We start from the raw sequence: 258,629 nt of genomic DNA, 5'->3' as shown, positions 1-258,629 counted from the left end.
AGCTCAAATTAAAAGTTGGACATTCAAACACAGGCACACACTTACAACAAAGATATGTTCCACGCTAGCCGCAGCACGCATAGTGGACCCGTGGCGCATTCTACACCCAACAGACATAGACCATACTTGCTACACGGCAGCCCACAACAGCTATTCCCGAATAGATAGATTTCTTATTTCTTCTACATCAATGGCCCGGATAGAAGGAGCCACAATTGGGGTAATGACGTGGTCGGATCATGCTCCCATCACGCTCAGCATTAATGAGACGTTCTCCAACAGGGGCTCGGGCTCCTGGAGACTCAATGAGTCCCTCTTAACAGACCCATCGGTAGTGTCCCAAATAACACAAGATTTACAACACTATATCACGGAAAACAAAACCGATGAATCCTCAATAGAAACTATCTGGTTAGCACATAAAGCGGTCATAAGAGGCAGTTTTATAAAACATGCTAGTCATGCCAAAAAACGGAGAATGGCTGAACACCATCGAACTGGCCAAAACAACATACACACTTAGGAAACTTAAACACAATTTTTTTATGAGTGGCAATAAAGCTGGGGCTATTTTGGCGTCGCAGCTAAAGAGAAGGACTGTCACCTCCAGGATCGCCTTCCTCCACGATTCTAAGGGTATGAAAGTAACAAACCCCCAAAACATCGTGGATCAGTTCGCCAAATACTATGGTGAACTATATAACCTGAAACACGACCCCAGCGTCGCTAAGCCGACACCAGATACAATAGACGATTTTCTATCCTCACTCCACCTACCTAAACTGACAGAGGAAGACCTAATACCCCTGACACGACCCTTCTCCTTGGACGAACTCACGAAAGCGATTTCCCGACTCCCAGCTCATAAATCACCGGGCCCAGATGGCCTCACAAACGAATATTATAAGACCTTTTCTCCTACCATAGCACCACTACTCCTCCAACTAGTCAATGAATGCGCCACCAAAGGAGCGCTTCCTGACGAAATGCTCTTGGCTCACATTTCTACTCTCCCCAAACCCGGCAAACCTCCCACACATTGCAAAAACTACCGACCCATCTCCCTCCTAAATGGGGATGCCAAATTGTATGCAAAACTGATCAGCAGAGGGGCGTGGCCGGACCGCAGACTAAGATGGACGTGTAGTCTGTGAGCTCCGCAGCATCCGAGCGCAATCTACCCACTATCAGAAGCATCGAGCCCCCAAAACCAGTCACATTACCCCCAACATGTCAGGGGCGCAGTCCGGAGTAAAATCGCAGCGAAAAAAAAAAGGCGAGCAGAAGGAAGCCGCTGTCTCGGTGGCCGACATGCTTACCTCTCCACGAGGCTCACAGGCCGCACAAGATGGCCGCCGGTGCAGCCCGCATCATTCGCCGGCAGCCACAACGGGCCCGGACTCCCCCAGCCCCACTCAGCCAGACATAGCCAGTGTCCTGAGCAAGCTGTCGGAGGTCAGGCACTATCTGGCAGGGGAGATCTCCAAGAGCACTCAAGCGCTGACGGCGGAGATACACGCCCTGGGCTCCAGAACTGCAACACTGGAAGCCAGAGCTGACGCTGCAGCGCAAGCCCATAATCAAATTGTGGCCCACTCACAAGCCGCAGAACGGAGAATCACCGACCTAGAGTTGGAAATAGAAGATCTGGCAAACCGTTCCCGCCGGAACAACGTTAGACTGAGAGGTGTACCGGAGGAGCAAAACGAAGGCCCCCTGGTAAAAAAGATGGAACTATACTTTCACCAACTAATACCCGATATCCCCAAAGACAAATGGGCGATAGACAGGGCGCACAGGGCACTGCGCGCCCGAAGAGCAGAGGGGATGCCGCCAAGGGACATTATCATCAAGTTCCACTATTACTCCTCAAAAGAGGCGGTGCAATACACACGCCAAAACACTCTGCAATACCAGGGCGCAACCATCACTGCATACCAGGACTTATCACCGACGACTCTACAGAGAAGAAAAGCATGGAAACCACTGACGGCGATACTACAACAACACACAATAAAGTACACGTGGGGCCATCCCTTCAAGCTGGTGGCCTTCAAAGAGGGAGCCACTCATACCCTCTTGCCCGGGTACGACCCACAGCGCTTTCCTCGAAACCTACGCATAGAACCCCCACCGACCCTCAACCTGCAAACGAACCAGATGCCAGAACTCTCAACGCTTCAAAGTGATTGGACCGACGCCTAAGTCACAAGAAGGCATGGCAGACACAATAACTGCAACTGGGGACATTGAGACCGATTTGGTACAGACCGCAGCAACGCATCGCAGCTAAGTACCGCTATTTTTTCCCTAAAGGGAAGGACTTAAAGATTCAGGGGGGGACCCTATACCCAAGGCCCAATACCCTGTACCCTAACACTCCAAAGAGAGAAAAACAGTATGTAAAAAAAAAAAAAAAAAAAAAAAAATAATAATTTTGTGTAAATGTAAATATGATGAGTAATGTGTAAGGGACAAATAGATACTGGAGAGCCATTCCCTACTCCGACCTACAAAGAGAAAAGCAATATAGGCCATTTGGTATGTGAGACATAAGCTCTCTCACTATGAGCGAAGGTTATACAACACTCCCTGGGGAAGAGTAAATAGGGAGAGGGGAATGTCCTATAACCACTACTATCCCTACCCAGTTGGTAGAGGGACTGAACGATAGAAGGCACAACACACAAACCACACACTAAAAAGATAGGGGGGGAGGGGAGGAGGGTGGGGGTACCCACCCATACGATAAAAGGGGTGAAAGGGGGGGGGGAAGGGCCACAAGGTGACACTATCAGAGGGGGGGACAAACAACCGAACACGGGGCTCACGATACCAAAGCTCGAAGGATGCTAGGAGCGTCCGCACCTTCCCGGGTATTAACAGAAAAACCCGTGGGATAGGTGTACGCTCACCATACACTCTGGCGACTTGTAAGACCAGAGACAATGTGCAAATGTATATATGCAAACCTGTTTATTGTTATGTAATTGATTTGGATGTTAACGTTTTAACTGTTTTAAATGTTGTCACAAAGTCACAGGAAGTCATGAAAACGAAAGAGACTGACCTCTTACAACGCCCACCCCACCCATCACTAGATCACTGGGGGCTACACCCACACGGTCCGCATATTAGAAGACTAATTCCATGACTCTGAACATACTGACAATTAACGCCAAGGGCTTAAACACACCCAACAAACGCAGAATCCTACACAGAGACATTAAGGCTAAACAAGCGGATATCGCTCTAATACAAGAAACACACCTACCCAGGTCAGCACGCGTACATCTGAAAAATCATATTTACAACACAGTCCACGAAGCGAGGGCTCTGAGGAAAAAAGCAGGAGTGGCCATCCTGATACACAAAAGATGCCCATTTAACCTGACTAAGGCACACATAGACCCAGAAGGCAGATATCTAGCGCTTACTGGCACCATACACTCCACGAAGATGCATATAGTAAATATCTACGCCCCCAACACTCCTGACACGGGATACTGGGATTCTTTGAAAACACTCTTAACGCACCTCACAGGTGGCATCTTAGTGATGGGGGGGGACTTTAGACAATAGACAGGAGTAGCAAACCAGGAATGGCTCGCGCGCAGGGAGGGGGGAGACAAGACAAACTACTCAACGCCTTCCTTACACACACAGGGCTATTAGACGCCTGGCGCATACAACATCCACACACAAAAGACTACACATACTACTCAGCACCACACAACACATATTCAAGGATAGACAACATATACTTAAACGGAGCTGGAATGACCAAATTAAGCCAAACAGAAATACATAACATCACATGGTCAGACCACGGAGCAGTAACAGCGACCCTGACTAAAATACAGCACCACAGTAGCTGGACATGGAAATTAAACACGTCCCTCCTGCAAGACGAAACCATACTCAATGACACCAAAAAAGCAATAATAGACTACTTCACCACTAACGAGGGGGAAGACATAGGCCCGACACCACTATGGGCAGCACACAAGGCAGTCCTGCGAGGACACTTCATTAAAATCGCAACCCATAAAAAGAAAACTAAAACGAAGCAGCTCTTAGAATTACAGACTAAATTACGGAAAGCGGAAACTAGTCACAACCAAGACCCCACCGCAGATAACTTTCAAACACTCCAAGACCTTAGACATGCCCTGAAGGAAATGTCCATAGGCGAGATCACCAAAGCCCTTACATGGTCCAAACGCTTTTTCTATGAAAAAGCGGGCAAAATGGACACATTACTGGCTAGGACCCTGAAACCCAGGCCCGGATTTCGACCAATCACGAACATAAAGACACATACAAACACTATAGCTAGCACACCTACAGACATCAACAAAGAGTTCACTAGCTACTTCAGTCACTTATATAACCACTCCCCCCGCAGTGACAGCGAACTCCACCGACACTTAACAAACGTAGAGACCTTCCTTAACCACTCGGATCTACCCACAGTATCAGAGGGAGAAGCCGACCTCTTAAACGAACCGATCGCGCCAGAGGAAATCGCAGCAGCGATCTCAATACTCAAAGGCAATAAAGCCCCAGGCCCTGACGGCTACGATATCCAATACTACAAAACCTTTAAAACAGAGTTAATCCCACAGCTGACCAAGCTATATAATCATTTTATGACAGGAGGAACCCACGACCGAGACATGGCCACAGCAAACATAGTGCTGCTGCCAAAACCCAACAAAGACGCCACTCAGACCGCCAACTATAGACCAATCTCCCTTATCAACACGGATTTAAAGATATTCGCAAAAATTCTGGCAACAAGACTCGCTTCACTGCTGCCTAAATTAATACACTCAGACCAGGTGGGTTTTATCCCAGGCAGACAGCTATACGAAAATACCCGCAGAGGGGTAGACTTACTATGGCACATGAGACAGACCAAATCCCCATCATTGGCCCTGTCACTGGACGCAGAGAAGGCCTTTGATAGGGTACAATGGCCCTTTATGTTCAGACTCATGGAAAAGCAGGGATTCCCAGAAAAGTACATAACAGCTACCAAAGCACTCTACACAGACATACGAGCCCAAACACTTATTACCGGTGCCCAAAAAACACCTTTCAGTGTAAGTAATGGAACGAGACAGGGCTGCCCCTTGTCCCCGCTCCTCTTCGCGATGGTGTTAGAACCCATGCTGCAAGCCATCAGAAATGACCCTAACATCAAGGGGATACAAGTAGGCACAAAACAGTACAAAGTGGCGGCGTATGCAGATGATGTTCTGCTCACGCTATCCGATCCGAAGCAATCACTGACGCACCTGCATGCGCTCCTACAGGAGTATGGCGAGGTGTCGGGATACAGGGTAAACCTCACCAAATCGGTGGCTCTCTCGTTCCATAATACAGAAGAGGACAACACTCATCTAACAAACACATACAAAATTAAACTGGCTAAAGAACAATTCACGTACCTAGGGATACAGCTAACAAAAAACCACTCCATGCTATATAAGCAAAACTACACAACACTAATGCACAAACTGAAAAAAGATTTGGAGACCTGGTCGGACAAACCAATTACTTGGATAGGAAGATTGCACTCCATAAAGATGAATGTCCTGCCCAGACTCCTCTTCCTATTCCAAGCATTACCCATTAAAGTCACAAAAAAAGATATAGCCGACATCCAAAAGGCAATAGACGAATTTATATGGCAGGGAAAGAGACCCCGGATAGCCAGAGCGGTGTTATACAATCCAAAATGGAGGGGGGGCCTAGGACTACCACACTTATACCACTACTATCTAGCAGCACAGATAGCGCAAATAGCACATTGGCACAGCCCTGAGGGCCGACATCAATGGGTAGATATAGAAACCACCCTCATGGGCAAAGACCCACCACAACAACTCATATGGACCCCCAAAAACCACAGGGTACTTCTCAAAACCACCTGCCCAGCAATTCTAAATTCTATAGACATATGGGACAAGACAGCCACAAAACACCAACTCATGAACAACCCCTCCCCCATGACACCGATATTACGCAACAGAGCGTTCCCACCAGGACTGTGCACAGAAGCTTTCATGGGAATTAAAGCCACAGGGACACACAGATACACTCATCTGTACTAAGATAATCAGGTAATCACCTTTGACCAACTAAAAACTCTAGCACCCCTGACAAATCATGATTTCTTCAGATACATTCAAATCCGGGACTTCGCACAAACAACAGAGGTCAAAACAGCAATACACAAACGCAAAACCTTGTATAACCACATAGGGGAGGAATCAGGAGAATGGGGTACATTAACCTACACAGACAAGTGGGAAATGGATCTGGGAGAGAAGCTAGAGGGGGAGGAGTGGCGAGACATATGGGACGCAAGTTCCAAGATTTCCATATGCACCACCTTACAAGAACAAATGTACAAGATCTTGTTCAGGTGGCACACCACCCCGACTAAACAATGCCATATGGGCTTGAGCCCAACTGACACATGCTGGAGACTATGTGGGGAAAAAGGCACTTACATCCACATGTGGTGGGAATGCCCCAAGGTTAGAATATACTGGAGGGAGGTGACGGACCAAAACTCGCGCATATTGCAGAAACCACTGACCGCAAACCCATGGGCTTGCCTCCTGTCCAGACCGACCGAAGGGTTAGACAAACACAATCAAAAATTGCTAAACTCAATAAATTTGGCAGCACGCAGGGCGTTAGCGCAACATTGGAATAAAACGGACACCCCACCTATCACGCTTGTACGAACGAAAATTAGGGATAACTGTCTGATGGACAGGTTGACAGCCCAGGTGCGAAACACCTTATCAACATACCGAAAAGTATGGGAACTGTGGGAACAGTTTGACACATGATTCAGGGGAACGTACTCTCAACTGGTAAAACCACTGGTTAGGATACTAATGCTGAGTCAAATAACCCTGTAATACACTACTATGTGACAAATGTTAACTAAGTTTATACTGTTTGTTAAATTCATGTTTTTAATTATATACCAAAAAGAAAAATTGACGGTTACCATGACGGAAACAACGGGCTTCTGCGTAAGCCAAACATAGCATATGTATTATTATGTAACTGTCAACACAAAAATAAAGAATTGAAAAAAAAAAAAAAAAAAAAAAAACTGATCAGCAACCGACTAGCCCCCCTCCTTCATAAAATAATTCATAATGACCAATCAGGGTTCATCCAGGGCCGACGGGGCTCAGATAATACCAGAAAAATTCTGAACATGATCTCAACGTTAGAGTCCAGAAAATCACCAGGCCTCCTTCTCGCGTTAGACGCGGAGAAGGCCTTTGATCGCCTCAACTGGACCTACATGGCCAAAGTTCTAGCTCAGTTTAACTTCCCGGCGCCCACTGTCACTAGCATTATGGCCCTATATCACCGCCCAGCAGCGAAAGTCTCACACGGGGGATTCCTATCCACTGCTTTCCCCATCACAAATGGTACCCGACAAGGTTGTCCCCTGTCACCCCTTCTATACATACTAGCACTAGAACCCTTAGCCCAGAAGATCCGATCACACCCCGAAATAATAGGAGTCGATATCCACAATAAACCGTACAGCCTAGCCCTGTTCGCCAACGATATATTTATAGCATTGTCGGACCCAAACCGCTCCCTCACCCCATTATTAAACCTTCTACATCACTTCGGCGACATATCCTACTACCGCCTTAACCAGGATAAGACCCAGGCCTTACCAATAAACTTGCCCAAACCTCTGCTGACCTCGCTCCAAATGTCCCACCAGTTTGATTGGAAGTCAACTTCAATCACGTACTTGGGAGTAAAAATAGCCGCCTCAATCTCTACTACCTCACATCTGAATTATAAACCCCTACTGACGTTATGTAAGGTAGAAATGGGCAGATGGAAACACACTAATATCTCATGACTAGGGAGAATTAACACGTACAAGATGATGATCCTCCCACGTATCCTGTACATCTTTCGTATGATACCCCTGGGGATTACCCCCCAATTCTGTAAAGCCCTACAAAAACTATGTGGCACCTACATCTGGAATGGGAAAAAACCAAGGGTATCTTTGGGGCTTCTCCAAACAGCACCACGACTTGGAGGAGTGGGACTCCCAAACCTACAACTATACCACAAAGCCGCGATGCTTTCTGCAGGCGTGCTATTTCATGCGCACCCAGGTACGCTACAATGGGTGGACATGGAGAGGGCACAATTCACAGATGCATCCCTAACAGAACACCTATGCATGGGTTAACAATTGTTTGATAATGCCACAACGGCATATGCAATCAGGAAATAAACATAGTTTTAATACAGATATGGCATGGAGATAACTGCACATTGTTATATGTTATATAGACAAGCTTATGTATGCGCTGCTGTCTGTAGCGCTCAGGAATGTAAAATTGCTTAGAATACACATTGCAAGTATCCTATATTCTTACCTATGCATATCAAACATGCTTAACTGTATGCAGGCTACAGTATGCCAATATCTACGCTTGAAAGGGTTAAACTACATGTGGTATGCAAGTTAAGTTAAGCTTCAGTGTTAAACTAAAGTGTGTACATATGCTTTTATAAAACGACAGCTTGGTTAATAGTGTTGCTTAGGTAAGTGATGTGCCACCAGGTGGGTTGTGGCATGCTGGGTTATCATCTGCGCTAATCTGGGTAGTAAGTCTGTCTTGTGCTGTATCTTCAGCTGTGGCTTCGGCAGCAGACATGTCCATTAATCGACAACCAATCGCTGTTAAGGCGGTCGGTGTGCCTTATATGCAGTCTGTCGTGTGGAGTTGGGGTACCCGTCTGTTTTGGCATCAGGAGTGGTGGTGATCAGCATCCCATTCTCCGGCAGAGAGAGTACTCTCGGGGCACACCAGAGTCCATAGAGTCCTGAGGACCCACTGCAGGCCCCAGTGTCCGTGGATCTCCGCGATCCCACTACCCGTCCGGTACGTGAATACGGGGGTATGGTGCTTCACAGGCCACAGTGACCAGGTGGGGGAACGTGGCAAAGTAGTCATCGTTTGGAGGTGACCTTTCCGGGCACTGCTTCAATGTTGGTCTGTGGGCTGAAAGGTAGGGGACCCCGGCGAGACATGCCCAGTTGAGGCAGGCACTGGGTCTGCTTCTGGGGGTTGCCCTGCGATGTAGGTAAGCAGCAGAACCGCTAGCGGCTGTTTCCGTGCATGGTAGGTGCTTCGCTGTCAGCCATCTTGTTGGAGCCCATTGGTAATCGACTTTAGGCTGTGAGTCACCCAGGAGCGCTGCCAAGGTGTTTGCCTGGTGGGGACCGGGATAACCCCCGCCGGCCCAGAGGGGGGGTGAACGGAGCCAGGGCCCCCGTGTTGCTGTGGTTCTCAGTGTTCGCCGGGGCAGAGAGCGAGGCAGCGGCCGTCCACCCCACTCCCCTCCCGGGTAGGCCTCAGTCCCCCAAGCCCCGGAGCATCTCACCAGGACCCAGTTCACCCGATATCAGGTTCCCCAGCTGCACCGGGACACTCCAGGGCCATGTATCCCACGCTTCCAGGGGGTTTCAGGCTGAGTGTGGTGGGTAGCTACCCATTTTTAGTTGAGTTCCCCTGGAGCTATGATGCCTTGCAGCCTGCTGGCATGGCCGCCCGGCCCCGCCCCAGTTCTCTATTCTTAATACTAAATAACCCATGTAATGAACTCTGATGTTAATCCTTCTCAAACCTTAAATACCCCTATACCTAAAATTATATTTAACCCTGCATGTGCATACACTAACTATTCAGATTCAAACAAACATTACAATGAGGATACACACAGATTTTACTTTATTTTCCTTAAGCCTGCAGTGTCCAATTAATACATTTTTGGGGGTTGGGAGAAGGCTTAGAAATGTATTACCCACCATGTAAATCTAGCCCTGATTTTAGCCTGTTTCAATTTTCACCACAATTCACAGACAAGTAAATAAACACTCACATGGACTTCGTTAGTCCCACCACTGAACTCTACACTTCAAGCTTCCCCTCCCAAAAACCACACAGTCCTCTTAGTTTAGTAAAGCAATATCAATCAGCAGAAAAAGACAAAATGTAACCAAAATTATTTATTAGAATACATATAAAAAAAGATACCATGTCAGTTCAGATTTTATATTATACTTTCAGACATTTGCAGAAAGCAGTTTATTTTGCATAAATATTTAAATTGTATAGGAAGTTTTACAAAAATGGAAATCCATTTATATTAAGAATACAACGTCATCAGCCACCATTACTTGGTTGTCATTTTGCATGTTGTCCAGCGCCTGTTTAACTTCACCAACTTCGAATGTGTTAATGTTCCCTTTGTTGATCAATTCTAGTAGCTGAGTCACGGTCACCGACTGAGAGCGTGTGCTCTTAAAGGCCTTCAATAGAGCCGCTTTAAACTCCTTTATTCTATAGAGAAGGAGAAACAAAATACAGTAACATCCGGTCAGTATTTTCTCCCCAAGAATGTCAAATTTTAATAGAATTTTCCATAAATATTATTAGTTTTTATATCTAGGTTTAAACAGCTAGAGCTAGACACTTAATTTAAGACAATGAACAATGTGGGCTTTTATTTAGTGCTATAAAGCCTGATGTAGCAAAGAAAAAAAAAAAATTATATATATATATACACACACATATATATACATATATACATATATATATATATATATATATATATATATATATATATACACATACACACACACACATACACATACACACATACACATATATATATATATACACACACACACACACACACACGTAATTTCCCTAAAAAATAAATAAAATAAACTCCTGTTAACCCAATATGTTCTTGTTCTCCAACCACCAAGAAAAAATGGTGGAACTATTTAAGGGAAAGTAACATCTAAGATTTTCATAAAAAGCCTTTCTACTGATAGCATGGGCATCCACATGGGGGGCACTTGCCCCCCGCCCCCGCCCCGCCCGCCCCCCCTGCATTTTTCAGCTTGTTCTGCTGATTTTCGCGTGAAATTGAAAATACAGTGCAATACCGGCGCCGGCCGCTGTGTATGGAGAGAGACAGGGACAGGAAGCTGCATCTTATCCCTGCTTCTCTCTGACTGAATCCGCAGGGGAGCAACACACGCAGCCAGCAGAGACAGCCTTTAGATGAGGTAAGTGAGGCATGGGGGGGAGGGGGGGGGCTGATACAGTCTAAAGATCAGGGAATGAGGCATGGGGGGGGAGAGGGGGGGCAGAGATAGCCTAGAGATCAGTGAAGTGAGGCAAATGGGGATGGGGAGGGGGAGAGGTGGCAGAGATAGCCTAGAGATCAGTGAAGTGAGGCATATGGGGATGGGGAGGGGGAGAGGGGGGCAGAGATAGCCTAGAGATCAATGAAGTGAGGCATATGGGGGGGGCAGAGATAGCCTAGAGATCAATGAAGTGAGGCATATGGGGATGGGGGGGAGGAGACAGAGATAGCCTAGAGATCAATGAAGTGAGGCATATGGGGGGGGGGGCGCAGAGATAGCCTAGAGATCAATGAGGTGAGGCATATGGGGATGGGAGGGGCAGAAATAGCCTAGAGATCAATGAAGTGAGGCATATGGGGATGGGGGGGGGGCAGAGATAGCCTAGAGATCAATGAAGTGAGGCATATGGGGATAGGGGGCAGAGATAGCCTAGCGATCAATGAAGTGTGGCATATGGGGATGGGGGGGACAGAGATAGCCTAGAGATCAATGAAGTGAGGCATATGGGGGGGCAAAGAGCCTACAGATCATCAAAGTGAGGCATGGGGGAGGTAAAGTAAGAGAAGGAATAGAAATGAGCAGAAAGGGGCAGCAAGGAGCACAACAGGTAAAGTAGGAGAAGGAGCACGAAGGGGTCCGCAAGGCGCGGGAAGGGTCCGCAAGGCGCGGGAAGGGTCCGCAAAGAGCAGAAAGGGACAGAAGGAGCACAAAGGTAAAGGAGCAGAAAGAATCAGAAGGCGCACAAAGGTAGTAGGAGAAGGAGCAGAAAAGGGTAGCAAAGAGCAGAAAGGGACAGCAAGGAGCACAAAGGTAAAGCAGGAGAAGGAGCCGAAAGGGTCTGCAAGGAGCAGAAAGATCAGAGAGAGACAGGAGCAGAAGGGGGAGCACAATAATCAGAAAGGTAAAGCAGCAGAAGGAGCCAAGGAGGAGAGACGACCGTGTCAGAAGAAAAAGACTGTGTCAAATAAAGGAGAAGAAAAGGAGATTGGAGCAGGAAGGACAAGTGAAGTGGACCCTCCACTTTATAAGGCTTTGGTACCTGGGCCTGGCAGGGAAACTTTGGACCTTCTCATCTCCCCAGGTAAAAAAATATCCGTGTTAATGTGTTCACTTTTATTTACCGAGTGTCAGGAAGCACAGAGGGCCGCTGGGGAGGGGTGTCGCTGATTGGCTAGAGCGGTCAGCTGGCACTCTAAACCAATCAGTAGCTCCACATTGATAAAAAAGTAAAAAAACATTTTATGAACCGGGAACTAGCGATTGGCTTAGAGCGTCAACTGACCACTCTAGCCAATCTGTAGCACCCATGCCTGACGTCAATCTACACTTCCTGACACTCCGTTTCAGAAGCCGAATACCACTGAGCGACCTGGAAATCTGGAGCTGGAGCTTTGGGGTTAAACCATTGGAAAGAGCACCCAGGGGCTTCCTGGCATCATAGCATTTTCATTTAGATGAAGTTGTTATGGTGACCAGAATGTTCCTTTAATTTGCTTAAAGGAACACTATAGTGTCAGGAATACAAACATGTATTCCTGACACCATAGTTGTGAAAATGCTATTCACCCTGGCTTTATGTGATAATGACTATGCTTGTCCCCTTCATGACACTGTCAAAAAGGGACCAAGCGGGGGGCGGAGCTTGACCGCTGAGCCGGGTGGACGCAACTAACATGGGCTCCGGCCGAGCGGGCACGATCCGGGGCCAAAGCGGCGATCACCTCACCCAAAGCCACTCGGGGGTGCGCCACCCACGATGGGGGTGCCCCCCTGAACCCAGCGACACCACTCCGGGGTCCGTAGAGGCCGGGAAAGCGGTGAAACGATCGCGGCCTACTGAGGCCGAAACCGGGGAGAGGCGGCCGCTCTCTCCGACGCAAAAGCCACCCAGCGACATCTCTGTAACCTACCCCCCCCCCCTTTGGACCGGCGGGGGATATCCCGGTCCACACTGGGAGCAAGCAGGCGACCTAGCCACGAGCCAAACCGGGGACACTGCCCCACAGGGTAAACCCTTAATGGCGGCTCGGCGCAAACGGGGCAAGCGGAGCACACACACCCAGCCACCCAGGTCACCACTGGAGACCTTCGACCACCTCTGCACAAGCTTCAGATATGCCCTGCAGAAAAGGGGTGTCACACACCGGCAAGCAGAGAGAATGGTGACCTCGTGGATGCGACCTGCTGCACGAAGGAGCTATTACAGACAGGCACCACGAGGTCCCAAAATGGCCGCCCGACAATGCAGACACAAGCGGGCTCAGCGACGGAACACGGCGGAAGGCCCACCGGGCGCATCCCCACACACACACAACGGAAACAGCCCGGACCGGCGAAACAACCGCTGCAAACAAGCGACTCACCAGATCCAACTCCCAGCACACAGAGCAACCTAAGCCGATACCACAAGCACATCACGAAGACCCAAGCGACGGTACCGCTGAGGATCCCACGACACACCGCCAGAGCCAACTATTGCAGCAGCCTCAACAAGTTGGGGGGCAACAGCGGAGGCAGGACCCGGCGACCCACCCGTCCAATCTCCCACCCAGCAAAGCAATCAACACCAACTCAGCACAGAGGTAACCCTCAAGGCACTGATCAGCCTCACAGACTACATCCCTGGGACGCATGGGACCAGCGCTTTGCAGCACCATCGGCAGCCCTGATGGCACTGGCCTCACCCGACCATAAGATGAACTGTCCTCGATGGCTGGTAAGGGGTATTGGCTGAAGAACTCTGACTCCCTCGCGCCTCCCCTGCTGCCTGGTACACGGACTGATCTGTGACAAACCTTAAGTAAACTTTACCAGTACCGAACCAGCCTGTGGTTATAATTGTTACCTCATACCATAGATAGTAATCTTAACTTGTTAACTACTTGGATGTGTTCAGACCACCTTTACTATGCATGATTCCGCGATACCTAAAGTTTTGATCATTAATCCTGTTAGCGTAGTACTCGTTTTAATTGCAAATGTTAGCAATGCAGTTTTAGGTGTTGTGTTCTATATATTTCTATGATATCTCATGCTACACTTGAACACCCACCCTGCACGACATACGTATGCGCCTAGCACTTCCATAGCGCTATGTTTAGCGGTACAACCATCCTAGCAAGTACCATGCAATACAGCGACACAGACCACAATGGCCTATACGGTACCCTGGTACCCATTGCAGCGATCACACGCCACCCCACGCCACTCCTGCACTATTCTTTAGACCACGTGACTGGCCAAGCAATGCACTAGAGCAAACTCACGAGATTTATATGTGAAGACGATAAAGCAATTGTTATATGTTTATACCTTTCTTACTTGTCTAGAGCTTCTCCTAGGCTAGCTAAGCATTATATGCTCATTCACTCTAGACATGACTAAACAGCATGTCATATTTAGCGTTTACTTAATTAACAAGCTACTGTACCAATAGTCTATACTTTTATTTTGTGACTTAAGCCTCAGCCCATATCCTGTGTGCAAAGCATGTCATTCTTATTCATTGCTATTAAGTGTACCACAAGACCTGCAAATCACATTATAAGCATTAATGTACTTTTTATAACATTTAATCTAATGTTTAACCCCTGTTTCTTTAAACTGTAAGCTTATTGTCTACACACGTGAAATCACCTGTAGGACCTCTAATGTTTTAGCATGTTAATTACCGGATCTTATGATCCTTAGCCTGTATGTTCTAACTACTGTTTTAACGACAAAAAAATTTAAAAATTGAGGCACCGTAAATCAGGAAATGTCATTTAACCTTGCTGTACCGATCCTATAATGTAATTCATTTGCACGTTTCCCCCAATTTCTCTTATGTATCCCATCTTATTTGCCTCTAATAAAAGAAAGATTGACAAAAAGGGACCAAGCAAGGATGTCATTACAATTATGCCCCCCCCTGGAAAAATTCCTGCGGACGCCCATGACTGAACCCTGCTCCTTCACACATGTCCACCCCTCCTCTTTGGCCATTTGAAATGCTGGAAGGTATGAATTGGCTACAATGCATCATTACCGGGTCTGGCTCAGCAAGCTCTTGTGTGGATCGTCTCCTTGGCTTTCAGATACCTTTCTTGGAGTTCTCATACTCTGAGAAAGTGCTGTAAAAAACATTAAATCGGCATTACTACAAAAAATTGTTTGCCAAAACAAGTGAGAACATTTATAGACACAAAATATTGTGTGCTTCAATTTTTAAATACACCTCACATTCATGGTTACAGTCTTTGCTTCCATTATGTTCCAAAATTTCATGCAGATGCTTATTTGCATATGCCCCAGTTTTAGTTTTTTAAATTGTAATTTTAAACAGCTCTGTCACTTTAGGATGTCTATCGGATGTCTTTACATATTTTGTAAAGGACTTCTAAGGCAACTTCCTTGTTTTGGAGGTGGCAGCTTAAAGACAAAGCTTAAAAAAGAAAATAAAAAATACATGCTTGCCTGAAGTTCTTCCTCGTTTCAAAAACTTGTCAATTCAGACTTTCCTCAAAAGTAATATATAATATTAAAAAAAAAAAAAAAAAAAAACTGAAACCATGGTGTGAGAATATACTAGCTGCAGTTTAAACTGTAAAATCATTTTAAACACACCATGCGAGTTAATAAAATTAAGCACTTACATTCACTTTCATTATCTCCCTGACTGAACGCATAGGGGTCCATAGAGTCATCTTGTGAGTCTTTAGTTTTTCCTTCCCGTCTAGAACTTTTCCTACAAAAAGATAAACGTGAAACGATTTGTAGTTACTTTGTTTAGTTCATTGCAGTTTGTGACAGCCTTTGTACCTACCGTAGGCCCTCTTGACTTGGGGTTTCTTGACTGGAGTCTTCAGTTACATCTTTATTAACCTTTTTCTTTTCCTTTTCCAACACCTAAAACAAAGCATTTAAATTAAAATACATGATACAAGCGCATAAGGGTATATACACAAAACACATTCATTTTACTGTTGTGGGGCATCTACATTTCAAGGACCATCTTGGGAAAAAGCAGCCTCGGGCACAAAAATGCCAAGAAATCACATCCACCATTCACCCAAAATTCCGATTGTAACGGATCGCCTGGCACCCCGACTTGGTACCTCCGTTAATGGATGCTCCTAGTGCTTCCTGAGGACTCCAAGCACTCTGGCAGACACCACAATCACCGAATCCGAGAACCTTTAAATTCTCCCAAGCGTATGAATGCTGTAGACCATTGAATAGGAACCATACGAATAGGCTTGTACTCCTAGCAGTCAACTGGAACAGCATACAATAAATCCTTCCCCCAATAATGAGACGACACATCACTTTGAGGGTAAAACAGGAACTCTCGACTGGCTCATCCAGCCTGGCTTTTATTACACTAATCCACATACAGGCCACACCCAGGGGGAGGCATAAAATAACCAATCACATACATGGTTCAGCCCACACATCCCCTCCCCTCAGATAACATTAAACCCAATTATCCGGTACACTTTTTCAGCCAAGTTCTGGATGTACCCCAAAACCCGGGGGTACACCTTTAAATCCAGCATCGCTGGATAGCCCTTATTCAGGGGGACAACATATTCAAAATTCAAGTAATTCGGATGAATGGTTCGTGAGATATGGGGTTCCAAAGATTTGACCGACCGCATGGGTAAAGTATCCGAAAACAGTTCCATGCATTTTGGCCCTGCGGTCGGTCACAAACAAGGGAATGAAAACAGGCGAATTGCCTGTGTTATAGAGCCTGGAGAGGGTTTGAATGAATTCCCTTGTTTATGGGGCTCTTTCTACCGAACGGCGGGTCATTCGGTAGTTTCCATACGAATTTCTGGAAGTATGGAGGTCTCAGCGGTGTTTGCCTAGTCAAGTCTTCGATTTTAGTTCCAGACACTCGACGGCAAAACACCGCTGTTCGGTAGTTTAAGATGGCCGCCGCCACGTGTTTGTTTCCCGAATGGCGGCCACCCAGAGGACAAAGACCACACTGCACTGATTGCCAATTACCTGTTTGCAACATTGTTGCAAACGGTAATTGGAGGCACACTCATTCCTGGGTGGTCTGGTTGTTCGGTAGTTCACTCAATATACTGAATGGAGTGATTCTACCGAACAACCAGAATGCTGCATACAAATCACCCAGGATAAACTTAACACATCTATAAATACATATATAATATTACAGGCATTACACTTGAATATGCTTCACAATCTTAAAGGGACAGTAGTCCCAAAAGTCCCAATATGTCCATAGATGCTGTTAAAAGGGCCAGTAGCAGCAATATACAGTACAATATGCCCCAAATAACCCAGGGGCCATAGTCAGTAGGTAGGAGGCTAGCAAACAGGCTTCTCCAGGGCCCAGTGGCGAGGTTGGTTTCGCCACACCGATCTCTACATGCAAACAAGCAGACACATTCCTCATGTTTCAGACTTCACTCTGTAGACACCCTTCGCAATGCATCTGGGTGTTAAACACAGCTTCTTAAAGCAAAGATAGGGTTGAGATTCAAAAGGCCAACCAAGACTAGAAAACTTTGAACAGATTCACACTTGAGAAGGTGTAAGTTGCAGGTTATCAGTGTGGCATTGGGTGCCGTAAGAGAACCAAATTTTATCAAACTGTTTACCCAGTTTTTGTAAAAAAAATTTTTAGAGACTACCTCTAGATAAAGAATCTACCACCAGAGCCAGATTACCCATAAGGTGGCATAGGTGGCCACCAAACACAGGAGCACATCTGTGACAGGGGACTTCACTGCAGCTATGCATCCTGGGATCAGGTGGGTTATCTGCAGATCTCCCCAATTAGCCCACAGTATTTTTTTTTTACTGAGCTATTACTTGTATAATTCAACTTGCCAAGAATCATCTACAATAATAACCTTTTCTAGTGCAGAATGACAGCAAATAAGATCCTACGCAAGAAGTCTGTGAGGAGAGGGTGGGCAAAGGATCGTACATCATAGCTTTGCCTCCTCCACATAGTGAAGCTGCACTGCACAGGAACTAATAGGAGTCTGCTGGGAGGACAGGAAGTGCGGCAACTGCAATATCCTGTTTGCCACTGGTTAGCACAGGTTAAAGGCAAGACTAAAAAGTGGGAGAGGAGAACAAGAGAAAAAGGAATGAACAGAGGAAGAGAGACTGGAGGCAAACAAGTGGGGCTGATAAAGGGAGAGACCCAAGTGGACAGAGAGAGAATGTGGGTCTGATAAAGAGACAACCGACACCCCTTAACCAGAACTTGCAGGCACATATCAACCGCTTAAACACGCTCATTCACAGACCAGAACCCCAGGTTCAAGGTCCCTGCGTAATCTTAATCTGACTCTGCAGCTCTATTCCAACAAAACTTTAGGCAATTGAAAACTGAATTGCAAAATTTAGGTATAAAAGCATCAAAAGCTGTAACTATGGGGGCGGAGCCTGACCTGCGAGCCGTGCGGACGCATCTGCCACGAGCTCCCGCCGAGAGGGCACAAACCGGGGCAAAATCAGTGGCTGCCCAGCACACAGTTACCTAAGGGTACATCACCCACGTCGGGGATACCCTCCGGAACCCAACGGTGCCACCCCGGAGCCCATCGAAGCTCGGAACGCAGAGATGCAGATGCGGCCTACTGGGGCTGAAGCCGGGGAGAGGCGGCCGCTCTCCTCGGCACGAAAACCCTTAAGCGACCACCCTCCTAGCTACCCCCCCCCCTCTGGACCGGCGGGGGATATCGCGGTCCTCAATAGTCACAACGGCCAGGTAGCAGACCTAGCCACAAGCCAGATTGGGGTTTCTGACCAAGCCAAGATGGCCACCCAGCACTCACACAAAGCGCAGACCATCCAGCCACCCAGGTCTGCAATGGAGAAATTCGATAGCCTATGCACAAGCTTCAGAGACACCCTGGTGAGCAGAGGAGCGACCCAGCGCCAAGCAGAGGCACTGGTAACCAAGTGGATACGGCCTGCAGCACGCCGCAGCTATTATCAGCAGACACCAAGCGCATCCAAAATGGCTGTCCGACAATACAGGCTCCAGCGGGCCCAGAGATGGAAAATGGCGGCAGGCGGGATGGGCGCACGCTTACACCTGCAAACCAAAACGCCCGGGATTACACAGCAAACGCAATCTGATACCTCACCTGCTCAACATCGCAGCCTCCAGCGCAGCAAGAATCGGTTATACACAACAAACGAGGCAACACCACAGACCGCGGGGCACCATACCCCAAAAGATAACGCTGGACCCGACCCCAGAAGCGGCACCGGCACGCCAAGGGACGACAATGGTGAGAAAGAGTGGGACAATATCCAGGATTTACCAGTACTAGGTATAGGCTGAGACACCCATTATGCCGCCCCACGCAGGCATCCCTAACCTGGACTGCTCCGAACCCTCTTAAATACCGAAGCACCTGGACTTGGATGCCTCATGCATGCCCCATGCGGACTATAAGCCCTTACCATTTATCTGCGACCAACATGACTACCCATGTTCCTAGCCATTCGGCACTTAGGAATGCTCAGTAGTGCCACAGGGCAATCTTGCTATAAAGCATGTATAACCATTTCGGCATTATTGTTTAAACTGTTAAACTGCTATGAGACACATTCTCTACGCCTGCTCTTTGAGACGGCTTTATAAGCGTGATCTTTAAACCTGTCTTATACGCCTGATTTCCAATCTCGATTTGTAAATTTGATCTCTAAACCTGATCTCTAAACCTTACTCATATACCTGAGCCATAAGCCTGTTTTCCATGCCTGATCAATAAGCCTGTTTTCAAAGCTTGTTTTTATACGCCTGTCTATACGCCTGTTCTTCAAGCCTGTTTCCTCTTAAGTATAACTTACTTCAACTAAACGTGAACATACACTGTTAACATCTAGATTTCTTTAACTTTAAAAAAATTGTGCTGTTTTTACGTATGCCATGATGATGTATTTCCTTAATGTCATTATTGTACTTGCCCATGCTGTCGTGGCTGTGCAAGCTCTCTTGTCATAATATGCACAACAAAAATAAAGAATTATAAAAAAAAAAAAAGCTGTAACTATAGGAACATTAGAAAAAGGTTTCTAAAACCTCTTTACATAAGTTTATGCAATTCAGTTTTCAATTCACTACAATTTTGTAATAAGTGAATATAGAAGAATTTTCCCTCCTGGGTAGAAATTAAACAGCTTTAATTTACGCATAGCAGAGAGAGGAAAAAAAAAAAAAAAAAAAAAAAACTTCAATTCCCACGGTTTGTATTAAACTTTTTTATACTTTAATTAAGATTATTTTGCGTACCTTCATGCAGAATTACATATTTTCTAAGTGGTCAGCTCAAGTATTTACCCATGCATGTGAGAATTTGTTTATATCAAATATTTAAGCCTCATTATAGTCTCACCTCTTCTGGCAAAAACAAAAAGAAAATCCCAAAATGTATCAATCCTACAAATGATAGGGTGTGCAGCAAAAACGGAAATATGTTGACTATGATCAAGAATGCCAACAGTAAGATTTTGTCAGTAAGCAAGCTTGATTGCCAATTGAATATGATTATCTAGGTAAATAATGCATCAGTTAAAATTACTTTGTAGGTAAATGAATCTTGATGAGGAGTACAATTCAGGAAAGGCTGGAGAGACAGCCCAAGTCAGAGTGGTAAGAAGCGCTACGGAATCTGTTGGCGCTATATAAAGGGCAATAATAATAGGGCAGCATAATCTGTCTATAAAGGTTTTATTTCCTTTAGAATACCAAGAATTTGTAAGTAATTCCAAGTCTAGTTTTGTGTTAGTAGAGAAACATTCACATGGTTATATAAATAACCTAAATAAACATAACCGATTGTCAAATTCTAAAAGAATCTCCTGTCAATAATTATACACTGTACTACAGACTAGAACACTGACTGTTGACAATAGTTTTGCCTCCTCGGTCAGATTACATTTATTGGAAAAGAAAAACGCAAGGATCAATAGACATCATGCAGCATTCATTTCCACACATCTCATGTTGTGCTGATGCATACCTTTTTAAAATACGCAAACTGAACCAACTCAAGGGCAGTTTCAGCATCTTGAATGTCAACAGTTTTGCTCATCCTGACCTTTGCATGAGCAGTAGCCAAACGGATCATTGTTTCCAAAGCTCTGGCAGTAACTGGCATAGTCTAAGAAAATAATGTGTGCTTAGTATCAACAAAATATTGACAAGTCATTTTCTGCACATTTTGTTTTTTCTAGCTATAGGAACAGATCTCAGAACCAAATCCTAAAGTGAGACAGGAGGCCAGTGTAATGATCTTGTGCTTGCCTACAAAATATCTACATAACTGTGTCCCTGCTTAAGCTTCCTCGCTCATTATTAGATATGCTCCAGCTCAGCCTCTTCACTCCACCAATGACCTGTTTTTATCCCATTCTTGCACCCACACCCCAGATTTTCCCCTGCAAATTACTCCAGGATTGCCACTTTCTAATGGAATGCCCTCCTTCATCACATTCAACTACCCAACCTTTGCAGTCGTTCCCTAAACACTGCTTTAGATAAGAGTATCGTCTCACGCCTTAAATCCTCAGCAGTCTTTCCATCTATTATGGCCCCGCCTTCCAACCTTTTGTTGGTCAGTTTGTCTTGTTTTACCTGCCGAATGTTATGAGTTGATTGGGAGAGATGCAGTCATGATTATTTATAAAACACCCATCACAATAAAGATGAATGCTTGTTTTCTAACGCTTTATACAATTACATAGGTCCATGAGTTAAATCAAGCTTCAAAAGTACATACCCTCGCACGATCATTATTCATTTGATCATGACTTCGGATCTTCGCATATTCATGAGATATATGTTCAGCAGCTTCATGTGTTAAAATAGGCTTCATCAGCTTAGCAACATGAATGTATTTCCGAATAAACTGCATGCTTACAACGTTTGATTTGCTTATGTTGGGAGGAAGGAAAATAAATTATAAAGGTGACTGAACACAGATTTTATCGTTTATTTAACAAACATTTTTTTTTAAATCAGCATTCAAGAATGTTTTTAGTAGTTGCATATGGTATAGATGTCCAGGAGGCAGTGGAATAAACAATATAGGACAATAGGATATATTCTGTCAAATAGACATTTCTAAGGGGACTGATGCCCAGATGTAGCATGCCATCAGGTTCCTCAGGGGTTGGGTGTGACTGTTGGGAGAGGGTATTTGAATAGAACTTTGTTGCACTTTGTTTGGAAGCATGGCAAGGACATTGAACATCTGGCTGAGCAGCATATGCTTGTTTGTGGCTGTGCTTTTACGGAGATCCTGGACAGCATTAGCTGAACTATGTTCATGGGTAGAAAGAGGACACGAACATTATGCAAAAATCTGGGGAAATGCCATGGCATATCCCCACCTGTTACATAGTTACTCAATAAAGTAAGAATTAAACGTACATTTCTAGTTTAATTTTTTTTTCTAATGTGGTTATTACCACTGTAAATATGAAATTCACTTTGAACTCTCACTTTAATTAATTGTATTAGCAAAGGAATCCCCGAGTTTTCAATTGGGCTCAAGCACTGTGTTTCTGGAACCTAGCAACAAGCCCATTGCCAACTGAACTCATGAAAGAAACCAGAAGACATAGGAATGTGTGGTGTATAAAAGTTCACTATTTGTGTTTCCTTGAAGACATGCATACTCTAGGAATTTGGGACGGGTGGAGGGCGAGTTTATTCCACAGCCTCTTGATTGGACAGGAGATCGAGTTAATATAACTGGGCAAAATTTGTCCATCAATGCAAACTAAGCTGGCACTAGGAAAAAATAAAAAATAAAAAAAAAATCAAACACCTAAAAATCATCTGCACGTGTTCAGGAATCATGCTAGTAGTTTGGATAAATTAAGGTTGATTGACTGTTCAGACAAAGTCTGTATCTCCACACTGCCATGCAACAATTTCAATTTGGAAGAAGCCAAATGCACAAGTCTAATGGCCAGTGAGCCAAGTTTTACATGCATCTCAAGGATATATTTAACCCCTTAAGGACCAAACTTCTGGAATAAAAGGGAATCATGACGTGTCAGACATGTCATGTGTCCTTAAGGGGTTAAACAAATGTGATCTTACAATATGGTGCCCTGTCCAAGAAGTAGCACGTGGTTGAATCCAAAACAGTTACAATATACATTTCGGGAATGCAAAAACATAATAAAAAAAATAATAAATGCAGTAAACAGAACATACAAATAGTATACCAACTTTACCAATCCGCTTTGCAAAATGCTTCAGTGAATTTACCTATATTTTGCCAAGTAGAGCAAGTAAACCCCTGTTATCAGCTCCAATTTTGTCTAATAGTTATGATTGTCAATTGATGGTCTAATTCTTGTGCGTTTAAAGGTGGTGGGGACAAAAACTACGATCCCACCGACCGCCGGGGGACAAGCACCTTAGGTCCCATAATGCCCCGTAAAGACCTGGGGGGGGGCGCACCGATCTGTTGCAGACGACACCTCACACACAAGGGGGAGAACTAACAAATGCATATTAACCTAAACAACAAACGGAGCGGGTGGGAGGATACATACAGAACGCTACACACCCTGGGCCAGGTCAACTATAGGGAAATATTCCACAGAAAATAAACCCCGTGGCATGAGCTCCCGATAGGGATACGTGCCATCTCCTGAGGACACGCCCACAGAACGCCATACAAATATACGACTGATAATCAGGTCTGACAGACACCTGCTGTAACTTGGTATAGCAATATAGACCACCGAGACACAAAAATGACACATGTCCCTAAAGCTCTCCCTGACACCTGCTGTTCCTATACTATTGTTGCATACCTTCTTTTTATGCGATTGTATTGATACAACTGTTGACAACTAAAATACAAAAAATAAAGATTGTAAAAAAAAAATAATTGATGGTTGAATTCATTCTGGAACAAACCTTTTGCGGGGACCATGGAGAAGATTATCATGTTTCTCGTAAATCTGCAGCTCTTGGTCTGCCGCATCCCCAGCATTTGGATCATCTGTGGCAAAAATCTCAACACGGCAGCCAAGAGGCATTGCTGTAAGCCAAACCAGAGTGGTTATTGACAAATTGATAATATCAGATACTAGAAGCTGCTCATTAATCCTGTGAATAGCCATCAATAGCAGCACACATCAGGTTAAAGCTGTTCACTAAGACTAGATAAGGTGGATTTTCCTTCAAACCATGTGCATTGTTAGATGGCTTGTGGAGGGGTTCCATCACCTGTCCTGTTGACTTGTGGTAAGGCTGCTCTTCTCACCTTCCTGAGCTAGCACCATTCATCTCAGTCTTAAGCCCCAAGTTCCATCAAACACCTACTGGCTGATGGGACAGCAGAAATGTGCAATTATGGTTCCCTTGCATTAGTAAGGACCCCAGGAAGTCCTGATTTATATTTATTTTAATTATTTTATTAAACAACCTCCCTCTGTTATATACACATTTTAAATGGTTTCTAGAAATGTTTAACTGAAACACATACAATCTAAAAAATAAAAATAATTACCATATCCATCTTGCTCTCCAGGGGTTCGATATCTATGCATTCGCAGAACATGATCAGCAATTTCTCTATCAGCGTCTGCATCCATTTGGTCCAGAACAATAAACAGCAAGTCAAATCTTGAAAGCAGAGAGTCTTGCAAACCAATGTTTTCCATCGGGGTTCTATACTGATCATACTGTGCCATTACAAAACAGAATTTAAGGAATTTGTCACACTGCACGAAAATCTAGTTAGCACAATTTCTACCTCAATATAGAGTTATTTCTACTGCGAGGTATAAGACTGCAGAAAAGTATTTTACTTAAGGTGAAAGCACTGCACAGTGTACCAGTATTTTCTGTACTGAGAAACGTTCTATGTACGATAACCACTATAGCATACTGAAGTGAGTCAATGCCACTTCACATTAAATTTTTTTCTGCAGGTTTTTGGTTCATGCATTAGCAATTGGGTGTCAAATATGTTACCTTTTTGGAATTCTGGTATATTTACTTTTATAGAAATATGAGGCCCTCAAAGTGCCAGTTCTCCCAGGGTTCTTTACTAAATTGAAAATTCACAGTGGATTTCAAATTTTAAATAAAAAAAATAGCTAAACTGGAAGCATATATGACTTGGAGAATGTGTCCATTTGTATGCAGGTTCTATTTTAAAGGTATATAAAATCTTGGCGTGCAATAGCTGGAGATCCAGTATTACTATTATTACCATTTATATAGCGCCAACAGATTCCGTAGCGCTATACAATATTATACGAGGGGAGGAGGCATCATTAGAAAAGAAGACGCTGAATGAGCATTGGGAGAGATAAGAGGAAAACCACAAGAGGACTTAAAGAGTTTGAAGAAGGAGAGCATGATAAACTGTGTCAAAGGTAGCAGAGAGGTCAAGCAGAATTAGTATTGAGTAGTGGCCTTTGGATTTAGCTGCGATTAGGTAGTTAGTAACTTTGATAAGAGCAGTCTAAGTAGAGTGGAGAGGGTTAAGGATTGAGTTGGAATTGAGGATGTGAGAAATACGGGTAAAGACAAGTCTTTCCAGAAGCTTTGAGGAAAAGGGGAGCAGGGATATGGGACAATAGAAGGGGAGGACGGGTCAATAGATTTTTTTTTCAGAATAGGTACTACAGTGGCACATTTAAGGTCAGCAGGGACAACACCAGAAGAGAGAGCAGTTGAAGATGTGTGTTAAGGAAGGTGCAAGGCATGGGGAGAGAGATCTGATAAGGTGAGATGGGATTGGATCGAGCGGGCAAGTGGTGGGGCGAGAGGAAAGGAGAAGAGCAGCCACCTCTTGTTCAGTAGCCGGGGAGAAAGTCTGAAGGGTAGGAAAGGCATGATCTATGTGTGGTTGAGAAAGAGAAAGGCAAGGTGGGGAGAATTCTTTCCTTAGCTGTTCAATCTTGTCGGTAAAGTAACATGCAAAGCTATCGGCTGTAAGGTTAGTTTGGGGGTGGCCACAGCAGGGCGCAGGAGAATTAATGTCGTCAAAGAGACACCTGGGATTGCGGGAGCATGAACTAATGATCTGCATCTACTGCAAGCCTTTTTCCCCAGCACAGACTTTCCGTCTGAGCAGTCTTCTCAATGAGACAAAGCAGAAGTGCTTAATATCTCGGGAGTATTCCCTTTTTGCAAATAATTATAATTTTATTTTTTTTAAATCAGTTCTAAAAGTAATCCATAAACCTAAACATTTTTCATTTTAATATTGTTTAACCTTAACGGAGCATTGCTGTGTTAAATTCTGAAGCAGTACCTCTATAAGAACACCATAAGACAGGAAACAGAGTATGGTTAGAGAAAGGAAAAAGTAAAATAAAAACACACACACACGAGACATTCGGTGAAAAAAAAAAAAAGAAAAGTAGTATTAATAAATTAAGTTAGCCATATACAAAAAGAAAAAAAGAGCAGGCCATACGATTTTGGGAAAAGAGTGAATGCATGAAAAAATATTTAGCAAACTAAAAGAAAAGTTATGTTAGAGAGTAAGACTAACACTTTAAACCCATTGGCTCAGGGAATGAACAGATAGTAGTGAAATCACCCAATAATTACAGCAATAGGACACCACGCATGGTATCGGGCAATAGTGAGCCTCTATGGTATGCTCCCTAGGGATCGACCGATTATCGGTTTTACCGATATAATCTGCCGATATTCGGTATTTTCGGCAATATCGGTATCGGCCAATAGGGATACCGATATTACCTCCCAGGACCGCCAGGCTCATTACAAGCCCGGCGGTCCTGGGGGGGCGGGCAGCAAGCGTTTACTCACCTCCCAGCAGCTCCTCCAGCTCCCCAGTGTAAATCTCGCGAGACCCGCGGCCAGCTCTGACAGCCGCGGGTCTCGCGAGATTTACACTGGGGAGCTGGAGGAGCTGTTGGGAGGTGAGTAAACGCTTGCTGCCCGCCCCCCCAGGACCACAGCTAAGCCAATGCCACTGACTGCCACTGACCCCCCTCCCTGGCAAGGCAACAAACAGGGAGGGGGGACAACAAAAATAAATAATTAAACATATAAAAAATATATAAATTTAATATAAAAAATGCCCCCTCACACACATACACATATTATACACATACACTACACAAACACACTGTGTATATAATTCAGTGTGTTTGAATAGTGTGTGTATATAATTCAGTGTGTTTGAATAGTGTGTGTATATAATTCAGTGTGTTTGAATAGTGTGTGTATATAATTCAGTGTGTTTGAATAGTGTGTGTATATAATTCAGTGTGTTTGAATAGTGTGTGTATATAATTCAGTGTGTTTGAATAGTGTGTGTGTGTGTGTATATAATTCAGTGTGTTTGAATAGTGTGTGTGTGTATATAATTCAGTGTGTTTGAATAGTGTGTGTGTATAATTCAGTGTGTTTGAATAGTGTGTGTGTATAATAATGCAGTGTGTGTGTATAATAATGCAGTGTGTGTGTATAATAATGCAGTGTGTGTGTGTTTGTATAGTGTGTGTGTGTATATAATGCAGTGTGTTTGTATTGTGTGTGTATATAATGCAGTGTGTGTATATAATGCAGTGTGTTTGTATAGACACACACACTATACAAACACTGCATTATATATACACACACACTATACAAACACACTGCATTATATATACACACACACACACACACTATACAAACACACTGCATTATACACACACACTATACAAACACACTGCATTATACACACACACTATACAAACACACTGCATTATACACACTATACAAACACACTGCATTATACACACACTATACAAACACACTGCATTATACACACACTATACAAACACACTGCATTATACACACACTACACAAACACACTGCATTATATAAACACTGCATTATATACACAGTGTGTTTGTGTAGTGTGTTTATATAATGCACACTACACACACACTCTGCATTATATACATACACTATACAAACACACACACTCTGCATTATATAAACACACTACATTCACTATACACACACTACACAAATACACACACACTACACAAATACACACCCACTTTGCATTTAGTATATACAGCATTCACTTTACGCACACTACCCACACACTACACACTAGACAAATACACACTGCATCCACTACACAAACATACACAGCTCCCCTGTCTAAACACACTGCATCCACTACACGTGGCATGTATATTTTGTGCATTTACCTTTAGAAATAGTTTTTATTTTCCAAAATGGTAAATGTACAGAATATCGGCAAATTATATCGGCTATCGGCCTGAAAGTTCACAGAATATCGGTATCGGTATCGGCTCTAAAAAATCAATATCGGTCGATCCCTAATGCTCCCACTTCAATTATCAAACATACCCTTCCATAAACAGGATTAGCAGCTGCCAGGACACTGCACCGAGCGTTCAGACGTGCATGGATTCCAGCTTTTGCTATGGTTACTCGTCCTTGCTCCATTACTTCATGGATGGCGGTTCTGTCCATGTCGGACATCTTGTCAAACTCATCAATGCAAACAACCCCCCTGTCAGCTAGAACCATCGCACCTGCTTCCAGGCGTCTTTCACCTAAACACAAGCAAAAGCAAAGCATTGTTTACAGATATTTTGTCAATAAGGTCAGTTTATTATTAGCAAAAAAATAATAAAAAATCATATATAGATGTAGGAAGTGGGGAGAGGGGGGGGAAGTAATGGAGAAAAACTAGTGGTGTGATAAGAGGCAAGATTCCCCCAGACCCCAGTGTAGCTTTAAAGAATCAAATATTTTATAGTTTGAGGCAAGAGAAAGTAAACATTTGAAAAATGGGTTTGCTTTTTTTTTTACGTTTTAAAATTATTTTCTTGCCTTAATAAATTTCTATTTTTCAGTACATTTGGAATGCATTTACTCCATTCTCTAGTTCTGGGCTGACTGATGCCAGATGTGTTACACCAGTGGGAACATTATAAAAATCTCAATACGTGCTATGCAAACAAACACTACACAGACTTCAAGCACCATAACCACTTCAAAACACTTGTAATGCTTGGAGTAATCCTTTAGGAACAAGCTGCTCATACGTTTGTGCAAAATCCCAATATACATTCATGCCTTTGTTTACCCCCCAACCCTCCCTCTTCCCCCACCAACATTTAATGTGCAATCTAGTCTTCCACTGAAAGTACAATATTTTAGTTATTTTCACAGTGGGTGTAATTATGCAAGAGATTATTACACAGATGTAGCCAGCTCACCTGTCTCTTGATCAGTAGTGACTGCTGCTGTTAAACCTACTCCAGTGGATCCCCTGCCAGTGGTGGGGATGGCTCGAGGAGCGGTGTGCAATACATATCTCAGAAGCTGAGATTTTGCTACAGATGGATCACCTAAAATATACAGTCAGTTAAATTGAAGTCCAATATTGCATAAATCAAAAAGGTTTTACACATACCATTTCCTTACCTATGAGAAGGACATTAATGTCCCCTCTTAAGCGAGTTCCATTGTCCAGAACCTTTTCATTACCCCCAAGAAGCATGCACAGAATTGCCTTTTTGATATATTCATGGCCATGAATACTGGGTGCTAATGATTTGCTTAAATGTTCAAATATATCCTATATAAATAGAAGGCATATTGCATTTTGAGCATAGGGAAGATAAAAAATGAATTAAATTAAAAAAAAAAAAAAAATGCATGAACATATTACTTTAGAATGAGCTTTGCAAAATTTTTTAATCTTTGATACATCGTCAGCTGAAAATGTGGGAGCAATTTCTTTGCTCATCTGCTTGATGTTGTTGGCCAATAAGATTGTCCTGTGCAATAAAAGGAAAAAACAAACAATTAAAGTAAGAATGCAATAGAAGTAGTCAGACTATTCATAATAGTTGGCAGGATTCTTTAAAAAAAAAAAAAAAAAAGACATTCGTGGCATTTCTTTGACAAGTAAATCTTTAGATTACAAGAAAAAATATATTTATTGAATAGATTTATTGAATATTTATTATATTGAATAGAGAACTTGAACTGTCAACCATTCACATTTCTATAATATTGGGTCATCATTGGAATCTACTTTCAAACCTTTGTGGTTTGATATAAAAAAATTTTTTTTAAATAAATGTTTTTTTCAGTTTCTTTTTTTATATCAAACCACAAAGGTTGAAAGTAGATTCCAATGATGACCCAATATTATAGAAATGTGAATGGTTGACAGTTCAAGTTCTCTATTCAATATAAAATGAAGAAAACCAAAAGGTGATGCAGTCTGCCATCTAGTGGATTATGGCATTTTCACAAGTGACATTACAATTTACCATTATTCCATATCAACACTACAGTCGATTTAATCACATGCAGGAACCTTCCTACTGCTTTCACTTCAACCATTTTAAGTAAGACAGCGTGCCAGGACAGTCATGAAGTTATGGCATTTGTCTAATGCCTTGTTCTGAAAGATAGCTTGTTTTTATTTATCCTCATGAATTGGTGTAAACATTGCCATACCGACCACAATCACAAAAAAAGAACAGCACCTGGTAATCAGGAAGCTCCAAATCATCTTCACAAGCTGGATCCTTAAAAGTACTGTTAATTGACTAATATGCAACATGGTACAAACAATACACAGACCTCAATTTGCGATCTAGATAAAGTTTCTAGATTAATACACACACACACACACCAAAAAAACAAATGTAAAACAAAAAAAAACAAGCGTTAGGGTAAACATTAAACGCGTGCAGAACGCAAATAGCTTAATTCCTAGCCTTCATTATTACCAGAGTTGTGGAATAAAGGCTATGCGCAGGAGATTTTTCTACTTTTCTGTGTGTTTTTCATTTGTTAAACCGCCTAGGCAGAAAACGTTTTGAAGCAACACCTCATTTATATGTAAAGGAAAGTAGTTTAAAACAATGCAGAAACAAGACCACTTGTGCAGTAACTTCACCTGAATGTACCAGACGTAAAGCCACCTTGCTTGGACGGAAGACAGCGGTATATGCCTACTATTTGCACTCTGTCTCCAGGTTTACATTTGTCCACCAAATCATCATCAGCAATTATATCGAGTGAGCGAGGCAGCTGCCCTGCTGGAGCCTTCTCAGGCATTTCTTGGATGGTCACAGTTTGATGATCTTTGTAAGTGCTCAATCCAAATTCAGTTTCAAGAGGATTGTTCTCTTCATCCTACGTCAATAAAGAAAGCAGAAATGGTCAACACACACCTCCATCCCACCTGCCATTACATTTACTAACACACTTATTCACTAAAATTCTAGACCAAATCATGTGGACTGGAAACACTTAGAAGTTCAGTTAATTTTACTTTAAAAAGGAACACAAATTTCTTCCTGACCCTATATAGTGTTAAAAACAACCTACCCCCTGCTCCACCCTAAATATAGTAAAATCTTACCTTTATTCCATGGCACTGCCTCCATTGGCATCACTGCCTCCATTGCTGGAGTGATGATCTCAGACAGTCACAATGCTTTCCCTTAGGAAAATATTGTATTGGCTGAGATTGACCCTGGTCAATCAGCATCTCCTCTTAGAGATGCATTAAATCAATGCATCTCTATGAGAAAAGTTCAGGGTCTCCTGCATGGCACAGAGACACTGAATGTCAGTGCTGCATAGTGTGAAATGTAAGTCTGCAAGTGTCTGAGGAGGACAGGCTGTAAACACTAGAACAAATACTTTAAGCTGTACTTGTTCTGGTGACTATAGTGTCCCTTTAACATTTGAACTTCACTTTAGTGAGCAACCCTCTAAATATCACTTACCTTTGTAGGGTAGATGGAACTTGATGGGAATGCCTCAAGTGTTGTGAGGTCAGTATATTTCCTTTCAAGTGTTTTTTTCGTCGCTGGGCAATAGTGGACACTACGCATCACTTTCGGCCTCACCATGGAACCTAGTAAATAGAAGTACCAGAAGGTTTCTAATCTATTTTATAGGGCTTGGAATTTCTGCTAGCCAGGCCAAAAAAGTTACATGTGACTTCAAATCTGGAGAGTGCATTGCACACTTCGTAGAGAATGTTTACTTTTTAGTTCACTTACACAACATTCTGTAGCATGAAGGCAGAGATCACCAGGTAGTATTGGGAGAACACTTAAAATTAAAGTACAAATGATGTAATCCTAAAACTGTTCCCTAGGAATGGTTTACTGCTTATTTGGGTCCCCACTGGGCTCTGAGGCTCCGGTAACCTGCTCTAAAAAGTCAAACCATTCATTAGCTAACAGTCAGCTTAGACACTGGATGAAAATTTGCACAGAATGGATGTTCGCCAGTGACATCACATGATGCTGCAGGTATGGAATTACACCTCTGGTAGTCAAGGTGTTTAACTTGGTAAGTGCAGCTTTTCAAAACAAAACACTGCACACAGATTCCAGGTACCTTGATCACTTTAAGAGATCAGAGCTCCCTCCACCTCTGATTCTACCACAGCCGCACACATCACAGCAGCCCCACTGGACCCCCAATGACAGACCCACACCCCAGGTAGGGAGGCTTGGTGGAATAGTTTTAATTATAAAAATATTAACTAGAAAAGCTACAATTTCTGGGGAAATTGTGTGAAGTGTTCTTGCCTTCACCAGTAGTCTACAACTAGGGATCGTCCGATTATCGGTTTTACCGATATTATCTGGCGATATTCTGTATTTTCGGCAATATCGGTATCGGCCACTAAAGATACTGATATTGCCGATAATACATACCAGGACCGCCGGGCCCATTACAAGCCCGGCGGTTCGGGGGGGGGGGGGCAGCAAGCTGTTACTTACCTTCCCGGCAGATCCCTTCTGCTCCCTGTGTAAATCTCGTGAGACCAGCGGACGTCAGAGCGTTGCAACGGGTTACCATGACAACGTTCCGCGCGGCACACAGGCTGCGAGATTTACACAGGGAGCTGCTGGAAAGATAAGTAAACGCTTGCTGCGGGCCCCTCTATACTTTCCAGGCCACTGGACCACCAGAGAATGCTGTATACCCCCTCCCTGGCCAAGTAAGAAGCATGGAGGGGGGGGGGGGGGGACTAAAAATAATAAATATTAATTTTTTTAATTAAATCAAAAATGCCCCCTCCCCCCAAATCACATACCTACAGGAACACACACACACTACACAAACAGACAAACTGCATTATATAAACACACTACACAAGCACTGTGTATATAATTAATGCAGTGTGTGTGTGTGTGTGTGTGTAGTGTGCATAGTGAATGCAGTGTGTGTATATAATGCAGTGTGTATATAATGCACACTACACAAATACACTGCATTCACTATACACACTACACAAACACTGCATTCACTATACACACTACACAAACACTGCATTCACTATACACACTACACAAACAGACACACTGCATTCACTTTACGCACACTACACACACACACTGCATTCACTTTACGCACACTACATACACACACTGCATCCACTACACAAACACACACAGCTCCCCTGTCTAAACACACTGCATCCACTACACGTGACATGTATATTTTGTGTATTTACCTTTAGAAATAGTTTATTTTTTATAAATGGTAAATGTACAGAATATCAGTAAGTTATCGGCTATCGGCCTGAAAATTCACAGATTATCGGTAGAGGCGCCAAAAAAAATATATATATATCAAGATCGGTCGATCCTTATCTACAACTGGAGTGGGCGGAGAAACTGGTTGGAGTGGCTGGAGTAACTGTTGTGTGGTTGGAGTGGCTGGAGTAACTGTGTGGAAAAGTTGAACTGGGCAGAGTATCTTTGTGGAGTGTTTGGAGTGAGTAAAGATAGTAAATATTACACTAACCAATTGATCGATCAAATTTATAAAGTGCACATGGCAAGCTTGATAGAGTGATGTGCTATATGAATAAATAATAACAGTTACTCCGCCCACTCCAGTTGTAGACTACTGGTGGAGGCAAGAACACTTCACACAATTTCCCCAGAAATTGTAGCTTTTCTAGTTATGTTAATTATACAAGACAAAAGATGGACAGTGTTAATCTGCCCCTCTGCCAAACCATCCATGTTAAGAATAAAAGGAAAAAAGGAAATAAAATACTAAATCCCATTAGATATAGATTTTCAGATACAATCAAGGTTTATAATAATAAAATATATATATATATATATATATATACACACACACACACACACACACACACACATACACATACACATTTTCTCATCCATCTTTGCACCCATGTGGCAGAGACTGAATGTCCCAGCAGAGAGATTTCATGGTTTTGGAACTAGACCAAGACAATAATGAACTATCAGGGAACAAATTCTTAACAGCAATTTACTGGATAGAAGACAAATATATATATATGTTTTTTTGTTTGTTTTTTAAATAAAAAACAAGTCCTGCACTCAAACTCCCACTATTCTTGGGCAGCGGCAACAACCATAGTACATACAGTAAAACCCACAAAAAAAAAAAAGTTACCTGCGCTCTCTCCCAAACCCCCAAAGTATTCAGATTTAAATATTATATTAATTCAAACTAAACTGTTAAAATAAAATTGAAAGTTGAATCATTGAATAAAAAATAGTGAAAATCTAATTTGTCTTGTGTTAAAGGACTATAGGCACCCAGACCACTTCAGCTCAACTAAGTGGTCTGGGTGCCAGGTCCCTCTAGTTTTAACCCTGTAGCTGAAAACATAGCAGTTTCAGAGAAACTGCTATGTTTCACTGAGAGTTAATCCAGCTTCTAGTGGTTGTCTCACTGACAGCCGCTAGAGGCGCTTCCGCGCTTCTCACTAATTTTTCGCTGGACGTCCATAGGAAAGCATTGAGTAATGCTTTCCTATGGGCACTTTGAATGCACGCGTGGCTCTTACCGCGCATTCGGATTTGACGTCAGTAGAGAGAGAAGAGTTCCCCAGCGGCAAGGGAGCCCGGCACTGGAGAAAGGTAAGTGGCTGAAGGGGTTTTAACCCCTTCAGCCCAGCGGGAAGGAGGCCCTGAGGGTGGGGGGACCTAATGACCCTATAGTGCCAGGAAAAAGTTTGTTTTCCTGGCACTATAGTGGTCCTTTAACTTTTGTTATGTTCCATAGTCCAGGGTACACATTGTATTGGAGGAGGAAAAGCATTTGTGTCTCCACCTTTCTGGGTTAAAAACAATTTCACAGGGGGCATGCCTAGCTAAGCATCTAATCAGACATGCTGGCTCCTGCTAACTCTAAAGCCTCACCATCCAATGGGGTTAATATTGAGAAAAAAAAAAAACACAACATGCTGCTTGACCTCTGGGAGGACTAGAAGTCTGATCTGGATGGAGTGTGCACAGAGATTGAAAGCCTCACCTCACACATCAGTGCAGTGGAGACCCATGAGGTGGGGGTCTCAGAGACCCGATCCCAAGGGGAGACATTGTCTTGGCAACTCCATACACACGCACTGCGACAACCCTGGAGACATGGCACCAAATGAGTCATGTGCACATCTGCTAGAGTTTACCAACAAAGTGGCGGCAGAGATGGGGATGGAGTATTGCCCATCATCGCTGGATTCCAGACCCACAGGTCCCCGACCATCCATGAAGATTATTCCAGGGACATTATTGCAGTAACCACGGACGTTACAGTTAAGGTGGCTATTCTGGCAAGTTCAAGAAATGTACCTATCACCACCATGCTTATTATTCCACATTATTCACACCATCACATTACAAATAAAGAATTTTAAAAATAAATGTTATATATAAATGTACTTCACAGATTGGATGTCATCGTCCCCATAATCATAAGGCTAGAAAATATGGATTTACAGTGCTGGGTTATAAAAGGTTATGACAAACTATATATAGGACACAGAGGAATATAAAAATAACATACACTTTGTTACTATTCCTTCCACGCAGACCAAGCTGCCCAAGTAAACTGACGTGAGGGTACGGGGAGATACATGCTTTGCACCAAAGCTTCCTTCAAACCCAACGCTGAACTCCTCAAACTGCTTGGCATATGTTGAGTCAATTGAGGCTACCAATTCCTTCAAGGCTCTCTGGAAAGCTATTGCATCTCCAAAAGCATTCTGGAGCAATCTGAAATTAGAGAACTGAAACCAATTAGGATAGGACTACAAAGACAGCTAAAAGGATACTCGAAGATACATGCCAATACTAGTAGCATTTTAAAAATAAATAAAAAAATAAAAAAATGAAAAAACACCAGACACCACGCACACACATGAAATAGCTAAAAGCCCACCTCCCCATTCAAAAACATCACAAGGGGAAATTATTGCCCCATCCATACCTATACTTTGTATGCACATTGGTCAATTCATAGCCTTCTATATGAAAAGGGAGAGAGATCTGCCATCTGCTTGTACGTAGAATGCACCTCAAATGCAAACGGTTTATGATGAATACAGACTGAATATATTAAGTGAGCAACTACACACGGTACTCCGAATAGAAGAATAGGAGCTTTGCCCCTAAACAGTAAATACTGGGTAAGACTTGTCAGAGGGAGAGATTGGGGAGATGACAGGAGGTGATCGACTTCACTGGAATTTTTAAACCTATGCAGTAAACACAGTGCTTTTAAGGCAGAGGTAAAGCCTTCTATGCAGCTACAAGCCAATCCATGCAGGAACAAAAAGGAACAATATACCATGACCTACACTAGAATACTTTGTTATGATTATGGAGTAAATGTTTGTCTTTTTCGCCTTAGAATGGTCAGTCTTACTATAGTAAAAAGAAGAATAAAAGTCAGGACTAGCAGAGGTCAGGAATACAGAAATATGGATAAACGAGAAACAAGACGGGTCAGAAATATAGAAATCCACATGCCAATATACTAGCCAGGTCAGGATACCAGACGTTCTCACTAAACGTGTAACCAAAACAAATAAAAATAATATGGCAATGAGTAACTGGCTTAAAATAGGTTCACATGCATTCTGATTGGTCCATGTCATCTCTGCAACTCCAAACAGCATAAGGTCACCTAGATGATGTAGTCCCTATAAGGACTGGAGGGATATCATGAATTATAAATCTATTTAGTGAAGCGCCATTTGCGTGGGCCGTGTGTCTGCAGAGTTCAGAGGCTTGGCGCCATTGAGTTCACTGGTACCGAATGGGTAAGTATTTTTCCACACAGGTTTCAAGTTGCACAAAGCATTTCAACCACGCAGCTAGAGGGATAGGCTATGGACACAGACTAAACTCTATTGAGAATCTGCAATCACCACTTTATTGTTGGACGTTACCACAGCAATGCTCTACCTACATGAGACGATCTAGGTCCTCGCACTGACAACTACTTACGATCAGTTCTTACTGATATAGGTGGAATTTCAAATTGGGAGTGAGGCTTCAGGTGGAACGCTGGTTGAAACGCACTCCAACCTGCTAATACCACACAGCGAAGAATGCAGTTCCCACTAATTACATCCACCAGGAGAATTATTGATGCGGCATCTGTACATACCACATTGAGCTACTGTTGGTATCAATTTGATTTTACCATTCAACATGTTTGAATTTATTCTACTTGATTAAAGACTAATGGATTTTTAAAGAAGCAAATTTTCCCCTCTCCTCTCTCCTCTGTATTCTATTTTATATTTTGCCTAGTAGCAAGCAGTGATCCTGGACACTGTACTGCTTTGTGCTACCAGTGTGTTCATTTTTTGTTTTGTTTTTTTAAATATATTTACTGACCCTCAGTGAATTATATTGCTTTTGCAATAGGGCTCCACAACTATGCATAACCCATATACACAGTCTAGTGGGATTACCCTTTTGTTACATTCTTGGTGACTATTAGACAACATTTCTTCATATTGAGGTTTAACACAAACTCACTCAGGACTTGATATTTAATCTTATTGTGAGCATATAGGTACTTAAATTTTGGTATATTATACCACTAGAGTATTTTAATTTAGCTCCTGGACACCCTTCATCTTATTTTATTATAAGTGACCTAATTCCTTCCCCCCCCCCCCCCCCCCACCTTAGAGCTATTTATTTGATTGACTGTGGGTTTTATCCATTGACTATTTGTATATACTTTTACTCACTATTTGTAAGAGCCAGATTGCTAATCTCTATATTATAGGCACTGCTTTAATTTATTTTGTATCCCTTGTATATCTAATTTTTCTGTGCTTGTAATATTTTGACCTGTGCCTTCTTATTCTTGTTACCATTAATTATAGGGACACTCCAGGCACCCAGACCACTTTTGCCCATTGGAGTGGTCTGGGTGGCAACTCCCACTACCATTAACCCTTCAAAATGGTGTGTGCAGGTTTTAATAATTAGATTTATTTAATAGTGCATTACTTTCAATCAAATAACGTTCTATTATTTAGAAGTTATAATTAAGAATATTTCACAAGTTGCAGAATGTTTTATATCCCTTTGACAAGTCTTATTTATATCAGACACCTGTGCTGAATAAAACCACCGATTTTCTTGTTCTAGCAATACATTTATAAAAGTAGGCGGTCAGGAACTTGTAACCAAATACAAGACTTTTTTTTTACTGAATGGCTTGATTGCTGACAGATTGGTAGAATACCTTGCTGTAGTCTAAAGCCTCTCCTGCAACCATGGTTAGTTCACTATGCTGCTGTGGACTAGAATACTGTCGTGTCGAGATCAGTGACCCCCCCCCCATGCTACATATACCCCTGTGTGTAACTCACGTGCTGGCTCTCCTCTCATTCTTCCTCCTCAGATCATTCAGGTTGATAATTAGCCGATGCTCATTGGCCCCAATCATTTCCTTTACTTTCCCATGATATACACCTTGATCTTGCTGAGAGATAATATAGTACATCAGGCATCAGGAAAAGCAAACAATAGATCTACTAAACGTTTCTCTGGAATTTCATAAAAATAGATTAGCGTATTTTGAGATTACACCAAAATATATACTCTAGAAAAGGGATGTTAATTAATAACTGGGTCTAGGGCAGGAATCAGCTTTGAAACTCCATTTAAACCAGTGATATTTAACATTGTATTCTCGAAGGATGTTTTGCATTTGGCAGTTAGATATTACTGCTATATGCTTGAATAATTCATATACGTTGGTGATATTGAGGGACATCTCCCGAATTAAACAGTAAACACTCAGTTTTAATGGTAAATACAAATGGCAGCGCACATCATCATCCAGGAAATCCAAATACTCCCGCTGAGCCTCTCGCAAGGCATGGTCTTCAAACGCTCCATCATCCATGGTGTGAACAAGTCTCTCAGAGCGGGGCTCCGGCTTATATACACATGGCCAGGCTCTAAGCACGCGATTGGCCGCCCAAAACCACGCCCCTCTACCTCATCCCTCTAGCTACAATGTAACAGCGTTCGAACGCCTTCTGTTCGGTTAGATGTGAGCAGGATTCTCTGGGGAACACGGTGCCTTGCTGCCAGAGTACGCCCTCGGTAAATGTTTTCTGAAGGTTCAGGTGGCATTTAATCAGTTAGTGTTTTAGATTTAAAGATAATTATGTGGTCTTTAATAAGCATTCAACCTGCAAACTTTGTATGGTTAATTAATAATGATGAAGCACCAAAATAGGATCCTTGGCTACAGTCCCTTAGTACAGTCTGACAGCTTGAAGACTTTATTTTTTTTTTAAATGGAAAACAAGAAATGGAACACAGAGGAGGCTGATCAACAGGGGGTCAATAAAAAGTGTGGAAGAACGAATAGGTGTGTGACAGTAAGAAAATTACCAGATTTTACTAATTACATGACGTAAAGTCATGATTTTATTAAAGGACACGGAGGCGAATATAATGCTTATCTCTTTCTTTATTATACCTCAGCAGCAAAGAGAAGGTATAAGACATTCATAGAAAAAAAACTTCAGAACAGGTTCTCAAAGGGTTAACACAACATTATACCCTTAAAGGGAAACTCCAGTGCCAGGAAAACGATCCGTTTTCCTGGCACTGGAGGGTCCCTCTCCCTCCCACCCCCCAATCCCCGGTTACTGAAGGGGTGAAAACCCCTTCAGTGACTTACCTGAGGCAGCGGCGATGTCCCTAGTCGCTGTCTCCGCCTCCACGACGCTCCTCCTCTTCATTGCGTCGGCCGGTGGGCGAGACTTCTCGCCCACCAGCCGAGGGGACCTAATGCGCATGCGCGGCAATGCCGCGCATGCGCATTACGTCTCCCCATAGGAAAGCATTGAAAAATCATTTCAATGCTTTCCTATGGGGTTTTGAGCGACGCTGGCGGTCCTCACACAGCGTGAGGACGTCCAGCGACGCTCTAGCACAGGTTTCCTGTGCTAGAACCCAGGAAGTGACCTGTAGTGGCTGTCTAATAGACAGCCACTAGAGGTGGAGTTAACCCTGCAAGGTAATTATTGCAGTTTATAAAAAACTGCAATAATTACACTTGCAGGGTTAAGGGTAGTGGGAGTTGGCACCCAGACCACTCCAATAGGCAGAAGTGGTCTGAGTGCCTAGAGTGTCCCTTTAACCAATGGGAACAGTCCACATATCCATAACCACCCATGTGACCTTTCCTCTCCCTCTTTCTTTGGTCATGCCGAAGCTGGATACTATAACTTGAGAAGAACAACTGGAAAAACCTATCCATTGTGTCGAATTCTTCCATGTAACTGAACTGTAGAAGTTATCCGCGTGAACTGTGGTGACAACTGGTCATCCAAGGCATTGACTGTTGCTCCTCATGCTGAAATGGGATAGAGAAAAGAAAATGGTAAAGTGTGATCTAGCAACTGTTTGTCACATTGATGGTGACTAATTCCTACTATATTCTTTATCTGTCTACAGACTAAATTGCGTGCTGTATGTAATATAACTTTATCATATATAATCGAATTGAATCTAGACAAAACCCCAACAATGGCTCTGCATGCTAAGACATATCGGGTGGAAATTCAACTCTTGTCTTCTAGTTGATATTGAGATGACATACTTACCGGGTGGGCCAATATTCGCCTCCGTGTCCTTTATAAAATCATGACTTTACGTCATGTAATTAGTAAAATCTGGTAATTTTATTAAAGGACACGAAGGCTCATATTATGCTAGTTCAAAGCTGTGCAATGACTGTCGATGATACGTGGTCTGTAGGGTGAAAATAGTATTCCTTAAAGGTGGATTCACAGGACCAGTCCACCGTCCGCAATAGGTCTTCTAATCTGCATTCCAAAGTAAATGCTTTAGACGCCATGTGCTTAGTGCAGCGTTGGAGTTGCCGATGAGCAGGGGGCGCCGGGAAAAGCACGGCAAAAAAGTCCCTGTCAGTGCTGGCCATGATAATGGCCGCCGCACTGTACGACCGCCATTGCGCATGCGTGCACGGCACCCGGCTGTGAAATACCCGCGCTGGGCATACAGCCGCAGCGGGGTATTTCTGGGGAGAGTGTCGGGTTGCCGGAGGTGAGCGGGTAATAAACTACCCGGAGAGGTGGGGGAGGGAGGGGGTTTGCCGCCGGGGGAGGGTGGGAAACCGTAGAGAGGGATTTTAAATCACAATAAAGCACAAGAAATATACTGACAAGCAATATTTAAAGAAATACATATATGGGAAATACATATGAAGAAAATTACATAAGAGGAATATACAAAATCAAGCAAAAAACCAAACATAAGCTCCTCTGAAGTAGAGAGAGCTACATTGGGTAATACTTAGCTGAGGCAGCAGCAAAGAAAGAGGGAGAGGAAAGGTCACATGGGTGGTTATGGATATGTGGACTGTTCCCATTGGTTAAGGGTATAATGTTGTGTTAACCCTTTGAGAACCTGTTCTGAAGTTTTTTTCTATGAATGTCTTATACCTTCTCTTTGCTGCTGAGGTATAATAAAGAAAGAGATAAGCATAATATTCGCCTCCGTGTCCTTTAATAAAATCAGCATTTTCTCTCATGATTAGATTTTAGGTTTTTTTCTCCCTTACTCATGATGACTGGAGAAACTGCACAGATTCCAATCAACTAATCAGGTAAAGGTTTTGGGAAATGTTGAAAAAAAAAAAAATCACAATTATTTTGAGTATACACCATCAGACATGCTTAGCTTCCTGTAGCAGGGTTTCTTATTTATTTAATTGACAGCATTGTTTCATCAGAACCTGTACAGATAAGACTGCACATTGTTTTGAATTGTAGGGCTGTTACTAGGTAACAGCATGAGGGGTTGGAGCCAGATTATTTTTATAATTCTTTATTTTTGTAGTGCACATAGAGGATCATAGACGAGCCTGTAATGTCACGGAAGGCTTAACATCAAAAACAGTAAAAACCGACATGTGGCATGGTGATAATACAGCACAAATTATTGTTTTAGTGTATTCAGGCTAGGCACATATATCTAAAGTAGAGTGCACTTCCTGTCAGCCCGGCCGGGTACAGGAAACTGAAGCTCCTGTACAGGGATCCACTCCGCTCAGCCACGCTACACGAGAGGTATAAGGCACACTAGGAAAGGGAGGGGACAACTAAGAGGGTGGAGGGTGCACCAAGGGACAGAGAGGGAAGGGGAGAGAAACACTAAGGGACAGGGAAAGGAGGGGACCACTAAGGGACGGGGAAGGGAGAGGGGCTGGTTGTGAAAGAAACACACAGCGGGGCTTAAGGGGGAAAAGAGACACACAGAGGGGCTGGGGGGGGGAGACTTATAGGCTGGGGTGAAAGAGACACACAGAAATGAGCTGGGAAGAGTAAAAGACACAAAGGGGCTGGGAGAGAAGGAGTCACACAAAGGGTCTGGGAGGAGTAAAACACGCTGGAGTATGTAAGAGTCATACAGGGGACACAAGTGGGGTTGTAAGAAACACACAAGGGAGATGTAAGACAAATAGAAGATATGATACACTAAAGGGAATAAGGCATTTAAAAGAAGGGATAAGAAACACAAAAGGGAGGTTAAGAGGCACACAGGTGAAGAGGTTTTGTTTGTTTTTTTGGGGAGAAATGCATCTTCGTCTATGTAAAATACTTGCAACGGCCCTGTCTGCTACCTCCCATCTACACAGATGAATACATTATTAGGTATGTATGCATGACTAGCATTTAAAAAATATTTAAATCAGGCATACAGTATTATCCATGCACCTCCTAAACCCACATCAACCTAATAAACAACATAGTCACACACTAGAACACATATACTGGCAGATGATGTGCACACAGTTAGACACATCCTAGCACATAGATATTCACTAGCACCAGAACTGGATTAAGAAGGGTCATAGGCAGGGTGCTCTCCTAGAGCCTTTGGCATTTATGTGAGCGACACTAAGTGTTGTGTGTGTGTAGTAGTAGATGAGAGGGTTGTAGTAGCTGGATTTTGTGTGTGTGTAAGGTTTCAATTTTTCCCCTCCTTCATACCTTTTGGGAGGAGGAGGGTATTATCCCCAGTGTTTTATTGGAGGTTCAGTTGGATATCTTGAGGTCTGGTGGTGTATTGTGTTATGCACCAATATTGGGTACAGACTACTTTAAGAGCTTCCTTGTGGTTCAGTTGCTGAGTTGATGACACAGAGTATTGGCTGTTGTGCTCTGTGTCATTAAGAAGCACCCTGGGGCTTTTAAAATGTGATCTGCTGCAAATATTTGTGCAGACCACAATGCTCCCTCAACAAAGTGAGGAGGGTCGGTGCTGAGCAGGGAGATATTTTAATCTCACTGCCGGCTCAAGAAGGGTCCTCTCACAGCCAGAGCTCCAGGCCCAGACAGGGGTTTATTGATTACAGTCTGAGCCTGGGCCCTAGTGGGGGGCTGTCAGGGTACCTGTGGTCTCTACCTCCGAAAGAGGTAGAGACTTAGCTGTTCCTCCATCCAGACGGTCTGATGGCTCCCTTCCCCGCGGTCTATCCGGTCATGCTAGGCCGGCCGCGAGGGAGTGACTGCCTTTTACAGCATCTAGGCAGGAAGTAGTCATCAGGACACTCCCCCGGAACAACCTGTCAGTCAATGGCTGCAGGACCAATCAGGACGTCTTGGGGGCGTGGTTACTGCTCTGAACAGGGTATTTAACAGAGCTTCTTTCATTAGCTCATTGCCCTGTCGTGGTTCTAGCTTGTTCTAGTCACTCAGTGCTTGTGTATTCTATTATCCCTTTTGGTTTTGACCCGGCTTGTTTACCTTACTCTGCTTATCTCTGTTACCCTTGATTCGGCTTGTCTCTCGCTTACCTGTCTTCTGTTACCCTCGACCTCGGCTTGTCTTTGACCATTCTATACTGTACTACTTACGTTAGTCCGGCCATTCTAAGGTCCGGTATACGTATCTGGCTACTGTTTGTACTCTGCGTGTTGGATCCCTGTCCCGATCCTGACATTACGACAGGGCCAATGGATCCTGCAAGTACAAACAGTCAGCTGGCTGCTCCTGATCCTAGGTTTGAGGCCATGGATCACAGAATGGATCAGATGGCGCTTGCGCTACAGGCTCTATTAGCTTGTGCCAATAAACCACCAGAGGAGATACGTAATACCCCTGTTTCTCCTGTCGGTTCAGGTCTAGAGGTAGCCACAGTGGGTGCTTCTTCTCACATTACCCCCCCAGTACGCTATGGTGGGGCTCCTGAGAAGTGTCGTGGTTTTTTAAACCAAATTAGTATCCACTTTGAATTGCAACCTCGCTCTTATCCTACAGATAGGGCAAAAGTAGGATTTATTATCACCCTTCTCATTGAGAAAGCTCTGAGATGGGCCAACCCACTATGGGAGAACGATAATCCATTAGTTTATAACTATAACGCATTTGTAGCTGCTTTTAGAAGAACATTTGACCCTCCAGGTAGAAAGGTTAATGCAGCCAGATTACTGTTGCGCCTGAGACAGGAGAACCGAACACTGGTGGATTATGCACTAGAGTTCAGGTCTCTGGCGGCAGAAATCAAGTGGAATGAGCAGGCGTATATGGATGTATTTTTGAATGGCCTATCTGATGTAATCCTTGATGAGGTTGCTACCAGAGAACTCCCTGAGAATTTAGAGGATTTAATTTCGTTCATCTCTCGTATAGATGAACGTCTAAGAGAGAGACAGAACACTCGAGAGGGGAACCAGAGACCTTCTTTTAGGTTAGCTCCCGCTGTTCCAAGTCCTGACTCCACGATATCTTTGCTTACTGAACCTATGCAGATAGGGTATACCCGCCTCTCTGAGGAGGAAAGACAGCACAGGAGAAGAGAGGGTTTGTGTATGTATTGTGGAGCCAAGGGTCATTTACTCTCGAACTGTTCTAACCGCCCGGGAAACGCTCGCACCTAAGTCTCTCTAGAGGACAGGCCTTGGGTGTTTCTATTTTGTCCTCTACTCCTGATTATAAAGATCACAGGCTTCTGCTACCAGTTTCCTTAACTTGGGGGAAGGAAGTAGTAAGGGCTATGGCATTGATAGATTCCGGTGCTGCTGAGAATTTTATCGACCAAGCCTTTGCTAGTAAGAACAATTTCCCATCCCAGCTAAGGGAGACACCTTTGGCCGTTGAGGCCATAGATGGTAGACCACTACTAGACCCTGTTATCTTTCGTGAGACCATACCCATTAATTTAAATGTGGGTATCCTACACGTGGAGAATTTATCTCTTCTGCTCATTTCGTCTCCTTCCGTTCCCATAGTTCTGGGGTACCCATGGTTGAAAAAACATAACCCTATTATCGATTGGGAGTTAGGAGAGATACTCTCGTGGGGCTAGGGCTGCCAGGATCGGTGTTTGTGCAAGGTTTCTCCATTAGCTAATATTAACATACCGGAGAATCCTACTCAGTCCACAGAAAGACAAATACCAGACCTTTACCTAGACTTAAGGGCAGTGTTTGACAAGAAGAATGCCGATTCTTTGCCTCCACACAGGTCATTTGACTGTAAGATTAAGCTTCTACCCGGCACTATGCCTCCGAGGGGCCATGTATATCCTTTGTCTGTTCAGGAAAACTCTGTTCTAGAGGAGTATATTCGGGAGAATTTAGAAAAGGGATTCATCAGGAGGTCTTCTTCTCCGGCCGGGGCTGGGTTCTTTTTCATTAAGAAGAAGGATGGCACGCTGAGACCTTGTATCGATTACCGAGGCTTGAATAAAATAACTGTCAGAAATGCCTATCCTATCCCACTGATTACCGAGTTATTTGATCGTCTTAAGGGCTCCAAAATCTTCACCAAGTTAGATCTCAGAGGGGCTTACAATTTGGTGAGAATCCAGCAAGGTCACGAGTGGAGGACGGCATTCAATACCCGGTATGGCCATTACGAATACACTGTTATGCCATTTGGACTATGCAATGCTCCTGCAGTATTTCAAGATTTGATTAATGAGGTACTTAGGGAGTTTCAGCATGATTGTGTTATTGTTTACCTGGACGACATACTAATACACTCTAAGGAGATTGAGACTCACCATAGACAGGTCAGAAAGGTATTACACAAGCTGCTGCAACATGGTCTATATTGCAAATTGGAGAAGTGCAGTTTTGATCAGTCTCAGGTAGACTTTCTTGGATACGTGATTTCTGGGGAGGGTTTTAAAATGGATCCTGTAAAACTTCAATCTATTTTAGACTGGCCCTTGCCCAAAGGACTCAAGGCTATCCAAAGGTTTATTGGTTTTTCCAACTACTATAGGCGCTTCATTAAAGGATACTCCTCTATCATTGCGCCTATTACCAATATGACCAAACAAGGGGCTGATACTAAGTTCTGGTCTAAGGAAGCTCTGGGTGCTTTCAAGACTCTCAAGGAACTTTTTGCCTCGGCTCCCATTCTAGTCCATCCTGATACGACTCTGCCTTTCTTGCTCGAGGTCGATGCCTCTGAGACAGCAGTTGGGGCTGTTCTGTCTCAAAGGTTAGGGGTGGATAAACCGTTACACCCTTGTGGTTTCTTCTCTAAGAAATTTTCTGGGCCTGAGAGCAGATATGACATCGGGGAAAGGGAACTGTTAGCAGTCATTAAAGCCTTAAAGGAGTGGAGACATTTGTTGGAGGGGACCCTACACCCTATTACGATTTTGACGGACCACAAAAACTTGTCCTATATTGGGGAGGCTAAGCGCTTATCCTCTAGACAAGCTCGTTGGTCCTTATTCCTGACTCACTTCAATTATGTACTGACTTACAGACCTGGTTCTAAAAACTCTAAAGCCGATGCATTATCTCGCCAATATGAACCTTCTACTGTACCTGAACCAGTTCTTTCTTCTATAGTTCCGAAATGCAATATCATTGCTAATACGAATCTCAGGATTCATTCTCCATTACTGGCCGAGATCATTAAGTTGCAACATCTAGCACCTAAACAGACTCCTGCGGGCCGTCATTTCGTTCCTCCTGCTCTTCATCTGGAACTTTTACAGTGTTTACATAATAGCAAGATGGCGGGACATCCTGGTATCCGCAAAACTTACGCGTTGATCTCTAAGGACTTCTGGTGGCCTGCTTTACGGAGGGACATTGAGGAGTTCATCGCTGCATGTGAAGTTTGTACTAAAACCAAACAACCCCATACGCTTCCATGTGGATTCCTGCAACCCTTGGAGGTTCCAGAAAAACCATGGTCCTGTTTGGCCATGGACTTTATTGTCGATCTACCTATCTCTAAAAGACAGACTGTTATCCTCACCGTGGTTGACAGGTTTACTAAGATGGCACACTTCATTCCCCTGCCTAAACTCCCGTCTTCTCCCGAATTGGCAGAGATATTCGCTAAGGAGATTTTTCGCCTACATGGGATACCCTCTCAAATTGTATCGGACAGAGGCTCCCAATTTGTTTCCCGCTTTTGGAGGTCCTTCTGCTCTCAACTTGGTATTAAATTAAACTTTTCTTCTGCCTATCATCCTCAGTCTAACGGAGCTGCTGAACGTACCAACCAGAAAATTGAACAATATTTACGATGCTTTGTTTCTGAACACCAGGATGATTGGGTCGGTTTGATTCCTTGGGCGGAGTTTGCACACAACAATCTCGTTTGCGATTCTACTCATTCAAGCCCCTTCTTCATGAATTATGGTTTTCATCCGTCTATTCTTCCTTCGGATTCCCCTTCCCAGGGGGTGCCGTTGGTTGATGTTCATGTTGCCAATTTGAGGAAGTTGTGGGATCAAACTCGACAAATCCTTGTGCACAACTCTATGTTGGTCAAGAAACACGCTGATAAACGTAGAAGGGCGGCTCCGGTCTTTGTTCCAGGTGATAGGGTATGGCTGAGCACGAGGAACATCCGTTTAAAAGTGCCCTCCATGAAGTTCGCTCCTCGTTATATTGGACCCTACAGGGTGCTGACCCGTATCAATCCAGTTGCGTATCGTTTAGCTCTTCCTAATACCTTACGCATCCCGAACTCGTTTCACGTTTCATTGCTGAAACCACTCATATGTAACAGATTTTCCTCCACAATAGCCCCTCCTCGCCCCGTTCAGGTGGAGGGTCAGGAGGAGTATGAGGTTAACTCTATTATTGATTCTCGAATCTCCCGGGGGAGAGTACAATATCTGGTTGATTGGAAGGGATATGGTCCTGAGGAGAGGAGTTGGGTACCTCAGGAGGATGTTCATGCTCCCCGTCTCCGCAGGGCGTATCACTCTCGCTTCCCATCTCGTCCCGGTTCATTCCGCCCGGTGGGCGTATCTGAGAGGGGGGGTACTGTCAGGGTACCTGTGGTCTCTACCTCCGAAAGAGGTAGAGACTTAGCTGTTCCTCCATCCAGACGGTCTGATGGCTCCCTTCCCCGCGGTCTCTCCGGTCATGCTAGGCCGGCCGCGAGGGAGTGACTGCCTTTTACAGCATCTAGGCAGGAAGTAGTCATCAGGACACTCCCCCGGAACAACCTGTCAGTCAATGGCTGCAGGACCAATCAGGACGTCTTGGGGGCGTGGTTACTGCTCTGAACAGGGTATTTAACAGAGCTTCTTTCATTAGCTCATTGCCCTGTCGTGGTTCTAGCTTGTTCTAGTCACTCAGTGCTTGTGTATTCTATTATCCCTTTTGGTTTTGACCCGGCTTGTTTACCTTACTCTGCTTATCTCTGTTACCCTTGATTCGGCTTGTCTCTCGCTTACCTGTCTTCTGTTACCCTCGACCTCGGCTTGTCTTTGACCATTCTATACTGTACTACTTACGTTAGTCCGGCCATTCTAAGGTCCGGTATACGTATCTGGCTACTGTTTGTACTCTGCGTGTTGGATCCCTGTCCCGATCCTGACAGGGGCTTGGCCACCTAATAAGTAATCCAGGTTTGATTAGCACACATACTTATACACCCGAGCACACAGTGGTACACTTGAAGACACACCCTATTATATGTCAAAGACATGTCAAGATGCTTGATAAATTTCCACAATTGCTTATGTTTCATTTCCATATTCATGCATTTGTTCGGAGTATGTTTCAGCTAATGCACTGGCATATTTTCAGCATGTATGTATCCACAGGTATGTATGTACAGGTGATACTCGAAATATTAGAATATCGTGCAAAAGTTCATTTATTTCAGTAATGCAACGTAATAGGGGAAACTAATATATGAGAGACGCATTACATGCAAAGCAAGATAGTTCATCCGTGATTTGTCACAAGTGCAATGATTATGGCTTACAGCTCATGAAAACCCCAAATCCACAATCTCATTAAATTGGAATATTACATGCAATCAATAAAACACGGAGTGTACATAGAACAATATCGGACCTTTGAAAAGTATTAGCATGCATATGGACTCACTACTTGGTTTGGGCCCCTTTTTCAGCAATTACTGCCTCAATGCGGCGTGGCATGGAAGCCATCAGCCTGTGGTACTGCTGAGGTGTTATGGAAGACCAGGATGCTTCAATAGCGGCCTTCAGCTCTTCTGAATTTTTCGGTCTCATGTCTTTTGTCTTTCTCTTGGCAACGCCCTATAGATTCTCTATGGGGTTCAGGTCAGGTGAGTTTGCTGGCCAATTAAGCACAGTAATCCCACGGTCATTGAACCAGGCTTTGGTGCTTTCGGCAGTATGGGCAGGTGCCAAGTCCTGCTGGAAAATGAAGTCAGCATCCCCATAAAGCTCGTCTGCAGAAGGAAGCATGAAGTGCTCCAAAATCTCCTGGTAGACTGCTGCGTTGACCCTGGACTTAATGAAGCACAGTGGACCAACACCAGCAGATGACATGGCTCCCCAAATCAACACAGACTGTGGAAACTTCACACTGGACTTCAAGCATCTTGCAGTGTGTGCCTCTCCATTCTTCCTCCAGACTCTGGGTCCTTGGTTTCGAAATGAGATGCAAAAGTTGCTCTCATGAGAAAAGAGGGCTTTGGACAACTGAGCAACAGACCAGGTCTGTTTTTCTTTAGTCCAGGTAAGACGCTTCTGATGTTAGTTGTTCAGGAGTGGCTTGACAAGAGGAATACGACATCTGAAGCCCATGTCCAGGATCCGTCTGTGTGTGGTGGCTCTTGATGCACTGACTGCAGCCTCAGTCCACTCCTTGTGAAAGTCCCCAACACATTTGAATGGCCTTTTCCTGACAATCCTCTCCAGGCTGCGGTCATCCCTGCTGCTTGTGCACCTTTTTCTTCCACACTATTCCAATCCACATAACTTTCTATTAATGTGCTTTGATACAACACTTTGTGAAAATCCAACTTCCTTTGCAATTACCTTTTGAGGCTTTCCCTCCTTATGGAGGGTGTCAATGATGGTTTTCTGCACAACTGTCAGGTCAGCAGTCTTCCCCATGATTGTGATTCCTACTGAACCAGACTGAAAGACCATTTAAAGGTTTAGAAACCCTTTGCCGGTGTTATGGCTTACTTAGCTGATTAGAGTGGGACACTGTGAGCCTAGAATATTGCACCTTTTCACAATATTCTAATTTACTGAGATTGTGGATTTGGGGTTTTCATGAGCTGTAAGCCATAATCATCGCACTTATGACAAATCACGGCTTGAACTATCTTGCTTTTCATGCAATGCGTCTATCTCATATATTAGTTTCCCCTTTTACGTTGCATTAATGAAATAAATTAACTTTTGCACTAGGCATGTGCATGGGGAAAATTTTCAGTTCGGTTTGGCATTCGGAAATTCGGAATTTTCGCAATTCGGCACTTCGACACTTCGGAAATTCGGCAACTTCGGCACTTCTATTGCAGCCGCTTAGTAGATAACTCCCTAATTCCCACGGTATTAGGGAGTTATCTACCAAAGGGCTGAAAGACCTAAATTGGTCTTTCAGACAAATTTACTAATACTAAGTAAAAAATGACTTAGTATTAGTAAATTTTGCCCCTACTCGCTATACCGCGAGTAGGGGCATGTCTAGTAAACAGTGAGCAGCTGCTCACTGTTTTTAAAAAAAAAAAAGTAGCCCCCCCCCCCCGGCGGGTGGGGGCCCTAAAGTAAAACGATGGGGGGGACCTATTGTCCTCCCCCCTGGCCCCCACCCCTGAGCGGCGGGGGGGGACCTAATGTCCTCCCCCATGGCCCCCACCTCTGAGCGGTGGGTGGGGGCCCTAAATAGTAATAGGGGGGACCTAATGTCCTCCCCCCTGGCCCCCACCCCTGAGCAGTGGGTGGTTGTCCTACAGTAAAATAAGGGGGGGACCTAAGGTCCTCCCCCCTGGTCCCCACCCCCCAGGTGACTAGGGGTCCCCAAACCCCTAGTCACCCCCTCCCCCCCAAAAAAATTATCCCCCTACTTACCCCCCTCACCCTAAAATCAATGTTTTCTTTCTTCTAAAATCTTTTTTCAGCCCCGAAAAAGGACAAATAAAAAAAACATAATAACCGACACAATAATAAAAAAAAAAAACGAACGCAAAAAATAATAATCCTTCTTCATCCATGGAGGGCTGCGCGCAGACTGAGCTCTGCAGGGCGGGGGAAGGCTTATAAAGCCTTGCCCCGCTCTGCAATTAGGCTCAGAGCACTCTCATTGGTGGGTTTAAGCCATCCAATCAGAGTGCTCTGACAGGTAAATGAAGAGACTGACAGGCAAGTCTCTACATTTACCTGTTACAGCACTCTGATTGGTTGGTTTGAAATCCACCAATCAGAGTACTCTGTGTCATTTTACACAGCGTGGGAAAGTTCTTTGGAATTTTCCCACGCTGTGTAATTTGACTCATAACTCTCTGATTGGTGGATTAAGTGACCAATCAGAGAGTTATGAGTCAAATTACACAGCGTGGGAAAATTCCAAAGAACTTTCCCACGCTGTGTAAAATGACACAGAGCACTCTGACAATAGGCCCCCCCCTATTGGTATTTAGGGCCCCCACCCGCCGCTCAGGGGTGGGGGCCAGGGGGGAGGACCTTAGGTCCCCCCCCCTTTTTAGGATTTGGGGCCCTCACCCGCTGCTCAGGGGTGGGGGCCAGGGCGGAGGACATTAGGTCCCCCCTATTACTATTTAGGGCCCCCACCCACCGCTCAGGGGTGGGGGCCAGGGGGGAGGACATTAGGTCCCCCCCTTATTAATATTTAGGGACCCCACCCGCCGTTCAGGGGTGGGGGCCAGGGGGGAGGACATTAGGTCCCCCCCTTATTAATATTTAGGGCCCCCACCCGCCGTTCAGGGGTGGGGGCCAGGGGGAGGACCTTAGGTTCCCCCCCTTTTTAGTATTTAGGCCCCCCACCCACCGCTCAGGGGTGGGGGCCAGGGGGAGAACATTAGGTCCCCCCCTTATTATAATTTAGGGCCCCCACCCACCGCTCAGGGGTGGGGGCCAGGAGGGAGGACATTAGGCCCCCCCTTATTATAGTTTAAGGCTGCTCACTGTTTAATAGACATGCCCCTACTCGCGGTATAGCGAGTAGGGGCATAATTTACTAATACTAAGTAATCTTTACTTAGTATTAGTAAATCTGGCTGAAAGACCAATTTAGGTCTTTCAGCCTTTTAGTAGATAACTCCCTAATTCCCACGGCATTAGGAAACTATCTACTTATTCATTCCTGTCATTACATTGACTTGCCAGGTAACTTACATTTTATATGAATGTATGTTACTTGATTGTTGTAAGTGTTGCAAATGCTTACAGCTGAATCCTGGCTATGTTTGTATACTTTTTATTTAAAATTGTATACAATGTAACATTTTTCTTCTTTCACTGGGTAAGTATATTAGTACTTAGGCAATACTGTGCTTCGGCAGTTCGACACTTCAGAAATTCTGCATCTTCGGAACTTCAGCAATTCGGACATTCGGAAGTACCCGAATGTCCGAATTACCCGAAATTTGTCCGAATTCATATTCGGACCGAAACGAATTGCACATGTCTATTTTGCACGATATTCTAATTTTTCGAGTATCACCTGTAGGTGTGTTTAACCCCTTAAGGACAGATGTCGTGTGACATGTCATGATTCCCTTTTATTCCAGAAAAAAACCTTCCTCCCCCCTTCATGTACAAACCATCGAACCACTGCATTTTCGCCTACACACTGACCCCTACCGGTCATTCAGTGTACTACAGGCTTCTCAGGCATTATTGCATTTCATGTAAAAAACAACCTTGCTTCATTTAAACGATTGTCATTTCGGTTTGTGTTTTCTGGTCGGCACTTATTCATAGTATATTCTATGCACGATTGCTGTTCGCATTAAAATGCATACGGTTAAGCTATTCATGCTAACTTCTGTTTCCCTTCATACTAAGATTCGGTTATTCTGCTATGTATTCACATAGATCTTTTTCGTGAGTTACATTTCATCATTTTATGTATTTACATTTGGTTAAAAAGTTGCTTGGTTAAATAGACAGACCATTTTCATGCTATTTTTAAGGTATCACTTATTACATCAAGGGTATGAAACCAGCTAACATTTCTGTATAGACATTGGACTCCCACGCTTACTGGAGTTTTTTTTATAATTATCCATTTCATTACAATTAAATCAGCCTACGTTACAGGCCTCATTTCTTTGTTGTTAACCATGACACAAGGATTTAATTCCTTTTCATGCATACTCGGGTTGAATCACACGTACTGATCCAACCAATCATACGTTTCCTGCACAGTTATCGGTTAAACTTTCAAATACTTATTTTACACGATCTTAGGTTGTCTATTTTGTTTCAGTTTGCTTATTATATATATATGGTTTTAATAATAAGTTATTTTATTTTACAATGCAGATATTACATGTATATTACTGTTATGGTTAGCCTACATTACGGCTCCTTTTTCTGTCATGCTCGTACGACATACCACGAGTTCAAGGACACGGTCCTATTTTCAAAGAGTATAATGGAGATATGATGTTATTACAACCATGTACATTACGATTACATGGCACTAACTATTCAGGCCATTTCTTATCATACTCATACGATATACCACGAGTATATAAGAACACGGTCCTACCTTCCACAGAGGGTTTCGGGTTGAATCACACGCATTGGTTCAACCACTCATACGTCACGTTACAACATTTTCTGCATAGATTGTCATTTCACATAATTTCACATGGCATTTACAAACTCAGGCCTTTTCTTGACACACTCAGGCGACGTAACACGAGTATTCAAGAACACGGCATATACGTCTCACAAGACTTTCGGTTTTTGAATCACACGTTCTGGTTCATACATTCATACGTCACTTTACAGCAACATTTATGATTCTGCATATTGTCACTTCACATTAAAAAGTCCCTTGCATTCCCAGATCAGTTTAGTGACATGCATATCATCTGATCACCTTCCATATATACACATTACACGGCCAATCCCCTGCTGCCAGGTATCGGACTCAGCGTAACGCTTGTCACCAAGCATGGGCAGTCATGTCACTATCATACTCATAGATTTTACACCTCCCACACATACTGCTAGAAGCCTAATCCCAGCCTATACAGATTACACAGGTCTCACAGGATCCATTCTCACTCGATCCCTTTTTAGGTTTATCCAGGTTTTCATACCTGTCGAATCTCAAAACTTGAGGTATATATATATATATATATATATATATATATATATATACATGCTTATTTATTATAAAAAAATACAGAAAAATGCAAAAAAAATTAAAACATTTTTTTACAGTTTTTGCAATAATAATGTGTGCACAATTAGTGCAGGTTAAGGAAAGTAATTAAAAATAAATTCATTTAGTTGTTCTGATTTACAGAATATATAATGTGTCTGAGATTTTAAGTTTTTTTTCGTAGTTACAGGTCACAAAGCACAAGGAGTAAAATAAACTTTTAATGTGGAGCGATTTTAGAATTTGGTATGTTTGTCTTGTCAGCTTAATAGCCATAAAAGAAAACAAAATTGCCACACAAAAGAAAAATATATTTATATAAAGTAGACACCACAGGCTATTTACCTAAGGTTGTTTTGACACATTCTACGAAGCCATTTTACCGCCAACCTCTGCTAAATATTAGTGTAAAATTTAGTTTTTTGGGGTTTTGGCACACAAACTTATAACAAAGAACTTCTCATGTGTATTTTGTAAAGTTGGTGTGTGCTATTCCTGTACAAAGTGTTATTATGTGTTCAGTTACTTCTGCTGAGTACAACGGTACCCCCATTGTATGTCTTTGGCACTATTTCGTGAAGCTACAGTGCCATATAGGAGACCTGTCCTTTTCAGTACTCACAGTAGAATTTTGAGAGACGGATTTAATGAGCATATGCTTCCATTTGGGGTATTATAACAGTTTGACTGTTCAAAGAAACCCCACAAAGGCCTACCATTTGTAAAAGTAGACACTCCAGGGTATCTCATAAGGTGCATATTGTGCCTTAACATGCCCCCATTTTTTTACCATTACATGCCAAAGTATGTTGTAAAAAATAATTTTGTGCATTTTTTACATACGGATTGCATTTTTGCTGGGCATTTTGTATATTTCATATGTGCCACTAAGTTCAAACCCCCCAAATTATGCTCAGCTAAGTCTTCCAAGTAAAAGGACACCCCCATTGTATGTCTATGGCACTATTTCGTGAAGTTACAGTGCCATACAGGAGACCTGTCCTTTTCAGTGTTCACTGTAGAATTTTGAGAGACGGATTTAATGAGCCTATGCTTCCATTTGGGGTATTATAACAGTTTGACTGTTCAAAAAAAACCCACAAAGGCCTACCATTTGTAAAAGTAGACACCCCAGGGTATCTCATGAGGTGCATATTGTGCCTTAGCATGCCCCCATTTTTTTCACCAATATATGCCAAAGTATGTGGTAAAAAATTATTTGGGGCATTTTTTTTACATACGTATTGTATTTTTGCTGGGCATTTTGTATATTTCATATGTGCCACTAAGTTCAACACCCCCAAATTCTGCTCAGCTAAGTCTTCTGAGTAAAAAGACATCTCCAATGATTGTCTTTGGCACTATTTTGTGAAGCTACAGTGCCATATAGGAGACCAAGCCATATCAGTTTTTACAGAACTTTGAATTTTGACGCTGGGCCTATGTGCAATTTCCAAGCACCTTCGCAGGTTTTAAATTCAAACTACCCCACAAAGGCCTACCATTTCTTAAAGTAGGCACCCCAGGGTATTTCAAAAGGCATATTTTGAAACTTAGCGTGGGATCATTTTTCCACTAGTTTGTACCAGGTGTAGTGGTAATAAGCGTTTTTTCTGCCTTTTTGACACACAAAGTGAGTTTGCACAGTATATTTTGCAAACCTTATGTGTACTACCACTGTATAATACTTCCTATGTTGCTCAGCTATGTCAGCTGAGTACAAAAATACCCCCGTATGTACCTTTGCCAGGTATATGTGGACATCGGAGGGGCACATTTGGGACATAGCCATTCCAGTTTTTTTCAAACTTTAAATTTTTACGCTGTGCCCATGTCCTATTTTAGAGTATTTTACCAGGCTATATAATTCAAACTACCCCACAAAGGCATACCATTTCTTAAAGAGGACATCCCAGGGTATTTCAAAAGGCATATTTTGAACCTTAGCGTGGGATCATTTTTCCGCTAGCTTGTACCAGGTGTAGTGGTAATAAGCGTTTTTTCTGCCTTTTTGACACACAAAGTGAGTTTGCACAGTATATTTTGCAAACCTTATGTGTACCACCACTCTATAATACTTTATATGTTGCTCAGCTATGTCGGCTGAGTACAAAAATAACCCCGTATATACCTTTGCCAGGTATATGTGGATGTTGAAGGGGCACATTTGAGACGCAGCCATTCAGTTTTTTTCTAACTTTGAAGTTTTACGCTGTGTCCATGTTCCAATTTGGAGTAGTTTAGATGGTTGGTTATTGAAACTTCCCCACAAACACATACTATTTATTAAAGAATACATCCTGGGGTAATTCAAAAGGCATATTTTGAACCTTAGTGTGGGATCATTTTTCGGCTAGCTTGTACCATGTGTAGTGGTAATGAGCGTTATTAAATGTATTTTTAAACTTTTTAAAACTTTTTTTACTTTTAAAACTATTTTTTAAACTTTTGTTTTGCTTATTAATTTTTTTAAAGTTTCCTAAACTTTCGTAAATTTTTTTTTTACAGATTTAACATTTTTCTAAGCTTTTTTTTACCGTTAACCCCTAACTAGCAGTAAGCAGCACTAACCGTAAATTCCCCATTTTCCCATAACTCCCACCCACCCCACCTAGAAAAAAATATTTAATCATACAATATTTAAATTAGTTAATTAAATTAATTGAACCCCTGAGGATTAAAAAATAAATTAAAAGTTAATCGTCAGGGGTTAAAAAAAAAATTAGATCACAGTATAATACTGTGATCTGTGTTTTGATCACTGTAGGCAGTGATCGACTGGCAGGGAAGGGGTTAATTTTTATTTGGACTGGGTAAAGGGGGGTGTTTTTTTTTTTTTTTTACTTAAACGTTATTAAAACTTTTTTTAACTTCATTTTTAACTTTTTAAGGCTTATTTTAAAACTTTTTTTAACGTTAACCCCTAGTTAGTCTAACACCAAATCCCCCAATTCCCCACTAACTTCCCCCCTCCCCAGCTAGCTAAATATATAATTTTAAAATACTTACATTAATTAATAAAATAAATTTAACCCCTGAGGGTTAAAAAGAAAAAAAAAGAATTAACCCTCAGGGGTTAAAAAAAAATCAGATCATAGTAAAATGTAATCACTGCCAATTGATCACTGTAGTCAGTGATCAATTGGCAGAGAAGGGGTTACATTTTTATTAAAATGGGTAAAGGGGGGTGGGATTTTAATTTAACTTTATTTTTTTTTTCCACCAGGGGGCAGGATCAGCACTGATCCGTCTACCTGCACTTCCCACTGAACCCGGAAGTGCAGGGAAGCGGAAGGTAAGTATACAGAGCACATGTGCTCGCTCTGACATGCTGTCAGAGCGGGCACATGTACGGGGACAGCCCGATCCGGTGCTCCCGGTCTGCCCTCTAATACAGCGGCAGACCGGAGCACCATTAACCCCGCGATCGCCGCAATTGCGGCGATCTGGGGTTCATTTTACCGCGTGACGGACGAGGTCCGTCACTCGGCGTTAAGGGTTTCCCCTGAGTGACGGACCTCGTCCGTCACTTGTCCTTAAGGGGTTAACATCTAACAAATATAGATGTTGATAAACGTTGTAGTTTACAAATCAGTACCCAATGCATATGTTAAGCTTAATTTTCTTTTACTAATCTACTAGTGCTGTTTTCTCTTTGTCTTTATTTTATTGCTATTTTTATTATAATTTTTTTCCATATGTAATTTTTATTTTGAGAATGCATAGAGAAAAATGGTGGGTGGTGGTAGGGGTACAGAAAGGAAAAAATGGGAAAAGGGGGGGGGTAGGGAGGAGAGGGGGAAAATACGGTGTTACAAAGCGGGCTGCGCCCTTCGAACATGACACGTTTATACTCTTAACATAGGACTAGCTATAGCATTTCAATATCCATCATTACAACGATAAGATGTGTGACACAGTGTGTAAGTGGTATGTATCATGTCAGGGTCATCTACGTCTTGTCAGGGTCATTCCCATACTAGTCAATCATATGTGTATAGTATTCTGGCCGTGTATAATCCTACAGCGGTCTGCAGTGGCAGGTGGCTATTTTTATTATTTTAACATGTGCAAACTATCTCATGATGTGGCCTCCAAGTGGTCTACTGAACGGTATTAACCCCTTAAGGACACATGACATGTGTGACATGTCATGATTCCCTTTTATTCCATAAGTTTGGTCCTTAAGGGGTTAAGCTCACCAAGTTAGTCTCTATTGTAATTGATCAGTACATTCCGAGATCTTGGTGGTGTTGATGTTGAGAATGTCACTTACCTTGAAGTTTGCATGTTTCTTTTCTTTTCCTTACATATCGTCTAAACACTGCAGCTAGTGCAACTGCTGCTATCGGATTGATTCATGATATCTACACTAGTTACATGGTTTTTTACACTTACTTAAGAAATGTGCAGTTACTTTGTATACGTTTGGCGTATATTGTGTGCTTTTATAATAACAAAACGAGTGACTTCCATCACTGTACAAATTTCTTTATTGACTTGTAAATTACTTATATAATGTACTATGTTTTTGCTTGTGTTATGCGATCCCCACTCAATGAAAAAGTGCCAACCCGGCAATTGCGTGTGGGGGGTGCGTGTGTGTGTGGGGGGGGCGTGTGTGCGTGTGGGGGGCGTGTGTGCGTGTGGGGGGTGCGTGTGCGTGTGGGGGGTGCGTGTGTGTGTGGGGGGGGCGTGTGTGTGTGTGTGTGGGGGGGCGTGTGTGTGTGGGGGGGGCGTGTGTGTGTGTGTGGGGGGGGCGTGGGGGGGGGGTGCGTGTGTGGGGGGGGTGCGCGTGTGGGGGGGTGCGCGTGTGTATGAGGGGTGCTGTGTGTGTGTGTATGAGGGGTGCTGTGTGTGTGTGTATGAGGGGTGCTGTGTGGGGGGGGGTGTTGTGTGTGTGGGGGGGGTGCTGTGTGTGGGGGGGGGGGGGTGCTGTGTGTGTGGGGGGGGGTGCTGTGTGTGTGTGTGTGGGGGGGGGTGCTGTGTGTGTGTGTGGGGGGGGGGTGCTGTGTGTGTGTGGGGGGGGTGCTGTGTGTGTGGGGGGGGGGTGCTGTGTGTGTGTGGGGGGGGGTGCTGTGTGTGTGGGGGGGGGTGCTGTGTGTGTGTGTGTGTGAGGGGGGTGCTGTGTGTGTGTGGGGGGGGGGGTGCTGTGTGTGTGTGTGTGTGAGGGGGGTGCTGTGTGTGTGTGTGTGAGGGGGTGCTGTGTGTGTGTGTGTGAGGGGGTGCTGTGTGTGTGTGTGTGAGGGGGTGCTGTGTGTGTGAGGGGGTGCTGTGTGTGTGAGGGGGGTGCTGTGTGAGTGAGACGGGTGCTGTGGGGGGGTAGGGATACTGCTTGCGGGGTATGGGTACTTCTGTGGGGGGTAGGGATACTGTGTGTGGGGGTTAGGGGTGCTGTGGGTGGTAGGGGTGCTGTGGGGGGGTAGGGGTACTGCTGTGGGGGGGTAGGGGTACTGCTGTGGGGGGGTAGGGGTACTGCTGGGGGTGGTAGGGGTACTGTTGGGGATGGTAGGGGTACTGCTGGGGGGTAGGGGTACTGCTGGGGGGGTAGGGGTACTGCTGGGGTGGTAGGGGTACTGCTGGGGTGGTAGGGGTACTTCTGGGGGGTAAGGTGCTGCTGGGGGGGTGGGGTGGTGCTGGTGGGGGTGGGGTGGTGCTGGTGGGGGTAAGGTGCTGCTGTGGGGGGTAGGGTGCTGCTGTGGGGGGTAGGGTGCTGCTGGGGAGATAGGGGGGGTAGGGTGCTGGGGGGGGTGGGGTGGTGCTGTGGGGGGTAGGGTGCTGCTGGGGGGGGTAGGGGTGCTGTGTGTCAGTATCCCCCCCCCCTCCCTCCTTCTTACCTTGAATGAAGTGTGGGGGGGGGAGACAGCCATCCCTGGTGGTCCGGTGGTGGTACCGTCATCCCTGGTGGTCCGGTGGTGGCAGGCAGTGCTTCCGTGTCGGGAGGCAGGGGGAGGGATCTGTGTGGAGCGTTGCCATGGTAACGCTCGGCAACGCTCCACACAGCATCGCGCGGGAGGACAGGGGATCAGCATCACAGATCCCTCCCCTGCCTCCCGACACGGAAGCAGAGTAGGCGCCTGCCGTTTCGGGCAGGCAGGTGCCTACTCTGCAGTGATGGCGGACCTGTGGCTGCGTGCCCACAGAGAGGGCACGGCGTGCCACAGGTTCGCCATCACTGCTCTAGACTGTAAGCTCGTTTGAGCACGGTCTTCTTTAACCTTTTGTTCCTGTAAGTTTTTGTAATGGTCTCATTTATTGTTAAATCCCCCCCTCTTATAATATTGTAAAGTGCTATGGAATATGCTGGCGCAATATAAAGGCTAATAATAACAGATGTTCCACAAGTGGGAGCTAGCCTTCACTATATGAACAATTTTTGCTCAGCTGTGATTTTTTTATTGAAGCAACTGAATTACATGAATTTGCCTCTTGGTGGCATCAAAGAAAACTGAGAGAAGTGTATTAACAGGGAATTTATCATTAAACATTTCTTTTTTTAAAGAAAGTGCACAGAGAAGTGTTTTAAAGCAAGAAAACAAGCTGGAGTGAACAGAGTATATATCAGAGCCGTAATGCAGAGAAACCCATTACATGTATGGCTATACTTACATTATCCCCTCCATCAGTTCTTACAAGGCTTTAAGTAAGATATGGGGCTAAATTTAAAAATCTGGTCATTGCTTACACATCTCTTTACAACATCTTCATAGATTGTAGGCTCATTTGAGCAGGGCCTTCAAATATCCCCTTTCTATAATTGTTAAGCAGAATCTGTTGGTGCTACATAAATTATATTTATAATCACACTGCTCCTATCTGCCCATCCTGATTACTACACAAGCATGTCACATCCAGAGCCCAAAGATCTGTCGAAGATCTGCATCTATCCTCTGTTCATGACTAGTGATGTACCGAACTGTTCGCCGGCGAATAGTTCCCGGCGAAAATAGCGTGTTCGCGTTCGCCGCCGCGGGCGAACACATGGGCGGTTCGATCCGCCCTCTATTCGTCATCATTGAGCAAACTTTGACCCTGTGCCTCACGGTCAGCAGACACATTCCAGAAAATCAGCAGCAGACCCTCCCTTCAACACCCTCCCACCTCCCTCCCAGCATCCATTTTAGATTCATTCTGAAGCTGCATGCTTACTGAGAGGAGGGAAAGTGTAGCTGCTGTTCATTAGATAGGGAAATTGATAGCTAGGCTAGGGTATTCAGTGTCCACTACAATCCTGAAGGACTCATCTGATCTCTGCTGTAAGAACAGCACCCCAAAAAGCCCTTTTTTAGGGCTAGAACATCAGTCTGCTTTTTTTTTTTCTGTGTAATGTAATTGCAGTTGCCTGCCTGCCAGCTTCTGTGTCAGGCTCAGTGGATACAAAAAAAGGGTTTCACTGTAAGCTAATAGCAGTTAGTTGTCTGCAAGCGTCTGGGTGTCAGGCCTTCAGCGTGTGCTCTGCCAACCTCAGCAAGTGTAATTTGCCACTCATATCTGGTGTCTCTATAGCGTGCATTTAAAACCCAAAAACTTTTTTCAGTGTAATAGATTGAAGAGCAGTTAGTTGTCTGCCAGCTTCTGTGTCAGGCTGAGTGGATACGGTGCCCATTTGTCCAGTGCCACCACTCATATCTGGTGTGACTATAGCGTGCCTTTAAAAACAAAAAAAGGGTTTCACTGTAAGCTAATGGCAGTTAGTTGTCTGCAAGCGTCTGGGTGTCAGGCCTTCAGCGTGTGCTCTGCCAATCTCAGCAAGTGTAATTTGCCACGCATATCTGGTGTCTGTATAGCGTGCTTTTACAAAAAGTTTAAGCTAATAGCAGTCAGTGTCCTTAAAGCGGGTGTCAGGGCTTCAGCGTGTGCTCTGCAGACCTCTGCCAGTGTACTTTGCCACTCATATCTGGTGTCACAATAGCGTGCATTTAAAACCAAAACACTTTTTTCACTGTTATAGATTGAATAGCAGTTAGTTGTCTTCAAGCGGGTGTGTCAGGCCTTCATCGTGTGCTCTGCAGACCTCTCTGCCAGTGTACTTTGCCACTCATATCTGGTGTCACAATAGCGTGCATTTAAAACCAAAAAACTTTTTCACTGTTATAGATTGAATAGCAGTTAGTTGTCTCCAAGCGTCTGTGTGTCAGGCCTGCTCATCTGCCCACAGTCAGGTGTCTGTCAAGGACATGTTTGAGCGTAAGAAGCCAATGTCAGAAAGTCACCCCCTTGCCCGGTGTCACAATAGCGTGCATTTAAAACAAAAAAAACTTTTTCACTGTTATAGATTGAATAGCAGTTAGTTGTCTTCAAGCGGGTGTGTCAGGCCTTCAGCGTGTTCTCTGCAGACCTCTGCCAGTGTACTTTGCCACTCATATCTGGTGTCCCAATAGCTTGCATTTAAAAAACAAAAAACGTTTTTCACTGTTATAGATTGAATAGCAGTTAGTTGTCTACAAGCGGGTGTGTCAGGCCTTCAGCGTGTTCTCTGCAGACCTCTGCCAGTGTACTTTGCCACTCATATCTGGTGTCCCAATAGCTTGCATTTAAAAACCAAAAAAACTTTTTTCACTGTTATAGATTGAATAGCAGTTAGTTGTCTCCAAGCGTCTGTGTGTCAGGCCTGCTCATCTGCCCACAGTCAGGTGTCTGTCAAGGACATGTTTGAGCGTAAGAAGCCAATGTCAGAAAGTCACCCCCTTGCCCGGTGTCTGACAGCTGGCTTGTCTGAACTATTAGCCCGCCAGCTTTTACCATACAAGCTGGTGGAGTCTGAGGCGTTCAAAAAATTTGTAGCTATTGGGACACCGCAGTGGAAGGTACCCGGCCGAAATTTCTTTTCACAAAAGGCAATCCCCAACCTGTACTCGATTGTGCAAAAGGAAGTAATGGCATGTCTGGCACACAGTGTTGGGGCAAGGGTCCATCTGACCACTGATACCTGGTCTGCAAAGCATGGTCAGGGCAGGTATATCACCTACACTGCGCATTGGGTAAACCTGCTGACGGCTGCCAAGCATGGAATGTGTGGCTCTGCAGAGGAGTTGGTGACACTGCCACGACTTGCAGGCAGGCCTGCTGCCACCTCCTCTACTCCTCCTACTCCATCCCATATGTTCTGGGCAACCTGGAGGGTCAAGGTGGCTATCCTTTCCCTCGTACACCCGGAAGGCCTGAGTATACCCAGTCTCGCTATCACAGAGCTTATACATCTTTACACCATACCTAGAGCCCTTGGAAGGAACATACTGCTTGAATCCCAGCCTTCCCTTATACTTCATCAGGGATTCATCCACACATATATTCCTTATCTAACTACTTAACTATGTACAATGTGGGTGTTTGTTCCGTTATGCCCTGTAGATTGTTTAACCTCAGCTTGGTATACCTCAATGTTGGCTGTTGTACCATGGTGTTTGGAGTCGTTGTCTCTCTGCTTCAGAGCAGTTAGGTCTTAGGAGTGGTACTATTCATCCTTCGTGTGTATATATATATATATATGTGATATGTTATTGTTCTAACACGACCCCCTCCTCCTCCTTCCTCAGATACGCCTCCCATATGTTCCTGGCTTCCACTATGTGGTGTGGGGTGTGTAGCCGCTGGCAGGTTTTTGTTTCATATGCTAGGTTTAGGGAGATCTGTTGGAGAAGGCTAGATCTCTCCGGTGGCTGTTGTTTCCACCCTCTGGCTATTAATAAGTTGGCAGCAATCAAAATATGATATGTTAGGTCGGCATGTGCTTTTGGGAATGGGTCAATCGAGATGAAGAGTAGGGCATTTTCTGGTCTCAGGTTGGTTCTCGTGACCAGTGCCCCTTGTATCACCCCCTCAACTGCCTTCCAGTATCCTCTGATGGCCGAGCAGGCCCACCAGATGTGGAGCATTGTGCCCTACTCTATTAAACATCTCCAGCAAAGTCTCGAGGTGTTGGGATATATGGTCGCTAGTCTAGTCGGTACCAAGTACCTCCTATATTGTATCTTGCGCATTAGCTCTAGGTGGGATGCACATCTGGATCTACCTTTATGGGCTTTGAAGGCTTGGTTCCATTGTTCTTCTGAGAAGACTGTACTCAAATCTTTATGCCATGCCTCTCTGAATTTGTCTAGCTGCGGTGGTGGCTGTTGGGTAGGATTATTTAGAATTGCATACATGAGTGAAAGCGGTTTCTTGGGCATTGTTCTAGATTCGCATGCTTTCTCTATACAACGCGTGTGGGTCGGGGTTGTCAGGATAGTGGAGTTTGTCAGTGCTCCCTTTAGTTGTAGGTAGGAGAATATCGCTCTTTGTGGCAAATAGTAACTCTGTTGCAGGTCGGGGAATTGTCTCAGCTGTCCTTGATTATAGAGGTGTCTAACCAACGAGCATCGTCGCTCGGTCCATAGTCGATGGTCAAATGTGGGATTCATCATGTGTATGCAGTATAGTGGTGTGGCCAGCGCCCATTTATCTGTATTACCTAATTGTGGTTTAATCGTATCCCAGGTTTTCAGCAGGATTGCGGTAGTGGCCGGTGTGTCTGGTAGTTTAGGGTGATGTCTATGTGGGACCCAGAATAAGTACCTAAGGCCCTTGGGGCAAGCCCACGTTGATTCCATGTCCACCCATTGTGGTGTGTTGTGGGCTGTGTGTGCCTGCAGGGCAGTGGTCATCAGCGCTGCCCTATAGTAAGTTCTCACCTCTGGTAGTCCTAGCCCTCCCTGCTCTAGGGGTTTGGTGAGTATGCTAGTGGCTACCCTGATTTTTTTTTGTGTGCCCACACGAAGCTAGTGAGAGTCCTTTGTAGACGTCGCAAGTACGCATTGGGTAATGGGATCTGTAGCGTTCTGGTCAGGTATTGGAATTTTCGGCAGCAGCAGTTTCCCCTTTTTTTTTTTTTAAGAATTTGCCAGTAATCTTTTTTTGAAGTTGTTCCCCTCCTCTTGACACGATCAATGACCTGAGAGTCTCCGTAAGCAGGGTTGACCTCTTAGACCCGTTTTCCATTCAAGTTGTGCATGATGTCCAGGCTCGGTTTCCAGGGACAAATGTTGTAGTCTGTTGAATGAGGTGACCTTGCTCGGGTCCCAGGTGTGCGGTTCCTAAAATCGCTGCCATATACACGTCCACTGATAGGAGACGCAACAGGTATTAAACTGATAAGAATAGTACATCACTCCTGTCAGTAGGTCCCCCCCATTGTGATTTATGCCCCCACCCACCGCGCAGGGGTGGGGGCTGGGGGGGGAGGACAGTAGGCCCACCAACCTTATCTACTGAATATTCCCCTGTATAACAATGTTTGGCATTTAGTGAATATTCCCCATTCTGCTCTGTGTCAGTTTGTATCAGGGTCTCTGAGGACAGGTGTCAATCCAGATCTGCCAAGTGACCCTATGTAGGGGGAACAGCCTCTATTCTGCTCTGTGTCAGTGTGTATCAGGGGCTTTGAGGACGGGGAACAGTCTCTATTCTGCTCTGTGTCAGTGTGTATCAGGGGCTTTGAGGACGGGGAACAGTCTCTATTCGGCTCTGTTTCAGTGTGTATCAGGGGCTTTGAGGACGGGGAACAGTCTCTATTCTGCTCTTTGTCAGTGTGTATCATGGTCTCTGAGGACGGGGAACAGTCTCTATTCTGCTCTGTGTCAGTGTGTATCAGGGGCTTTGAGGACAGGTGTCAATCCATATCTGCCAAGTGACCCTATGTAGGGGGAACAGTCTCTATTCTGCTCTGTGTCAGTGTGTATCAGGGGCTTTGAGGACAGGTGTCAATCCATATCTGCCAAGTGACCCTATGTAGGGGGAACAGTCTCTATTCTGCTCTGTGTCAGTGTGTATCAGGGGCTTTGAGGATGGGGAACAGTCTCTATTCTGCTCTGTGTCAGTGTGTATCATGGTCTCTGAGGACGGGGAACAGTCTCTATTCTACTCTGTGTCTGTGTGTATCAGGGGCTTTGAGGACAGGTGTCAATCCATATCTGCCAAGTGACCCTATGTAGGGGGAACAGTCTCTATTCTGCTCTTTGTCAGTGTGTATCATGGTCTCTGAGGACGGGGAACAGTCTCTATTCTGCTCTTTGTCAGTGTGTATCATGGTCTCTGAGGACGGGGAACAGTCTCTATTCTACTGTGTGAGAGGAGGAGGAACGGGAAATGAGTAGCTCGGCATCCAACCTTGTGCAAATGTGGTCTTTCATGCTGTCGTGCCTGTTGAGGGACCCTCGTATAAAAAGGCTGAAGGAGAACGACCTGTGCTGGGTGTCCACGCTACTGGACCCCTGGTCTCTATTCTGCTCTGTGTCAGTGTGTATCATGGTCTCTGAGGACGGGGAACAGTCTCTATTCTGCTCTGTGTCAGTGTGTATCAGGGGCTTTGAGGACAGGTGTCAATCCATACCTGCCAAGTGACCCTATGTAGGGGGAACAGTCCCTATTCTGCTCTGTGTCAGTGTGTTTCAGGGATCCTTAGGATAGGTGTCAATCCATATCTGCCAAGTGACCCTATGTAGGGGGAACAGTCTCTATTCTGCTCTGTGTCAGTGTGTATCATGGTCTCTGAGGACAGGGAACAGTATCTATTCTGCTCTGTGTCAGTGTGTATCAGGGGCTTTGAGGATGGGGAACAGTATCTATTCTGCTCTGTGTCAGTGTGTATCAGGGGCTTTGAGGACGGGGAAGAGTCTCTATTCTGCTCTGTGTCAGTGTGTATCATGGTCTCTGAGGACGGGGAACAGTCTCTATTCTGCTCTGTGTCAGTGTGTATCAGGGGCTTTGAGGACAGGTGTCAATCCGTATCTGCCAAGTGACCCTATGTAGGGGGAACAGTCTCTATTCTGCTCTTTGTCAGTGTGTATCAGGGGCTTTGAGGACGGCGAACAGTCTCTATTCTGCTCTGTGTCAGTGTGTATCATGGTCTCTGAGGACGGGGAACAGTCTCTATTCTACTCTGTGTGAGGAGGAGGAACGGGAAATGAGTAGCTCGGCATCCAACCTTGTGCAAATGTGGTCTTTCATGCTGTCGTGCCTGTTGAGGGACCCTCGTATAAAAAGGCTGAAGGAGAACGACCTGTGCTGGGTGTCCACGCTACTGGACCCCTGGTCTCTATTCTGCTCTGTGTCAGTGTGTATCATGGTCTCTGAGGACGGGGAACAGTCTCTATTCTGCTCTGTGTCAGTGTGTATCAGGGGCTTTGAGGACAGGTGTCAATCCATACCTGCCAAGTGACCCTATGTAGGGGGAACAGTCCCTATTCTGCTCTGTGTCAGTGTGTTTCAGGGATCCTTAGGATAGGTGTCAATCCATATCTGCCAAGTGACCCTATGTAGGGGGAACAGTCTCTATTCTGCTCTGTGTCAGTGTGTATCATGGTCTCTGAGGACAGGGAACAGTATCTATTCTGCTCTGTGTCAGTGTGTATCAGGGGCTTTGAGGATGGGGAACAGTATCTATTCTGCTCTGTGTCAGTGTGTATCAGGGGCTTTGAGGACGGGGAAGAGTCCCTATTCTGCTCTGTGTCAGTGTGTATCATGGTCTCTGAGGACGGGGAACAGTCTCTATTCTGCTCTGTGTCAGTGTGTATCAGGGGCTTTGAGGACAGGTGTCAATCCGTATCTGCCAAGTGACCCTATGTAGGGGGAACAGTCTCTATTCTGCTCTTTGTCAGTGTGTATCAGGGGCTTTGAGGACGGCGAACAGTCTCTATTCTGCTCTGTGTCAGTGTGTATCATGGTCTCTGAGGACGGGGAACAGTCTCTATTCTACTCTGTGTGAGGAGGAGGAACGGGAAATGAGTAGCTCGGCATCCAACCTTGTGCAAATGTGGTCTTTCATGCTGTCGTGCCTGTTGAGGGACCCTCGTATAAAAAGGCTGAAGGAGAACGACCTGTGCTGGGTGTCCACGCTACTAGACCCCGGTCTCTATTCTGCTCTGTGTCAGTGTGTATCATGGTCTCTGAGGACGGGGAACAGTCTCTATTCTACTCTGTGTGAGGAGGAGGAACGGGAAATGAGTAGCTCGGCATCCAACCTTGTGCAAATGTGGTCTTTCATGCTGTCGTGCCTGTTGAGGGACCCTCGTATAAAAAGGCTGAAGGAGAACGACCTGTGCTGGGTGTCCACGCTACTAGACCCCCGGTCTCTATTCTGCTCTGTGTCAGTGTGTATCATGGTCTCTGAGGACGGGGAACAGTCTCTATTCTGCTCTGTGTCAGTGTGTATCAGGGGCTTTGAGGACAGGTGTCAATCCATACCTGCCAAGTGACCCTATGTAGGGGGAACAGTCTCTATTCTGATCTGTGTCAGTGTATATCAGGGGCTTTGAGGACAGGTGTCAATCCATATCTGCCAAGTGACCCTATGTAGGGGGAACAGTCCCTATTCTGCTCTGTGTCCGTGTGCATCAGGGGCTCTGAGGACAGGTGTCAATCCATATGTCAAGGTGTCAATATGTCAGGTGTCAATCCATATTCATTGCGATTTAGGAATGTTAGGTGATTTCTGCCTTTTATGGATTAAAACCAGACTCTGCATCAACTGTGTAATTTTCCATGGGAGTTTTGCCATGGATCCCCCTCCGGCATGCCACAGTCAAGGTGTTAGTCCCCTTCAACTTTTCCAGCACTTTTGTGGCCTTCTATTCCTGCACGTCCAACTTCTCTTTTTTATGTTATTATTATTGTTGTTATGTTATTTGTATAGCGCCAACAAATTCTGCAGCGCTTTACAATGGGTGGACGAACAGACATGTAGTTGTAGCCAGACAAGTTGGACACACAGGAACAGAGGGGTTGAGGGCCCTGCTCAATGAGTTTACATGTTAGAGGGAGTGGGGTAAAATGACACAAAAAGGTAAGGATAGTATTAGACTATTGACAGTTACAAGAGAGGAATCAGTCGGGAGCTATTAACAGTTTAATTGATACACTTTTATGAAGAAGTGGGTTTTTAATGATTGTTTGAAGGAGTGGAGACTGGGTGAGCATCTAACGGAGGAGGGAAGTGAGTTCCGTAGGAACGGTGCAGCCCTCGAGAAGTCTTGAAGGCGAGCATCAGAGGTGGGACTACGGACAGAAGATAGACATAAGTCTTGAGCAGATCGTAAGGGCCTAGACGGGACATACTTATGTATTAGGGAGGATAGATGGGTGGGAGCAGCATTATGTAGAGATTTGAATGCAAGAACCAGATTTTAAATTGAGCCCTATATCTTACATTTGAATTTTGAATACCATTTGAATTGGTACAAAATGTATATACCTAGAGCCGAACCCACAGGCTCAGGACCAGGTGAGCACCACATTTATTCACTCATACCTGTGTTCTTCCATTGCCAAATCTACACATTGGCCCATTCTCTTTTATGTCTTTGAGAATTATTCGAAGTAGAAGGGTGGTGCTACCATAATAGGCACACAAGCCGCAATATGGAGCCAGTGTTTCCATATACAGGCTCCTTAAAATGTGAGTGTACAAGTTCACTACGATATCATTGCTATTATTGCACTGCCACTTTATATACCATCTGCACTATCTTGACATGTACTTTATACTGCACTATTGAACGGAATAACGTTTGGTAAGCCATATATGTGTTTGAGCGCTCCAATTATAGGTGTAGGTCTTTGTCACTTACACCGCACTATAATCTACATATTTGTTTAGTGGAATTGATGATATCTCCACACAAGTGTATAGAGCTGCCTGTAAATTATTTCTCACTTTCTAAGCTTGTTACACACATTCCTCCGTAAAAAGAGGTAACCTGTGATTGGTATTCATATATATATATATTAATAGTAAAATACACCTAGACAGTGTATGTGTGTGTATGTATATGTGTGTATATATATACTTAGATCATATATATATATTTTTTTACACTTATTTTAACATTATTTTATTTCCAGCCACCAGGGGGACTACCTGTCATTACAGGCAGTCACAATGCTGGCAATGCAGCAGGCAGCTAACCCGGCCATGTGCCGCAGAGGGGGGGGGAGGGGCTCCTTGGGATTCCCCCCAACCGCGATCACCGGCGTGGGATCGCCGGCGACTGGGTAAGTAAAAAAAAAAAACGGAGGGCGTACTATTACGCCCTGCAGCGTTTAGAGCTGCTTAGAATAGGGCCCTCCAGTACGCCCTCCGGTTTTAAGGGGTTAAAAGCAAGGTTTCCTTTGAATGTTAGCATTCACTCTTTCCTATTTTCTAAAGTTTTTTTGTTTCCGTTTCCAATATGAGCCTTTAAAGAGTGAATTTAAAATAACTTGATAGAAAAGGTTGGTTGCTGCGACCATATACTGATAGTACCATAATCACTACACGTACCTATAGTGGTTATAATGTATATGGTGTCCACTTAAAAGTATTTATGGTACCAGTGAAGGGGATTGCTGGTCATTTGCACATTCCCTCATTGCAAACACTTTCTACCTTATACTTTAATCCTTCTAAAACGATGTGCATCCTAGAGATCTAATAAAAAAACAAAACTTTTAATAAAATTTTCCTTTTTTTCAAGTCTGCAGCCGCTGCCTCTGTCCCTTATCTGCCTGCTTGGCTGATATCATCGGAAGTGAACCAATCACAATGCTTTTCCATAGGATTGGCTGAGACTGTCAAGGAAGTAGATCAGGCCAATCAGCATCTTCTTAGAGAGATAAATTGAATCAATGTATCTCTATGAGGAAGGTTCAGTGTCTCTGTGCAGAGGGTGGAGACTCTGAATGGCTGCCCCGGAAAACACCTCTAGTCGCCATCTGAGGAGTGGCCAGTGGAGGTATACCTAGGCTGTAATGTTATCACAGCATTTTTGTCAGTTTTTACTGCAAAAGCCTTAAGGGAATTATTCTATTCACCAGAACAAATACAATAAGCTGTGGTTGTTCTGGTGACTATAGTGTCCCTTTACATGCTAAACATATTGCTCTAATACCACTATATTACATCACAAAAAGATCCACCACACTAGTAGAACTGAGAACTATACTCAACATCCCTTGTGATCTAGCTTTTGTGCTTAGCTTTTATTCAGTTATTATTTAAAGGGTGAGTAGATCATTTTCACACCTTAAGTAAGGAATGCGGTCTTAATTATCATTAGGAATACAGAATAAGAATCACAATTTCAGCTGGGTGTGTATGCAGGAAAATAGTTTCAGACTGTCCAATCCGGTTCTCAAAGTATGTGTATTGCAATGTAGGTAATACGGCAAAGTGATTTCCTGTTCTAGAAACTACAACAAGATTAGCAAGAATTGTAATGTACAATAATATTTTCTTTTTAAACCATTACTTAGCTTAAAGTGACAAGGTAGAAACAGCACATGTAAAATTAGGGAACAGGACTTCACTGGAAGAAAATTCCTCAATCCACATGGATATTAATAATAATAAAAAACATAATGCAGATGAAGCAAAAGAGGGGGGGGGGGGGATCAAAGTCATTTTCTTCCAGGCAAGTCCAGCATCCTAATTACCAATTTGTTAAGACGCTACGGAATTAAATGGTTTGCAATGTTTTTGGGTTGATTAATGCAGTGTAAAAACGTTTCGCCGCGTGGGGGGCGGAGCTAGCATCTCCTGGAGCTCCGGCTCTCACAAATTTAAACTATACCCTATACGAGGAAATCGGAACCCAAAGAACCCACATACTGTACTACCAACAACGAGCAGACTATGGGCCGAAAAATTAAAAAAGTAAAGGCTCCCTCGCAGGGATATTGGGGACATGCTGCGGAACACACAACAGGCTGCATGGCCCAAAATGGCGCCGACTGACGACTTCTCCTCATATTCCTCAGATGACTTCACCACAGAGTTAATAGAAGGAGCCTCCTTCAGACCTGCACCGGACCGCAACAAAAAGCAAACCGGGGATCCGGTCACTGCGGACCAAATAAAAACAATGCTGGCGGAGCTACGCAAGGACCTGGCGGCAGACATGGCCTACTTTAAAGAGGCCATAGAAGGAGCTGCGGCTAAAAGTGTCCAACTTGAAGCCTGCTCGAGTACACAGGATTCCAGACTCACAAAGCTAGAACAAAGAGTGATGGACCTGGAAGTACGGCAAAACACCACTACTGAAAGGCTGGATGCCCTAGAGGACCAAAGGAGAAGATATAACGTAAAAATCCGGTCGCTCTTACGGAACTACCCCATTATATTAGACGCTTCCTCGGGATCCTATTACCCCCAAAACAGGTTAAATCCATAATGCTGGATGGACTCTTCCGAATTTCAAAGCCAGCACGGGCTCCTGCAAATGCAACCGCGGAGTTAATACTGCGCTTCCAGTCGCTGACAGATAAAACCTCCCTCCTGACCGCAATAAAGGGGTAAACTCCCTTGTTGTTTGAGGGCGCAGAACTAAAACTCTTCCCGGACCACACCAAGAGCACGCTTACCTGGAGGAAATCGCTACAGCCGCTCCTACAGCACCTCCGGACCAGAGAGACCCCTTACCGCTGGGGAACACCGCGAGCAGTGTCCTTCACCCATGACGGGACCACCCACAAGGCTCAAAGCTATGAAAACTTAGAATCCATCCTGATGGCAGCGGGAATCCTACAAGCAGCACCAACACACGGAACAGGACTGTCCCGGCTAAACCCTGCGAATATTCAAGAATTCATCCTGAGGGAGTCCCAGAGAACATCACCTGCCAGGGGCACCACCTGAAACATTAAAAGGCACCCGACTCAGGGGGACAACCTGCTCCGTTGCCCATGATGACCATATCCAACATACCTTGGGACTGCAATACCCTACACTAAAGCTAATGTTATTGTTTTATTTTACTTTTTTGTTGCAAGTCAGGCTAGCTGCCTGTATAACTCAAACTACTCTCCTACTTGACGATAACCTCCCCCCGACGGGGCTCTACTGACAGATGGACGGTAATAACACACACACAATATGACAACCGCACGCACAAAACACGAGAGTTACTTACGCAAAGCTAGGGGCCTCCATACTACGAGACCAATGCTAGTTTGTCACTTATACTGCATACTCATCGTACATGCAACCTCCCCCCATGCCAGTATACAGGCGACCTTACCCCAACACTCACACGCACAACTGACAGGCAGGGGGAGACACCCTAAGTGGCTAATACTCACGAGGACCATAGCCGAGACCACACACCCACGTAGGGTAAAAGTGTCGACCTTCACTACTGCTTAACCAAGTATAAATATAAAATGTGTAATGTCTACAGATGCTACCTATGTTTTGATTGTTGACATTTAAGCGGATGAGAGCTGTTGTGGCATTATCTGCTATCGTGTTTACTATATGCACAAAAATAAAGAATTTAAAATAACGTTTCAACAGATCCACCTTTATGGATTATGAAATTAACTGTACAGAGTCACCCAAAATTGTTGGTATGTTTAATAAAGATGAGGAAAAAATTAAATACTTGATTAAAAGGACACTCAAAGCACAAAACATTGCCACTGCTCAAGTATCTGCCCTTTAAGAGTTAAATCACATTATACAGTTCTAACCACTCCTCCCTTGGCTTTGACTGATACAGATTCCCTACACACTTCCTGAAGAAACAAAAAAAACACCTTACAGTTTTTTTTTAACTTTCCTTATTCCACAGTGTGTTTAATTTAGAATTTCTTATCTATTAGCTCTGGAAGTTGCCTGCTAGAGCCAATAGCAGCCTCCTGTGTATCATTAAAGTTCAATTAACAGTGTAGGAGACAATAACTTCTCAGTTAAACACAACGTGCTACAGAAATTAAATATTTTTCTCCAATTCACACTCAGGGGATGTGGTCTAAAGCAGCACTGCCACCCACCAAAACATTTGCATTTCATAAAGATATAATCCTTCTAAAATACTCATTCTGACTGTTGTAATTTCACTGAGATTCCAACCCAGTCAAGAGATATACTGAGACCAAGTAGGGACTACTTTGTCTCTATATTTCCTCAGCCTCACACTTCTATACACTGGGCGGAGATACCGCCATCTAGAAGTGTTAAACCTGTAATGGCTGCAGGGAATTGGCTCTGTCTACTGACAAGATTCTCCATATACCTTAATGCTGTACTCTTGGGCATGTGTCAAAGCAGTGATGTCGGCATCTATCACCAGGAACTGAAGAGGACCCGTAGGAAGAAGATAGCTACACACCGAGGGACAGGGTCAGATAAATAGAAGTTTTCTTTACCTACCACACGACCCCTCCCTCCCCCAGACTCCCAGTGACAATGTCACTGTCGGGTCATTGTGAATTCTGCACAGGGCCGGCGCTACCTGTAAGGCGGACTAGGCAGCCGCCTAGGGCGCCCCTTGGGAAGGGGCGCCCCCAGGAGCGCCGGCCCCCCTAATGCTGCAGCCGCTTGAGCGCTCTGTAGAGAGCCTCAGGCGGCTGCAGCTTTGCCCGGGCTGGTGAGTCCATGAGGGCGCACCGCCCGGGCACAGCATGAGGAGAGGGAGGGGACTGACAGGAGGGAAGCGCTCAGCGCTCCCTCCTGTCACTCCCTCTCTGTAGCGTGACCGAGCGCAGTATAGTCCGCCGGTACAGGGAGCATCTGTCTCCTGTACTCGGACGGACTAACAGGAAGTGAACACTGGTGTTCACTTCCTGTTAGTCCGCCGGGTACAGGAAACAAAAGCTCCCTGTACCCGCGGACCATGATACAGAGCTCGGCCACGCTACTATAGAGGTAGGGGAGGGTGGGGGGAATAAATAGAGAGGGGGGGGGAGATAAATAAATGGACAGGGAGGGGAGGAGGAGAAATCAATGAAGAGGGAGGGGGGGGAGAAATAAATGGACAGGGAGGGGGGGGAATAAATGGACAGGGAGGGGGGGGAATAAATGGACAGGGAGGGGGGGAAATAAATGGACAGGGAGGGGGGAAATAAATGGACAGGGGGGGGATAAATGGACAGGGAGGAGGGGGAAGACAGGGAGGGGGGAATAAATGGACAGGCAGGGTGAGGGGAATAAATGGACAGGCAGGGTGGGGGGAATAAATGGACAGACAGGGAGGGGGGAATAAATGGACAGGGAAGGGGGAATAAATGGACAGGGAGGGGGGGGAATAAATGGACAGGGAGGGGGGGGATAAATGGACAGGGGGGAATAAATGGACAGGGAGGGGGGGAAATAAATGGACAGGGAGGGGGAGGGAATAAATGGACAGGGAGGGGGAGGGAATAAATGGACAGGGAGGGGGGGATAAATGGACAGGGAGGGGGGGAAATGGACAGGCAGGGTGGGGGAATAAATGGACAGGCAGGGTGGGGGGAATAAATTGAAAGGGGGGGGATAAATTGACAGGGAGGGGAATTGACGGGATTAGGAGGGGGAATGAGAGTGGGGAGGGGAGAAGAGAGTGACAACGGGGGAGACGAGAGTGACAAGGGAGGGGGAGAAGAGAGGGACACGCAGGGGAGAAGAGAGTGACAAGGGAGGAGGGGGGAGAAGAGAGGGACAAGAGGGGGGAGAAGAGAGTGACGAGGGAGAGGGGGAGAAGAGAGTGACGAGGGAGAGGGGGAGAAGAGAGTGACGAGGGAGAGGGGGAGAAGAGAGTGACAAGGGAGGGGGGAGAGATTGACATCCATCACACACACACAATGCACCCCTTGCACACAGAAAAACACACAATGCATTACACACACAGACACACACACACAAGCAATTCAACCCTTACACACAATGCATCCCTTACACACACAGAAACACACAATGCATTCCTTACACACACTCAATGCACCCCTTACAGACGCACACACTGCATCCCGTACATACACAGAAACACTCATTGCAGCCCTTACACATACAAACACAGATTCACACAATGCATTCCTTACACACATATCAGGACATCCCCTACTCCTGTGAACAAACTAATTGGTGGAACATGAAGGTGGACCCTGGGGCCCAGACCTTGAGCTGTGCAAAGGGCCTTAAAAAAAATGGAGCCTTCTTCCTGTTCTCCCAGAACACAAACAGCCTCCAGAGAGCCTGTTCTACACCAGACCAGTGGAGCCAGACTGCAGGTAGAGCCCATCACCATCCTCATCTGATTGTAAGTAGGCAATCTAGTATATTATTCGTGGCACTAATCTCTAATTTACCTCACATTAAAGGGACACTTTAGTCCCCAGAACCACTGCAGCTTAATGTAGTGGTTCTGGTGTCTATAGCCTGTCCCTGCAGGCCTTTTAATGTAAACACGGTGGCACTGCAGCACTTGCGTTAGTTAACATGGGGCATTGTGATGTCATATCGGGGGGGGGGGATGGGGGGCGGCAAACTTTACTTTTGCCTAGGGCGGCAAAAATCCTTGCACCGGCCCTGATTCTGCAAAGTCTCCAAATGGTGACATTGCTGCTTTAACTTCTAGATGCCATGGAACTGAGCAGAAACATTACAAGGACATGATTTATACACTAAAACTGCTTCATTAAAGGGACACTGCAGACCCCTAAAGCACTTTAGCTTGCTGAAATGCTTAACGTGTGAAGAGTGCTTCCTCTTTTTTTCATTTTACAAAAAGTACAGATTTCAATAGAATTTGACACTTTTATAACCTGGGCGGAGTTAAAAGGGGAGGGCTTGCAAAGGCTCTAGACAAGACATTTGCAGGTTTTGCAAGCGGTTTTTAGATATAACCCCAATGAAAAAATGCATAACTAAATGCATGGACGTTTTCATTTTGGGCAACGCTACTAAACAGTGATTTGTATTTATTTTGTATTGGGGCAGTGGTGTGTCTTTTTTTGGCTAAAGACGTTTTGGCGCATAGACTATCCCAGCTGCAATATATCTAGGTCATTTTAAAACTGCAGGCTTCATTTCCAATATGTCCATGTTATCCTCCTTCTGAGGTTGAAAACATGACTTCCATTCAGTAGGGTGATAAAACTATGAATACCGAGTACCTGCAAACCCTTTTTTGATAAAATAATTTCGTAGCTTGGTTTCTTATGTTCCTACACATCGATTGAAGTGAACATGCAAAGTATAGGCCATCATTTTATTCAAGTCTGACGAACTAAAGCAGCAATCGCTGCTGTCATAAAACCACTTATGTCCAAGTTAGGTTTATTTCTGTACACTATAGAAATCCTGAAAGGAAATAGAAAAGGTTATTCATCTGTTAGTATAACTCAGACACTAATGCCCTTGAAATGTCTTTGAATGCAGAGTAATTGCCTCCAACGTAATATTGCTAGTAGTGCGTACTTTTCTATCTTTTGCGTTTCCCACCCATATACAGAGACTTTGTACCCCTACTTTTACCCTTTGTGTCACTATACCCCACTCCCTCTAGAATGTAAGCTCATTGAGCAGGGTCCTCAACCTCTCTGTACGTCCAGTTGTCTGGTTACAATTATATGACTGCTAGTCCACCCATTGTAAAGCGCTACGGAATCTGATGGCGCTATATAAATAATATAGTAATAATAATAATAATAACAGCAGTAACAATCAGAATCACCTGGCAATGTGCATGTACCAGTTTCAATTAATATGAAAAATGTATAATATAGAAAATAACATAATCAGGGTATTAACTAAAGTGGGAATTCAAAATGAATTTAAAATTTAAGGCCAGAGTAACCAAACTGAAAACGTAGCTGGCTGAGAGATTTTTTTCCTGTTTGGCTATTTTGACCTTAAATGTGAAATGCACTTTAAATTCTCAATTTAGAGAATAACCCTATATGTTTTATGCTGTGCTGCTCTGGTGCAGTCTGAAAATTGTAATCACACCTTTTAAAAGAAAAGGCGGGGGGCGGGGCCTGACAACTAAGATGGCCGGACGCACATTTTGAGAGCTCCTGCTACAAAGGGCAAAAGTGTGAAACTGCTGATCGAACTAATGATGTTCGCGGCAAACGGTACCTGGGAACGGACGCAGAACGACACTGCGAACACAACGGTACCAGTAGTACGGCACCAGTGCGCCGCAGAAACACTTAAACCAACCATGCGGCCTACACCTGAGCAGGGCCTGAGGCCAGGGAGAAGCGGCCGATCTCCCGGCAGGGAACGTGCTCATAAGTAAAAGCCCACTACAGCCTTGCTGCCCCCCCCCCCCCTGGACCGGCGGGGGTCATCACGGTCCTCGCTGGGGACGATTACCCCCACCTACATTCCTGACCAAACCTTCAAGTAAACGGGACTTACAAGGCCCACCCAAGATGGCGGCACAGACACAGCCGAGGACCAAGCACACACCTATTAAACCACCCAAGCATACGCTGGACTTTCTCGACCGGCTGCGTTTGTGCCTATGGGTAAGGTTCAAAACCCGGAGACAATCCTACAAGCAGGCGATGAGGGAGGTGGCGGCCGGTCCCAGCGACCATCGACCGGCAAAGCACAACCTCGCAAACAAATAAACACGAAGCTAGCTGTGATGCTGATCGAGATGCACCGAGACTGAATGCAGACGGACGATATCGGCGAAGAGATCCTTCAAGGCCCACCGGGGAGAGAACCCGGAAGGGACACCCACTCAGCCGCATAGGCAGAACCACCAGAACGGGCATCAAGTGAAGCAACCCGGACACATGCACTCTAAGGCCTACAGCCAACAACCCTGCTCGGGCCGCAGAGACTACCACCCCCCAACAAGCCCGAGACACAAAGAATTATGGACTATAATGCATGCCACACACCTTGTTACTCAGAACCAACCGTAAGCAATGTATAGTCCATAGTCGATCCCTACTCGGGGAGTACACACACCCTACACAGCTCGCTGCACACAGGCACTACACACATAAAACCAATACTATCCATGACAACTGCTCAGCGACTACAAATACACCACTACAACCATGCACCGACACACACACTTGGCCCGACAATCAACCATTAACCAGACATGGATGGTACAGCTCCTTCCTTACAAACCATTATCGTGTCATAGCATGTTTTTATGCCACACCATATGTCTGTGCTGCTTCCCTTTACCACGCAATGTTTTGCTTTATCGCCTGTAACTGTAACCTTTATTTTGAAAATGGTAACCTAGCCAATGCCACACACATGTAACTCACCTTTGTATAACAACTAGTCTAAGCATGTACCACACAGATTGAATGTTATTTTAGGATGCTTAAAGCTAGCTGAATAGACAAGTCAGCAATGTTGTTTTCAGTCATGTGCTTAACTAATACCTCTTAATGGACTAGTCTCATATCCTGGCTGTCTAAAAACATGACACAACATGCTCGTATAGTGTAGATACACTAGCTTAACTTACCGAGCATCACAGCATTTTATGTACCTAACTTGCTTAGATGTAAGCCTGTTTAATTTTCTATTATTTTACTATTTTTCTTATTTTAGTATTTCTCAAAAGGTATTATACGTAGAGAGGCCTCTCACACTAACTATAAACTACCTTTTCCGTAGTAAACACTCACTCTCTATTAGACCGCAATCTTTCACCCAGCCTTTCTAGAAAAGTTCCTGCCAACAAGCATGTTATGCATGGATCGCTTAGACAGGAACGCTAAATCTGTTTATGTTACATAAAAATTATGCTGATCTTTCCTCATGCTGACCAACTGTTAACATATGTCTGGTTATATACTTGTCAATGCTGTTGGGGCATGACGAGCCCTCTTGTTATACTTTCATGCACTCCCAAAAAAAAAGAAAAAAAAGGCAGTGTTTGCATATGCCCCTAAGACCACCTCACTCAGACAGCCAATATAGGGCCTTCCTGGTGCGGTCCTGCAATCCTTCCCACAGAGATACACTGATCTAATACATGTCTATGAGGAGATGCTGATTAGCACAACACAGCGATTGATTAGCAAGCACTAGTTCCCCAATGCTTCTCTATGGAGAAGCATCTGTAATGATGATGTTAGCTGGGGGCATATTTGTATTCCTTACATTAGCCTGTTCATTTAAAAGGAATAGCTTTGCTTATTAAATCTGAAATAATTTTTGTTCCAACTGCCTACAATAAAAAGTATGCTCGCAGAACACATATACATCTGTTCTTCTTAAATATAGTATATTCTTAGAAACATTTCAAAAAGTGCATTTTCTTTTTAAATTGTCCAAATATTCGAAATGTATAATTCATATCTGTTGATTAGATTATTAAAGTGTGATAAAAAAATATTACAACAGCTACGCATCACTGTACAGAATATGTAATGCACAAATAAGCATCATTTTTAAACACAGAGACATACTGCTCCATTAAAAGTGAGTGCACAATTTTTAAATCAACTGCTCATCACTTACATAATAAGCGATCTTCACTGGGTTGTGTATTATTTTTTTTGGTGTATCTAAACCTGACTTTAAAATACTTGTGTGAAGAATGTTTTGCTTTGGGGAGTAAGTTTTATCCCACATATTGATACAAGGTGATTTAAACAGACAGCCACTGAGTGAGTATATTTCATCACTTGTTTCTATAAAGCATACTTCATTATTATTAAACTACCATAATGTATACATTTATACGCATATACTAGGGGTGCCCAAAAAGTAGATCCCCAAATGTTGTAGAACTATAGCTTCCATGATGATTTGTCATTGTAAAACAGTCTAAAGGCATGCAAAGCATCATGGGAGTTGTAGTTCTACAACATCTGGGGATCTCCATTTTGGGAACCTATGGCATACACACTACTGTGCAAAAGTGTTAATATTTTACCACAAGGTAACTTCATGCGAATTAATAAAGTTATTCTTTCTATATTAGAATTCTGGGAATAAAAGGAAACAAAAATAGAATACAGTGTATGAAAATGCTATATGTATGTGCGTATTTCTAAATAAGCCAATTAAAACAGTCAGCATATGCATTTCAAAACAAAAGACAAAGAAATCCTTATCGTGAAATACCTGGCACTGTATTTAAAGAATCCACATGAAACTACATAATGAGTGAAAATAAGTTTATATATTATACATATGTATATACAAATGAAAACATACATTGTGTACGAACGTCTAATTTACCACAACACGAGTTTCTACATCTCCGGTAGTGGTTTTGTTCTGGGTGTTGATACAGATTACATGTTTTTCTTCATAAAAGAGACCATTTTAAAAACAACCTTGATGTTGAAATAGCACTTCATAAATAAGAGTCAGGATTTCGAACACGCACTGGTTAAAATAAAAGAGCTTCTTGCACGTTACTCCCATCATCCAGCAATGCAGTTTTAAAATCCCCCCCCCAAAAGATTCTATCACTCCACTAAGGAGACTATAGCTGAGAGTCTTCTGTATCGAGCTTGTAGAATCTACTAATCTAATACTACGAATCTGGTGGACATTTCAAGGCTGGATCAGGATTTTAATATGCATTTAGGAATCGTTATGTTTCTCTAATACACAAGCACACTTTATCAGGGCCACACGTGATTCATCGTACCACTTGGCACACAGCATGTGCACAGGAATATGAGGTAAGTAAAACACGTTCCGGGGGAACGAGACTGCGGCAAAACCATTTAGCAAGGGGACTATAAATCTAAACAGATATCTTCTGATTGCCAAGTCCTAAAAAGAAGATGAAATGCGTTTGCATATAAAAAGTACTCCTTCATAATAGTCTATAATGCATGAAGCCAATTTGTTTAACTATACTCTTACTAGTTATATCTTCAAGCTTTGACTGCTGAATAATATATATTACTGTACATCTTTTGACATGTAACTTATAAACTTGAATTCCCTTTTACATTTTAAAGGAGTTGATAGCAGCTGCTCAGTATTCAGTGGAGCATGAGGCTCACTGAGTGTTTGCATTGACATACAGTACTAAGTGATTTGTCTACAACTCGTACCTTTTACTGCATAGTAATCATTACTTCTTTAAAACTAACTATTTCTTAGTGCAAAAACAATTTCCAGATTGTACTAATTGCAGCACTCCTAACAAGAGCTGCAAAAAAATTTGTTCAGTACCTTCCAGCACTTCCACAATTACATCTTGGGTCGCCAACCATTAATAAATTGCAATATTTTTTTAACCTTCAGTTTGCTTAATTTAAAGTCCTCGGAGAGGATCTCTTCTGTAAGCTGGACAAGCAAGTTTCCGTCAATCTTTTCAGACACAAAAAATGACACAACATCTTCTGACAGACCGATGAATCGAAGAGATTTAGAGACCTCTTCTATAGATAGTCCCGAAAGCTCTGATGGAGGCTGCCAGGGAGAGCCGTCACCACAAGACCTTGGGGCTAGTTGCATGTGAAGAGGAGAAGAGAATGGGTATGAAATAGAGAAAATGTCCTGCATACCCTTTTTAGCTAAATAATGTTCCTCTGAGATGTCAGGAGAACACATTTGTAACTCCTCCTCAGCTCCATCAATTTTAATAGATAGAGGCAATGGTTCTAAGACGAAATTTGCCTCAATGGGTTTCGGTGCGCGTGGCGGTAATGCAGGACACGACAAACTTTGTTTTGTGCTGTTGTCGGCTAAGATTCTCTCTGTGGAACTGTCTAATGAATAGCTTGCAGACTTTGGACAACCAGTTGCAATGTCTGTCATCTCACTGGATGCTACCTGTGTACAACCTGCCAAAGAATCACATCCACTAAAGTCAAAAGGAGCTGCAAGGTTTCTCTTTGGTGTGCCAGGAGTCTTTTGCCGAGGATAGCTGTAATAACTGCGGCACTGATCCATAAGTAAATCGTTGGCGTTCATACCTTCTGCCCCACCACAATATCTGTTAGGCCAGGACAATCTAGAAGTAAGAAGTTCAGATGGACTCTCACAAGGCAACTTGTTTTCATCATTTGATTCTTTTTTAACCCAGTTACATGGGTAACAAGAAACTTGAGCACTTTCTGAGGAGTTGGTCACTTCACTGTCTGTTACACCACTGAAATCAAAGACAATAATGTATTAGTATAAAATGACAAACAAGAACATACATATCCTTTAGACCAATACCATTATCTAGTGAGTCCAAGCAGGAGATTTCAACAACTCTTCATACACCAATGTAAAACAAAGCACATGCAAAGTATAACAAAGCACATTCACTTACTTAAGGGGACACAATAGTCACCAAAACAACTTTAGCTTAATGATGTAGTTTTTGTTTATATATCATGCCCCTACAGTCTCACTGCTCTTTTCTCTACCATTTAGGAGTTAAATCACTTTTGTTTCTGTTTATTCAGCTCTACCCACCCTTGGCTGTGACTGACAAAGTCTGTATAAAAAAAAAAAAAAAGGGTTTTATTTTCAATCAGATGTAACTCACTTTAAAAGTTTTTATCTCCTGCTCTGTATGTTGAACTTTAATTACCTACAGAAGGCTTATGCAAGGTCAAGCAAGTTATTAACAGAGTAGGAGATAAGAAATGATCAATTAAACCACATTTTAACATAGAGGAAGTGTAAACACTAGATGACTCATTACAGGAAGTGTTTAGGAAGGCTGTACAAGTTCCACGCAGAGAGGTAGGACTAGGGCTGCATTGACACAGGGATTTAACTCCTAAGTAGCAGAGAATTGAGAAGTGAGACTGCAGGGGCACGATCTATACAAGAAAACAATTCAAGCTTAAGTTGTTTTGGTGACTACAGTGTTCCTTTAATAAATGCTAATTTGAAAAATTTAACTCTTGTACTTGTGTGAAGAAGTTTAAGATAAAAAAAAAAATATGAAAGAGGTGGTCTGATCAGTGCATGACAGTCATGGCTATTTATCCTTCAGGGCAGGAACATGCACCTCAGGCTCTATGCGTTTTTCAAGGTCGTTTACCCACAAACTAAAGATAAACAACTCAATGTGACAATGTAGAATGTGTAAATATTGATAGTATAAAAAAAGTGATAAAATCAAAAATACATATTTTTATATGTATATATCACCTATCCTATTTAAAAAGGTGGGGAAATAAGGAAAGAGAATAATGTCATTGTAAACTGTCTTTATTAATTAGTAATTGTTTTATGCCATCTGTGATGCAATCGTCATAATCACCCTATTAACTGTATGGGCCATTTAATCTACTGACAACCACATCTGACAGTGAACCCATGAGTTGCATTCTTCACTTCAGCTATCGAATTCAGGCACTGAATATTGCTATTTGCAGTCCAAAATCTGTAGGCTACAGCTCCACTACCACTACTGTAGAGCACAACGGAGAAAAGCCTGAAATAAGATTTTGCTAGACTTTGATCTCTAGAAGAAAATACAAACTATCACACTGCTGCCTGCAGCTCACATAATGCATTGGCAGTATACATTTAATTTGCTATTAGAGGGCATGATTAATAATCCATTTAAAGCTCATGGAAGACAATTTGCCTCGTGGCAGTTTTCCAAAGCTAGAATTGAATTGAATTAAATTAAATGGGATTCTCCCCTCCCCCCTCCCCCCCCCCTTTAACCCCTTAAGGACCAAACTTCTGGAATAAAAGGGAATCATGACATGTCACACATGTCATGTGTCCTTAAGGGGTTAAGTAAATACACCGAGATGTACAATGTGAAATAATTATTTTCTAAATATGTTACTTGCCAGTGATAAGAAATCCATATAGCCCATATTTGTGCCAGGAAAAATGGCCAAATAGCCAATGCGTCTGCTGATTCTGATGTAGAGCATTGGGAAAGCTGTACGGTTCAATTGAGATAAATAAAAAACAGCAGTCACTTATCTCTATATATCCTTAAATAGCATAGCAATGGCATCTCCCATTCGGATTATAGCATTGTGTCATCTTTTAGAAACATGTGGCTATGGAGCGATTAGAAGGTTAGGATCTTATCTCATTAACTCAAAGACGAGCACCAATGTCACTGCAATTGGACTCCCTTTCAGAGATAGAGGTATTTGGTTTTTTTCATGGCTCTTCATTATTATTATTTTATTATTTATATAGCGGCAGCAAATTCCATAGCGCTGTACAATGGGACATGTACCAGAACTATAATATATTAACTTCTGTAATAAAGGGGTTAGAGTGTGTGCTCTAATAATCTTAAATTCATCAAACTTTCCTGACAGATTATATAATTTGCCCATTCGTCAGCACTCTGACTGATAAATATATTATTTGGCTGTGATGGCCTGCCTTCTCCCAGCTTGGTATATAGGTTAGACTAATATTTTTTCCCCTTATTTGACATTGGAAACTGAAATCCTTATGAATTCACATATAAATACACATTAACCCCTTAAGGACCAAACTTCTGGAATAAAAGGGAATCATGACATGTCACACATGTCATGTGTCCTTAAGGGGTTAAATGGATAATCTTTTTTTTCTTTATTGTAACTCTAAATATTTTTATAAAGACATTTTTTTTTTTTTTTACGTAATGTGCCATTAAATGTTCCCACTGCTTTAGCATTTTTTAATGTATTCAACTTTGCAAGATGCAGTGGGTTGCCCCTGAATATATGTATTTTCATAATTGAATATATAAATATGTTCACAGGGAGATTAACTCAAGGGTTTTTAAATCCGTTATTTTATAGCCAGATTGATATTAAAAGGTATGGACCTGATACTTAACAGTCAATTGCTGGTACCACACTATGTTATTAATTTATGTTTGTTATTCATTTATTACTAATTGTGGAGTTTTGTGCCAAGTTATACATTTTAAATAGATTAGTAACATAATAACTAATTGACAAAGTACAAAGTACTTTACCAAGTCAAAAGTATGTACTATCCAAACATGTTTTGATATAAAATACTGTTATTCCTACAATTAGATACTAGAATATTGAATAGACATTAAAGCTGCTACATACTATGAAAGTTATTTTAATATTGCCCTGTAACTCACGCAAATGTTTTGGATTGAAATTTTGTAAAAAATACATTTACATTTATTTTAGACGTATCCCACCAAGTGTATGACGGGGACATGCAAGACTTACATGTTATGCAGCCCTGAAGAATAGTAGGAGAGTGTGGGACTTGGAGAGCGTGTATTTTGCCGTGCTGTCTTTCCTGTTGATAATGGAACAGATGGGGTGGGGGAAGATGGTTTGGAACTGCGTGGAGGCACAGGTGGAGCATTCAGCAATCTGCATTCTTCTCTTACCTAAAGTACAGGGGGAAAAAAAACATATTAGAAATTTCAGTGTTCTGAGCTTATGGATTAAATAATTAGTGCGTTTCAGAATGAATGTACACTGTTAAAAAAATATTTAACTGGCTGCGTACATTAAAACCCACTCTTGTTACATTCATCTGAAATCTGTACTGTAATGTGACTGTCCTCATGATATATCAAATTATAAGCGCACAGTTATTTTTTAGTCTAAACTTTATTTAATAAACTCCATACATTTGGCAAGACGTTCCATCTGAAAGTTTGGGGGACAACCAAGACCAGCCCATGGAATTTTTCAGATATGATATGAACTATGAAGAAAACTAACAACTGTTTTTAGAAATTAAAGGGACACTATAGGCACAATAACCACTTCAACTTAATTTCTATTATATTTCTTTTCAGTTTTCCAAAAGAGGACTTTAAATTAGAGCTTGAAGCTTTGTCTAAATGCCATATCAAAGAAACCGGAATAATAACTTTTTTAATACAGCTCATATCATTGAGTTAGTACAGTGGCACATATCATGCTCACGTAAAAGAGACTTTCTAGGGAGTGAGTCTGTGCATGTACAAAGAATTATACCTCCTAGCTTTGAATAAAGGGACTTCTAGGAGGAGCTATGAGCTTGACTTTAAAGAAACACCAACATTAAAAAAATATATATATTTTTAGTATTACAGGTTTCTATTTTATTTAGATTCAGATTAGATTTATTTATATATAAAAAGAGAAAACACTATAAAGCTTACCTGTGATCCAGAACTGGGGCAGTACCCTCTTAGTAGCCATAAATCCCATAAAGAAGTCATCATGACTGATGAATCTAATCCAATGCTTCTCTCAAAGAAGCATTGAGGACCTATGGTGCTGAGCTCCGCCCATGCCCAAACTTCTTACAAAGTAACACTGAATCCAATGCTTCTCTAAAAGAAGCTTTATGAGCGTTTGGCATTACCAGGCTGTGTGTGATGACACCGAATGCGAAGACTTGATTTTTAAAGGATGTATGGTAGAAGCCCCTTTAGTGGCTGTCAGTCTGATTGCCACTAGACGTGTGTTCTCAGACAACTGTAAACATTAGCACATCCAAGAAAGATGTAGATCTTCACTTTATACAGTAAAAGGGGACTCCTCAAATAGCAAGTACAATGTGAATACGTCTATTCTTTTTTAAGCCCTCTTTCAGGAATTAAATCCGCCTGTGTGAATTTGCCTGTGTAAATTCCCCAGTTTTAAAGGTGTCCATTAGATTTGAGTAAATACAGTGTATATACACACACATATACACACACAAGTTATGTTATGTTTAGATTTCTTTTTCAACTCAGCTATTTTGGGCTACATTTTGCAGGGCAAATGTCAACTCACAGATTATTCATTGGATTTATAAACGATATTACTCCTGCTAGTATGCACTTTTGATTAAAAGCAAAATACCTTGTGATGTGTGTCATAAGTTTTACGAAATAATGGTATTCAGTGACTGTAGAAAAACAAGTCACGTGATGAGTAATATACGGTTTCGGAATATCCCGGCTGTATTTCTTTAATCCTATTCCTAATACCAGCATAACATTTGCGTAAGAACGCGTGGGGAGCGTGTCTGGATTTTGGTTTTCTTGGATTCTTGACGTGAATGTGTGGGAGGTGGGTAAAGAACATATAACAAATTCCTGTCTGCTTCCTGTACTTGAGGCAAGTGGTTCTATCTAGACATGTGTGATTTATAAGGTCCTGAGACATCAGTAAAACACACATAAATATAAGTGTGTGTGGGAATATATATTATACGAACATTCACGTACATACATACTTTAAATAATATTTCAATTATTATCTAATTAAAATTATTACCCACACTCCCAGCAAAATAAATCACATGTATACTATCTGGTCCAGATCTAGGTTGGGTTGTATATATATATATATATATATATATATATACACACCCAGTAGTTCAGGTCTGTCAAAAGCTCAACTCGGGCAAAAGTTTAGGCACAGGTCTTAAATTGCCCCAATAATTTCTCTACCACAAAGTTGTTCAACCGGTCCTTCAAGAATTCTTGGTTCAGACACTGAATAAGGATTTGAATGAACGTGACACTTTAATGTTTGTTGTTACATAGGGTTTGTATAGAAATTCTTATTTAAAGCTGGGCAAACAAATGGCTGTTATGAATGTAATAAAAAGGACACGCTACAATATACTGCTACAGGCTTCCTAGTAACTGGATAGCTTGCAACTTTAGCTTGCCAAATACAAGTGTCTTTGCAGTTTAAAGGTATAGAATATATATCACACGTTCATCGGGACTTAACAACTTTATTAGTTATATAACAGTTTAACTGCAAGGTGATTGGTAGCAGTGACGGTATGAATCAGGTGATAACGTATCGTGCTTTGCTAGTATGCCCCTCAATCACCCAGCCATCCTACAACATATCCCCTATATAATATGTAAGTGCAAGGCAAAGGTTAAGGTAACACAATAAACCTTTTTTTTTTTTTTTACAGTTGTAAAACTAGTTTGTGTTTCTAGTAATCTTATTAAATGGCACACGATGTATATAGTATTATATATAAAAAAAAACATTATACCCATACACGCGCACTCATGAGAATGTCCTAAAGCGAGGACTGAAATGTCAAATGCTTTGTTTTTCTACATTCAAGTTGATTTAACTTCATCAGAAGACGCAACTGTATCTGAATGAATGTGCAGTGAATGCTCTGTTGCATTTGCATAATGCGCATATAAGCAAGAAGGGTGAGTGGCACCTAGATAGACAGATCAAACAATCGTAAATTAGTGTTACAAACTTGTGGAGGGGAAAAGAACATTCCTCTGTCTACCTTTACACATTTACCAGCACACAAACAAAACATGAAATAGTAACTTAAGATTGTGTCTTTAAAACTATACTTTACTGTCACTTTAAATCAAGCTATTTATTCTCCTTTGCTGTGCATCTGCACTTTGCTCCTGGGGTGAATGTTCAGCCGACTACTCATACTATATTTACATTACAATATTTGGATATTCACAATCCTATAGTTTTTTTTTATTTGTTTAGCAGATGTATTTTGATTTCTACATTGCATTGCATCTCATGGAACATAGAATGTGGCACACTACAAATAAATATGAGAGGACTCATTAGCATGCTGTATATACATATGAGACTGGCTTTAGTGCAGGACAGAACACTGGTTTTATATTTCAAAATCCACTTTTTATTTAGGCTCATTGCATATTACACCAAGTCATCTAAGGTTTAGAAAAAGCCTTCTGAAATGACCTTATACCAGAGAAATACTGTGCTGTATGTTTAGAATTGTCTACAAAACCCTACCAGCACATTATGTAAGCAACAGAATGTACTTTAGAAGATAGAAGAATGTATATATAGGGGGCTGGAGGGACAGCTCAGTGGATAGAGCTCCAGCAGCAGTATATTACAATCAAAGGTTTGCTTCCCGGCTGGGTCAAGCCTGTCATTAATGAGGTGTTCTCTGGCAATTCTCATTAAGTGTTAAATTCAATTTATAGGTCACTGAATGACAAATGATATATAGACTCAATCAAAAATAATTTTGCCTCCTCATCACAATTAATGGCCGATTTAGACAGCAGAGACAATATTATTAGACTTATCATTGAAAACATGTAGGTTAAGAAATGCTAATACCACAACTTGATTTCATCAGCAGCCTATCAATAATTACACTGGTGATGAAACCAAAACACTGTTGTTTAAAGGGATTCTTTAGTGTAATGAGTGCAAAGTTGCTATATAAAGTGTATTCCTTACAGTGTAGTTGCCCTCTGATCCCCCCTCCCTCACGATCCCTCCCCCACACTTCCCCCGTGGACAATAAAGAGTTAAATATATATATATTTACTTAACTGATTTTATTCGCCGGTGACCTTTGGTGCAGGGTTGGCGCTCCACCTCCTCTAACGTCATTTCGACGGGGGAGCCTAATGCACCTGTGTGACTAGCACTGCAAGTGCATTAGGCCCTCCCTATAGGAAAGCATTGCCTCAATGCTTATCTATGGGGATTTCTCTCAGTTAGGCGACCAAATGTCCGTTAGGATTCAAGAAGTCCCTCTAGTGGTTGTCTGATTGACAGCCACTAGAGGCAGTCACAGTTCCTCGAAAAATACAATAATTTACAATGCAGGACTAAGGGGGGCAGGGACAAATCCTCCAGACAACTTCAATGAGCTGAAGTGGTCTTGGTGCCTATAGTGTCCCTTTAAGGCATGTCAACAGATTTACTTTAATGTCCCTATTTTAAGGACAGTGTTTTATGCTCTTGGTAGTTGTATATGCAGGGAAGTTTTTAAGAAGCATTATGTCACAAAACGCTAAAGCAAGGAAAGAGTTTGTGATAAAATAACTCTAAGATATCTATGTCCACTCAGGACCATCACATTAAAGAGAAAAAAACTCTTTAAATGAGGACTGGATTTGAAATGCCAGGCCATCAATGCAATACTACAAAAACTCTGAAATGTCAAGCTTATTAAGACTTATCTAGTCAGTCCTGAATAGAAACAATTAAAAGTGGTCTTGAAAAGGTTGAGAAGGCAGAGAGGAAAAGAACAAAAAAAAATAAGCTGGGAACAGAGAAATAAATTGTAAAAGGAATGGAGGGAGATAAAGAGAGAGAATGTGCTTGAGAATGAGAGCATACTGTCCTCTTGTCTCTGTTATATTCCATATGTATAAATCCATTTTATAATTGTAAAGCATTGCGGGATATTTTGCCACTATATAAGTTCTAAACTTGATCTTAACCAGAAGAGATGGCGCTATATAAGTTCTAATAATAATAACACATTGTGAGGAGAGAAGAATGACAAAGGTGATAAGTTAATGAAGGGGAAACATTTCGGAAAAGGGAAAGAGAAAGAATAACAAATTACTGTAAATGACTTCTCTCCTTCAGCCGAGAGGTATCGTCAAGCAAAAAACTGGATTCAGATAGAAAATAAAAAAATAAAATAGGTGATATACCTATAAAGTGTAGGACACACATGCTAGCACTATGTACAAATATTGCTAGAATTGTGCCATCTTAAAAAAAGGTTTTGTGATTTTCTCTACAACACACTCATTCATTATGCCTAGGTATTAGAGAAACACTTTAAGCACCATAACCACTACAGTGTACAGCGTTAACCCCTCCACTGCCAGCCAACCTTATATATATCCATCACGTAAGCACCGGCACTCATAATCAAGGAATTAGGTAGATGGAAATCATCAGCTTACAGCAAATACATTCCAGAACCTAAGAGAGAACTTGGGAAGCCTTCATAGAATGGGTTAGGTAATTGATATCCACATTAGAGTGTTACGATTAAATCTTTTTGCCCTCATTTACTTCAGGCCTACTCAATCGCCGGTTTAGGCACACCACAACCGATTCTCTCATACATAGCCAACGGCGTTATGTACGGCTTATTGTCCCCGACTGCAAATGTTAAGGCGGAGCCTGAAGTTGTGGTAGAGGTTTACCCGGCCTATTTATACCCATACTTACCTCCACTCAGGGCCGACACCAATCCAGACTACTCACCCGCCACACCCCTTAACAAATGCTTCCTTGGTGGGCCCTCATTTATTTCAGGCCTACCCGATCGTCGGTTTAGGCACACCACAACCGACTCTCATACATAGCCAATGGCGTTATGTACGGCTTATTGTCCCCGACTACAAAAATATATATATAGAGAGAGAACACAGAGCTCTATAGATATTTTTATGAATCTCTTTATATTTATTTATAATAAACATATGACACTCCATGATACCTAATGTGATAAGAAAATGTTTGAGTGGGAGATGTGGTTTGTAAGTTCTAGTGTCTGAATACTGAAGACTCAGAGGAGGCTTAGGCAGGCATTGTGAGCATGTGTTGAGCTTAAAGGAACACTGTAGGCACCCAGACCACTTAAGCCCATTGAAGTGGTCTGGGTGCCAACTCCCATCACCCTTAACCCTACAAGTGTAATTATTGCAGTTTTTTAAACTGCAATAATTACCTTGCAGGGGTTAAGTCCTCCTCTAGTGGCTGTCTTCCGGCTTCTTAACCAGGCTAGCGGTATTCCCGAGCGTGACTCGGGGTTAATTTTCGCTGCCAGAAGCGGTAACCCCGAGTCACGTTCGGGGTAGATAACAGAGCTGGCAGCGGAGTCTCCTTACCTTCTCCTTGCGATCCAGCGATGTCCCCGCGCTGTGATTGCCGGTGAGAGCCCCGACGGATGCCTCCATCTGACTTCCTGGTTCCGTCTCTGTGAGCCGCAGAGGCTCATGGGGGCGGAACTGGGCGGGTAATTCAAATGTTTCAAGCATAAAAGTGACACACACACATAAAGTTAGGTGATACAGTGAAATCCTGTCAGATTACATTGTATCACCTCAGATTTGACACAGTATCACCTCAGATTTGAAATTTGATCATCCTACACTGCCCTGCCTGCCCTTTTTGCTGTAATTTATTGATTTTATGTTTCGAACTTTATCACATCTGAGAGTACTTTTGGTCAGGTTTAAGAAAGTAATTACTGGCCTACAATACAGAACACCAAATTTCCATGCAAAAAAATGGTACCGCTTTTGGTACAAAATTCCTGACATAATCATACTGCCAGGGAGGTTAAACGACTTTTGGTTGCCTAAACGATGATGGACATCATCACGCTATACATGAGGACCTCCAGCTTCACCGGAATCATACTATGGGGAGGTCTAATGATGCGCATTAGGTCTTCTCCGCTGGCGGGCGTTGACCTGGGAAGAGTGTGGGTGGAGGTAAGTCTCTGAAGGGGTTTTAACCTTGAACGTGTTTGTTTTCCCGGCACTAGAGAATCCCTTTAATGAAGCTCAGGAACACCCAGTAAGACACGTCATTACTGATTCTCATAGAGAATTACTGGAGCATGGCCATTGGTGGACAGACATTGTGGACATGTCATTACTGATTCTCAGAGAATCACTAGAGCATGGCCATTGGTGGACAGACATTGTGGGCATGCCATTACTGATTCTCAAGGAATCACTAGAGCATGGCCATTGGTGGACAGACATTATGGGAATGTCATTACTGATTCTCAGAGAATCACTGGAGCATGGCCATTGGTGGACAGACATTGTGGGCATGTCATTACTGATTCCCAGAGAATCAGTAGAGCAACGGCCATTGGTGGACAGACATTGGGGGCGTGTCATTACTGATTCTCATGGAGAATCACTGGAACATGGCAATTGGTGGACTGTCAGGCTAAAATACAGAAAGCAGGGAGAAATCAAAGGTAGATATGACATGAAATCAGAGGAGGAGTAAAGATTAAAACATGTACTTCTAAAGCTCATTTTTACACTACCTATACAGTTCCTTTAAATGAATGTACAGATCGTATTTAACGTATCAATTAGAAATAATATACTTACAGCTTCAGATTTTGGAGGCACTGGGGGTGGAGGTAGGGACACATCTGTACACTTGGTTCCTATTAGAGATACTGGGGAGGAGAGTGATGATGTACTGCACTTAGATTGAAGCGAACCACTGAAAGAGTCACATTTGTTCTTCTCACTTTGTGAGCGGGTAAGAGGTTGTCCTACTCTCTTTGCTGATACTTGTTCTAGCCACAGCTCTTCATAAGGGAGTTCTGGCTTGGCTGGTAGACTTGTTGATTCTTCACTTGTTTCAGGGAAAAGGTAATCGCTTCCACTATCACCTGAATCCTGATACTGCTGGAAATCTTGAGGAAAGACAGCCCAGTCCCCACAAAGATCTCGATAACCATGTAAGTTCACTTCACTGTTCCCATGAAGATTGTTTCCATAAACGCAGACTGAAAGCCTATGAAAAGATTGCGTTAACTCATCTCGAGCATAACTGAGGGAGTTCGGTATATGGCTGTGGCCACTACACCAGTTCTTCTTGGGACTTTTACATTCTTCATTCCAGTCTGCCTTCACGTCCCTGACTGCACGGGAATATTCTTCGATATCGAACTGTTCTTGGCATGCGCTATACCAATGCTGAACTACAGAATCTTGCCACATCTCTCCTTTTACTAGGTTCTCTGGAAGGCTAAACTTCGGAACAGATAGATGTAATGGAAAATGCATAGGAATGATTTTATTGGCACGCAAGACACAACAAACTACAACAGTTTTTGTTTGGATGTTAACAAGTTTGTATCGATGGCCTTCACGTATAAAATGTAGATCGTACGGGTTACGTGGAGGCGGGCTAGGCACGGTAACATTTACAGGCAATCTTGTTTTCTCTACAATGTTACGGATCGTATGCTCGCCTTCTTGCATTTGAATCTCCAGAGGGCTACGTGTGCTAAATCTCCCTTTACACTGAAAAGGAAGGCTGATGCTTTCATTGGTTCTATGATTCATGCAGATCAGACATGGCATTTTGCCTTTACCCAACTTGCTAATTGAATTTAGCTTTCCGATCTTCTTAAAAATTGTGTTTAGACGTGACTTTTCCTTCGATGTTTTTGCATAAAGGATTTCAGCCTGCCCCATTAATGTAAGCTCATCTCCAGTGCATAAAGTGATGTTATAAACTTCGGTATCCTCATTGCATTCACCCGACGCTACCTGTAATACAAAGAAAAACTGCCTTAGGATTCAGATATTTCCACAGCATTATATGTTAAAAAAATATATCATTAACATTACTAGGGTGACATTCCAGATAAGTTCAACTTCTACCAGCTGGTAAAGCTTATATAAATATTTTGTGTGTTCACCCTTGTTACAGAGCAGGGTGTCCACATGAGCAGTTTGTATTCACACTTGTGTTATTTTGAGACAAAGCATAATATTTCATTAGATGTATTTAACACAGCCATCATCGTATTTATAAAAAGTGGGGGGGTGGGAGGAGGTTGCATATGACATAATTGTGGTCTGTAACATATAGGGACAAAAATCAAGAGATCAATGAGAGCACCCAATTAATAAAATTAAATTACAACAAGGAAGAAGGCAAAAAGAAAGTAAAGAAAGTTGCTTGTTTTTTTCACATGCATATTTGTGATAGCCCTCTATTGGTCTGAATTTTAATTAAAATGTCTATATTTCTAAAAGAAAAGCTAAAATACCCTGCCATTTTCTGTCTCGATCTTCAAAGAAAAGAGTTGAATAGGATCCACAGAGTCCAAGTATCTAAAGGAAAATAAAATAACTTATTCACCAAAATGTTCCTTCTTTATGTTTAGAGGGGTGCATTTAGTTTATGAAAATGTTAAATTAACATATATTTCAACTGCATATTAAATTTGAACTTGTGGGTTTGATAGCAATAGATATAGATATACTATTTGTATATAATATATCATAGAAAAGTGGGTTATCCTATGGTTATTTAGTTTAAGGATTCCCCACTAGGTGGCACTACAATACCACAATAAATAGTTACCCCAAAGCATTAAAATGATCGTTTGGAAGTAAAAAAAAATGTAATTTCTTCCAATGTGGGATCCTGTTTAAAATAGGAGAGGATCAACTCTTGTACAGTCATTTTTTCCCATTCAGGTCAAAAGACTCATAGAAAAGTCACCTTGTTTGGGCAAAACAGGGGTATTATATTGCTGGTACATTATTGGATCCTCCCTCCGTTACAGTGAGTCGTTCAGGGAAAATTCTAGCTATGGCATAAGTTTGAAATACTAATCCTTCAGTACAAATTACGGTTACAAAAATGCTGTATTTATTTTTTTCCTTCATTTTCTTGGAAAACAGCAGATAATTTAATAAAAAATCTGGTTAGCATATTACCTACACTTGCAGGTATTTAAATGTGGAAAAAAATATTTTCTATATATTTACTTGACACAGAGAACTTAACAAATATGACTTTTTCCTCTTCAAAATAATCTCAAGAATTAAGGCTAGGTTTTAGGCCAGGGAGGTTATCCTTTTGAAATATACTATGGAGAAGCAGTAAAGGCCACATATTTGCTGATGTATATGGCTGTACACAAAATGTCAGCAATCTAAAATATATACCATGCAATTAATTTACTTATATCCATGTTTTGTCTTTTCATTTCCTCACACAAATTTCACTTCATAGAGCTGATTTAGTCCAATGGTTAGACCACCAGACGCTGTATCTTGAGTACTTGCTGAGCACTGAGGTTAACGGCCTAACTCAGAAAGGGCCAGTGTGAATTTTTATCTTTCCTAAGTTGATAAAAATCAAGACTATTGAGTTGAGTAATGGTAACATCTATAGCCAGAGGGTAAACATAACTAGAATATAAATTAATCCGTCCTGCAAAATGTTATTGATATGCAACAGACAATACTTGAGAAAGTCTGGAGCTACATTTTTCCCCGCTGTTAACATTTTGGTCCAAAATCCCTTTTTGATTTTCATAGATAAATATACCGAATAGAGCCTTCAATACCAGAGGTGGATGCAGAGCCAAAACTTATAAAGTGACAAATACCTACACATATTTAAGAATGCAACTCCAGGGGAGCGAAGTCTAACTGCGAAGCAGAGAGGTCGCATGGCGCCGGAGCTCCTGAGCAAATATAACAAAAAACGTTGCTACGGCCCGACAAAACCATCTGAAAAAGCCACAGATATCGGCACAAGGGTGCAGAACACCAATGGGTCGAAAAACCAAAAAGCCGAAGCCGGATCGGCCAAGCCAGAACCACGATATTGGGGTAATGTGGAGACAGGCCCATGGAGCCTCAGGGCCCAAGATGGCTACCTTCGCCGACACGTACTCCGACCTCTCGGACGAATACTCCCTGGAGGAGGACACGATAGCAACACCGAGACAACCGGTGGCCGTGTCCAAGCCCCAGGACCCTGATGGAGCACCAGTTACAACAGCGGTATTGAAGAATTTGCTGGCAGGCCTGCAATCCACGCTCCAAGGGGACATAGCCACCCTCCGCGCGGAGCTACAAGGCAGCACCTCGAGGTTAGACACCCTGGAAGGCACCTCGGCAGCACAAGACCTAAACATCACCTCCATGCAATCGGAGATTACGCTCCTCAAACAAAAGACCACAGCACTCGAGCGGCGGTTCACCGCGGCGGAGGATGGGCGCAGAGCTGCCAACATTAAGGTACGGGGGATACCTGATGACGTGCCCACCAAAGAGCTACCTCACTATGTACGCAGGCTACTCACGGCCCTACACACACCAAAAGCAGCCAAGGCCATCTCACTAGAGAGCATATTCCGGATCCCAAAGCCGGCCAAAGCCCCAGCGACAGCCTCCCGCTACCTTATACTACGCTTCCAGTTCCGAAAAGACAAGGCCGCAACCATGGCAGCGGCTAGGAACCGGGCGCAACTCATATTTGAAGGCCATCCACTATTATTCTTTCCAGACCTAACGGGCGATACCTTGGCCTGGAGAGGCACATTAAAGCCCTTTACCACGCTCCTCAGACAGAGGGATATACCGTACAGATGGCGTCCAGACCGCTCCCTTCTCATCACAAGGGGTGAAAACAAGCACGTAGTCCACGACCTCCAAGAGGCCCGAAACATGCTACAAGTATTAGGCCTACCCCAGGACACCATACGGCACCCCAGAAGACCACAAAACTTACACTTGAATGGAACCCGGATCGGGTTAAACCCTTTGTGCCGAGACAATCTAGACAAGAACCCTCTGAGGAGGCTGGGGCACGGGGACCCTGAAGGGCACACAAGCCGCATATTGTCTCTACTAGGACATTGCATAATAACATGTTTATCCATAGCCCCATGGCGTAATGATCTGATCCGATTTTCCTATATCCCTCCACATGTTTTTGTGACCGATAACTATCTCCAGATGCCAGCACTGGGAGACCGACAACTTAGACACCTCTCTGCTCCCACCACACATAGCCAACACTACTAGGATGTATTCAGACCCCCCCCCCCCCACCCCCCTGTTGGTCAAGTGGACCCTCGGGGTGACACGCGAGAGAACATCAAAAAGTACCACCACTACTTATGCAAACACTAGCCCAACTGAGCACTGACCGACCCGACGCCCACCAGACAAGCCCAAGCCCAGCTCCTGACAAAGAGTGAAGGCCAGCAAACAAAGTACTACCACCCACTTGACTGCAAGACAGGAGGGTTCACAGTTTTGGGGTGACTGACCCGACAAAGCTTAGCTAGCCGACTATTCTGCTGGGACCCTCTTGTTCCTTCACGACTACCCTCACAACTTAAACCCAGTTGTCATTCTACCCCAACGCCAGCTACCATTGTTACCTGTCTTAAGCAACAACTGTTGAATTTCGCTAGTTCTTTCTTACTTACCGTTACTTTACTATAAAAATGTGTAATGCCTATATGTCACTATTGTGTTATAAAGTGAAATGTTCAAGCTTACGACCGCTATTGTGGCAGAGTAAGTCGTGTTGTAAACCTCACGCACTCAAAAATAAAGAATTAAAAAAAAAAAAAAAGAATGCAACTCCAGCAATGACATTTACAATGATGCTTAGATTTCTGCCTAAATGCCCCATTTCTCCAGTTTGTGTAGCCAGATGAATGGTGGCCCTGGCAACTGTTCTTGGATGTCGGTATTTGCTGGACAAACAAAATCGGCTGGTTTGTCTGGAGCATTTGCTATGCTCCCCCCCTGGACCTGTCACTGCTTTAAAAGCTCTCACACTGCCAAACATCCAACCACATTTTAAACACACCCAAAACCCTCGAATTAATCTTGTGATGTCCTAATTACACTGTATTCCAGTCTTACAGGCTAAGAAGCAATCATGATTGTGTAGGTAACAATTCACAATGGCATGAAAATTCTTTCTGAATTATGTCCACTGTCAAAGTGGATAACCAAACCCTGCAACTTCCCTTAGATGTAGCAAATGCCTTTAACAATTATTTTGCCAGACGCTCCACTACCCTGATTGCCAAGCTAATAAATGACACATCCAGAAACTACAAATGTCGATCAGGCCCCACTAAATTTGCAGAGACCCAATATAGACAAGTTCATATTAAGACCTGTACCGATTAATGTAATTAAAAAACACCTTAATAATCTAAAAATGAAAAACCGGTCTGGACCTGATAAAATCCCAGCAATGCTGTTGAAGCTCGGTCTTTCGGCAACTGCTAAACCTGTAACGACCCTAATTAACGAATCCTTGGTGTCTGGATACATACTCAAACTTTTGAAGACTGCAAGAGTAGTGCCGATCCATAAAAGTGGTGACACTACTTTGCTTTCTAACTATAGCCCAATATCATTGCTCCCAGTATTGTCAAAAATCTTGGCAAAATGCGTCCATCCGCAACTATGTGAGTATTACCAACAATCTAACTATCTAACCCCTGATCAATCGGGTTTTCGCCCAAATCACTCCACTACAACTGCCCTCTTAAAAGTTTGCAATGACATCCAAAACTGGCATGGAACAAGGAGAACTTACTTTTTTCCTTGATTTTGCAAAGGCCTTTCACACAGTATACCACCCCATTCTACTGCACAAACTCAAAAACTCAGGTATTTTTGATTGTCCACTAACCTGGTTTCGATGATATATATCGGATCGCTCGCAATATGTATCCATTTCTGACAGCGACTCCCTCTCCCAGTCACATGTGGTGTTCCCCAAGGTTGCATTCTCTGCCCCCTACTATTCACATTATTTAGAAATGATCTGCCTAATGTCTGCAAATCCTCAAATATACTTATGTACGCAGACGACACAGTAATCTATGCAAGCATATCTGATCTACCGCAGCTTGAGGCTGTGCTCCAAGACCAGTTTACAGAGGTAGAAAAGTGGATTGCAAAAAACAAACTTTTCCTAAACACTGACAAAACTGTCACAATGATCTTTGGAACAGTACCAAAATTACACAGATTACACAATTCCCACCTATCCATCAAAACAAATTCAAATAGCACACTGACTGCAGTCCACTCTTTCAAATACTTGGGTATGATGTTAGACCCCAATCTATCTTTTGGCCTCCACATAGAAAAACTTGCATCTAAACTTTATCCGAAACTAAGTGCCCTGTACAGAAACAAATCCTGCCAAAGCCCTATAGTAAAGGAAAAGATTGTACAACAAATGCTGATGCCAATCATTGATTATGGGGATGTAGTATATGCATCTGCACCGCAAACCCACGTTAATAAACTCAATACTAGTTCAATATAACTCATTCTGCGATTTGTGCTACAATGTAATTACAGGACCCACCTGTCAGGATTACAAGTTGATCCAGCACGTAGAACTGTATTACACCTAGGACTAACAGGTAACGTCTTACCGGGCCTTAGAATGGCTGAACTTAACGTACCAGAGAATAGTCAGAATACTTGCTGAGGTTGGGGACACAGAAAGAGAAACAATGATGAGGGAAAGCAAATAGTCAGGGATAACCGGAATACACAGTAGTCTTCAAAGAGTGTGTTCAGTGCTAAAAATCAGGTTACTGATACAGTCTAAACAAATATAGTTCTGGGCTGTTTTTTTTTTTCTTTCAGGTTACTTATACTAAATATGTTTGATACACTTGCTCAACAGGACGTAGAGACACTACCCCTTAAGGACACATGACGGTAATATTCCGTCATGCTTCCCTTTTATTCCAGAAGTTGTGTCCTTAAGGGGTTAAGAACCCTAAACACTGCAACTATTTGTATTAGTCATGGTGCTAGCAAGCTACCTGCACCTTCTCCTGGTTTTGTGTTAAACCCAGTGGTTTAGCAAACAAAGCTTCCTGTGCAGCCTTGGAGGGAGCCAATCAGCAGAAGGATATCTACCGGCTCTTTGTCTGCACTGAAATCACAAGAATCTATGCCTGTTTTGATCAATCTCAGACCTACCATGTGTCACTAATTAGAAGGGACAGTCCCTGTTATGGGTCCAAATCCCTCTGTCCCTTGTTTCTATCCTAATGTACATTCTTTCTAGCAGATCCATATCGGTGTGTTTAAAATCTGTAACAGAGCTCCGCAGCGATAATACTCTTAATGTGTCTTTAACGTACAATAAATTGCTATCAGAAAGTCACCAAAAAATTCTCAGAACAGCTACGCCCCTGGCCACACTTAAAATGATGCATGCAATCTGAGTAGATCCACTGGGATCTGTATGTATCACTCCCATTAAATTCCATTTGTGTCTCTGTGCTTTGCCTTTATGTTTTACAATACCTGCCTCTCTGTCAAGTTGCTATTTTTTTTTTATACACTATGTTACCCTTCTGGTTATTGTCTTTTTTAGCAATTTGCTGGTCTGGAGCATTTAGGTGTGTATTAACACACTGCCATGGAGGAAAGACATCAGCAATGATCTTTCAATTGTTGCTTTCCATCAAACTGGGAAGGGTTATAAGGCCATTTCCAAACAATTTAAAGTCCATCATTCTATAGTGAGAAAAAATATTCAAAAGTGGAAAGCATTCAAGACTGTTGTCCATATTTACAGTTTTAGGGATACAGCTGTAATCACTGCAAAAGATAAATAAAACAAAACATAGTGTAATATTGTTTTGTTATTAGATAGCAAGGCACTTCATGGCTACACTCACAAATTGGATGTAATATATAAGCCTTCAGGGTGCCTCCCCTGCTTGTAATGGGGGGTTGTGGCCTTTTACTGCTGGTGGTCCCAAATGGAAAGATTCAGGAATTCCAGTTCTTGTAGAAAAATGCTTTATTGGCATGTAATTCTAAAACGAATAAACATAGATACAAAACAAATAATGGTCCATTATTTGTTTTATATAAGACACAAAGGTGTCTTAGGGTGTGAAACTGATGTGGTGTGTACTTGGGAATGTAGGGGCTCCACATGAGTGGGTAGGTATCGCAAAGGTATGTATTCTTATAGCTAGCACGATAATATGTACAGGGTGCTTCAGTGCTTAGAATTGCCCTCTAAGTATGTTTATTGTCTAATGGTGTTCCAATTCTAGATTACATTTAATTATTACTATAGTTTTATAAGAAATTAGTAGAAACAGGTTTAGAAATATGTAACAACTGTACAATAAATTTTTTATTTGTAAAAAGCACTGTACAATAAATATTTTATATGTAAAAATATACTGTACAATAAACATAAGACCTATCTACACAAGTTACTTTCCCCCATTTTGGACAAACGGCCTGCTTACATATTGTTACACAGAAAATTACATCATAAGATGAACGGATGGACAGACAGAAGACGTACAGAAAGATCTGTTTATTAACAACGTACAAGAAAACACTAGGTGTTGGGAAGAGGTGGAGGAAAAAAGAAAGAAATTAACAGTTGGAGAAAAAGGTTGGTTTAAATACAGATAGGATACTTGCCAGGATTTAAACAAACATTAAATACCTTAGATGAGGTAGATTTAAATGAATAGGGTTAAACCCAGCACACAGATGTCCTATTTTGAGATGGTGAATACATGTATATTAAATAGGATGTGTTATTCAGCTTGGACCTTCTATAGATTCTGTGGGAGTACTATGACAGAAACCAACAGAAGGCATTGCATTTTTCCTGGAACTAAAAAAACATAAATTTTAACTGATTATTAAATAATTATTTTTCTAAAATGTTTTAAAGCTTTCTTCATCTTAAACCGGTCAGCCACTTGCCAGCCATTCTATACGTCATGGCATGTATATTGCATGCTGGGATAATGAGTTTAAGATATATACGCACTGTAGATACAGCATTTGTGCTATTTTAGAACTCAGAGTCAATTAACTCTGATTCACTCTCTTTCTGCCATGGGTGATGAACTTGTTAGCTATGTTGCCATTGGTCCTTATCAAAATTAGGATGGAAACTTTATGAAAATGCAAATTCTGCTACAGAGGTTTAACACACTGATGTGTGACAAAACCCTATTTTAATATCATTAAAAAAAAATCTACCTTGCTGGGGACTAGCAATCAAAATAGCATAGCCATTACACCTACCCTCTGTCATCTGGTTTAATATTAAAATGTTTATGAACAGTCTAATACATACAAGAGCTCTACCTCTTCAAAAAGCCACATTTATGATGTGGAAAGAACACTGCTGCATTATCAATGTCACTTCGCCCAACTTGAACAATATTGATTAGGTAAGGATCCTGAGGATCGATGAGTCAAGGTTTCCTCAGCAAATAAATGTTGTCTTTGGACAAAATTGATATTGATAATGTGTGTCCAGTTAATCCTAGAAGATAGGGCGGAACCTCTGATCCAGAAACAGCTCAGGTTTATATCAACCTAGTTGTAAATGGTTTTATATTAAACAGTGAGATGATACCAGGGCACTCTACAGCAGTGGTTCTCAACTGTGTTCTCAATGCACAGTTCCAGAAGCCCAGGATTTAGGTATTCGTGATTCTGTTCTTATGGATATCCTGACAAACCTGGACCATTGATATTCCTTGAGGACTGGGTAGAGAGCCACTATTCTACAGAACATAACACTCTGAGCAACACTCTTGCTCGTACTGTACCTTTGAGTCATATGTACTGAAAACAGCTTTTTAACTATATTCTACTATTAATAAAAGCAGTGGGGGAAGGGAGGACTCAAATTTCATTCTTTCTTGTCAAAATTAGAAGGTTCTGAAACTTACCTTTTTTCAAGCCAGATTTATAAATAGGGATTCTGTAGCGGGCCACCACCACTAAGTGCCATGCCCCCTGAATATTCACATGTTTTGCCTTGTATTTTGTGTTCCCAATGTTTATTCTCACGATTTTCCCTTGTACTCTGTGTTTCCCCATGTATCCATATGTAATTGTGTTGTATTTGTGTGTTTTACCTGCTCCCCGTTCGGGAGAGCTCATCAGAACAGGTTCTGTTTGGCTTCCGAACAGGGACCACCCACAACACCTCATTTAGAAAGTCTATGTAGAATGTTCACACCTCGTAACGAGGTGTGAAAACCGCAAGGGAAACAAGCAATGCGTGCTTCCCATGGGTGGTTCGTATTACTGAACGCCATCTAGGGGCAGCATTCGTATCCCGAACCGGCATACGCACACACTGTCTCAGGTCCCCATGTCAGGGATCGCCCTTTTTGCTCCTAACTGAGCTATAATCACTGCGTACCTCTACCGGGAGCTACGAGGCTAGGCTCGTGGCTGCCCAAGAGAAAGGCGCGAGCCAGCAGGGAGCTCCTGGAGCTGTGAGTCGGTCTCACAGCTGTAGAGTCCCCGCTAGCCACCTGGAAGTCCGTGCTGACCAATGGGAGATGAGCGCCATTTAAACTGGGTTCCACCATTCCAATCAGTTGCACCACTGCCAGATTCTGCAAGAGCCTTCCGGCTTAGAGATTTTTAGAAAATGGAAGTGCAGAGAGGCAGGGAGATTTGGAGTTACACTGTTCAAGAATGCTTGAGATGGTAACACTCTTGTCTCCTATGGTCTCTCAAAGTAGACAACGTGGACCAGCATAGTCAACAGAGAGCTCTAAGTCTGTTGTAGAACATCTTCCATAATGCCTTTCCAGCCTTTAGGTAGAAACATGGACCATATAATGGTAATTAATAAGAGGGAAGCATCCACTCTGTAAGCCCTCTGGTATGGAACGGAATGGAATTTTAGGGTTTCCTGAGAGGAAACCATTTACATTTGGTTTTATCCAACACCTCTAATCACTTCCTGCACACCAATCCAGGAAACTATTCAAGTGTTATTACCCACATTAGTCCAGCAGAATTAGCATCAGTGCTCAAGCAGCATTACAGAACACTGAGCTCATAAGAAAAACAATGTATCTTTTACGGACAGATTTTTTTTTTTTTGGCAGAAGTCATGCTTTTAAAACACATCTGCAGCACAATGGGACTTAGCACTGAGAACTGCCAAGACTTTAAGATTATTTAACATACATTTTCTAAATATTTGAAACATTTCTTTTTTTTTTTGTTCAAATACTTGATATTCTCCTCCCCCCACCCCCTTTTTTTCTACTATTATTTCTGGCGTACAAAGGTGTGTTGGGAGTTAAGAGCTGTTGCACATTCTTTTATATTCCTATTTCAACTATCCTGTCATGTTTCACACTCTTTAATCTTGTTTTAAATTGCATTAAATTCAATCTACAGATAGTGCTAGCATAAAGGCTAAAAGAAAAAGAAAATGTATACATTTTAATTTAAAGCTCTTTAAAATTTGGACCCTCCCCTCCTATAAATCAATTTGCCGCATTTGATCAGTGTGCTCGCTGCACAGTGGGTCGAACACCTTAGAAAGAGTGACAGGGATAGCACCCTACTCCATGAGGCTATCTTTCTCCCTGTTTCAGTGTTTTAACCATAGCAGGCTTACCTCATGCTTGCAGGGGCAGTACGAGACCCACTGATAGTGTGATGTGCTGACCCTGAAGCCAATGTTTTGATGTCAGCAGTATGGATTGCCCTGCTTGGGGACATTTCTAATCCCAATAAAAATAGGGACTGCAAGGGAGAGTAGCTGTTTCAATGGTGTAACATCCATGGATGCTCCAAGAATGGCCGTGTTGGGGCAATCAAATTCATCATGTATCACTCTGACAAATGATATAATTACTGCCTTGGGAGCAGTTATCTATTAAAGTGAACCTGTCATGACAGATTCACTTAAAACGATGAGTACAAATAAATAAATAAATAAAACCACCATTAGAATTGCTTTCAGTTAAAGGGACACTTCTGGAAAATGAAATACAGGCCCTTCTGATATTAACCCCAATCACACCTTGCCTATACTAAAAAGGTAGAATAACTAAAAGTGTTCATTAACGGCAAATACATTTTCTGCAAGTGGCTAGTAATAGTGGTGACTTAATATCAATTCTGTACAGTTATTTTAGATTTGTTCTATACGTCTTCAAAATGTATCTGTTATGGCCTGTAATAACAGCCTGCAATTTCCATTATGTGATGTTACACTTGGCTGACAAGGCACAAATTATGCATGAACTTATCGATCCATTGAACACTACTGTGACAGCATGTTTTTAAGGTCGGCTATATTTAGATTGGAAATCGTTACGAAGCTTTCAATACCATCTGACATTATTTTACTAGCACAATTACAAAGTCCTACTTAATTACTGGAGGATGCTTTGCTTTGTAAACTTAAGTATTTCCGTTCAACTATTCTTGTTGTTAGTGCCCACCTCTCAGGAAAGAGGCGCACAGCAAATATATCTAAAATAAATGTAAAAACAATTAAATAAATAAATTTAAAAAGTTTACAAAAATGATATACCGGTAAATAAAACGCATTGTTTTTACAGGATTCATTGGGATTTTAAGTCTGTAAACTATGGCCCTTTCCTAGCTAGCTAGTTAGGGCAAAGGTGATTTACTTACACACACACAACATTCTTATGATATTGTTCCAGTGGAATGTGTCTGCTGGCAACAGTCTATAATCAGGATCCAGCCATTTCCTATACTGGCATCTACCCAATTCACCTGTTATCTAGTGTACAACCTGGTTTTATTTGTTTATCAAAATTTTGCACGAAAGCATCCACCCTGACCTTGGATTTATAATATCGATTTGCCTTTAAGCACTGCTGGTCTTTAACCCACGCATGACACCTGGGCTTTGTTTCCAAGCTATGCGCTAATGGCAAACATCAACCTTGCTCTAAACTGGATAATCTATTCTCATCCATATAAAAGAGACACTCCAAGCACATAATCACATATACACTCCATGCAAGATATTGTGAAAGGGCTCTGTATCCCCCTTTGTCTTATTCATTAAATCTGCCGTAATATATGTAAGCTGATGCAGCTTTATACACAACCTCCACACTTTATGACATCATAGGAGAAATGCAGGAGTTTGTACAAAATATGCATGAACTGCATACAAAATGGAATATACAAGTTAATTGTACAGGCTCTCTCACAGCTATGACAGAGCTATGCACATGCACATCCATAAATTGTGATATTTACTATGAACAAAAGCAACCTGTTGGATGCTATTCTTTTTATTTGTACTGTATGCCCTAGTGCTTTTTAAATTTTTTGGAAATTTTAGTTTTTTGGGGGAAAATTTTAAACTATTACAGACAATGATTGAACAATTATAGCCATTCAAGTGGGCGGTGAGGGAGATATTTGATCTCCCCACCGGCCCATCATGGAAAACAGCGGGGCCAGCGCTCAGATAGAGCCGGCCCTGCATAGACCGGCAGGGAAGATCCTATGACCTGCCCTGCCGGCCGGCCTCAGCCCATTGCCACCACGGCCCACCGGGCATTTGCAGTAATGTAAAATTGCTCATTACTAAAAATCAGTTGGCAATAAAGCAAATCACAGTTTTCAAAAAAGTACATTTTCCCCCTCTTTACTGTTCATTTAAAGCATAGCTATGAAAATACTATTTAGGTCCCCGGCCCCCCTGTAAGCAATTTAAAAGGCTTTATTACAGCACTGCATGGGTCCATTGTGGCTGGTTCCGCCCTTGCTCCGTCCCCTTAGCCAAGATCTTTAACCCCGTAAGGACCAAACTTCTGGAATTTTTATATACATCCCTACATGCTTAACCCTTAATAGAGAACACATGGGATGGGCAGCAGCATTGTAACTTAGCTGTGTGATACAAAAGTGAAAAACCAATGCCCACCAGCCACATCAAGGCAGACCTCTTAGGTGGGTTCTAACTCTAACCATTCCCCTTGCTTCCTTGAGCTTCTGGCAAAGATATCTCTAATGAGACATGGCAGGTGGGCATACCCTCCCATGGCCATTGGAGGTAACTAAAAACCTCCATTTGTTTAAAAATACATAGGGATGTGGAAAGAGCGCAGGTAACGTTTTTCTTTGGTTTTTACTATATGTTTTTTGCTGATATGTACTATGGTCATTGCTGCCGCCCAGGAGTAATGGGAGTTTGAGCGCAGGACTTGTTTCTTTGTATTTATATTCCCTTTAAGCTATACCATAATACCCAGAAGAAAGAAAATATGATGTGAAAAATATAGCGATAGTTTTTAATTTATGATGCATTTTACTGCAGAAGTTCACCCCTTTTAGCACTCTAGATGTTGTGGACTACATCTCTCCTGATGCTTTGCCAACATTAAATGAGCTGTAGTCCACAACACATGGGGTTTTGAAGATTGCCTACCCCTGTTTTACAGCAATCATGGTGTTAGTACCTCTGCCAGAATGACAATAGTACAGGAATAATTCTCCTAATTTATGATCAGACTTACTGCATTTCCCAGGATATACAATTTGTTTCCCACACAGCCTGCAAACATTTGAAACACTTACTTATGTTTTTTTGTTAACATATTATTACATAAATAAAGGCTTCTAATGCCTTACTCTAATTGCTGACTCTTTGTTTACCGTTTCTGTGGAAACCCATTTTGTCTAGGTGTTCCATCGTCTAGTACAGACTAACAAGCATGTTTTTTTCACTGATTACCTTCTGAATAAAAGTTTACTGAAATCTTGTTTCCATAGAAGCCAGTCTGTTTGACGTCAGACAAAACCTAGTGCAATGTGACCTTTTAGTTTTTTTGTTTTTTTTTTATTTGGGAAAAATAACATATTTTCAATCTATTCTGCGGTTTATATATATATATATATTTTTTTTTTTTAATTATCCCTGCATTTTTGACATACAATGTGATCAGATCTTTAAATACCATTAATAAAGGTAATCTAATAAAAGCAAAAAAGACAAACATTTTAATGTGTTAAAGCCTTTAAACACACTGATCTGCCTTTAACAGATTTTGTTGTAATAAGTTTGTGAACCTTTATATGCAGTCTATGATTTTGCATAGTAAATACATTGGGCAAGTTCTAGTTCATGGCACTTCAAGTGGCAGCAATGAGCTCCTATATCAATCTCCACATAGAGAGATTTAAGCCTGTTCTATTTCTTATTTCAAGGTTTCCTTGTATGAACGCCTTGCTTCAGATCAACATGTGAACATCACAACAGCTATTTAGTTGAAGTTTTGTTCTCATTGTTGTGTCACATGACTCACATTGTGCTCATGGATGGATGCCATCAGGGCCGGATTAAGAGAGGGCCAGGACAATGCCTATGGAATAGGCCCATTAATTGTTTACTACTCTTCACATGCTCTTGCATGTATGGAAACGTAAAGGGACACTATAGTCACCAGAACAACTACAGCTTATTGAATTTGTTCTGGTGAGTAGAATCATTACCTTCAGGCTTTTTGCTGTAAACACTTTTTTCAGAGAAAATGCAGTGGTTACATTACAGCCTAGTGATAACTTCACTGGCCACTCCTCAGATGGCTGTTAGAGATCCTTCATGGGTCATGGCTGCCTTAAATGCATCCAAACATTCAGTGTCTCCACCCTCTGCATGCAGTTGTGAGGACTGGCTGACAATGAAATTAGTTAAGGTAAAGCTGACTTTGCGAACTATGCAAACGCTCTTGCTGCTTCAGTCTCTCTAACACTGTGGCATGTTCCCTTTCTTCTACACTCACAACATACACCGTTTCTCTGTCCTAGACTATGTAACAGAAGCTTCTGTCTGCTAGTAAGAAGGTTAAGAGAGCAATGGACCAGCGAATGCTAGGGGACAGTTCTTAGAAAGTGTAGAGCTAGCGAATCATTAGATGCATTTATGCCAAGCTCAGGGTGCTGCCAGCATAGTATGCCCTTGGTTGGTCATCCTGCATGACTGGCAGGCAGCCTGTCATGCATTCACGCTAGGCTGATCATCTAATTCTTTGTGCAGACAGGCCCCCTTTTTGGGCGGTTCTGGTTATGTGATTCACATCAGTGGCCCACCCTTTTACCCCGCCCACCAAAATCCTGCTTCATCAGACACTGCTGTTAGGGGGTATGAATTTACTTCAAAGATGAAAGCGAGAGATTAGCATAGTATAACGGATCACCTGGCACCCCGACTGGGTACCTCCGTTGATGGATGCTCCTAGCGCTTCTTGAGGATTCCAAGCACTCTAGCCGACAACACAAGCACCGCAGGACGAACCTCTCTTCCTTCCAGAGCGAAGCAGGAACGAGCTCTTAAAAGAGCTTAGGAGTGATTATAGCAAGGGAATATGCAGAGCATAGCAATCCCTTGTAGCAGATTCCCCCAATAAGAGACAGGACTCCAAATTGAGGGTGAAGTAGAACTGACAAAATCTTTATTTTACTTGGGACTAGCCCATTTGGTCATTACATTAACATTGCTGTGAAAACTCAATAAAATTACAAACAGTCAAATCATAGCAGGCAACATTCAGTGACTTATTTTAACATAATTACATATTTATAAATAGGTGGGGAAGACCATAATTAACACAAATGTCTCTCCTGCATGCAGAATTAGCGATATGCAAATCTACCCGAATATGCAAATTACCAGTCTTGCTATTCAGGTAGTGCATATTACTGTTGCTACCAACAGAGGGCACTACACAAGCTCCATAGCCAAATCCACCTAAGGGGTAGCAATCCTCAGCAGTACAGGAGAGCAGGCAATACATCTCAGGGGCCATAGTCACATGGCAGGAGGCTGGCAATCAGTCTTCTCCAATGCCCAGTGGCAAGGCTGGTACCGCCACATTTCTCCCCTTTTCCAAACAGACTAACAGGGTATCTGACCTCCTGCCGGTCAGTGCCCTGGTTAGTCCAGCAACCCACCCACGAAGCACAAACAGTAATACAGCCTACCCACAATACATGGTTACTACACCTGGGTAAAAGATTAGCTCGTCCATGTCCAGGTGCCTCAACAAGGCTGTGTGGGGTACTGATAGGCTGCCTTGGTGGGTTGCTGAGTGCCAGCGCTACCACGGGAGTAGCCTGGTTGGAGCCATGCTGAAAAGAAGAGTTGGTAGGCTCCTCTCTCGGGATCTGGGGCTGCTGCTGGAGGGGGAGACCGACTGTCTCCCCTTTGGTTACATAGTCCTGCTGCTGGAGGGGGAGACCGACTGTCTCCCCTTTGGCTAAACAGCCCTGCTGCTGGTGGACAGGACCGACTGTCCCTACCCCTAGTGGTGCATGTGCAGAGACCACGGTCCCATCTGCACTGTTGTGGAGCTTACTGTCTCCCCTTGGTGGGTTAAGCTGCTGCTGGGGAGAGGGGGTAACAAGCTCCTCTCCCATACACACTTTCAGCTGCTGGGGAGAGGGGGTAACAAGCTCCTCTCCCATACATACATTCAGCCGCTGGGGAGAGAGACTAACTGTCTCCTCTCCTAATGACACACACTGCTGCTGGGGAGGAAGGACGACACCTTCAGCTCCCTGTAACACACACTGCCGCTGGGGAGGAAGGACTGCACCTTCGGCTCCCTGAGACTCACTGGACTGCTGGGGAGAGGGACCAACTGTCTCCTCTCCTAAGGACACACACTGCCGCTTGGGAGGAAGGACTGCACCTTCGGCTCCCTGAGACTCATTGGACTGCTGGGAAGAGGGACCAACTGTCTCCTCTCCTAAGGACACACACTGCCGCTGGGGAGGAAGGACGGCACCTTCAGCTCCCTGGGATACATACTGCCGCTGGGGATCTGGGCCGACTGCCCAGCATCCCTGTAGGGCCGGTAGAGAGACCTCGGTCCCATCTCCACCTGCCAGCTGGGTGTCTTCCCAGGACAAGTCAATAAGATCTTCCATCTCTGGTGCTGGTTGGGACATATGTGGTACAGTACCAAGGTCCCCTGATAACAGGCTTGGTTGCTGGGGAGGAAGAACTAAACTCAATGCTTCCGGTGGCATACAGTCAATAAGCCCCATCATGTCAGAGACAGGCGGCGTTATACATTGGAATAGGCAAACATAATCCTGTTCTAGTTCCCACTCCCGGTTGGCAAGAAAAGATAGATCTGGCTGAATGGCATCGATCTCCGTAAGGTCCCAGTTGTCTGCCCGCTCAGCTCGGATGGACCAGAAGCGAGCAATGTCGGTGTCTCCGAACCAGAGACTAGTTTCAATAGTATCCCACAACAAACCAGGGCCATCGTAGTCTTCCCCCTCAATACACTTGTACTCGATCAGCCATGGGTAGAGGTGGTAAGCATGCCACCGCAGGGCCCGATAGGAATCATCCAGCCACACCTCAGTCTCAACTAACGTCTCCAGTTCGCTTACCCATTCCTCTGAGGGCTGGTTTCCCAATAATGGCATCCGCAGCTCTAGTTGTTCTGCTTGGCGCTGGTTAGTGGTCAGGATTTCCTCGTACCGGAAGGGTCGAATTTCGTCGATGTCCTCCTTCCAGAGATCGGTACGAAGCGCCACCCTCCACTCTGTCTCTTTTTCCTCTGGGATAGGATACTCCATACTGCGCATCACATCCTGTAGTCGCTGCTGGAGCCTGGCATCAAAGGGAGATACTGCACGGCCTTCCATCTCTGAAGTAGTGCTGGTTTTCCCAAGGCTAGGAAGCCATCCCACCGCTGCCACCAATATAACGGATCACCTGGCACCCCGACTGGGTACCTCCGTTGATGGATGCTCCTAGCGCTTCTTGAGGATTCCAAGCACTCTAGCCGACAACACAAGCACCGCAGGACGAACCTCTCTTCCTTCCAGAGCGAAGCAGGAACGAGCTCTTAAAAGAGCTTAGGAGTGATTATAGCAAGGGAATATGCAGAGCATAGCAATCCCTTGTAGCAGATTCCCCCAATAAGAGACAGGACTCCAAATTGAGGGTGAAGTAGAACTGACAAAATCTTTATTTTACTTGGGACTAGCCCATTTGGTCATTACATTAACATTGCTGTGAAAACTCAATAAAATTACAAACAGTCAAATCATAGCAGGCAACATTCAGTGACTTATTTTAACATAATTACATATTTATAAATAGGTGGGGAAGACCATAATTAACACAAATGTCTCTCCTGCATGCAGAATTAGCGATATGCAAATCTACCCGAATATGCAAATTACCAGTCTTGCTATTCAGGTAGTGCATATTACTGTTGCTACCAACAGAGGGCACTACACAAGCTCCATAGCCAAATCCACCTAAGGGGTAGCAATCCTCAGCAGTACAGGAGAGCAGGCAATACATCTCAGGGGCCATAGTCACATGGCAGGAGGCTGGCAATCAGTCTTCTCCAATGCCCAGTGGCAAGGCTGGTACCGCCACACATAGGGTGCTATATCCTTTGAGTTTCTCTCTGGCACCACTTCCACCTGATACCCGACGCTTGGTAGGTATAACGGGTTTAGGGTTTTCTTTCGATAAGATTCTGTAATTAGACTCATCATAATTGTCAGCACCAGACCCAATGGGCTCTAAACCTGGCCCTGGATGCCATGTCACCCTCTAGTAGAATCTGTTACAACCTGGAATGTAATGCTACCTTATTCATGACCTATTTACCTCTACCTTTAACTATTGTGTGATGAAAAGATAACAACATACAAGGGAGGGAGAGGAAGGGATGGAGGGATGAAAGTAAGGAAAGAAGTTAAGAAAGAAAGAGAAAAAAAGAAGGAAGGAAATATAGTAGTTCACTATCTTTCATGGATTCTTCAAAATATCCATTCAGACTGAAAACGCATTCTCTCCTTCAGGACAAGGGTTACTTTTCATCACGAAAGTCCTGTCATCTGACACAAATGGGTTAAAAAAAAGATCTATTTATTTTTTATAGATTTGTTTATGCATTAGATGTAAAATTAGGTTTAATCCATGGTCAGTTGTATGAAGGAAGCAGGCTGATATTTAGCACTGGAGGTCAAGGAGCAATGTATACAGGAAGCCAGTATATACTTGGCACAGCAGGCCAAGCAGCATTTGAATATTAAAACAAAAACCATTGAGACAAAGTTTTGAAGACGCCATGTAGAGCAGTCACCCACCATCACAGAAAGCAGTCGCCATTACAATGTAACATTCTTGGAAATTCTGCATTTATCATCAACACACTAACAAAGATCATGTGTCCCAGTGAAAATAAATCCAATAACTTAGTATAGATATATATTTCAATTGGCCTTTGCCTCCAGGAAACCCACGGGAACACGCTGACAGGAAGCCAAGCAAAGCCAATAGTTCAAATTAGACATTTCTTTGTCAGACTGTTATATTCACAATGAGTAATGAATTATGTTAGAGATAACTTGCTCCCTGAAAATTCCTCAAAACATTGTTTATTGACCTTTTTTGCAGATAAAAAAAACTTACTAAAAATGTAGAGTAAACCTATTTTGCAACACTAAACTAGATTTGTAAATATTTATATATAAGGTCTTCTATGTATGTATGTATATATATAATGCCAAAATACCAGAGTATTGCAGTATGCAATGATACCTTATATATTGGACTAACATAATATTTCAAAGACAAGCTTTCGAGAGTTTCCTTTCTTCCTCAGGTCAGAAGCGATACTAATCAATCTGATAGAGGAGCAGGCCCGGACTGGGGAAAAAATTCAGCCCGGGCATTTTTGTTTCACAGCGGCCCACTGAAAAGGGGGCGGGGCCAGATAGGGTGTGTTTTGTCATCCCCAATGACAAGCACGCCCCATCTCAGTGAGCATGTTGGTCCAATGCTCTTCCAGGGCATGAGAAAAGGGCCCTGTATTTTTTCTGCACAGTGCAAGCAAATTTAATAACATGCTTGCGTTGTGTTTGCTTGAAACTTGTCTCAGTGGTTTCCATAATTGGGATACTCACTGTATTCCATTTATGGAGACACTATGTGTTTGCTTAAATAGAATCTAGTTTGTGCATGGGGATCCAGAGTGTGTATGTCAGAAATGTAGTGTGTGTAGGTGGTGCAGCGTCTGTGTGTAGGAGATCTAGTGTGTGTTTGAAGGACTCAGGAGCGTGTATAGGAGATCTAGTGAGTGTGTGTGTGTGTGCGTGTGTAGAGGATTCAGAGTGTATATAGAGATCTAGTGTGTGTATATCTGTAGAGTTGGGTAGGAATCTAGTGTTTGTCTGGAATTTAATGTGTTTAGGGGTGCAGTATGTGTGTGAGGGGTTCTGTAGTATATATACATATATGTTTGGTGTGTAGTATTGTGTGTGTGTGTGCGTGGTGCAGCGTGTTTGGGGGCTGCTTTGTGTGTGTGCTTGGTGCAGCATGTTTGGGGCTGCTTTGGGTGTGTGAGGTGTGTGCTGTGTGTGTTAGGATGCTGTGTGAGGGTGATGTGTGTGTGTGTGTTTTAGGGTGCTGTGTGAAGGTTCTGTGTGTGTGAGTGAGGGTGCTGTGTGTTGGGGCGCTGTGTTAGGGCGCTGTGTGTGTTAGGGTGGTGTGTGCATTAGCGTGCTGTGTTAGGGTGCTGTGTGTTAGGGCGCTGTGTGTGTTAGGGTGATGTGTTAGGGCACTGTGTGTGTTAGGGTGATGTGTGTTAGGGTGCTGTATGAGGGTGATGTGTGTTAGGGTGCTGCATGAGGATGATGTGTGTTAGGGTGCTGCATGAGGATGATGTGTGTTAGGGTGCTGCATGAGGGTGATGTGTGTTAGGGTGCTGCATGAGGATGATGTGTGTTAGGGTGCTGCATGAGGATGATGTGTGTTAGGGTGCTGTATGAGGGTGATGTGTGTTAGGGTGCAGTATGAGGGTGATGTGTGTTAGGGTGCTGTATGAGGGTGATGTGTGTTAAGGTGCTGTATGAGGGTGATGTGTGTTAGGGTGCTGTATGAGGGTGATGTGTGTTAGGGTGCTGTATGAGGGTGATGTGTGTTAGGGTGCTGTATGAGGGTGATGTGTGTTAGGGTGCTGTATGAGGGTGATGTGTGTTAGGGTGCTGTATGAGGGTGATGTGTGTTAGGGTGCTTTATGAGGGTGATGTGTGTTAGGGTGCTGTATGAGGGTGATGTGTGTTAGGGTGCTGTATGAGGGTGATGTGTGTTAGGGTGCTGTATGAGGGTGATGTGTGTTAGGGTGCTGTATGAGGGTGATGTGTGTTAGGGTGCTGTATGAGGGTGATGTGTGTTAGGGTGCTGTATGAGGGTGATGTGTGTTAGGGTGCTGTATGAGGGTGATGTGTGTTAGGGTGCTGGGGGGAGGCAGGTAAATGCCAATATTGATGTCTTTTTTTTTTCAAAGTTTTATTATAAAAATAAATTGATTATACCCCCCCTCTCTTCCCCCCCCCTTCCCTTCTTACCCGTAGCCTGGAAGGGGGGGGGGGGGGGCTGCTGACATCCATCCCTGGTGGTCCTCGTGGTAACACTCTCGCGAGACCCGGCCGGTTGCCATAGCAACGGCCCGGATCTCGCGAGAGAAACCCGGCGGAGCTGCAAGTTAGAGCTCCGCCGGGTCCTTTCTCCAGACTGGCTGGCTCCCTCCCTCTCTCCCCGCCGGCGGCCGCATTTGACAGCATGTGGGCCGGTGAGGGAGATCCTTGATCTCCCCACCGGCCCTTCATGGAACACAGCGGGGCCGGCGCTCGGATAGCGCCGGCCCTGCATAGACCAGGTAGATCTCCCTGGCCTCGGCCCGTGGCCATCGCGGCCCACCGGGCATTTGCCCGATGGCCAGTCCGGGCCTGTAGAGGAGAACACTTAAAACAACTGATGTTATAGAAAGGATGGGGGGGGGGGGGGAGGTAGCAGAAGATGTGCCTGAAAGTGAAAGGTGCAGGTTGGCTGAGAATAGCCAGAAAAAGTAAATAAACAGAGGAGAGTCAATAAGCTAGTTAAAAAGAAAAGAAAAAAACAAGAAAACAGTAGAGCGGGGCATGCAAGTATATAGCTGCATATATGTATGTTTATAAATTGATCAATAACAGTCTTTACCATTGTGACCTAATACTAGGTCTCCAAGCATAATGCCATGTCCAATCGGCAACAGACAGTTGCCTCTCACATGGTATCTTGGTGACATAATTGCACTTTGAGTTTAAGAATGCTTGGACTTAAATTTTAAGATGTGATGGCCAATTTGAGCAACATTACATGATTTACAAATTTATAATTTTCTTAGCCACACCTAACTCTAGACAGAATAACACAAAACAGTATATTGTGTGGCTGCAACTAAATGTAAGGCATGTAGACATGGTTGGAAAAACATGAACGGAAAGGAACAGAAAAGATGCATGATCTTTCATAAGGAATAATTGCCTGCATTAGACATAGTGATTACAACATTTACAGAGCTTAACGAGATAACAAGTATGACTTCTGCTGAGTGACTGTTTTATGAGTGAAAATACCTTATTGATGAGAGAGGTCACAGCATAATTGCCAGATATTTTCAAGCTGAAGGAAAATATGGAAATACTAAGAAAACTAATCTTTAGAACAGTTGTGTGTGGAACAGCATTTCTGAATGCAAAGCCGTCAAAGACTATAATTTTTCCTACTAGTACTTAGCAGGAAGATGAAGCAACAGTATGCATGTAGTCACAAAACCTGAACAACTGACACCTAGGAAAAATATTGCCTTGTCTAATACATATGTAGCCCGTGGATCATCACAGCTAAGAGGAATAGCCCTTGACAGAGCCAGGAGGTAGGTATAGCAGCCACAGGAAGTTAGTGATAGCTAGCATGCTGGGTAGGGTGGAGCCATAAGGGGAGTATTTATACCGGCCATTATATGAAGTTGCCATTTTAACTGAACCTAAGCTTACCTGTCAGTTGTGAAAGCTGCCTGCCCTGGAGGGAGAAGGAGGCAGCATAGAAGAACAGAGCAGTATTGAGGCAGGAGGCAGCATGGAGGTACAGGAGAGGCTGGAGTGAGCTGCTGCTGTATGCTCACTCCCATCAGCCTCAGACAGAACTCCAAGCAAGCCACCATCCTGGACACAAAGGTTGTGGCAGAAATCGTGGCTGGTGGCTGCAGGAGCAGGTGGAGGGGCCCCGAGCACGTCTGCTCCCCCCCCCCCCCATGCGGCGACGGAACAGAGGCTGGCAAGGAGAGAGCGAGGCCGCCCCAGCGGCAGCCCAGGAGTGATATCGTTAGTTCGGCGGCACCAGAGCCCTTTAGGAGGCGGCAATGGGACGGCTGTTAACGAGGTCGGAAAGCAGGCGGGAGTTGGAGGGCACGAAGGACAGAGGAATCCAGCATGACATGATGGCCGCCGGGCAGGGAGACGGAGGAGAGCGGCAAGAGCCGTCCTGGTGAGTCTGCCCCTGGTGGCATACCTGAGGGACAGGGGGGAATGATGCAAGATGCCAGCAGTGTACAAGGGGGGCCGTCCAGGTCGGCGGGACACAGACGGAGGCGGAAGGGGATAGTGAAAGCAGAAGGCGGAGTCTTCACAGGCGCAGCAGAGCAGCTATGGAGGGGAAGACCAGCAACCAGAATTAATTAAAGGGGCCACAAGTGGATGAGGTGGCCAGGTAGAGGCCAGGTACTGCAAGCAGAGGCAGAAGAGAGGACAAGGACGGGTGGAAATGGACGTAAGGGACAGAGGCAAGTGGGAGCCCCATTGGGGGCGCTCTCAGGAGCAGGAACATAGGAGGAGCGTCAGCAGGTGTGAGTACGGGAGGGAGCAGCGCAGGGACAATGACAGGCATAGCAGCAGCAGGAGGACAGACGAGGAATGGAGGAGCAGGTGAGGAGCCTGTCAAGACGTCGGTGTGGTAGGAGGAGTTCCAGTTCCTGGGAGTGGAGGAGGAGATCTAGGGCAGAGGCGTGGCACCTGCGGCCAGGAAGGTCAGGCAGCAAGAAGGAGCAGAGATTAGGACGACAGAACAGAGCGCAGGGATGAAGGGCTGGTAAGGTTATATCAGAACAGACTACCCAGGTTATTTTCTCCCAGCAGGTCGAGGAGTGTTACTCCTACGGGCTTGAGGTGGACCAGCGCGGACAGGAGTCGGTGTCCACCGGATACTCCAGAACCTGGCATGGTGGACGGAAGGACAGCGCAGACGGGGGTTCGGGCGGTGAGTCAATTAACAAACCACACTCTGGGAAGCTTTTTTAAATTGCAAAAATCATTTTAGAGTCATGATCAAGGAAAAGAAGGGCCATCCCCGCGGTGCGGAGGGGTGGGGTCACCAGAGGGCGGTCGGGAGGCAGACGTTAGGGCGGTGGTGACGGCGTGACGGGTAAGGGAAGGGGTGCGGTACCAGTACCGGGGACATCTGACGGGGCAGGAGAACAGTTAGATGTGTGGCAATATTTCAGGCGTGGCGCGACAAAATGGGCACGTGTCCTTCGCGGGGCCATTAGGGAGGTCACTTGAAGGCGGAGGATAAGATTTGATTAAGGGGATTTGTAAAAAAAAATTCCTGTCTTCCGCTCGAGGAGTTCCTTGATTTAAAAGTGGACGATAGGAAGGAGGCCGGAAAAGAGGAGGAGGGAAAAGGCGCCGGTATCGCAAGATACTGAAGACTTTGGGAATTGTCTTAGGGCTTTTGTATCCTAGTAGACGTTATCGGGGTAAGGTGCCCGGTTCCTAATGATGATGCAGGAAATGCGCTCTTTCCGGGGGCAGCCGGCGCGCCCCCATGAGGTGCAGTGCTGGCCGGACAGAAGAAAGGTCAATGCAACTGGCGACCGTCGGGTAGGCTTGGATAAGGGTGTTCCGGAGGCGGTGGGAGTCACGGTGTCAACTGACGCGTCAAGAAAGGAAAACCTAAGACAGGAGGGGTACTCGCCGGGGCTTCAGCCCCGCGTTTGCGGCTCGGAGCGGCACCGGTGACGATCAGTGCGTTGCTGCCGTGGCTGCTCGAGTGGTCACGCGAGGAAGCCCAATTGTCCATTACATCCCCGCCATTAGCGGATCTGTGGGTGTCTCCGTGGGGGGTGGTCCCCTACAAAGGGGCGTGCAAATTCCGTCTGATACAAAACTTATCACACCCGAAAGGGGCATCGGTAAATGAGGACATCGATGTGGACCTGTTCTGTATCTTAGGCATCATTCGGGGGGAGCGGGACGCATTCGATTATTGGCGACCCTTCCATCTTTTGGGTTGCAGGTGCCTATTGGTAACCTCTGATTGCCAACGGGTGGTTCCATTTCATGTTCCTAGTTCGAGAAGTTGGTTCCGTCTGGGAGTGGGTGGTGAAAGAGGAATCAGGAAGAGGTTCCTTAGTACATTATCTGGAAGATAGCTTGCTGTTGTGGACATACCTTACGGTCGCGGGAATCCTACTGCACGTCTTTGCTTGGGCTGGAAATTGTTTCGGTGGTAGGAGAGTGTCTAGGGATCAGTTGACTGCGCTTTGGGAGTTCAGGATGAAGGTTTGCAGGTCCAAGAAGGTCACGCTGAGAAATCGCAGTTGTTCATAAGGCAGTTTCAAGTTCGCATGTCGGGTTAGTCGCGAGGGATGGGTCTGTAGCCGTTTCATGGCGAAGGCTACTTGTGGAGCCTTTGCGGGTGGTATCGAGTTGTTCATGGATGCCTCTGGGAACATAGATTCTGGGGCATACCTGGAAGGTAGGTGGTGCGCGGAGCGGTGGCGGTAGGCATGAAAGGTAAGTCCTCTCATTCGAAGTTGGCATCTTTTGAGTTATTTCCATTGGGAGTGGCCGTGGCTCTAAAAGGTAAAGGATTGAGGGAAGAAAAGTTGTAATTCATGGACAATACGGCGGGGTTCATGCGGTTTACCGTCCAGCCGGGTCCTCGGTTCAGGAGGTACGCCGATGGCGGCGATGTGCAGTATCACTGTGCAGGTTGTTTAATATCAGGTGCGGGCCCGCCACGTGCTTGGTTGGCGGAAGGTAGGGGCTGATTATTTGGATCGCGTACAAGGGGACAAACTGCGAATGGCGGCACCAGGGGGCGCAGGAGGAGGGACAGGCCGGTCTGGAGGAAATGTGGCAGCTCGAGATGCCATGCTTGGAGGATCGATACGGAATCCTATGGCACCGGGCTATGTGAAGGTTTGGGATATGTGGGACGATGCGGTTGGTTTCACTGGGGGTGGTCCCAGTCCAAGGAGGGGAGATGGGATACCTTGCTGTGGTTCGTAAGCCGCTTGTTCGTTCAGCATTGGCTCCATCGGCGATGGACAGGAGCATGGCGGCATTGGCATTAGGGTTCAAACTGACCGATTGGGAGGAAGTGACGGAACGTTGTCACGTCCATCAGGCATCGTGGGTCTTACAGAGAGGTATGAAATATGTCGGTGCCGGGCGGGTTGTTTCCTTGGGTAACGCAACGCCTGGTGGGCGTGCTGAGGGTGATGTGTTACTCTACTTTTGCAGTGAGTTTGTTTGCGGTGGCCTTCTTGGGGCAATTCGGATTGGGGAGCTGGTGAGTGCCTTTCGGGAGGGTATTGGGGGGTTCTACACTCGGTTGTCGAACCTCAGTCGGTTAAGGTAACGATTTGGTAGGGTTGTACAAGAATGGATGTGTCTGGTAAAGGAGGTTTGGTAAAGCTATATTCCCTGCCGCGGTCAGGGGTATGCCCGGCGTCAAGCGCATGACGCTACTTGCTGCTTCGCCCGGACATCCCGGGTGGCTTACTGGTAAAAGGGATCGGTGTGCACCTGTCATGGCTTTCCGCTATAGCAAACAAATTGAAGGGTCCAAATTAAAAGTATAAACCCGCATATCTACCCTGTGAACTAAAGTGAGGAATGCATGGGTTTAATTGTCCCCGAGACTATACTTTGTGAAAAGTATGAAACGACAGACTAGCATGAAATTTATTTTTAACTGATCGAGCAATGGGCACGTCAGTTGTTTAGGGACAAAAATCCATAATTGTTACACTGCCTTATATTTGAATGCATTAAAGGACAACGGTCACCTCAAACAAATGTTTTCATATAATAATCCTATCATCAAGTATTGAAAGGATTTTTTTCCCACCTACATTCCTACATTTACTATATGACAAGATCCTTCCATTTACATGCATCTTTGGTCGAACAAAGTTTAAAAATCAATAAAAAAGTATTATAGCGTGTAACAAACATGAATAATGAATAATAAAAACAGCTTTAATACGCCTGTGAGGGTTACCTTACTACCCTCACCATAAAATACAAACAACAAAAGATGAAAAGCAGCAATCTGTATGGTCTTTGCGGCTTCACTCCCTGCAAAGGAACGGGGAACACTATAGAGACTGTCAGGTCTTTAATCACCGCCTGACCAAAGGTGATGGTATATGGCTGAAAGATCCTGTCTTATACTAGAGTTAGGAATGATGTATATCTCTTTCTGTTTTTTTAAAGATTTAAAAATAAAAATACTTGATGATAGGATTAATATATTAAAATTTAATTTTTGCGGTGACAGTTGTCCTTTAAGCTAATTAAAGTACCATAATTTGAGTCATGATGTAAAGATGAATAGATGTCCATGGACAGCTTATATTTAAGTGCAATGTACATATGTATATATAAAGTATTAATTAAATTAATTTGCCTCTCTGTTACAAATGCTGTCCACATCCACATAGATTTCAAATGCAAATATTTGATGGTCATTTGGTTATTTCAAATAATATTCACTGGTCCGTGAGATTTATACCAAAATGTAAGGCCTGGTAAAAATGTCAATCATTCAGTTATTCTTATTACATGCTCACTGTAGCATCATTTTCTTTAGGGACATCACCTGGTTATGGTATGTACACAAGTAGCATGCTGGGCGTTCCCATTGCTTTCTAGAATGTTCATAATATAGGGTTATGCAAGCACCTGTGCGTCTTAACTAAAGCTAAGCCTTGCCATGGTCATGTGACATCTCATGAACAAGGTGTTGCTTCCTACAAAACAGCCACTCATTGGATGATTTTCATATCAAACCAGTCTCTTTAAATCATGGGTCGTCAACCTGGTCCATACCGCCCACCAGTGGGCGTTTTAGGATTCCAGGTGGGCGGTAGCAGAATCCTCCCTCCATCCAGAGATATTAACACTCTATTCATCTCTCGCGGACTCCGTGGTAAGCAGGAAGTGCGAGGTTGCAGATGCGAGTGCATGAAAGCACGAGCGTGTGTGCCTGAACGCGCATGTGCGCCTATATTGCGCGTGCATACACACGTACGAATGCGTGCACTCGTGAACGAGTGTAACACACGGGTAGAGGAAGGGGAGGAGTTGGAAAATAGGAGAAAGAAGGAGCAAAGTACTTGCAGAATAGGAGATAGAAGGAGCAGAGTACTTGTAAAAAAGGAGAAAGGAGCAGAGTACTTGTAAAAAAAGGAGAAAGAAGGAGAGTACTTGTAGAATAGGAGAAAGAAGGAGCAGAGTACTTGTAAAAAAGGAGGAAAAAAAAGGAGCAGAGTACTTGTAAAATAGGAGAAAGAAGGAGCAGAGTACTTGTAAAAAAGGAGAAAGAAGGAAAATAAGAAATATAAAAAGGAAAAAGAGAAAAAATATTGTTGGCTAATAATCATAAGTGGGCTACCTGGCTCAGCCTTCTTGCTGGGCATTGCTATAAGAAAGGGAGAGGAGAGGAGCTGATGCACGGATGAGAAATCATATTATGAGCAAACAGAGAAATCGTCTGAATATCCCCGAAAGAGGAGATCTTCGTTTGTTCCTTACGAAAATAGAACCAGATATCAAATATTTAGTTTTGCAGCATCATCCTCAAGGATCTCATTAATCACTAGTTAAAGGTAATTTCAATTTACTTTATTGTTTTCTAATTAAACTTTATAAAGTTAAAAACATTATAGACATACATAAAGTAGAAATAAAAAGATAAATGTAGGTAAATTTTGCACCATTAACATATCCCTTTAATGATCAATTATGCATAATATGCCGGTAATTAGTCCAGTAAAACTTCAGAAAAGAGATCCCAAATAAAAAAGTGTTTTTTTTGTTTTGTTTTATTCGATCAAGAACACAACTCTTCATCAAGCTCTATTAATTAGCTGGCTGAAGTGCATCATTAATGAAAGCAACGGTTAATTCCTAGTACTGCTTAAGCACGAGTCATTGATATTTTTGAACATAGAGGGAATTTAATAAATAAAATACTGCTACGGATCTCTAATTAAGTACTAATTCCAGGAACCATAAAAATAAATATTAAATCGGGTTGGAAGATAAAAAAACAAACAAAAAAACTTTCCTTTGTTGAACTTAACACATAATAGTGAGTTTATTCTATTGATTTGGAAATGTGATTAATGTAAAGGATCAGTGCTGAAAGAAATACAACCTTCACATTGCACAAATGAGGTTTTTGAGAGGCACACAAGCTGATTTTGTGAGTGTAGAAAGGATACAGTGATTGCATGAGCTGTAATAATAGCGACAAATGAGAGGAGATGCACATGTCACTTAACCATCCCGATATAAGTCAGACATACTGATTTTGGAGCCTGGTTCCACAATCCAGACGTTGTTCCCTGCAGCCCAGTCCCCAAAAAGCGTAACGTGAGCGTATCATTAGATCTGTTTACGTTACACTCAGGACTCTAGGACATGTAGAGATAACTGAAATTATGCTCCCTGCATTGTCTGCCCAAGTACGCTGGCCTGCTTGATTGTTCTTTAGCTCCCCCACCTCATACATGTTTAAATAAGTATACATTTTTTTTTTTTTAAAAGAAGCTATAACTTTCCTGAAATTCAGCGTCTGGTGAAGCTCCCAGCACTGCAATTCACTCTCGGTCTGACATTTCAACCATAGTGAGGTCCAATCAAATGCTACTTATAGAGAAACTGTTTAACCAGCTCAGAGACCATGCACACTCTCTGAGCCAGTGTGGGGGTAGGGGGCAGAGAGAATATAAAAAAAAACATTAATAACACAAGGTATAGGGGGATGGAGAGGGCTTCAATGAAGGAGTGAGCAAAGGGAGATAAACTCTTCCCTTTGCAAATACCTACCACCTGCAAGGGAGAAGCTCACTGTGCATGCTGACAACAGACATACATTTTGAACAGAATTGGTGTTGGAACTCTGCAAACAGCCCCCAGCACAAGTAAAAAAATCTACTGATTGAAAACACTGTCCATACAGACTCCTACCACCACAATCCTTTTTTTTTTTTTTTTTTAATATTCTTTTTTTTTTTTACGTGCTGATCCACATATTCATGTTAGTACAAACATCACAGTATTGATTCACATTACATAACAATTAGCGAAGTTGAACAATTTTTTAATTATTTAACATTCTTGTTAAGGAGGTATCAACGGTAGCTCCTCGAAGCCTATAAGTCTAACCACGTATCAGCACAAGGTAAAATACCAGGCCTGAGAGGTATATCCAACTGTACAATTGAACTTTCATAAGTTGTGAAAGAAGATTGAGAGCCTACTATCAACTTGTTACTTTTACATATCTCTTGTCACAATGTAACATTACTGAGGCACATATATTCAATTTGCTTCGTAACATACGGTTAGCTGTACCCATTATTACACATAGTAGAAAATAGTATAATTATCGGTTGTTACCACTACCCTTGATGTGTTATGTCAACACATTAGTTCCCTTTAAGAGAAAGTGAGAAAAGGAAAGATAAGAGGGAGAGGATTATAGGGGTAGGAGCTTTAACCCCTTAAGGACCAAACTTCTCGAATAAAAGGGAATCATGACATGTCAAACATGTCATGTGTCCTTAAGGGGTTAAGTTTTTAGGACTGGTGTCACCCCTGCGTCATGTAGGGGTTTCGGCTAATGAACTAGTCGAGCGTCCCCGGAGAAGGGAATGGCTGCCTGACCCGTCATTGGTCGCCTCTGTTTTCAGATGTACCAGTCCCCTAGTTCTCATTACGATCCCATAAGGCTCCCAGGGCTCCCAAATTTCTTGAAAGATTTAGTGGTCCCTTTCACTCTGGCTGTCAAATCATCCATCAGTTTACTCTCTTTGATCCTGGTGATTACCCCTGCAAAGTTTGGGCCCCCCAGTGTCAGCCATGAGGTTGCAATCGCTCTACGTGCGCTTAGGGTAATTTTGTGTATATTTTTCTGTTCCCTCTTGGTCCATCCCTACAAGGCCTATTTAAAACCCCTTAAGGACCAAACTTCTGGAATAAAAGGGAATCATGACATGTCACACATGTCATGTGTCCTTAAGGGGTTAAAGGACCACTATAGTGCCAGGAAAACAGACTCGTTTTCCTGGCACTATAGTGCCCTGAGGGTGCTCCCACCCTCAGGGTCCCACTCCCGCCGGGCTGAAGGGGGAGAAAGGGGGTTAAACACTCACCTTTCTCCAGCGTCGGGCTCCCTTGGCGCTGGGGACTCTCCTCCTCCTTCGGTCGTTATCGGCTGAATGCGCATGCGCGGCAATAGCAGCGCGCGCATTCAGCCAGTCCATAGGAAAGCATTATCTTTTTTTTTTTTTTAATATAGTTTTTTATTAGAAATTTTTTTCCTTTACATATACAACAATATACTGGTCTCATATTTTGTTTAACAGACAAATACAGAATCACATAGCATTCTATTAAATCATATATCATCAAGATTTGTCTTATATTCAATTATAGCACAGTATATATCACATACGGACATAGTCTACAATCACAAAAGAGAAACAAAAACACAGACAATAAAAGCCCCACACCAAATCTAGAGCAACATGATCGATTAGTTTCAATACTCGCTTATATGTATTTTATTATCACTTATCTATATTCCTCGCTTTCCATATATCAACTGGTAAATTTCGAATAATAGTATAATCAAGAAGGGCTATTGGAGGAGCAGAATAATATCTTATATTTATACAGCCAATCACCATACCATTGTTTTTTCTTCGAGTTATCATTGTTGATCATCTCGTGTTCCATAGATATTTGGAACAGGACCTGATCAATCAATAACCGTTTATTATACGGCTTAGATGATTTCCAATGTCTCGCTATGATAATTTTAACAGCAACTAAACAATGAATAGCAAAACAAATGTCTTTTTTTGCATCAAATGACAAGTTTAGATGTAAAAGAGCAGAAGCGGCATTCTCCGTAATTCTATTAGTAGTCACAGTTGTAAAAATATGAAAGGCCCAAGACCATAGATATTTGACAGCTGGACAGGCCCACCAAATATGTATGTAAGTACCTGGATGAGAACCACATCTCCAGCAAGTTGGATCAGAATTATGGAACATTCTCGCCAATCTTGCCGGAGTATAGTACCATCTGTAGAGGACTTTAAAGTGGCATTCAGACAGATTCAAACAGTGAATATATTTATTCACCAGGCTCAAAGAGACATTCCAATCATCCAGAGAAATTTGCAGTTCTAGTTCTTGTTCCCACGTCTTAATCAAGCTGTGGGGAGACTCCTTAAGAGCTTCCAACATTGATGCTGCAGCAGACATAATCTTATTAATAGATTGGGAATTAAATATGACCTCTAACTTTTTAGCAAAAATGGAAGATGATTTAATCACGTTTTTGTGAATAAAGTTTTTTATGCGGAGATAAGTAAAAATTTCTCTGCGCGGAATATGCAGAGAATCAATAATATTCTGGAAGGGTAGGATATTGTCTCCCTGCATAATTTCTGCAATTCTTATTCTATCCGCGCAGACCCAATTCTTTAACGAAAAGTCTTGTATAAGTAGTTGGAATATATCCAAGGGACATGTCTTAGGTATCATATTTATTAGGCCTAATTTTTTTTTAATTAGTATCCACTCTTCTAATATTTGCGATAGTATCATTGAGTTATTTATAGGCGAATTTACTAAATTTTTACTTGTAGCTGTCCACATCAAATATTGTAATTTGTCTACATGGGCCACGTTCGCCTCCATAATATACCATGGTTCCAAGACCTGTTTAGGGTCCTGAAGGAGATATATATGCCTAATAATGTTAGCATGATAACTATAAAGAATACTAGGGAAGTGTAGGCCTCCATTTGTCAATTTTTTGGTTAAGATCTTTTGGGCAATTCTTGGTTTTTTGTTATTCCAGATAAAATTGTTGAAATATGTTTGGATCATCGCCAACCAAGGTCTGGAAACCCCAAGCGGAATCATGGAAAACAAATATAGCCATTTAGGCAAAATATATGAATTAATGATGTTTATTTTTCCTTGCCAGGAGTTTTCTAGATTTCTCCATTTTCTAAGTTTGAGGTTCATATTTCTCATAAGAATCGAGATATTCCGCTCCATTATTTCTGACACTTTAGAAAGATAGACAAGAAGACACCAAACAAATTCTGCTGGACTTTGTTGCAACATTGGGAATTCAGTTTGACCCACATGATCAAATAATAGAAAGGTGCCACAGGATATTTAAACCCCAATCTATGCAGAAAGATCTACCAAGGGACATTATTGCGTGTTTTTTTTCTTATGAATTCAAAGAATCAATTCTAAACTCTGTCAGAACTGGGCAAAGTAATTCTGGACGTTTCCAAAACATTCAGGTCTTTCGGGATCTATCGTATGAAACTCGTCAAAACAGGAAATTATTCAGCTCAGCAACCCAAATTCTCAGAGCTCATAACATAAGATATAGGTGGTTATATCCCCTAAAGCTGTCTCTGACACATGAAGGAAAAAGAGAGACTTTTGATTCAAATTCTGATTTACTTGAATGGTTGAGGGGCAAGAAATTACTATAGCAGATCCAGAGTGCTCTCTGGGGCTAGGGGGAGGGGGGGAGGGTGAATCAGGATGATTAATAGATAGGGCAGTTGTTTAACCATCTGACTTAGCTGTGTTTTTTTTTTTTTTTTTTTTTTTTTTTTTTCTCAGGGTTTAGGTGTGTTAGGTTATTAACATGATTAGACAACAGGATTTTTTGGAGTGGTGGTTGCTTAGTCTCCTGATATGTAGAGATGATAAGGGTATAGTAATCGTATAATAAGTACAATAAGCGTAAAAAGTAATAGCACTACTACAGAATAATTTAACCAATTATTGCGGTCATCGCAAGGGTGTAAATAATAGATATAAAGTAAATTGGTTGTTTGCTGCAACATTTTGGGAATTTTGGACACTAATTGCTACACACTGTATAATGTCTACTAGCCTGATTGTACTACTATAACACTATTTTTTTTTTTTTTTTTTTTTTTTTGGAGGCCTATGCACAGATAGGTCGAAATAATATAATAGCACGATGTATTAATACAGGTATTGTAATTAATATTTCTTTATGGGGTTGAGTATGGGATAATATATGTAATAGCACTTATACAGAACAATTTAGCTAATTTGGACGACCCGAATGAGGTGATAAATAATGTATGTAATAGGTTTGATGCAGGCTAGATAGATGCTAATTGAGAGACACTATATAATGACTATAACGTCAATTTAACACTATTATAAAGAATTTGGGTCTGGTTTGTGTGTAGATATCCGGACACGAAGTAACACAAATGACACTTTTTTTTTTTTTTTTTTTTTTTTTTTTTTTTTGTATATTGTCTACATTTCTGTAAGATGCTAAATATTATACAAGGTGTGTAATGGTGTCACCATAGAACAATTTAATTATTATGGTCGACCTATTCACGGTGGCGCACAATGTATAGATTGTGCTTTCGACGAGGATAAGTGGCTTCCCATAAATATCTTGATATAATCGAACATAACTACACAATGAGATGCTATGATCCTATAGATCTATAAAAATGGATACTGTTCCGTGGTGATGATCACAACATAGTGTATCTAACAGCACTTTTATAGAACAATCAGATCTATGGTTACGGTCTAAAGTTGGGAATAAACCATTTAAGGATATCTGGCCTATCCAAAGATAACACCATGCAATATAAGGACATAGGGTTTTGATATAAATTAAATTTTCTATCACTACTCACTTTGCTTAAGTAGTGTAAGGCTTGGCCTAACCACTACCGAGTGGCAGGGGCAGACGGACAATCCTGTATTAGGAGTCCGTATGCTATGCCACTCGGATGTATAGCGGTATACAATAAAGGCTGATACGTATTGCGTTTATTACGTTTGAAATTAATTGAAATAATTGGAATCTTGTCTATTCGTTACTAGAAGAGGTCACTGTTTTATTCTCTATCTATTAGAAATAGCATGATCCTACGAGGCTGCCTATTTCCTTTTTTCCTTCCCCTTGCCTCTCGATGGGTTGCCCCTCTTGGTGTAGTACTACTACACTGTTTCCGTTGATTTCTATTGCAATCAGAAATCTACGGGTTAAAAAAGAGAAAAAAGAACTATGTTCTTTTTAAGTTTGTTTTATGTTGTGCATTGACGCTGAATCTACTACGAATTTATTCGGCGAGATTAGGCGCAATATGTTTGTTGTGGTGTTTTTCTTTGGGTGTTTTTTTTCTGTCCTTTTTCTTTAGAGCAAATGATACCCTTGACAAAGATATCTTATCTAATGATACTAAAGCTTTCCTGCCCCCAGACATCGGGGCGTCGATTAGTTTAATAGATGTGCAATTTTCAATAACTCCAGATGCTTAGGTTTTTATCACTGAATGTTCAGGGCATGAATACTAATAAAAAAAGGAGAAGACTATTCAATACTCTTAATGAGCACAATGTACAGGTGGCATTCTTACAAGAAACTCATTGGCTCAAGGATATCAAACAAAGATGGGGAGGGCATAAATACTCTAATATTGTCCACGCCTCACTAACAGAGAACAAAAAAAGAGGAGTTGCAGTTGTGTTTAATTGTAATATAGAGTTGGAAATTAAATATATTGAATTGGATCCAGAAGCGAGATCCATAATTATTGTTTGCATTATTGATAAAGTGACCTACACTCTTGTTAATGTCTATCTTCCGAATGTTGATCCTATGACTAAATTTGCTACCATAATGGACCGAGTCGATAAAGTATCAAAGGGACATTTAATCATAGCGGGGGATTTTAATTGCGTATGGGATCCTAAAATGGACAAGACGCATATTTCAAAAAAAAATTGTGATAAAAGAACTATTAAGCAGGCTAAAAGACTTTACAATATTTCTAAACAATATAATATCCATGATATATGGAGACTATTACATCCCACTGATAAAGACTACTCTCATCAATCATGTGTGCACGGTACGTATGCTCGCATTGATTTCTGTCTCCTTGACGCAAATTCGATATCTTTGTGCAATTCAATTGAAATCAGAGAGAGTCTATGGTCAGACCATAGCCTCATAATAATGGATCTTGGAAATAAATCCCCTATGGCCCGTACTACATGGAGATTAGACGATGCTCTTCTTAATGATTCAGACAATAAAAAGGAATTAACTCAATTATTAAATAATTTTTGGCTAGAAAATAGTTCCTCTGATACAACACCGGCAAATAATTGGTGTACACACAAAGCCGTTATGCGTGGTTACTTAATCAAATTAGCCCATAAAATGAGGGTTCTTAATGGTAAGACCCTGACCGATTTATACATTGAGTTTTATAATATCTCGAAACTTAACAAACAGAAGCCATCTATAGAATTAAAAATTAAGCTAAATACTCTAAAAAAACAGATCAATTTGAAGGTTGAGCAGAAAATTAAATTAAATATTCACAAACTAAAATTAAACAATTATTATACGGGAAACAGGGCAAATAAAAATTTGACAAAAAGACTGCAAAACCACTATGCCAAAAATAGAGTCGAAAAATTGACAGATGGACAAAGGATCTATTCGACACCTTCTGCAATTGGGCAGAGATTTAATCAATTTTATGAGGACCTGTACAATCTCAAACTGTCTCCTAATTTAAACGATATTCAAAATTATCTAGCCTGTACCCAGATTCCTAAAGTTACACCGCAAGACCTAATAATTTTAAATAGGCCCATTTCGGAGGATGAAGTCAAATTGCAAATAAATAGACTTCCTATTAACAAAACTCCGGGACCAGATGGCTTTACGAATATGTATTATAGACAGATGCAGCCTCTATTAAGTAATCCTTTAACAGAAATGTTTAATCAAATAGCCCTAAATAAATCTTTTCCAGCTGAATTGTTGCAGGCGAATATTATTCCAATACTGAAACAAAATAAATTAAGCTCTGATCCCGGTAATTATAGACCCATAGCGTTAATCAATACAGACATGAAGCTATACGCGGCAATAATTGCCGATAGAATTAAGAAAATTATTTCGTCACTGATTCACCCTGATCAAATTGGATTTGTTCCAGGCAGGTTAGCATCCAACAACACCAGGAGAATAATCGACATTATAGATTGGGCCAATAGAAATGAGCTTCCCCTCCTGACCCTGTCATTAGATGCTGAGAAAGCATTTGACAGGGTCGGGTGGGGCTATCTCAGTGAAGCCCTTAAGGCTTTTGGACTCATGGGCTGGATACACAATGCCATCATGGCTCTCTATTCTTCTCCCTCCGCCAGAACTGTGGGTCCGAACATCACAGCAGGGTGGTTTTCACTCAAAAACGGTACGCGACAGGGATGCCCTCTTTCTCCTCTGTTGTATATTTTGTCTATAGAGCCATTGGCTATTAACATTAGGAACAATGCATTAATAAAAGGTGTACAAACCAATTCGTTGAATGCTAAAATATCTCTCTATGCGGACGATGCGCTACTTACGTTGACTACCCCTGAGTCGTCTTTAAAATTTTTAATGTTTGAGATCGATAGATACTCTGCTATCTCAAATTTCAAGCTAAATATAAACAAATCTACGGCAATGTTTATGAACTTGAATAATGAGATAGTAAATAGTTTAGTCTTAAGCTATAAATTTATATGGACCGATTCACAAATAAACTACCTGGGATTAGTCATAGGAAAGCATTATCAATGCTTTCCTATAGATGCTGGCGTCTTCTCACTGTGAAAATCACAGTGAGAAGCGCGGAAGCGCCTATAGCGGCTGTCAATGACACAGCCAGTAGAGGCTGGATTAACCCACATGTAAACATAGCAGTTTCTCTGAAACTGCTATGTTTACAGCAGGCAGGGTTAATCCTAGATGGACCTGGCACCAAGACCACTTCATTAAGCTGAAGTGGTCTGGGTGCTAATAGTGGTCTTTTAAGAGGTACACCCAGGGGTCAAATGCAGGAGTTCTAACGAACACCCGATTCAACAGGTTCTCTTCTGATTTCCAGAACCTGACTAGGATTGGGCATTCCCACCATATATGTAAGTACGTCCCTCGTGCTCCACATCCCCGCCAACACTTATCTATTGTGGTTTTGTGCATTCTAAAACGTTTTACTGGTGTTGTATACCATCGGAACATGGTTTTCCAGACTATTCCTGGAGGGTTACGCACATAGACGTGTTTTTTTTTAGCTTCCCAAATTTTTGGCCCTTTTATGCCCTCTAGTACTTCGCCTAGGTCCCTTTCCCACTGGTCGGTATACGTTAACCGTCCCCAATCCGTGTTTTCCGAGCAGAAGTGAGCGTATATCTGCATGTTCTAAAGAAATCAGTAGGTGTTAAGTGTCTCCACTGCTTAATGTCGTCAAAGGTGACGATCTCATTACCCTGAAATAGATGGCATATCCTCTGCAGGCCTACCTTCTCTGGATTTTGGAAGTCTCTAGCAGTCATGCCAGGTAGGAATGCTCTGTTGCGAAGGAGTGGCATTAGGGGAAAAGGCGAAACTGCCAAACTATACTTAATTTTGGTCGAGTCCCATATCCTCAGAGAGTTGAGGATTGCTGGACAGGTAATTCTAGGCATAGGTCTGTGCTCCTTGGGTATCCACATTGTAAACTGAGGCAGGTCCACCATGAGTGACTTAATTTCCACCCACTTCCTATCGTCTGGAGGGGAGTGCCACATTGCCACTTGCGTCAATTGTGCCGCTAGATAATTGAAGTATTGGTTTGGGAGACCCAAACCTCCCCTTGTGGAAGTCCAGCACTAACATGAAGTCCAGCACTAAAGTGTTGGGAATACATGTTTGTATTCCTAATGCTATTGTGTTCCTTTAAGTCCCAGTTATCATCCCAGGAACTAGAACAGAATAGAAACGTATAAAGAGGAACATATGACAGTTACTCCCAACTCTGGCACTCACAGAGTGAAGTGGACATTTTGCTTAAGACATTAGATATTATACTACAAAACCCTCTGTTACTTAGCACTCTGTCTTTGTTGCCCCTTATTTAAGCCCATTGAATACCTACATGCCCGTTTTATACCTCTGCCAGTTTCTCTGCATAATCCTCAAAAAACTCCTTGCCACCTTCAGAGACATTTTATACCTGTGCCAGTGGCAGCCTAAAACAATTTAGATTTTAATTCAATTTATGTCCACTTTGAGAATTACGATATGGCCGATTAGGCATGTTTATAGTTGCCATGGAGATGCAGTTCCATTGCCAGTGTATTGTTATGGTACAGAATGGTGATGATGGTGCAGTAAAGTTCCATTGTGCATTTGCACAGATTGTCATTGGCTAAAGTTTTGGTTCACTGTCTGCCATGCAAAAACAAATCACGAATCATTAGCAAGAATACAGACAAATGTTTTACCATTACATTTATCGAAATTGTATGGTCTGAAACCTACACTAAAGCGAGAAAATGAAAAGCATCTGGTACGAACAATGGTATATAAAGAACAATTTAACACTGCAGCAATGGGCGAGGTAAATACATATTCTTCAAAGGAGTACCTTCACGTTGAAAGTGATTTCCTCCATGACGTACACCCGCTCAGGAAATGCTTTAGCCACCTCCTCCACGCTGTTAAAATACTGCACTGGCTCCTTGATATCTCGGTCTTGCTCCAGCAGCTTGAACTGCCCTGAAAGCAGATAATAAACAGAAGTGTTGTAAGCTATTTATGTTGGACATCTGTAACCGAGCGAGCGGTCACACAGTGTCCTCATTTATTCCAACTTGGCTAGTGATTTTCTTTTTCTGTTGCATAACCATTAGACTGGGGAAAGTGCCGGCAAAATGAACCAGTATGTTACAGCTGCCAGCATACAAACAGTTAACATGTGGTGACACTAAAAGTGGTCCTTTCACCCACGCTCCCAAAAATTCAGCAGAAAAAAACGACAATGTATGAAAGACTGGTTGAAAAACAAAGTTCCATTTAAAGCATTTCCGTGTCTGTCTACAAGGGCAATGAAAGAAGATTTAGGGGAAAACTTTAGCTGAAAACGCAAATTAGCTTTAATTTGAAGCAGGCATTTATGAATAGACATGTAAAAGGGTCGATATTTTGCTTGAAAATAAATATATCTAGCAACATAAAAGACATTCTTATTCACACACAAAACACATATCATGTTTATGAATTTATTATTGAGCCATTGGTATATAATAATATTGGTACGGTATCAGTTGGGGAAACCAATTTCCTTGGTGCTTACGCTCACATGGTACCCTATAAATCTAAATTGCAGAAATATAGGCTGTTCTGGCCTAATGTGAATTCTTGAGAATTCCCAGTTTAGTGAATAACCCTGGGAGGCACAAATCATGAGTTTATTTCATTCAAATAACTATGAAAAATCTGTTTATAGGCTTGATTGCTTTCTTTTAAACTAGCAATATTTTTTTTTTAAACATTCATTAATCTAACATTGAATCACTGCAACAATGTACAAGCCAAGAATGGCATGATATTACAACAAAACAATCCCTCCAAAGTAGGATGATTTAATCATTGCAACTTTTTATGAAATAAAAGGAATACTACAAGCACCATCACCACTACAGCACACCATAGTGGCTTTGGTGCAAGCAGTGCCCTGTTACTCCCTCAAAGTAGTCGAATAGTCTGACAACTTACTGGCGATTTGCCAGGCATGGTCACTGCCATTATGGAGAGTTGGCAGCTCCTGAATGGAGCTAACGTTAGCTTTTGTGAGCTAAACACTCCCGTGCAGGGCCAGCTCATTGGCTGAGAGCATAAGCAAAGCAATGCTGGGGGGGAAGCTCAAAGCTAATGGATCTCACTGAGGAATTGACCAGAGCCTGGTGGACCCCAGATAAGAATCCAAATAGCATACAGTTTGAGCACTTACACTGGGGCGACCCTGTGCAGTGCTGGTACCATAACCACTACAGGGTGCTGTAGTGGTTCTGGTGCTTGGAGTGTCCCTTTAAGGATTGCACAGTAGGTGTTAAAATTACTTTTTGAATATATCTCAATAGAAATAGGATATTCAGAAATACAGTAAACAGAAATGGAAAATATATAATGGGTCTAATAGTTAAATACAAATGGAAAGACTATTTTTTTTAAAAAGGTTACTTTTACAAATGCTGCTACATTAGCACAGGTAAGGTTACCAGTTTTGTTTCAACTTGTATTGAGTATGGAAAAAAAAAAAATCATGTAACAGCTACAGAGAACTGCATCGACTAAACGCAAATTGTAGAACAATCAGCAAGCACACAATGCAACTTTAACAATATGAAGGCATGTACTGACAGACTTCAAACTTTGTTTGCACAACTTACACGCCAGCTGTTCCATTAATACACCCACACTCTTAGTGCTCATGAAACATGATTGAGCTGGTACTATGACTACATTTCCTTACTTGTTTATGGAAATTTGGAAATTGCACTATTAACAAAGTAACTATCAACAACTGACACCCTGCAGTGAATTTTGTATCCAAAATATGCCTATAGGGTAGTGAGATGCAAACACACATTTATCAAAGATAAAAGATATTTGAAAAAAAATACCTTAAGCGTACAGGAATGCAGACATATAATCTGATTTTATAGAAAAGATCACGTTTAGCAACATTTTAACTGTGACTTACATTGCCCCAGAAAGTATTTGATACCAAAGTAACTGCCATTAATGGTAATTTAGCAGGCTTTAGAGTCACCCAGACCATTTCATCTCAATGTGGTGACCTAGGTGCAGTGATCCTGTTATTTTAAACCTGCAATTTAAAACAATGCTGTTTTTTTTTTTAGAGAATGCAATGTATATTGGGGGGTTAACTACATCTCTAGAGGCTGCTTTCCTGACAGCCACTGGAGGCATTTACTCCTACAGCACCAAGTGAAACTTGATCTTGCATTTGATTGGGGGAGCACGGCATTTGGCTGTGTATGCCTAGTGCCAATATATTGCTTATGTAAGAAGCAATGCATTGGATGAGGCCGTTGGTGATGTCAGCTTGGATGGTGACATCACTGGACAGTGCTGATGCCGGACAGGAGGCTTTTTCAAAATTCTTTATTTAAGAGCATAGGAAGGCACATACAGAACGTCATAGTATAGTACATAGTATATACAGAATACAGTGATAATGATGTCTGATAAAAGTGCATTAATGTCATCATCGGACTTACATGCCTCCAACACACTATTTTAAGCTTTTTATTTTTCAATATTTTTGAAAAATTAAGGATGAAAAAAAGGAAAGAATACAAATGCAAAGAAGCCAGGAATGAGAGAGTGTAAAAAGAGAGGGGTAAAAAGGAGTAAAGAGCGAGAAGGGGGGAGGGTAGTGAAAAAGTCCCTTTCCGTGGGATCCAACACCATCTGAAGCGAGTTTTTCAGACGGACAACTACCCTAGATACTCCTCCCATGGTTGCCACATCTTGCTGAAGACTTTCATTGTGTTTCGAACTTGTGCTCTTAATTTGTCCATAAGACTTTATTCTTTATTTTAGATAAGACAGCCCCTTTTCTCAGGGGCATTATTTCCCAACCTGGACCTGGGCTCTCCTCACAGCTAAATTTTACATGTATAGAGGCGCCCTCTGTGGCCCTTGCTTGTAAGAATGACCATATTTACAGGTTAATGTGTCTATGTATAGGACACCAAAGTATCCATGACCACCTCCCAATACCAGGCCACAAATTAATGTATGTGCCTTTGGCACCACATCCTCTCCAACACAAATTAGTGGCGGCTCTCCCCATGTAGAACAGCTTCCCTGGGGTTGTAAACCATTTTAACACTGTCTTACAAACGTTTTCACATGACAATTTCACAAATAGAGGACTGCCTCCCATATCGCTACATATTTGTCCCCATCAAGGAACTGCTACAGGTCAGTCTTCCTCTGGAGGGGTGGTGGAAAGTGTTTATTTCACTCGCTTTCACTTGCTATTTTCACAACTATAGGTTCCCTTCAAATAGATTTAAAAAAAACAAAAAACTATTAGCCAGTTCATACTACAACTATAATTTCATTTATTTTCGTTCTGTCTTTAAAAGCAGTAACTTATTTGCTCTCTCTCGAATATAAGGTGCTTTTTACTGTAGTCATTTGTAATATGCATTATTCTGTGTGATCTATCTCCCACAATATTTAGGTATTACCGGCATATATTGCTAAATCAATATATTTCTAATGAACAAATCTTGATAAGCCATACTGTTGGCAAAGTCTGTGAATCCGAAAAAAAAAATTGGTTTTATAGCCTACTGATAAATAGGGAGATAAAGAAGGAATCAATATCTGATTCACAACCCTTCTGTTGCCCAGGGATAACAACGGATACTTTGAAAGCACGGGTCAAGGCCTAAAAAAAATAAATAAGTTTGCAAAAGGGTTTACAAGGAAAAGCACTCCTGATTTAAAAACAATAGGAAGAAAATTAAATTATTGTTTCTATGAAATGGTAAAATGGTCTGTACTCTGTATTAATTCTGTTCTACTGCAAGCAGTACACTTCCTGTCACAGTAAAATGCATGGGAACTCTATTTAGTCTCTCTCTCTCTCTCTAATATATATATTAAAGGATCACTATAGGGTCAGGAACCTAAACATGTATTCCTGACCCTATATAGTGCTAAACCCACCATTTCCGATAAGGAAAGCATTGCACTGGCTAAAATTGGCTCAGGGGCGGGGATAAATGCCGGTTTGGCCAATCAGGACCTCCTCATAAAGATGGGGACGCTGAACGACAGGGCTGCTCACTGTGCAGCCCTGAGCCAGGAAGCCCCCCCCCCCCCCCCCCCCCCCAGTGGCCATCGGAGGAGTGCCCACTTGGAGCGGTCCCTAGGAGCAATGTAAACACTGCCTTTTTTTTAATGAAAATGCCTGAATGGAGCTATTATACTCACAAGAACAACTACATTAAGCTGTAGTTGTTCTGGTGACTATAGTGTCCCTTTAACCCCTTAAGGACACATGACATGTGTGACATGGCATGATTCCCTTTTATTCCAAAAGTTTGGTCCTTAAGGGGTTAAGGGAACGGAGTTCCCACTGCTGTGAGCCCCGTCTAAAATAGAGACTTGTCTCATTGCAGTTCTACAGATCCATTTCACCATTATATCTAGCCTCAATATACACTTCCTGAAGCACATTTAGCTCTGCTGTACTTCTGAGAGATCAGTACTTCTACATGTGTCAGGCATTTTTTACTTGTGCGTTATATCGGTTTGCACTCAAAGCAAATGATGGGAAAAAATATATACCGTATATACTCGAGTATAAGACGAGTTTTTCAGCACATTTTTTGTGCTGAAAAACCCCAACTCGTCTTATACACTCGAGTCAATGTCTGTATTATGGCGAGAGCCGCGGGGTCATAGTGCGGCCGCGAGACTTACCCTGGGAGCTGACAGAGGTGCTGACCGGACCGGCGCGGAGGAGGAGAGAGCTGACAGGAGCTGCAGGAGAGGTAAGTGCTTCCTGCCAGCCCCCCTCCACTGAACTGCCAATGCCACTGGACTACCAGGGAGTGAGAGCCCCCCTCCTCCCTGCCATGTATCAAGCAGGGAGGGGGGACGAAAAATTAAAATAAAAATATAAATAATAATAATAAAATACTATTGAAAAAAATTATAAAATAAAAATTAATAATAATAAAAAAAAATTAGTAAAACAAAAACAATTTTTTTTAATTAAAATAATAATAAAAATGCCCACCCCCCACCAAGGCTCTGCAACACACACACAAACACACACTGCATTCATACACACACACTGCACTCATACACACACTGCACTCATATACACACACACTGTAAATAAATATTCAATTAATATAATTTTTTTAGGATCTAATTTTATTTAGAAATTTACCAGTAGCTGCTGCATTTCCCACCCTAATTTAATACCAGAGTCAATAAGTTTTCTCAGTTTTTTGGGGTAAAATTAGGGGCCTCGGCTTATATTCGGGTCGGCTTATACTCGAGTATATACGGTAAATAAATAAACAAACAAACAAACATACAAAAAATCCCAAACCCTTTTTTTTCATTCTACTAATACTTTATTACCCTAAAATACCAAAATGCGCTATTATGACCGCCACTCTCTAGCACAGGCCAGAATGACGCCTCAAGCTCTCTTCTCAAATACTGGAAATGTTTGAAAAACTCTCTTTGCCTTAGTACTGGTACCCACTACCATCCAGCCACTCTGCTCTTGTTCTCCGTTAAACAATGTTAGTAAAGAGCCAGAAATTTTCACACTAAGTACTAATGAACATGTCACATAACAAAATCCAGAAAACATGCTCGATGTAACCTTGCATTTGCACCCCTTGTTTGTGACAATGTTACCTCATCAAGATGGCAACTGAACAGATTTCTCCTATTTCTCCCAATTATGAGGACATTATTTCTGAATACAGAAAGAAATTAGACACATTTGTAATTAGAAAGCATTATATAATAATTCATTTGCACATCATTCTCCTTGTCGACACTATGCAAAGATAATACACATTTTTACAACTTAGCTACCAGCACTCTGGCATGGAAGAAGTTAAGAAACATGTTCTAGATTCCAAACCAGAGATCCACTACATCCGGAATGTGGTCCAGTAATTAGTGTAGCACTGTGTGCAGAATTTGGAAGTAAAACAAATTCAGCAGAATTCCCGTGGGGGAAGTATTTCACTTGTAGGCGCAAAGCAGCCCAGTGCCACTGCCAATATTTTGCTACGCTAACTGCTGTTTAGATCCGGCTGGGAATGAAGGAAAAACATTGAGCCGTATGCAGGCAGTAGAACCAACAGGGTGCCAGATCTCTGTTACGCTGCTCAGCATTTAATGCCCACAACAGGAAATTTCATGTGGGACAAATCCCTGGACAGGATCCTTCGGAATCATGGTAGCCAAGTGAAAACAAATAGAAAAATGGTATAACTGCAGAATTTCTAATAATTACGTTTATTTCCTTCAACGAATCAAATGGTTAATCTGTACTCAACATATAAAGTCAATACACACAGACAAAAATGCCTCTAACAGAATTGTGACTATAAGACACCTTATTTGCTTTAGCAACCATTTTAGAGTGACAAGTTGGGTCTGGTCGGATGGGTTACTGTGGCTTAATATTTTATTTTACCAGCAGCTACGCCATGTATTGTTTAGTGTCTTTTAACATATTCTTTGTGCAACACTCAGATTTTAGAAATATATTGAAGGAATACTCCAGTCTGGAAATTAATTCCCATTTTTAAAAAAGAAACACAAAAATTAAAAAGATATTTTTTACTTTGACATTTTTGTGTTTTGTGCAAGGAGATCTGTCCAAATCAGTAAGTTAGTTTCAGACATGCCTAAAAACTCCCGCTTCTCTCTAGGCAAGAGCGATGACCATAATCCACTGCTTAAAGTATATAGCTCCGTACTGGCAATTGTTTAATATAGAAAAAAATGGATGCAAGTGCAGTTCAAGTAGATAGAGGCCATTATTTATAAATAGTTCAATTCATGCTTTTTATTTATAGTAATATATATGACTGATCATGCACTTTGTTCACAGCGCTTCTTCACTGCCCTCTATATAGAGGGCAGAGGAGTTGGGAGACTTTTATGCCATGTGTTTGTCCTGGGGTCATATGCCATACATATACAGCCAGAAAGAACTACTTGGGAGATGAGCTTTTGACTTGAGTACATTTTTGCAAAAAAACTATTTGAGCATGGAGACAGAGACCACGGATTTCCTGTACCATAACCTATGTGAGTGACCCTTTAAAAGAAACACACACTACGGTGGATTTACCCCCATTTAAATACTGTATAGACATAACAATAATATATATATATATTTTTTTAAGTTTATTTCTAAATGACACTCTTCTCCATTTTTTCATTGAATTTTAATGTGCGGGTTCTTAAGCCCACTTGAACCAGGAAGATCTTAATGTAAATTTGTGGTCTCCTATTTATTAGTTATGATGGAATTACTGACCATGAATGGATGCTGTATTAGGAACATTAATGGTTGGGTTTATTTTAGCGGCAGTACAATGGACCACATTCCATCATGGCCTCTCCCTTCGGTTTAACACAAGACAAGAAGGTAAGAGCTAACAGTCATGTGTTATGAAGGGAAGGGGTTTATACATTTCTAATCAAATGAATGAACATTCTACCATTTTTTGGCATGATGATTTATAAAATGCAGGTCTTTTGCTCAGCTGCTTGGAGTCTGCCTTTAAACTAGGGCAACCTAACCATCAGAATATATACCTAGATTCAAGTAGGTAAACATGTGCATACAATGCTTCTACAAAGAAAAAAAGAGCTGAATATAGCAGGAGAAAACAACTAATGAGTGTCCTGAATGGCCCCAGGTGCAGAGCTCGAGGCTGGAGTAGTCCAGTGGGAACATCAGGCAATACAAAATTCAATTTACAAGTGGTATCTATGTGTGTATTTATAACTAGAGCAATGGTTCTGCTATATGTATTTACTGGAATATGATGACATGGTGTAGAATTGGCACAATACTGTGCCCTCGGTGCTTCAGATAATTTTTATTATTGTTCTGCTCAATAATGGTTGTTTCAATTAAAGGGACATTATAGTCACCGAAACAACTTTAGCTTAATGAAACAGTTTTGGTATATAGATCATGCCCCTTGCAGTCTCAGTGCTCAATTATCTGTCATTTAGGAGTTAAATCACTTTGATAATTAACCCTAGTGACACCTTCCTGCATGTGACTTGCACAGCCGTCCTAAACAATTCCTGTAGAGTCACCTAATGTTTATCCTTCCTTTATTGCAAGTTCTATTTATTTTAGATTTTCGTATCCCTGCTATATTAAATAGCTTGCTAGACCCTGCAAGAGTCTCCTGCATGTGATTAAAGTTCAATTTACAGAGCAAGAGATACATTTGTTTAAAGGGACTCTCCAGTGCCAGGAAAACAGTGCACTGCAGGTCCCCTCTCCCTCTCACCCCCCATCCCAAGTTGCTGAAGGGGTTAAAAAGTACTTACTTTTAAGAAGGACTTACTTGTATCCAGCGCCGGTTCAGGGTCCGCCCACGCTCCTCCCCCGCCGACGTCACCCATCACCTATTGCGCATGCACGGCCGGCCGGAAAAATGTTTTCCTATGGGGATTTCAGCGACGCTGGAGGTTCTCACATAGCGTGAGGACGTCCAGCGACGCTATAGCACACTGAATATGTGCTATGAACCCGGAAGTGCCCTCTAGTGGCTGTCTAGAGGAGGAGTTAACCCTGCAAGGTAAATATTGCAGTTTATGAAAAAAAAAATACACTTGCAGGGTTAAGGGTAGTGGGAGTTGGCACCCAGACCACTCCAATGGGCAGAAGTGGTCTGGGTTCCTGGAGTGTCCCTTTAAGGTAAATTACATCTGATTGAAGGTGAAACCAGTTTTTTCATGCAGGCCGTGTCAATCAGAGCCAGGGAAGATGTGGCAAGGGCTGCATAAACAGAAACAAAGTGATTTAACTCAATGGCATTGAATTGAGCAGTAAAACCTGAGAGGCACGATCTATACTCCAGAACTGCTTCATTAAGCTAAAGTTGTTTAGGTGACTATAGTGTCCCTTTAAATATAATACAAACCTTTGTGCTAGAATAATCAGCATGGATCCTCATATAAATGGATGCTCGTTGAGAGTTGCGATGCATTAATTTGAACTAATAAACCTTACAAACTGTGGACTGCATAGAACTTTAATTAAAGAAAAACTCCAGCTTAGTGGCAAATTAACAGTTCTGCTTTAAGAAGTTGTCATGGAGTAAGCAATCGGTTTGAAACACCTCACATACAGAGACATTTTACTTGTTCCCTTGCTACTTGCTAGTTACACACGTGACTTAGTAGGCTGTAAATTCTGTGCAAAAATGACATCTGTTGTCGGCAAGTTCTTCGTGTTGGCGACAGACATAGTCAGCTTCTACCATTACAGGCAGCGCTGTGAGCACACCTGAAAGGGGATGCTTGTACGTCCCCTCCCTCCTTCAATTCATTCTGAAATATCAATAATTAAAAAATGTTTTTGTTTTCTAGAATTCTTACCTAAGTCCACCCCAAACTCCCTCCCTTCCATGGCTCAGAGAATATGCATGTGCTCTGAGCCTAAGGATCGGTCCAATCAAATGCTTCGATATGCTATGCCAATAAATAAATACCAGATAGAGCACTCGGGGTGTTTTATTCTAAAACAATAAAGATTTGAACATAATAATCACATTCACGTTTCAATGCATATTTATTTGATGTGTACTCGTCATTCAATACGGCCTGTGTAACATATTCATTAAAAAGTAATTGGAGGTGATTTGACAGACGAATTGCATAAACATAGGCAGGGATGGTAGATAATGTTATCTCAAATAAAATAAAAAATTTATCAACTAAACCTAAATGTTTAGTAAATTAACCCTTATATCACCTAAGGCCTGTAGTTATTTCTATGAAGGATTATTTAAGTAAGCAACAAATGTAGTAAATTGAAAACAGAATTGTAAAGTTTAGGAAAAAAAGTGCTGATTGAGAAAAAATATATACATCAAAAACAGCTATAGTCACAGCTTGGCTATTTTGCCATTCAATTTTCTACTTACTACAGTTTGGTGTTTAGTGAATAAGCCCAGTGAGGTTATCTGTCACTAAGATGAACTTAGACTGTTGTTCTTGCTTGGCCCTGTGCCCCCTCATTTAATCGGGTGCAGACCACTGTCCCTCAGTGCATGGAGACGGAGTCATCATTAAGTGAGCACCAGGACCGCAAGGAGCTCTTAAAAAGGTGTAGACCACAATGACACCCATCAGACCACCAGGGATCCACCATACCTTCCACAAGGCCAACAGGAAAAGGAAAGCAGGAGGGTCTCAAAGCATACACAAGACTCAGCCACACTCATCCTCCCCTACACACATATATAAAACACATAACAACCATACACAGCACTCATCCAGCACACACAGGCACACTCCGCCTCATCTGCACACAACACACACACACAACACTGACATAAGCAGAGTCAGGGCTCTAGGAAGGGAACCCAATCTGGCACCCAGAATAGGGCATCAGGTGATCTTAACTGGCTCTAAGTCCACCATTTTATTTAATTGTTCTAGGAAATATTAACTCAGAATCAGTTTGACACTGCTGTTATAATCCAGGATTCATAGGTGTTAAACTAGCAAAATGTCATGTTCTAAGTTCTAAGTTGGTGTAGTTATGCTTGGCACTCTAACACCTTCATGATAATAGAGTAAGCATGTGCCTTTATAGCAGGGGAGATCCCCATTCATGGTAGATGTAGTTCTACAACATTTAGGAAACTACCTATTGGGCACCCTTGTTTATAGCATTATCGCTCTAGAAAGCATACCTTCCAACTGGCCAATTCCACTGATTTAGGGCCCCTGTCCCACTTCACACACTCATCCATTCTGGATAACCTTCAACTAAACTGTGCAATTATCATTGTATTTTTTTCCTGAAGCTGAATTCAAAAATACATTTCTATAGAATATATAATGCATCGGTCGTGTCTTGTCAGCTTGCTAGCTATGTGAACTCATAATTAATTAATGAAGAGCAAAGGTATCCGATACTCAGAACATATTCAGTAAAGAAAGCAAATTCCTTCAGGACCAGTGTTAGGCAAAGCCATTGTTACTGTAAAAGTCTTGAAGGGCTATTTTAAAAATGGTAAACGGTATAAATAATAATGAATTAGCCACATCGGCATTTATATTTGTGTAGGATTCACAGCATGACTGTCACTTTGTACCCAATTAAAAGTATTGCAATGTTCCACTCTGCACCCAATGATCTAATTTACGTTATTTTACCCCTCTTAATAAGAAATGAATTGCCAGCTTTCCATTACAGAGATGTATCTTAATAATTTGCTTCTATGTACTGCTTTAAGTTCCTTGCGTAGGAGATTTATAATCAGGAGATGACATATTCTTGGCTCAGAATGCTGGCTGGCCAGGATTTCAAAAACATAAGTAAACTAGCAAATTACTGCTTAGCTAGACATTTCCTATGTTTTAGAAATGGCCTGGCCGGTCATGTTGGCTGGGGTATGAATGTCATCACTTGTGATCAGGCGTACATAGAATCCATTCTATTACGTACTGTGCAATACTAAATAACTAAATATCTGCAGTAATGCTAAAGAACACTTCGCTAGATTTGAGCACGTGGAAAAAATTTGGTTTGGCGACTCAAAATGTTTGTGCAAAAAAATACTGCCGACATTAACAAAGTCCCTGGAGTACCACAGTAGGTATTTGGAGACTTCAAGTGCAAGATTTTGGGATTGTTGTAATATATATATTTTACAGTACACAGATAAGCACATTACCCATATTAAGAAAAGAAAAAAAAAAAAAAACAAGTAAAAAATATTTGTATATTAAAATATTAGAACACATTAACAAGTCCTCCTGGTTGTCAGCTTGATGTTTTATGAAGCACAGGTCATGTCAAACTAACTTGATTGCTTTCTACGAAGAAGTAAGTAGAAGTATAGATCAGGGTGTTGCAGTGGATGTGATCTATTTGGATTTTGCCAAGGCATTTGATACAGTTCCACACAAAAGATTAGTGTTCAAACTCAAGGAAATCGGTCTCGATGAAAATGCTTGTTCTTGGGTAGAACATTGGCTTAAAAACAGAATACAAAGAGTTGTCGTTAATGGTAAATTTTCAAGCTGGACAGAGGTGGCAAGTGGTGTCCCTCAGGGGTCTGTTCTGGGACCCCTTCTATTTAACATTTTTATAAATGATCTTGAAGACAGCATTGAAAGTCATGTTTCAGTGTTTGCAGATGACACAAAACTTTGTAAAATAATACAATGTGAGCAAGATATTACTTTGCTGCAGAAGGATTTAGATAGACTGGGGGACTGGGCACTCAAATGGCAGATGAAATTTAATGTTGAAAAATGCAAAGTTATGCACTTCGGCGTAAAGAATACACAAGCAACGTATACCCTTAATGGAAGCGAATTAGGGATAACAACACACGAAAAGGACTTGGGAATTGTTATAGACAACAAACTATGCAACAATGTGCAATGTCAATCAGCAGTGGCCAAGGCCAGTAAGGTATTGTCATGCATGAAAAAGGGCATTCATTCTCGGGACGAGAATATCATTTTGCCTCTCTATAAATCACTGGTAAGACCACATATTGAATATGCTGTGCAATTTTGGGCACCTGTTCTAAAGAAGGATATCATGGCACTAGAAAAAGTGCAGAGGCGGGCTACAAAATTAATAAAAGGAATGGAACATATCAGCTATGAAGAAAGGTTAACAAATTTAAACCTATTTAGTTTAGAAAAACGTCGCCTGAGAGGGGATATGATAACATTATACAAATATATTCGGGGCCAATACAAACCATTGTGTGGAAATCTATTCACAAACCGGACTTTACATAGGACACGAGGCCATGCGTTTAGACTGGAAGAAAGAAGATTTCGTCTAAGGCAAAGGAAAGGTTTTTTTACTGTAAGAACAATCAGGATGTGGAATTCTCTGCCTGAAGAAGTGGTTTTATCAGAGTCCATACAGATGTTCAAACAGCTACTAGATGCATACTTGCAAAGACAGAATATTCAAGGATATAATCTTTCAATGTAGGGTAATAACTGCTTGATTCAAGGATAAATCTGACTGCCATTCTGGGGTCAAGAAGGAATTTTTTGTCCTAGCTTGTTGCAAAATTGTGCTTCAAACTGGGTTTTTTTCTTTTTTTTTTTTTTTTTTTTTTTTTTTTTCTTTTCTTTTGGATCAACAGCAAAAAACAGGTGTGAGGAAGGCTGAACTTGATGGACGCAAGTCTCTTTTCAGCTATCTAACTATGTAACTATGTAACTATGTAACTATGTTTGCGGTGGCGTTCTTAAATCGATTCATAATGTACTAAATTCTCTTGAAATAGCCTCTTTTATGAATTGGGAAAATGGTGACCTCCTATTAATCCATTAGACTTCAGCAAGCTGAGATGACTCTCTCAGCCAATGAATGAGCAGCAGGAATTACCAGGGAATGGCGCCATGGTACTCCTATAAGAAAAACCACTACAGCAGGCTGTAGTGGTTATGATGCTTGGAGTACCAATATGGCATCTGCTATGAGTCTCAAGAATCTTCCTACATGGAGTACTAACATGAGGCCACTACTGTGCAATATTGAGTTCTTAGCATGCAATGTTCACTTGTAAGCCCATAGTGTGCCTTGTAGAGCAGTATTGAAACCACAGAATTTAATGTTTATCATTCAGTCCACATAGTGCTTTGTAGGACAGTATCCAGTCTATATTTGCTACCCAGAGATAGCTTAGCTATATATGTTGCTAATAAAACATTGTTATCACTCCTCACTTTTAGCACTAAATTCTAGGAAACATTGGAAAGCTTTGGCATAGGAGTATCATCTGTAGCTCTTTGACTGGGACTATGAAAGGCCAAAACAGGTGGGCTCTATCCAAAATATAATACATAATGAACTTGTCTGGTATTTTAACTATACTGCTTCTGTAGTCTTTTATGCTCCTGGTTTAGGTTTACCCTAAAGTGGTACAAATGAGCGAAAACATGTCTGAGATGTCTTGGGAGTAGGACTTCCCACTACAAAAGCTTTGCAAATAGCACTGTCACTTTCTTGGGTCTATGCATTTTTTTTGCAAGGCGACTAGTCTACTTTCAAGGAGGCACCCAGAAAGAGGGGGAGGAAGGTAGATACTTACATGAACTTCTTGACCCTCAGAACTGCCATCTTTTTTCTCTTAATCCAAGTCTTATATATGTATGCTCAGGATACACACCATGCAACAGTGCAAAAAAAGAGTCTACGGAAGATCCTGCAAGCAATGGCTGATGGCAGAATGTGGCAGGTGAAGCTCGTCCAATTGCCACCATCATTTTGCATCCTTCACAAGACAACCTATTCTACACATATTCTGTGATCATTGACATTTCAGTAATATTCCAAAGTAGTCTCTAAGAGATTTTCATAAAGATTCTAGCGTTATGAAAAACTCAAAACTGTCAGTGCCGCTTTAAGAAACCACGATAGTAAGCTCTGTTGAGCAGGGCCGTCTTCACTTCATTTCTGTTCAAATTAAATTGTTTACTTGCTATTTAATATCCCCATTGCTGTTTAATATAACCATTGCAAAATTTAAATTGCAGCGGAACATGTAAGCTCTATAATAATGATAATTTATTTAAATAGCTTAGACCTACTACTCACTTTGACAGAGAGCATAATACGCAAGTTAAAGAAGACAGTGCGCAGACTTACAGTCTAATACACAATATAATGATATCTTTAACGTGTCTCGGAATGATTATAAGAAAATTACTGTCATTTTATGGGAGATACACAATGAGCTGCATCAAGAGATTAGATGCAGAGACAGCATAATGCTTTACTATGTAAAAAAAAATGTAAATTCTAAGCTAAAGGTGAATTATCAAAATGTTTATGTAGTTATTCTCCTGGAGTTATAGATCATACTCTTGTATATTTACAGATTAAAGTGCTGCGTCCTGGATGGAATCCTGATCGTTAACTTATTTAGTAGGCATACAATTTAGTACTCAGCAGTAAAATAAAGTGAGATAAGAACAGTTGTTGTGTATTGTATTAAATCCAACGGAGTGCATTTTTGTCAAATGTCCCAAGTCCACAGGTGCCAGAATTAAAGAGAACTGAATTCAGGAAGTTTCCCATTCCTCATTAATTGTCGCTGGAAGAGAAAACCAGCCTGCATTCCAGAAATGTTGGCTTATTATATGAAAATTCAGCACAGCTCACCATTCATAAAACAGATGACCGATCAACCAAGTGGAAACGCCACTTTTGAAGGAAAGATCTTCTTCAATGCAGATTTATAGCATTATCGTACTAAACAACAAACTATAAACAATGAAAACAAAAAACATTTTCTTTAATTTGCGTGACCATGTATTTTAGGGGTTTCTTCACTAAACCGTGAGAAACAGGTAGTTGTCTGGCTATATCACAATTCAATGGTCAACTCAACTTCTACAAAACAAATTTTTGGCATTTACAGTTCTGTTAAATTCTCTCTGAAATGTGGGTCTTTTACCATATCAGAAGGATTAGCATGGCTTATAGCATTGAGAGAAATCTCCCTCCCCCTCTCTCCCTCCCCCCCCCCCCAATTGTTGGTATAAATTAAAGGAACAATGCAAGCACCATAACAACTGTAGCCATCTGTAGTAGTTATGGTGCCAGGAATGTTATGTTGCCATCCTATGGTGAGAGGTCAGACCATTTAGTTACGGTAACATGGTCAATATCACACAAACAGAACAAAAGATACATACAATACACAAATGTTATCACACACAGCATTCAATAACTAGAGTTTATATAAATATATAGTGGAGTTTCTTTTCTACTAATCCGTGCAAGATTAGTATAACAATGGTGGATTTCATAAGAATGCTGTAGAGTGGTATCTGAGCTGACAAAAGTCCTAGAGAATTCATAGAGAAATATGTCCAGTAACAGTCTATGGACCAGTGAATCCAGAGCCGTAGATCAACACAAAACAACCACTGTCAAACATGATACCTTTTTCTTTTTTGATGAATGGATTAAAACAACTGTTGAAGATTTCTTAAGATATACAGATTGTTTTCTGCTACCATCACTTTAGCAGACAGAACCTTGTCTACATACAAGACTTCACCACCAAATAACTACACTTCCGTTCCAATGAGTTGAAAAAATACCACAACTCACTTTGATTAAGAGTGTTGCTATTAATATTTATGGTTCCTGTACCTACCAAAAAGTAGTCCAGTTTTGAAAGTGTGATTTTAATTCACCATATTTGTTTTAATAGGATACTATAAATAACAAAAAAACTTTGGCTTAATAAAGCGGTTTTGGTGTATATGTCATATCCCTGCAGTCTAGCTGCTCAATTCTCTCTCTGCCATTTAGGAGTTATAGCACTTTGTGTATGCAGTCTTAGCCACACCTCCCCTGGTTGTGAGCAACAGAGCTCCCTATACACTTCCTGTAAAAATAGATTTAATTTTTTACTTCATTTTTGCACAGTGTGTTCATTGAGTATTTCTTATCTCTTGCTCTATTAATAGCCTAAGTGAGTCAAAGCCAGGGGAGGCCTGGCTAGGGCTGCATCAACAGAAACCAGATTTAACTAATAAAAAGCAGATAATTGAGCAGTGAGACTTCATGAACAGTACACTAAAACTGAACCATTAAGCTAACTTTTATTTAGTGCTTAAAGTTTTTAAAGAACATGTTTGTCATTAGGTTAATACATACCTCTCAACACTGGCATGCTGGAGGGGGGATATCTCCAGCGACACATCCTGTATCATTCATAATGGGCAGGCCCATCTGGAAAGGGGCAGGCCTGTCTGGCTGGCCCCCCACCGGCAGGACCATGCAGTCAGTGCTACTGAAGAGCTCTCTGGAGGGTCACAGAGCCCTTGCTCAGCTCAAGGCTATTATACCATAGCATGTGGCAAACACATCTTTTTGGTTAAGCCATGGTAACAAATAACCGAAATCTAGGCGGGATACAATCCTCAAATGAAAAATAGGTTTTGTTTTTCAAGTTAACATGGGTCCGCACAGGCTAATGGTGACAAAATACATACATGAAGTTGTAGCCTTTATGTCTTACTTTTACTGTTATAAGGGAGTCAGCAGGCTACACCGGGTGGACTCATCCGTCTCTCTGCATGACAAGCTCACATACTTTATCACCATTATTTAACAGTTTCTCAAACATATTCAATGCTTTTAAAAAGCACCCAATTACCAAACTTTGATGTAGAATACAAATGTTTACACCGTGAGTGTTGGAGGTTTGACTTGCATTGCACTTTGACGTTTAATACGAAAATTCTACATGTATTTTAAACAAATACTTTCTTTTTTTTTTTTTTTTTTTTTTTTTTTGGAAACAGGAGAGAAAATCTAGAAAAAGCTAAACCTGCCACAATCTTAATGAGGAAAAAAGAAAAAAAAATTTTCAATCAAACTACTAGCGTAAAAAGTGCAAACAGTGGGACAAACTGAATGGCAAATGCTTATGTGTTTCAAATCACTGATGCACTGCCTGAGATGCCTCTTAATGTAACATAAAATGTGATAACATGTAAAGTTATGGCATGACTGGGAGCGATATATAGTTATGTAGCAATAAAAAAATAAAAAAAAGACTTGTATCTATCAAGTTCAGCCTTTTTTGCTGTTGATCCAAATGAAGGCAAAAACACAGTTTGAACTGTTTTCCATTTTTGCAACAAACTAGGAAAAAAAATTCTCCTCAGACCCAGAATGGCAGTCTGATCTCTCCTTGGGAAAAGAAGCGGTTACCCCACATATTAAAAATATCCCCGGAATATTGTGTTTTTACAACAAATCATCCAGTTGCGGTTTAAAAAATCTGTATAGACTCTGATAAAACCAGCTCTTCAGGCAGAGAATTCCACATCTTTATTGTTCTTATCAAAACATTTCCTTTGCCTTTTACTAAATTACCTTTCTTCCAGTCTAAATGGATGACCTTATGTCCTATGAATTATGCTATTTATAAACAGGTTTCCAGACAATGGTTTGTATTGTACCTGAATAAATTTGTACAATGTTATCATTTCCCCTCTGAGGGGCAGTTTTTCTAAAGTAAACAGATTTACATTTGTTAGCCTTTCTTCACAACCAAAATCTTCTATTCCCCTTACTAATTTTGTAGCCCGTCTCTGTACTTTTCACTTGTGCCATAATATATTTTTTAGAACAAGTGTCCAACATTACACGGGATATTTAAGGTGGATTTATAAAGAGGCAACATTCCATTTTCATATGGAGAATGAATGACAAAACCTTACTGGCCCTAGCAACTGTTGATTGACATTGGACACTGTTGCCTAGTTATAGCCAGTGGTGGAACTACCGGTCTTTCATTGATGGGGGGCCCGGGTGCCCCGTTGACCCCTGACCCAGTGTCGTACATATAGGGGTAGCAGGGGTCGCCATGTTTTGCAGCCCTGGCCCACTCGGCACACCGACGGAGCCGCCATCCAAGGGGTCCATCTGGTGGCCCATGCTGTAAAGGCCACCCGATGGTTATGTATTTTCAGGGGGCCCGGTCAGCGCGACCAGGCCCCCTGTGATGACATCACACGCCGGAGGAAGTGACTGCCCCAGTCACTCCTCCCAGCAATCAGACAGAGCCCGCGCGGGAGGAAGCAGAGGAGGGAGTCAGAGTGGGAACTCTTACTCTCATCAACCTGAGCCACCACTGTATCCCAGGGAAAGTCACCCTCCTGCACCTAATATGTAGGAAACAGGAGGGTGACTGAAACATTTTGTAAATGTGTGTGTGTGTGTTTGTATATGTGCATATGTGTGTCTGTATGTACGTGTGCCTGTCTGTTTGTATGTATGTGTCTGTGTGTGTCTCTTTGTATGTATGTATATATGTGTCTTTGTATGTATGTCTTGTGTGTGTGTGTGTCTCTCTCTCTCTGTGTGTCTGTGTCTGTATGTATGTGTCTTTGTATGTATGAGTGCCTTGTGTGTATGTGTCGGTCTGTATGTATGTTTCTGTGTGAGTGTGTGTCTGTCTGTATGTGTGTCTTGTTTGTGTGTATGTGTGTGTCTGTGTGTATGTATGTGTGTGTCTGTATGTGTGTGTGTATGTATGTGTGTATCTCTATGTATGTATGTGTGTATGTGTGTATGTGTGTCGGTTGGGGGGTGAGGAAAGGGGGGGTGGAGAGAGGGAGGGGTGGAGAGGGAGAGGGGGCCAATGGATCAGTTACGCACTGGGGCTCCATGGATTGTGTGTACGCCACTGCCCTATGAATGGCAGAACTACAGGGGTCACTGTGGTTGTGCGTATGACCAGACCCTCTGAATTCTGCCAGTCACAGTGGGTACAGAGGCAGTGGCGAGGAAGCACTGAAATACCTGCTCTTTGCACTGGTACCTGACACGCTCTGAACTTAGTGCATTGATTGCAGGAGCTGAGATATGATGTCACTCCAGCATCACAAAATGGCGCACATGGGGCCAGTGAGGAAGAGCATAAAGATCTGAGCAGCCCCTCTAGACCCCAGGGAGAGGACTCACACCAGGTTGGATGCTACTCAAAAAAAAAAAAAAATACACAAATAAAATGAATTTGTGAGAGACTGTGTATATGTGTGAGTGTGTTTGTCAGTGAGTGTCAAATCAGTGAGTGTGTCTGTATACGTGTCATACGTGTGTGTCATTGAGTGTGTGTATGTCAGTGAGAATATGTGTGTTGGTTAAAAAGTTGTGTGGCAATGACTGCGTGTATATCACTGAGAGCATGCATCTTTCAGGGTAAGTGTGTGCTAATGACTGCGTGTCATGTCAGTGAGTGTATGTCAGTGTGAATTGGTGAGAGTGTAAGAAGGCCTTTCTCTGATTCTTGCACTGGGGCACTGTGATTCCTAGTTACGCCCCTGTTTATTGCTAAGGTAATGTTTCTAAAGCAAAAACTTTGTTTTATGTGAGAATTCCAGGAAATGTAGGAGCCAAGATTAGCCATTACTAGCCATTTGAGAAGATGTTGGTAAGCCTGCTGAGATGTTAAAAGTAGTTTTTTGGTTTTTTTTCTCCTTTAAGAAATGGCTAAAAGTAGCAATGAAAACATCCTTTAGCAATGACCTTTTTGGTAGAGCTAATGCTTTAAAGGTTAAAAATTAAGCAGTCACTCTAACTCTATAGTACAAAGGGTATACTTTAGTCTAGGTGTCCCCAGACAGACAGACAGACAGACAGACACACACACACACACACACACACACACACAAATACATTCCTAATCCCACGCGGACTTTTAGCAAGAGGTTTAAAGTGGTTAGAAATATGTATAACAGATCTATATCCACAGAGGAAACATGCAGCAATAAAAGCCAACACCAGAATGAAATCATAACTTTAGAGAACCTTTTCCTTGACGCTCTGGTAGCTCATTAAATATGTCAAAGATAAACAGTACGGTGGAAAGCTAGCTTTCTGGTGTCTTATACATGAGCAACACTTTTTTTTATAGAAACATTACCCGGTGGTTCTAATTCCCTCTTGACAACTGATCTCTGGCAGAAGTGTTTGTAAACGCCTACACTTATACACCCACTCACCTTTGAGACCTGCCAATAGGTTATGGAGAAAAAGAACAAAACAATTGCTTGAAGAGATCATTTTCAGCCTATGTTATTCAATCCCAGGTGTTCAGCTGTTAAATTCAGTGGGAGGATAGGGAATATTAATTTTGGGGACAGATCGGCTGGATCATGTAAAAGGATCATTTAGTTTTCCAGATCACAACAAACTTTTTACAGCAACAGAAAACCGTCACACCTCAACATCTTGGAATGCACGGCAAGTGGAAGACTGCTGTCTCTTACAGAGGTATATAGAGGTAGGTATGCTTATTCAATAAATAACATACATATATAACTACAAAATTGAATAAAAAGAATATAGTCTGTAAATAAGTATTTAAAATGCTTCTATCATATTTATTAAAAAAAAATAGGGTTTTGGCAACCAATTAACTCCAACGTGACCTGTCTGTATAGACCTTTTTGTTTGCGGTTTGACCAGACCACTTGTAGCTCCAAGACAGGCATTCATATAGTTTAACACAACACAAGGCAGAAGGAACTCAAGGAGCCGAGAAATTCCTCCTTCCTGTGGCTATCCAATCACAGACTTCCCAATCTAGTTAACAGGACAATTGGGACACTATAGTTACCAGAACCATTTCAGCTTAATGTACTGGTGTATATAGCAAATCCATGCAGCCTTAGCACTGTAAACACTGCCTTTCAGAGAAAAGGAAGAGTTACACCTCAAGTGGAAGTCACTAAAATGGTGCCTCCTGTGTCAGTGCTGCACAGTGTGCTGCACTGCATGGAGATGCTGAACGTTTCTCAGAGATACACTGATTCAAAGCATCTCTACAAGGATTGGATTGGCTCACATCAAGACTGATAATCACAGCCATGGACGCGGGGCCAACCTCGGCAAGACAGGCACAGTGTGGGAAAAAAGTGAGTAAAATAAAACTTTACTCTCCATGGAAATGGGGGACAGGGACCTAAAAAGTGATTGCTGCACTAAAGTGTCAGGAACGCGTTTGTGTTCGTGACACTATTATGTTCCTTTCGTGGCGGGCTGACCGCCAAAGTGCGCTTTCCGGTGCTACCCACGTGGAGATATCCACCGGAGACTCGCCTTCAAAGCCACTGGGTACCACTGTGGTGGCCTGGAAACCCATGCCGACCAATAGGAGAAGGAGCTGCCATTCAAACTGGTTCCCACCTTTTCTCCCGATTGGTCGGAGAAAGTTAAAGGGCTTAACTTGTAACTCCTCCCCTCCCTGAGCACCAATTGGTGCAAGTTGATTTTGCGCCCTTCCTCCCGATTGACTGGCAAAACACCTCTCCTTCCCGAGTGCCGATTGGTGCAAATTGGTTTGCGCCCTTTCTCCTGATTGGCCGCCACGTAGTCTAGGCGTGAAATATGAATCCACCGGCCGAAAACAAGTGATTCTATGGAGTTATTTTTGGGTATGTACAGAGCCTCAAGCCCACACTTTGTACGACGATTTCTCGGGCTCTGTACATCCGATAGCTCCGCAATTTGCAGGAATCATAGCTGGGACCAGGAGCTATTTGAGGATGTATTGCATGTGGGGGTGCATCACTGTATGGTGAGTATTTTTGTTTTTCTTGTGTGTTCAGCTTCCTGTGTCCAGGAGATACCATTATCTCCCAGACACAGCGACGCGGGGGTGGGCTTATTTTTTGTATTGCTGTAAATGGAGACCCCCTGTGGGGGTCTGTGCATAAATACTGTGTATCATCCTTCACGAAGTATCGACTAGTGTTTTGGTGATACCACGATTGCCCTTCTGCAAGCGACTATAATCACTGGCTAGCAGCTATCATCACTCTAGGACTGGGCACAACAAGGAATGGCCGACCACAGGCGGTAGTAACCCATCCTCGAGAGGGTATCCTGCCACACCTTTAATTTATACAAGTGCCATTTCCTACCGAACTCAAAAGAGGACACAGTCTTCACATATAAATCGCCTAAGCAAACAAGAGTGCATTAAGGGACAGGCATCTGAAACCCTAGACCCCCAGATGTTGCTGAACTGCTGGGAGTTGTTGACCATCAACACCTGGGTGCAGGGGCGTATTAGCCGCGAGGCTAACAAGGCATTTGCCTTGGGCGGCATTTTCCAGGGGGCGGCAAAAAAAGCCGCCCCCAAATGCCCAAGGCAAATGTCTTGTTAGCCTTGCGGCTAACTGACATGCCGGTGGGCTCCTGGGCGGTCGGGCGGCGCTGGTGGGCGGCCGGCGAGGGAGCACTTCCCCTGAGCTGTCTGCTCAGCTCCCTCGCCGGCCGCAGAGTGAGGCTGGGAGCCGGAGCCGGAATATGACGTCATATTCCGGCTCCCAGCCTCACTCTGAGGCTGGCGAGGGAGCTGAGCAGACAGCTCAGGGGAAGTGCTCCCTCGCCGGCCGCCCGCCCGCCAGGCAGCGCCGCCCGATCGCCCAGCAGCCACTGGACCACCAGGGAGGAAGAGACATCCCCCCCCAGCATTCCCAAAGGTAAGGAGGCTGGGGGGGGGGGGGGTTACATAAAAAAAAAAAAATGTGTTAAAAATAAATTTTAAAAAAATGTGTTAAAAAGAAATTAAAAAAAATGTGTTCAAAAGAAATTAAAAAAAAAATGTGTTCAAAAGAAATTAAAAAAAAGTGTTCAAAAGAAATTTAAAAAAAATGTGTTCAAAATAAATTTAAAAAAATTTGTTAATGTGGGTGGGTGAGTGTGTGTCTGTGTGTGTGTCTGTTAATGTGTGTGTCTGTTAGTGTTTCTGTCTGTGTCTGTTAGTGTGTGTGTGTCTGTTAGTGTGTGTTTGTCTGTCTGACTGTGTGTGTCTGTTAGTGTGTTAGTGTGTGTGTTTGCCTGTGAGTGTGTGTGTCTGCTAGTTTGTGTCTGCTAGTGAGTGAGTGTGTGTCTGTTAGTGTGTGTTTGCCTGTGAGTGTGTGTGTATGTTAGTGAGTGTGTGTGTCTGCTAGTTTGTGTCTGCTAGTGAGTGAGTGTGTGTCTGTTAGTGTGTGTCTGTTAGTGAGTGTGTTTGTCTGTTACTGAGTGTGAGTGTGTCTGTTAGTGTGTGTGTGTTTCTGTTAGCGAGTGTGTGTTTCTGTTAGCTAGTGTATGCGTATCTGTCAGTGAATGTGTGTGTGTGTATTTAGAATGCGGGGCGGGTGGAAAGGTTGGGTGGGGGTGGCGCGGGGGGAAGGGGGGTGCCTGAGTTTTGTCCTGCCTAGGGCAGCACAAAACCAGGATACACCACTGCCTGGGCGATGCCTGCATAAAGTGATATCACTGGGGTTCCCCTTGCTGAGACATCCTTAAGGATCAACTTCCATTCACTTAAAAAAACAACAACTTCCATTCACTTAAAACGAGAGCTAGTTCAATCCTTCAGGTGGCTAAGCAGGCTTCTCCATAACCTACAAAACTAAGCAAATTGCGTGTAAATTCATATCGTATGCACATGCTCACTAGTCTCCTTAGGCAAGTGAAAAAACAGCAATTGACTGACAAAAACTTGGACAAAAGTGGACATTTAAAGACAATGAATCATGTTTTGTGTGTGTGTCTATATATAAATATTCATACTTCCCAACATTGGGAGGTTATGAGATCGGGTGGGATGGCAGGCCTGAGGGGATGACGCAAGTTGCATCAGTAGAGATGCCATAATGGGCAGGCCGGCCCAAACAAAAAAAGGAAGAGCCCATCCACTGTAGGGGTCTGTTTAGCTGGCCCTCAGCCTACAGGATACAGAGAGAGCATTACTGAAGCATTCTCTGCAGGATCCCTGAGTCTGTGCACAATGTAAGAATGTCTAGAGCAGCAGGAAATGCTAGCAGAATGCTTGGTTTTATAGGGAGAGGTATTAGCAGTAGAAAGAGGGAAGTGCTCATGCCATTGTACAGAACACTGGTGAGACCTCACTTGGAGTATTGTATGCAGTACTGGAGACCGTATCTTCAGAAGGATATTGATACTTTAGAGAGAGTTCAGAGAAGGGCTTCTAAAAGGGTTCATGGATTGCAGGATAAAACTTACCAGGAAAGGTTAAAGGATCTTAACATGTATAGCTTGGAGGAAAGACGAGACAAGGGGGATATGATAGAAACATTTAAATACATAAAGGGAATCAACACAGTAAAGGAGGAGACTATATTTAAAAGAAGAAAAACTACCACAACAAGAGGGCATAATCTTAAATTAGAGGGGCAAAGGTTTAAAAATAATATCAGGAAGTATTACTTTACTGAGAGGGTAGTGGATGCATGGAATAGCCTTCCAGCTGAAGTGGTAGAGGTTAACACAGTGAAGGAGTTTAGGTATGCGTGGGATAGGCATAAGGCTATCCTAACTATAAGATAAGGCCAGGGACTAATTAAAGTATTTAGAAAACTAGGCAGACTAGATGGGCCGAATGGTTCTTATCTGCCATTACATTCCTCTCTCTGATCACCACCTCTTATCGTTTGCTCTCAATTACCCCCTCACCCAACAACCTCAGCCTAACCCCCCTCAGCTCAGGAGGAACCTTAACTCTATTGACCTCCAGCAGCTGTCAGCTGACATTGATTCACAACTGCTATCCATCCCTTCCCTCTCCTGTCCCTCACTGGCCATCTCCACATATAACACTACCCTCACATCTGCCTTGAACACTGCAGCCCCACTCCAAACATGCACCACGAGGAGAACACGACCCCAACCTTGGCATAATAAATCAACACGCTATCTGCAGAGTTGCTCCCGCTGTGCTGAACGCTCCTGGAGGAAGTCCCGCACCCAGGCAGACTATCTTCATTATAGATTCATGTTGCTTTCGTACAGCGCAGCCCTTGCCCTCGCCAAACAGTCCTACTTTTCCTCTCTCATTAGTTCATGCTCCCGCAATCCCAGACGTCTCTTTGACACTTTTAATTCCCTTCTCCGCCCTGCAGTGACCACCCCCCAAACTAACCTTACAGCTGATAGCTTTGCATATTACTTTACTGACAAGATTGAACAGCTAAGGAAACAATTCTCCCCTCCTTGCCGTTCTCTTTCTCAACCACACATAAATCATGCTTTCCCTACCCTTCAGACTTTCTCCCCAGCTACTGAACAAGAGGTGGCTGCACTTCTCCATTCCTCTCGCCCCACCACTTGCCCACTTGATCCTGTCCCATCTCACCTCATCAGACCTCTCTCTCCCCTTGTCTTGTGCCTATCCTAACACACATCTTTAACTGCTCTCTCTCTTCTGGCACTGTTCCTGCTGACCTTAAACATGCCACTGTAATACCTATCCTGAAAAAACCATCTCTTGACCCGTCCTCCCCCTCTAACTATCGTCCCATATCCCTGCTCCCTTACTCATCAAAGCTTTTGGAAAGACTTGTCTTTACCCGTGTGTCTCACTTCCTTAATTCCAACTCTCTCCTTGACCCTCTTCAGTCTGGCTTCCGCCCTCTCCACTCTACTGAGACCGCTCTTATCAAAGTGACTAATGACCTAATCTCCGCTAAATCCAAAGGTCACTACTCCATATTAATTCTCCTTGACCTCTCTGCTGCCTTTGACACAGTTGATCATTCTCTCCTCCTTCAAACTCTTCAATCACTCGGTCTCTGTGACTCTGTCCTCTCTTGGTTTTCCTCCTATCTCTCCCAACGCTCATTTAGTGTCTCCTTTTCCAAGGATACCTCCTCCCCTCGCCCTGTCTCGGTTGGAGTTCCCCAAGGCTCTGTCCTTGGTCCCCTTCTATTTTCTCTTTATACTGCCTCTCTTGGAAAACTTATTGCCTCTTTTGGATTCAACTACCACCTGTACGCTGATGACACTCAGATATACCTCTCCTCACCGGACCTCTCCCCGGCCGTTCTGCAACGTGTCACTGCTTGCCTCTCTTCCATCTCTGACTGGATGTCGTCACGCTTTCTCAAACTTAACCTCTCTAAAACTGAACTCCTTGTCTTTCCTCCTCCTAATACTGATCCTCCTCTCTCACTCTCCCTTCAAGTCAGTGATATCCACATAAGTCCATCCCTACAAGCGCGCTGTCTTGGCGTCATACTTGACTCTGGTCTCACCTTTGAGTCTCACATCCAGTTTGTTGCCAAGTCCTGTAGGTTCCAACTCAAAAACATAGCCCGCATCCGCCCCTTTCTTACGCAAGATGCTACCAAGGAGCTTGTCCATGCTCTAGTAATTTCCCGCATGGATTACTGTAACCCTCTCCTGATTGGTCTCCCCAAAAGCCGTACTGCCCCGCTACAGTCTGTAATGAATGCTGCAGCTAGATTGATTTTCCTATCCAGTCGGTCCTCTCACACCTCGCCCCTCTGCCAGTCCTTACATTGGCTCCCTGTATCCTATAGGAGTCAATTCAAAGTGCTAACCCATACATTTAAAGCACTGAACAATTCCAGCCCCTCTTATATCTCTTCACTGATCCAGAGGTATGCCCCTCCTCGTACCCTCCGCTCTGCCCGCGACCACCTCCTGACCGCTGCTCGCACCCGTACGGCCAACTCACGCTTGCAGGACTTCTCACGGGCGGCTCCTCTCCTATGGAATAACTTGCCTACTGCCATCAGACTCTCCCCTAGTCTTCAATCATTTAAGAAGGGCCTTAAATCCCATCTCTTCAGGAAAGCGTATGGCCTCCCAGAGTAATCTCTCCCTTACATACCTGTCCCTATGGGATAGTGCTTTGCTCTCTCCTCCAGCTCTGCTTCACTCCTACTTGATATTTCCTATCCTAATGTTTCTAATACCCCACCTCCTATAGACTGTAAGCTCATTTGAGCAGGGTCCTCTTCAACCTATTATTCCTGTAAGTTTTCTTGTAATTGTCTTATTTATTGTTACATCCCCCCCTCTCAAAATATTGTAAAGCGCTACGGAATCTGTTGGCGCTATATAAATGGCAATAATAATAATAATAATAATATGTTTTTATGTTTCTAATGATGCTCTTGTGCAGTGCTGCCTGAGGACAGCCCCCCGGTGTCCCCGGACAAAAGGGAACTAAATCATGATGGCGGGACAAGACTCCAAATTTAGGACTGTCCCGACCAAAATTTGGATTGTTGGGGGGCCTGTATATTTGGTACTAAAGTTGAAAGTGAGAGCAAAACATGATAAAACTTCTTACAAATTAATTTAAATTTAAAAATATACTATTGCATCAGACCTCAGTAAAAGTCTGACTTTAGCACAGAAATTCTACAAAATCATGTTTCCACAATTTGCCCAGAATCCCTAGCTTATCATGAAAATGAGCACAGACAGGTATAATTTTTCATTAATTTTGTATTTCTTCTGAAACCCTTAACAATAGAGCACCGCTTTAAACACAGCATTTTAAAGCAAAGCATGGGGTGTGAACCAAAATGATCATATTTTTTCTGGTCTTTGGCCTTGTGACGATAGTGACCATTACCAGGAGCTTAAGATGGACACTTTATGTAGGTCTCGCACTATTCTTATGTTTTCAGCTTGACAAAGATCTCAGTGGAGATCCGTGTTTTTCTATTGCACGGATAACAAGGAAGCCAGCCCCAGGTCTGCAAGGTACAAGTGTGCGGATTCCTTCTTTTGGTTACTATATTCTTATGTTTAAGTCACCCAGAGCCAATATATAGGTGCAGGGAATGTATAATGTAATAGTTTGTTGTTAAATGTTTTATGGGCTCTACTGTCCTGCTGATGCGCTCAACCGATTAGGTGTATTTGGCTGGGGAGTCTGTACACTGCCATCTGTTGATTGTGAGGATCTTGAAACCGCTATATGCATTACCTGAATAGCAAGGCTCATTAATTTGCATATTCAGGTAGATTTGCATATTTATTATGATTTCTGCAGGCATGGGAGATATTTTGTGTTTGTTATTGTCTTCCCCATCACTTTATAAACGTGTTATTATGAGTTTCTGTATGTTTTCACCATATGATTTGGTTATTTGTATTAGATTGAGTATGTCACAGTAAGTTTAATGTAACGTGCTATGAGCTAGTCCTGAGTAAAAAATAAACCTGATGTGTTTGCTCCATTTGGAACTTTGTGTTCTGGTTAGTTTATTTGGGGATCCCAGTAAAAAAGAGTCTTCAGACCTGTTGGCTGGCTGTTTGGTCCCTGGATGCGGGACACGTTAAATAGGCAGCAGCAGATCACAGTGTAGGCAGAGGTGTGGATACCTGTCTGGGAGAGGAGCTGAAAAGGCAAAGGCAGAGGGGATGACACTTGCCTGGAAGGAAAGGGCTACAGCCTGTTCAAGGATGGAAGAAGTCCTCAGCAGGGTTCCTGACAGTAGCCAAGAAGCAGACTTGGCAGAGGTACTCGGTCGGAGTACCGGAGCTCCGTCACAGGTCATTCTGAGACTTTTCACAAGGTTTTCCATACAAGGTCATCAACGTATAAAACTAACAAGAATATGCCCACAAATCATCATAGCTCCATAGGCAAAATCAGCCTTTATTTTAGCCATGCTCACAAACGTGTATTTTTCCGCCAAAGCCTCAGACATCACAGAACCTACTTTACTACTTACATAAGGGAGAAACACCCTAAAAGGCTTTGCTATTTCTTTTAATGAAAAATGTCACTCTGCCCACTAAAAAATAAAAAAAGATTTAACTACTGCTGTTTCAAGTAAAAACAAATAATAAATAAACATACAGAACACATACTGAACAGAACAATGGCAAATTAAAACTCACAGAATTAAGCTTTTTGTGCAAGCTCCCACTACTCTTGAGCAGCAGCAATGACCATGGTATACATCTGCTTAAATACATAGAACAATAACAATTTAATGTTAATTGTGCAGGCAATTTTTCTTTGGTTTTGTTCTATGTATGTGGGATAAAGATAAACATTGCTGCCTCCCCAGAGTAGTGGGAGTTTGCGGCATAATTCTGTGTTTTGTATTACCCAGCCATGTTAAAGTGTTGCCACCCACCCTGTGTGTGTCCTATTATGGGATAATAAGTGTGTAGGGGTTCATAAGAATACTCCTTTCTGTCTCTGAGATTGTTGCCTTTTAGATGAAATCAGCAAGGTGGATTGTTAATGTAGAACTCCCCTTTTATTACAATAATATATAAGGCACCAACAAATTCAGCAGTGCTGTACAATGGGTGGACTAAAAAACAAGTAGTTACAAGAACACAAGGTGGGCTAACAGGAACGGAAGGTGCTGATGGCCCTGCTCAAATGAGCTTACATTCTAAGGGGAAACTGCTATGCTTACATTGCAGGGTTAATCCAGCCTCTAGTGGCTGTCTTCCTGACAGCCGCTAGAGGTGCATCTGCGATGCTGGATGCGAAAATCACATTCAGCGTGCAGAACGTCCATGGGAAAGCATTGAGAAATGCTTTTCTATGGACTGTTTAATGCGGGTGCACATTCCGCTCCACTCGGGAGCTGACGTCGGCGGGGGAGGAGAGGTCACCGGCGCTGGTTAAGGTAAGTGGCTGTAGGGGTTTTAACCCCTTCACCCCAGCAGGAGGGGGACCCTGAGGTCTGAGGTTTTCCTGACACTATAGTGATCCTTTAATATCTTCATCTTCTGCCCTAACCACGATCTCTGCTTCACCCACATGCTTTCAATTACCTCCACATTGACTCAAAACAGTGTCCCATACGTGTTGTGTCTCAGTTGCCACATTTTAAGAAACCTCTATCTCCTTTTGTAACTCTACTGCCTGTCATCATTTTCTCGAAATCCAAGAGTCAACCCCAATTAGTCACACAATTCCATCTTTATAGCGTTTGTTTCCTCACCTTATGTAATACAGGTGATACTCGAAAAATTAGAATATCGTGCAAAAATGAATTTATTTCAGTAATGCAACATAAAAGGGGAAACTAATACATGAGATAGATGCAGTACATACAAAGCAAGATAGTTCAAGCCGTGATTTGTCATAAGTGCGATGATTATGGCTTACAGCTCATGAAAACCCCAAATCCACAATCTCAGTAAATTAGAATATTGTGAAAAGGTGCAATATTCTAGCCTTAGAATGTGGACGGATCCTGGACATGGGCTTCAGATGTCGTATTCCTCTTGTCAAGCCGCTCCTAAACAACAACGTCAGAAGCCTCTTACCTGGGCTAAAGAAAAACAGACCTGGTCTTTTGCTCAGTGGTCCAAAGTCCTTTTTTCAATGAGAGCAACTTTTGCATCTCATTTGGAAACCAAGGACCCAGAGTTTGGAGGAAGAATGGAGAGGCACACACTGCAAGATGCTTGAAGTCCAGTGTGAAGTTTCCAGCGTCTGTGTTGATTTGGGGAGCCATGTCATCTGCTGGTGTTGGTCCACTGTGCTTCATTAAGTCCAGGGTCAACGCAGACGTCTACCAGGAGAATTTGGAGCACTTCATGCTTCCTTCCGCAGACAAGCTTTATGGGGATGCTGACTTCATTTTCCAGCAGGACTTGGCACCTGCCCACACTGCCAAAAGCACCAAAGCCTGGTTCAATGACCGTGGGATTACTGTGCTTGATTGGCCAGCAAACTCGCCTGACCATAACCCATAGAGAATCTATGGGCCAGTGCCAAGAGAAAGATGAGAGACATGAGACCGAACAATGCAGAAGAGCTGAAGGCCGCTATTGAAGCATCCTGGTCTTCCACAACACCTCAGCAGTGCCACAGGGTGATAGCTTCCATCCCATGCCGCATTGAGGCAGTAATTGCTGTAAAAGGGGCCCAAACCAAGTACTGAGTCCATATGCATGCTTATACTTTTCAGAAGTCGATATTGTTCTAAGTACACTCCTTGTTTTTTTGATTGCATGTAATATTCTAATTTACTGAGATTGTGGATTTGGGGATTTCATGAGCTGTAAGCCATAATCATCACACCTATGACAACTATCTAGCTTTGCATGTACTGCGTCTATCTCATATATTAGTTTCCCCTTTTACGTTGCATTACTGAAATAAAATAACTTTTATTTTTTTTTTTTGTCTTGACATATCAGGCGTTACATCAACATTGGTCGGCTTACACAGGTGCTGAGATTTTGCAAACACATAGATTTTTGATACATACAGATATCTCTGCATTGGTATTCTGAGCGCATACATACAGCATTTTTGCATATAGAAGTGTTGTATACAGAGGATGTTCGCCTGTCATCAAGTTTTTATCTATAAAACTAACAATAACATTCAGTACTGGTCGCTACAGGGAAGGTGAAACCAATACCTAGTAGTAGAAAGCTAGCCGAATTTGGTGGTATACCACTTTTTCATTGTCAGGTTGCTGAAAGTAACACATGGATAGTCTGTGACGGTGCGTAATTTTTACTGATAGCTATCTCTATGCTCTATCGTTATGTTGCCATAGTAACACGATCATTCAAAAAGTAATATTGTATCTTCTTCAGCTGCTTAAGATTGGATGAGAACATTCTGTTAATGTATCACATTTTCAAGCATAACAAATGTCAAACCACATTCACTGATAACTGGCTTACTTAAAGGGACACTATAATTATCAAAACAACTTTAGCTTAAGTGAACACTATAATGTCAACGATACAAATGTGTATTCCTGCCGCAACAGTGTTAAAAACACATGTTAGGTTGCCGAACCCCTTGCCCCCTTTTGAAAAGTGTTAAAACTCTGCAACCTTGCACTGTCTAGGAAGCATCTAAAGTGGCCGACTGAGTGACTCTCTGAAAGGCCAGTGTTTTCATTAAAAAGCCTTTAGGGACATGCTCTACACACCAGAACAACATTAAGCTGCAGTTGTTCTGGTGATTATAGGGTCCCTTTAACCCCTTAAGGACCAAACTTCTGGAATAAAAGGGAATCATGACATGTCACACATGTCATGTGTTCTTAAGGGGTTAAGGAAGTTTTGGTGTACAGAACATGCCCCTGCAGTCTCACTGCTTAATTCTCTGCCATTCAGGAGTTAAACCATTTTTGTGTATGCTTATGCAGCCTTAGCCACACCTCCCCTGCATGTAAATCACTCTGTCTGCATGAAAAAACGTGTTTCATTTTCAATCAGATGTTAATTTGCTTTAGAAGTTTTAATCTCCTGCTCTGTAAATTGAACTTTGAACACACAGGAGGCTCCTGCAGAAGGCTAGTAACAGAGCATGATATAAGAAATTATAAATTAAAATGAATGTGCAATAAAAGTTTAAACATTAGATCTCGCTTTACAGGAAGAGTTTAGATGGAGTCTCGTGAAGGGAGGTGTGAAGTTCCATGTCACATGAAGGGAGGTGTGAATAGAGCTGCATAAACAAAGTGATTTAACTCCTAAATGGCAGAGATTTGAGCAGATAAAATGCAGCAGAATGATCCATACACTAAAACGGTTTCATTAAGCTAAAGTTGTTTTGGTGCCTATAGTGTCCTTTAACCCCTTAAGGACACATGACATGTGTGACACGTCATGATTCCATTTTATTCCAGAAGTTTGGTCCTTAAGGGGTTAAAGGAACACGATAGTCATCTAAATTACTTTAGCTAAATAAAGCAGTTTTAGTGTATAGATCATTCCCCTGCAATTGCACTGCTCAATTCACTGTCATTTAGGAGTTAAATCACTTTGTTTCTGTTTATGCAGCCCTAGCCACACCTCCCCTGGCTATGATTGACAGAGCCTGCATGAAAAAAAAAACTGGTTTCACTTTCAAACAGATGCAATTTACCTTAAATAATTGCATCTCAATCTCTAAATTTAACTTTAATCACATACAGGAGGCTCTTGCAGGGTCTAGCAAGCTATTGACATAGCAGGGGATAAGAAAATCTTAATTAAACAGAACTTGCAATAAAGAAAGCCTAAATAGGGCTCTCTTTACAGGAAGTGTTTATGGAAGGCTGTGCAAGTCACATGCAGGGAGGTGTGACTAGGGTTCATAAACAAAGGGATTTAACTCCTAAATGGCAGATGATTGAGCAGTGAGGCTGAAGGGGCATGTTCTATACACCAAAACTGCTTAATTAAGCTAAAGTTGTTCAGGTGACTATAGTGTCCCTTTAATATAAAAGTCCAAAATATAGATTTTCGAAGCACAATAAAAAATAAATAAAAAAACAAAACAAAAAAATGTCTCATTCGTATAAGCTTTGTGATCATTACTGCATGCACGCCAATGCAATAACCAGGTAAATTGTGATGTAATTCATCTTTTTTAACATACTTGTGAAAGCTGACATGGTCAAATATAATGCCTGAATAGGTTAAAACTTATGAATGATTATACATGTGTGCTTTTCAGAAATGAACCTTTGGGGTATTTTTCATTATATGCATTTTACTGACTAAACAGGGCCAGATTAATTTTACATTAATTTAATAAAGTAGCTCCATATAACACAAACCGGATTTAATTAATCAAAAATAGTACATTATTAGCAGAATTACCTTCCCACTACTTAGCAAATCTACGTCAGTAGCAAAATACAAGCCTACACGCACTAATACAATGTGTCAGATTAAAGAGGAACATTCCTATTAAGATTGGAATAATATGCTTGCCAAAGCACAGATATTTAGACTCAATACGAGGAATGAAATGTACTGTAAGAACAAACAAAAAAATCAACCAAACACATGTTTATCAATGTCATGATATGTGCTATTCCTGCAGCCTAACCAGGAATTATATTGTCAATAAAATGTATGTACTCACAAACAGGGCCAGATTAAGAGCCCATTGGGCTTAATCACAAAATCACAAAATCTTATCGACAGAAAACACTAAGTCATAAGACGCAAGCGTCATGTATCTGGCAGAGGTGGTTCTGAAGGGAAACTCACAGGATATAGCTATAAGAAAACACATGCTAATCTCTTGCTTTCATATTTCAAATAAATCCATATCCCCTAACAGCAAATCCGGTAAAGCAGAATGTCGTTGGGCGGGATAAAAGGGTGGGCCAGTGATCGAGACACGTAACTAGAAATGCACAATAAGGGGGCGTGTCTGCCCGAACAATTAGGTCGGCCTGGCATGAATGCATGACAGACCGCCTTCCAATCATGCATGCTGGCCAACAAAGGTTATACCATGCAGACAGCACCCCAAGCTTGGCATACATGTGTCTAATGGTGCGCTCGCTCTACGCTTTCTAAGGACTAGAAACGAACACTCACTTGTCCACTTCTCTCCTTACCTTCTTACTAGCAGGCAAAAGCTCCTAGTATATAGTCTGGAACAGAGAAAAGGTGTATATAGTGAGTGTAAAAGAAAGGGAACAAAGTTTTAGTGAGACTGAAGCAGCAATAGCATTTGCATAGTGCACAAACACAAGGTAGTAAAAAAAAAAAAAAAAAAAATGTAAAAAAAAATTTTTTTTACAAGCCTGGAACTACAGCACCATTAGCCCCTATGTTAATCCGGCCCTGAAGTATATATGGGCGATTCATAATTAAAATATGTTACAGATTGGCATGTGAGTTTTCCCCCCGCTAAAAACGAGTTGTATGGCTTCTAAACAGTAAATTTAAGAAATGGACCACAATCAATATATAGAACTCTGGTCAATAAACCCTGCTGTAGGGACTTGTTTGCTGTTTGGGCTATTTATACCAGCATACTAGACTTCTGGACTAGAAAGGATATTATGATTATCAGGATAAAGTGAGGGGCGCAGAGTTTCGGCTTAAATATGAGGGTAATTACAGGTATAATTACAAAATATATCCACTAACTGGATTATCAGCTGTATCTTAGATCAGCGGTTCCCAAACTGTGTGCCACAGCAACCCGTGCACATATGATTATAGCACCGGGGAAACATTACTGCTCTACAGGGACCCGGTCGAGTTCCGCGGTCCTTTAAGACTGCGACCGGGGCCCTGTAATGTCGCCTGTCACTTCCTCTCAGCGTCATGCAGAGAGACGGCGCGGAAAGGGAGGGGAGGCAGCCGCAGCGTGGGGGGAGAGGAGCATGAAGAGCTCCAGACCCCTCACCCCCCCCCCCCCCCTCTCTCCCCCCCCAGCAGATCCAGGACTCCAAGCCACCCTCCTGGATACACAAGGTTAGCTAACAGAAGGGTGGCTGGAGATATAAAAAAGTTTGAGTGTGTGTGTGTGTGTATTAGTGTAAGTGTGTATATTAGTGTGAGTATGAGTGTGTGTGTGTATGTGTGTGAATGTGTTTGTATGTCTGTGAGTGTATGCATGTGTGTGAGCATATGTATGTATGTATATGTTTATGAGTGTGAGTGTATGTATGAGTCTGAATATGAGTATGTGTATTTGAGTGCATGTCTGTGAGTATGTGTGTGAGTGAGTATGAGTGAGTATGAGTGTGTCAGGGTGTGCATATATATATATATATATATGTGTGTGTGCTTCTGTGTCTGTGTGTGCGCACACATGTGTGTATGTGCCTCTATGTGTCAGGGTGTGTGTTTTTATGTCAGTGTGTGTATCTGTGTTATGGTGTGGGCATGTATCAATGTTTGTGTGCGTCAGGCTGCTGCTGTTTCTCAACATAAGGAGCAAAGAACTGTCAAACCATCGTCAGACTAGAAATCTGAATATATCTGTTTGAGAAAAAAAAAACTATTCATATTCATTGTGTATTGCTGGGGGAAAAGTTACAAACAAGCATGGAGATCAGAGAAACGCATTGTACTGAATGAGTGGAAAATCATATTTTAGTTCCCAAAAATGTTTAAAAAGATTTTAAAAAAGGTAATCCTGATTAATTGAGGCAAAAAGGTGTAAACATACCATAAAGATTACAAAGCAGCATTGTGTATAGAGGGAAGATGCTCAATACCTGGTGTTGTCTACATCTTATGGAACTTTTACTAATATGATAAAGATAAGAAACTCAGGTGCCAACAGACCAAGCACAAGGTTAACTGACAAGCAATGTCTTCTTTGTTTACATATTAGAGATATAATATTAAATAGCTAACCTTTTTTTTTAATGAGAAGGCCAAAATGACAAGTGATCAACAAATGTGATTATGCAACAGAAGAGGAAATGAACAATGCATAAATTCCTATATCCACAATAAATGGGTGTTTATTCCAATATATTAAATACATTGTGGTTAATTTGTAATTAAGTAATTTACAACTATGAAATTTTGTTTTGTTTTCAAACGAGAATTTCTTTTTTACAAACACAGCTTTGAATTTGACTTTGAAAATAAAGATTTTTTTTTTCTTCATAATTTTCCAGTTCAAACCAATTACTGTAATATATCCTTTTTCGGCACTTGTGCTTACACAATAAATAGTAAATTCCAGAAGCGTTTCTGTTTGTATAACTGCCCTTGTATAAATGGAACATTTGATTCCAACATCCTACACTTGCACCTCCGCCTGTTTAACATGGAACGGGGTCAAGGCCACAAGAAGAATGCGCAGTTAGGAAACCAGGCGGCGAGTGGTTGAAAGACCATAAAAAGTTAGGTGGCGTGTTTAGCAAAGGAAATGGATAGAAGTATAAAATCAGAGGATAAAACGGGAGTCTGTCTGGAAAACGAACAAACATTTTACTTCTTTGTATGGTTTGAAGGTGAATGTGAATGAATCCATGACAGCTGCAGTATAAAAAAAATAAATAAATAATTTTGTGGCATTGACATGATTCCGTATACGTATTTTACATCAATTCCTCTTTCTGTGGCTTCATATGGAATAACATGACTGTGCTGCCAATTCACTGGGCACAAACCGTTGTTTCATACCTTAAGCATTTACTGGGAGTGAATAGTTAATTGAAAGCAAGTATAAAATGCATCTCTGCTGACCTCTCATATTTGGGTAAAAGCCATTGAGGAATGGAGTGAGTGTATATTTCTTTAACAGTGCTGTATACATGCATGCACCCATATGGACGGGACTGTAAGGGTTAACTTAATTTGTTTGCTATGTTCTAGCTATGCCAGATCAGCCAGGCACACAATGTAAATGAAAACACCAATATCTTTGATGTATTTATTTTATTAAAACACAAAACATATCCGTTTAGTTAGGTTCTGATAACAGTCTCTACTTACCATTCGGAATCAGAGGCAGACGAACTTAAAGGGTTACTCCAAGCTTTATAACTAGAGCCCACCGTACTGCTTTTGATGCTAGGAGTACACTGGCCCAGTTCCACGGTAATGGGGCAAGCCATTCAGCAACAGTTTTTGTCCCTTTACCAGAGACCCCATCGGGCTTTGATGCTTCCTGGTGGTCCAGTGACATACCTCCAATTTTGCAGGCTGCAGAAGCTGGAAGACATGATGGGCCACATTCATTGTCTGAGTGCGTCAACTGACTGCTCTCAGCAATGACTAATTCTGTGCACAGAATTGCCATCAGCAAGCCAGGAACTCAAGTAGCAGAGGGGTAGATCTCTGTGCAATGATGCCAAGCAAAACGCTGCACATACAGATACCAGGCACCATGACCAATTCAAATCACTAAAGTGGCCATGTTGCTTGGAGTAACCCTTTAACCAAAGTGGTAGTTAGAAACATGGTAAATTGTCCCTATCTACAATACTTTTGCCTATATGATGTCATATAACTCATGCAGAAAGCCACAAACAGCCTCACATTGAAAGCATGATGGGGAAATGCATGCACAAATACATTTAGGCAGATCCAGTACATACTACCTCAAATGTCTTTATAAAGGAGGGGCAGTCCCTATTTTAAAACCAAAATCCTTTGTCCATCTTTTCTATCCTAATGTTCCTCTTTTCTAGCAGCTCCATATTGTTGGTGTGTCTGCGTGCATAACAGAGCTCCACATTAATAAATATTTACAGTAATGTGTCTTTAAACTACAATAAATATGTTTAGGAATCAGTCTGTGTAAATAAAATACATTGTTCTTGTTATGAATTATATTTTAGTTGTTTAAATTGTTATTGCGAAGTCACCTAAAATTTCTCACATCGGCCCCGCCCCTGGCCACACCTCCACTCACGCCCCTAAAAGTAAAATGGTCCTATATGTCCATTTGAAACGTTGGGAAGTATGTAGTCCCTATTGGAATTCATTATACTAAATTTATAGGGACATTACCATAAAATGCAAGAAGGTCAAGAGATATAGATAGTTACAGTTGTAATGGCTTTTCTGAGATAAATCCTTCATTAAACATGTTATTGGAGCATATTTTTAAAGTTTGTAAAAGTATGTCTGACCCTTGAAATCTGTGATACACTATAGAACACCAATCCGTGTACAAAGTTACAGCCTGCTGGAATACTCTGTAGATTAATCACTTAGCCTTGAACTGTTGGCTCCTAACCAAGGAATGGCAGATTTCAAGCCAAAATAACTAAGCTGGAAAAATAGCCAATATGGAGATTTCTTAAATTTCAGCTATTTGGGCCTGAACATTGCAATTCAGTTTTCATTTCACCACAAACCACTGTAAAAAAAAAAAAAATGTTAAGTGACAAATGTGGATTTTCAAGATGCTTGTGAGTGACAGATTTATTGATATCTCTTTTATAATACCTAATGCAATATGCCTGCCTTTTCACTGATAGTAATAAACGTATCTACTCTAGTATAAGTCGAGTTTTTCGGCACATTTTTTGTGCTGAAAAACCCCAACTCGACTTATACTCGAGTCAATGTCTGTATTATGGCAATTTGCATTGCCATAATACAGACAGGGGGCTGTGGGGGCTGGCAGGGAGCTGTTACTTACCTTTACTGCAGCTCCTGTCAGCTCCCTCCTCCTCCGCGCCAGTCCGTCAGCACCTCTTTCAGCTCCCAGTGTAAGTCCCACGAGAGCCGCGGGGTCATAGTGCGGCTCTCGCAAGACTTACACTGTGACTTGCAGAGGGAGCTGACCGGACCGGCGCGGAGGAGAAGGGAGCTGACAGGAGCTGCAGGAGAGGTAAGTGCTTCCTGCCAGCCCCCTCCACTGAACTGCCAATGCCACTGGACCACCTGGGAGTGAGAGACCCCCTCCCTGCCATGTATCAAGCAGGGAGGGGAAGGGGACAAAAAAAATATAAATAGTTATAAAATAAATAAAATAATAATATTTAAAATAATAATAATATAATAAAAAATGTTTTTATATTAAAATAATAATAATAAAAAAAATTATAATAATAAAAATGCCCACCCCCCACCCCCCACCAAGGCTCTGCAACACATACACAAACACACACTCACACTGCACTCATTCACACACACTGCATTCATACACACACACTGTAAATAAATATTCAATTAATATAATTTTTTTAGGATATAATTTTATTTAGAAATTTACCGGTAGCTGCTGCATTTTTTTTTTCTGGCCAGCAATCTAATGATTTTCTGAGTTATTTGGACTCCCTATCATCCTGAAATGGTAGCTCACAGCTCATACATTAAGGAACGTCTCACACAAATGAAAAAAAAAAAAAAAAAGCATTTACATCTGTCTCAATGTATTTAAAGGGACCTCCACTGCCCAAATACAAAATAAATAAAAATCTCTGTTTAGTAAATATACCCCAATGAAAGCTTGAATGCATTTAATTATGCATTTTGTCATTTAGATTTGGGCACATCTAAAAACTGTTTGCAAAACCTGCAATTTTCTTGTTTGCGGTCTCCTACCATGACTTTCTGTTGCTGTCCAATTACTGACTTCCCAATGCAGCTCAACGAGATGTCTTTGTAAGGCAGGTACTCTGAGCAATTGCTGCCTCTTGAGTTTAGCTCCCCTGAGCCAGCCAAACCAGGAAGTAACATTACCTGTTGTCTGCTTGAAAGCCAAGGGGGTGTAACCAGGTTAATTTATAAAAGTGTAAATTTCTTTTGAAATCTGCAATTTTTGCAAAATAGAAAAGAAAGGACATACTCTTCACACATAATGCTTTTCAGCAAGGTAAAGTGCTTTATGTGATATTCCAAGCAACAAAAGTACCTATAGTCCTTGCATAGGTTGAGGTACAGTAAGCGCCCCTGTGTTCTTGCATTCTGTTATGTAAAGCTGGAGGGATTTCAAACATTTCTACAGCTGTACTACTCACACCTGTGCAAATTTGAATGTGCATGTTTACTCAGTGAATAGTTACAGCAGCAAACAATTATATGATGATGGCACTATATATAGGGATTGGTGCAGGTATTGAGGTCATCCTCTTGTTTTAACTTCTAAACGTATAATCAAATAATAACAAATATACCAAACTCAAGTTAATGCAAAAAAATATGTATTTAGATTTTGTTCAGAGGTGGCAGGCTGGGGCAGCACCCGAGGGAGCAGATTTCCCATTTAATACCGTTAATGTAAAGACACACATGCATGTGTATTTTGAACAATCACAAACATTATATGCACACTCACACAAGTATATGCACATATATGCACACTCACACAAGTATACAGGGAGTGCAGAATTATTAGGCAAATGAGTATTTTGACCACATCATCCTCTTTATGCATGTTGTCTTACTCCAAGCTGTATAGGCTCGAAAGCCTACTACCAATTAAGCATATTAGGTGATGTGCATCTCTGTAATGAGAAGGGGTGTGGTCTAATGACATCAACACCCTATATCAGGTGTGCATAATTATTAGGCAACTTCCTTTCCTTTGGCAAAATGGGTCAAAAGAAGGACTTGACAGGCTCAGAAAAGTCAAAAATAGTGAGATATCTTGCAGAGGGATGCAGCACTCTTAAAATTGCAAAGCTTCTGAAGCGTGATCATCGAACAATCAAGCGTTTCATTCAAAATAGTCAACAGGGTCGCAAGAAGCGTGTGGAGAAACCAAGGCGCAAAATAACTGCCCATGAACTGAGAAAAGTCAAGCGTGCAGCTGCCAAGATGCCACTTGCCACCAGTTTGGCCATATTTCAGAGCTGCAACATCACTGGAGTGCCCAAAAGCACAAGGTGTGCAATACTCAGAGACATGGCCAAGGTAAGAAAGGCTGAAAGACGACCACCACTGAACAAGACACACAAGCTGAAACGTCAAGACTGGGCCAAGAAATATCTCAAGACTGATTTTTCTAAGGTTTTATGGACTGATGAAATGAGAATGAGTCTTGATGGGCCAGATGGATGGGCCCGTGGCTGGATTGGTAAAGGGCAGAGAGCTCCAGTCCGACTCAGACGCCAGCAAGGTGGAGGTGGAGTACTGGTTTGGGCTGGTATCATCAATGATGAGCTTGTGGGGCCTTTTCGGGTTGAGGATGGAGTCAAGCTCAACTCCCAGTCCTACTGCCAGTTTCTGGAAGACACCTTCTTCAAGCAGTGGTACAGGAAGAAGTCTGCATCCTTCAAGAAAAACATGATTTTCATGCAGGACAATGCTCCATCACACGCGTCCAAGTACTCCACAGCGTGGCTGACAAGAAAGGGTATAACAGAAGAAAATCTAATGACATGGCCTCCTTGTTCATCTGATCTGAACCCCATTGAGAACCTGTGGTCCATCATCAAATGTGAGATTTACAAGGAGGGAAAACAGTACACCTCTCTGAACAGTGTCTGGGAGGCTGTGGTTGCTGCTGCACGCAATGTTGATGGTGAACAGATCAAAACACTGACAGAATCCATGGATGGCAGGCTTTTGAGTGTCCTTGCAAAGAAAGGTGGCTATATTGGTCACTGATTTGTTTTTGTTATGTTTTTGAATGTCAGAAATGTATATTTATGAATGTTGAGATGTTATATTGGTTTCACTGGTAAAAATAAATAATTGAAATGGGTATATATTTGTTTTTTGTTAAGTTGCCTAATAATTATGCACAGTAATAGTCACCTGCACACACAGATATCCCCCTAAAATAGCTATAACTAAAAACAAACTAAAAACAACTTCCAAAAATATTCAGCTTTGATATTAATGAGTTTTTTGGGTTCATTGAGAACATGGTTGTTGTTCAATAATAAAATTAATCCTCAAAAATACAACTTGCCTAATAATTCTGCACTCCCTGTAGAAAAAAATTGCAGTTGACCGTGCACACTAAATTGTGCCATTCATTGTAGAAAAATCAATCTTCTTTATGTACAACTCTCAAAACATTAGAACATGTACTTCAGAGTTTGGATGCTTTTAGCATTAAAAGCTCTACTAAAACTGGATGATTCAAACCACTTGGAAAATACTAAAATAACTGAAAATTCATCAGCCAGATGGTGCCCAGAATATGTCTTTGCATTTCCTTCACATCTAGCAGTATGGTAAAATACAATTTCCTTTAATAGACCAATTAATTCTCCAACAAACCTTGCTGTGTTCTATTCACAAAAGAACAATAACTAATAGGTTTTATAAATCCAGTGCTCTAATCATTTGCCAGAATTCTGTTTCTGACATTGAGGCATATTAACCTACCTAATCTATTCTGTGAGCTTTGTTTTTGTTGGTGAAGCCAGGCAAAACCATTCAATTAACATACAATGAATAGTTGGTCTCAAATAAAATTACAACAATATCATTCATAGAAGTAACATGTTGAACAGACAGTTTATGCACATAGGGCTGTCATTACAGAAGGGCGAAAGGAGCACATGCTCAAACCAATTGTTCCCTCACTCTCCTGTCGATCAATGAAAATGTGCTCTTTTATATTACACGCTGTATATTTAGATATTGTTTAGACATATAATATATGTCCAGAACACTCAGATATTGTATTCACAGGGATCTGTATTCACAAGGTGGGGTGGCTACAATCCGGTGACCTATTTAACTTCCTGTTACACCTGTCCAATAACTTGCACTTTGCTTTGTATAATACTTCTAGTTTTTTGGATTTCCTGACCCTCTGAAATGTTTTCTATTCATGAACATTAGCGGCATGGATTTTGACCACTTGGACTGTCGGTCCATACTTCCTGGATCACCCTTATCTGATTTGTTTGCATGCACCTTTACCTATTCCCCAATGTCCAGTTAGGCAATACACACATATTGAATGTGAATCTGTGCCAGTCACCTTCTCTAAGTACTGTTGTTCCAGAGTACTAAGGCAGTTGATGCCATGCCACTCTGTGTCCCATATCACTTGAATACTTGTGTTAAAGTGTACCTATCATGGTATATACAAGTTATGCTAAGTTTAAAGAGAATACAATTCCATATATATACATATATACCGTATATATACACACACACACATATATATATATATAGTGCCTTCAAAATTGCTAGGAATTTTGGGATAAAAACCTATTGAAAAATAAGTATTTCAATCAATTCTTCCACATAGACCTCTCACATTAATAGAGACCTCCTACAGGTGGTCCTTCGGCTCTAAAAGCATATCAACAGCACACATGCTTGGGTTGCTATGGTAACCCCCAGCTGACACTTCTAGCACTGGCTAAAGAGAAAAGTCACTCTGACTGTCCCACAGCTTCTGAAATGACTTGTCTTTGCCAGTCTAGCTTGCTTTCGCAATTCTAACTCTATCCTTGACCCACTTCAATATGGCTTCCGCACCCTCCATTCTACTAAGACCACCCTGATTAAAGTAACAAACGATCTAATTGCAGCCAAAATCCAAGGGCCACTACTCTAATAAATCTTCTAGACCTCTCTACTGCTTATCATGTCTTCCTTCTTCAAACTCTTTAATCCCTCTGTCTCTTGTGGTTCTTGTTCTCGGTCACTCAACGTTCATTCAGTGTCTCCTTTTTTTAATAAGGAGTTGAGGGACTCCAACCTAGACACCAACCTGTTTTGGTTGGGGTCCACCAAAGCTAAGTTTTTGGTTCCCTTTATACTGCCTCTCTTGGCAAACATTAATTCCATTGGAATCCTCTCCTACCTGTATGCTGATGACACCCAAATATATCTTTCCACCCGCGATCTCTCCTGTGCTTTCTAGAACACATCGCCGGTTGCCTTTCTTCCATCTCTGATTGGATGTCATCCCGCTTTCTGAAACTCAATCTCTGTAAAACCGAAATGGAGTTCTTTTTCATCCACATAATACTAATCTTCCACAATATCTGATATCCGCATCAGCCTGTCCTTGCAAGCTTTCACGTTATCTTTGATTCTGGCCTCACCATTACAGCTCACGTCCAGTCTGTTGCCAAAGCCTGCCGATTCCACCTGATAAACATTGTAATTTACTGTCCCTTTCTTACACAAGATGCTGCTAAGAGCTTGTCCATGCTCTAGTAATTTCTTGCATTGATTATTGTAATTCTCTCCTTATTGGTCTCCACAGAAACCGTACTGTCTTGCTACAATAAGCAATGAATGTTGCCGCCAGGCTGATTTGTCTCACCTGTTGCTCCTCTCTCTCCTTGCCCCTCTGACAATCCATACATTGGCTTCCTGTACCTTGTAGGAGTTAAAGAGTTACTCCAAGCACCATGACCCCTTCTGCTTTTAGAAGTGGTTATATTGGTAGTAGTCTATATGTGCAGTGTGTCTGCTTGAAACGCTATACATCCAGAGACATATCCACTCTTGTGCTGGGGTTAGTTACATCCCCGGTACACGTGACTTAGGCAGCCTAAAAGACGTAGTGAGGTTCTACTCTTGCAGGCAGTGTTGGAAGCTACCTTGCAAGGGGGAGCTTTGTGTCCTCTCCCACCATTCCATATTAGAGCCCTCCCTGCCTTCTTTATTTTTCCTCAGTTTTCTTGTTTTGCTATATTCTCTTCCTCTATTCCCAGGCTCAGGGTGCAAACATATGCTCTGAGCTGGTGAAACAGTCCAATCAAATTCTTCAGAAGCATTTGATTGCGCCACGTGAGGGCAGAGGGACATTTGATGATGATTGGAAACCAGCGCCGGAAGTTCCAAGGAGGTTTAGAGCTTTATTTTGCAGGGCTTTCAACCAACAGGGTAATGGGTGGACATACTTAGAACGGTCCAATATAGCATTAAAAAAAATGAATGGCAAAAAAGGATAATAGAAACCCTCTAGGCCAGTGCAAAGAGCAACAGGGTCAACAACAATACAAGGGCAAATCCTCAGTATAGCAATACCTCCCACACACAGGACAGCAATGTGGAGGAAAAGCAATTTAGTTAGTGCCATGCTGGCTCTACAGAATGCTGTTCTTTGTGTGGGAGACATTGCTATACTGAAGTATAGGTAGTCTGCAACATCTGTACTGAAATTATTGCATGTGCATTGAGGCATTCCATCCTTTGTGAAATAAAAACAGAGAGTAAGAACTAAGTAACAAGGAAGGCAGCAACCTTTAAAAGGGATCCCTCAAAGAACCCTTCACATAAAACACGAAGACAAACTGCTCTCTGGTGCTAGCGTTGGTGGTTTGATCCCCACCTAGGATTACTTGGAGTCCAGGGTAGTTCTACTACCTGGCATTTTTTACTACCCTGGACTCAAAGTAATCCTAGGTGGTAAGTAATCCACACCACCAATGCTAGCACCAGCAGTTTGTCTGCTCCACTCTTGTGAGTACCATCTTATATATTTTATTATACTACTATTTTTATTCAGAGAGCACTATTGGCTGTCTCTGTTTTATTCCCTTTGAGTGTTGAACATACCTGTGAAGCAAGACATTTGTACCACATCTGTACCATATCCCACAAGCGGGGATTATACCGCTGTACGCTGTCCATACTAGAGCTAGATATAGCTCTATTCCATGTGAGTGCATTTTGTCTTCCCTTATATCACCTAACGTATCTTATTGGACATATTACACAATTTGGTTCAATTTTTTGTTTTATCTTCACATATCATTGCATCGCCCTGGGGAAGGCCTTCGTGGACACTACCCTGACTAAGCATTTTACAGACCATTTGGTCCAAGAAGGAGAAAATAACTGTTAAGCTAAGACTTTCCGGTTTGGATCTCCATTATAGTTATTACATTGATTGTGTGTGGCGCAGCCTTTTATCTTTGTTTTTATTTCATCCTTTGTGTTGTATACACACACATGGCACTAGTACAGAGGTTAAATTCACTTACATCGTATGCCTTAGCAGTGCCCAAAAAAGAAGCACAACCCAGTTAAAGTTCAGATTAGAAATGGATAGTGACAATTGGAAAGTGCTACAAAAAAATCCAGACTTGCATATTCAGAGAACCAGTGAATATGTAAGAAATGCCTTGTACTGCTGGGGGATGTTGGGTAGTAACTGTTGTAAATGTCTGTAGCTACAATTTATAGATTGGGAGAGAGGGATAGAGGGAGAAAGGGAAACAAAATTTCCTTCGTTTCTCCTCAATCAGATGAGTAACAGTGCAATATCGTATTGTGAAACCTACTTGCTCTGTTTTTGTACATGGCTTGCAATGATACGCATTGCAAATAAGTGAATGTAACACAATGAAAGTTATTCTGGAAAATGTCTCTGTCTCAGCTGCGTAGTGATGTAAAAGATCAGTGGTGCCCTGTAGAATTATTTTTGGAAGACTTGCTAAGGGTCTGTTTAATCAGAGAAAATGGTCAAATTCTCTAGCTATGACTCTGATCACAAAACATCTTGTATACGAACATCTGTAGCCACAGCAAACTAGCACATCTGTTTTGGTTTAAAAACATCTGGTGCCTAGTTTAGATTTTTTTCATACCAACGAGCACACTGACATAGCAACCCCAAAGGGAACACTAAGTCAATTTAAAAACGCCCTCTAAGTTATTTAACTATTCCGTAATAACATTTAATACAAATTAATAATGCACATTGTTTAATTCGTCCTTTCCCTGTTTATGCGTGAAACAATCCATGGCCCATGGGAAGCAGTAGAATTTTTCCAGACAGGAGAAACCACTAATCAATCAATATCTCAAATTACAACTCATTTTACACAGTATGTGTAATTTCAACAAGCTGATCATATTTTCAAATCTCGTACTGCACAATTGGGTGATGTAATGCAGTGCTCCCCAACCTTTTTATCGCCGCGGACCGGTAAACGTTTGATAATTTTTCCGTGGCCCGCTTGTTTTGATTTAATAATACAAAAAAAAAACCAAACAGTCACATATATTAAAAAAAACACGCAGACACATACATAGTCAGAAAATCACAAACACAGTCACATAAAGACATAGACTCAAAATTGTGTGTATGTGTGTGTGAGCGGTGCAGTGTGTATGTGAGGGTGGCAGTGTGTGTGAGAGTTGCAGTGTGTGTGTGGGGGGCAGTGTTTGTGGGGCAGTGTGTGTAGTGTGTGTATGGGGGAAATGTTTGTGGGGCAGTGTGTGCATGGGGGCAATGTTTGTGGGGCAGTGTGTGTATGGGGGCAGTGTTTGTGGGGCAGTGTTTGTGGGGCAGTGTGTGTAGTGTGTGTATGGGGCAGTGTGTGTAGTGTGTGTATGGGGTAGTGTGTGTATGGGGTAGTGTGTGTATGGGGTAGTGTGTGTATGGGGCAGTGTGTGTAGTGTGTGCATGGGGGCAGTGTTTGTGGGGCAGTGTGTGTAGTGTGTGCATGGGGGCAGTGTTTGTGGGGCAGTGTGTGCATGGGGGCAGTGTTTGTGGGGCAGTGTGTGCATGGGGGCAGTGTTTGTGGGGCAATGTGTGTAGTGTGTATGGGGCAGTGTTTGTGGGGCAATGTGTGTAGTGTTTGTGGGGCAGTGTGTGTAGTGTGTGCATAGGGGCAGTGTTTGTGGGGCAGTGTGTGTAGTGTGTGCATGGGGGCAGTGTTTGTGGGGCAGTGTGTGCATGGGGGCAGTGTTTGTGGGGCAGTGTGTGCATGGGGGCAGTGTTTGTGGGGCAATGTGTGTAGTGTGTGTATGGGGCAGTGTGTAGTGTGTGCATGGGGCAGTGTTTGTAGTGTGTATGGGGCAGTGTGTGTAGTGTGTTTATGGGGCAATGTGTGTAGTGTGTGTGTGGGGGCAGTGTGTGTAGTGTGTTTATGGGGCAGTGTGTGTATGGGGGGTAAGGAGGCTTTTTTAAAATTTATTTAATTAAAATTAAGATATTCATGTCCCCCCTCCCTTCTTACCTTTACTGGGAGGAGGGGGGACATTTCTTAGTCCCTGGTGGTCCGGTGGGGATTCCCTGGTGGTCCGGTGGTGGTGAGGTGAACTCTAGCCCAGTTACAGGGCTAGAGTTCACTCTCGCGAGATTTGGAGCGTTGCCGTGGTTACCGCGGCAACGCTCCAAATCTCGCGAGAGGAGGACCCGGAGGAGCTGCAGGTAAGAGCTCCCGGGTCCTCTCTCACTCCCTCCCCTGCCGGCTGTCAGCAATGTGCCTGCAGACCGGGGAGGGAGATCTCTGATCTCCCCTCCGGTCCGCAGGCACATTGCAGGGCTGGCACTTGGGCAATGCCAGCCCTGCATTAGCCGGCAGGCTCGCACACCCCACACCCCTGGGCGGCCCGGTACCGTTTGATCCACGGACCGGTACCGGTCCGCGGCCCGGGGGTTGGGGAACACTGATGTAATGCACTGACAATAAGCCCTAATGCCTAATCCCAGGGCAATACTGGTATACATGTTCCAGCCTGCCCTAGTTTATTGGGAGTTACACTTTATGGTCAGCAACTGCTGTTTGCAGCTAGTGAAATTAAAGGGACACTGTAGGCACTCAGATCACATCAACTGAATGATAAAGATCCAGGAGGGTCGGAACGTTGATTGCATTAATACTCACTGAAAAAATCCTTGAGAGTACTCTTTTCTTTACTTTGCATATTGTTTTGGTGAGTGCCTGAATTGGGAAAATGTGTATATATTAGGCATGTGCATGGGGAAAAAATTCGGTTCGGTTCGGCATTCCGAAATTAGGGATTTTCACAATTCGGGACTTCAGCAATTCAAGACTTCGGAACTTTGGAAATTCGGCAACTTCGACACTTCTCTTGCAGCCGCTTGGTAGATAACTCCCTAATTCCCACGGCATCAGGTATTGGAGTTATCTACCAAATGGCTGAAAGACCTAAATTGGTCTTTCAGCCAAATTTACTAATACTAAGTAAAAAAGTACTTAGTATTAGTACATTTTACCCCTACTCGCTATACCGCGAGGGGCATGTCTAGTAAACAGTGAGCATCCTGTGATTACTCACTGTTTAAAAAATAAAAAATAGTGCCCCCCCCCGGAGCGGCGGGTGGGGCCCTAAATACTAATAAGGGGGGGACCTAAGGTCCTCCCCCCTGGCCCCCACCCCTGAGTGGCGGGTGGGGGCCCTACAAACCAATGTCCTCCCCCCTGGCCCCCACCCCTGAGCGATGGGTGGGGGCCCTAAACTAGAATAAGGGGGGGGGACCTAGTGTCCTCCCCCCTGAGCGGTGGGTGGGGGCCCTAAACAAGAGTAAGGGGGGGACCTAATGTCCTCCCCCCTGGCCCTCACCCCTCAGCGGCGGGTGGGGGCCCTAAATACTAATAAGGGGGGGGGACCTAAGGTCCTCCCCGCTGGCCACCACCCCTAAACGGCGGGTGGGGGCCCTAGAAAAAATATCCCTCCTCACCCTAAAAATTAATGAGGGGGGGACCTTTAACTAAGTACCTGTAAAAAAATAAATAAAACTTACCATTCGATGTTTTCTTTCTTCTGAAATCTTCTTTTTTCAGCCCCAAAAAAGGGCAAATAAAAAAACCATAATAACCGATGCAATTATAAAATCAAAATAAAAAAAAAACGAGCGCAAAAAAAAAAAAAGCCATCTTCACCCATGGAGGGTTCCGCGCAGACTGAGCTCTGCAGGGCGGGGGAAGGCTTATAAAGCCTTGACCCGCCCTGCAATTAGGCTCAGAGCACTCTGATTGGTGAGTTTAAGCCATCCAATCAGAGTGCTCTGAGAGGTAAATGAAGAGACTGACAGGTAAGTCTCTACATTTACCTGTCACACCACTCTGATTGGTTGGTTTGAAATCCACCAATCAGAGTGCTCTGTGTCATTTTACACAGCATGGGAAAGTTTTTTAGAATTTTCCCACGCTGTGTAATTTGACTCATAACTCTCTGATTCTGATTTAGGGCCCCCACCCACCGCTCAGGGGCGGGGGAGGACAATAGGTCCCCCCTTATTCTGATTTAGGCCCCCACCCACCGCTCAGGGGTGGGGGCCTGGGGGGAGGACATTAGGTTCCCCCCCCATTATTTTACATTAGAGCCCCCACCCGCCGCTCAGGGGTGGGCTTTTTTTTGTTACAGTGAGCAGACTGTTTAATCTGCTCGCTATAGCGAGTAGGGGCATAATTTACTAATACTAAGTAATCTTTACTTAGTATTAGTAAATTTGGCTGAAAGACCAATTTAGGTCTTTCAGTCTTTTAGTAGATAGCTCCCTAATACCGTGGGAATTAGGGAGTTATCTACTTATTCATTCCTGTAATTAAACTGACTGGCCAAGTAACTTACATTTTATATGAATGTATGTTACTTGATTGTTGTAAGTGTTGCAAATGCTTACAGGTGAATCCTGGCTATGTTTGTATACTTTGTATTTAAAATTGTATACAATGTAACATTCTTCTTCTTTCACTGGGTAAGTATATTAGTACTTAGGCAATACTGTGCTTCGGAACTTCGGGACATCGGCAATTCGGACATTCGGAAGTAACCGAATGTAAAAATTCCTATTCGGACAGAAACTAATTGCACATGTCTAGTATATATGTATATGTAAGAACATTCTAGGGTTTCAATGACTTACATGCCTCTCGCGGATATCACTATGACAGCCACTAGACGTGATTGTGCCAAAATAGCCAAATTAAACGATCTTATTGGCACAGCATGGGGATTTGTCTTGCATGTACCTTTCCTATGGAAAAACATTGGATTGGATTGGATTGAGATTATCTACACTGACTGCCTCAGCCAAAGAGGTACAGCTTCCCCAAGACGTCCTAACTATCTGCTTCTGTTTAACAAACATATAACATTTTAGTTTTAATCTGTCTATACTTTGCCCCCAGAGCAGCAAGGATTTAAAGATAAGTATACCACACCCCCCTTCCAACCCTTACCTGGCTGGGGGCAAAGTATAGACAGATTAAAACTAAAATGTTATATGTTTGTTAAACAGAAGCAGATAGTTAGGACGTTTGTATTAAAGCGGATTGTTCCTATTATACTTTTATGTCGTTAAGGAGGTCCATGCACATGGAGGAAACACGTAGGACTTGTTTGTTTTTAATCCTAATTTAATTGTCTTTGTATGTATTTGTCTTGATTTCTATTATTTTACTCCTGGGAGATCCTGAGAACACTGAGCTCACCTGAAGGTCTATGTTCTGCTGATTTGGGCATGTGTTTATATTCTACTGTTACCATGTAAGTGCAATACATAATAAATAAGTGTTTTGTCATAACAATCTACACTGTGTGTGCTTCCGTTTTCCCTTTGTAAGTACAATTGACCTGGAAATTGGAGGAGAAAAGGTGTACCCTTAACAGGTGCCCTTAACCCTTATTTGACAGCAATCAACATTGGTTTGTGAGTGCAATATATCACACATCCTTATAGGTGTTTTGCATTTTATTGCACTAGATGTGGTTTTTATTTGGATATATCTTGACTGTGGTTTAATGTTTCTACAAATATCCAGAACAGTATTTTCTATAGTCATATTAGTTTGGTAATGGTAAAAAAAAAAAAAAATTCTCCCCACTGGTGTTGTTTTGTGGGTGTTTTTATGATATGCGTTTTGCAGTCTGTATATATATTTTTTTTTTTTTTTTTTTTTTGAAATTCTTTATTTTTCTTGTGCACGGAAATAGGTATAACAGTATCTTGCGATGCCACAACAGCATGAGCAAGTGGATGAGAAACATATAGATTAACATGGCATGCGTTAGACAGCACATTTTCAAATAATAAAAACAGGCTAATTCTGGAAAAGTTACGTCAAAATATGCGGTATGTTTTAGCAGTGCTTGAGTAATACAGAAGAGCTTATATTGTCACGATAGTATAAGAAAGTCAACATAGTTTAACAATTAGTGGCATTGGTAATGTGGCACTGTTTTAATATAATGCTTAACTATTAAAAGTTATGAGTGAACCGGTAGTTTATAAAATTACAGCTCCTGCTGTGGGTATGTAAAATATCTACGAGTGTACAAGGCAGGGAGCTTTAGATGCCTCAGATACCAGAGGGCTTAATCAAGATTAGCGTACTGGGTACGTGTTAGAGAGGAAGAATCCCCCTTACTTAGTAGGGTAAAAGCGTTAGTGGTTCTACAGTAGGGGCAAAGGGGGTGAGGGGGGGGGGGGTTAGCCGGGTTGGTTCCTAGAGGAATATAATGAGAGGTTTAATACCTTCAGCGCATGTGATGAGCATTACAAAGAAAATTATAAAATTATAACAGTAGATTTGTAAAGTTAATAAACTTGAGAGACAACTTGGCAGCAGGCAGCCGCCTCTGGACACAGTTCAGGGCACCGAAGTGGATGCTGCTACTTTCCGCTGTGCCGCCGGAATGAATGGGCGCACCGTCGCCGGATTCCAGGCTACAGATGCCGGTGGTGTCGTTGATTCTGCTTGCTCTGGTAGTCGTTTATCCAATTTGAGCTTCTGCAGTGTGGCTGGAATCTCTGCTTCCTCTTGCACCTTGATGGCCCCGGCGTCTCCGGGTATGATCAGGCTTTTGGGCATGCCCCAACGATATGGTACGTTGTGAGCTAAGAGCTCTTTGGTGAGAGGGCGCAGGGACCTTCTCCAGTCCATAGTAGCTTTGGAGAGATCAGGGTAGAAGGTCAGAGAATAGCCCTCAAAATGGAGGGGAGATTTGTTGCGTGTGGCTGCCATGAGAGCGAGGCGATCTCTGCCTTGTTGGAAGCGGATGATCACGTCGTTTCCACCCTCCGGGGTGTTTGTTGTCGGCCTGGAGATCCGATGCCAGCTATCCAGAGGCATAGATTTGGCCTGCTTGGCTGTGAAGAGAGTGTTAAACAGCCTGCGGAACAGGTGCGGTAGCTCTGTGGTTTCCACCGCGTCGGGTAGGCCGCGGACTTTGACATTCTTCCACCGTCGTTTGTCTTCCAGCACAGTTAGCTTCTCTTGCTGTTGCTGGTGGGCCTTCTGCAGGGTAAGCAGTTGCTGTTCCACTGCCGTGAGTCTGGTCTCATGTGCGGCTGTGTTGAGCTCTGTGTGTTGTAGTCGGGCCGACACTCCGCTTATTTCCTCGCGGAACATGCCGATGTCAGCTGCAATGTTGCGACGCAGCTCCCCCAACATGTTTCTCAGAGTCTCCTCTGTAACCGGTGGCTTTGCTGGTAAGTGGGTCAATGAGGTCAGCGACTGGGCACCATAATCCTCCTCCTCCGACCCGGATGCCTCGCTAAAGGAGCCGTACTTGTCTTCCAGCTGCACCGCCATTGCAGGCCTCTGCGTGGTCTGGGGCCTCCTCAAGAGGTCACCGATATCCGCGGTGGCCGGGGGTCTATCCGGCTTGGATTTTTTATTGCGTCTCCCCATATTCTCAGGAGGCTGTGCTGAGTCCAGGGGTACTCTCAAGTAAATTTTTCGTCGTATTTTGCAGTTTTTAGGACTTCTCTGCACGGAGCTCAGTGCATGTGCGTCCTCTCAGAATGGCTGCTGGCTCCGCCCCCTCTGCAGTCTGTATATTTATCCCAAAATTATTTTAAAGTAAACTAGTCAATTAATATACCATTTATAAAAAAAAAACACAAATGACATGGCATTGATTTGGGTTTTATTAATTGCACCAAACAGAAGTAAAAGAAATTGCAGCAATGCAAATGGCATAATATGCAGATAAAACAAGATGACTTTGAACAAATTTAATGTTTTTGTTTGCATATTTTATTATGCAATGTTATTTTCAACAGCCATTTGTACAAAGAAGGCATTCCTGAAAACATACTGTGGTTTATTTATTAAACACCAAGTTGAAGTGAAATTAAATCCACTTTGCAAAATTTAGGCTCAACGATTATAGCTGTGATGTAGACTTTTTCTAGCTCAGCCACATTAGCCTAAATATTGCAATTTGGCATTTAGTGAATAAGCCACGCTGTATAAGAATGTATGTTGCACCTGAACAATTTTAGTAACCACAATGCTTTAGCAACCGGCCAGCAATCACTAACATTGGCAGCCTAGATATTGGCGAGCCATATTCCCATGATACTCCACTAGCCTAAAATGTAAGGCAAGCATCAAGGGGAATGTGGTTTAAAACATATGAAGTGTCAGTCGATGCATAAATACTTATTAAGTACCCCACAGCTGATGCATTAAAAGCAAACTGTGTTTTGCCTTGTTTGACAGATATTGATGGATTTACAGTTTTGTAGGGGACTGACCACTATAATGATAAATATGGCTAAATAGTAGTATAGATGTTAACATAGTATTTTAGATGTAGATGATTTAGATATATGAATGTAAATGGAGCAAAAAGGTATATATATATATATATATACACACACACACACACACCTTTTTTGCAGAAGCACTATAATAAATTACAATATTACAAACATTTTGCTGAATTTTATAGTGAGTGGTACAAGAAGTCACAAGTGTATAAATACAACAAAGAATCACAAGACTGAAATGATTCAAACTGGACATTCAATTATAATCAAATTAGATTTTCCATTAAGAAGTATGCCATTGAATAAATATATTGTAGTACCGTCACTGACATAGTGGTACGGTCTGTAATTTTGTTTATATAGAACAGGGCTCATATCATTGGGATCTGTGTATACAGTGTGCAGGTAGCATGAGCATGAGCAAATCAACCAAATTAACACTGGTAAGGGCATTTTTCAAAATTGACCGACCGCACACTGAATTCATGGAACTATTTTGAGCAGGAGCCACGTGTGCGGTCGGTGACTTAAGACTTCCACACTTTTTGAAAACCCCTGAACCGATCTGGGTGAAATTTGAACATGTTGGTCTCCCATATCGGGGCTATCAGGGGACATGTTATTTGTGGGGATACCCTGTGTGTAAAGGGGTGTTCCAAGTTTTGGGGAAATGGTGTGTCCTTTGCCTGGAGATAATTGGGATATCCTTTAACTTATATGAATATCTCCCAGGCAGAGGAAGGGAGGGTTTTACTGTAAATCTGTATAATGATTGGTTGTCACTTTTGTTTACTGTGGGAGGTTCTCTTTCCATAAAAGCCAGTGTGGCATCAATAAAACATTATTCCTGTTGTACCCTTCATGAAGTCTAGGCTAATGCTTGGGTAACCTTTTATTTGCTGGGGAGATTCGTCTTGGAAACTGCATTCCTCTTTACAATTCCTCTACACCCTAGCTGCAGCTATAATCACTTATGCTTAGCAATTGGAAAGGGAATAGGCGAACTCAGTACCATAACGACTGACGTTCGTAACACTGGTAACTTTTAGCTAGCAAATGGATGGCTTAGATGGCTAATGGATGATATAGCTGACTAAAAACATTAACAGGGTTATGTACTAAAGTGAGAGCTCACAGTAAATTCAAAGAAAATTTAAAAAGTACTGAAAGCATAGCTGACTTAAAGAATGTAATCCAGTTCAACTATTCCAACCTTAAATTTGAAATCCACTTTGAATTCACATTAAATTCTCACTTCGTAAATAACCTTGTGAAACAAACTTAGCTTGCCCAGGGGCCAATCTATCCCAACCTCATTTTCATTCTTTTAAATTACTCACTTGATAGTCTATTGCCAGTGTTTAACAGAAGTAAATTATTGTGATTAATTCGAGCAAAAACTGAATTTCTTGAATCAAGAGCTACCTCCACCTATAACGGCGTTCTGATTGTACCTCATAAACTTATTGGAGCTCTGTTTGATCTCAAAGCATTTTTTTATTTTAAAGAAAATAACTGCTAAAATAAAGTTGCTTTTATTTCATAACCTCAAATTAAGGAAAAAGAATAGAACAACACGTTCCACAGTTAGTATGTTGCAAGGTCACCAACATGAGACATTTCAATACAAGAATTCCTTTCCTTGTCAGAAAAAGAATTCCTTTCCTTGTCCGTAAAGTAACAAAATGCAATATGTGTAGGAACAGAAACGTTACTAAATAGTTCTACAATGGACAATTAACATAGGAAGTCTCTCTCTTCTCCCTTCCTTCTTCTTTTGCATATCCACGGTTCAACAAGGAGACTAATAAGTCTAAAACAAGAGAGAATAGAAGGTGGCATCCAGACTATGGATAATGTGATGTTGATGGGCCAAGGGCAGTGATTCGGGTGACTATAGGGTAACAGCTTTTGCATCCAATAATAACGTTTGCAGTAGGTATATTTGCCCACAATGACGCTTTCCAGACATGGTACACCTAACTAGACTGACTCAACAGTAAATAAGAGGCAGTTTCCTAGGTGTGTGCACATACCTATGTACCAGGTTTACATGCCTGAGCAGAGTGATATCTCCCTATGTCAATCTCACCATGGTCTCTTTGTTATTCCTGGATTATTATTGGTTTTACTAATCCCCCCACTCTCTTTTTTCTGTATCCCTGAAAAATCAATAAAAAAAAAACTGGGAAAAAAAAATAAATTAAAGGACCACTCTAGGCACCAAGACCACTTCAGCTTAATGAAGTGGTCTGGGTGCCAGGTCCTTCTAGGGTTAACCCATTTTTTCATAAACATAGCAGTTTCAGAGAAACTGCTATGTTTATGAATGGGATAAGCATTCCCCCTATGTCCTCTAGTGGCTGTCTCATTGACAGCCGCTAGAGGCGCTTGCGTGATTCTCACTGTGATTTTCACAGTGAGAGCACGCCAGCGTCCATAGGAAAGCATTGTGAATGCTTTCCTATGTGACCGGCTGAATGCGCGCGCAGCTCTTGCTGCGCGTGCGCATTCAGCCGATGGGGAGGAGAAGAGGCGGATCGGAGGAGGAGAGCAGGAGGAGATCTCTCCGCCCAGCGCTGGAAAAAGGTAAGATTTAACCCCTTTCCCCTTTCCAGAGCCGGGCGGGAGGGGGTCCCTGAGGGTGGGGGCACCCTCAGGGCACTCTAGTGCCAGGAAAACGAGTATGCTTTCCTGGCACTAGAGTGGTCCTTTAAAGATTTTTAAAAAGGAGATAGGTAGGGGGAAACCTATAAAACAGGGGAGGGGAGCCTTCGGCCCTCCAGATGTTTTGGACTACATCTCCAATAATGCTCTTACAGCCATAATGCTGGCAAAGCATCAAGGGAGGTGTAGTCCAAAACATCTGGAGGGCCGAAGGTTCCCCACCCCTGCTATAAAAGGTAGTCATTTCAAATCATAAAACAAAACAAATGTATAAGAATAATTCTGCATATGCAGAAAAAAAACAAGGAAAAACCATAAAACAATCTCTTTAATATTACTGACACATGTCCCTAAAATAAAGATATACACACTCTGGCCCCATCAGATAGCAAACTCCAATGACACAGAAGCAGGGGAGATCACATTCTTTCCTTGTTGGGATTTTAGCTCTATCCCACAGGCACATATGACCACACACGAGCAGTCACTAAGTGGATAGTGGATTATGACACTGTGAGTGGATGGTGAAGTGAGTGCATGATAGATGCATATTCTGTGATGTAACAAACTGCCCATTGTGAAGTCAGGACAAGCATTGTGACACATAATCTGGTTATATTTCAGCCTGATTTCCTACCAATAATGCCCATACCGAATCTGGTGCATAATAGAGAGTTTATGTATGGTTAAAGGCAATGTGTTTCATTTTTATATTTCCATAGCAGGCCTGCATAGTATCCTCTACTCCGAGACTGCCACCTTGCTGGACCCAGAAGATGGCATGGAACACGTGTCTAGGTAGCCAGTTCCATGCTTGGACTATTTTTCTTCCTACTCTCAGTTCTAGAGTTTGCTTACTCTATTTAGAACTGGCTGCTAAGCATTAAGCCTTAATCACTTAGACTGGCAAAAAAATTTGAATAGACATGTGGTCTGTTCTCTGATCAATACAAATATATGACTGTTTGCAAGATGTCTACATTACCGAACCTGTAGCTTTCTCTGAATGATGGTGTGTGCGCTCTGTTTTCAAACTGACAAAATATGAATTACACTTTTTTTTTTTATATATATTTCAGTCATTTTTAGGAATAACTTAATAGCAAGTCACAGAATCATTTAAGAGCATGTAATATTTAAACCAGATTGCAATGCTAGGGACATTATATATTAATGCATATGCCATGCGATACGATGTGCACTAAAGCTATGTTGACTGTTCAAGACTGACCTATAGGTCTTTGTTGTGCAAAGGAATAAAGTAACATAAAGTCAGGTCTCCATAAGCAATACCTTACCATTGAACGATCCACCAGTGACCATTAGCAGGAAAACAAAAAATTAGCAAAAGTAAATAAAAGTTTATTTTTGGATTATTTATTTTTTCTCCACAAATAAAAGGAAATGCAAATCCTTTGTTTAATGAGTTTTAGCAGAACTTACACAGAAACCATTTCAGGATATAGAGATATCCGTAAGAAAAAATACACATTTTTTGAATAGTTCTTATATGGGCGGAATCAAATGAATGAGCGCTGATAAACTATCCATTGCCCTGGCTTCATTCATTTTCTTCTTTATGTCAGTGAGTGAAGGGATTGTGGGTGAACCCCAGTGGGAGGCTATGGCTCTCCTAGTGGCCAAGGCTTGTTTGGTTAGTAGTTTGTTATGAGCTGGTGGTGTACCATCCAGCGGTTTGGATAGTAGCCACAACCACGGGTCCCTTGGGATGGTATCGTGTAGGACTCTGGAGGCCAGGGCCACTATGTCTATCCAGATTTGTGTGATATATGGGCATTCCCACCACATGTGGTAGTACGTTCCTTTTTGGCTGCACCCCTTCCAGCATCTATCCGTGGATAGTCCCATTTGTTTGTGTTTTAGCGGAGTGTGGTACCAGCGCATCAGGGTTTTGTATGCCTGCTCTTTATGTGTTACGCATATCGTCACCGTCGCTGTGGCTTCCCAGATTGCGGTTCAGTCTGTGGGGTCTGCGGGGGGTCCTAGATCCCTTTCCCATGCTATGACGTACCCTAGTGGGTGGGTCCCTGTCGTTTTGAGCAGTTGTGTGTAGGTTGTGGAGACCTGGCTTTTTTGTATGGGGGCATGGATACATGCCTGCTCAAAGGCGGTGAGGGGTATCCAGGAGGTTTTTGATTTGAAGGTAGCGGAAGAAGTCGTGTGTGGTGAGTGGTCTGGTTTGAGGCAAGTCCGTGAACGCAATGATTTTTTGGTTCCGGAAAAATTGATATGTCCTGACGAGGTCATTGTCTTCATAGTGCGCAAAGTCTTTTGGGGTCATGCCTGGTGTGAAGTGTTCGTTTCTCAGGATTGGCGTCAAGGGCGAGGGGTTTGATGATAGTTCATGTTTTATGGAGAGTTTGTTCCAGAGTGTAATAGAGGTGTCAAGTGCAGGTGTGGTGTGTGGGGGTTGTGGTCTTGCTTGTTTTGGGACCCAGATATAGATGGAAGGGAAATCTTGGCCAAATAAGTCATGTTCAAGGTCTACCCATCTTTTCAATCCTATGGGGGCGTGTAGTGCCTTAATCTGTGCTAGTTGTGCTGCATGGAAATAATGGAGGAAGTGGGGTAAGCCAAGACCCCCAGATCGCGTCGAGAGGTAGAGGATGTCTCTTCGTTTCTTGGCACGCTTATTGGCCCATACGAAGCGATCTATTTGTGTTTGTAATAGTTTAAAGTCCTTGGCGACTACTTGAACTGGTAGCGTCTGGTATAGGTATAAAAACCTTGGTAGGAGATTCATCTTTATGCATGCTACCCTTCCTAGCCAGGAGATAGAGTGGGATTCCCAAGTTTTAAGGTCGGCCGTCGCTTTTAGCAGTAGGGGGGAATAGTTGAGTCGGTATGTCTGGGAGACATCTACTGGTAAGTCGACACCCAGATAATGTATGTGCGTGGGGTTGAAGCGGAACGGGTAGTTTGTTTTTGGTGTGTCTAGGTCCTCCTGGGGGATTTGTACTGGGAGCGCTTTTCCGTTTTGTCCAGGTTGAGGCGGTAGCCTGAGACCTGTGCATATTCGTGTATGGTGTGTAGTAGAGGTGGGAGTGAGTTTGTCGGGTCTGTGATGGTGAGGAGTAGGTCGTCTGCTTAGCCCGCCACTTTAAATTCTTCTTCTCTGATGCGTACTCCCTTTATTGTTGGGTCCAGGCGTAGGGCTTGAAGAAGGGGTTCTAATGAGAGGGCAAACAAGAGTGGGGAAAGGGGGCAGCCCTGTCTCATCCCGTTGAAGATGCGAAAAGAGGGGGGTTGAGCATTTGGGATTAGGAGGTTCGCTTCCGGTGCGGAGTATAAAATGTTGAGCGCATTTAGAATTGGGTCGGGGAACCGGAATTTGTGTAGGGTGGCGAAGAGGAAAGGCCATAATAAACGGTCGAATGCCTTTTTGGCATCTAGGGACAGGAATAGGGTGGGGATTCGTAGGTGTGAGGTCGTCCATAGGAGGTCGAAGGTCCGTCTGGTGTTGTCATATGCCTGTCTGAAGGGTATGAAGCCTACTTGGTCTGGGTGTATAAGTTTATGTACGTGAGGGTTTATCCTGTCTGCAAGTAGCTTTGTGTCTACATTTAGTAAGGATATCGGTCTATAGTGGCTTGGGTCCAGGTGGGTTTTATTTGGTTTGGGAAGAAGGTACACGTCCCGGGCTTTTATTGGGTTTGGTGTTTTTGATGGCTTTGGCGATTTCTTCGACGGTGACTGGTTCATATATTTTGGATATAGCTTCCGTTTTTAGGGCTGGTAAGGGTTTTTTCTGTAGGTATTCGTCTATTGATTGCCTGGTCTTTTCGGGATGTCGTCGGGCGTTGGGGCTATGGTCATATAGTGTGGAAAAATATTTTTGGAAGACCTCACTGATTTTAGATGGTGTACGGTGTTTGGTGCCGTCTGGTCATTGTATTATGTCTATTTGTTTTCGGTCAGTCCTGCGTTGCAGCTTCCTGGCTAGTAAGGTGTCGGCCTTATTACATTTTTCATAGTAGGTTTGTTTTGTCCATTGCATTGCTTTGGTTGTGTCTCTAGTCATGAAGTCCTTAATTTTGGTTCTGTTATTTCTGTAAGGATGTCTTGCGTGGGGTTTTGTTTGTGGCTCGTTTCCAGGGACCTGAGGTTCGTAAGAGCCGTTGCTAACTCGGCCAGTTGAGTTTGTTTCAGGTGAGATGCTAGGCTTATAATTTTCCCCCTTGTGGGCAGCCCACAGTATGCCTGGTGAGGGCGCCGAGGGTGTGTTCAGTGTGAAGTAGTTAGTCAGTTCTGTTTGGATTGCTTCTGTTACCATTGGGTTGTGTAGTAGTGTGGGGTTAAGTTTCCAGGACCATGGCCTGGCTACATCGGGGACCTTGATTGATAATGTGATGTCCGTGTGGTCTGACCACGTGATGTTGCCTATGTCGTCTGTTTGGGTCATGTGCGAGAGGGGGGGTGAAATCAGAAAAAGGTCAATGCGGGAGTACGAGTTGTGAGGGTGGGAATGAAATGTGTAATCTCTGGTGGTCGGGTGGAGCAGGCGCCAGACGTCTACCAGTCTCTGTCTTTGCACGAAGTCTTGCAATAGTCTGTCTATTTTGGGTATGGGGTTTGGGAGTTTTTGGGTTCGTAGTCTGTCCACCGCCGGTGACATTGTGGCATTGTAGTCGCCGCCTACAATTTGGAGGTGGCCTGGGGTTAGAGCTAAGTGTGCTTGGAACGTGTCCCAAAATTCTTTATCTGGGGTGTTTGGGGCGTATAGTGAGGTTATGGCATATTGGTTGTGTCCTGCCTGACCCATGAGTGTGATGAATCTGCCTTGTGGGTCTTTCATTTTTTGTTTAGTGCTGAGTGGACAAGTTTTTCGCATCAGGATAGCAACTCCATTTTGTTTGGTCATGGGGGAGTTTGCCGTGTGACACTCCCGGTAATGTCTGCTGGTAAGAGGGAAAGGTTTGGCCTGTGTAAAATGGGTTTCTTGCAATAATATTATATCTGCGTTTGTACGGTTTGCCCATCTCATTAGTTTATGTCTTTTCGCGGGGTTGTTAAGGCCTTTGCAGTTGATGGATACGCATGTCAGTTTGGTGTTCATGGTGTCCCGTTAGGTGTGGAGTAGGTCAGTCCTCCGAGTGTCTGTAGTGTGTAGCGGCTGTGTGCCTCTTGGTGGGTATGTGGGGTGTCGGGGGGGGGGGGGTATGCGTAGGTCCGGAGTGGAAGGGTTGTCTGTATATTCGGTGGCCGTTATACTTGGGGAACCAAGTCCTTGGGTGTATGAGGTCAGGGGTTCGCCTTGTAAGTGGGGTGAGGGTCGGGTGTTTCCTGGTCTTAAACCTAGGCTGCCCGGTGTGGCGGGGGCGGAGGTTGAGGGGGTGTAGGTACCTGCGTGTCGGTGCCGTCCAATGCCTGTTCCCTCTTGGGTGGTCTGTTGTCCCGGTGGGGGGGAAGCAGGCGTGGCCGTCTGCTACTGGGGGGTTGTTGTGGTTAGGTTGTGTGAGTCGGGTCGGAGCTGCCTGGAGGGGGGATTGACCTTACCTCCCGTCCTCTCCGAGCCATGAGTGTGTTACCTTAATCGTGGTATTTTGTCAGGTCACTAGATACCGGTGGCTGGGGTGTCACTCAGGAGGAGGCCGTGGTATGGCCCAGTACGTAGAGGTGTTGAGGGTTCCGGTGATCTGCAGAGAGAATGTGCATATCATTAGTTGTTGCGTGTTCTTGGGTCGCGGGGGGCCCTCATGGTGCCAGCTTTGTGTCGGAATTGTGAATCGTGCGCGTTGGGTTGGTCGTTTGACTCTTGGGTACTAGAACTGTGGAGGGTCAGTAAGTCGTTGGGAGGGGGGGCGCCCTTTGCATCTGTGATGTTGGCAACCTGGGACCGCTGTCTCTGTGCCCTTGGTCAAGTGGTCTATACCCTTAGGTCTCGAACGCTTGCCCCTTCAGGGGTGTTTAGTGGCTGTGTGGCGAGGCTGGGTGCTCGTCTGCATTTTGGGTGCTCTGCCGTGGCCTAATGCTAGTACCCATAAGGTCCCTATGTTTCGTATTCCCTTGTCTCTTTTTTTATTGTTCTCCCCTTTTTATTTTTTTTTTATTTTTTTTTTGTGTTGCTCCTAGTCTTTCCTTTTTCCCTTTTAGTTGTCATTACTTTCCCTTTTCTCTTTTTGTCCCCCTTTCTCTGTTTTTCCATTCCATTCGGCCCCTTTCTACCTTTTAGGGTGGTCCCTATATACCTTGTGAGAACAGTGCAATGTAATTCCCATGCCGCAGTAGGGGGGAGAACAGTGCAATTTAACACATATGCTGTAGTAAAGGGAGAACAGTGCATTTTAATACTCATGTCATAGTAAAGGGAGAGTGGCGTACTTTGACACCTGTGCTACAGTAAAGGGAGGGCAGTGCTCTTTGACACCTGTGGCTTAGTAAAGGGAGAACAGTGCTCGCTAGTACCCATGCCTTAGTGAAGGGAGGACAGTGCGATTTAACATCAGTACCAGAGTAAAGGGAGAGCCATGCAATTTAACACCTATGCCGTGGTAAAGGGAGAACAGTGCAATTTAACATTTATGTCATGGTAAAGGGAGAGTGGTGCACTTTGACACCTGTGCCATAGCAAGGGGGGAGCAGTGCCCTTCAATACCTGTGTCTCAGTAATGGGAGAAGAGTGCTCGTTAACATCTGTGCGCCTTAGTAAAGGGAGGACAGTGAAGTTTAACATCTGTATCCTAGTAAAGGGAGAACAGCGCAATTTATCACCCATGTCATAGCAAATGAGGAACAGTGCAATATCACACATATGCCATATTAAAGGTAGCGTAGGGTTTCTAGGTGTTTTATCCCATGGCATTTTAGTTGTCTAGCGATGCGGTTTGATAGTCGTGTTGGCCCGTGGCACGGAGTGGGCCTGCCGCTGTGATGGCGGATTGTGCCATGGCCGGCCGGGTAATGGGAGTGTGGTTTGGGCTTTGTAATGGCTTCTGCCAGACCCTCGCCCTTATAGTGGTATATTGTTGTGGGAAATTGTGAGAATAGTAAGAGAGGGGGAGGGTTAGGGATTTTCTGTGGCGTTGGTAGTTTCGGCCTAGTCCCCTGGTCTGGTGTATTTTTGGCACATGTGCGCCAGCATGTTATCCTCCACATTATCATCATAGCAGGAATGAGCGCAAACAGTAAAACAGTAAAACATTTCAACATTTCAGGGTATACAGGCCTGAGTCCTCGTTTGGTTTACAGCGGTAGGCTCCGCTGGGTAAAGAGAGAGTCCAGAGGCCGTGCGGGCTGGGTTCAGGTCACAGTGGCCTGGCTGGTAGTCCCGGTTGTCAGGGGGGCCCTTTTCTGTCTTGATGTCGGTGTGTCTGTTGGGGACGTTAGTTAGCGTAGGCCTCCCTGGTTTCGTTGTTGTTGCTACGGTCTCTTGGTGGTGCCACAGTGGCGAGCTGTAGCCCCAGGGCCGCTGCAAATTCTTCCATTGCAGCCGGGTGGTGTAGAATGTGTTCCTGTTCTCCCATGCGGACTTGAAGTTTGAAGGGATGGCCCCATCTGTACCTTAGTCCTTGTTGGGCTAGTGCTATAGTGAGTCTCTTCGTTTCCTCAGTGTGGTTGGAGCTAGGTCCTGGAAGAAGGCAAGTGTGTGGGTCCCATGCTTTGGTTGCGCGGTTCTTTGATTTTTTCTTTCGTGGCAAAGTGTAAAAGGCGGACGATGAGGTCTCTGGGGACTGATGGGTTGAGGGCTATGGGTCGCAAGGCCCTGTGTGCCCTGTCTATCTCCCTGTCTTGGTCTGAGGAGTTCGGGAGCAAGAACCGGAACAGTTCTTGCAGCATGGGTAATATGGCATCTGCATCCACTGTTTCTGGCATGCCCCTTATTCTAATATTGTTCCTGCGAGAGCGGTTGTTGAGGTCTTCCAGACTATCTTCAAGGAATTGCACTTTATCGCTTAGGTAGAAGATATCTTGTTTGTGCTGGGTAGTGTTCACTTTAATTTGTGTTATGTCAGCTTCTGTCTGGGATGTGCGGTTGTTCAGGGCCTCGATTTCCCCTTTTAGGCCTGAGATGTGTCGCTCCAGTTCTGTGGCCGTCTGCGCCTTTATGTCCGCCGTGGCATCTTGCAGCATTTGGCGGAGGTCGGATTTGGTAAGTGGTTCTTGCGTCGTGCGGCAGTTTGTAGCCGTTTCTCTATCTGGGGCTTCGCTGTCGTCTGTTTCAGCCCCGGATTCTTGGGCCTCCTGGGTTAAAGATGGCCGCCCCTGTTCCCTGGTGGCGCGGAACAGGGATGTCCTTTTTTTTTTTGGTGCCCCCCATAGTGATGTTGAGCGGGGGGTACTGTGGGTAGCGTGTAACCCTTTTGTGCGTTTGGATGGTCGGGAAAAGGTGCCGATGTTGGCGGATTGTGGCTCGTGGACAGGAGAGCTCAGGCTTTACACGTCCTGCTCCATCGGCCTTCAGGCTCCGCCCCCTTAACATTTTTTTTAAGTTAGCTGCCATACTTTGTCAGTTTTATACATTGTTTAGAGATTGGAAAATATAATGGAGCATAACAGAATATGGACTTTTAGCCATACAGCTGGTTAGCACAGATGCGGGGCAGGTGATACATTTATAAGCACTGGTTCTAACACAGCACACTTAATTTGACTTTATTTAATTCCCATATGTTTCACGAATGGAATCATTTGCAGGCGACAGGTATTTTAACTAGCAGTAAGGTTTGTTAGCAGACAGCGCTGGATGACAGAGTATCAACATCAGCAGTCTTGTCAGCAATGAATCCAGATTCAAGATTGTCAATTAAAAGGAGAATATATTGTCACAAATACATTACAAATCGTGAATCCCGTTTTAACGTCCCTGGAAGGTTTTATTGCCAGAGGGCCAAGCAATGCATTGTTCATCCCTCTGGAACACAACAGGTTAAATAAGAACGGAACAGAACTTTATGACATTAGTAATCTAAGTGGCTTTTGAACACCGAAGGATAATGGGAGCAGAACAGATTTCCCATGCTAAACTTGGCTCAAGGTTGTTAGACTGCCCTGTAAATATATTCCACATGATCACAATGAATGGATAATTCGGTCCTTTCCCTCTTGTGACTCATTTGATCTAGATTCAGGTTGCTGTGAATGCCATTATTTTCTCTCATTACACCCTGTACAATTAGTTTAGCATATCAGACAGGCAGTAAGCAGACATTTTCAAATCTATATTCATATTACAGCACAGTGCTGCAAGACCAAACTTGCTCATAGTTAAGAGTTTTACACAAATGCATGATTAAATGCCATATATATTGCTGAAGATTTAGAAAATACTTTGTTATTTTGAAGTGCTATATGTGTTTGTAAAAGTGAACAGCACATAACACTGTTGATATCTAGTCAAAATGATCATATGCAGGTACCATGACATTACGGATTGAGCGTGAGGTCTCAGAGAAGTTTCACTGACAGCCCATGTCATTTGCATTGAGGCTGAAAGCAACATTGTGATTGGCCAGCCATCTCATTGTGCAGAGAGACATGACTGAGGATAACTTATATTACACATACAGTTTAAATCCTGGGAAATATGGAAGGAAATGGCCTGAATAAGCCCCATCAATAATAAGAGCACGTATATAAGAATAAGACAGAGGCATGGATTTCTTATGTCGCTTTAAATGAGATCTAACAATCCATTTGGCACAGTGTAAACTGCTGGGAGAACGTTCAAAGTCCCAATTTCACTTACCTAAATTTATCAAAATTTAAACTTTTTACTCAAACGTTAGTAAATATACTCCATTATACTCTCCAGCCTCAAATGCAAATGAGATGAACAGTTTTCTCGATAAGAGACAACCTATAAAATCCCCCAACTTTTTATTAACGTAAATGGCCAGACATAACTAGAAAAATTGAAGTACAAATATAAAAACGAGGATGGACAAGTATAATATACAAGGTGATATTTGTATATTCGTCATAGCTAAAAGGATTTTTACCATTCTGATATGCTCCCGTGTGATGAAAGCCGACATGGCAGAATGAGTAGATTGGTATGTAAATGTGTGAACCTCTCTGAGTCAGTCATTTGGACTGGATGCTTGGCCCGTAGGCTGCTCAGTGACTCACACCAGTTTTAGTCACCACGTTCTAAAATTCTCTAAAAAGGGAAAGCATTTTTATGTTTTAGATCATTATACAACGCAAGACAATCAGTACATTTCTTGGTAGAACAGCAGGGACGGAGACAAACCACTCAAAAGCTGGTGTGGCTTTATTTCACCAGCTTATTTTCCTTTTTTTTTGCCTCCGTAAAATCTATTTCTGGCATTGTAAAAGCAGCACAGTAAATAATTTCACATCTTCTACTCTTTCATAAACCGCACGGCTCAGAGGAAAATCATTCAGAATTTCTAGACAGATAAAATCTGAAACAAAAGGCTTGTTTGCAGGCTCAACAGTAAATTGGAAAACAACATTAGCTGCTGCAGATCATGGGTTCATTTTCGTCATATTCTGCCATGTTTTTTCTCCTTACCATAAGGTCATGATTGTTTAGTTCATATTAACCGGTTAAGTCCCGGAACGGTAAAGAATAAATTACTTTTGCAACCTGTTCTGCCTCCCCATTTCACGTAGAGTGTTAAAACCTAGTTAAGCAAGATCTTTTGGCGTCTTTTCAAGGGCCAAGTGTTCTACAATCCCAGAGTCTGCTAAATGACCCAATTGATCATTTACATGACTCAAATCAAAAGAGTATTCCAGTTAAATTCACTTAATATTCTGAAAGAAGCAACTTTGACACAGACCAAATGAGAAAATAAAACAATTGGAAAGCACAGTTTTAATTAAACGCTCATAAATTTTCAGTGGGTTACTTGGTCTGATGCCCAAGCCTTTTACTAGAACGCACACTATAGAGTGTACTTATCTGGACTAGGTCCAACCATTCAGTTGCCTTTGATTCTACAATAGATATTGTAATGGTATAAATAATATATGCCGGCCGGGATCTGACAGAGCAGCGTAGAAAACCCATTGTTAAAGACAGATGAGTACACAAAATAAACCACAGATACTTCACATCCCTTTGTTAAGAGCACCAGGTGTAAATATTAGGCCAATGTCACATTTAAATTTATTTTTTTCCCAAAATTAAGATTCTATGTCTCTGTATTTTAATTATAAGGCTGTATTGATGGTCATTATTCAGTAGCTCACGTGCTCCTGCCAGAAACCGATTTAAAGAGGTTTAAACCCAGGACCTCCAGACTCTCTCACAATGTTAATATTCTGTATTGTCCTTTAATGTTCAAGCCTTTAGCATAGCACAATGACTGCATTCTTACCCAAAGCCATGGCTCCTTTATTACTGATCTAAGAGCAGGAAATGGGAATTACTGACTGCAAATAGAACATATGAGCATATCCATTCTCTGTGCAAGAGAGCTTTTAAAGTCATCAATTATATGGCCTGGGATTCAGCAAGCTAATCAGAGAGGTTTACACATGTGAAGAAGTGGACTTTCAAGTACATATTTTAACAGCATGGATGAGCAACAGCGAGCACCCCTGGTGAGAAGCTCTGCTTTCCTGTGTGGTTATTTAACAATAAACTAGGATAATAACCCAACTGACCTGTTTTTATCACAAGCTACACGTGTAATCCTATAAAACCGTTTTTATCAGTTGGTCAGAGCTAGATGTTCAGGATCAGTGTATATATACAGACAAAAGTTTAGTTTGAATACACATTACAATGTGTTTTAATTCTGTGAATATCTGTGATACACTCTGAAAATTCGGATGTTTTACACTTGGATAACAGCGTACAAAACTGGTAATTGGATCCAAAAGTGAATAGAAGTGAAGTTTTCAATAGATAGATAGATAGATGGCAATACAAAAATAGAGGTTACACTGAGAATTAGTTGTATTTCTATTGTAGTAAAAAACAAAACAAAAAAAAAAATCAGCTTAATTACACATGCATGTATGTGTACTGAAGAACAGAGGCAAAATAAGACAAAGAGAAAGGTTTATAGCCTTAGAAAGAGTACAAATTATTTATAGAGCTCCACAATGTTTCAAGATGAATAATGCTTCCCCAGACACAGAGTGGACTGGAAATTATGTCACAATCCAAGTACGTACTATTAATGAAAAGCATGCATTGGAGATACCTTCCAACTTTCCTAAAATGTATATAGATACACAGATATACAAATTGTATTGAAAACAAATGATACACTTATCAAGGAGCGGAAGATTGGTACACATGGAAAAGCATTCTACTCTAAACATGCAGTGTACACGTAAACCTATAGATTTTAACACAATAAATAATATAGTTTTTACGCTCTATGTACCGGCATGCCTGCTGTGTGCCTTGTTGATTAACAAAAAGTTACATTATTTGTGTCAAAATAACAGACTTAATAGGCCATTAAGCCCTGTACATGTTACTATATAACAAAAAAAAAAATTTAGATAAAGCAAATATAGTCAAAGTGAAGGCACACCCCAAAAGCAGTATTTGGAGTTCTGAAGACGACATAATAAACCATGAGACTGAAGGTAAGTTCAAGTGTTAGAGTAAGTGTTAAAGGCTTACTCCAAGCGCCCTGACAACTTCAGTGATTTGAAGTGGTCATGGTGCCTGGGGTTGGCATGTGCAGTGTTACACTATGAAACTGCCAGACATGTAATTCCACCTCCTGCAGCATCATAGTGGTGTCGTCAGTCAGCCTGGAACCAGAGTTCCAGGTTGGCTAACGTCAATTATGGAAAGCTTTCATTGCACAGAATGACAGTCATTGGCTAAAAGTTGTCAGCTGACACTCTCAGCCAAAGAATGTTGATGGTTGAACTGCAAAAGACTGAAGCATGTCACTGGACTACCAGGGAACATCGGAGCCCAGGTAAGAAGGCAATCCATTGCAAAACAGTTTGCCCCATTTCTGGGACCCCTGGGCCGGGGCACTACTGGTATCATAACCACTACAGCAGGCTGCAATGGTTATAATGCATGGGGTAACCATTTAATGTATGAATACCAATCAAAGGTTGCCTCTTTTTACGGAGGAGTGTGTATGACAAAAGTGCTCAGAAGAGTCAAAAAGTGATTTACAGGCAGCTTAATATACTAGTGTGGAAATATCCTCTATTCCACTGAACAAATGTAGTAAATATTGGTGCGGTGTAAGTGACAAAGACCTACACCTATAAGTTGGGCGCTCAAACACATATATGGCTTACCAAAACATAGTCTCATTCAATGGTACAATATGGAGTACATGTCAAAGTAAAATACAAAAAATAAAATATAGTGTAGATGGTACTTTAAATGGCTTCACAGTGATTATGATAATATCGTGCTGAATATTACACTCACATTTCAGGGAGTCTGTATATGGGAAACACTGGCTCCGTATAAAGGCTTGTGTGCTGTTTTGGTAGCACCACCCTCCTACTTCGGCTTGGAGAATTTCTCGGGAATACAAAAAGGAAAGCAGACCAATGTGTAGATTTATGATGATAAATAACACAAATATGTGTTCAATAAATGTGGTGCTCACCTGGTCCTGAGCCTACGGATCCTGTCTCTAGGTGTATAGGTATTGTGCCAATTTGAATGGGGATGGCACTACCCCTGTGAGGATTCCTTGGAGGCTCCAAAAAGAACTTGAGTGAGGTCTTAAATGAAAATGGTGAATTTATTGGTATAAAATCAATATAAAAACAAAGATGATGAAAGTCCTCAAATAAAAGTCCTTTAAAAATGGCCAATACGCGTTTCACTCTCAAATAGAGCTGACTGAAGAAGCTCTATTTGAGAGTGAAACACGTATTGGCCATTTTTGTATTTTGTATTTTTTGTATTTTACTTTGACATGTACTCCATATTGTACCATTGAATGAGACTACGTTTTGGTAAGCCATATATGTGTTTGAGCGCTCCACTTACGGGTGTAGGTCTGTCACTTACACTGCACCAATATTAACCATTTAATGTAGTTTATGGATTCATGTTTAGTGATAGTATTATTGTATTGTAGATGTTAATGCTTAGAGATAATGTTGTGTAGTTGTTATTGTGTAGTATAGTGGTTAATGTTTAGTGATAATGTAGTTATGAAGTCATAGTGTTCGTGTAGTGTAGGGATTAACATTTAATGCTAATGTATTGTAGGGGTTAATGTGTAGTTTAGTAAACTAGGGCAATCCAGTTACACCCCCTGTTCCAGGCTGTCTAATATCAATCCTGTGCAAAAAAGAAGTCTCTCGTTAAAACGCTGGTGACTAATGTAATTAGCTTCTCCCTTGCCAGCAGCTCGCTCACCTCGCTGTATTTTCAACCATGATTTTTCATTAAAGCCCTCATTGGCCCAGAGCACACGCATGCACTCTGAGCTAGGGAAATGGCCCAATCAAATAATTCTTCATGAAGAAGCATGTGATTGGACCACGGATGAAGCCGCATCATTACAAATGGGAATTGGAAACAAGCGAGGAGAATCTCGTCTAGTGCTGGATTTAAGGTAAGCTTTAACTAAAAATTAAGGTTTTTAGAGACAATAAGCGTGGTGGACAAGATCACGAGTGACCAATATTGGAATAATAAAAGGGAAAAACAATGCATTGTTATAAAAAGCGTTATAGACACCTTTAATATAGTGTAGGGTAAAGGTGCCCAAAAGGTAGATCCCCAGATGTTTTAAAATTATGCTTTGTCATTCTAAAGGCATGCAAAGCATCATGGCAGTTGTAGTTCTACATCTGGGGATCCACCCTTTGTGCACCCGTGGTGTAGGGATTAAAGGGAGGACTTCACTTTAGGGGAAGCTTGCCGTCAGACCATTGCAAGTTATAGTTTAAGTGGGCTGCTTCAGCCGTCCTCATTAAGATACTATAACTCCTACTAGTCTTGGGCAGACCAAGACATCTATGTCCTTATTCTGCCCGATATCAGGGCCTCCAGATTGCACAGAGGTTATCATCCATGCAGTACAGGGTTTGAAAAAAAATGTATTTGCTTATCAAAAGAAAGAACAGATCATGTAACATATATTACACTTCATACACCCATATACATATGTACATACACTACCAATAGCAATCTGGAAACGAATATTTAGCATAGGCAATGCTTCTTTTTAAACAACTGCACAATGAGCAGAATGTGTGGGAAACCACTGTAAGTATTATACTTAAGCAATACCATCCTGAATAATAACAGGATACAGCCAAGTAATGAACACCTATTAAGAAACATTAACTAATCAAACCAGTCTTAACAAGTTTCTAACAACCCACTCAAGTCAACCCACAGATCTACTAACAGCTGTTCCAGCTTTTAAGCATAGCAGATTCATGGCACAAACACTTAAAATCAGCATTAAAGGCGGGTGGGGAGTACAGTACACTTGTGCTAATACTCAAAATATAACAAAGATCCTGAATAAATTCTGTGATGGTAATGAAAAAAATATTTATGTTTTTATAGAGAAAACCAAAGAAAATTAAACTACGCAATCGTCGGCTTTAATTGTTACTAGACTGTTCAGCTGGTGTGAACGAATGAAATTCCTCTTAATCTACGCCCAAATAAATTGATCCGTCCGGGATTTACCTGTGGAGTCTAATTTATTGAATAAAAACCCACAGGTAAATCCCAGACGCACATTCATTTGGACGTAGGCGAAAAAGGAATTTAATTCGTTCGTACCAGCTGAAAAATAATGTTATATTTCTTTTTGTTACCAAGAATAATATGAATTGTAATGTTGTTTCTCCCTGGAGGTAAATTTATTTCACAGACCAATATTGTAATTAAGAATAAAAGCACGAAGTGCTTAATTTTACAATTAGGGGACATCAGTTTTCCATAAATAGCAGGAACCTAGTGGCCTCTAAGATTGTCCCCTTTGGAGAAGACAACCATTCCCTTTCTCGTATCCCTTTCATTATTCTCCATGATTTTCAGGGGAGAGGATTCGTTTTACCCCCCTCCTTTCTACACCCTGTTTACTAGTATCATATTGAAATGTTTACCTCACCTTGTATACATGTCACCTTATCCCATCTCCTTTGCCAACTATGGGGTTCAGGGGACCGCCAGACTTCATGGTAGCAGTAAGTGGGTTAATCTAATATGCAGATGAAAATATAACAATCACCAACTCCTGCTTTTGGTGTGGGGTAATCAACACGGGGTTCCACACTCCCTTTTAATGGTGGGTCAGGGTGAAACCATGCAATATTCAGAGATGGGACGAAGGGAAAGAGTTTCAATCACACTGTACGATGATTATATCTTTATGAATTACACAGAAGTGACAGAGCAGTCTCAAATATTTTTTAATTTTGTATGCAAAGTCTACCATTTAGCTGAAAAAGCAGTGAGGTAGGGAAGGCGCCATAGTACAAATCCTATGAAGTTACTGATGTGCAGTGGATTACACACTATACACACAGCTTCCAAAAAATACTATGTGAGCATCATTCTAGTTAACTCACTTCCTAGTGGCATGAGGTCACAAGAGATTTATAGTTAATAAAAATATATATATATTTTTTTCATTCTTATAATGTAGTATTCACATGATGCATTATCAAGGTTGAGCTCGAGCTTTTAACTGCATTCTTCGACCTGTCCTATTAGTAAATAGATGGCTATAAAGATGATACCAAGGTAAAAGCATGTCTAACCCGGCACCACCACATACAGAGCTATTTAATGGCCACCATGTGAAATGACTGCATGCAAAGTGCAACGCGATCAAATGAGCTACATAATGGAGGTTGCTGGAATTAAATGGATGTGACTCAGCTCTCTCTATTTCTATAAAAAGAAATAACTACAGCTTGAAAATACACAACTAAAACAGATATAGAAGAATGAATGCTAGGCCAAATGTAATTATGCATTCTAAATTTGCAGGATGATAAACAGGGAACGAACGAACGCACAAACGCGCGCACACACACACACACACACTAAATTAGAGAAACCGCTAGCTCCTGCGCCAGCTTGTACACACACACACACACACACACACACCGCGTTTTCTCCTGCATAGGACAGGAAAGGAGGGGAATTGGAAATAGGGTTCATATCTTTTCTAGATAAGAAAATTGGGCAGCATTTCTCCTTTTTCCCCTTCCTTTAATTGTTTCACCATTTTCAAAGGTTGGAGTGTTAGAATTATCTGTGTGGAATAATGCGAATAATAATAAATAAATAAAAAATACAAAACATATCTTGCTGTACCATATGGATTATTGCATTTAAGCCTGGAATATCCGGTTACGTTTTGAATAGGCAGACCCTAAAAATGTTTTGAGGAGTATATTGGCATTCAAGGAGAATCTCCAAAAATGATCTATAATGCCCCATTGCAAAATACAATCACCTCGTTCCTCAGAATTTAAATTATAATGCCAGGTCTCTGAATGCAGTTTAATTCTGTCTCCCTTCTATTCCATATAAAATAAACCCCTCTTTACTTCCAACTTTTAGGTGCGTTTTATCCACCCACACATTCTTTGCTGAAGGATAGCAGATTTAACATATCAAAAAAACAAAACAAAAAAACACTTTGTTGAATATCTTGTATCAAAATTTAGAGAGCTGTAAATAAAGGTACATTAGTGTTAATTTCCAAATGTATTCCATATCATGCTCTTAGTGCAGTGATTTTCTTTATTTTCCTGGAGTTAAGCCTCCCATTCATAGCAGGAGCTTTCACAGTGATATTAATGAAACTGGACACACAGCAGAGAATCCTCTAGACTAGATCATGTCACACTGCTCCTGGCTATGAACGTCCAAGCATTTCAAATGTCATTATGTTACACGGAACACTGCAGAGGAGAATTAAAAATAATAATAATTGACTGCAGAGAAAATGTTGCATTCACTTGTGCAATTCCAAAAATAACAGAATACTTGGGAATGTATCCACTAAGCAGTGGTTTTTGGTAAAAAAAAAAAAAAAAAGGAAGTTGTCAAATTTTGTCCAATATAGTCAAGCAAGAATTAAAGGAGAGATGGCGGTCTGTATTTCTGTATTGATCTACTATAGCCCTTTTATTCATTGACTTTGTGATTACATTTCATTCTGGGCTGACACCCCATATATTCTCAATTTATGAATCACAGCTTCTTTACGAACTGTTTTACCATATTATTAGCTCTTTCAGCCATTCACTTGATGTGATATAACCGATCTTAAGACATTTGTACCCCCTTACAGCATATTTTGCTTTAGGGGCTTACCTGCTTTATTGTGTTTTGTGGGTTTGTGAAGAACTTTGTTATTAGCAATAATCAGCATGGTTTTACGAAACATAGGTCATGTCAAACTAACCTAATTGAATTCTACGAAGAAGTGGAAGTATAGATCAGGGTGTTGCAGTGGATGTGATCTACTTGGATTTTGCCAAGGCATTTGATATGGTTCCTCACAATAGGTTAGTCTTCAAACTAAAAGAAATTGGTCTAGATGAATATTCTTGTTCTTGCGTAGAACATTGGCTTAAGGATAGAGTACAACAAGTTGTCATTAATGGTAAATTTTCAAGCTGGACAAAAGTGGAAAGTGGTGTCCCTCAGGGTTCTGTTTTGGGGCCGCTTCTATTTAACATATTTATAAATGATCTTCAAATTGGCACTGAAAGCCATCTTTTAGTGTTTGCAGGTAACACAAAACTTTGTAAAGTAATAAAATGTGAGCAGGATATTGCTTTGCTGCAGAGGGATTTGGATAGATCGGGGACTGGGCACTAAAATGGCAGATTAAATTTAATGTAGAGAAATACACAGTTATGCACTTCGGGGTCCAGAATGCACAAGCAACTTACACCTTAAAAATGGTAGTGAATTTGGGATAACCCCACACAAGAAGGATTTGGGAATTGTTATAGACAACACCTTATGCAGCAATATGCAATGTCAATCTGCAGTTGCTAAGGCCAGTAAGGTTTTGTCATGTATAAATAGGGGCATAAATTCTCGGGATGAAAATATAATTTTGCCTCTTTACAAATCGCTGGTAAGACCACACCTTGAATATGCTGTGCAGTTTTGGGCACCTGTTCTAAAGAAGGATATCATGGCACTATAAAAAGTGCAGAGACGAGCTACAAAATTGATAAAAGGAATGAAGCATTTTAGTTACGAATAAAGGTTAAAAAAAATCTAAATCTCTTTAGTTTGGAAAAACGGCGCCTCAGAGGGGATATGATAACATCATCCAAATATATTTGGGGCCAGTACAAACCATTATCTGGAAATCTATTCATAAACAGGGCTATACATAGGACACAAGGTCATGCATTTAGGCTGGAAGAAAGGAGATTTCATCTAAGACAAAGAAAATGGTTTTTTTACAGTAAGAGCAATAAGGATATGGAATTCTCTGCCTGAAGAGGTGGTTTTATCAGAGTCCATACAGATGTTTAAACTGCAATTGGATCAATACTTGCAAAAACATAACATACAGGGATATAATTTCTAATTAGTGGGGTAACAGCTGCTTGATCCAAGGAGACATCTGACTGCTATTTTGGGGTCAAGAAGGATTTTTTTCCTAGTTTGTTGCAAAATTGGAAGTGCTTCAGACTAGGTTTTTTTCCTTCTTTTTGATCAACAGCAAAAACATCTGTGAGGAAGGCTGAACTTAATGGACGCAAGTCTCTTTTCAGCTTTTTAACTATGTAACAGCTTCTTTATGAACCCTGGAGCCTTACTCAGACTATTCCTAAGGGAGCTGTCTTTTATGATCCCCTCTATTTATATTTGTAATTGTCATCTACCTCAAATCTCACTAGTATCAACCTTTATGTTCATTTTTTCTCCCCTGTAGGAATTGTTTTAATCACAATCGGGTAGTAGCTTGTACATAGTTTCCCCTACTATCATTACAGGCTAACTACCATAGCCTCTCATGGGGAAACTTACATCATCCCTCTGATATCCATTGTATTTTTTCTTTACAAGTCATTCTTTTTAAATATAACTCCTGGTTACTAATAAGGTTAGGGCTTCCTTCATTTTTATCACTGTTCTCCTTTTCTTCAGGTTTTCCTGTTTTTCAAGGATTCCTGTTTAGTGTCTTCACAAGATTGTTTATTAGGGTTATCCCCTTACCTTAGAGAGAACAACCACAGGTAACCTTGGTGCTGTTTCCTCTCAGCCCTTGGTTGCCTCTCAGGCTGGGGGACAACAACTCAATTTTTTCCCTTATATGTGGGTACTTATGACATTGCACATTGTTGTCTAGTTTGTTTTCTATAACAATTCTCAAATCCTTCTCGTGTGTTATTCCTAATTCACTACCGTGAATGCATTATTCAAAAATAAATGTAATCTGCCATTTGAGTGCCCTGTCTCCCAATATATCTAAAACCCTCTACACCAGATCTATATCATGCAAACACTGAAACATTACTTTAAATGGCTATTTCATTTATAAACATGTTAATGGAAGTGCACCCAGAACAGAACCCTGATGGAGACTGACTTACTAATTTTGTCCAGCTTTACCGTTCATGGCATCTCTATGGAATCCATCTTTAAATGGACTCTCCAGTGTCAGGAAAACATATCCGTTCCTGCAGTGCCCTCTCTCTCCCAGCCCCCCATCCCATGTTGCTGAAGGTGTGAAAACACCTTCAGTGACTTACCTGAATCCAGCGCCGATGTCCCTCGGCGCTGGTCAGGCTCCGTCCACGCTCCTCCCCCGCCGACGGGGGGAGACTTAATGCGCATGCGCGCCAATGGCCGCTCATTAGACCTCCCCATAGGAATGCATTATTTAAAGCTTTCCTATGGGGATTCCAGTGATGCTGGAAGTCCTCATACATAGAGTGAGGACGTCCAGCGTTCTTTAAAACACTTTTCGTGTTCTAAGAACACGGAAGTCCCTCTAGTGGCCATCCGATAGACAGCCACGAGAAGAGGACTTAACCCTGCAAGGTAATTATAGTAGTTGATAAAAGCTGCAGTAATTACACTTGCAGGGTTAAGGGTGGTGGGCGTTGGCACTCAGATCACTCCAACGGGCAGAAGTGGTCTGGGTGCCTGGAGTGTCCCTTTAAGCCAATGTTCTACCTAAGAACAAGAATTTTCATCCAGACCAATTTCTTATAGTTTGAACACTAACCTATTGTGTGAAACCGTATTGGACACCATGGTAAAATCCAAGTAGATCACATCTCCACTGCAACACCCTAATCTATACTTCTACTTACTGCTTTGTAGAATGCAATTTAGTTAGTTTGACATGGCGTATGTGTCATAAAACCATTGCTAATAACAATGTTCATCATAATGAATTCCTGATTATTATCCCTTAATAACCCTTTAAATACTTTCCAAGTAACAGAAGTTAAACTTACAGGTCTATAATTTCCATCAGCACCAGTATGTGTTTATTATTTGTTTGGATTCACTATATTGTACAGCACTTCTGGATATGTTGGTGCTATATTGATACCTAATGATAATAATAATATACAATTTTTCTCTTAAACATCAGTACACCTGATTTTCCCCCGACAGATCTCTAGAATTGATCTTACCGTTTTCAACCTGTGTTCAGTAGTTTCAGGCCTGTCAAGTTACACAGTCTCTCCATGTGACAAAATTAGAATCACGGACAATCCCACCCACTATCCACTCTCTAGCCTAGCCCCTCCCTCTCATAATAGCAGACCTGCCAAAGATCACAGGTCTGTAATTTTTTAAAAACACCAAAAAAAAAAAAAAAATTACTTTTTCACATTTTAAAAGAAAATTATTAAATGTGTATTTAAATGTTCTACATTTTGCAGTTCTTGGTAAGTTTACAGTTAAGCGAATAACCCTCCCTGTTCCAATAGTTATAGACACAAATGAGACCAGAGAAAATGATTTTTTATATGATCTAGTATTCCTCATGCATTATTTTATTCTATGTAGCTCACGGGATACACAATTTCTCCTTGTACTATAAAACATGAACAGTCATATGAGAGATACCTGTACTGCATTCCTCCCTTCATAGCAGTGATGGTACTAATGTAGAGAGGGCTCTAGTACAAGAATGTTTGAATGTAAGCATGTTTTTGTAGGGAGTATGTGTGTGAATGTAGGGGTCCATTTGTGCAGAGTGTAAATATTTGAATGTAGTGGTGTGCTCATGTATAATGCTGGTGTTTGAATGTAATGGTGTGTTTGTATGTAGTGCTCTCATTTGAATGCAAGGGTGTATTTGTGTATAATGTTGGCGCTTGAACGCAGGTGTGCATATATATAAGTAGAGTTGCCATTTCATATATATTCGTACTGTCAGTGTGTGAACACTTACCTCCATAATGTACTGGAATCTCAATCTTTGGACCAATGACATAATGCCCTTCTTCCAAACTGTGAGCCGTTATTGTCGTCCACTGTCGGCATGAATGGATCAAGAGATAGTCATTTTCCCGCAGGCCTTCAATGCTTTCCGCTACAAATAAAACATGTTTTTCAGAAATAGATCTTCTACAATAATCATCACCATACAGAAAAACACAAACAGACAATCTAATCTATTTACAATGATATGAAACAAAAATACAATACCCACAGGAGAATTATCTGGGCATACAAAAAAACATGTGACATACAATAAGGGAGAGACTTGAATCCAATTAGCCTCTGTTTACAAATACAACACATGCTAAAAAATAAATAACATAATTAACAAAACAAAATTAAATAACCTAAGTCAGAGGATTTATTTATGGGAAAAATAAAATAGATCTATATTTTTCCAACTTTGGAAAGTTGTTTTTGGGGGAAAATAAAAACCTCTTATTTTTTCTCTGACTCTCATGAGAATGGTGAACACAACTCTGCTGGAGGGAAAATGTTTGCATTTGAACGTAGTTTACTGTAGTAATTTTAATGACCTAAGCAGATCCAGTACAATGACTGCAGGATAGAGATACATACTTATTTACTACAGTCTAGATCTTGTAAGTGATATGCTTGTGTGATAGCATTTCCCACGAATGGGCTAACTCAGCATAGCTGTGTCTGGGCTGGCTCACCTTCCTTCTATGACTCATCAATCAGTTCTCCTATTACTTGCTGCCTCTCTTCTCTTAGCTGGGGATCAATACCTTACCCTTACAGGTGACCTTCATTAAGCTGCACCGAAAATACTCTAGGACTTTTATGGAGGCAGCATTTAGACTTAAACACATCATGGACAAATCTCTACTGCCTTTTTGATTATGGACTACAACGCCCATCAATCTTGACCAATCCGAAAAGCCCAACAGCAGCATACTTTCCAAGTGTTCCTATTTAGGAGGGACAGTCCCTGTTTTGATCCCTCCGTCCCTCTTTGATATCCTAATGTTCCTCTTTACAGCAATAATACTCACAGTAATGTGCCTTTAAACCAAAATAAAGGTGTTTAGGAACCAGTATGTGTATATAAGATGCAAGTAGAACAAGAACAATGTATCAAATATTAAGTCACCCAAAATTAATAAGAGCAGCCACACCCCTTCTAACCCCCTACTAACGTCCCTAAAATGAAAGCGCCCCTCTTTGTCCATTTGAATTGTTGGCAGGCATGCAACAGCTTGAATTACATTGTCATTATTCCCAATTTCCCAAATCAAAGTCTCAAAAACAATAGGGCTTATTTTTTGCAGCAAATTGCAATGATAAAGGCAAAACGCAGGCTAAAATTGTGGATTTGGAATCTGGAAATATTCCATTGACCCCTGGCATCATATCATGGTGTATACCCCTGTGCTATTTGTGTCAGCTAGTGGAAAGCTGTCCTGCTAATATACCCTTTGGAGACCATGTATTATGTAGGTATGGAATCTGGAAAGTATACCAGACCTCAAAAGAACACATCCATAGGCTTCACTGTGGGGTGCAAATAATCATATGGTTTATTTTGGATCAACAAACAATCAACATGCAACATTTCAGCCTCAAGCCTTAATTATGTCATGTTAAACATGTACGTTTACTCTGTTTATTGATTTAAATAAATCTTATGAATATTTGCACCACACCACAAAGCCTATGGTTATATACTTTGAGGAATTTTGAAGAACTGAGGATCCCTGTCTCCCACAGTGCTTCAGTGTGACAAGTGGCTACCCTTAATTTACCTGTGTGCAGACCTACCCTCCCGATTTTTACTTTTTTTTTTTTTTCTGGGGTGGGGGTTGTTAACATGGAGAACGGTGCAATATCTGTGGCAAGCTGCTAGTACTGTCCCCATATGGGTAACATCTAAAGCAAGGGTATTACTTTTACTGGAATGGGAGAAAATGAGAGTCAAATGAGCTAGCATCCTACTCAATTAAGCAAGTCTATCTCTCTTGTAAGTAATATCCAGCTGCAACATCCTTACCGTAAGAGACCTGTTAGAAACAGCCTTATCCTGTGTAATGCAACAGCCTGCATAGAATGTAACAGCATATACTGAAATCTAACTTATTGCAACAAAAGAAAGCATTTGCACTTTGGACAAAAAGTGTTATTATAGGTAAAATTGCCTTTTAAGCCACTTTATTGTTAGCATTCTTTTGTGTTTGAAATGATTGCACTTTGCAAGGAGAGGTCTGATTATGTATCGGTTCCACCCTCTGCGTTTTATTTATTTATTTATTTTTAAACAGTACATTTCCATGGTAACACGCCAGTAGAGTGCCGGGCACCATGTAGGATTATTGTACAGAAGTTCAATGCTTAAACTTTTAACTCTGTCAGAGTCCAGTAGAAATGTACAGCTAGTCCATTTGTATTTGCTCTCAGAGGTTTATCTACAGTTCCCACATATTCTACCATTTCACTCATTTGACGAGAAACTACAATGCCCAATTTAAAAAAATTAAATAAAAAAAATTGTGATCATTGTTTAGTAGATATATCCCCAATAAAACATACATGCAACTCATTATGCATTTTCTTGAATCTGCATCTTGTCTGCATCCTTTGCAAGCCCTCCCCTTCTACCCAGCTCAGAATTTCTGTGTCTGTCCAATCACAGTCTTCCCAATGCAGTTAAATAAGAAGTCTTTGCAAGGTGGGTGCTCTAGGCACTTGCTTCCTCTTGACTTTAGCTCAGCTGAGCTAAACAAACCCAGAAGTAACAGGACCGGCTGCCTGATTTACACCTTGGGGGGGCCCATACCCCTCTCCACAGTGACAATATCCCCCTTTTAAGGGCTCTTGGGACCAAGCCCATAGTCTGTGAGCAGGATACTGGCCTTCAAGCCTCTCCAAGAGTCTGTGGCAACAAAACTTCAGTCACAGTCTCAATTAAGGGTGCACTACCGAATAGACAGTTTAGAATCACACTACAGGAAATTGTGCTTTCAAGTAATTATACACACTGATGTTAAATTCAATTTATACTCCAAATCAAAACTAACATTTATTTACATTTAGAAACAAAATGTGGAGCCCATTGCTGCAACTAAATTAGTATGTATAAATATAAATCAAAATACTAGATAATACTACGCAGTTGCTAAGTTTGTGAAGATCAAGGTAATCAAAATCAACCATAACTTTAGAACACTGTCTAACACAGTGCAATAAAATACAAGATAAAAAAAAAAAGTATTGAAAAAGTGATATCTTTTTTCAATTAATTTTTTTGTTGAAATGGTAGCACTCAAGGAAACCTACTAAACTGTTCAAACCCTATTTTGGGCAATATATGTTTAGTCATAGCATTATAAATTTGCTGGTGTTTTTTGTTTTTAAAATTCTGTTTTGTTTTTTTATTGAAAAAAAATGTAAGCAAACTTCTTCATTTTCTAAATATAAGGACTATTGTACCTGTGCAGTTTTATCTCTTCCCGGTTGCAGTTATCAAAATGTTAACTTGCTTTGTGTAACCCAATAGATAACTTGGGTCAAATTACAGTATGATTTATAAAGGGAAGAAATAGAAGGAAGCAAGACTTAAAGAGATAAACTAAGTTATAAAATGCATATTTTTTATGTATTTGAACAAATTATTTAAAATAAAAAAAATAATGTATTGATTTTTTTAAAATCCTACTAGAAGCCTTAAACGCTGCCCTTACTTAGATACAGAAGTTGCTTATATAGCTTAGCTGATCTTTTCCCTTTTCAGCTATACTGTGTATGTACAGTTATCACTGCAAACTGTCAAATCCAACGCTTCTCTATGAGAATTGCTTCCATAGATGATAACACTGCATACTTGGAATTTTAAATCGAAGCCCCTAGCATTGCTACTTGATTGATAGACTTGACGAAGGGGAAAAAAAGAAAACAGTACAGGACATTAATGCGCTCCTCTATGTTTGTGCAGGTAAATCAGTTTTGTTACAATATAATTCTCCAAAAAACACAGTGACAAAGTAAGTCATGTTTTAAACAAACTAGTAGTTCTTCTGTGAATAGCCCAAGAGAAAATCAATGAAGAGTGGGCAATTATAAAGGAGCAATTCAGCTATAATTTTATTTTTTTCATGAGATGCCAGAGTTTCATTTACATTTGCCTTAAAGGACTTCTGTAGGCACCCAGACAACTTCAGCTCAAAAAAGTGGTCTGGGTGCCAGGTCCTCTTAGTTTTAACCCTGCAGCTGAAAACATAGCAGTTTTAGAGAAACTGCTATGTTCACACTGCATGGTTTATCCAGACTCTAGTGGCTGTCTTCCTGACAGCCACTAGAGGCCGCTTCCGTGATTTACACGGAGTAAATCACACTTATTTGACGCTGGACGTCCTCATGGGGTCCAGCATCAAAAAAGATCCCCATATGAAAGCATTGAGTAATGCTTTCCTATTGGCGGGGTTTAAATGCATGCGCGCCTCTGGCCGTGCATGCGCATTCGGCTCCACTCAGGAGCTGACAGCAATGGAGGAGGAGAGGTCACCAGTGCGCGAGGGAGCCCTGCACTGGATTAAGGTAAGAAAACAAATAGTTAACCATTTATAACGGGGCCCTAGTCATCTAAACGGTGACTAGGGCTCTATAGCGTTAGGAACACATATTTGTATTCCTAACACTATAGTGTTCCTTTAATGATTTAACAAATTACATTATATTCTAAGACCGTTCACACAAGGCAAAATCAGGGCAAATATTGCAAATTAGCAAAGAAATAGAATCCGTTCTGTATACTTTCTCTACGCTGAGTACCTGGTGCAAAGGACCGAGTTTGTAATAACGATGATTGACAGGGAGCTAAGATGGAGGCACCCAGTTGCTGGATTAAAAGGTGTGGATTTCTACATTTCATTATCCTTTTCACACCTCACATATTTCTTAAATACAGGGATCAGCAAACACAATATCAAAAATCCTGAGAAGTGACAGTTCCTCTTTAAGCAAATGATAATCTGACGAACTAGAACAAACAATGTAAAATGCTTTACAGCCTCTGTAGTGCGTTGTTCTGTCTTCAAGCATTCACATTATTAACCTATGGTGGCAGGAGAACTTTTTTCACTGCAAAATTACAAATATAAATTGGCTAATTCTGAATTGGTGTACTCTACAATGAATAGAGGTAGCAGCAGACAATGGCAAGAAATGCATTGTGAAGCAATATTGTAAAAGTGGACTGCAGTGGTTATGGTGCTTGTCGTGTTCCTTTAAATGTAAAACTAAAACAACAACAAAAGGTTCACACAAAACGTTATAGCGTAATGTAATGTGATAGTAGGAGGATCAAACCCACTATAAAAAAAAAAGACAGAGAGAGAGAGAATCCTGTAGGTGCAGATGAGGAAGAAAGTAAATTGGCAGAGTTAGAACCACTGAACAGACATGCAGTCAATATCCTGATACTTTCCTAGGTCGGAGAAGAAGCTATGCACATTATTTTTATAATTAGAGAGAACATGGCCACAACTATCCAACAAAGCTTTAGAATTGTGCAGTGGGGAATAAACAGCAAATTAGAGACAAACAACAAATGTTAAAAGGAAGATTACCTGCTGTAAAAAGCAGGATGCGTAGGGAAGTGTTCGTGTTGAAAGGTAAAAGACAAATATGCATTCCGCAAAGCTTTACAATATTATTAAATGGACGCTCCTGGCACCAAAACAACTTCATCTAAATTAAATTGTTCTGGTGCCTGCAGGCCCCATGGGGCAATCTTAACTCAAGGGGTTAAACCGTCTAACTTTTCCAAGTCAGTTTTGTGAATGGGTAGTCACTGTTTGAGTGCATCAGCTGACCGTTCTCCTGCCCGGCAACACTTTTTTACTTCCTGAAAGAGAAATTTCAGAAGCCAGATGCCACCTGGGGGAGTGGACATCACCCCTGCTGGCAACTTAGGGGTTAATATATTCAAGAACGGTTTATCCTCTTGAGGTAAGAGTGCCTCCGGGGACCTCCTAGCACCACAACAACTTTTCTCCAATCCAATTCTACTTCCAGAGAAGCATTAGGTATGAGATGCACATGTGGGAAACTCAAAGTAAGGTGCTGCAGTCTGACACCGATCAGACACGGCAAACCAGGCCAAGAAGAGCTCTTGGATTTGCGGATTTAGATTTAAATATATGAGACTCCGCACACATGTTTTAGGGCCATTAAAGTCACGTGTTGGTGGATTGAGAGAGGACAGGCACAGTATAAATATTCATATTTCGTCAAACTCTCCAAAGAAAAATAATTATATTTAAAGGGATTAGCGTCCTGCGGCGAACAGGCGCTAATGCAGGACGCATTAAACTGCCCCATAAGAAAGCATTGAATCAATGCTTTCCTATGGGGAACAAATCTGACGCTGGAGACAGCCACTGGAGGCAGACTTAGTGCTGCAATGTAAACACTAAGTGCAATAGGGACACTGTGCCCAGACCACTTCAACGAGATGTTGTCTTGGTGCCTGTACGGTCCTTTTAATAAAAAATAAAATAAAGAATATTGGTAAAGTCAGGTATCAATGGCTCAAGGACAGAAGCGGGTTTCAAATTTGGTCTTTGTGCAGTTCATAGATAAGCAGCCACCTTGGTCTGCTGTAAACCTGATGCCCCCTGCTTATACTTATCCGTTTTACTTTGTTATGATTAAAACCAGTTGAAGGAGCAGGTAAACCATAATTAACATCACATTGCCAAATTAAACAAGCCATGTGTATTAAAACCAAATAATGGTTATCATCAGTCAACACCTACTTTAAGTTGTCATGTTGTTGTTGTTAGTGCGATGTAAATGTCCCTGAGAGGAGACACAGCCAGAGTTATTTGTCACTGTGGCTTTAGAAGATATCACATTAAACAAGCAGAGGTACAAACCCCTCCTGCTGGGATTTTGCTTATAGGTGTATTGCTAGTTATACATTTGTCAATTACAATTCATTCATTTACCATGTAAGCTGACATTTTGCACTGTAAAGTACATTGACATAGTACAACATGTTTAGGTCAGAAGGGTAGAGATAAAGCACGCCATTTGCATCTCAGTGAGATAGCTCAGTGGGCTAATGCACCATCAGTAGAAAGTGATCTATTTGCATTTCTATATTGCAGCAAGGAACTATAGAATATTCACAAAGTATTATTTTTTTCACATTTTTATATGTTGCCTTCTTATGTTACAACAGTTTTATTTTTTTCCCCATATCTACACTCAGTACTCCATGATTGAAAATAAAAAATAGATTTTTTTTTAACATCACTGCAAATATACTAAACAGCAAAAAAATAAAGAAATCACTTAGCAGTCATTACAGCCTCAAGTCTTATGTGGTATTGTGGGACAAGCTTTGCACATCTGTATTTAAGTAGTTTCTGCCATTTGCCTCTGTAAATTCTCTCAAGCTTTGTCAGGTTGAATGGGGAACGTCAGTGGACAGACATTCTCAGGTCTCATTTTTGGGTCCAAGCTCCTCTGTTGTCTTGGCTGTGTGTTTGGGTTCATTGTCCTGTAGGAAAGTGAACCTTCAGCCCAGGCTGAGGTCCTGAACGCTCTGAAGCATAGATAGGGCTATCTCTGTATTTTTCTGCTTTCAACTTTTACGCAGACACCACCAAAGCAGGATGCTACCACCATCATGATTCACCATTAGAATGCACAAGTAAAGAACCATGCCTGGTTTCCTCCAGACATGATGGTTTGAATTGAAGCCAAACAGTTCAATCTTTATGTCATCAGACCAGAGCATTTTATAGGTCAAAGTCTGAAAGTCCTTTAGGTGCTTTGTTGCAAATTGGAAGTGGCCAGACTGGAGTGCTGCAGTGATGATTGAGCCTCCTAAAATTTCTACCATCTGAACACGTGATCTCTGGAGCTCATCTAGAATTACCATCAGGTTCTTGGTCACTTCTTACTTACGAAGTTACTTCTTCCCCATTTGCTCAGTTTCTACTGGTTGTTTCAAACTTTTTCCGTTTGAAAATTATGGAGTCCACTGTGCTCTTTGGAAAGTTTAGAAAGCAGACAATATTTTTTGCAGCCTTCTCCAGATTTGTGCCTCAACACATTCCTGTCTCTGTCCCTTTAACCTTGTGTCTAGGTTTACAGCAGTGAGACTTTATACAGACAGATGTGTGACTTTCCAAATCATTTACAATCCATTAGGTGGACTCCAATCAATCAAAGACTAGAAACCTCTCAAAAAATGATCCAGAGAAGTGGGATGCACCTTTGTCACAGCAAAGGGTCTGAATACTTATGTTACTGTAATATTATATTTTTACTTTGTGATACATATTTTCAAAAATTATTTTTTTATTGTCATTATGGGGTATTGAGTGTAGATAAATGTTGGGGAAATATTTTTTATATATTGTAGCATATTACTGCAGCAGCAAAATGTGCAACATGCGTCTCAATATAATATGAATGTACTGTGTAAGCAGTGCCTATGGCGAGCAATTAGTTGCTTACACAACAATGCAATGACAGTGAATTCAGCCACCATTTAAATACGGATGAAACTGATATTGCCAACATGGAAGTTCAATATGTTCGCATGGGATGCAGACATAGGGGCATTGGGTGACCCCTCCGTTGACCCTGAACCAGAGAATAGTACCGACTTCATACTATCAATGTAAATACTACAATGGCATGCAGTGTTTATGGCATTTCAACTGCCCCTTTAATAATATGCATTAACACACAATAAAACATTATTTTCTAGTTATAAGAGTGAGCTTATAGTAAATAGATAAATAATGCATACATTTTATAGAGATAATATGTGTACACACATGGGCATTTTCACCCAATTCCAGAGGCAAACTAAAGAGTTGTAATCGAGCATTATTATTATTCCCTGTTGACAATGGGACTGCAGGTTTTGGCAAAACTAGCTTCTCTGGAAACGTAGCTTAGTGAAAGGTGTCATTTCTGACTATATTGTTCCTAAAATTTAAGATTCGACTGACAGTTCTTCACAACTGCTCCTTTAGTAAATACACCACTACACCACAATGAAAGGATTACAATGTATTTTGTCATGGCTACACATTGCGTGCACATTGTGAAACCAGTTTGTTCTGATCTGAATTAGGTCAGTTCACCAAACTGACAGATCTGTATTCAATGCAAATAGGTTAATGGTAAGAGGAACCTGTCTTTTACTGGAATACAAGGAGCTGATGGTCTTTGTGAATTGAAGCCTGGCCATATGTATACATATCTCTTTCAATGGGTCATGCGGTCTCACTTAATGTTCATATATTGCCTTTGGGGAAAAAAAGATCTATATCTATTACAAAGGGAAAACAATTGATTAATAACTGGTGTTAAAAAAAATATTGTAGGCAATTATTTTGGAAGGGTTCCATAGCCTTTGATATATACGCAAATCAAGTAACACGGAATTCTGTCTTTCCTAGACACCAGCAAAACTTCAACATTGCGTCATAATAGATGACATCTGTATGTGCTGTATGACATCATAGCTGCAAAAAAAAAAAAAAAGGGACTGGGCAGGAAATGAGCAGAAATGAGCAGCATGGAGAGTATTAAACATGTTCATCGACAGAAAAAGCTTTGCAACTGGAGATTAATTCTTAAAAGAACACTGGATGCATCATAACCACTGTGCTAAGAGACGAGGGACGCAGCCTCTGGTTTTTGTCAAGCAGTTTTACATTTACACAGAGAGGACACCAACACACATACTTAAACATAGAGGACACTGACAGACATGAAAAAACGGGGACACACATTTACACACAGAGGAAACTGACACACACTCACTGATTTGATAAACACTGACAGACACACTTACACACATTCGCTGATTTGACACACACATTCTCTCTCACACACTCCCACATTATTGTTTTATTTTTTTAGTCCACCCAGTCTCCCTATGTTTGGGAGACCTGGAGTGGATTCTTTCCCTGCGATCTTTATGGTCTTCTTGCTCTGCTCCCTCAATGTTTAGTGATGCCAGAGCCAGAATACACACACACACACACACACATATATATATATATATATATATATATATATATACACATACATACCGGTACATACATACATACATACACACACACACACACACACCATGAAGGATGTGTCCCCAATTTTAACACATGCCATAGACGATAAAAGTATGCATACAAATCTAAATAAAAATAAACCTTACATTTAATAGTTCACAGACTCCTGCAGCTAGCAGACTTCTCCCTGACTAGGATTCATAAATCTGGAGCCTTTTATTCTGATCGAAGGATTTATTTATTTTTATCCCATGTTATCCCATGAACTTCTCCAGCGGAGTTTACAGGATTTGTAGTTTAGCTCTGAAACACATTTCAACTGACTACAAAGGATGCTATCGGCCGGTTCCCAAGCTAGGTCACCAAAAGGTGTGAAGCAATTCCTTGAGCTGCCAACCACGTTTTGTGCGACCATAGCTCTGGCTCCCCATAGCAGAGATGAAGGCGAGTTGGAGAATGGGAGAATGGGAGAATGAAGAAAAATATTATATTGCTGTAATCTTGGATTATATACATTACAAGAACAGATACTGTATTAATAAATTATTTAATAATAATTCTGAACAAGAACAGAATTTTGTTTGAGCAGCAATATGGCTCTACGTGTGGGCTGGTTTTGGCCGTAGAGCAAGACATCCAAAATTGTTTCATTGGCAATCTCTTTCAGGGACAGATCGATTCTCAGTTCCACCGATTATTACAGACAATATTTGGCATATTTATGATAATCAGTATCGGTCTTGTAATTTATAGACGACTGATCTCTTCCAGTCCCCCGCACGCCATCTTCTTCTGCAACCAGAAGCTCAGTCTGCCAGCCAATGAGGCACCGCATTGTGAACTCACATCACCCCTCACAGTCCCCGCATGCTGAGCTCAGCCACAGTCTGGGAGTATAGACAGTGAATAATCTACTGCTGTGTACTGGGCTGCCTGCCTGAGAGTGATAGGAGTGTGACACTCCTATCAGTAACAGGACTGTACATGCTGGGATTTCAGCCATCCCAGCATGTACTGGCTGTCTCAGAGTGATTGGAGTGTGATTGCAGTCAGTATGTTCAGTTAATGCCACATTTGTCTTGTAACTGTATAGTATTTTCAAAACTTCATGTAATGTAAAGAATATCGACACTGTATCGGCTCTGGAAAAAATGATATTGGTTGATCCCTACTCTCTTATTACAGCCATATAGATATATGAGCATTCGGCACACAGCTTTATAAGAAAGAATCCCAGAAGGTCCTTGAGGATGCCACTTCTATAGAGCCCTACACACCAATAACAGTAACTATATAAATGTCACAAGACTGTAAACTTCATAATATTTTAAGGCTCTAAAAAGGTATGAAAATAACAAATAAAAATAAAATAAACTATAAAAATAAAACTTCATTTATGCATAAAAAGCCTAGTTCTCAAAATGTATAATTCATAAAATATTATTAAATATTCAGAAAACAGAAATAAAACTAATGTGTAGTAAGCATGGTATATTCTTTACAAAATAGCATTTGGTATGAACTTTATGTCTGAAAACCATATTTTACTACGAATAGACAAATTCTAGCTGAAAGTGTAATCCGAAACTTGCGATTCTGGGTGACAAAGGGTTAATGAAATTGTTCCAACATAAAACTAAAGTAGAGGACAGCCGGGGGTTAAAAATGGGCAAAGACAGACACTGGAGACAGGACTGATGGCAACGTGACAATTATTAGTGCTAATCCCAGATTTCAGAGACAGGATGGTGCCAGTTTAGGGTATCTGGAAAAAGAAAAGCACTTTTGCATTCCTAAAAAACATCAAGAGGCTAAATAAGGCATTGACGAGATGAAAAAAAGTTACAAGAGTTTACAAAGGCGAAAAAAAAAACCAGGGTATTATCCTTCTTGCGGCCAGAACTGCTCTGATGTTTCAGTTTGGTTTTATACAAAATAATTTAATTTATAGCTCAAAGTATTTTCAGAGCTCAGCGAGTGCTTAAAGTATCTGTAAAGCTAAAGAGGTTTGCACATGCAGAAACTGTTTAAATAGTTCTATAACTGCGTGACTCAAAACCAGATACACACTCCCAGCTTGTGCGAAAAGTCATGAAGATTAACTTCAATGTTTGCAAACAAAAGTAGCTTTACTTGTAGTATAGTAACAGCTAACCCTAGCATCACAGGTGTATGTTAACAACACATCACATGACACGACCTGAGGGAAAAAAAAAATAGGTCGGCTTTGTATTAGGGGAAATATAGCTTACAATGATCTGAACTGTCAAGGTCAACAATCACTGGTATGGTAGGTTAACAATCCCACATCCAAACACCAGAAAAAAAAAGATAGAATAAAAACTTTTAAAAAAAATTATAAGGACAACAAAAAACACTGAGCAAAAAAGAAAATATTAAAAGTCAAACGTAATACTCTGAGGGGTTTCATATGTCGGTTCAATTAATGTAAGTAACACACTCAAAGCAAATGAATCAGGAAATGATATATGTGTTTAGACACTTCAATCATTACAGTGCTGCTTATAATGGTGATTTTATTTTTTGTCTTGCTTATCTTGCTGTTTAAGTAAGTAATAGTATTATAAAGGCATATTTATCCAGCACTGCACACAGGAACTAGGACCATGAACGTTCCTGGAGACTGGGACCCGCCAGAAAGGCCCCTTTAGTCCTTTTCTAGGTGAACTTCATCAGTGAAAAGAGTAACTTCACTGTCAATGCCCCCTCTCATGCCTGCCCACCTTCCAGATCTTCCAAGACAGGTGGACATTAAAGCAGGCAATGGATTTAAACTACAACTTTTTCCTACAATCCATTGTGAATTCCCAACAATTTACATATTAAAGAATAACCCTGATAATGTCATTATAATGATATAAGGCCTTTATGACTGTAGCACCAAAAGAGTACCAGGAGTATTTCTGACATTCAAAAAATAAATAAGTTAAAAACGTAAAGGGACACTATAGTCACCAGAACAACAAAAAGCTTATTGAATTTGTTCTGGTGAGTAGAATCATTTCCTTCAGGCTTTTTGCTGTAAACACAGAGTTTTCAGAGAAAATGCAGTGTTTACATTACAGCCTAGTGATAACTTCACTGGCCACTCCTTAGATGGCTGCTAGAGCTGCTTCCTATCTCAGTCTTGCCTAGTTTGAATCACAACATGCAGTATCTCCTCCCCCTGCATGCAGACACTGAACTTTCCTTACAGAGATTCATTGATTCAATTAATCGCTATGAGGAGATGCTGATTGGCCAGAGCTGTGTTTAAATCATGCTGACTCTGACCCTGATCTGCCTCCTTCACAGTCTCAGCCAATCCTTTGGTTAAGCATTGTGATTGGCTCAGAACAACACTTCTGATGACATCAGCAGGCAGCTTGCTGTTCTGAGACAGACCAGGGCAGAGACAGCAGCTTCAGGCTTGAATACAAGTAAGATTTTACTATATTTAGGTAAGCAAGAGGGGGTCAGGGGGACAAGATGGTTGTTTTAACACTATAGGGTAAAAAATATATGTTTGTGTTCCTGACCCTATAGTGCTCCTTTAATGGCAACAATGATAGAGAATAGTGAGTTCTCATTATTTGCCTCACAAACAGCCAAGCCTCCAGCATGTAACAGTACTTCTGCACTTCGTCTGAGCTATAAAAAGCAAGAATAAGAAATAAAAAAAAACTTGCACAGTGAAACAGATTTATTCACTAATGCAATGAAGAGACATCACTAACATTTCATGTATCTTGGAGTGCTTAATATAGATATTCCTCTCCATAAAACAGACATAGATAACAAGTAAAACAATTTCAAACCAAAACTCTGTGTCAAAGTATATCATATATTCCAAACATTAACATGCATGGCTATATATGTATCTTTCGGACTCATTTTCCATCTGTACTGTTGGGATTTAAAGGAACACTGTGACGAGACCAATCTCGCCACATTGCATTGGAGAAGCCTGGTTGCCCGCCTTTTGCCTTTGGACTATGGCCCCATGTTAAAAAGCCTTCTTTTTCCCTGCAGAAAAGGCTTGTTCATGCCTTTCTGCCTGGCGGTCGGTAGATTCAATCTACCGAACAAACAACTGAATGACTGGACCACCTGTATTGGGAGTGTGTCGGCAATTTACCACCCAGAAACTGCGGTTAACCGCAGCTTAATTGACAAATGCTGGGTGGCCTTCGTTCGTCTGCCACACACGTGGCGGCGGCCATTTTAAAGTCCCGAACGGCCAGCGGTGTTCAGCGCCCAAACTATGGAACTGGAAAAGGACACGTATTTGGGCTAACACCGCTGAGCAGTCAGCCTCCTTGCTTCTGCATTCGGTCATTTAACCGGATGCCTGTTCATTCGGTAGTTTAAACCGTATGAACAGCATTACCCCAGATAGCCAAAAGACTCTGGCTCCATGGCGATTGAAATGTATGTATGTGATCTGAGCGCCATTCGGTAATAATGTGCGCTCAGATCTAAGCTATCTGGGGATAGGTAGAATGTATATGTTTTGTGCAACAGTTGTAACTTAATACATTTTTGTGTCTTTTACTGCCATGTGGTTAATGGAGTTTTGGCTTTGTCCTGGGAGATAATTGGATTACTTCCCAATTATCTCCAGGACAGAGGGAGGGACATTAGGAGGCATTGTGGGGATGTTTTACCTCTGTGTGTCTGTCATTGGTTCATGTCTGTCCTTTGTCACAGTCTTCCATCTGGTCCCCTAGGGGAGTGTCCACCAGGTGGAAGACCTGCATAAATAGTGGGCAGGTAGCCCTCAATAAACCAGACCACTGCTTGACAGAGCTCTGTCTCGTCTTTGGGGGGGATTTACTGTATGCTGTTAGAGACTGATTGCCAGGAGTGTAAGATGCTTGGATGCTTTTTCCTGTTCGTCTGCTAGCAACTATTCATGAGGTTCCAGTTCGGGAGTTTGGAGTGCTATTTTGTATGCAGTTCGGGAGTTTGGAGCATTCCCTTGTATTCAGTTCGGGAGTTTGGTGTTCTGCAGTAGCTGTGCGGTTTAACCCCGTTATGCCCGGGGTGCCGTTACAAACACTATAGTCACCTAAATTACTTTAGCTAAATAAAGCAGTTTTAGTGTATAGATCATTCCCCTGTTTAATTCACTGTTATTTAGGAGTTAAATCACTTTGTTTCTGTTTATGCAGCCCTAGCCACACCTCATCTGGCTATGATTGACAGAGCCTGCATGAAAAAAAACTGGTTTCACTTTCAAACAGATGTAATTTACCTTCCTTGCAATAAAGGAAGCCCAAATAGGGCTCTATTTACAGGAAGTGTTTATGGAAGGCTGTGCAAGTCACCTGCAGGGAGGTGTGACTAGGGTTAATAAACAAAGGGATTTAACTCCTAAATGGCAGAGGATTGAGCAGTGAGGCTGCAGGGGCATGTTCTATACACCAAAACCGCTTCCTTAAGCTAAAGTTGTTCAGGTGACTATAGTGTCCCTTTAAATCCCTTTCTTTTGCCACCTTCCTCATCACTGTGTTGTAAACTATTAATTGACGCAAACACCACTGTATGATAAACAAAGCACACAGAAAAATAAACTCTACTAATGAGAAATTGTGGTGATATCCCTTGAGTTCTATATAGACGCAGGTGCTCAAAAGCCAAATTGCATTTCTCAGCCTGCAATTTATAATGTCTTGCATTGAGTCAAAATATCGAATTTGTTAATGGTGCAAAATGTTTCTAGGTATTTGTTGTTGGTTTTGTTTTTTAGCTAAAAAGCTTAAAAAAGATAAAACTGTATGTTCATTGAGAAAGTTAAAATAAAAGTTACTTTATCAATGGAATCTAAACATGACAAAACTAATATAGCTTTGATTTAACTTCCATAACCACATAGTTTGAGCATGGATTACAAATTCAAGAATTACTGTTATTTTCCAAATCTTCATTTAGGGGGCGGGGCCGGGCCGCCGGGCCGGTCGGACGCGACTACAATGAGCTCCTGCACAATGCTGCTCAAAAGGCCCTAAAATACTCGTTTCAGGGCACGATACCCTGCCATCAATGAAGGGAGAAAGGTGCCAGCATACCCTGAAGCCTGCATGTTATCCGATGCAAGCCAGGCAAGTTATAAGGACCGAAACCGGCCTACACGTGGCAGAGCACCAGAATGCCGGCGGCCATTGCTGAAGAGTCATCCCGCGACAGATCTCTAAACAGGGGGCGATACCGAGCCCGGGGCACGGCCCTGCCCTCCCCCCCAGCGGCCGGCGGGGGATATCCCGGCTTCCAGGCGGTGGCGCGGACCACAACGGAGATACCCGCGAGGTTCAGATGCCGACCGCCTGCACTGGCACCGGCTGCATGTGACTCAGCCAGCCAGCAACATCAGTGATGCACGCACGGGGACTGGAACACCCGCCTGAGGAGACACCCAGACCGGGAGCAAAGGAGATTGGCCCCATCACAGGCGAGAGCACACAGTAACGGTGCTCTCGCAAAATTGAAGAGTGAAAAAGGAGAATACTGGCTGTGAAGGGCCATATTGAACGGCCCATGCGGACCTGAGCACCGCCGAGCGCTGGATGGAGCCCCCGTGATGGCTGCCTGCCTGCTGGAGGAGTGGATGCCCCAGCCACTGGGTATGTTGGGGTCCCCAGACGGCCGTGTCCCTGAGGCCGAGAGCCCGGTGGGGCGGGCCTGCGCGGCCCCTCCGGCGGACCGGTGGCCGGGGGGGGGGTGCGCGCCAGCTCTACGACAGAGGCCGGCACCGGGTGAGACAATGGGCAACCTACTCCTCTGAGTCCAGGACCTTGGGTGGTGTTGGGGAGGTGCAGGGAGCGAGGGGCCCATGGACTCTAGGTGTGGGAGTCGGATGGATAGCCCCTGCCCCCGAGTGCCCACAGGGCTACGGAGGACCCTGGTGACGGACTGGGGTTGTTGTGGGGAGGACAGACAGAGGCTCGGCGCCTCAGGAACGATGAGGCAGCAGCGTACAGAGAGGCCCTCTATGCATTAGCCACAAGGACAAACCAACCCCGCAACCGTTAACAACGATAACAGCTCCTGACTACTCTTGCCCACTCCCATATGGGTTTGCGCTTAAGGTTAAAAGTTGGAATAAATTGTAGTTTTGCTTGTTAATGAAAATGATATTAGACTACAACAGTAATACAGCCGTCTACCACTGCATATTAGTTCATCAGATAGCTTCATGATGTATTTCTGCACAGCAGTTTAGTCTACAGCATATTAGGCCTGCCAGGCAGCATCGTCCAGGGCGGCCACAGAATGAGAACAACTGCATGGTTAGATGATGGTTCAGTATACCCAGTTGAATAGAACTAGCGAGGAGAACAATAGAGCATACACTATGCCCCAGTAGGGAAGTCTATGAAACATATACTTAGATATATTAAGTCAGGTAACTGTACATTAACTGACACGTCAGACATGCATATGCACAGGTAACAACTGGTCTAGGACAAGTGTTTACGCCGCACTCCTGTTACTAGATATAAAAAGAGCTTTTAAGCCAGGCGCGATGCTATCAGGTGCAGTACTAACATAAATTGGGTTTAATCTGAAACGAAAATCACTGTTGTGAAGTTTATATATGCTTAATTTAGTTATTTGTATGTTACATAAATTACGTATATGGCTACCCACGCTGAAAGCGCCATCACACGCGCAGTTAGACATGGGTACTGCTCAGGCGATTAATAAGCTGGTAAAATGCGTTAAACTACATGTCAAATGCCTTTGATATACCATTTGTCGCAAAGTCAATGTACATCTAAAATATTCTATTACCTGCTTATTCTGATTTATGAGCCTCTGCGCAGGCACCATAAGTTATTTTCAGATTCGTGAAATGTCTGCCCACGCTTTTTTTTTTTTGTGTGCGACATTAATAAACATATTTAAAACAAATCTTCATTTACAGTTTATAGAGATTTTATAACTCTAATAATTCATCTTTCTGCTACCTCAATGACAGCTGGTATAAAAAAAAAAAAAAAAAAAAATCAATCTTTACTAATAAAATGTTTTACTTGACAAGAGTAAAGGAAGATTTTGATGAATAGAATAATCAAAACATGATTTAATAAAGACATTTTTATCCCACACACATTTCTGAGTGAATGGCTGTACAGATAAAGTTTTGGAAAAGGGATGGTGAAAATTAAATCAAAATTTTGATCCTGGAAATGAGCTATGTTTTTATAAAAGTTGCAGAAACCCATAGCAACTGTAAGAGAGACACTTATGTCACCCAGTCAACGTCATCTCAATGACGTCGTCTGAGTGCAGTACCCCTGTCCTTTTAACTCTGAAAGGAGTTTATTGCAGTTTTCTAGAAACTGGAATGTTTACATTGCAGGGTTATGTCCGCCTTCAGTGACAGCCACTAGAAGCACTTCCACGGCACGGACCAAGTAAAACCCGGTCACGTGATGTTGAATCCCCCATAGGAAAGCATTGATTCAATCCTTTCCTATATGAAAGACTGAATGCATGCATGACTCTCTCCACACTTGCTCACGAGGTCCCCAATGATCTTGAGCCTTGGTATTGTATAAGGTAAGTAAATCTTTCAACTTTTAGGTGGAGAACCTATATGGATCTATAGAGCTAGTAATACATGATTGTAGCTACTGTGCAGAGGCATTCTCAGTAATCCAAGTGCTGTAAATGGGGTCTGCAGATATAACAGGCCACACAATATCTTCATGTGACTTTTCTCACCTGCTACCTACCAGGAGGCTCTCCAGAGGTTACTTTTTCATCCTACCCCACCTTGGTAGAGTGATTAACCCACCTATAGTGATTCTAGCCATGCTGGAAGAATTGGGTGGGGGGGGGGGGGGGGGGGAGGTTTGGTTTTCCAAAGCATAAACTCAGGATGGTATAGCTTTTCCCATAAACATTAGCTGAGACTGAGTGTAGAGGGTCAGAAAACTTCATTAAATGAGAGACATACAGGATATGTATGCATAACATTGTTTAACAGAAAAAATTTACAGCCAATCACACAAAGTCCTGCTTTGTCCCCTATTGTTCCCAGATCACGCAGTTTGAGCAGATCGTATCCTTTGATAGCCTTTCTGGTCTCCAGTTCAAGGTCTTTACTTTAAATGGCCGCCTGGGGGTTTCTTTAAATATCTTGGATTCCCAGTAGAGCTCATAGATGTCATATGAAAGCTTTCTTCCTGACGCCTCCTCGGTTTGGTGTATATTCGAAGTCAGGGTCAGAAGCAAAATTAGTTTATAGATTTGCCGCAAGATAAGTAGCCATAATAAATGGGGGAGTACCTCATCTACGAAATAATGTCCTCTGGGAAGTTGTAGGATGTACCCGGAAGGGAACTCTCTTGTGGGCAGAAACAACCTTTAAAGCCAGCAAGCAAATTGTTTTAAACAAATATACAAGCCAAAATAAAGCAAGAAAGAGTTGAAAAGTACGTAATAAATGTTTATAAACTAGCTATAAAACTTGGTCAGATTGCATTGTTCGGCATGTCTCTCAGCTTGGGGAGTTTCTTCAGCCCCCACTCCCCCTCCTACTGTCCCACCCATCTCCGTTTCAGACCAGCTTACTAATGACAGAAACAGGGCATTATTGTGTAGCGTCAGGAGAAAGAAATCTGACACCCGAATCTGCCCTGCATGGATCACACTGAATTCAATCTGCACGTGTGTAGTTTAAAGGACCACTAAAGGTGTCAAGATATCTCATGAAGTGGTCTATGTGGACTGGCCATGTCCTTTTAACCCTTCAATCTTTAACATTTGCTGTTTAGTAGATACAGCAATGTATTGATTAAAGGATTAAACATGCCTCTAGTGGTTGTCTTCTTCGCACTGCAATGACCAAGTTTCACTCGGTTATGTGACGTTCGACATCCATGTCATTGAGGACGTCAAATGTCATTAATTTAATTAAACATCACGAGGACGTTGAACGTATTAGATTCAATGCTTCCCTATAAAAAGTATTTAATTGGGTGCACATTCACGTTTCGCAGAGGAGAGAGGAACATTGGATTGGACAAGAAGATAGCAAGAGATGCCTCCAACATGAAGTTGCAGAAGGAGGAGCAGTCACAGAGAGTCTTGGAGTTGAAAAAAACAAGTATAGCTTTTAATCATTATTACTTTAGTAGAGTTGAAGACATTTTCCAATTTAGCTTTTTTGCCTGAACATACACACAATATATGCTAAGGTAATGCCTGAGACTTCAACAGATAGAGAATGCAGAAAAAGGAGGTTCCTTGGCTAGACAAACCTCTCCATGGTGTGTACCACTGGGAGATAGTGGATGTGGCTCACATGACAAAATCTTACCAGTGGTTGGAAAAGGCAGGACTGAAAGACAGCACTGAGGCACTAATCCTAGCAGCACAGGAACAGGCACTCAGCACAAGATCAATAGAAGCCTGATTCTACCACACCAGGCAAGACCCAAGGTGCAGACTGTGCAAAGAGGCCTCTGAGACATTCCAGCACCTTATAGCTGAATGCAAGATGTTAGCAGGAACAGCATACACAGATAGACACAACCAAGTTGCTGGGATTGTGTACCGAAACATCTGCACAGAATATTGATTAGACCTGCCTAAGTGGGGAGATACCACCCGCCGCTCAGGCGATATAGGTGCAGAATTTATGAATACTAAGTAATCTCTACTTAGTATTAGTAAATTTGGCTGAAAGACCAATTTAGGGATTTCAGCTTTTTGGTAGATAGCTCCCTAATTCCCACGGTATTTGGGAGCTATCTACTAAGCGGCTGCAAGATGCAGCCGCGGCACAAATAGGATCGGAGTTTCATTCATCTGAATGAAATTCCGATACGAACAAAGTCCCGAATTGCGTCCTAACACGAATGGAGAAACTGTTCTCATTCTGTTAGAGCGCAATTTTGTAGTTTCAACCGCGTTCTGTCGGGAAAAGTAAAAGGAGGCTACGTGGGAACACGGAGGAAAGGTGAGAATTGTGGAAAAATTGCTCTGACCACCTGAAATGCAGCACACTTTGCTCCTCCGCTGGCCAGACATAGAAAACCTCCATAAGACAAATATTCCCTACTTTGTCTTGTGCTTTAAAGAAAACTAGAGCAGACAGGAAGAAATTAAGAACAGATTCTGAGAGAGGAAGAGAAGAAGAATCGATTAAAGAAAGGTAAGTTCAACATGACAGTGCCGCTTTAACTATCCATAGAATTCAGGTGGAAGTAGTTTTCAATCACAATTTTTCCCCATTATAACCTATTTGGAACACGAACAAACGCACGCACGCACACACACACACGCACACACATGTGGAATCCTCAGTAAAGCTTACTGTAGCAAGGAAATTGGACTTTGATTGGAAGCCCTTCAAATTTGTAGCATTTTATACAAAATAAATGACATATCTCATATGGCTCTAGAAATCCTGCATTCCATTTCATGTGGTTAGTAAGTTCTATCAGCTAACCGTACTCTATAAAGTGGCAGTTGTTATTGTTAGTGAGTATCAGCTCTTTTCCCAGCAGCCAATTCTCCCCATTAGTAGCACAGAATTACCAGCAGAATTTATGGCTAGCGTGTCCTACAAAATATAACGGGCGCTATGAACACCTGCCTGGTTTCCAACCTTCTCGCCAACGAACTGTCTGCCATTATCAAATAATGCCACTAACCAATAAGGGTCTCAGAAGACTTGCCACATTCTGGGACCTATGTGGTCTTATTTATATAAGTCCCGAACTACTTTAATACACAATATTGGGTGAAGGATGGGTAGGGGCCACTTGTTGTCATACCTAGTATACCTCTGCTTTGTAGTTGCTATAGCAATAGGTATAAATTACAGCAGGCATTACCAAGATAGGTCATTACAAAACGTAGCAGCAAAGTTGGACACCTGTTGGTTGTGTGTATTGATTTCTACTTGCTGTTGTTATGATCAGCTCATTAGATCATAATTCAGAGCTGCCAACTTTCCCTATGCTGTTGTTCGATAAGTGGCACTGGTGAATCTTATATTGGGGAAGTTACACTATTCAAATTTCTTTCTTACACAAAAACTTTTAGGCTACATGGGGTTTGAGCGGCTGTTTTTTCCCTTCAATTTTGGGGAATCGTTTCACATTATATGGCACCACCAATTATGTCTTTGTTATCTTCAAATGACATGGCTTGCCTGCTGTTATATGCATAATTTATTTCATTTTAAATAAAATGTTAGTGAGCAAACAATGATAATTTGATATTGGAAGTCTTAAAGTGCAGTGGAGCAGGTAGATTTTGTAACAATTTACCAGTGGATTCCACTCTGTTAGGAAGAGGAACATGTTAAGGAAAGACCTAATGTGCCTAAAGCCCACCTGTGCAATAATCATGCTGTCTAATCAGCATCTTGACATGCCACACCTGTGAGGTGGATGGATTATCTCGGCAAAGGAGAAGTGCTCACTTACACAGATTTAGACAGATTTGTGAACAATATTTGAGAGAAATAGGCATTTTGTGTACATAGTAAAAGTCTTAGATCTTTGAGTTCAGCTCATGAAAAATGGGGGCAAAAACAAAAGTGTTGCGTTTAGAATTTTGTTCAGTGTATAAAATATATAGATATAATATATTTACTAAACATTTGTATTTTTATTTTACAGAAGCAAGGAGACTGCCTGACAACACAGGCAGTACCCCTGTAGGCAGATATATGGACTGCTCTTTCAGAACGATCACATGGCCCGGTGGGGCCTAATTTGCCAAAGGAAGGGACTGTCTGGGCTGTCAGACAGTCCCCCCACACCGGGAGCAACAGCGATCGCCTGCGGGGAAAGATGGGGATCGAGTAAGTGCATAGGACGGCGGGTATGTTCTATGCCGCCTGCCGGCTTTAGGCTCGACTTCTTAAGGACAGCATAGAACGCCTGCCGTCCTTAAGGAGTTAATTTAAATTGATGTAAATAGTCATAGACAAGCTAGAAACCTTGTAGAACTGAAAATCAAAGACGAAGGAGATAGTTATCTTTGAAATCAAGGGTTTTGTGTTAATTCAAGAAAAATAACCCTACCATTCCAGAGAATAGGAAATCAGCATGCAATGATTTACTTCCTGGCACTCTATTACATAAACTAGAAGAAAAATCAATATGAGCTCTGGAAAATATTTGTCCATTTTCCTTTGTATTACACAATCAGTATGGCCTGATATTTTGAATTTGCACTGTGAAAAAGAAATGAGCATTAACATTTAAAGGGACACTACACTGACAGAATTACAAAAATACACAAAAATAAAAATCACTGTTGAATAGATATACCCTAATTATGCTTTTTTTTTTTAAATTGGGGTATATGTAAGATCCGTTTTTAACAGCTGCAGATCTCGTCAGCAGCCTTTACAAGCTCCCCCTTTCTCACCACGTCTAGTCTTTTGAGGCTATCCAATCACAGACTTCCCAGTGCAGCTCAATGAGAAGTCTTTGCAAGGCTGGTGCTCTAGGCAATTGCTGCTTCTTGAGTTTAGCTCCACTGAGTATCAGCACCAGTTGTCTGATTGACAGTCAGGGGACTATAACAGTTATATTATAAAAGTGCAAATTTCTATTGAGTAAACATAATTAAAAGAGGACTCCATCTTTACACATAATTCACTTTGTTTTAGGTGACCTGGAGTGTCCCTTTAACCCAAACAATCTACAAAAGAAAATTGTGTGTCTCCTAGAGTCTTGACAACACAGACAGGAGATATGAAGCAAGAAACACATACACATGTTCACAGGCAACAGAAATGAGGGTTTATAATAATTACTATAAATATATATTAAAAAGTAGATGTAATGAAACCACAGAGCAATCCTTTCCGGCACCACTTGCACTGTAATATGGCCTTATAGCCTCCTGCAAAGTTGCCTAAATATAAGGCTCAGGGATGAAGACACTTCCTGCTTCCCCATGAGACCGTATTCCTGCCCTTTTTTTTTTTTTTTTTTTTTTTTGTTACAGGTAAAGGTAAGCAGGAACAGCATGGAGAGGGTGAATTAAAATGGGAGGTTTGCATGTGTATTTGTATATGAATGCATTGTCTAGGTTTTACTCAAAACATGCTCTTCAACACTGCTCTATCCCACAACCCAGTTCTTCTTAATAGCTGAATCATACAAGAAGATGTTGAACCAAAAACAACACTTGCAGGACACAACCCTTGATCTGGTTCCTAAAAACAGATAGTCCACTCTCTCATTCAATTTCAACCTGTTTTATGGTTTTGACCTGGTTTCGGTGATTATGTTGCCTCAGTACCCTTGACTCAGGCAAGTAAACCATTTACGAGCTTGTCTAGGTCCCTATTCCTTGCGTGTTCGACTGTAGTGTGTGTACTTTGTCTCTTTCACTCTATAAAGTGTTTTCATTACTGTGGACTAGTAATTTGCACTATAGCCCAGATATTTGTCAAATAAATAGTTTTGCCTAAAACCAGGGCTCTCCATTGGACCTGGAGACCACACACGCCATACTGGTACTTTGGTATCTGGTATTTACATTTAAATGCTAAATTAATGTCATTGAATAAAAATTCTGCATTATGGTCTCTTGGTGTTCGGAAGGGGTGTTTTTTGGGGGGAGGAGGGAATTTTAGAACTTGAACTTATCTGTTCTAAATGTATCTCTTTTCTTTTCAATTTTGCAAATAACTTGTCATATAACTGTTTTCACAAGAAAACAAACCCCTATGTTGGGCATAAATACAGAAAACTAACTGTCTGTGGTACTAAGCAAACCACAAACAACAAATCAATAGAACCCCCATCACCAAGAGAATGCGATACGTAACGCTTTCAAAGTCTGCTTTTACACACAATGCTGGTTACCACAGTCAACATCGTCATTTACACCTTCACATGAACCAAACTGATCCTGACTAGAATGACAGGTAATGCTGGATTGCAGTCCAGAACTTTACCTCAAGCATTTCAAGAATGAAGAAAAAAAGAAAGACTGTTTTACATATTTAAAATTGTGCACTTTCACATAGTCAGACACACATAAAGATAGCAGGCTGATAAAAAGCTGTTATACTAGGATGAATGTCACAAACCATAAACATAGCTCAATAACTGTTCCAGTTCTGGTAGGACCGTCAATAATAATGTAGTATGTCCCCTTTCTGCTACACTAACTACATCCACCTCTTTCGCCATCCCAGACTGCATATCAGGAGCAAGCTTTTGTGCTTTTATATGTTACACCTAAATATATAGTCTATGTACATGGGAGTACCCAAGATTGATAGAAAGGCATTTTATTATGCAGTATTTAAAAAAAATGCCACCCTTCTTACCTAAGGCAGCAGAATATTAAATTAAGTACCCTCCTTCCATTTCTAGGGCAAAATAAATAACATTACCACTCTTAGATTTACTTACAAACCTATTTAAACAGATGTGCCTTATTCCTTCTAGAAGCAGAGGGGAAATTAATAACTAGACAAAATGTGAAAGTATGCAAATCATTTATGTTCCTTTCCCCATGTCAGATCGGTAGACAACTGTTTACCTCTTCTGATGCACTACACAGTATGCAAACCTGACCTGATCTGCTAGAAACCTGATACCTACGATTCATCTCTCATTTTATGCAAAGCTAGAGGGCGACTAACTGCTGATTGCGCTTAGCCAATGAGGAAAGGAAAACCACACAGAAAAGCAGAAAATCTCCTCTGCGCACTGCGGGACTTAGTTCAGGGGAGCTAATAGAACCTCTGTTATTGGTTTTGATTTATCAAGTGTTCCTAAATAAAGCCCTACATACCCCCTTCACCATAAAAATAGTAAGGGGGGAGACAATAAAACTAAATATCTGTAGATAAAACTTACAATTTAAGGTCTTTTTTTCTTAAACCTTCTCTTTTCAGCCCCCCAAAAAGACAAATAAAAATCCATCATACCTGTCAAACTTTAAAAATAAATTAAAAACCCGATGCCAAAAAAAAATAATCCATCTTGACCCAGCGAGAGCACCACACAGACTGAGCTCCGCAGGGCGGGGGAAGGCTTATATAGCCTTCCCACGCCCTGAAATTTGACTCAGAATGCTCTGATTGGTTAGTTTAAGCCAACCAATAAGAGTGCTCTGATAGGTAAATAGTGAGCCTTGCAAGTTACGAATCATGGTTGGCTTAAACCAATCAATCAGAGTGTTCTGAGTCAAATTGCAGGGCATGGGAAGGCTTTTTTTTTCTGCGCTTGGGTTTTTAATTTATTTTTAAGTTCGACAGGTATTATGGCTCTTTATTTGGCCTTTTTTGGGTCTGAAAAAAGAAGGTTTTAGAAAGAAGACATCATATGGTAAGTATTTTTTTTTTATTAATTTACAGGTATTTAGTTTTATTGTCTCCCCCTCACTATTTTTAGTGTGTAGGTAGGTAGGGCTTTTTTTGGGTGGGGAGGTGACTAGGAGCTTGGGGACCACTAGTCACCCATTGGTAGGGGCCAGGCGGGAGGACAATAGGTCTCCCCCCATTGTCTATTAGGGCCCCCACCTGCAGCTTATGGGTGGGAGTCAGGGGAGAGGACAATAGGTCCCCCCATTTTCATGTAGGGCCCCCACCTGCCACTAATGGGACGGTCACGGAGCGGACAATAGGTCCCCCCATTGTCCCACCCGCCACTCATGGGTGGGAGCCGGGGGGAGGACAATTGGTCCCCCCCTTTTCATTTATGGCCCTCACCCACCACTCATGGGTGGGGGCCAAGGGGGACCTTATGTCCGCTGTTTAGTTGAATAGCCCCCACTGGTGGGGGATCAGGGCAGGCCGAGGCATTGACTGACCGTTAAAAGATAAGCCTATTTTTAAATAGGTTTTTCTCCTAATATATACATTACTTAGCAAAACTGCTAGCACAACGTACAGATAGCATTTTATGCTCCATCTAATGAGCCTTAATTGTCTGGGACAGGTCCCCTTTAAGGAAAAAACAAAACAAGACATTTCATACTCCTGGTGGGAATTTTTTTTTAAATTAATAGAAGTTTTCTAGACGTACAGATTGCTCAACAGGTGGTCAAGCAAGAGAAGAATGGTTACATCGCAAATAACAGCTAATGTCAATGATGTAAACAAAAATTGCATAGAAGGAAAGACAATTAAAGTATTAAAGAGGAACTGTCACTTTAATTTCGGCACATCCTAATACCGAACAAAAAGTTAGCTATAGATTGTGATAAGAATTTGTATGATTGTTTTTATTCTTGTTTATTAAAATTTACATGCAAAGCCCAGTAAAGCACGTAAAATAGTTAACTTTTGCATTGATATACGCACGGCCCATGCTAGTGTAAATCTGAAATGCAGAAGTTCATTCCTGTTTCGATCAGTTCTAAAATGATTTTAAAAATTATCTTGCCAGTATTAACACTGCGCAGATTGAAATTTTAGGATTAAAAAATAAAATGCAAAAATTGCTACATGAAAGAAAATCTTCCCTCTCTACAGAACACCATTTCCCGATGGTGGGAAACAAAAATGCCTCTCATGGTCTCCATTGTATAGAGAAAAAGACCTAAAATATGGTTAAAACTACAAAATTCTAAAATGAAACCAGCTTTCATAAAATCTGTTATTTGCTTGAAGTAAATTGTAATACCATTTGAGCTGGGCCTTTCTCACCTCCTTTTTGATCATCTTAAAGGGACACTATAGTCACCACAACAACTTTAGCTTAATGCTTAATGAAGTAGTTTTGGTGCCCCTGCAGTCTCACTGCTCAATTCTCTGCCATTTAGGAGTTATATAACTTTGTTTATGAACCCTAGTCACACCTCCCTGCATGTGACTTGCACAGCCTCCATAAACACTTCCTGTAGAGAGTCATCTACAGTTTATCCTTCCTTTATTGCAAGTTCTGTTTAATTTAGATTCTTAGCCCCTGCTATGTTAATAGCTTGCTAGACCCTTCAAGACCCTCCTGTATGTGATTAAAGTTCAATTCACAGAGAAAGATACAATTGTTTAAGGTAAATTGCATCTGATTGAAAGTGAAACCAGGGGAGGTGTGACAAGAGCTGCGTAAACAGAAAAAAAGTGATTTAACTCCTAAATGGCAGTGAATTAAGCAGTGAAACCGGAGCATGATCTACACCATGGGTCGTCAACCTGGTCCCTACCGCCCACTAGTGGGCGTTTTAGGATTCCAGGTGGGCGGTAGGGATTTCCAGGTTTTGACGCCCGGCGGGTGCCAGCCGGCGGTACCCGTGCGACTGGGTACCGCCGTGACCATTTGCGGCCCCGGCCCGCACGGCAAACCGCCGGGGCCGCATATGGAGGTGTCCATCGGGTGGCCCATGCTGTCAGGGCCACCCGATGGATGTGGATTGTGAGGGGGCCCGGTCAGCGCTGGGCGCTTTAACAGCGCTGGGCGCTTTAACAGCGCGACCGGGCCCCCTGTGATGACATCACAGAGCTGGGAGGAAGTGATTCCCCGGTCACTCCTCCCAGCTAAAACTGAGAGCCGTGCGGGAGGAACACCAGGGAGTCAGAGTGGGAACTCTGACTCCCATCCACCTGAGCCACCACTCGACCCCAGGGAAAGTCACCCTCCTGCACCTTAAAGGTAGGAAACAGGAGGGTGACTTAAATATAATGTGTGTGTTTGTTTGTGTGTGTGTGTCTTTGTAGGTATGTCTTGTGTGTGTGTGTGTGTGTGTGTCTGTATGTGTCTTTGTATGTATGTGTCTGTCTGTATATATGTGTGTCTGTATGTATGTGTGTCTTGTCTTTGTATGTATGTGTCATTGTATGTGTGTCTTGTGTGTCTGCATGTGTGTGTGCATGTCTGTGTGTGTGTGTTTGTATGTGTGCCTGTCTGTGTCTTTGTGTGTGTATGTATGTGTGTCTGTTTACAATTTACTTTATTGTTTTCTCATTAAACTTTATAAAGTTAAAACTTTATAAACCTGCATTAAGTAGAAATAAAAAGATAAATGTACGTACATTTTTTTTTTTTTTTTTTAAACACCCTCCTTTCTAAAAAATATTCTGCATTTGCGCGAAAACTGGTGGGCGGTAAGGAAATGTTTTCAACCAAAAAGATGCATTAGTGGGCGGTAGGTAAAAAAAGGTTGACTACCACTGATCTACACACAAAAACGGCTTCATTAAGCTAAACTCGTTTAGGTGACTATAGTGTTCCTTTAACTTTTTAATAATTTGTTGTTTATATAGTTTTCCATTGCAGGACACAACAAAGCATTCAGAGGGAAAACAATGAAATTTAGTAAACACAGCCTCATTTCTGAAATGCTCTAGGTCCTAGGACAAAAAAAAGTCTAAGCGCATCTGCTGGCAAAACAGTCACAGCTCACATGCGGAAAGGAAGCCAATCTCACCACTAATCCCTATAAGATATGTATCTAAGGCCTCTTTAGGAAATCATAGCATTATGAAAAAAATGGAGAAGTAACTTCTGGTAAGCCAGCTGTGATGGAGTACGAATCAATTGATGTTCAACAAGCATTTCAAGATGCTGAACTTTGTGGGATTTGTATTTCACAGCTGATTGCACACTAGAAGGTTCCTTTTGCGAACCTGAACTGGAAAAGGTGTATAATCAGAATACTTCTCCATACTGCAGAAATGAGGGTGAAACTAGGAATATATATATATTTTTATTTTTTTTAAAGTTGTTTACCTGGGAAAACATAACCCACAAAAACTACAATTATCTTCCTTTTTTATTTTGGTCATATCATATGGTGTATATGTAAACTGGGGCTGCACATGTGTCTGATAAAATGTACTGTGCATTGCTGAGCACATATGTAATTCATTTTATTAGCTCTACCATTCCACCAGAGAATACGGTTTTCATCTAGTTACAAAATTCAATTCAGATGCAAATCCAAAGGTGGTCCTCGTTTGTCTGAATTCCATGGAAGGTACAGGAAATCAGGGATTTATCATGCATCAAACTGCATACAAAATTTGTCAATTCAGATTTAACTTCAAACATTTTTTTTCTGCAAAGAAAATTCCCAAATAAATAATTTTCAAATTTAAAAGCAGACTTCCACAGAAATTCATGTCAAACGTGGACTATGTTCAGTTCCCCCTCTTACTTCATCCCCGCATGCTGGAGTAGGCCAAACCATTTGGGATTTGCAGGATATGTGCAACGATAACATAGTATGGCATCTCTCTGTGAATAATCCAATGTGTGGAAGGCGGAGTAGCAAGGAGCAAATAAAGTGGACTATTTTGTCCCACAGTGGAGAGAGAACTAATTTTTATTGTAGTACCTCACACAAATGTATCACTGCATCAGCCATTTTTGACAATGCTCACACATGTTCTATTTTCATTGGACGTGTCATGTTACATGATATCGTTTTATTATAATGTACTGTTTCTTTAATGTTCATCTTAAGTTTGTCTCTTGTGCCACTCTGTAGTTTGCAAGCTGCTTCAGGTAATCACCCTATGTCTACAGTCTACTTGGCTAATCCACTTGCATTCTTAGTTCAATTATTATACATTTTTAGCCTGTATGTATATAGCTACATTATGCTAGTACTTTTGTTTATTTTTTATTTCTAAAATCAGCTCTAGAAAAGATTAACTTAAATCATGCCATAATAACTACAAACTCTCAATAATAACCTTTTTTAAGGTTACGTTTTTATTTTAAAAAGGTGGTTTTGGTTTGTAGATCATGCAAATGCAGTCCTCCCCGCTAAATTCTCTGCCAGGTAGGAGTTTAATCACTTTGTTTATGCAGCCCTTGTCACACGTACACTGCATGTGACCTACACATTTTACCTACACACTTCCTGTAAAGAGATATGTATTTTTAAAACTCCTATATTGCACAGTCTGTTTAATTTAGAATTTCTTCTTTCCTGGTTTGCTAGGAAACCAGCAATGTGTGAATAAAGTAAAATTAACAAAGAAAATGCAAACTTATAAAGCAAACACACTGCACTGTTCTGTCTGATTGAAAATGAAGCCGTTTTATCATGGAGGCTGTGTCAGTCACAGCCAGGGGAGATGTGGCTGGGTAACCAGAAACAAAAGTGACTCCTAAATGGCTAAAGAGAGGAAAATGGCTGTAGAGCTAGAAGAATCCAGTTCTGGAGCCAAAGCAAGGACTAAGTGGGAAACACATGAAGGGCCTAACCCAGCGCAGTAAACAATAGAAAATAGAGAAAATCCCAAAACTCAAGGTGTTTGGAGAGGAAAACAAAAAATCCATCTACCAAAACACTCTTGACTGAGGGTGTGCCCACATATTGGGTACTTGCTCCCTTGGTGTATAGAGTAAGGAAAATAATATAGAGTTATTAGAAAAACTTACAGAGACTAGTAAAATACATGGGGTACAGGAGTGGGAATTGGTCCAGGAGGCTGTACTGACAATGCGGGGGGTAGCAGAGTAGATGTAGAGAGGGTTACTGTGGAAAATACTACACCTCGACACCTAAAAGCTAGTTGTTCGAACTAGCATATGGTAATAGAGTGTCTACTTAGATGTATATAGAACCTGACCACAGATAAACTCAATAATGCCAGAGTGTAGCCAAACTGCACCTAGACACATAAAAGCTAGTAATTCAAACTATCATATGGTAGTAGAGTGTCTACCTGGATGTTTATAGCACTTTAATCACAGATGAACTCTATAGTGCCAGAATGTCTGCATAGGATATAGCCACACTGCTATTCTGGGAGGGATACCCCTAATATCAGGGTCTCCTTCCCTGAAATGTATGGTAAACAGTAGTCCTATTAAATAGGTAGTAGTTAAAATAGGGCAGATGAAGGCTGACTACACTAGTGAGTCCCCCCTTATAAAGAGATACCCAAATAACTCAATTCATCTAGATAGTAGTCAGCCCCAAATGCCAGATTCCAAAAGTAGAGGATTGTTTCTAAAAAGGTAAATGCAGACCAAGTAGCAGAGCAAATCTGATAGTAATGTTAAGGAGGGATACAGAGTTGCAGTTATACAAGGCTACTAGTTTAAGAGCTTCCTTAGTAACAAAGAGCTACCCCTGTCACACAGAAAAAGGGAATGTCTCCCATCCAGCCGGACCCAAGTGCCCAACTCTTCCCAACCCCTTGTAGTATAAAATCGAAGAATCAAAATTCTAACTCAGCCTATGTCTAGCGTATGATTAGGAAAGTAAAGTATCTAACTAGGCTAAGCGTCTTCTCGACGCGCGTTTCGGCGCTATGTGGCGCCTTTTTCAAGAGCAGTGAGGGGATCCCGTCACCGCCGGGTTTATGAAGGGCTAGTGCCCGCCCCTCCCGTGACGTCATGGCCAATCGCATGAGGCCGCGTCACGGGAGGGGGAGGAGTCAAGGGCTGCTCGAGCCGGCAACAGTGTCGGCTGGAGGGACGTAAATTATGTTAGATAAGTGGAATTATAGTCCCTCAGTTTGAAGTATTTGTGTCCAAGTGGGGAATAATCATAGGGGGCAGACCCTTGAGACAGTAGATAAAGTCTCAATGTAATAAGAGAGCAGAAACTGCTCTCATAATGTCATTCTTGATGACACAGAGGTATGTAGTAGTAAAAGGTACAAATTTTAAAATAAATTAACCAAAAGGAGTTTAAACTGTAAAAATACTATACCAGATGTTGGTGTAACTTAAAGGTAAAGCATACCAAATGTTGATGTAACATAGAAATTGCAAACAAGCATATTCATGGAAAGCATAAGAGGTGTAAATGTTCTTATAGAAAGGGGGAAAAGGAGAATCCCTCATTTAGACCCTTAGGACTCAGAGTCTTCAATCTGTAGATCCAGAAACATTCCCTTTGCCGGAGGAATTTGTCATAATTGCCTCGTCTGGGATTCTTTTTTACCAGTTCCAAGCCACAAAAGCGTAACCCCTTACGGTCGCTATTGTGGTATTCGCGAAGGTGTCTGGAGATAGGAGTTTCCGCTGGATATTTACTGGATCTAATGTGTTCCTGTACACGCTTCTTAAAGGGGCGGAATGTTTTGCCTACATATTTTGTTGCATTCGCACGTAAGCAAATATACAACCCCTGATGTGTTGCAGTTAAAGAAAGAAGTTATGGTAAAGGCCTCTTTCTCCAAACTGTCTTTGACTATTTTAGAGTCTTTTTTCATAAATTTACATGAGATGCACCTCCCACAGCTATAGGTTCCAGTTAGAGGAGTCTGGAGCCATGTAGTGGGGGATGGGGTTCCGGTTTTGAGGTGACTAGGAGCCAATGACTCCTAAATGGCAGAGGGCATGATCTATACACTATAACTGCTTCATTAAGCTGAAGATGTTTTGATGCTTACATTATAACTTGAAATTGTTTTGGTGCTCATAGTATCCCTTTAATAATATCAGCCATAAAATACATGACAGGTTCACTTTAATATAAAAGTAGAATGGCAACTTCTGTTTTAGTTTATCACACAAAAAAACCTGATGAAAAGCCCGAGGCAAGTGTAATACCATTCAAAAAAATGTTGAATCCTTAATGTGGGACAGAGCCAGGGAACTGGCATAGTGACCACAGACAATGCTGTAGCGTAGAGGCTAAACTGTTTTGAGTAACCTTTAACTATAGGGTTTATTTAATAAACAGAGAACTGCAAATGTTGGCTAAAATAGCCAAACAGTGACTATAGCCTTGTAAAAGATTGGTTTTGGTTGTTTTAACAATTTGCAATTTTGGTTACAATTTCCTAGAATTCAAGGTATAGTGAATGAAAACCTATGACTTTTGGCTAATGGCAATGAGTAAAAAAAAAAAACAACTCAGTAAAGGACCTGTATTAAATGATCACTATAGTGTCAGGAAAAAAAAACAAAAAACTTGTTTTCCTGGCACTATACTGTCCTTAGGTCCCCACCATCCTCTGGGCCCCCCTCCTGCTGGGCTGAAGGGGTTAACACCCCTTCAGCCACTTACCTTTATCCAGCGCCAGGCTCCCTCGGCGCTGGTGACCTCTCCTCCCCTTCCGACATCAGCATTTCTCAATACTTCCTGTGGACGTTCTGCGTGCTCAATGCGATTTTCTCATTGAGCGTCAGGGAAACGCCTCTAACAACTGTCAGGAAGACAGCCACTAGAGGCTGGATTAACACTGTAATGTAAACATAGCAGTTTCTCTGAAACTGCTATGTTTAGATCTGAAGGGTTAAAACCTGGGGGACCTAGCGCCCAGACCACTTCATTGAGCTGAAGTGGTCTGGGTGACTATAGTGGTCCTTAAAGTTATAAAACGTATTTGCTTAGTAATTTCTGGAACAAAAAAAAAGCTGCAGCATCACATAGGAATCATGTTTAATATCCCAACAGCATAATCACTACTTGTGATGTAATATGAATCTAGAAAGAATGTTAGTGTAAAATAAATAAAGCACTTTTATTTAGCATTAACCAACAATGCAAAAGATACATAATACAGCATACCTCGAATAAGAGATCAAAAGAAATGGAATATGGTTACAAAACATTAGCTAACTGGTTTAATGAAATGCACACAGTGTAAGTGCTGTTATAGGACAGTTCACAGTGTTCTTAGACCCAAACAGTGCTGTACTCTCCTTATTCGGTCCATTCAAGTCAATAGACGTCAGTCGTGACGTCCCAGACACAACACAATCAAATGTAAGCACTGCTATTATTTATTACAGCAACATGGCAGCTGCCATGGAAAATATGGAAGGTAGGAGAAGTAGTAGTGTAAGAGTAACACACACTGCCAATCCAGCTGCCAGTGTCAGGTGTGGAGAAAGAAGGTATAGGGCAATGTAAATACACAGTTGCATCACAGCAGGCACCGCATACACACAGTTACATCACAGCTGGCACCGCATACACACAGTTACATCACAGCTGGCACCGCATACACACAGTTACATCACAGCAGGCACCGCATACACACAGTTACATCACAGCAGGCACCGCATACACACAGTTACATCACAGCAGGCACCGCATACACACAGTTACATCACAGCAGGCACCGCATACACACAGTTACATCACAGCTGGCACCGCATACACACAGTTACATCACAGCTGGCACCGCATACACACAGTTACATCACAGCTGGCACCGCATACACACAGTTACATCACAGCTGGCACCGCATACACACAGTTACATCAAAGCTGGCACCGCATACACACAGTTACATCACAGCTGACACCGCATACACACAGTTACATCACAGCTGGCACCGCATACACACAGTTACATCACAGCTGGCACCGCATACACACAGTTATATTACAGAAGGCACTGCATACACACAGTTATATTACAGCTGACACTGCATACACACAGTTATATTACAGCTGACACTGCATACACAGTTACATTACAGCAGGCACTGCATACACAGTTACATTACAGCAGGCACTACATACACAGTTACATTACAACAGGCACTACATACACAGTTACATTACAGCAGGCACTACATACACAGTTACATTACAGCAGGCACTACGTACACAGTTACATTACAGCAGGCACTACGTACACAGTTACATTACAGCAGGCACTACATACACAGTTACATTACAGCAGGCACTTGCACACACACAGTTACATTACAGCAGGCACTGCATATCCAATATTACAGCAGGCACTGCATATCCAATATTACAGCAGGCACTGCATATCCAATATTACAGCAGGCACTGCATATCCAATATTACAGCAGGCACTGCATATCCAATATTACAGCAGGCACTGCATATCCAATATTACAGCAGGCACTTGCACACACACAGTTACATTACAGCAGGCACTGCATATCCAATATTACAGCAGGCACTGCACACACAGTTACATTACAGCAGGCACTGCACTTAGCTATGTAACAGTCTGTCATCTACAGCATGTGCTAAATACACACTGTCTGTCTGCCTAACACACTGATATAATGAGTTATATATCACACTGCTGCTATGCCCCCTGCCTGCACAGCCAGGGGCATTATAAAAAAGGAAACAATGTGTTATGCAGACTCCATATGGGCTCTGGATATCACACCATGTGTTGTGTATGTGTGATCCCATGTCACACAGTGAGGTCATGCAGATGCTGTGATGAAGTTTGCCAGCAGGCTGGAGCTCCCTCTCTCTCCACTCACTTACCACAGTCCAGTCTGACCAGTTGAGGTAAACGGTAAGAGCTAACCAGCAGATCCAGGGGGTATGAGGCTGAGCTCCACTTTACATCCTTCAGGGAGGAGGGGGCTGAGAGGTCCATGTTGTCCCCCTGGTGAGGAGCAGACCCAGGAGATGGGGGTCCAGCAGGAGCTGTGAGATGTTGCTCTGGTCTCAGGGCTGGCTCCTGTGCTGGTGGCTCCTGCTGCCCATGGTCTCCTTGTCCCAGGCAGAGGTCACTGGGTGCCGAGCTGGGATCCTGCCTCCTCCTCCAGTGAATTCAATGCCAGCCGGCTGCACACAGTACAGAACACCATAACCAATGCTTGCAAAACACTGACTAATCAACAAGGGGTGTAGGAGACGCCTGTGCAGCTCCAGGAGACCGCCTCCCAAAACCAGACTGCAGAAAGGGAAACGACTTCCTGACATCCACAGCAAAGGCGCTTCTACACTGGGAATCTAGAGAAACGGCTGGACAGCGACTCCTAGCGGCCGCACGGCGAAACACACGCGAGATGTCCTCAATGTTTGACTAGAGTCCATGGGAAAGGGATGGCTCTCCAGCGACCCCGGGCGCCCGTTTAATGAATTGCACACACATTGTCCTCATCCAAAGGTTTTGTGTGCTGGAAAGTCCAGGAAAAGAGACGGTTCTACAGCGACCCCCAGCGGCCGCACAACGAACTGCATGCAAGATCTCACACTTAGAGCACAGGATACCAGGGGGCATTGCCACTTCCAGCTCCTGGGCTATCACCCCTATCATGGGCAATCATTCCTTGCCATGGGCAATCATTCCCTGGGTTCTGGGCCATCATTCCCTGTCATGGGCTATCATTCCCTGGGTTCTGGGCCATCATTCCCTGTCATGGGCAATCATTCCCCGGGTTCTGGGCCATCATTCCCTGGGTTCTGGGCAATTATTCCCCGGGTTCTGGGCCATCATTCCCTGCCATGGGCTGGGTGGAAACTGGAAAGAAGCAAGATTAAGCAGTGTGGTCAAACATTTTACCCTCAGCGTGGGTGTTCAGTTTTAAAGTTTATTAGACTTTCTCAGCGGGTTAACACGGTTTATTTAATGAGTGATAGTCAAAACTGGCATCTCAGACCCTTTTATAACAACTGCTTTAGGGCTGGCAAGGCATCACGGGAGTTGTCTCTGTGAAGCACTCCATGTCCACACAGCCTGCACACACATTACTTCAGTGATGGTGACATGAGCGCTACTGGGCTTCCAAGAACTACGTTTCCCATGATGCTCAGCCCGCCGGAAGTAAGCTGTAGTAAATAGCTGGTATGAGCATGGCGAGACACGGCTGCAGGGAGTGCACAGGCTCGGGATCCAGCCGACAGAGCACAGTACGGTGCGGCCTAACGGACCCTGTGTCTGCACTGGCTGGATACGGCGCTTGTGGAGTCACCTGACAGACGACTTCCTGAGTTCGTGTAACTCCGCCCATATCAACGTCACGACCAATCACGGTCGCGCGTCCCTGCAGCCAATCACCGTGCAGCTATTATTCCTTTACAGAATATGAGAGAAGCAGTATGATTGGCCGATAGTAAGGCACGTTTACCATGAGTTCAGTAAGAGTTATTCTTTATATGAAGTGTTAAAGGGACACTCCTGTGCCAGGAAAACAATCAGTTTTCCTGCACTGCAGGTCCTCTCTCCCTCCCACCTCCCATCCCCGGTTGCTGAAGGGGTCAAAACCCCTTCAGTAACTTACCAGAGGCAGCGACATGTCCCGCGCAGGCGCATAAGACCTCTCCATAGGATTTTCAATGCTATGGACCAGGACGTGCCCTCTAGTGGCTGTCTAGTAGACAGCCACTAGGGGAGGAGTTAACCCTGCAAGGTAATTATTGCCGTTTATGAAAACTGCAATAATTACAGTTGCAGGGTTAAGGGTAGTGGGAGTTGGCACCCAGACCACTCCAATGAGCAGAAGTGGTCTGGGTGCCTGGAGTTTCCCTTTAAGAGGAGCCCAAGGAATGATTGCACAGTTTAGGCTGAAATGGAAATATTTTCCAGTTTAAATATTTTAGCCTAAGCTGTTCCATTTTGCTTTTAAAATCACAAAAATACAGGGCCAGTTTTGGGGCTCACTAAACTGGCACATTTGTGTTAAATATAATGAAAAGGACCACACATAACAAAGAATTGACCCTTAGCAAAACACCTAAATCCCCGCACAGGATTCAAGACGTTTCCCGCACTCATCTCATACGTAGCAAAACATGCAGAACGCAGCTCCCGGACGCAAACAGGCCATGGGGCCCACTTTAATCTCTGACCATATGCTCCAATTATCACTGCACCTAAGGTACCCACTCTGAGATAAACAGCAATGATTTACCTTGAAGGGCCATAACTCCGCTTGCATATAACACTTGTCCCTCCCGACTCTCCATTTCGCTTAAAATTTGTCAATGGACTGGAGTATCATGTTTTGAGAAAGTACGTGATTCCTTTTTCATGTTGTTATTTTTTCTTGTTAAATTATTTTTCTGTATACTATGGATTACATCTCACGACTGTCTAAAACCACGCCCAAGCAATCATACCACATACGCTGTGTTAGTCTTGTAGTTAACTCAAAATATAAAGAGAGGCTAGGTCGCTTACATCTCACAAGTATGACCTGTTTTACACTGTTACATTTGTATGTTCCTGATGTACCTTACGTATCTATGCTAATACTGTAAATTCTTATGTCTCATCAATAAAAAGAGAATTTAAAAAAATGTTTTAAATGTTTCTCCGAGCACCATGACCACTTTAGTAATTTTTAAGTGGTCATAGTGCCTGTTTTTGCACAGTATATAAGTAGATTGACCCCTCTGCTGACGGAGATGTAACTCCACCAATGGCAGTGTCACTGGGCGTCATTAGCCAGCACGGAACAAATCAGGCTAGGAAGAATTACTCCCAGTGTTTTCTTAAAACATTACTTATTATTTGGAGTATCCCCTTGATTTCAGTTATTCAGCAAAAATGTGCTGAATAATTCAGGATTGAAAGTGAATTTTAGCGTTTTACAAGTTCTTTTCTATTCTGTATAATAGTTTGAGTCTTTAGGAGCCATCTTACACAGGTAGAAATGAGGGGGAGCAGATACAGATTGGACTTCACAACTTTCCCGTATCACACTGGGTTAGGACTAGAGGCGTACTTCGGTTACATGGAACCCCTGCAAGAAATTGTATGTTGGCACAACCTCCTCTTCACTGTCTCTTACATCCCCAATTGTCTCATACCCCATCTGTTACGTCTTTCTCCCTTTATGTATCGTGTATTGTGTTTTTATCCTCCTCTTGCGTCTTTACCGCCCTTGAATTAGTAGAGGTAATGATATAGGTTACTAGAAAAGTAATCACTGAGAACTTAGTAGGTTATTTTTGACAGTTGCAGGAGAGGAGTCATGGGGGGGTGGGGGCGGGTATTTAAAACAAGCTAACAGTTTAGATGATATGCTTTCCTGAAGAAGTGTATTTTCAAAGATGTTTTGAAGGAGTGGTGACTGGGTCTAACAGAGAAGGGAAGGTAGTTCCACAGAAAAGGTGCAGCCTTGGAGAAGTCTTGGAGGCCAGCATCAGATGTGGAAGTACGGACACAGGTGAGGCGTAGGTATTCGGCAGAACGCAGGGGCATCGACGGGACATTCATTATAGATTGCAGCGGTGCAAGCTGGGAACACGTAGGACCACTGAGAAGGGGATTGCAGTAGTCAAGGCGAGAAAAAAACAACTGCATGGACCAGCACCTTAGTTGCGTCTGGTGTTACATAAGGGCGGATGCGAGCTATGTTTTACATAAGGGCGGATGCGAGCTATGTTTTTGAGTTGGAAGCGGCAGGATTTGGCGATCGACTGGACATGAGTGGTGAGGGAGATTTTGGAGTCAAAGAGAACACATAGGCAGCGAGCCTGCAAGGTAGAGGTGATGGTGGAGCAGGTTGACTTGGAGGGAGACAGACACGGGAGTAGCAACACTTGAGGGATGACAGACCAGAAGTTCTGTTTTGGATAGGTTGAGTTTAAGGAAGTGAGCAGCCATCCAGTTGGAAATCGCAGAGAGGCAATCAGAGACACAAGTCCCCCTTTCCCCATTTCATATGCACTCCTTGTTTCTCTTATCACCCTCTTAGGTCTCCTACCCCCTTTCCTTGGCCCTTTATGTCCTACTCATGTCTCAAACACCCTTCTATGTATACTATTTCACCCACTGTGGCTTATCCCCCATGTTTCTTACTTTTCTGTAGTTTAGTCTTGCAAACTGCAGTAGAAGTAGAGCTTCATTATTCCCTATCTGGTCAGAGAAAGCAGTTCTCAGTGTGCTTTGAGTGTCAAATCCCCGTCCCTTCCAGTCCCAGCATGCCAATAGCTATTTACTCAGACTGGGTAGAGGATCATGAAGCTCATGTGCTTCTGCGGCCCATGTGGCCATGGTACACAGAGTGACAGATGGAAGAAGGTGCTCCGTTCACCGCCTCCTATCCGTTTCCACCCCCCAGGGTGAACCGTACATTGCAGGGTTAAGACTGCTGCTAGTGGCAGACTGAGCCAGCTTTGCGGAACTTTGGTGCTAGAATCAGGTAAGTGGAAAAAAAAAGGTTTTAACCCTTTCATGACCGAGGAGGGGAGCGGACAGCGCTGTATCACGCGTGAGGCTGACAAGCCATTTGCCTTGGGCAGCACTTTAAGGGGGGTGGCAAAAAAGCAGCCCCCCAAACGCCCTGGCAAATACCTTGCCAGCCTCTTGTCCTGGGGGACCCAAGAACTGGCCGGCTGGCAACCTCAGGGCCCCCCAAGGCTGACGTCACTCCGGCATCACTGAGAGGCGCGCGAGAGAGCTGAGCAGGAGTATCAGAGCTCGCTCACTGACTGCCTCCAACGTTCACCTGCTTGTCTGACCGCCCGCGCCTGCCGATCCAGCCCACCTGTGCCTGCCGAGTCAGCCCCACTGGACCCAATGGGGGAACATTACACATCAGCAACTTAAAAAGTGAGTAAAAAAATTGTGTGTGTGTTTGTGTGAGTTAGTGTGTCTGTTAGTGAGAGTGTATATGTGTCTGTCAGTGAGAGTGTATGTGTGTTTGTCAATGAGTGTGTATGTTTGTCTGTTAGTGAGAGTGTGTGTCAGTGAGAGTGTATATGTGTCTGTCACTGGGAGTGTATGTGTGTTTGTCAGTGAGTGTGTATGTGTGTCTGTTAGTGAGAGTGTGTGTGTCTGTTATGGACCGAATGGTTCTTATCTGCCGTCACATTCTATGTTTCTATGTCTGTCAGTGTGTGTATGCGTGTCTGTCACCGTATGTAAGAGTGTTTTAGCGTGTCTGTCAGTGTATGTATGCGTGTTTCAGCATGTCTCTCAGTGTGTGTATGCGTGTCTGACACAGTGTATGTCTGTCAGTAAATGTGCATGTCTGTCAATCTGTGTGTCAGTGAATGTGTGTGTCTGACACTGAGTGTATATATGTCTGTCAGTGAGTGTGTATGTGTTTGTCAGTGTATGTGTTTGTTTCACTGTGTGTTGAAAGTGTGTAATGGTTAAAACAGTGTGTGTGACAATGACTGTGTATCTGTAAGTGAGTGTATGTCAGTGCATGTATCAGTGAGGGCGTGTGTCTGTCACGAAGATAAATTTGGATGGGGGGTGCCAGAGTCGTGACTAGGGCAGCACAAAACCAGAATACACCATTAGGCGCAGAGGCAGAGGGACACTATAGTGTTAGGAATACAGTTTTATTTTCCTAACACTATAGTGTTCCTTTAAGTATCACAATGGTATGAAGAATAGGAGTGGTCCTGGTGGTTTATAAAGTTTATTTGACTTGTAAACCTTTGCCTGCTGTCTGACTCTTCTGGCAGCCAGTTGGTCAGCATAGCATATTTCTGCCATCGTGCCAGAAAAAGGAAGTGGGCAAACATTTCCAAATACGAGAAATGCAAATTCAATATCAATTCATTATTTGATAAATGTCCATAAGTTAGTGGAAGTATTTGTTGTGTTCACTCTGTTCCCACACATATACATAGAAATATTTTGGAATATTGGTTAATTGATTGCTAGCAAAGTGTTCTCAGTGACTTTTCAAGTTTTTTTAGGTGTTAAATTCTCCTTAAAAGGAACACTCCAGGCACCATAACAACTTAATCTCTTACCAAAAGGGGTTAGAGTGTTACAAACTGTTAAACCCCAAGTTTTGAACCCGTCCACTCTGCCTTATGGTTTCTGATGATGTAAGCATCAGCTGATGCACTCAGCCTATCACTAGCTCCCCATTTACTAATCTCACTAGTGATAGGCTGAGTGCACCAGCTGTCACTGTGGCATACTAACTCCCATGTCAGTGACGTCCACCTCGAGGTTTCCTCAATGTTATCTTTGTTTTGGATTCATGAACTGAATGGAAAGCATTCAAGTTGTTTGTGAGGAAACAGGAAGATGACACACAAAGAAATAGAGGAAAAATTGTTTGCAAAAAAAACAGCATGGAAAGTTACGATAAATATATGTATAAATATATTATCTTTTAAAAAATGTTTTTTGCAGAATGCTGTACCATTAGCCTATCTTCTTAGCTATTAAAGGAAATCTCCAGTGCCAGGAAAACAATCCGTTTTCCTGGCACTGGAGGTTCTCTCTCCCTCCCACTCCCCAATCCCCAGTTACTGAAGGGGTGAAAAACCCTTCAGTCACTTACCTGAGGCAGCGACGATGTCCCTCGTCGCTGTCTCCTCCTCCGCGCCGCTCCTCCTATTTACTCCGTCGGCCAGTTGGCGAGACTGATCCCGCCCACCGGCCGAGGAGACCTAATGCCACTAGACAGCCACTAGAGGTGGAGTTAACCCTGCAAGGTAATTATTGCAGTTTATAAAAATCTGTAATAATTACACTTGCAGGGTTAAGGGTAGTGGGAGTTGGCACCCAGACCACTCCAAT

At 42.2% G+C, this 258,629-nt stretch overlaps 2 protein-coding genes across 2 annotated transcripts; both read right to left on the bottom strand.

The window, feature by feature from the left end:
• Positions 1-10,228: 10,228 nt before the first annotated feature.
• On the bottom strand, positions 10,229-39,482 carry LOC134609352 (maternal DNA replication licensing factor mcm3). The gene is made up of 17 exons (XM_063453028.1): positions 39,330-39,482; positions 38,944-39,056; positions 36,111-36,319; positions 32,030-32,160; positions 31,192-31,430; positions 29,947-30,055; positions 29,700-29,853; positions 29,492-29,623; positions 28,614-28,822; positions 24,769-24,943; positions 24,174-24,297; positions 22,012-22,165; positions 21,253-21,393; positions 16,050-16,132; positions 15,880-15,971; positions 15,273-15,357; positions 10,229-10,427 (listed from the first exon to the last, which is right to left on the bottom strand). Exons 1-17 carry the CDS (start codon positions 39,480-39,482, stop codon positions 10,229-10,231), a joined length of 2,502 nt encoding a protein of 833 aa, XP_063309098.1.
• Positions 39,483-82,065: 42,583 nt separating this feature from the next.
• GAREM1 (GRB2 associated regulator of MAPK1 subtype 1) lies at positions 82,066-252,101 on the bottom strand. Its single transcript, XM_063451433.1, has 6 exons — positions 251,666-252,101; positions 215,437-215,577; positions 135,622-135,752; positions 94,700-95,875; positions 87,051-87,217; positions 82,066-84,019 (listed from the first exon to the last, which is right to left on the bottom strand). The coding sequence occupies exons 1-6, from the start codon at positions 251,778-251,780 to the stop codon at positions 83,116-83,118; spliced, it is 2,634 nt and encodes an 877-aa protein (XP_063307503.1). The 5' UTR covers positions 251,781-252,101; the 3' UTR covers positions 82,066-83,115.
• Between the last annotated feature and the right edge of the window lie 6,528 nt (positions 252,102-258,629).

The sequence above is a fragment of the Pelobates fuscus genome, chromosome 4 (genome assembly GCF_036172605.1).
Source record: "Pelobates fuscus isolate aPelFus1 chromosome 4, aPelFus1.pri, whole genome shotgun sequence".
NCBI lineage: Eukaryota > Metazoa > Chordata > Amphibia > Anura > Pelobatidae > Pelobates > Pelobates fuscus.
Note: the sequence above shows the minus strand (reverse complement) of the source record. Positions and strands in the feature narration are given on the sequence as shown.

Bases quoted from the DNA above. Each gene is read 5' to 3' on its own strand.
- LOC134609352 (XM_063453028.1), bottom strand. From the start codon at position 39,482: ATGGATGATGGAGCGTTTGAAGACCATGCCTTGCGAGAGGCTCAGCGG. The intron at 29,854-29,946 runs GTAATATGTTCA...CTATTTATATAG, and splicing joins TTTGCAAAGCTCATTCTAAA to GATATATTTGAACATTTAAG. The intron at 15,358-15,879 runs GTAAGTGCTTAA...TGTTTTTTACAG, and splicing joins GGGAGATAATGAAAGTGAAT to CACTTTCTCAGAGTATGAGA.
- GAREM1 (XM_063451433.1), bottom strand. From the start codon at position 251,780: ATGGACCTCTCAGCCCCCTCCTCCCTGAAGGATGTAAAGTGGAGCTCA. The intron at 215,578-251,665 runs GTAAGTGAGTGG...TTTTATTTGTAG, and splicing joins ACTGGTCAGACTGGACTGTG to CGGAAAGCATTGAAGGCCTG. The intron at 135,753-215,436 runs GTAAGTGTTCAC...ATCTGCTTTCAG, and splicing joins GATTCCAGTACATTATGGAG to GGCAGTTCAAGCTGCTGGAG.